A 247,714-nucleotide genomic window follows, 5' to 3' on the forward strand; every position below is an offset into this window, starting at 1 on the left:
GGCTTTCCTCCTCATTGATCTTCTTTTCAGGGCAACTCCATTTGCTTTTCCCATAAAATGATGAACTTTTATGCCACCATATTGACATGTAAAAATGTCCTCAACCAATCAACGTCTTACTGGGCTGCTATGGCCATTCCTCCATTTCCTCATGGGAAACAGAGCCAACCCAAACTTTTACTTGTGCAGACACCACTGTCCTTCATTAGTATCATAACGAGAGGCCCTCCCTCTTCTTCAGGCCCTCCAGTAACAAAGAAGTCAATGGCCAGCACTGGGTCTGGAGACAGGCGTATGGAGATTAACTCAACCCCGTCACGTCCCCGTAACATCAGTGATGCCTCTTCCAGAACTGCAGTTTCTCCTTTACCAAAGTCACTTCTTATTTGCAGTGACTTGCTCAGCCCAGAGGAGCACCTAGCCACCTGGAGTCTCTTGGCTGTTTCCAGAGCTTATTACTGGATGCACATTAGAAATCGCCTAATCTCCTCAAAAAACAAGATCTAGGATTAATGTGATGTGGGTTTATTTTAGGCACCATTCTTCCTCCTGAAGCCCTGGCCTGTAGGGACAGAAATGATGTAGAAATCTTTTTGTTTTCAATGAGCATATGCATGCGTAGAGCCAAGTTTTCAAACAAAATCAGCTTAAAAATTCCAGGGTTTGATTGTTTTCTTGGAACGTAATTTGTCCCTGCATAATCACACCTTCCCAGAGAGTCTCAGCAGGTGGATGTGTTCAGGCCTCCGCTGCCTCCAGGCTCTCTGTCCCCCTGCACTCTTGTCTCCGTGGGTCTCTCCATCCCAGGTTTCTCTGTGAAGGCCCGTGGTAACACACAATTTACTGACTTGCAAGTAACCCAGAAATTCAAATAGCATCCTCAGCAGAGGGGGGGAAAAAAAAAAAAAAAAGAACCAGCTTATCTTCAACTTCTGTGATAAATCAAAAATCACAAAATTTAATAAGAAAGCCTGTTAAAGCTTACTCCTTTGTATTCACAAGTTTCTCTCCACAGAAACCTATAATAACTACAGCAGGTTTCTTTTCTGCTACATAAACTTGGAAAACAAAAATCAAAGAGTAGATCTGCAGCACAGAAGATGAAGGATTTGCTTGTCAGAAGCCTGCCTACATCCACAGCAGATTTGTTAGCTGGGCACTCTGAGAACAGGCTTGGCTTAACACTGCAGTGTTACAGTACCAAGCTTGGTACCTGTCTCGGAAATGCCATTTCCCTGCTGCAAGCTCTGCCTTTCCACTTCATGTAGAGATGCTACCCAGATGTGGGGTACTTATTGCTTTCAGTGTCCTCTGCACTGCTTAGATATGACTTTCCGTGCCATGTTTCATTTAATTGATGAATTAAATTATGAATTAACAATCTCTTTTAATTTCTTCATTGCAAGAACACCTTCCTGCCTCCTCAGACCACACCGCGTTTCTGAGCTGCCCAGATGCCTTTTGGGACAGCACCACAGACAAGACAATAAATAAATAACACAGAGGTGCCCAGGCAACTGCCCTGAGTGCCTGAACATCTGCTTTGGGATGTGCTGGTTCCTTGAGGTCCTTCCAGGATAGAGTCCTCAGTGTGTCCAAACTAGAGATGCTCTGGGCAGGTGGCAGCATTCAGTGCGCACCTGCATCTGTGGATGGACTTGTACGGGAAGCAAAGGTCACTGCACACCTTGTCACCTTCCAAACTCTGGCAAAATACGTTCCCTTGTCTCTGCCTTTTCTAACATATAACAGGATGCTAAATAAGACAAAACAGTTTCTCTCCCAGTCCCCAAATCCCTAATTGCTACACTGTAAACTGAGAAACAGAATATGGGAGACAGAACAAACTTCGTCCACCAGAGATTAATCAGGCCTCACAATGTGTTGCTGCAATATTCCCAGGTGATACAGGAGGTCAGTGCAATACAGGAATCTGCAGAGAAGAGGATAAAATAGCCACCAGGACTCTGGCTTTCATCCCATAGTGTCACTTCATCACAAACTTGGCCTGCTCTTTTAGAGAGGAAATGTTTTAACATCAGTGTGCAATATTAAGCTGTCTTTATCCAGAAGGTTACAAAACAAACAAAATCCAGGAAGATGGCTTAACACACATTATTAAGTTAGCCTATTTGGAACCAGAGGAAAAACAGGAAAATCATTTCCTTTTCATGTTGAAAGAGTATTTGTTGTCACAGTCTGGTTGCTACCACCCTTCCCTTCCACCTGCCAGAGCTCACCTAGAGATGGGACCATCACTCTGCTCTCCTCTGCAAAAAGCAAACTGGAGGCATTTCCATGGGGATTTGCCTATCTTTCATTCACAAGAACATGCCATTTGACAGATATTGAGGATGACCCCATGAATAAGGGGATAAATTTGGGAAAAGACTTGGATTTATCCATCTGTGAGGTGTCAGCATGTACCTTGCTTGCTACTGCCTCTGCCTCCCTTCTCACCTCCTGCTCTGTGTCATTAACACGGAGACTCCCCAGAGCAGAGCTTCCTCATGAATCAAAGACATCAAAAATATTGGTGATGAGATCAACTCTCAGTTACCTGCCCACCTACTCTTCATGCTGTGTTTCTCCTCATGCAGCTTATGTTGCCTTCACTCCTTCCCAGGCCTCTCTAATCTTAGCCTTTAGCACTACCTGCATGTATGGAGGCTCAGCCTCCCTTTTACATCTACAACCCCCTGTCCCTTCAAGTCTCTTCCAAAGCCATTTCTTCTACATCATTTAAGTAATCTGAATCATCCATTCCAGCACTGTGTGAGCTTGACACCAGGGAGGGGCAGAGAGAGAGAAAGAGAGAGAAAGAGGGAGAAGAAAAGCAAATAAAATGGTGAAGGGGATATGTACAAGATCTGAGGCTCACCATACCCATTTCTGCTCACCTTTTCAGAACATCTCATCTTTGCAAATGACAGTTTCATTTTTGTGCTGAGCAGAATTATGGCATCAGGTAAATAATAATGAATAATGCGATCTCTCACCTTCCCACTGGAATAAAATCATCAGCTGATTTGTGAATAATTTTCTTATATTCACACTAGAAGACTTTTGTCAGAGATTAAACTTTTTTTTTTTTTAATTATTAATGGTAATCCTATCAAAATACCTAAAAAATAAGTAGGGTTTCTGAATGACCTGGTTGCATTCCAAGACAACTGCAGAGCAAATTATTTGATGAGGCTAGTAATCAAGAAAAAAAAAATCATATTTGCTTTTTATAAATTACAAAAATTTCACAGGGAACACAGCAGAAACATCCTAATTAAGAGCTTTAAGATCACAGTACAGCTGAGATTTCCTCCCTTTCTCTCACTTTCCAGTATTTCCTATATGGAAAAGGGTTACTTGTCAAAGGATGCCAATACAGCCCACATTAAAGTGAGTGGAAATTTCTTTCACACCTCGGCCAGTGTTGAACCAGAACCAGTGTCCCCATACAGGCCACAGAGACTGCAGATGGACCCCTCTTCTGGACTTTCTTCTTCTTCCAGGCAAACTGCCAGGACTCCGCTGATGGGATATGTGATTTCTCATCTCTTCTCTTTTCCTTTTCTCAGAGATATAACTTCCCATTGCAAACCTTAGGTGGTAAGATCTTCAATGCAGTAAGCAAAGGGCAGTTCAGTCAGATGACTTTAAGCTGAGTTTACTAAAGCTGGAAACCATGAAGAAGGGGTGATAGAAAGCTGAAAGTAATCTGAGATGTTTAGTAGCATAGTATTAGAGTATAATTTTGATAAATTGGAGAAACAGCCTGAAATTAATAACAGAAGTTTCATTAGCACAAATATAAACTTACCCACTCCAGAAAACATTTCCCCAAGTACAAGAAGATTAATAATAGCAAGAGATCTTCAGAAAATTACCAGCAAGCCTTATTGGTAGTGCTCTCATGAAGATGATGTTGAGATAGAAAGGAACAGATGCATAATCTGATCTGGGTTTTCATAAATTATCTTTAAAAAAATAACTTAAAGTCTTCCCTGAACAGCAGAGGAAGGGCTATTTGCCTCACTGGTTTTCATTCTTATTTATCTTGTCCCAGAGTGCTATAAAATCCACGGTAATTATATTTAAGTACCTACAATGAAGAATATTGAAGGAGGATATATGAGAGAACACAAGCAGCACTAAGTCTGGTGCCATCACTGTGATGGGCACAGGCATCAAGTACCCTCCTGAAGAACCAGGGACAGCTGCACAGAGCCAAAGGTGGGAGGAGAAATCCCAACCGCTCCTCCCTGCAATGTGACCCCAAATGCCACATCTCACCTGGGAAACGCTTCCTTCTCCTCCAGCACGAAGTTGTGGCCAGGATCTGCAAACTGGGAGGAAAGAGAGAAGAGCACACAGGAGGACTGGGGACAGGAGGGCTTTGGCATGCACACGGAGGTGGGTTGCAGTGAACGTGCACTGGGACATGAGAACACAAGGCTGACCAGGACAAGGGAGGGTATTTCCAGAGCAACACCCTCAGAGGACAGCTTGCCAGCGTGAAATTTCACTTAGAAAGACAGCTTCTTCTGACAAAGAATGAAACAGCAGCTACATTTTATCACTGGTGACCATTTCTCTGCTGAGTTGTAATCTAATGTTCAAAAGCCATTCCAGTACTTTGAAAGATTTTTTTAAGGTAAAACATAAAGACTTTCTCGTGCTCATCATTGTGTAAACAACAAGATACACACTCACTAAGTCCTAAGTCCCACCTTAAAAACAACAGTCAAAAAAAAAAAAAAAAGAACAACTAAAAATGTATACTCAGGACTATGTAAAACCAGAACATAATAGAAATTCAAGTGGCAACCTTACAACCTTACAGCATCGATCAAATTTTAGTACTAGTGACCCTCTTTTCCCCAGGGGGCTTGACACTTCCAATTTGAAAAAGTTGCTGAAAAGATCACAGGGATAAAATTGGAAATATATTTAAACCGTGGGAGAACATTAATTTTAATTATGATAATATGACCTATTAAAGACAGAAATGAAAATCTCCCCATTGATTATGTCAAAATAAATTCCATTCCAAAAGGGGCTGAAACACCAATTATGCCTCAGTTTTAAAGAGACAGAGAAAACATGAACATCCAATTCTCTGCCTATTTACAGAAGAGTACTAGTGGTTTTCAACATTTTCCAGTTTGCAGGCCCCTGAAAATTTCCAGCAGAAGATCCCATTAAAGAAAAAACACAAACTTCTCACAAGAATTTGCTCTACTTGGTTACTTTTACTGATTTATCAGAAATAGTCTGTGGAAATAAGAGCCTAAAGAGCAGCAATCAAACCCCACTGAGGACAGATGCTCCTTCCACAGGTAATCGATACAAAGGCATCTTGCTGTCAGCTTACGGCATGCCCAAAGCATGGCTTGTATTAGCATTTGCAAGGCACGTGCAGCTGCCAGTCCTGGCAAGCCCATGGATGGGATGAAAAGTACCTTTGTGCTCACCAGAAGATGCAATTAACAGAAGGCTTCACCCCTACAAATTGCTTAGGGGAAGGAGACACGGACTGCAAAACATCTTCTTGCTAGGTGGGGCGCCAGGCTGCCCCTTCACCTCACCTGAGGAACTGGTTCTGCTTTATAAATCCTGTTAAACATTTCGTTCTCTCCCTGGCACACGGCAATGGAGGCAATGGAGAGCCCAGGGCATGCTGATGGGGAATTTGGGGACCCGAGTCCTTTTTCAAGCCACCAGCATTGTGGACCAGGCAATGCACCAGGATGTGCATTTCGTGTCTTCTTCGGCCTAGGGGAATACACAAACTATTAGCTGTTTCAGACAGTGCCTTTCTGCCTTTTTACATGAAATATGTTTCATTCAATTGTGAAATTCACGCAAGTTCCCAAACCTCCATATTTCTCACAAATCAGAATTTTTATTTTCTGGCCTGACCAGTTCACACAGATCTTTTGCTAAAGGGACCAAGACAAGCAAGGTGATTTCCTCACCATTGTTCTCACCATTGATCGTCACCTTCCTTCTTTAGGATCACCTTATGCATTTATAGCAACATAACACAGCTGAGGACAGTGCAAGAGGTTTTCATCACAGGGGCAGAGCTTCATGCCAATTATTCTTCGTTTCACCTTTTAAAATGTTAGCCAGAAAACAGAGTTACAATTGTCCTGTTTTCACTCTCACGGCTTCCTGAATCTTACTATTTATTTTTGTATTTTAAAATATTAACTGATTATCTAAGAACCAAAAGGCCAGAAATATAAAGTCATATAGACTTTATACAAATAACAAATAAGATATTAATTTAATAATTCAAACTTGCAGAAGTGTCCCCAAACTTTACCTTCTACAACTGAATAAATAAGTGTATAAGGCATGGCCCTGCTGTATGGCTGGGAAACACTGTTTATCTCCATAGCACTGATATCAGCTGCGTCCTTTGTGTCCCAAAATTAAAGGAACATATCCACTAGCATATGACTAGAAATTAGACTAGGCCTGCACTACAGAAAGAAAAAGGGTTATGTAAAGAATTAGATCAGTATGACTCATCCTGAACATTGGTTTTGAAGAATGTTAATAGTACTATTGTGGTATCAAGCTGGCTGCTACAGTTAAGATTGCACTTGGAATTTCCATTATAAATCCCATTTTCAAGGGTTTATAACTTGGCTGTAGTATAAATTCAATCACAGCTGAAACTCAACATACAGAGCCTCATCATTGGAAGCAAGAAAGGTTTTTCAAAGAAAAATCCTTTTTGTTGTTTGAGGTCAAAGGGATGAAAAAACCAGTAGAGTCATTATGGGAGAGTTGATGCTTTTCTGCCCTCCCGTAAATTACAAATGACCTCTGTATTTAAACTCAGGATTTCATAGGTCTTTAATGCAGAATGACGAATGCTATCTCTAGGTATATTGAAACAAAACTCATTAAAATAATTGAGCTGTTTCCCTGGAAAAGCTACTAGATGGTATATGCAACTCCTCTGAAGTTTCAGCACGAGTTTTGATATTCAGAGGGACAAATTTCAGCACTGGCACAAACTGCAGAGCCTCCGTTAATTTCTGAGCAAGTAACAACCCCATGTCTTCAACAAGGAGGTATCTCCCAGTACATTCGTGCAGTCAAACTCTGGCTGCACCATAGGTTTTGTGTGATCCCTGTACTTAATATGTAGGTCGATAAGACCTACATCGGTCAGTAAGCAGTGTTTTGGATGCAGTCAAATGAGAAATGGATATGAAATAGCAGAATGCTTCCTGATGAGGGATCTTGTTCAGCCCACCACTTCCCTGGACTCTTGCCCATAATCTCTTCCACAATATTCATAAAGCTGGTTAATAATAATTAATACTATGCTTTCCATTCCCTAAGAACACACTTTCTCTGCCTTAGCTGAGAAAAGAGCACCACTTGCACCAGCTTCCAGAGGATACCTTTTAGTTAGGCTTTGGGCTGAGGCCATTGTTTCTACACATCTGATACATAAGGAGAAGAGCAGGAATCCATTAAATAACAATGATTTGGGTACTTGGAATATGTAACGTGCCACACGAAGAAGAGCCTTTGCTTGCCAGCTGAAGAACACAACAACAATACGGAAAACCTCCACCCACAGGGGTGGTATAAAATCAGAGGAGTCACTTTTGCATTGGGCCATAGGGATCATATAAAGTATCAGAGACTTCAGATATTTCTAAAATGATGGGAAGCTTCGGGAGGATGGTGCTGGAGAGGCAGGAGGAGTACTGCTGCATAGCACGAGCCCAAGCACAGCCCTAGCAGTGGTTCCCACCAGCCAGTGACCAGCAGAACCCCAAAAAGGGAGAGCAGCCCCAGCCGTTGCCCACAGGCAGGCTCACACCAGGCTGCTCGGGCTAACGGGGCAAGGCACGGCACTGTGATGTGCAGCTGTATACAATGATCTACATCCAGCACTGCAGGAAAAGGGAAAGTGTTCACGTCTGCACCCGGGAAAAAGATTTGTCTTAGGTAAGCAGCTTTTATTTCAGACAGAGCAGTTTACTCATTCCTTGTCACATCTTTAATGTCAGTAGCAGTGGTTTGGAGGGATAATAGCACTTTAATAATAGAGGTTGCAACCTAATTGGAAGCTTTGAATCGAGTGCTTCTAAATGGGAAGAATTAACTGCACCTATGAAAATTTGATGCTACTCTTGTCAGGTGTCCATCTGGATTGGAAGTATTTCCCCAAAGCTGCTGAGTTAATAAGCTTCTTAATTTCAATGAAGGAGATTTTTTTTTTCATTAACTTTCTTCACCCTCATCTGTCAAGACTTGTCAAAAGAATTTCACATGAACATCAGACTACCTCACTGCATCTGAAATACATAATTGCTATAAAGACCCCTTGAGACAATGTGTACGAAACCCTTAAATAATGACTTTGATCTTCAAATTCAGAATGTTCTGTCTTCCTTTTTTTCCCCTTCAACTGAAATACATGTTAACTAATGAGCAAGGCCAAGTTGTTCAGGCCGGATGGGTAAGGAGCGTGCAGCTCAGGCGGTGGCAACAGCTGCTCAGCCCCTTGCAGGGATGACCCCAGGAGCTGGGATGTCTGGCAGCCGGTGGGCTTCATCGCAACTCAGGTGCTGAATTAGTCCTTCTGCTTGAAATGGCCTCACTGAAATCAACCCACTCTAAACATTGTTTTTCCCTGCATTAAAATGATCTTAAAGAGTGTTTAATAGTTTGCACAACATATGATGGGACGGCAGAGCCTTTGTTTAATCTCACCTTCTGTTTTGTAGGAGGTATTTCTTTCCATACGTTATGAAGCAGCTCAATAAAGCAGAAAGCTCCCAACCTGCAACACTGTAAGAGTCTGTCTGAGGGGAACTTAACGATTTCTTTCTAAAACTGATGAGGAAGAAAACATGAGAGGCAGTTTATGGGAAAATTGAGGAGCTTACTGCAGAAACTTGTATTGACAGCAATATAGCAAAGGATTGCATTAGTCTCCCCTTGCATATGAGATAATAAATACAGACAAGCAGAAAATATTTTTTCCTCAGTGTCTGTGCCAGTAAATCTACACTTTAAGGGGTTTTCTGAAGCCTCAAAACCCAGGAGCTGGAACCTTTGCAGCTCTTCTAAACTGCAGCAAGAGCACAGTGCATTGAAGCCAATGAAGAGACCTCCCCGACCAGGACCTGACCCAGAAGCTGCCAAGGCCAGCAGACAGCCCTGGCACTGATGGCTGCCCTATGGCTGGGGATGTGGAAGAGTCATGAAGGTGAAAGAACAGGTAAACACTGGTTTTAGCCCCCAACATTCAGCCACTCTGCAGTGGGTAAAGTGCATATGTATGGTGGTTTTACTCTGCTACGCTGCTGAACTCCACCATAGCCTCTTTCTCACTCCTCCTCCTCAAAGGAAAAATGGGAGAAAATACAAGGGAAAGGGCTCAAGGACTGAGATACGGATGGGGAAATCGCTCACCAATTATCGTGACGAGCAAAACAGACTCAGCATAGGGAGATTAGAGAAATTTATTACCTATTACTAACAAGCTAGAGCAGTGAGAACTGAAAACAAACTAAAACCACTTTCCCCCCACCATCACCCTTCCTACCTCCTCCCCCCAAGCAGCGCAGGGGAGCAGGCAATGGGGGCTGCGGTCAGTCCCTGACGCTTTGTCTCCGCCGCTCCTTCACGGTCCCTCTCTGCCCCTGCTCCCCGTGGGGTCCCTCCCACGGGATGCCGTCCTTCCCGAACTGAGCCTGGGGGGCTGCCCACAGGCTGCAGCTCTTCAGGAACTGCTCCCACACGGCTCCGTACCACGGGGTCCATCCCCCAGGAGCAAACTGCTCCAGCACGGGTCCCCCACGGGCGGCAGCTCCCCCCAGCCCCCCTGCTCCTGCGTGGGCTCCTCTCCACGGGCTGCAGCTCCGGCCCGGGGCCTGCTCCTGCGGGGGCTCTCCATGGGCCGCAGCCTCCTCCAGGCCACATCCACCTGCTCCACCGGGGGCTCCTCCACGGGCTGCAGCGTGGAGATCTGCTCCGTGTGGGACCCGTGGGCTGCAGGGGGACAGCCTGCTCCACCAGGGGCCTCTCCACGGGCCGCAGGGGAACTTGTGCTGCGTGCCTGGAGCACCTCCTGCCCTCCTGCTGCACTCACCTTGGGGGCTGCAGGGCTGCTTCTCTCTCAGCTCTCACCCCTCTCTCCCAGCTGCTGTAGCACAGCAGATTTCCCCTTCCTTCAATCTGCTCTCCCAGAAGCCCAACCAGCGTCGCTCATGGCTGGGCTCTGGCCAGCGGTGGGTCCCTTTTGGAGCCGTCTGGAGCTGGCTCTGATCTGACCTGGGGCAGCTTCTGGACTCTGCTCACAGATGCCACCCCTGCAGTCCCCATGCTACCAAAACCTTGTCACATAAACCCAATACAATGTTCAGTCCAAGGGTTATGAATGCAAACCCTCTATCCTCAGCAGCACCACCAGCACTGACAGGTGAAATAAGAAAGGACTGAGTTTGTACACTCACTTATCTAGTAGCCCCTTGCTGCAGCTAAGAGATCAGAAGAAAGAGGAGAAAGAGGAGAGACCAGATATCCTTTTACTATGAAAGGAAATAAAGGTTATAGATGGAGATTAACATGTAAACTAGACTTTGCAAAGTGACAACAAACTTAAGTCGTCAGTCGTTGGTAAGTAAAAAGACTGAGGTGTCAAAACTGTGGGCTGGGATATTTCTTCTTATTTAGGCTCACAGTCCATCATTTCCAGAAAGTGAAACCAGGCCCTGGCAGGTGTCTCACTCACAACAGTTTTGGCTTATATAATTAAGCCAACACAACCAGGAGCCAGATGTTATAACCACAGAAGATAGCAATTTTCTGAACAAGTATGTTCCATGTCACAGAGTTTCAAGTGGTAGAGCAGAGAAAGCCGTCAAAGACAGTAAAATGCTCACAAGTGTGTTTATGGGAGTTTGGGAACAAAACTGCCTCATTTGCTTCAAACTAAAACTGGCATAATCCTACTGGTGGGAGGGAAGATGAGAGCTCATCTGGACTTCTTCCATTCTAAAATAGAACGGGAAATCTCTCAGAAGCAAACCTGTGCACTGAGCCACGTGGGAAGCTGAGCCTCAGGAGTCTCCTGGGGTTTTCCAGACCAGGGCAAGCACAGCTTCACAGGAGGTACCACTACCTGCAGGGATGCCCAGCGGATGAAGCTGGGGAGTGGTGGCCACGTGGAGGAGCGATGATCGGTGCAGGACATCGGTTTGCAACCGGTTGAGTCAGGGACATCCACAGAGCTGCTGAACCAGTAGATGGGCACAAACGGGAGGTTTTGATTAGCTAGAGGAATACTTCTGCACCAAAATACTAAATAGGGAAGAATGGTGTATCATCTTCAGAACTCTTTGGTACCATGCTTAGTCACTTCCTCACTGCTCCTTCCCTGGTCATGGCACTGCTTGGTGAAGGAGCATGTTCCCAATCCTCAGTAGGGTTAAAGAGAGTTTCTTCTGAACTGAGCCACGCACATAATCCTCTTCAAATTATTTTGGTGGCAGCAAGTATGGAGTAGAGTACAGCACTAATCAACACAAACAAGGCTGTCAAAATAAGAGAAGAATGATAGATTGAATTCTCAATTTGTGTTTTTTTTTCAAAAGATCATGAAATTGCTTCTCTTTAAGTGTAAACACTTCAGTTGTTCGGTGCATTGTAAAATTGTCCTTATAATGAGAAATGTTTATTTTTAAAAAAATCAGCCAAAGATGTTATTGAAGGAATTAAAAAGACATTTTGTTATTTTCTCAGGGTAATTAAGCAAAAAAAAAAAATGGTGTAACTGTTATACCCAAAACTAGGCAGAAGGAATTCAGCTATTTATGTGGGTTGTTATAAAACAAAACGTTAGAAAAAAAATGAATCAGAATTGTCCCTTCTGTTAACAAGAACACAGAAGGGGGTGAATCTATCTATATTAGAAATGTAATGAAGAAATGTCTTACACCTGAAAAATAAATGATAAAAATCCCTTCCAGCTGCACATTCTCCTGCTGCTATAGCACTGACCTACACCACTGTGTAGTCTCCCAAATGTTTCCCCAAATGCAGCCCTAGCAACCCTGTGTGAATGCACGTGCTTTAATGCAATGCTAGGTAAGTGCTGTAATACAGAAATATGAAACTTTGCTCATAATTTTTAATTGCATAAGGATTTTTTTAAATACAAAAATCACTATTCGTTTTTCAATCTGTAAAACGATTGCAAACAAGGGAAAGTAAAATTTAATTAAAACTTATTCAAATCTAGTTCCTATCTCCCTGTGGAAAAGCCTTATCTACAAAGCCCCAGCTGCCAAGCATGCTGAGAGGGGCATATTCACGGTGGTTGACGTGAAGCAGTCACTGGATTAAGTGTATAAACTGTTCATGTAGCAGAGGTTGGGACCCAAATCTTTCAAGTGAGAACACGAGAGCTGCATGCGCTCAGTTGCTTGCTCTCTAATTCCATGACTTTTCTCATGCACAGGGCAAAAATCCCTTATTCAATGATAAAGAGAAGTGGGCTGAACTTCGTCAGGCATTTGGCCTGGGTCTTCTGCATGTCAGAGAGCATCTCTGTCATTCTAGTATGGGACTGTAAAACAAAGGCCTGATCTCTGCTCCTTCTTTTTGGTTGTACTAATCCTCATGAAAAGATTCCAGGTGTTAATCCAGCCTGCTGAAGGTGCCCCCCTTAGTTCTGAGAAAGATCTAAGTTCCAGAGAAGGAAATTATTTAAACCGCATGCTCATCTTAAGTGACCTTTATTAGCTGGCATAGCTACAGCCTGTTCAGTGTGCTGCCTCCTGCTACTGCTATCCTTAGGTAGTTAAACCTTCCTATACACCTATATATCTTGCAGAGAGCCAGGTCTCTTACCTGAGGCTCTGGAGTCCACTGCCAAGTTATAGTGACTAAAAGTCAACCATAAAACACTCCACATCATGGTGCACAAGACCTTTTCTGCCTCCAAACCAGCATCCTTTTGGCCTATAAACCTACTGACCTCAGGTAATCAGCTTGTGCTCTTGTCACAGGCAGATCTGATGAGGTGGTCACAGGCACCAAATCACACCATTCAGTGACATATAATTTAAAATGTATTTATTTGCCAGGGCAGGTATAGCAGGTAGACAGCCATTCCTGTTCACATACCACAGATCAGAGCACCATCCCCGCAAGCCTTGTGTGGACCACTGCAGCACCAGGGAGCTGGGGTGCAGGACATCTCTCTGACCTGTCAACGTGCAGGTCTGTGGCTGACAGCTCAGCTCCTATGTGTTGTGGTTCCTCCCCTCAGGCTTCAGCCTCTCCATGGTGCAGGGTGTAGTGTATGCTGCTCCCTTCCTGCCCAATTGTCTTAATTATTTTTTCCATGTTAATCAGCCTAACTGCCAGTGGCTTTGCTAGACATACAGCCCAAGGCCAGTTAACACTTGCCACCACAGGTTTCATCAGCTTCTGTCTCCCACCAAAATGCTGGAAAAACGAAATGTTACTTTCATTACCCAGCTCACACAGGATTAATTGGGTCCATGCTGGCCAGTCAGATGCAGACAGGCCTCACCAGCCCAGAAGGTGCCCCGAGGCTGGATGGAGCTTGTGACAGATCTACCACCTTGATACCTGGGGACCGAAAGACCCACCAGACAAACAAAAAATGTACAATATGGAACTTTCTGGCTAACACTGAAAATCGTAAGGCTGATTCTTCAGTATCTGTTACAAACAGGTCAGTATACCCATCATGATGCCAAGAAGTGACATTACAAGAATCAAAAGAAGGAAAAATCTTAATTATCTCTCCTCAGATGCCTTCTCAAAAGCCACTGGCTTCTGCATCACCCCAAGAATGGAAGCCCACATAAATTCATATAAGTAGCAGAACTACAGAGCCATACATCCTTCTCATTGTAAAACTTGCATTTGTTTGTCTTCTCTCCATGGTGTGTACTGCTTTCACCTCCCCTTCACATGTTGTAGTGGGTGTACATAGCAAGGTTTTGGTAGCATGGGGACTGCAGGGGTGGCCTCTGTGAGCAGAGTCCAGAAGCTTCCCTGTGTTAGATAAGGGCCAGTTTCAGCCAGCTCCAAAGGGACCTGCTGCTGGCCAGAGCTGAGGCAATAAGCGATGTTGTTTGCACCTCTGAGAGATCAGATTGAAGGAAGGGAAAATCTGCTGTGCTACAGCAGCTGGGAGAGAGGGGTGAGAGCTGAGAGAGAAGCAGCCCTGCAGCCCCCAAGGTGAGTGCAGCAGGAGGGCAGGAGGTGCTCCAGGCACGCAGCACAAGTTCCCCTGCGGCCCGTGGAGAGGCCCCTGGTGGAGCAGGCCCCCATTCCCCGTTCCCCTGCGCTGCTTGGGGGGAGGAGGTGGAAGAGGGTGGGGGGAAGGTGGTTTTAGTTTAGTTTTCTTTGTTTCTCACTTCTCTAGCTTGTTAGTAATAGGTAATAAATTTTATTACTCTCCCTATGCTGAGTCTGTTTTGCTCGTCACAATAATTGGTGAGCGATCTCCCTGTCCTTATCTCAACCCTTGAGCCCTTTTCATCGTATTTTCTCCCCCTTCCCCTTGGAGGAGGGGGAATGAGAAAGTGGTTGTGGTGGAGCTTGCCCACCCACCGGAGTAAAACCACCACAGATGTCCAGATCAGAGTCTATGCTTTCTAGGACAGGGAATATGTCAGTAGTATTTATTTATTTATTTATTGGCTTGTGCTACGACCAGACCAGCACATTTTTGTTTCTTTATAAATAAATAATAGACAATGAACTTGATCTTGCATATCCTAACTTTAATAAAATTCCACGTAACTTTATAAAGACACTCTGCTGAGTAAGCATTACATCTGGATCAAAATACATAGTGAAATACTGATACGACTAATGGTCACACACAAAGATGTAACTTAAAGCTGGGTTTATGGAGGCCTTCATTAAATTTATTTCATTAAACCCAGTAAATAACTGGTGAGAAATCCTTAATTACTTATTTCTGTAGATTACTTTTGGACCTTCTTCCCTCCTACTTCTGGACACTGCAATAATTATACATTCTTTCATTAAAAACATGCCAACTGATTATTTCTAACCAGAAGTCCTCTTAGTGAAAAGCCAGGATAGTTGCTAAAACATGTACTGAAACCGTAGATGTGTGCACTTAAAGAAACGAAGCAATGATCAATATTCAATATGAAACTGTGAATGTATTTCTGTACCGCATGGCTATTCCTGAAGATGTAAAGGCAAAACTCCAGATCAGTAGCCAACCACCACAGGAGCCTTGTGGTTTAAAGAGAGGTCTTCTCTGCAAACTATACTCATTAGATGAATCTTAAGTCTGAAATCACTCTCTGAGTGATTGCAGACTGATCATTTGCTGCACTTCGAATTGATTTCTGGTGTCTCCTCATCCCATCTGATCTGGTCTGTTCAATGCAGCTGCAGTCAAGTGTCTACAGCTGAGTCTACTGCAGGCCTCGCCTGAGAGCTGCAGATGTTCTCTAGATTGCCCTGGAATATGCTGTCGGCCATGCCAAAAAATCAAGTAGAGCAGAGCTCCTGCTGAACAAAAGCACTGACTGTGCCCAGGCACGTGGGCCTCCACTGATCCTGTGCAAAGCTGTGCTGTGAAGCAGCACTGCTCAGCCCTGTGCAGGAGCGTGATATTCTCTCACAATAACATATCCCAGCCGAGCACAAAAGACATAATGGAGCTGGTTGAAAAATCTGTTTGGGATTTTATGGTGTGTTTTTTCCCACTTTATTTGTTCAGCCTGTCAGAAACTGCCCAGAGCAGTTAGAACAAGATGTTCAGGATGCAGTGTAAGGCAGGAGAGCAAGAGCAATTTATTCCATATTCAAAACAGGGCAAATAACTCAGTGTAACAAAGAGGAATGGAGAGAGAGACAAGCAAGCCGAAGATCTCCTTTGCAAACACTTTCTGCATTTATTTTTCTCACTGCCAGCATGCCACCCTTCCTGAGGGGACAGACTGGTTTTATTGACAGACTGAGCAGCATCGTGTTCAGCTTGGTGTGTTCGGCACAGGCACCAGCACAGAGAGCTGGGCATTATTTCCCTTTGTGTATGCATTTGATGAACCAGGCAGCTTCCCCACAGCACCAGAGGCGAGGAGGACCTCCAGGCTGGCCGCACCAAGCTAGGAGCTGAGACCACAGCCTGCAGGAAGGCACAGGAATGCTCGCTTGTATCTCCCTCTCCTCTGTCACCTAAAGACTCACAATGAAAGAAGAAGTCACAGCAGCGCATTTGGTGTCACTACAAGGGTGTATGTAGTAGGAGAAGCCGGCGGTGAGTTTGTCTTGCACCCCCTGCCCCGGTACTGCTGGATAAGTCACTGTGCAGCACCTCAGGCTGAGCATCACCTCTGACTTACTCTAAAGATCCACCAACCCACAAAGCACATTGCACCAGGCAGGAGAAACCCAGTGGGACTTGGAAGGCAGAAAGAAGGGGTATAAAAACCAATTGCTCAGGGGACTGGTCTGTCTCTCCTAATCCGTCAACGTTTTGGAGCCTTGGTGTGACACACGCCCAAGACTCCTCGGGTTACATCCTCCTTCATCCTCTTTAACAGCATCTCAATGAAATGGAGGTGTATTAAAGCAAAAGGGGGGTTGATACAGTCTTCAAAGGACCCCTAAATTCACAGGAGTTGCTGAAATGGAAAGGCTATTCTGAGGCATCTCCCCTTGTTTAACTACCTAATCAGACTGATTCTTTCTTTGTCTGATTTGTGCCAATGTTGAGATTGAACTCGAGATTCACATCACATAGCTCCTAATTCCATCACATTAGTGCTCAAATGAGATACTGCAGCACACGCTCTTTCCAAATGGTAGCCTGCAGGACTCCTTTATGAAGTGGGTTAAAAAAGACCTTTGGTACTTTTCTAATAGATAACCTTCATTATTTACAGGCCCTAGAATGACAAAAAAGATTCACTGCAGAGCTAAAGCAAGCTGACAAGCTATATTCGAGTCACATCTAATAGATAAAGAGGCATTGCAGTAAAATAGACTTAAAATATTTCTGCAGCTCTGTTTTTCAGCCTGTTTTTAATAAGTGGAGAATTTGCCACCCTGTTCTGCTGGACTTTTTGAACATAAGAAGGGTATATTTTGAGACAGTTCCTTTCCTGGAGCCCACGTGCTGCTCATTTAAACTACGGGAGATGTGATTTACCTTCCTAGTGTCAAGGGGTTTTAAAATAATTTAGAAAGGGGGAGAGAGGGGGGAAAAGGCATTTTGTGAGAATTTCTCTTCTCCTGACAGCTAACAAAGCAAGAACAAAAGGGGCTTTACAGGGTTGTTTTCTACCGAAACCTAAAATACTGCATGTCCAGTCACAATCTAATGCTCTTTTGCTATGATGTAATAAGCTATCCAATGGACTAAGGGCAAATATTGGACCACGGATTTGGGGACAATATTTTTTTCCAAATTTTTTCATCATGAGCAAAATAAGTGAAGAAGCTGATTCTATGCCAACATGGGTTATCAATTTCTCTAGTCATTAGTTACAATTAACTGTGTAATTATACAGTTTGCTGTTTTTTGCTTCCTGGCAGGCTAATGTTTTATCTGAAGCAGAGGGTGCAATGCGGGGGATTTAATTGCTGGGCCTTTTGTCAAGCAGCTGTCATCTCTTCCACATGCACAATCCTTGGGATGTTGTAACTCCAGAGAAATGAACACGCGACAGGTTTCCTCTCCACAAAAGACAGAGTAAGAGTAACCACTACCATTTCTTTTGGTATTTGTATAGAAAGAATAGAGTGCGTGCTGGGAACTGAAGGATGAAGAGGGACGCTTACTACTGTAGCACGTTGACAGCTCAGTGAAAGTCCACGTCCCACTGAGTGAGGTCCTGACCAAATGAAAAATAAAACCCATCCTCAGTCTTTACGTGCTCACAGCTTAGAGACAGGCCAAGCAGGGAACAGAGGGCAAACTGGGACCAGAAAGAAATGGTGTTGTCCAATGTGGTGGTGAGGTGGAAAATGATCCTTTCAGCTCTGTATTTGGGATTGTTCTCCCTTCCAAGGATACAATCAGTCCTGTTACACTGACTTCGTATTCACTAGAATGAAGGAGAGCACATTCAAACACATCCCTTTAGCTAAGGCAGTTCCGTTTACAAAGGTTTCAGGATACTTGCGGCAGACTGCTACTTGCCCAGTCATTGAGCCATCTCAGACATTTTCACCCAGATGCTCAATTAACCCAACAAGAGGTGGAACACAGGCATTGTGATTGCAGCCTTCCCCCGTTTTTCCCTATCACGGTCCCTGCCTTGCTCAGAGAAGACAGCAGAGCAGGCTGAGGAGCCACATGGGCATTCAGCATCCCTCCTGTGCCCAGGATCCAGGGAAGGCTGTCATTGAAACTCATCCAAAGCAATGAGATCATGTGGCATGAGTCCATGATATTTGTGTAGCCTCAGAATTCATCCATTGTATGTGATACGAAACACACTCATATGTATATAGAGACTTAAACAACAGACAGGACATACAGCGAAGGCCAAGTTGTGCTTATGTTATTTACAGACACACACACACACAGCTGAGTCATGAACAATACCCAGCTTTCACATGAGGGCAGCTCTGAAAGATCCCCATAAGCTCAGAGGTACGACTCCACAAGTTCCACCAGAGACATCCATGTTCAGATACCAGTGACTGCAGAGGAGAGCACTCAAACTCAGCCCAGAGTCACAAGAGTTGGTGGAAACCTGAGGTGTAGAGGTCTCAAGCAAACCCCAAAGCGATGCTCAGGCCACCCTGGTACTCACCGATCTTCCTTTGGCTCACTGGAGTGGGGCTTTTCCCAACACGAGGCTCCCACTACCTGGGGAGAATACTGCGCTGTCAATATTTCTTCTGCAAAAGGCTTTGACACTATTTTTCGTAAATGCCAGATTATTTCTATTCAACCAAGCCCACATTAAAGAGCTTTATCAAGTCCCAGCAGTACTCATCCCACCACCTAATGTATCTTTTAATGTGACATGCTTATGACCTTGTACCTTTCTACTCTTCCGATGCCCAAATTTGATCAGGGCAGAGCGCACACACAAAAAAGGCCCTGACGGGGCAAGCAGAAGCTGACAAAGACAACCTGAACGTCCATGGAGGTTTGTTCCCTGCACCTGTAAGAGAAACCAGCAAGTACATGCTCCCCTGTCCATCCAATTTGTGCCATTATCCAGGCAGCCAGACTCACCAGATCAGGTGAGTTTACCTTTGCATTAATTCTCTGTAAAATTGGGCATCACTGCGTCCAAAAAGCAAGGAAAGAAATCTCTTAAGTCCTTGTGCATGCAGTCAGCTGTAGGATGAACTGGCTAAGTTGACTAGAGCTGTCCCTGTTGAAGGACCATCAAGGAAAGGTGCCAGCAGGGTCATGTAGACGAGTCAGCTCCATCTCACAGAAAGTTAACAGGGTGTCCTCGGTGCATAGATTTAAATTAACTAAAAATAAAACAAAGATGCGGCAGCATGAAGGTGATCCATTAAGAAGGGCGTGGAGGAGGGAGTGATGGTGGTTCTGAGCACAGAAGTAATTTGAGCACAGAAATTCGCCCTGTCTCCAATAAACAGGGTGGGTGCCTGGTCGTGGGAGCTCTGCTCTGAAAATGCAGAGTTGTGTGTGGGTAAGGCTGCAAGTGGACACAGTGGGAACATGCTGCTGAAAGTACCTGTCACCTTCAGACCCCGTTGCTCCCTACATCTCAGTCATCCTCAGAGAGCTGCCCTCCGCTGTGCTTTGCAGGAATCAAGAGAGCCATCCCGTCCCTAACCTACGTGACACAGTTCAGCTCTTGCGCGCATCACAGCGTTATCTGTCTCCTTGTGAAAGGACAGAGATAACATCCTCCTCCGGCTCATCAGCACGTGTGTCCCCAAAGTAAATTAACTACAGCAGCTGCTTTTGGTTTTCTCAAACAAATTAAGATTTTGTTCTCAAATTAGGCTCCAGAGAAAACATGTACAGCACAGGGACAAAGAGATTATGGGCTTCATTCTCAGGTTGCTTACTGTTCCGATGTCATTTCAGGGGATTTTCTCTCCGCTTCCACCAACATGATAGTGATCAGAATCTCGATGTGCCCCAGTTCTCCTCCTGGAGAAGGTCAATGAGATTCTGTCCTAGACTTTGATACATAAGAAGTAAGATGATACTTCACTCCTATGATGATAAATTGCTCCTACAGATTCATTGAGGCTTTCATCTTCAGAGTCAGGGGGTTGGCATTAATTTCAGCAGCTTCAGAGCAAGACTGTTACCCTAATTCTTGCAAATATGAGACCTCTACTTAACAAGAAACTATGAAGTGGTTAAATATTTGAAGTTCACTTCTAAATAAGATTGTCTAGAGCTTAAAAATTGCCACGCCTTCCTGTTATTTCAGCAGAATGTAGAAATGCTCCTGGATGAAGTAAAAAGGCAGAGTGTCCTGTGTGATTAGGGAGAAGATAGGCAAATTATTTTGTGTGAACATTACTCAGTAGCTGAGCTGGAGAGCTGAGACTACTGCCCACCGCACTGCCAGCCCTGTCGCATTGTTACAAGGTGTTCCCCACCTCTGAATAGGATTTTGCCTCCTCGTGCCCAGAACAGGTCACCCAAAGAGGCTGAGCAATCTCCATCCGTAGGGTGGAGTTTGAAACTCAGCCAGGCTGAGCAGCCTAACCTGACTGGAACCTCTTCAAGCAGAGTGTGGACTGGTTGGCATCAAGGTGCCATCGCCAGCAAAGCAGGCAGACAGCACTGGCATGGCTGGGAGCAATGAACAAACCCACAGCACCGTCAGCCAACAGCACATAGCCCCACAAGACCCAGCAAGAGACCCAGCAGGTGGGACAAGCACACACCCAGCGTCGCCCAGCTGCTGGACCTGCACACTTACATGGTGAAAGTGGAGAGCTACCTAGGGCTTTGCTGGTAAAAGGACAAAAGGACTGGTCCAATTCTACTTTACATTGCATTACTTTGCTTAAAAAAAAAAAAAAAAAAAAAAAGAAGGAGGTAGGAGACATTTTGGTGTTCAGTGCAGAACAGTGCTTTAACAAAAATTCCCTGCACAGCACCAGAAATGTGCGATCTGCACTTTGAATAAATATTTAACACCTAAAATGGAGACTCCAACTTTGATCAGGGACCACACTTGGGAATAAATAGTCATTGCTTTTTAAATTGCTGCAGTTAAGCTATAGCAGGTTATATACAGCAGTTACATAAAGCTATGTACAAGGAACTGTTTCCATGCCACCACGCCAGGAGCAGAGTATGAGTTATGCAATAGACTGAGACAGTCTGTCCGAGGGAATCCATATTCCTCACTCTGAGATTTCACATTGGACGTTTATAACCTGGGCAAGAAAATGGATTTTCATAGGAATACATACCTATAAATCTTATTCCAACACAGCATTAAAAATGCCCAAAGCATTTTTAAAACCAAATTAGAACTGAGTTGCCCAAAGTGTTCAACGTCAGGTCTCCTCTTCCTCTGAACAAAACTATCTGAGATATTATGGACTTAAAAACATCCTAATTAAAGCATTGCTATTCATTAAGCTGTTCGTTCATAGTGTCTGTTGTTTAAAATGAACTGATACCTGGTAATCAACACCAGCACTGTGGTGGTTGCTGACTCTGGGTCCTGCCATTGCACCAAACCACAAAGAAGTTATTTTAAAATTCTGTTACATATACATGAAAATAATCAGTGAGAGGAAGAAAACAAAGCAAAACAAACCAAAACAAATATGATAATTACAAAAATTATAGAACTGTGTAACTGTTTCCAAATACCTGACAATTCCTGCCTGGAGCACCAGTTCTCTCATCTTTTAGACACCCTCTTGCATACTTGGAAAATAAAAATGTCTTTCCCTCTCCAGAATCGTAAGTCATCCCAAAGTGATGTAAAAGACAGACTGCAAAGAGCTTACTTGCCTGTGGCAGAAAGTATTTTTAATTTCCACTGGAGAACCAGCACAGCCAGCGGCCACGTCCCCGGGATGGTGGTGAGACTCTCGGTGGTCTGGAGAGCAGAAAAAGCCACACACTAAATCAGTGACTTAACTTTCGGCAGCCAGCAGATGCTCTCCAGGTGTCCACGAGCCCAGCCAACCTGAGTTTCCAGTGTCCAAGAGCTGTCCCCATCAGCACGGTGGCTGCGAGTGGTGATCTCCTCTCTCAGAAAAGGCAGCATGCACTGCCTCCCACCTGACTTGCAACCATCAGCACGCTTTTGGAAGGGTGGCAGCCTTGGGCAGACACCCCATCTATCACACACACGTCAGGGCTTCCTCCTCACGTCCCCTTTTCCACCTGGCAGCTTTTACCCAGATCATGGATTTCCCATGTGCCCGGCACTGCCCTGCATCACCCCCATCACTTCTTCTGCAAGGCAGCTGTTCAGAGAGGAAAGCAACGAGTGAAACAGCTTCCCTGTCTGTCCTAGCTTTGGGACGGGTTGCCCAGGGTGGTGGTGGAGTCACCGTCCCTGGGGGTGTTCAAGGAGAGGTTGGACGTGGTGCTTAGGGACATGGTTTAGTGGGTGACATTGGTGGCAGGGTGATGGTTGGGCCAGATGATCTTGGAGGGCTTTTCCAACCTTAATGACTCTGCGATTCTATGATTCTAGCAGAAGACAGCTGCTGGCTCACCATGCAGCTCCAAAGGATAAAAAAATAATTCAGCTCTCCACATCGCCCAGCTGCAGCCCACGTGCCACGCCATGGGAACTGCACACCGAGCCTCCAGCAGTATGCACAAAAAAGCAGCTTGTGCATTAAAGCTTTATACGTAGTTATCGTGTAATATATATTACCTGTTGCAAGGTGAATGATTTGAGTCCTTCTCTTCTTAGAGGTTTCTAACGGCCATCTCAGCTCAAGGAAGTCTCATTACCCGATGGTAATTTCCAGCCTGGAAAGCCTGGAGCTGCTCCTGGGCTGGCACCTTCTGCAGGTTTTCAGTCACACCAGGAAACCTGCAAGCACTGAAAGATTTTCTTCAGGTTTTTTTCAGTCTATTTGTCCATAGCTTGTTTGTAGCTGTGTGCATTTGACCCATGGCCCCGCATGCAGGCTGTCCCTCTGGTGGCCCCTGGTAGCCAACACCAGCTCAAGAGCCACGGGTGCAAGAGGAGCTCCGGGTCTCAGAGGGCTTTGGATAAAGCTGCTGCGAGTCGTCCTTCCCGAGCTGAGGTGGGAAGCACAATCAGCTCGGAGGAGGAGGACAGCTTGCAGGTTACCCAGAACAAGAACAAGCCAGTGTCAGAGGTCAACTGCAACAAGACTGTGCTTGGGATGAAATGGGAAGCCTCTGGGGAAGGGAGACTAATGCCAGCTTCATGAAGATTTACCAAAAGAGAGCATTGCCAGGGAGAAAACACAAAATTAGTTTCATATAAAAACTAACAAATTCCTTGCCCAGCCTAACAGAAACAAAATCTTTTCTTGATGACTTTTCGCAGTTGGGCAGCAGCAGAAAACCTTTCTGTAAATGTTGAGGAGATGAGTCTCTCTCCTCTCGCAGCTGCCCCCAGCACCGAGGGAGATGAGATTACACGAGAGCTACAAAAGGCCAAGCATTAGCAGAGGTAAGGAGCGTTGTCCTGGGAGGACGCTGCAGCTGCCTGGGCCATAGCAGGGGAGGGACTGTGGGCAGCGATGTCCCTGCAGGACAGTGCTCCCCTTTCGGACTCCTCTCTGACATGAGGTCCTGGAGGCTCAGCTGGGGGTTGACCCAATCAAGACGGCTACAGGAGAAGAAACAGCAAAATGAAGCCAGCAGGAATGTGACGGGGCTTGCAGGAGCTAGCAAGCACTTCCTCTGGTGCCTGCTCGGCTCCCTAACCCAGAGGAGTGACCTTACCAGAGCCAGCGCGACAAGCCGAAGGGCACCCTGAGGGACTGAAGCTACCTGCTGCACGTAAGGAGGCTGCAAATGAGAAACTCACCCTGTGCCAGAAACACCCACCAGCCCCTCGGGCTGCCCAAGCACAGCCCCACCGTTTGCACGCTCCGGAGGGCGAAGCAGCCGCCCTGGGGACGGCAGCTGGGCAGGGGCTGCTGCCAAGGCAGAGCTCCGGCGGCTGCAGACATTGACTGAGCTCTGCGGAGCGCGGGGCTGGTCTGAAGGCAGGAGGAGAGAAATGAGAACAGGAATCAATTACAGAAAGGCAGATAGAACTCGTACCTGCCACAAATGGAAGAAAATTGAAAAACGGTCACAGCCTTCAATAGCAATAAAAGGAGAGCGGCTCAGCCTGGGCCAGGGGCTGGGAGCAGATCCTGCAGAAGCACCCCCCGAGGAGGATGGGCTGGGTGCTGTGGTCTCCTTATCCCCCTGTACTTACCTGTGTGACCTCAGTGACATCCTCTCCAAAGATCTTTTAGATAACGCTGCATTTTCAGATAACGCACACACCCGTCTGTGCTGGTTGGGGGGTGATTGACAGTGAATAATTAAAGTGCTATAACAATTCTCCAGATATTTCACTGACAGCGAGACAGGCAGAGATGTGTGTATATGTGGCAGAGCACAAAGTAATTACACACATCTAGGTCTTCACTTTTCCTAGTCTCAGCTGCTTGGCAGTTTCCTCAAGTTGCCTGTGCTCGTAGCCAAGTTTTAATCACTGTTAAATCACACCATATGACTTGCATTTGGGAGCACTTTATCAACATCAAAAATAAATATTATTCCCACAAGGAATCCAGCTGGCCTCTAATTAGGTTTCAGAATATATCAATTAAGGTGTTAGTGTGCTGTCCGATGATGAAAGCCGTCATCCCATCAGCTCCTAGAAGATCAATACAACTGTATGATAGGAGATATCCACCCATTTAGTTTCCTGGCAAATGAATCAATACCGCAATTTTAATGGGACCAATCATTAAATGAATATTATTCCTGAAGAAGACCCAAAACCAAACAAAACCAAGCATACACAGTCTAGCAGCATTTTTCAACAGTTGCAAACTTCTTTAGTCCTGAAACTTCCCACTGCAGGGAAATGACACTTGAATAATAGCAGCAATACCACTAATACAGCTAATCACTGTCCTGAGCTTCAAGCTATGCATTACAGGGCACTGCTGTCCTTACTTTTCTGAGGAGCCATCTCCTAGCATTACTTTGCTGTCAAGGAAATGTGCATGAGATACCAGAAAAAATAAAAACCACAACAATTTGCATTTGCTGCCATTCCATCGGCTATGTTGTATTTCTCATCTGAAAGTGGCCAATAACGTTTGCTTCTTTAGAAGTCCCAACAAACCCCATGGATTTCATGGGCACCTGAGCAGTGTCTGAAACGCCTTGAAGCCAGGTTTGCTGCATTTGTGCTTCATTTTGAGATTCACTTGGGTCTGTTCCATAACCCTGAGTTTTGCTAGGTGATGCCGGGGCAGCGGTGCGAGCTCCGGCACCGAGCTCCCAAAGTGCCACTGCCCAGGACACAGGGTCAGGGATCAAAGCAGAGGCCGTTGCCGCATGAAAACATCTCACGGAGGTGTTTCTATGAACTAAAGGAAAATCCTAGAAGAAATCTCTGATCAGACCTAAAAATGGATCACGAGTCAGCTCCGCTTAGACTGACAGAGGTACAAAATGCTACAAAAGCGCCTTGGCTGTGTCAGGGGCTGTCATCGCCTGCTGCAAAGCGCTTGTCAAACCAGAAGAAAAGCTGAGACAACGGCAGATTTCTCGTATTGCTGGTGAGAACACATTTGCATCACTGCTCGCAATAGGCAATCATTAGTGTAAAGTGTTTGACTCTACGCTGAGCAGCAGCAGCAAGCTCGCAGGCAGGGGACTCTGCAGATCACCACAACCAGGGGGATGCCAGGCATTCAAAGTGCAGCATCCACCACAGGCAGCCCTCTCTCTACCTCCCCCTGCTCCCAGGTGTTGCCTGGATGTTTTAATTTCCATCTCCTTCATCTCCTGAAGACTCCAGACCTCTGTCCATACACCATACACCGAGCAGACAAACCCACGGCTGATCCAAACTGACACAGATCCACTGGGGTGATGCTGGTGGCCACCAGCTACATTTCTGGCCGTAGAAATCTCTTGGTCCAGGCAAGCCGGGGTTGTCCCCTTGCTTTCTAAGCAGCCCCTCCTGCCAGGCTGGAAGATACTCCTCTGGGGACATGGTCACTGATGCCACCTGCCCATCTCACATCTCTGGGTGGAGGACAGCCCCAGAAACAGCCCGTCTGGATCCACATCTTCTGTTTGCCAGAGCCTCTCTCATGGTCAGTAAATAACAATTAACATCAGTGCCAACACAGGGATTAGAGTGTGTTTTTCACATATGAGCTCAGATTTTGCAGATGCAAAATCAGTCCCTTGTCTCATTCCGAGGGTTTCTCCATCCTTTTCTTGCCAGCCACCAACTCCAATTACAAACCCATGGTTTGCTCCAGGAGAGAAAGCAAAATGAACTTGGAGTGAGCTCAGGGGCTACTTTCAATGCTAATGCATGCTGCCATTGCTGTTGCCTACAGTAGCTCCAGAGCAAGATCCTGCTTTGGATATTTTCAGACCCTGATCAGATCTGCTTCACAGATGAAGGAACTTTGTTTTCTCTCCTGAATACAGGCAACTCTAAGTACATTCTTGTTTTAACACTACATTGAATTATAACTCCTTCCTGACTCTGTGTAATTACTTCTGCAGTTGGATTGCATATGCATCAAGTGCAAATTCCTGAAAGAACAGCAGATACAGAAGCTGCTCCTGAACAAAAAGCACAGGCTGGTAAAATGAACCAGTCACCTTTGCAGTTGCATTCACCACCAGGGTGAAACTGTGCCAGAAAACAGCTAAATCCTTCTCCCCCCTTTAAAAATCATTTCTCCACCCGGTTCAGAAAGTGCCTTTGTAAGGCCACCAGACAGTGATGAGAAAGGAATCAATGGTTTCTGTGCTAATTTGCAGATTTATGTTTTGTTGGTGGCTGATTATTGCTGAATTCTTCTAAAGCTATAAGAAACGTTGAAGCACTGCAGCAAACTGCCTGACCTAAGCACACTCAGCTCCTAAAGGATTGATTTACACGGCACATGGGCTTTCTTTCTACCAGCCCTCATGCAGCCCGTCACCACCTGTCTGCTGCTGCTGCTCAAACAACATACTAAACAGAGAAGTGTTACTTAAGCAGAATTTTGTTTATGAGTTAGATTATTCTTTATAAGAATAAAAAGAGAAAATTTTTCAAAAAGTGGCCTGAAGCGAACAAAAATGCTTTTTCCCGTACATCAACCACTCCTGTGTTCTGGTAGAGCACAGGTCATCTCTTAGAAGGCTGTAAAAGGCTGCATTATGCTAAAAGGCGCCTGGAAAATCCCATCCCTACAAAGGTCTTGCTCTGTAAGAACGAAAAGACAGAGGATTTGCCATATGAGCAAATTGTCCCAAAGTGTCCCTTTTGGCCAAGTCATCATCAGCCCAGCTTTTACATCCTTTTTTGAGTATATATATCCCGCTGCTGCTGGGCCAGGGCATGTCTCCACAACGTGGCATGGCACAGTGCAGTGCCGTGCACCTCCCAGCAGTGAGGACAGAGCAGCCTTAATGTGCCCTTTTGGACCTCCACCACCAGTTTACCACGGCTCTCCCAGCCCCTACACCAGCTCTGGGGGGGTCACTGTCAGCCCCTGTTTCTTGACTACCTTCACTTTCCTGTGTCTTTGCAAGAAACCTGAGACAACACAAAGGTGCTCCCAAATTCATTACCAACCTACTTTCCCTTTTCCCCCACGCAGGAGTTAGCTGCCAGACTTTTTAGGACCCCCTACACCAACAGGTAAGGTGGCATCACTAGCTCAAATACTGTTCTCCTGTCCGTCCAGGCCTGCCCACCATCGCTGGTGCAACTGAATCGCTGCCCAGAAAACTAAAGCAGTTCCCCAGAGCTGCCTGAGACAGCCTCTCTGGCTGCCGTTTCATAATGCTCTGGCTAAATATAGCTCCTTGAACACATCTCCAACTGGTAAGTGCTGTTTGGTGTGAGCACAGGTGACAGGTCACGAGCTGGGCCACCATTTCTCTGGAGCTGGGGTCAAAAGTTAGGCTTTTTGTCAGAAATGCCAGCCCTGAGCCCACCCCTGCTCTTAACAAACCAGCAGGATTTTTATTGCTGACCTCGAGGTGCGGAAATTGCCCAGCATTTCAAAGAATCGACCCGGTGACTTTCAGACACTTCGAGGGGTGCTTAAAGCACCGTAAATGACCGTAAATACACAGAGAGATCCTTGGTCACGCTGCAGGTTGCAGGCTGGTGCCAGCGGTTCCTCAGACACTGATGTGAACAAGAGGGAACGAGCAGGAGACCGTTTCAACACACAACAAACCTGGTGTCTCCTTCTGGAAAGGAAGGCAGAGAAACCAGCAGGATCTGCACCCAGCAGACCATTGCACCCAGCAAACCATTGCAACCAGACCCAGATTCTCTTCCCAGCTCCACCACTGGCTCAGAGTTAACCCGGGGTAAAATCCTGGCTTACAAAATGGGTGCAGCACCGACCACAGCCCAGGAGTGCTGCAGAACTTCCCTAACACCCTGCCGAGGAGCCCTACAATCCGTAGCAGAGACTGTGCACTTTCGTTAGCTGCAGCTGAATCCCAGAGCAGCAAATGGCAGCTGAAACACCTATTTTTAATTGAAATGAGCCATGCTAGAGAGGTTTTCATTTCTGTTCATACATAACACCAAAATTGCTCTTCATGGGACAATCACCCATTAATCTGATCAAGATCATGGTTTTCTTAATGGTGTGGCAACTCCATGCAACATTTTCAGTAAAGTGAAAAATTTCTCCTCTCACTCCAGGTTGAGCGTTGTGCATTTCCACTCACTGCGATCTTCCTTACGCTGTGCATAACATCAGCCTCTGAAGAACCGGCACCATTTTCTCTGTGCTTGGCTGCAGGCTTAGCGTTCCCCTAGGGCACCCCTTGCCCAGAGAGCACCGGTTGCACCAGGGACGTGCTCAGGACTTGCAAAACAAAATCAGGATGTGCTCTCGGCAGTTCTCACGTTGAGCAGGGAACGCCAAAGGACAGCGGCCCTGCCGGATGGGATGGTGAGTGTTAGGGAGCACATCTGCTCCTTCACTCAGCCTCTGCTCCACTGAATCTTGGACACATTCCAGGTGACAGAGCAGGTGATGGTGAGAGCTGGCAGTGCAAAGGTGACATGTTCCTCATTTCACATGTGAACCACAAGAAATCTGCAAAGTTTTAAGTATAACAAATGCAAGGCTAACCAAAGACACTCTCCACAGGTAGCCAGGTAACACATTGCAGACGGCCTCTGAGAGCTACCTGGGGACATGCTCTGTCCCTGGATTGCAGAAGGACTAACGTGGGCAGCTCAGCTTTGCCTTTGGTGGAAGGAGAGCACAACACAATCCGATCTAATATCTAATCTAAATCTAAAAAAGGATAGATTTAGATCTGATGTTAGGAAGAAATTCTTTACTCTGAGGGTTGTGAGGCCCTGGCACAGGCTGCCCAGAGAAGCTGTGGATGCCCCATCCCTGGAGGTGCTCAAGGCCAGGCTGGATGGGGCTTTGGGCAGCCTGGTCTGGTGGGAGGTGTCCCTGCCCATGGCGGGGGGGGGGGGGGGTGGAACCAGGTGATCTTTGAGGTCCCTTCCAACCCAAACCTTTCTGTGATTCTGTGACCTTGAGCTGGGAGACATCAATCCCACATTTCAGGGATGATCCTCATGCAGGCACAGACATGCAGGAGCAGTGGTAGAGGCCAGCAGCATCGTCCTCTGCCCTGCACGGCCCCAGTGGTCCCCAGAGGCAACTCTCACCATGGCTGCAAGGCTTCACGTGGAGGGGGACATGGCAGGCACTGAGGGAACAAAACTAGAAGGCTGAGAGGAGTCAAGGCAGCAGTGAAGAGGTGCTGGAGAAGGAAATAGCCTCCTGTTGGGCCTGGCTGCCCAATGAGCCCATGGAGGCTTTGCCCCTGGGAGGCTGTAGCAGAACAATAATAGACAGCAGACCAGGAAAATGGCAGGGGGCTGTGAGCTGAGGGACAATTTTAGGTGGGTTACCACAGAGGAGCAAACTATGACCTTTGTGTTTCCATAATTTAAAATATATACATATATATATATATATATATAATTGTGTGGTGTCACTCGTTCCTGGGGAAGCAGTGGCTGTTGCAGTCACATACATTAACTGAACACAGAACGGATGCTAAAATCACTGCAGAGCTAAATAGACAAGTTCATATTTTCACTTAGTTAAGAAAAACTGCCCCTCTTAATGCTTTATGACTTGGCTGACAGAAAGAAAATTTCAGTGGCTGTGCAGACAGTCAGCAGTAGATGGGAAAATGATGAATATTTACAATAAGGAGGAGAATATTTAGGTGGGATATTGAATATTACCCACAAGAAATGTGAGTGGGAATTGTTAAATATCTAAGACCCCACATTATCGCAGAGAGAGTCACATTTTGAACATTCAGAATAATTCTCTAAGTAGCTAATGCAGTGGAAGAGCTTATCTTAAACACAGTCTTGCAAACCAGCATAGCTTGCCGGATCACGCTTGTCAAACAGAGAGGATTCGGTCAGATTTCAGGAGACCAGTGCTTGTGTGTGCACCAACAGCCACGGACAGTGTGGGACAGCTGAGCACACCGGTCCCCAAGCATGGCTGCACCCCGGATAGGAACAACCACTCCAGAGCAGGCAGCCGCTGCCGATGCCCCGGAGATGTCACCTCCTGGCCCTGCCCTGCATGTGTGTCCCAGGGCCAGTTTACAAGGGGTAGCAGCCCCATGCCTTCAGGACAACCATGAATCCACAGAGGCAGGAGCCATAAGCTCATCTTGCACTTGGCTGACAAAGCAGAAATAGCCCCTCCGGCCCAATCTGTCCGATGTGGCTGTGCTGCTTTGCTGAGGTTTTCTGTAGATCTCTGATAATCGAGTCCCCATGAAGGGAAGAGGATTATTCCCTGTGGTTTGTGTAGCTGCAAGTTTTTGTTTTTACACTAAGGAAATCTCTCAGTGAAACTGCCAAATTTCGGCACCATGCCCGGGTTTTGCAGTAAGTTAAGCCCAAGCCCATGCTGGCCCAGGGCCGTGGGCTCCATCCTCCTCACCAGCACTGGGGGAGCAGCCAGGCACACCCATGTGGGCATGGAGGGGCCCACCAGGAGGCTGGAGAAGCCACCGGCCACAGCCACCTCCAGCCCCACCTCACCCCTCCAACCTCCAGCCCCACCTCACCCCTCCAGCTTTGCTCTCCTTGGTGTTTTCTTGCTCCTTGGTCTGCCAAGGGTCTCCCAGTGCTTGTCCCTCTCCTGTGCTGTTGGTCTCTGTGCAAACCCAAGCTGGTATGTGAATGCACGTGACGCTGCTGGGGGCCTCAGCGCCGTCATGGTGCCCACCCTTAGCAGGAGGAGCTGACATCCAGGGGTGGGACCACCCTGAGAGGCAGGCAGGGATGGCCTGGTAGTGGCCCAGTCCTACCCTCCCTTCCCCTGGAGGATGGAAACAAGAACCTCAGATACTTAGCAGGATAAATTCACTGTGAAAAAAAAAGACCTTCATGCAGAGTTTTTACCCTTCCTTGACTTTATTTAGCAAGTTTCTGAAGGAGAGCAGCTCTCTTAGCCAGGCAGTTCTGCATCACTAACAGCTTGGTATTGTTTATGCCGAAATTAGGTGCTGAAGAAGCACATCGGTTCACAAAAAAAAAAAAAAAAAAAAAAAAAGTATCAGCATTCACACGAAGAAGCAGAAAGAGTAAATGGGCCTAATTAGTCACTAGACAAGGAACTAGATTAGCACATTCTTACACATATATTTAAGAAATGCAAGCTCTTCATCCACCGCGGCACACTTGCTGGGGAACTTGTTTTTATGGAAAGACCATTTGAACAGCTGCATGGGCCAAGGAGCACCGGCCTCTGCAGCTACATGACAAGATCCCCAGGATCCTGGACAAGAGCCCCAGGGAGGACAGTGGTGGGGCTCCCCCTGCACGCCGGGCCCTTGTAATCCCCTCCACCAGCCTTCTGCTAGGTCAAGTTTAGGAAAGGCAGTTTATGGAGTTTTCAGGAAAACAGTTGTCAGCAGGGCTGCAGGCATGAGGCCTACAAGGCCCAGTCCTTGACATGACCTAAACCTGAGAGCACTGCTTTGCTGGCAGGGACGCTGAACCTCTTGTGAGAGGGGTGGAAGGGCTTTTGCAAGAGGGTGCCCAAGACAGGCTTGACATAGGATGAAGAGATTTGCAGAGGAAAACCCTAAAAGAAGTCAGATAAAAGCAAATACCATTATTTATCTCTTGGAGGAAGAGAGGGGGCTCATGTATGTCAGCCAGTGTTAGAGTGAAGTGGGGTGCTTGCTGCCCACAGTAACCTCGCTGGTTATTTTCTACTATATTCCTTAGCCATGTCCTGGGCCTCCATCACACAAATGTCCCTGTAGGCCAGGAACACCAAGGGCAGGTTTAGCAGCACCCATCTATTTATAAATTGTGGTATTTACCATAACTGTGAACTGTGAGCAGGACATCTGTCTTCCCTTCAGGGAACAGCATCCATCTGCAAGCTGACTTGCAAGCATTTAAGCGTGCAATATTTTGCAGGATGACACCAAATCATTTACTGAGTTCCCAGCATTTCTCTGCACTCATCAGTGACCATTTTAGCCAAAGCCAATCAGGATACTGTTGCACAGATACTCAGAGTGTAAAACCTAAATTACTGCGATCTTGGCACATGGCATCACTCACGTGGGGAATCCAATTCCCAGCTGGGCCATCAGCTGCTTTCCAGTGGCAACAAGAGTCTCCATCACAGGCTCCTTGCAGCTGCGTCTTCAGCTGGACCAGGAGTGACTCCTTGGACTTCTGTTTTGCTCAGTTCTTGGCATCCAACCAGTCTTGATCCTGTGTGACCATCCTTGTGCATGCAAAGTTTGCTGCTACTGATGTACCTTAACTACATAAAAAAATATCCTTTAAATGTCTTAATTGCATGCAGAAGACTGTCCTGTGTCAACAGTTTTGCAGGAAAAATTTCTAACAACTATTTCCAAATGTCTTAACTGCACACAACAGCGTAGGCAGGTCCGGGACACTTCCCCAGGACGTCCATCACCACACCTGGGCATACGAACTGGGCCAGACGCAGCTGCTGGCTTGGGAAAAAATTCTAAATCGATCCAAAATTCCCACCTGGAGGGCTCCTGTCAGTCAAGTGCTGAGTCGGGAGGCCAGCAGTGAGCTCGCGCTGCTGCTGCAAGACCCAGGATCAGACCCAAGGCAAGGCACGCTTGTCTGCCTGGGAGCAGCCCTTGTATTGACAGGACAGCATCGATTGGAAGCATGATAGCAAGTTTTTCAGTGCAATTGAGTGTGTGCCGGAGTAGATTCATCAGTGCTAGGAGAAAGGGTTCACACATAATACGTTCTTGTAAAAAGGGAACACAAAGTTCTTTTAAAAACAAAAACATATCCTGATGTCTTCCACAAAGGCCTGGTTCCATCTCCAATTAAATAAAAACCCTGCTCAGGGAAGTTGCATCAAAAAAGCCGTGACCCTGCCGAGATGTAATTCATAAGACGTTTGTGGTGACTAGGAAGCTTAATTAGTTCCTAAGGTACCTCCATTAACTTTCGTGTGGAATACAAACAGGCTGCATCTCAGTATAATCTAATGTAGTTGGTGGAGAGGATCACGCCAGCATGGCCACTGAAAGTGCAGGTTGAAGGAACCATTTCACAGGCGCAGCACAATGAATAGATGACAGACTTCCAAAAGATGAGCCAAATTTCCTATCAATCACCTTAGATGTGATAAGCAAATGCACATTAACATTCCCTTTACAGGCTGTACTTGCACGCATGCATTTTGGTAACAGCTTAAGTTTAGCATCAGAGGCACAAGCATGCACGGGAGAGGCCTTGTGTAGCGCTGCAAAAGCCACATCCAGGAACATCACCCGCCGTCAGCATCCCATGCGTGGCTGGGAGAACAACGCTCGTTACTTCCCTCTTCATGCCGCTGAAATCTCAGCACGGCTACTTCTCAACTCAAAAGGATCTCACATGCTGCTCCACAAAACTAATTTACTTTAATTAAACTTATCTATATTTTATAGACAAAACACATCTCAGATGATGTGCAAAACTTGCAGATAGCATCTACCCAAGAGATTCCACTCCTGGGTAAATCCACTAGCTGGTAGCCCCGTGTAATTTAAGCAATCATTTTTACATGAATGAATCTGATAAATAGTTTTCTTTGCAAAAAAATGGCTTCCAGCCAGACATGGACAAAAATAGGCAATGCACAACACATTCTTGGAAGAGATAGATTTCTCTCGACTGATTTAATCATAGCAGAATCTCCTAGCAGGCCTGAAAAGAATCTTCTTCTGCACTGGGCTTTCTAATTTGTTGGTGTTCTTAACTGCCTCATTTGCCTTTAAAGTTTGGGGAGTACTTCATTACAAAAGCATTCACGTGGTATAAACTAAAGCCTCGATAGCAATTTTTATGATTTACAAGGACGTCGACAATGCAATTTTCTAGCATCTAGTTCCACCTTTTAGAGATAAAACTTGAAGATCCTTCAGAGAATAAAAAAATTAATCTGAAAGGATGAGATTAAATTCAGAGGAGCTACAAACACCAGAGAAGAGAGTAATAAAACAAAGAAATCTAATAGAACATGGTCAAAAAGATATGGTAATAGCCTTTTCTTACTAAAACTATTGATCGGAAACTTTCTTTCTTTTGGAGTTGGGCTGTGTTCTGGATCTTCTAGCTCGAGGCACGCTGGGCGCAAGGCTTGGCTCCACTCCACACAAGGTCGCAATCAAATTAAAAGGGATGCTTCTGCCCTCCAGCTGTTCTCAGCTTTCTGCCCAGTTAGCAGAACGGACGGCACCGGGATTCATCTGTTTCAGCACGGAATCAACCAGCTTGATTTCAGCTCTGCTTTGAAAGCTCCTGTTGTTATTCAGGGGAAGGTTACAGCTGGGGCAGCGACCTCCAGCATAAAAGCAGCAACATCCTGAACCACGGTGGCCATTTCTGCGGCACAGCCCAGCTCAGCATCCCTGCTACAAAGCACAATCAATCTCACAAGAAACAAGCATGAATCAGGTCAAACTAGAGTAGCACAGTAAGGAAAAATATCCATTTGCAACCTTTACCAAGACACGTTTTCTTCTTGTGTTTTATTTCAGATTTTATCATATGTATCCAGGATTATAGGAACCTGCAGGGTCACTCCAGTATCTTCAGATCTTGCGGTACTTTTTATAGGCTGAATTGAATGTTCTCTGCCATAGCTCTCTGGTTTTCAATGTTTTGCTTCAGGCATTTCTCTCTCTTTATGAGTCTGGCCAGAGAGCAGGACAGAGCAGTCACTGCTCGAGCAGGACTCAGTCAGTTGCAAGAGGAATAAAAATTATTTTTTATTTCTGTTCGTATAATATTTAAAGGAAAATACCCATTAAAATGCTAAAAAATAATTTACAACCACTTATGTCAGAGCCTAAATTTCTCATACTCTTCACCCAATTTAATGTGCTGCATCAATAGGCGCTTTACAAAGTGACCACCTAACAGAAATTTCTATGATGCTGAGGCAAAGCAGGATCTTTGCAATGACACTTCTATATGCCCCATGAAAATACTGCAAGCTGGATACCCTCAGTTGCTAGCACATTTAATGTCAGCCTATTTAACTAACTAAAAAATAAATAAAATCTCTTCAATGCTGACTTTTACCTGGCTTCCAGTTTCCATCTAGAAGAGACTTGAAACAAATTGTAATAAATTGTCCAATAAACGAATGGCTCTATTCTTCTGTATGCAACAAACCAAAAATTTTAGACTCTGAACAAATCCCCGCTAAAGTATGCCATACATATGTATATATACGTGTAATGTATAGTTTTAGAACTAGCTAAATGTACTAGATTTAGTCTTAACATAACACCTAGCTATAAATCAGCACAACTGAATTGTTCTAGCAGCAGAAGGAAATTGATCGCTATTAATGTAAAGTACAGATGCAAACTATTACAAAACCCCATATCTAAAACAAGATTTCCTGCTTGGCAGCTGAAGGATTTCTCCTGGCCAGTGGCCTTGGGAGACGCTGGCTGCCGTAGCCAGACCTCGGTGCTGCTGCCACCCGCGCAGGAGCAGCCCCACCTTCCCCCTCCCAGGAGGGCTGCAGGAAGCCCAAAATCCACCCCGGGATGCTCGGCAGCACCAGTCCCTGTGACTCCCAAAGGCCAGGGCCAGCACAGAAGGCAAGTCAGACTCTGCTCTCACTAAAGCACAAGGGATTTAGGGTATGTGGATTCCAGTACCTAAAAACATCACTGGATTCTTTGATTACACGTCAGCTGAATGATAGCCGCACTTCCATTTCTCCTGTGTAAAGCAGGGATGTGAAATACAAGCTTGCAAAAGCTCGGGATTTGTTCTGATACTACAGCACCACGTGCTGCAACTCCACAGCCAGGAGAAAGGAGATGCTGGGTGGTGTCCCCAGCAGGAGCCATGCCCCAGGGGGCTGGCCCCTCTCCACCTGCCCCTTAGCCCTGGACAGACGTGTGGAGCCCTTTGGCAGCAGGTCACTGCTGAGGGGTTCACAGGTGCGAAATGCGAATGAGCTCCTGGGAAAACACCCTTCGGTCAGGTCAACCCTTGCAGTTCTGGTATTAATTTGTGTGCTTTGTGCTTTTCTTCTTGTTGCAGAAACACAGCTAAAATAAGGGTTGGTCAGGAGCCTCTTAAAGCAGATCTACAGTTGACAGCAACGCCAACCCACTGCCATTGTCTCGAAATGCTGAAGCCTGCCTTTTTTTGTCTTGTTCTTTCTAGTTCCCAGATGCACCCATCACATACAGCATCTGCTTTAAGGACCTTCCCTCTTCTTTTTCACAAGGCTCCATTGTTGTGGGCCTTACGCTCTGGATATACACCTCCCCTCAAGGACAGCTGCATTGGAAGTAGACAGACAAAATTTGTGAGGATTCTAGAAACAATAGCTCTGTATCAGACAATACAAAAATATTAAAATCTCCATTATCCCTATATATATATGTATATATAAAAAAGGGCACTAGCAAAATTATTGTATGCAGACAATGAGTACATCACAAAGACAGAAATGCAGCACAATCCTTCCAATACATGCAGTTTGTATTTCCCTGGGTAATAATTCTTCCCTCACACCCGCACACATCATAGAATCACAGAACCATTTAGGTTGAAAAAGACCTCTAAGATCATCATGTCCAACCACTATCCTAGCAGTGCCAAGAGTGCCACCACTAAACCATGTCCCTAAGCACCACATCTACACGTCTTTTGAATCCCTCCAGGGACGGCAGCTCTGCCACTTCCCTTCCGCCTGCTCCAATGCCTCACGTGAATGGGAATGTTCCAGTAAGAAATGTTAAATCCTTCGTTTGCCCTGTGTGCAGGCTCCCAGCAAACTGTTCAGCCTTCTCAGAACAACGATTTGAATGAACAGACATCAGATGATGTGCAAGCCACTGGACCGCTATGAAGTACACCCAGCCTGTGAACACATCTGAGTAAGATGCACACCGCACCGCATTATCACCTGCATCCAGCTCAGTTTTGTATGGCTGCTATTGATGCCCCTTGCTCCAGTTCTGAGGGTTTACTGCCTCCACCCACAATGGCAGAAGCAGGACCTCGAATAGCTCAGTGCAGAGGCATTTGCTGACACCGCTCATCACAACCCCTGCAGCTGCCCACATGATGAAGTGTAAGCACAGTCACCACAGCGTCGCATCAGATCCTTCTTCATCCACAGATTCATCAGCAGTGCTATTACCAGATCACAGCGTTTTCAAGGCCCACTGTGGCACCGTAAACAACGCTGCCTCGGATGCCAAGCAGGTCCCATCTTTCATGTTTAGTATTTGTGAAACTCGGTCATTTCTTCTTGTTCCACATTGTCAGGAAAGAGCAGATGGCAGATGTGCTCTGCCTGTAATGCTGTTTTGATGATACCCTGCCTGCTGGCAGAACAGGGGAAGCAACATTTGGAGACAAGAATTTCCCATTTTGAGTAACCAAGCTAAAAGATAATACGGGGTACGCTGAGAGGATGAAAGACTTTTGCTGAATTGATGTTGACAGATTTCTGTAATAAAAATAATAATAATAATAAAGGAAAAAGTGATATTGAAAAAAAAGGAGCATTTACTTTAATGTGTTCTTAATATATGTGATGGGGAGACCAGACATACACAGCTTTTTGAGACCATGTGTACTTTTTGATTTGCTGAAGAGCAGCAACAGGCAAAAGCCCTCAGGCAATTATACATACTCAGTGTTTTACTCCAGATTTTGGAGCTTGCCATGTAAATTTGCTAAGACACAGGTCTGCTGAAAACAGACAACCATCACTTTACATGCTTCTTCTCTGCCAAAAATAAAAAAAAAGTCGGCAAACGAAACACTATTTTCCTGTTCTCCCTCATTTTCTTGCACAACAACTTTCCCTTTGTCTAGCTCATTTCTGAAATGTGCAAAATTTAGCAGTCCTGATCGTTCTCCATATTGCCTGCAAGCATTTACTATGCTTTTTTTTTTCTGAATGATGTGCCAATATTGTCGAGGGGGCAGTCAAGAATGCAAGCAAGAAGGCAGCAAGTCTCATTTGTAGCTGGTGTTTGGGAGCAAGCAAGAGATGAAAACCTACTTGAATAACTCAGAATTTGGTATTGTATTCATTTTTTGCTTTGCTTTGGGAAGAATGGTGCTGCTTCTCTTTGATGGGAAAGGACCAACAACAGCAAACGCCTTGTTGCTGTTCGTCAAGATGTAACGGTTAGGGGAAAGCATGCACAAAATCCACAACAAACAACCATGGTTTGGCAGGATGAAACTTCAAAATATATTAGAAAATAAAGATAAATAATCTTTTCTTCATTGTATATTGTCTACCAAAAAAAAAAAAAGTAGCTGATTCCTGATTGGAAGTCCTTCAGGTGCTCCTACCACAAAACCTGTACCTTGTAACTGATTTTATCAGGCAGTGATACTTTTGGGAGCATCACTGTGATCTCGCTCATATGGCATTCAAACCCAAGAATTTACCTTCTAAAAGTGGTTTTATGAATTGCCTAATACAAGTGACAGAATCATAAGAGAAATTATTAACTGATGGATAAATAAATGCTTTCAAAACAAAGCCAAGAGACAACAGAAGTTTATACCAAAGCTTCAGGAATTTTAATAAAATATTTTAAATATATGTGCATGATACACAGAAGAAAAAAAAAGTTTTTTATTTTTAAGTAGTATGGTTTGAGCTGCCAATAATATTCCTCAGTAATCTTAGGACACATTTATCTTCCAAAATAGCAAATCTGACACAGCCAAGAAAGGAGCATTGTATTTTTATTTAAGATTAATTATTTATTCACTTTTTTAAAAAAAGATAATTGCTTCAAAACCTGTGGATTTAAAATTATAAACCTGTTATGGCAAAATGACATACAGGGATTTAGGTCAGAAAGTTGGTTTAGAAAGCCTTACATATCAAACTAAACCCTGTCTATAATCTCCAAGTCGATAGGAGACAAGCCCGTTGCGCATGGAAAACATTTTTCTCCATCCACTGGTACCCATCTGCCCAGATGCCAAATTGTGTAGACTACTGACAAAATTGTGAAGACATCCCTGAAAAGAAAACCTGCAGGAAAATAATTAGCTGTGACTGTTGAGCAGCTGTAGCACAAGCTCTTCATCTTCTGCCAGAGAAAGCCCAGTATCCAATGGCAAAAAGGGATCCTCCTCCTCTTGGCTGATTTTAGCCTTCTTTCTTTTCAGTGGCATTTCTTCTGCTGCATTACTGCTACCGTAGCTTCTTTTCTTTCTTCCGCTCTTCTCCTCAAGTTCACTGCAGAAACAAATCGATTACTCTTTTTTAACAACTGTGGTAATCAATATCATCACGTAATCAAACAATTCATTTTAAACAAGGCATATTTATGTCGAGATAAGGGCAAACAAAATTACAATTCAGAAGGGTGAAGCAACGGAAGCTGATGAACTCTGCATGCCTAAATTAGAACTGCTTTCAGAGCGAGGTGGTGGTGGATGTTCTGCTGTCTTAATTGATTACAGTCTATCAAGATATTGCCATCAGCCTTACCCAATATTCACTGCCTTACGCAGTGACAGACAACTTGACAAAACTGGTTTAGTAATATGCCAGTGGACCTTGACACGCTTTCAGGATTTTGTCTGAAATAAATATGCACCCACAATAAAAAGATAAGAATTGTCATTTCATTGGCAAATCCTACCCTGACTTAATACAGTTTTGATTTGGGTCCATCTCATCCAAGCCACTCTTTCCTCTTCTTTCAGAATAAGTCCTTGGAAGCCATTAACCTCCTCTTTGCCATCAGAGGAAGAGACAAAACCAAACCCAGTTACTTCCCCTGGTGAGTTCTTATTCCTTCTGCTGCCGTTGTTAAAACTGGAACAATTTGGCTTTTGCAGCCCTCAGTCTGGACAAAACAGCCGTGTATCTGTTTTACCACTGTGACTTCTGTCCCATGGCCAGATGACAGCAAGAGGAGGAAAACCCAAGCCCACTACCGGCCTCCTCCTCAATCCCTCACGCTGGCTGGACCCGGGCCTCGAGAGGAGATTTTACAAAAGAAGGAATTTGTCATCTTTGTGCAGATTACCCTTGCGTAGGTTTTGTTCATAACACAAAAAATTTGTTACAAACCTTCTAAGATTAAAATAATTTCATCTAACAAAATCTAATCTGAGATGTAATAACCGTGTAGCAGCTTACACAGAGCTGGCTGTCAGACGCCACAGGGCAGGATGAGAATTTGTACCAAAAAAAGGACTATGCAGCCCCTTGCACACCAGACCACTCCATCTGAATAACTGAAACAAGATGACATTCTCAGTTTTTTGTGTTTGTATTTTAAAGGAAATAGCAAAAATAAAAACAGAAGTCCACGGACCGAGCTTGGACTTTTTAAAAAATAGATGGTTAAATTCAGATTTTCAAATAAATGTGGCAAATTTCTACCCAGAAGACTGAATCTACTTCAAAAATGTTTCAACAAGATTTTTTTCTTAATTGCCCTAATTTTTGAAATTACTTCAGTGTAATTTTTTTTTTTTTTAATATTTCACTTGGAAACGCTGTTTAGAGATTTAGCAATCAGCAACAGCCGTTCTTACAAATCACTCAAGTTGGTGAACGCTGTGTCCTCCGAACTTAGATGGCACAGGAACCCCACGTGCAGTTCAAGCCACTTTCAGCTGGCCACCTCGTTTTTCCATTAATAGAAACGATTACCAGCACATGAAATGTTGATTTCGTAATCCACTGAAAAACAGCATAATGTAGCAACTCCAGACAGGGCGGTTTTCAGGAATTTCCTGAACACAGGCAAACATTTTCTCCCTTTTTCCCAGCCTGCTCAGGAGCTACCATTGTGCACACTGGTACCTCTGCATCAAGACCGAGAAGCAGACTGGACTGGGGAGGGCTTGCAGTGGGCTGGGGGCATGCAGCTGCCTCCTGCTCTCTTCTACCCCACCTTCCACAGCAGAGCACCACCAGCTCCTGCCCATTCATTACAACACAGGGAGAGGAGGAAAAACCTATGAGAAGTACCTCACATTCCCACAATTAAAATAAACTATCCTGAACTTACATGGTTCTTCCCCTTCCCAGCCAGAAAAACTAGTGTAAAGCAACAGCTGATGCATTAAATACTTTTCCTGAAATTGGGACATTTCAAAGGATATAGCACCTTGCTGGTTCTGAGCTGTCATTTGCATGGGGGGAGCTTTTCAGTGCTTGCTACCACTGTTTATTTTATTCCTTTTCTGGGGAAAAGGGCTGTTTTTTCAGTCATCTGTGCTTAAGATATTCCATAAACATTAAAGCTATATGGAGAGTATATAAAAAGATTGTCAAGGCTTCCTTTCCTAAGTGGCCACTGTGGGTTTGGGATGGAGTTTCACAGTGCCCTCTTCAATCAGGACAGATTATGGGGGTTCGCTTTAGAAGCATTAAGGCTGAAACCTCATTAAGTAAAAGCATTCTTAGCTTGTCTGCAAAAGAGTTAATTATTTCCAGCATTTGAATGGACTCTGAAGCCTACTTTGCATTCATAATTGACTAATGCTTCATCTAGGACACGAGTTCAAAACATCTCAGCAATTAAAATAACACAGACCTCTCACAAGTTATGAAATAGACTTTAAATGCCAAAAACCTAGCATTTCACTTTGGAGTTCGGATGTTTGCAAGGTGTAAAATTTAAATCTAAAACACATTCTAAAGGAACTGTGAGGCTTCTGATTTTTCCACAAACAAAAGCACAATGACAACTTTCATCACAAGCTTTGTGGAAAGGTTACGTTGAGTCAAGCTGTTCCTTATTATTACTGTGGGATCATGGTGCTGGATTAATAGTGCATCCTGAAGATGTGTCCACACGTCAGCAGCAGGTGTATTTTCACACTAATTTGACCCCTACTGGGCTGTAAGCTCACGAAGTAAACAAGGAGGGATGTGTAACACGTGAAAATGGCAGAAAAGCCATTGAGTGATGAAGAGAGCTAAAGGCTTGTGTTTTTGTGATGCACAAAAAGTAGAAACAAGACAGTATGTGGTAAAGGTTACCTAGGAGAAAAAGCAGAGAACCACATTGGGGGTGAAATGCACAATTAAGTTCATAATTTTGGGACAAAGGGTGCTGTAAGACAGCGGCTGTGCCAGGAGGGTGGGTCTTACCAGCAGTGAGTTGGGTGGCGTGCAGATGGGCTCTGGAACTGCTCTGGTGGAGCAGTCAGAGATGGAGCTTTCAGAAAGGAGCAAAATTTTGAAAAAGGTGCTGGGAAATGGCCAGAAGAGATACCTGCCATCATGACACCACGGCACATCCCATACTCCCTTCGGTGCCTCTCCTTAACTGGTCAGACAGAAAGCTCTCTGGAGGAGATGTACGAGGCGCAGCTCTCACGTGCAAAAGGAAGGTGGGTATGTGAAAACAACTACACGGGGATGACTTAGGCACTTTTTGTCAAATTAATTCCTCCGTGGTCTCCCTTGACCTCCTGTCAGCCCACCCTGCAGAGGTAGCCTTTTATTGTTGGTCACTTCCCACAGACATAAACGGCCCCTTACTCCTCACGTACACACACACCCCGATGCACTACCAGCTGGTGTCCCCAGCAACAGCCAGAATAAAATAAAGTAATTCTGAGGTGAATTATTTTCTGACATAAAAACGTAGTTAGAAAACAAATCCACAATTCAGATCCAAACCAAAGCCAACGTGTCTCTTGCTCTCCTATTTATAACACTCAGAAAGCGGCACGTACAGCTGGATTACAATTCCTTCCTTTCACCATCTGGTGCAATTTAGTTTTTCATTGCTGCAGCAGCCCGAGCTGCCCACACGTCCTGACGCCGCCGATGGAGTGATTTACTGGGCCGGGCTGTGTTTACACAGGCGAAGAGACACCAACAGCCGACTTATCAGCACTCACACTGATTTCTGGGGTCACCGTTTACACAGCTGTAACAACAAAGGAAGATACTGTCCTGCGGTAGGTAACGGTTATTACACAGGCACTAAAGCAGATTTTCTGAATCCAGGCCCTGAAATGAATGCCAGCATATACGGCATCTGGGCAACAGGGGGTCTGAGACCCTGACAGCAAGACACCAGAGAACTCTCTTAATTTAACCACAAACAAATAATCTCAGGAGTGTGTTTTGAGAAGATACCAGACCAAAAAAAAAAAATTAAAAAATCTTTAAATTCCTGGTATTCAACCTGCATTTGGACTTCAAGGTCTGGCCAACCTCTGCTCTGTGAGGTTTAGTTTTTAGGTGCTTTTGAGTCAGCTATTTGAGATGTGAGGCCACAGAGCTACGCTGCTGCTGGTTAAACAGCAGCAACTCCAAGCTCTCCAGACAGGCTGTGCTTCAGTTACCATTTATCAGAGCTTGCTCTGGAGCCGAGGTTTAACAGCACTTGGAAATAAACTGCCCTCGCCACTGAACTGCAGGCCATGAGTTGAGTTCCCAAACCGTAATACAGCTGCCACGAGCTCTTTCCCAAAGAAATGTACATGAATAATGAATGAATCTGTTAATAAAATACAGTTCAGAAAAGTTAGGAATAATTTATACCGTAAATATTGGCATTTTGCTAATCAAACATGTTGCGCCACAAACCTTCTTCCACGTAATAAATTTTAATTCATAAGGCCATGGCAGCAGTCCTAATGAAGATTAATTACTGCAGTCCCTTCCGCAAAGCCCAGTGCAGCTTCTTTCTTACTTGCTGTCAGAATGCTATAGCACACAGAAATGGTAATGAAAATATATTGTGTTGTGTTATTCCCTTTACTGGCCATTCTACTGATGTAAATCAAAACCGCTCTAAAACTAGATTTATAAAAAACAATTGCAGGAAAAGGGAAGATTAATCTACTTGTAATGAAATACCAGTGTAATCGTACTAAAAGCAGAAGACAAGCTGAGCATGTCTTGGAGCTAAAGCACTACAATCTGGAACAAGAAAAAATACTCGAACAGAAATCAGACCAGCAAGACAATATGCTGAATATTTCTTCTTATTGCATGGGAAGCATACAGAAGATTTGGTGAGGAAAAGCACCCAAACCAACCATCAACATTTTGCTTCTGCTCTGTTGTCACCTTTACTTCCTAAAGGCTCTAGCAGACAAGAGGCAGTGGATTCAAAGGGGGTGGCTGAAGCCCTTTTCTTGCCCATTTCTGGGCAGACACCACTGACCGTGAAGCAGCAGAATCTGATCCAGCCCTAGGCCGCTGGTTTCCACTCGATGTGTTCAGGCAGAGCAATTTTAGCTTATCTTTATACAATAGTCTGAAAACTGATATTATTCAGGGGTTGATTCTCAAATGGATGAAATAACACCATTCTGGGTTTAAATTGCTCCAGCTGAAGGTGCTTGATTTTGCTTTATGTCCATCTGTCAGAGGCATAACTCTCTCCGAAATGCACTGCTGCCTTTGGAGATACAAGTAGCCACCCACCTAACCCTTGCATCCGCTCATTCCATCTAAACTTAATGTAGCACTGACATTCTTCAGATTTTTTTCTCTGCCTACCTATCACCTTCCGATAGTTGATAATTAATTTCTAAACTACAAAATTTTAATAAATACTAATACCATTTTTGCTCCGTACCATTTTGTAGATGTACAGCATGATTAAGCCCTTAAAGAGATTTTTTTTAAGACGCTTTTCTTACAGTGCTTTTCTGGGTATCAGAACATTAAGTTCTGGCCTTCATGAACATACTGATGTAGCAGCCTGGAGAAGAGGAGGCTCAGGGGGATCTCATCCGTGTCCCTCAATCCCTGAAGGGAGGGTGCAGAGAGGCCGGAGCCAGGCTCTGCTCAGCGGTGCCCAGTGCCAGGACAGGAGGCCATGGGCACAGCCGGGCACCCAGGAGGCTCCCTCTGAGCACCAGGCAGCACTTCTGTGCTGGGCGGGTGACGGAGCCCTGGCACAGGCTGCCCAGAGAGGCTGTGGGGTCTCCTCCTTGGGGATCTCCAGAAGCCGCCTGGACGTGGTCCTGGGCAGCCTGCTCTGGGTGTCCCTGCTTGGGCAGGGGTGGCACCAGGGGCCTCCAGAGAGCCCTGCCAACTCCAACCATTCTGTGATGCTGTGATTAGAGGGAAAACCATGACTTGCAGGTGAATCATCTCAGCAACTTGGCAGGTCAACATCAGCATCTAGGTTTAATATACTGAAGACGGTATAAAAAAACTGCAATTTGCCCATAATTTTCAAAATAAAACAAGGCACACAACTGAGCAGCAATGACTGCTGACTTGCACACCTGTAACCTACTGACTGGCCATAAAATCACAAACTAAATGGTACCAGAACAAAGACATTTCTCCTTTCCCCTAAAATTTTCTTCTCAGAAAGAGCAGTCAGGCATTGGGACAGGTTGCCCAGGGAGGTGGTGGAGTCACCGTCCCTGGGAGTGTTCAAGGAAAGGTTGGACGTGGTGCTTAGGGACATGGTTTAGTGGGTGACATTGGTGGTAGGGGGATGGTTGGATCAGATGATCTTGGAGGGCTTTTCCAACCTTAATGGTTCTGTGATTCTATTCTATGAAATCCAGGATCTCTCCCATGCTGATCTAAGAGTTAACATGATCAGTTACACATAATAAAGATTTAAAGAAGGTAATGATGAGGTCATTCATAACTTTGTTCTTCTCCCGTATTTTTATATAAAGAGGTTAAGGGATTAGAAATATCAGAAACTCAATTTGACTGCAAAATAAGTATTTAAGAAAACCAGCTGATTTTCTTTCACCCTATTTGATACACTTAAATTTTTCACCTCATTAACAATTTACATTGATAGCCTTAAACCAAATATGATGAATGTTGCTAGATATACAAAAATTAATCTCATATTACATGCTTGGAGTCATTAATTACTCAGCTTGTGGAGGTATTGCTGGAAGGGAATTCTATTCAAAGGCAAATTTAACTCATTATTTGTATAGCTCCCCTGGTTTAAAAAAAATGCTGGGGGCAGGATAGAGGGGAAAAAAACAATGACAACATTTTTGATTTCCTAAACCATGGACAGATGGTCTCTATTTTTAAAGACTGCTGAAGGAAGATACCCTAGGTCTTATATACTTGCTTTGAGTTACCCCTTTCAGAAGCACTTTTTTCCCTTAAAGCAAGTAGTAGGTGGTATAGCCCAACATATTTATTTCTATTTTAATCCAAACACTTCTTGCAAAATCTCTGAATTTTGAAAATATAAAACAGAACAGAGTTGTATTTTCCAGTTTCAAAGCCTAATTTCACTGTATGCTACTTTCAACTGATTTGGTTTTGATAAAATCATTATCTTGGTATTTCACAGCCCCTAGAGTGACTCACTCATCAAACAATTCAGGGACAATTTTAAGAAAAGTGCATGAGGCATCACTGTTGATTTAACACAAACCCTTCCTCCCCAGTGACAGCAAGACTTCTTGCCTCTGTTCTTCTTGTCCTACGCGATATCTCCATCATCCTCCCTCCTCCTTCCATTCATACATCCCCTCTGCCTGTTTTCTCTCTCAGCAAAATTTGTATCACTTTTCCATGGCCTCATGCTCTACAGCCTCTTCAGCTACCATTTTTCTTTAGCTCTATGGCTTATTGGTCATTCAAATTCTCTGTTTTCTTGATTTCCTCTTTTTCCAGCTCTGAATTAATTTCCTTCACTGAAGCTTCCTCTTTCAGTTGTGCCTCTGCTTTCACAAAAGTCTGCTAAGGGATGCACAGAAGCAGCCCACAGCTCCCAGTCCATCTAACAAGTGCCTCGAGGCGTTCTTCAGAGCTGGAGAACAGAGAAGAAACGTGACTTCATCAACGCTGCCTCCTGGAAACAGTCCTTGGCCTGTCCTACCACAGTGAAATACGTTGGGACTTTGCCCAGAGGAGCTCTAGCTGGCACTGCCCAAAATCCCACCAGTTGTGGGCAATATGGACAATCATGCGCCAGTACTCCAACCTTCATCCTGGCCTCATCTATTTAATCTGTAAAGACACGACTGCTGCTTTCCTGGCAGGCCCAAGTCAGCTCTAGATGAACTGCAGCACGCTGCGCTGCACATCAATGGCTCTCAATTCTGGCACGGTCCTTTCAGGCACTCCTAGAAATTTAATTTTTCCTGGATCCTGTCATCTTCAAATCCATCAGCACATTGTCACCCACCATTATTCTCTGCTCTTGCCCTTCTGAGCACCCCACCATTTTTCATTCTCCTCCTCCTTTTGTGTGCCTGCCCTGGCTGTTCTCTCCTCTCGTTTGAGTTAGTTACTATCTCTACCACTTACTTACAAACCCTCTCCCAGCCCGTCTCCAACTATAACTCTTACACTGGTGTCTCTGCTATCTAATTCTAGATATTGCTTTTGACAGTAAACTCAGAATGGTGGTTTTTGACATTACAGGTTTATCTGTAGTACTCTTCCCATCAGAGCAATGCATAAACCGATGTGGCCTATTCTTCCAGCAAACTCTCAACGTCTACCTATCGATCATAACTGTTTTGTTTTAAACTGCTTTCAGGGACATCGTTAACTTCCGTCCAGCTTAAAGGCTGGAGAAAAATTTGAAGCAATTTGACACACACTGAAAATTTCGGTCCTCATCCCTTCTTAAAAAAGGCTGAAAACATTTACGATCCATTTCTCCAGTCCTCCAGCAAACAGAGTAAGGACTAAAAGCAGGAAAGCATTCAGTCTGATTGTGTAAAGAAGTGGGGGGGGGGGAAAGATAACTTTAAAAAAATCTCTTTGAAGAAGTTAAGTACCTTTTCCATTATTGAAAAGTCAACCAAAATTCTGGGCAAACAACCGAGACCAGTACTGTTGTGGTGGTTTAACCCAGCCCCAGGCGGGGCTGACAGGCCTCAGGCCTCAAGCAATGGCATTCTTGAGGCCTGTGTTACCCCAATGTCTTGCTACAAGCCAGAGGAAGCTTAAACCCCAAAACTGATAGCAGAAAGCAACCCAACCAGATTATAACCCCCCAGAAAACTAAACGGACGTGAAAGATTTACACAGTTATGCTATTTAAGGAAGAAAAACAAAATTGCAACTTTGCAGGCATAAAATGAATGCTAAACACTTAACTAATTCAGCAGGGTTTGCATGCCAAAAATGTCCTGATACTGCATGTGAAAATCATAACAGAAACTATGTTTCAACAGATTCTTTGCATGGACACCTTTTTAATTTAAAGAAATTATAAGATAAAATTTGTTTTATTTGATGTGCCTTCACTTCTCCTATTCAAAACCTGAAACACGATTTTTTAGACAAAGTAACTTATACGCATGCCTAGGTTTCAAAGACCAAATAAAATGCAACCTTCAAAATAAATCATTCTTTGCCAGGCTCAAGGCGAAATTCATAAATGAAAAGGGGAAAAGACTATTTTGTTGGTAAACCTCTCCTAGATTTTAAGCTATCTTTCAAATAAATGAACACAACGTAGATAGCATTGTAGCATGGAAAATGTTCTACCATTGCACTTCATTCCAAAGTCACCTCCAAACATGCTCCAAACAACATACTTAAAGTACACTTATTAAAAGAAAACCTGACAAGACTTAATACATGGCAGAAAAAAAATCTATATGCCAGCTCAAGTTTTGGATCATATATATAGCATTTTTTTTTGTGCTCAAAATTACTCTCTTCAGCCCAAATTGCATTCAAAAGTAATCTCCTTGGGAGAAACTGAAATACTGTAGGCACAGAGAAGTTCAAAAAAAACTATTCCCTGCAAAGGTAATTCAAGTGAGGACAAAACCAATAAAATGGTAAAGCAAAAACTGGGTCTACAATGGTATTAAGTTTATATGTGAAAATTTGGCATACTGACAAATATAACAAAAATACAAATATTTTTATATAAAAATATAAAGATTAGTTACCGTTTTTCCCCCTCGTTACAAAGGGAACACTGTGTCTAGCAGTCAGAGCACTCAATAGGCCCCCAGGGCACCTGAATTGTATTCCCAGACCTGTGTCACCAACATGTTATGAAGCTACTTCGTGATTCAACATTCCTTTCTATAAAAACCATACTGACCTCCTCTGTAAAGTGTTTTGAGATTTGCTGAGGAAAATACTTTGTCAGAAAGTATTACTACACTCCCATTTTCCTTTTTAATACATTCTTCCTTCTCTGTCCTACCTCACAGGGAGGGGTAATGACCAAGGCCCTAACCTTATCCCTCTCTCTGTGAGCTGACATTCTGCCTCCAGTGGGCCAGGTCAGCTGCTGATTCCAAAAAAACTGCACTGATTACCACTGCCAAGAACCTGTCCAACCCTATCAGCTTTTATTCTTAAAGCTTAGCAGATCTTGAGTCTAGCTGACATCTTTGGGGAAGGGATTAATATAAAAAGTGATGTAAGAATACATAAAAGAGAGCCAGAAGCGATCTTCCCTAATAAATGGCTGTTTAATGATACTGAAACAAAATTCCCAAATTTTAAACTGAACACCCCCATCACTTTTTCAAAACACTTTTTGAACAGTTATGCTACAAAACATGGTATTGTTGAGACAGCCTTTCCTAGCTAAGGCTACAAGCAGAAACAATACCAAATCTAGTTTAAGAAATGCAGCACTGCAGTACCTTTTTCCTACACTAAGTACATAACAACTTAGGAGTAATCAGGAAATGCCTGAGCTACTAACTATTTAATGAGTAGTATTCTGACATTAGGTTTCCTATACTCAGTTGCTGGTAACTCCTTCCCACCTACATGCTGGTACATCAGCTTTATGGATTCCAGGAATCTGTCCTTCAAAAGTGACATACTAACTAACAACACAAATACTGCTTAGTGGCCAACCTCCTACTGAAGCTCTACTTCAGACTTTCCCAATAAACTCTTGATTTTATTCCTCCCAAGAAATGCACTGCCAGTGGTTACCTGTTATCTCAAGATACCCTCTCCACTTTTTTTTTTTAACCTGCAGCAAAGCATTACTAGCAAAGTCACCTCAGAATTTGCTCTCAAAGACAAAACAACAGAACCAGCACTGCTAAGGTCCCATTAGTATCCTGAAATACTTCTCCAACCACCTTTGTTAATCTTTTTTGTAAATCAGAATTCTTAAATACACTTTTCTTCTGGTCTCTATCTTACAGCTAATGTCAGAACAGAAACAGTCCCTTCCAACAAAATGGGGTTCTACAGGATCCTCTGGCTCAAGTCGCTGCCTTATATCCAGGTATTACTCACCAGAATCTCATATATTAAAAAGGCAATATTGACCACATTTCTGATATTATCTGGGTAAAGCTGATTAAAAATTTCACTCTATTAACCCACTTCTGCTCCATGCAATACAAAAATACCACTAGAGAACACATTTATCAAGTATGGACAGATATATTTGAACTTCAGTAACACATGAAAAGCAATCTACAAATCCTCTTACATAACCCTCCTCAATAAATGCTGAATCTTAAACTTCATTAAAGAACATCTTTAACAAATTATGCTGCTTCCTCCCACCAAAAGCTGATGAGTAGTCAAGCTGTCATAAATACTGCAGGAACTGGAAGAATCTTGTTAAGTATTGGTGGGTCTCTGATGTTCTGCCTGTTTTTAGAAGGCTGTATTGATATTTTACACCCAGCTTTTTCGCTCATTTACATTGCATAGAGATACTGAATCAGCTTAGGGAAATAAAAACACAGAAGGAACTACAATTCAGTTACAGTTAGCCTCTTTCTCCCCCCTTGCACTGAAAAGCAACAATTTACTGCTGCTTAGGAAAAGCTCTTAATTTACCCTGTCCTTGTCAGTTCTAATGACCAACACACTGGGAAAGGGGCTAGAGGGGGCATGGTCTCCAGCTGTTTACTTAGGGTAATCCAGCTCTTAAATCCATGTCCCAACACCCAGTCCTGCATACCACCCCCACAACAGGCAGTCACATCAGGGCTAGTGACAAACTAGCTGGTAAGATTTAGCTAATTCAGATGTGAAAAGCAAGAGATTTCTAAACCTAGATATCCAGAAGAGAGCAAAATAAAGATCTTTACTCCCACTTAACAGCACAAAGTGTCGATAATATGTTTCTGAATCTGTTACACATTAGGCTTTTTGTCAGAAACACCCAGATGGACCTCTTGTTGCTGTGAAGCCAATGACAAAAAGCACACAGGACTTTGCTTGGAATCCTTTGGTCTTCCTGCAGTACATGGTAAAACATGCAGAATGTTGCCATCAACTATGGATCCTCATCCCCACCCTGTGCTTTTCTGTTAAACTACAAGGAACAAAATCTCCTGTTTTATATAATTAAAAATGCACTTTAAAATTAACAAGAAATGTCTAACATAGTTAATTTCATTACGCTAACTCAGATTTCACTTCTTTTGTAGTGTTGATGAGCCTGAGCAACGCTGAATCAATCATGCAACTCAAGTTTTACCATGCGCTAATTTATTTAATATAACACAGGTACAGAAGGCTCATCCAAATCCTCAAATGAGTTCAATGTTTTCTCTTCAAACAGAGCCTGGAACGTGACAGTAGAGAAACCTATTTCTGAAACGCATGAAACCTCCTTGGAATTAGTCAAGATTTTTGCTTGTGGAACATTCTTACCGAGATCCCTTCAACACTGACTCAAAAAAATCTTTCTCACACAGCTTCACAAAAGGAAATGAGACCCTTTTGAACAGATTCTGTTTAGTAGTTTCCTCACAAAAAAATCTCTTAAATATTAAGTACTGGAAGCAACAAAATGACTGTAAAATGAATTCTTAACATCTAAATACAGCAGTTTCTAAAAAACAAGTACTTCAAAATCAATGTAGAAGACATGTACATACCTATGACTATCTTCGCTTTCTGAATCTTGCTCTTCATCAGAGTCTTTGTATTTATCAGGATCTGGAAGAGTACTTGGGTCAAACTCGTCTTCACTTCCACTGTGTGCAAGAACAGCCACTGTTTCCCCTTCAACCTGACAGGTGACAAATGGAGAGTTATAAGACAGGCAAACAAATCCATGTTAATTACCATGACTCCATTAATAGAGATGCACTAACAAAAAACATTCAACCACACTCAAAGGCCACCACTAGCACAGCCAAGAAAACGGAATTGTTTCTGCCATCATCATCGTTCCAGGCTGTTAAAGGCTGAAGAAATACTATTCAAAATGAAGCTCAAGGATTTACATTCAAATTCTTCCTTCCTAACACCATCATCTTAAATCTACCAAAATTGGAAGAGATTTTGGCAGCAACTAATCAACAGTCATCTGAAGGTATTTAATATGAAACTCTATGGTCTCTCAAACACACTGGCAAAGAGATGTGAGCTAGAGGACACATTAACCACTTGGGTAAGGTGTACCTTATAACGCACCCTGATTTAAAATTCAGACGGTTGTCTTTGCAGTTAAAACCCAAAACGTCACTTGAGCTGAAGTAACTGTCCTATCCACCACAAGTGATGTGTGGTCTTCAGGCTCCCTCCCAGAAGCTCCCATCTCCCCTCTCTGGAGCTCAGCTCCCCTCCTCTCCACAGCCCGGTTGGGGAAGGCACGTTTCACCCAGGGTGCGGCAGCGCCTCGTGAATTCCTTAACAAAGAGGGCACAGAAGCTACTTCTTCATAATGGATAATCTAATTAATCTGACTGCTTTGGAAATACACACTCTGCCCAACACAGTCCTGAACTAACGGCACCACTTTTGTAAATATTACTACTACTAACAGACACAAAGAAAGCAGATGGGCTGGAGGGCATATGCAATTGCATATGCACACAAATAAAAAAAAAAAGTTTACAAGCATTTCTAAGCAACACAAATGCTAGATGCATGCATTTTTATAGTGAAAAACAAAACAAATGGAAGGAAACTATAATTAAAGACATTGCTACCTTTTGTTTACATTTCTAAGCAATATTCACATGGCTGAGTTTCCAAAACAGTACTCATTTAAACGACACTTCATTCTATGAATAACTTCACTTAATTAAATATTTGAAGTTCATTTTTCTTCCGATTTTTCCATCCACCTCCAGGCCACAGTTTTAAAAGCACAATGTCTTCAAGTGCACACACCTCATCAGAATAAAAACAAACAAAAAAAGCCAACCCATATCAAAGGTTCCTATTATACTGACATATACAGTATGTGGAAGGAAACAAGCTGCTTGGGGTACGATTAGTCACTGCTGCAAGAGCTTGTCCAGTGACACTTCCACAAAGCGTTGAAAGCAAGCAGGAGAAAGTGCTAAAAGCCAGATTTGCTGTTAGAAGGCAGAAGAAAAACATACTAAGCATGCATTTTATTCTTGATTATTTTGAAATACTAGTAAAGGTAATTGCACAGGTGGGTGTATAAAATCACTAAGGGCATCATCAGACTCAGCAGCACTGTGAACTACCTACAGTGATATAACCACCTACTGAAAAGCATGTTGATTACCAGGGAACTTCAGGTGCAAAACTTCACAACAAAATCGAGAGAAAAAAGTATTTTCTAGCTTCCAAAAATATCCTCTAGCTCATCTTCTAGTACAACATCACAGAAATTCAACAGAAAACTATTTTGAAGGTTACCTTTTTCTAAAGCATTTCCATATTCAAAAAGCATCCTGCATTAAATTACAGCTTTTTTCAATTTCTTTTAAACATTAAATATTTACTCTTTACTTGTCCCACTGCATCTATTCTTTCAAAAGAAGTAGCACATAACAATTATGTATTAAAAAAAAGGCAAATGAGAAACAGTATTCAAAGCTGTGATATGGAACAAAATATTTTTAATATTTATGCATGACACTACGCCACAGAAGGCTAACGTTTAATGGCAGTCATCTTTTAAGACTTGGGCTGTTCACATCCGTATTCTCAGTTATGTCAGCAAAATGTTGATATTGCACCATTTCTTAAGTTTTGTCATTTATATATGTGCACATAAGACAATTATGCACACACAGATCAAACCTTCACTTTCGTTACACACTCATATTCATTTTTCCAGCAGAAAATTTGCAGAGACTTGTTCAAGGTAATGCTTACTATTACAAGAGAAATAATTGGCAAAGATGCCTCTAATTCATCAGGAATCGTGAGGTCATATTTCTTATGAGCACTGCCTGTTACATATTCATTATAATACTCGTAAGTCCCTGAAATTGTTAAGAACTTGAGCATGAACATTTATCATCCACAGTTGAACAACAGAAACTCATTATTTTTCACTGTTGCTTCAAATTTTTATCAGCCAGTCAGGAGGAAGAAGTCTTGTGACTTCACATTACTCACCACAAGAACTGGAGAAAAAAGTCACATTGTAGCTCAAGATAATACCTGCAAAAGTTCTTTATATAAAACTTACAAATAGGGTGCAATTTAGAGAACTGGGACTGGATGCTACCTAGGGCAATCACTACCAAAGACACTATTAACTGAAGAATAGATTTGGACCATCTGTATTTTATGTCTAAGGATAGCGACAACGTGCTTTGCAGCATGATTTATTACAAAGTTCTGCTGTGGACAGAAACCCGTTCAATCATCACATCAGGCCAGTCAGGAGAACAGGATTCGGTGGCACTTAGCTTGTTACCCCTTGGCAGAATGAAAACAGTAAGGTATCTCTTTTACTATACCAGAGAGGTTGTCCCCCTTTATTTTGCAGTCTAGTTCCAGACCATACAAACTTTCTACGAAGTCTTTCAGTTTTAATATGGCATTGGGTAGAAACATTTCTGCATTTACAAAATCTCTCTCTAGGGCATAAGGAGATCATTCTTATGCAAAAACTTTGCAGAAAAAAAGATCAGCAAAATACCTTTGCTGGAATATAGCAGGTTTGTAAACCTCATTGCCATCGACTTGCCATATGTATCAAGTAACAATAACTCACTTCAGGCATTTTGGAAATGCACATAAGATGAAGCAAACAGGGCAGGTTCCTCTAGAGATTTTGTCCTGCTTGAAGACAATACAACTTCTCATTGTCTTTGTTGTAAGATACAACAACTCAGTTTCCCCTATAAAGCAAGACGAATATGATGAAGATAGGTAGTTGTGCTAGGCAGACTGAGAGGAGCTTAAAATGAAGAAATTAATGTAACTTTTAAAGAAAATGAGCACTCAAGGGGTTAATTTTTTATAAATAGCAAAATGCTGTCTCCCTTCTACCACCCAGTAGTCATTCAGGTGAAAATTGTCTATTATCATGAGATAAAAGAAAAGCTGAAAAAATATGCCATGAAAACCTATGCGCAGACAGAAAACTTCACATTTTCCAAGATTAAATTACAGAATACATTTATTGTGGTATTTAATTTATAACTAATTTAATTTAATAGGTATTTGTTTTTTACCTAATTAAATTATTTGGAGTTGCAACTTTTACATTCAACCCTTTAAGCAATTCATTTGTCCCTAGCAATCAGGTTGAGCTGGGGGAAGAATTGTTTCAGTGGTGCCAATCTGTCCATAGTACTTTACACAAAACACAGTGGAGGAGTATTTCTGGTCCACTACAAATAAAGAGTTTTACAGTTAGTTTAGAAGTTGCTCAGACTTGATTTACATCTGTCAACAGTCACACATTATAGTGATGTTTGTGATTTTAATGCAATACAAAAATAAGCTTTAAATACTGTTAGTAGGTCATTACACAAGTACACAATATTTTAAAATTTAAATATTAACATTTGTATAAAGGGATATTTAAAAATGTAACCCCTTTCATGACCTGATAGCATTCAAAATTGTATTCACTTTCTTCTTTCTGACAGTTATTTTTGAGATGAAAACGGGAGTTGCTTCTGCGCCATTTTTATGATGAAGCACATTCACAAACAAAGTGCTTGTAGGTTTGTAGCATTTCCTTTAAGCCATCTTACTCTAGATTCACCTGCTCGCCTCGGGGAGTTTTTTTCATAGCCTGAAACCCTAACCCAGAAGTAAGCCCCCTGCTGAGGCGTGGTTGCTCTGATATCCCATCACTTTGTTTGCCCCAAAGGAAAACAGCTATTCTGGCAGTTCACAAATAGAAATACAATCTTTGATGTAACCAGGGTGTTTGATCCGATAGTTGCTTTGAAGATCAAGAACAAAGCCTCAGACAACACTGGAAACTGACTGGGAGCCAGTGGAGCAAACCAAGTGCAGACCTGAAACAGCTGCGTAAATCATGATGAAACCGGGCAACTACACGGCCTACTGTCTAAAGCTCATCAATAGCCTTCAAATCCAGCTCCATCTAAACTGAATTACAACACTTCTAACTGGAGGTGACAAAGTATCATTTCCACTGAGGCAAGGATCCATCTTAAGATGATTTTTTCTTGTACGTTAAGAGGGGAAAGGGTGTATTTCTATGTTGCGTGCGGTGGTATTTAAGATTAACCTTCATGAATTGTGATCACAGAATCATCGAATGGCTTGGGTTGGAAGGGACCTTAAAGATCATCTAGTTTCATCATGCCACCCACTAGATCAGGTTGCCCAGGGCCCCATCCCACCTGGTCTTGAACACCTCCAGGGATGGGGCATCCAAAGCTTCTCTGGGCAACCTGGTCCAGGGCGTCATCACCCTCTTAGTGAAGAACTTCCTCCTAGCCTCTAATATATATCTCCCCTCTTTTAGTTAAAAAACATTCCCCCTTGTCTTGTCATTATCTGACTGAGCAAACAGTTGCTCTCCATCTTTTTTATAAGTACCCGTTAAGTTTTGAAAAGTTGCAGTAAGGTCACCCCTGAGCCTTCTCTTCTCCAGGCTGAACAGCCCCAACTCTCTCAGCCTTTCTTCATAGGAGAGGTGCTCCCAGCCCTCTGATCATCTTTGTGGCCCTCCTATGGACCCGCTCTAACAGCCCCACATCCTTCTTGTGCTGGGGGACCCAGACCTGGATGCAGCACTCCAGGTGGGGCCTCACAAGGGCAGAGTAGGGGGGTACAATCACCTCCCTCTACCTGAAGGCCACCCCTCTGTTGATGCAGCCCAGGACACAGTTGGCCTTCTGGGCCTCAAGCATGCACTGCTGGCTCTTGTCAAGCTTTTTGTCCACCAGAACCCCCAAGTCCTTCTCTGCAGGGCTGCTCTCAATGAGTTCTTCTCCCAGTCTGTGCTCACATCTGGGATTGCCCCAACCCAAGTGCAGCACCTTGTGCTGTGTAACCTCGTTAGGTTCACATGTGCTGAATTCTCAAGCTTGTCCAGGTGATCAAGTCATGTGAGCTTTTTTCCCCAGTGTCATTTACCCTACCATCTGCAACACTGAACAGGCAATATACATATCCTTTCCAAAACTGTTTTTGTCAATCCTTCTAGGCTAGTTTCTTCTTGTGGATAAGTAGGAAGTGGTATACAAAAGGGTAGGAAGAGCAGAGAACACGTTGTTACAGGAATTTCTGTTTTCTTGGTGTGAAGCACACAGAACGGATCAAGGCACACAACAGAAAGGAGATGTGGACAGGAACAGGGTCCTCTATTTCAGAAGGATTGGTCAAATTCAATGGGTCTGGCCAGAAAGACTGGTAACCAAAAGATGGAGTAACCAACAGTTCAAGTTAGTCAGGCGGACAGTCTTTGACACTACGATGATCTAATCTGCCTTCCCGCCTCTGGGAGGAGTATCAATCTTGGGTTTTGGTAGAAAGGAGAGAAAACTCTTAGCTTCATCTTCAAAATATTTGCCCTTCCCAAGCATTAGCAGTCACACCAAGATTCAGTTTCATCCAGTCATTCTTCATTTCTTTTTAAGCAATCTGACTTCTTAATAAAATTAGCCTAGTTTAGCTACCAGAATCTTGCTATTTAGCAACCATCTCAAATAACGTACATGTAAATACCTAATTTTCTTTCTTAGTATTCCTATATGCTCAAAATTTATGATCAGTGAATGGGTGAGCCTATGGCCCAAACTAGCACACGCTGATGCATATATACTGACATTCAAATCTTTGCTGTGTAAATATACCAACACAGTTCATGTTGTAAAGGGCTCGTGGCACAAGCACAGTTGAGAACCATCAAAACCACAAAAATCATAGATATTTCCACATTCACTTCTAAATTTTTGAAATTTCTGTGAAAAAATTCTTTGAAATTTTTGAAGTTTCTGTGGTTATCATAGTAGTAGGTATACATCTTATCTGTAATCTTGATCTCTATGAAGTATTGATATTCTCTGTCAGAGTTAATATCAGCACAACAAATGCATATAGAGAATGATAATATAATTTGCTAAATTTAAAATCACAGACTCAACAACCTCAAAATGAAATGCTGAGAACTCTACCCAAATAACTTTTTTATTTCAAAGTATCTGTTCTTATTTGTATTTGAATTATAATGGTTATGCCTCACAGTTGGAACTTATGCTTTTAATTTTTTATTTTCTTCCTAGAAGGCCAATGTAGAATACTTACAGTAAATACAAGATTTTTCAAGTTGTTACTAGCCACAACTACCAATGTGATTTTAACAAAAGGGCAGACTAATACAATTCTGTTGTGAAAGCTCAGGATAAAACCACAATACAGTTAACTTAAATGCAATTCATGCTACAAACATGAAAATACAACTTAGAAGAAATTAAGTTACTAGGTTGGTAGCACTGGAAATGAAATATACAGTGGAATATATGAAATTTTGACACCCCCCCCCCCCCCCCCAAAAAAAAAAAGAGTTTAACCTACTGCTTATATTGTTGATTTTAGAGATTGAGCATACCCAGATTGCACAAGAGCGCAAGCTAATAGTTCCAGTGACATGGGCATGTGCACGCAGTTGTTTTATTTGCCATAAACGACCAAAACTAAGATCTTTAGTACCACTAATAAAATCTCTGGCATTTGAATTAACACAGTAGTAGCTTAATCTCTGGCCAAACAGAGAGGTTCCAGTGTCTGCCATGGCAGCAGCTAGACAGAGATGCCATCATGTACACTAAATCCTTGTCTGAAAGAAAACTGATGTAAAACATTTGATAACACAAAAGCCTCAAAACGAATTTTCAAAATCTTTCTAATGCTATGTTGTCAGGTATTATTTTGCTTGCAAGTGAGCAAGTAATACGAAAAGAAAAAAAAAAGCAGGGGGGGAGAGGGTGGGAATAAGAAATGGCAAAGAGGAAGATGGTAAAGAGTAAAAAGCCATAAGACCTGCCCTGGAGCTGATTGAGAAAGAAGGCAGAAAAATAGCAAAGAGGGAGGAGAGCTGGTAGCAAGTGCAGAAGAATAAAACCAATGGGAAATGGAACTAGGGAGCGCGAAGCCAAACAACACAAGGCACCTCCTTCGTGCAACAAGTGGCAAAGCCATGAAACCTTCTGCCAAAGAATACAGAAGGTGCTAGGCGTTTAAATGGGCTCAAGAGGTAGGCAGATAGTTAACAGTGAGAAAAATCTATCAAGGGTTATTAAGTACGGTCGTGCTGTGCCTTTGCCCCCGAAAGTCTTTGAGCTGCAAATTTCTCCAGCCAGAGAGCATAACAAGGTAAAAGGGACTATTAGCGGTTGTCCTGTTTCTATAACAGTCCTGTCTGGTCTCAAGCAGAGAAACAACAGCAGAGTAGCTAGGATCTCAGGTCCAGCAGCCAGCTCCCCATCTGTTTTTACCTTACGAAGGTGAAAGAAGTCACAATGCACAACAGTGCACCACGGTCATCCTGCAGATATCCACAGTTACCAAATCCGAGTTTGAAAACTACCGTGCAGGTACCATTGCAGGTTTTCCTGCTAAACAGCTAGAAAGAACTATCAAATCTGACCAAGAAAAAGGAAGAAGGCTGTCCTTATTTGAATGTGTAGCCATTTATGGAAGTAATTTTTTATCCCCCTGCTGCACTGTGTTGTATCAATCTCTTAGGTCTTCCACAAATATGGTATTTTGTTAAACGAGTCAGGTGAAGACTGTCATCTCATTCAGCACAAGTACAAAATGTTTGAAACAATGCAGGGAGGGGAAAAAATCAAAATTGAGACAAGTTTCCATCAAAAGCCTAAGCACGTGGCTAACTATATTTATTAAATGTAACAGTGACACCCCTATCCGATGGCTCTTTAAGGAAACAACACTGTACTGTACTCAAGCAGTCTTTGGCTTTTGCACTACTGTCAAAATGTTTTCACTGTATTTCCAGTGATTGAGTAACACCTTTTGGTTTCAGTAATTGAAATACAGGTGGTATGCAAACGGTGAGAGCAGAAGATCTGGCACTTATCTGTAGGTATAATTAGTGTATTAACGACTTCTTGCTGCTCCCCAGAAGCCTCCACCCCATACTTACAGCAAATCGATCTCAAACATGCTGTAGTCATTGATGTTGTCTTCACAAATTTTAACTTAAGAAATTGCAGTTTTCAGCTAAGGACATCTTATGCCTTGCAGTTGCTCATTCGCTTGCTTGTTCATTTCAACATCTGAAAAATCTTTATACTGCATAAATAATGTATTATATCCATAACAACAGGATACAGTACACTGTATGATCGATTACCTTGGCATTTAGCTCTTGTGAGAATGGCTTTTGTGAAACATGGCTCTACTGGGTTCCCACAAAATTACATTTTGGTAAAACTGTCTGAACTATCAAACTTAGGTATGGCTAGACATAACGTTATTAACAGTGCACAGGCAGGTACAAACTTTAACTTCTTATACTGTACCAAAACAACACTATTTGTTGTCAGGGTGGGTGGACCAATTTAAATCAGACATTTAAACCACCAGCTATAATCCTGACTACAAGCAGCAAACATTTAGTTCACCGAGTAGTAGATGCAAATAACAAATGTCTCCCTTGCTCTTCTTTTCAGTATTCTGAAACACGGTTGTTTTACACTGGCTTTGACATGAAATTTGGTACTACTTTATGCTATTTGAAGTCTCAATTTTTCTTTTCCATTTTCTTTTTCCATAGTGATGTTAGCAAATGATAGAAGAGCCATCATGTACTTGTCCAGTGATTACTGTTCATTTTTGAATCATGATTAGTGTCTCATTCTATCTGAAATGGAAACAGATTTCAACCAGAATTTTAATTATTTTGTAACTTTTAAAATTTGCTATACAGCTTATGTATATTATTTTAAAGTTACTCCTACTTAATAGTTTAAGTAGAACCATCCTGAATACTGCAGATATGTGGAAGAAAAAAATATGAGTTTATCCAAGCAGGTGCTGTAATTTAAACTAACATTTAACAAGATACACATTCTCTGTTGCTGAAAAATAAAATTTACTTCCCGGTATCCTGCCTTTCATGATTTCAGTACGGTTGATGACCTCAGACCTAATTTCTATTCAGAGACTGAACGAGTAAAGGAAGAATAAACAAAAATGCCCAGTTCCTCAAGTACATATCGAACTTCGTTTAAAATAGGTATTTAAATAACTATTTTTGTCTTCTTACTGAACTTTTGATTTTTATCCATCACGTTCTTAATTTTAAGATGGTTTTCAGTTGTGGTGTTTTGCTGTTTTTTTCCCCCATCTTTCTCCCAAATACTTGCAACATACACACAAACTGTCAAGGAAAGGGAGAACAAGGATAAATGTTAGACTCACTGATTTAAAAATAAATTGTAGCATGCTTAGAAAGGTGTCAGAAAAAGTAATTTTAGCTTAACTTTACTGCTCATTATGAACTCCAGTGCGAACAGCTCACTTGCTCTACTGACTTCTTGGTGTTATGCAAGCTGCTTGCAATTGTGATTTGCCGTACATTAGTAAATACTGGAAACAGAAACAGCAAACTGAAAACAAGACTGCTGGTTTGACTGTAGACATATTGCCAGTTCTCCTGAATTCACTGGCCACAACAAACAGAAAAGTGTGAGCTTTTATTACCCCAGAGGACCTCCACCAGAAACAGAATTTAGTACAGATCCACAACATGCTTTCTGTATAGGTCACACAATGAAAACCACCATCTTCACTACAAATAAAAATAAATGCACTAAATAAATGCTTAAGCCTAGATAATATTCATGAGTTCACACAATGTTATTCTGTAAAGTAGGGCTTTAAGTCTTCGTGCTATCTTCATCCTCCAGAACCTTTGCTTGTTTTAAATTAATAAAATGCATTAATTTTGGTTTTCAGATTTGCCATTAGAAGGTCAAATGCATGAACTAGCTGAACTGATGTAACGATAACTTCTTGAGACTGAAAGCAACCGGATGCTTAACACTCCATTAATCTCAGTATGGTGATAATTTCAAAACCCACAGAAAAATACTGTTAAACGCTCTCTTAGAGCAGCTTCCAAGAAAAATCCAGTCGATGGATTTGTTCCATAAATCTGTCTCTGTCACATTCCTGGATGGGATATTTCTGATCCTGACACAGAAGCCTCTCAGCCACACACAGCAGCGCAGGTGCATCAAGACAAACCAGGCAGGACTTGCAGGACATAGCTGGTGGTCACCTTCTCCATCCCCCCTCAGCAAGTAAGCTCAGTTACATCGTTACCACCTTTGTTTTTCGAGCCTTCAGTAAGGAGGATCCCACAATCTCCTCAAAAACTTGTTCCAGTATTCAGATAACCTCACCATTGGAAGATTTTTCTAGTGTCTGTACCGAATTTCCCTGTTATAAACCTGTTATTTTTGCACCAACCTGAGAACAGATTGCTCATTTACTTTTCAAGTTTTCGAAGTATTTCCTCCATTTCTCTCCTGTAGATCATACCAGCTAACGCGTAGCTCACCAGCCAGGGTGCAGCTTTGGAGAAAACTCTTTTGGCCCGATGAAAGCTGAGATAAAAAGCCACTGCTTGTCCTGTTCTAGGGCAAAAAGGCGCTGCCTGACTACTTTCTGAATGGGTCACCAGTTAAAAAAAGATGCATCCACGAGCTGGTTTGGCTCCTAACCGGAAGAAAAATGTGTATACTGACTGATCAATCTGAGAAGAAATTTCAACAAATTCAAATCATAATTACATTTTCAACAAAACCTTCACAGAACATTTGGTTTCAGTGCCATACAATTCCTATTTGGAAACTCTGCAAGCAGACCTAGAATCCAAACTACCAGGAAGCTGTGGAGGTCTTGGCTCTATCCTAAGATATAAACAAGAATCCACCCATCAGACTGTAGGTGGACACTTCAACCAACTGAATTTAGGAAACATGTTTTACCACTGGTAGAAGCAAATATTTAAAAATCTTTCCTAAACTGCTAAAGGGACGTACAGGATTTACTATGGCCTTGTTAGTACCCCCCAGAATCCTCCTCAAGATTTTATAGGTCTGAGAATTTACAGTCACATAACAGATCAATTAGAAGTCATTGGTATTTGTTGGTTCAATCTCAACAAAAATCCAAAACCAGCAACTGTAACATACCTCATACATAAAAAATTATATTAAACTGCCACTTTCTCCAACACCTGTCGTACAATGCCTTAGACTTGCATAACTTTTTCAATTCTTGACCTAATAATTAAAATGATAGATGAAAATCAATCCTTTTTTGCCTCACAAACATTTTTTTTCCACTTGTTATAATAAACAAAGGTAAACAACAAAAAATCAGATGTGACTTGAAAACAATGTTAAGTTTTAATGTAGTTTTACAGACATAGCAGTATTGCTTTGAGAAACGGCAGAGCCAAAGTGCCTGATCCTCCTTACATAAGTCTCATATATTTGCACAAGGAATATTTGATCTTGAAAATATTATTTTTGCTTTCTTCAGGACTACTACTCTTTGCAAAAGACAAGTTTAGGATTTCAGCTTTATGGAGTTACTAAAATTATTTCTGCCTCAGTAGAACCACCTGATCGTAAAAGCCAGTTGTGATTTGGTTGCAACTACAAACCTATCTCCTCTCGCACGTTTAAATGTGTTATGCTTTCTTTTTAAGTTCTTGCAGTTTCACAAAATTTTAAGGATAAAATTTAATGACCTATATAAAATAAATAAATCATTTGTTATATCACATTCTACTTGGCATACAATATTAGCACAGAGAACATTTGCTAGAGGTACTGTTAAGCGAAAACCCTTGTTACATTATGCATGACTCCCCAAAGCACTGAGTACATAATATCCATCACGAAATTCAGAATATATAACTAAATTTAGAAAGAAGTACTTTCAGACCTGTGATCAGCGTTCTGACATCTCCGGTTATGAGTTTTAATTAAACTTGCTTTTTGTATTAAGTCTATTTTTATTAAGTAGGCACAGAATCATGTTTTATACATTATGCATAACTAAAAAGAGATAAAGTTATTTGTAAATGCCTTTTCTTAAAGCGACATCATAATTCAAGTCACTGTTCTGTAACTTTTCTTCACAACTGTGATGAAATGGAAACACCACTGAACATAATGTACCTCTTTGAGGGCTTCAGCCACCTCACTGGCAAGCTATTTCAACACCCCAAGTAACGCTTCTTGCGCAGACAGGTTGATAAATGAGATCTTTGGATGATCCATAGCATGTTTTACTTTTGTCAGGAAGTAAATTATCAAAAAATAAAAACAAAGAGATTCCCAGACAGCTCAGATGCACCAGACTAACCCTCAGATTCCTGAATTCCCATCTTCTGGCACTGGAGATCTCCCATCGCTAACCAGGTGAGGTCTCAACTTTTTTTCTACACAATAATCACATTTGAAGTTTCATAACTCCCTGCTATCACAGATAAGAAATACAAAGGTACACCTAGATAAAGCTCGGACAGCCGAAGAGCTATCTGTCCCGTCTCCAACAAGCAATGGAGTCCTTTCATGTAACCGCTGAACACCAAATCCATTTAATCCAAATGTACTCAACTGTACTTTAGCCTGGTGCCCAGCACGTGCAGTTCTGACCGAGCTCTATACGCCACGCTAGCTTTTACAGACACACATGAGAAGTGCCTCCATCTTCGCCAGACGAAGTTGACAATGCCCATTAAATCCAGCATCTCAGCTTTCTGAGCACAAAGGACCACTCGCCCAACAAGAAATAGCAGCAAATTTACCAGCTGCTCTCCCTCTGCAGATTCCACCCGCAAAATGAACCATTCAAATAAGTCTCAAGCAAGAAACAGACTTAAATTACCTAGCATACCAAATTACCCAAACCAACAAGCACCTCTTAAACAACAAAGAAAGCCCAGCTTAAAGGAGTTGATGTTTACAGCTCCAGGATATCTGCCTGGATGGTACGCTGAGACCTGACGTTGAAGAAAGGTTTTTAACAATACAACGCTTTTCTACAAAGCATTCCTTGAAGGACTATTTTCTTCAAAGGTCACTCTTTCCACATTTGTCAAGAAAGAGTTGTAACTAATGAGCCTAGTACTACAGCATTCGGCTTTTGGATAAACACCTTTCCAAAACAGTCCAAACTGAAATTCCTTGGAATCGGCACGTTTATATTTACAAATCCCAAATCACTTCCTCTTTGGCTGCAATCAAATACATGATCAGATTCACTGGCTAACCAATGTTAAAAAACATTGGAAAAGGGGCTTTATTAGAAGACCAGAAAGCTATTTTCCTGCTGGAGAAAGAGCTACTTGGTATTCAGGTGAAGAAAGAAGCAACTTCTGATTTATCTGAGCAACTTCACTCCATTTCCTGAAAATCAGACAGCCAGAATGCAGCACCTGCTAATGTAGCACTACTATTATCTTCAAACTGGGCTTTTACCTGTCTTTTCTTTACCTCCAAAGTAATCCATACCACCAGAAAATTCTGATTCTTCACGTTCATTTCCTCCTGTTTTTTCAGACTGGTTGGTAGCCAGAGGATGGGTATGGTGCAAAGAACTCCCAGCACGCTCCTGTGCTTTGCACAGTGCAAAGAAACACCTAGTTTTCAGAGTCATGAACAAATAAAATATACAGCACTTATTACAAGTTTCAGAGAAATTAAGGTTTTTCTGCAGAAAGGAACCTGAAGGAGAATTCTTTTCAAAATATTTATTCACCACCTTATTTCTATAACAACCAAATTTTGTGTACAGGCTGATAAAATGCTGCTTGTAAGGAAAGAGCACAAATAAGAGGATATAAAGTGCTTTAAGGATGAGTGCAGATAAATTGAGAACCACCATCAAATAAATTAGTATCAGAATAAATCTAAGCATTGGAATGCTATTTTGGTTCTAACTTTGTGCTTCATTGCTAACATTGTTAAATTCATTTTATTGCAGGCATTGCAATGCAGTGTACTGCATTTTCAAGATCAATTTCATTTTGCAAATGTGAAATACCTAGATTTTCAATCTAGATTTTTTTTGGAGAGAGTTTTGGACAACTGGTTTCTCAAATTTGTTCTTAGCTTTATTTAGTCACTTCTCCCCATCTTTTCCATCTATTCAGTGCTTTTGATCTGGTTTGCATAATGTACGGTGCAGTCATTTTCCTTTTGTTAACGAACGCTTATTTGGAAATGAAGATTCACCAAATTATATTCCATAGCTTCTGATAATGAGAAGTGAACACCAGTAAACCTCCTGCATGCTAACTAAAGCTGCTGCCTGCAAGACATACAAGAAGTACTGCACCAAAATGCTCTTGCTGCTGCACCACTGACATCTCTGAATTGGAACAAATGTGGCTCATTAAACTGAAGCAGAATAGAGACAAAACTGGAATGGAGATTTTCCAAAGTGCTCCATTTTCAGGGACTTTTTATTTATGAATTTTATCTGCTTTCCAATATAGATAGAACGGCGAGAAGCAATGTATTGCATATGCTGTAATAAGTCAGAAGAGACTTATTCTCTTATTATTAGATCTTATTCTCTTATTATTAGAGTGTCACGGCTGTGCTGCAACTCCCACTGGGTTCTGGTGGACCTCAGCCATTGCAACCATCAGGGCAGGAGCTGCCAGGGAAAGGTGGTTCCTCTCCAGTCTTAAATCTGCGGTTGCTTCAGAAGGCACAAGAGTGAGATGAATGGTCTTAGGATAATTCTACAGATGGCTAAAACAGGCATTTTTGAGAAAAATTTAAGAGAGTTTTTTTTGAGAAAAATTTAAGAGAGTCATCATGGCACATTCATAGGAATAGTTGAGAACAGTTAATTCTGGAAGCCTTCCAAGACAGAGCATGCTGACACTTATTTATTTTTAACTGAATGGTGAACTTGAGTGCAGTGTAATCCTGCGTCAATGTTCAAATCCCTGTACTTGACTGATATTGTGATTTTTATATCTATATATATATAAACAATTTCTGAAGAATACTGTATATGCATTTTTCAGCAGATCAGACACATTTTCAGGGAACTAAATAAAATTCTCCCTGGTACAAACAAATTAAACAGGGATTTCTCAAAGCTAATCACACAGGTTGGAGTTGCTAAAAAGAATACAAAGCAAGGAGACAGAGGGCCAGGTGAGGTTCACACTTTCAAAATCATGGCCCATAACCAGCATACTGGTCCCCCACGTATGCTGTACACTGGTTGAAAACAGCATCACAGCTGGACTGTGCTATCCACTGCTCCTTCCTAAACCTGAAGTTTTAACATGCCTGGTGATAGGACGAGGGGGAATGGGCTAAAGTTGTGCCAGGGGAGGTTTAGGTTGGATATTAGGAAGAACTTCTTTACTGAAAGGGTTGTTAGGCATTGGAATGGGCTGCCCAGGGAAGTGGTTGAGTCACCATCCCTGGAGGTCTTTAAAAGACGTTTAGATGTAGCCCTTAGTGATATGGTTTAGTGGAGGACTTGTTAGTGTTAGGGCAGAGGTTGGACTCGGTGATCTTGGAGGTCTCTTCCAACCTCGATGATTCTGTGATGTTCCTATATTCACCTGCATATTCTGGGAATGTTACAGGAGCAGCTGCTACAGACCAACAGCGAGAAACAGACTGCCAGGGCTGTTCTGATGGCAAAAGATATCACACAGAAATGGACTCCTGATGTTCCCCCCTCCTCTGCACACGTACCGGGTAAATTTTGCAGAAAAATAACTGGCTAACAGAAAAATGTGCAGCACATACACTGACGCTTTTCACGCTTCTGTAATTTAACAAATGTCTCAGTAGTGTCTCCAAAATTATCATTAATAATTTACTTGACCATTTAGCAAAAACAGTTCATATTGGTATATACATTCTCAGGATTTCTTTATTGATTTTCATTACCTGCTATATTATTCTTTTTATTTCTTCTCATTCCTATTTAGTCTGTTAATAAGAGCAGTGATTTACTATGTCATATACCAGGTATTTGGAGAACATTTACACAGCTACATCAATTAGCTGTTTTCCTGCAGTCATGAATTTATAATATTTAATACAAATATACAGAAGAAAACACAATGGGCTACACTGGAAGGGCTGCAAGACTGATTATGTCAATGAATTCATACATAAGAAACAAAACTAAGCTTATTATCCACTCCAATTTAAATCAGGTGTGTTTATTTCTCTAGGAGTACTTCCAACTAGAGGCAAGCATAATTTTCAACAAGCGAATTATCTTTTCATCTAACGCTTCACCCTAGTTGAAGTTGCCCAGAACCACAGTGAGATGGGGTCCCACATTGACTACCAGTGCAGAACAACACGCCATCAGTCCATTTACCTTCATTCAATAGGTGAACACTCCTCACACAACTCAGTCTAGCACTCCTATGGAGATGGTCGGCAGCAGTTTTATGTCAGAAGATTAATTCAGTATCTACCAATTCATTCTTAATTAAATGAACTGACATCTCTCCGTTAGTGATCCAATATTCAAAACAGAACCAGAAAGCAGCCAATTTCCAGTTAGGATTGGCTCAGGAAAGCAGGCACGTTTGGTTTAATCTGCATTCAGTGAAAGCATAAACTGCGGTCGTGGGTTGCAAAATAAGGCAGTTGTGTCCACCTTCTCCTAGATGAAGCTAATCCTGATTATACTCGTGCAAACGCTGGTAGCTCATTAGGACAGTATTTTCTGGCAGGATCTTATGGGTATTTTTCAGTGCTAGCAGTGGCACATTAACAATCACATATTACTGAATAAATCACATAGCTGAATAAATTTCCAAACTAAACTTCTAGATGCCAGCCAAGACAAAGCATGGCTATCTTAGCGTGCGTCTCACTGACCGGGTTACAGCTCACGGAGCAGCCTGAAATTTAACTGTTCATGTAACATTGTTTGGCATGTAAAATTTTAAAATCCAGCATCGTCTGTAGTGCCATACCTTTAATCCTTGCTTAGATGAAGCCAAAATGGCAATTAGGCTCAGCTGTACTTAGCTAATTACCGGAATCAATATATGCTTTTAAAATAAATCCTAATTATAAATGTTAATTAGTAGAATATGCAGTTACTCACAGTTACTTAAAAACATTAGCAGGCATCTTTAGGATCAAACAAATTTCTCATTGCTTTCTCACAGATTGTTCAAGTTTCACAGAATCACAGAATCATCTGGGTTGGAAGAGTCCTCCAAGATCACCGAGTCCAACCTCTGACCTAACACTAACAAGTCCTCCACTAAACCATATCGCTAAGGGCTACATCTAAACGTCTTTTAAAGACCTCCAGGGATGGTGACTCCACCACCTCCCTGGGCAGCCCATTCCAATGCCTAACAACCCTTTCAGTAAAGAAGCTCTTCCTAACATCCAACCTAAACCTCCCCTGTCGCAACTTTAGCCCATTCCCCCTCGTCCTGTCACCAGGCACGTGGGAGAACAGACCAACCCCCACCTCGCTACAGCCTCCTTTAAGGTACCTATAGAGAGCGATGAGGTCTCCCCTGAGCCTCCTCTTCTCCAGGCTGAACAACCCCAGCTCCCTCAGCCGCTCCTCGTAAGACTTGTTCTCCAGACCCCTCACCAGCTTAATCGCCCTTCTCTGGACTTGCTCGAGCACCTCCATGTCCTTCTTGTAGCAAAGGGCCCAAAACTGAACACAGTACTCGAGGTGCGGCCTCACCAGAGCCGAGTACAGGGGCACAATCACTTCTCTAGACCTGCTGGCCACACTGCTTCTTATGCAGGCCAGGAAGCTGTTGGCCTTCTTGGCCACCTGGGCACACTGCTGGCTCATATTCAGCCGACTATCAACCAATACTCCCAGGTCCTTCTCGGCCAGGCAGCTTTCCAGCCACTCATCTCCCAGCCTGTAGCTCTGCTTGGGGTTGTTGTGCCCCAGGTGCAGGACCCGGCACTTGGCCTTGTTGAACTTCATGCAGTTGACCTCAGCCCATCGCTCCAGCCTATCCAGATCCTCCTGCAGAGCCTTCCTGCCCTCGAGCAGATCGACACACGCACTTAGCTTGGTGTCATCTGCAAACTTACTGAGGGTGCACTCGATCCCTTCATCCAGATCATCGATAAAGATATTAAAAAGGATCGGCCCCAGTACCGAGCCCTGGGGGACTCCACTAGTGACCGGCCTCCAACCAGATTTGACTCCATTCACCATGACTCTTTGGGCCCGGCTACCCAGCCAGTTTCTAACCCAACGAAGTGTACGCCAGTCCAAGCCAAGAGCAGCCAGTTTCTCAAGGAGAATGCTATGGGAAACGGTGTCAAAAGCCTTACTGAAGTCAAGGTAGACCACATCCACAGCCCTTCTCTCATCCACCAAGCGCGTCACTTGGTCATAGAAGGAGATCAGGTTCGTCACGCAGGACCTGCCTTTCATAAACCCATGCTGACTGGGCCTGATCACCTGGTTGCTCTGTAAGTGCCGCATTATGACACTCCAGATGATCTGCTCCATGAGCTTCCCTGGCACTGAGGTCAAACTAACAGGCCTATAGTTTACCAGGTCTACCTTCTGGCCCTTCTTGTAGACGGGCGTCACATTTGCTAGCCGCCAGTCGACTGGGACCTCCCCCGACAGCCAGGACTGCCGATAAATGATGGAAAGCGGCTTGGCCAGCTCCTCCGCCAGTTCTCTCAGTACCCTCGGGTGGATCCCATCTGGCCCCATCGACGTGCATACATCTAAGTGCTGTAGCAGGTCGCCAACCATTTCCTCGTGGATTGTGAGGGCCACATCCTACTCCCCATCCCCTTCCACTGGCTCAGGGTACTGGGTATCCAGAGAACAACCGGTCTTGCCGCTAAAGACTGAGGCAAAGAAGGCATTAAGCACCTCAGCCTTTTCCTCATCTCTCGTCACTAAGTTTCCCCCCGCATCCAGTAAAGGATGGAGATTCGCCTAAGTCCTCCTTTTTGTGTTAATATATTTATAAAAACATTTTCTGTTATCTTTAACAGCAGTAGCCAGATTGAGCTCCAGGTGAGCTTTGGCCTTTCTGATTTTGTCCCTACACATCCTTACAATCCTTCTGGCCTGCCCTCTTTTCCAAAGATCATAAACCCTCTTTTTTTTTCTAAGCTCTAGCCACATCTCTCTGTTCAGCCAGGCTGGTCTTCTTCCATGCTGGCTCGTTGTTTTCCTAAACACATAGGCCAGTTCTATAAAACGAAGGTGCTATTTTAATTAAACTATTTACACTGACTGATTTAAAGAAAACAATTAGCTATATTCCTAGAAGTCAATGTACAATCTCACAAATGATGGGCTATTAGCAAATGCGCTGATTTACAAAAATCACAACATTACTTTCTTCATTTCAGCCTCCTTACTGGAAGACGGGAAGAAAACTATGAATTCAAATTGTCTTCCCTATTAAGGCAGACTGCGATTTAAAACTCAGAAAAGGTGTATTAAAAAGAAGCAAATGCATTTTTAAATCAGAAGACTCCACAGCCTGGTTTGACATATAGTTGCATGAAAAGGTGGTGGCAGAGGTAACTTCTGGCTGTAGAGTGCAAGAAGTGACAGCAGAAATGAGATGATCAGGACACAGAGACAAGACCTGCCTTCAGAGGAACAGCAGGAAAAATAGCCTAAACCTAGAGGAAGATCTGTAGCTGAATTTTACTCCAACTTTCTTGCATGAGTTTCCACATTTTAACAACCTAACTTATTAGGATATTGAAAACGCCACGGGAACACCAACAATCTCAGCTCTTCCCCAAAGCTCTAAAATTTCCAGTTTTGCTATTCTTGTTTCTTCACTCCAAGGCTTAGCTTAAAATAAGGTCATCATTCCATTTCCACTATTTTTAAGCTTTCTTAATAGTTTATTATTAATAACCCATTAGTTACATTAACAATCCAGAACTCCTTGTACTCTAACACGTCATAAAACAAATAATTAAAAAAGAAATCAAAAGTTAGGATACCAAAATTACCAAAGAAGGTTTATTAAATAAATAAATAAATAAAATCCCACATTGTTCTAGCTGGCAAAACAGATTTTGCTCTTTCTTAAGAAACCTTAATTCTCTGTCAGCCACCACGTTATTAGTGAAGTGACCACTCAGATGCTGTTAGGTGGAGATTTCCCTTGTAGGAAGCCCAAGAGGTAGCGACATGAACCAGTTGGTGCATTATTTCAGTTACAATGCTGTGACGCCTGAAGAGCTGTGCTAAAGAGTCGTTTTTTAATGAACTCCCCATTTAAGAAAAATAAATTAGGAACTGTTGCCAGCATGCAACTCTTTCAGTGCAGTTATGATTAATGTAGCTGCCATAAGGACATATGCAAGAAGCAGTTTAATTTATTCAGAAATTATTCAGGACATTTGGGTGACTGGAGGCTACAGCAACACCTCCAACCAAATAAAATTGCATTAAAGCACTTGCTTTGTAATTATTTTCTCTCTTTATTCCAACAAGTTTTCCGAGTGCACAGGTTTTCAATATCAAGAAGAAATCACCTATCAACATGCAAAAATAATCTAGAGATGAGATAAATCATTTGAGCTTTTTTCTTGTCTGACAGTGTATGTAATAGGGAAAGTGACAGATTAAACATCTGCTCTGAATATGGTGTCAAGTAATTGAGATTACAGCACACAGAAAATCTGACTGAGGCAACTGGTTATGATTTTTATTTGAACTGTGATATAAGCTAAACAGTGAGCATGACATTCAGAGCAACAATATTTACAAGCAGTACCATGCCAGAAATGCCACTACCATGATTGCGCGAGGTATTTTGAATTAGACAATAGTACAATATTTTATGTACTGACATGTTTAAACTCCTTTTCATTTGCTATCTTCAGCACTGTCTGGTTCACTGAACTTCTTCCCACAACAACTGACCTTTGAGTAAGTTCAGCCAGTGGAAATTTTCCCTAAGACAGTAACCACTTCTTCTGCAAATAAAAAGTAGAGTAAAATACTACAACACAACCTTTTTCCCCTTTAGCATTTATTATTTCAAAATATCAATTCAATTGTAATAAAATTATTTGGAAACAAAATCTAAGATAGCACCAAAAGTGCAAGCAAAGGAGGAATGGAAAGGGTTGCCTTGGTTGCTGGATCCAGCATCTCACAATTGCAGCCAACTACTCAGCAACAACCGTGCTGCCGTATACTAAAACAATTCCCCAAATTATACATGAGAAACTTCAGATCCAATATAAACACCAAAAAGCACAACTATAAAATGCCCCAGGAAGACTTTTCCTAGTTTCTGTGAAAGGTAGAAATTTGTACAGGCAAATTCTCAGAAGATGCTGTACCTTTAGTTACAGAGCAATGAGAAAAGAAAACCTCAACTATAATGATCCGGAAGAAAATATATAAATAAAAACGCTGGTGACTGATTAAATCCTGAGCTCAAAAATAAAATGCACCCATGAGATATCTAACAGATTTTAAACAATCCTCACCAATAAAACCTATTTTCAGCTGCCAGAGAAGGCAGAAAGAACTCACAGACAAAATTAACATTAAAATGTGCTATTACTATATCAAAACCTATTCATGTTAAATATACACAAACAATTTGCCTTTAATTTTAGCTCAAATTTAAAATACTTTGACCATAGAAGCAAACCCAGAGAGAACATCTCATCACGATCCTTTTAAATGCAGTTTACCCATACAACTTTTGATAGCCTACTTGACCAGATGTCAGAATTAGTATGAATCCTGTTAATTACTCTGCAAGACAATTTTCACCTAATACAACAACATGTTTTTCAGTGACATCCTCACCAAAGGAAGATCATGTTATCAGCAACCAGGACAGAGAGCAGCAGCAAGCTGGCCTAGCACACAGCTACTCAGCAGCTGAAAGTCCTGGACATATTTAGGTAACTCCAAACAAATCCCTGGGTTACGAAGTCCCCTTGAGTCCTACATATTTGGTCTTCAGAATGAATGTGTTGTTGTCACTTACTAAAATAATTAAACGTAACAGTCACTTCAGGATTTAAAAATCCATTCAAAGTTCTTCTACATCATCCTGAAGTCTCTGCTTCACCACATTACAAAACAGTGCAGTGGTCTGTGCTTTAAAAATGACGGTGAAACATCAAAACCAATTTGAAACGTAAGATCAAATCTGAATGAGAGAAAACAAACAAACAAAAAAGCCTAACTCTAAGCTAAGTGGGTTTTAAAAGCACTGAGATAAAAAGATGGAAACACTGATTATAAATGCATTTACTGAATTCTGAATGGAACAGGCCATAAGATTAACATAATACTTTTTTTTTTTTTTCTTTTTTTAATAATAAAGCCTTGGTACGAAGAAAAATCCTTAAATATTTCCACAGCCGAAATAACCCTAATACTAACAGCTGGCCATGTTTTACATGTTGCTACACAAATTTGGAAAAGAAGCGATCAATTGCACTGCTCCCAGCTACAGGCAGCACAAGAGCTGATGTACAATTCATGCAACTGCCATGCTCAGCCTGACACTGGTCGGCTGGTACCTGAAGTCTGACACCTCAGCTTCACCGTGTTCCAAGCTACCAACGAAAATGCTTCACTGCCAGGCACTGACCATTGCTCAAGTCTTATATGATGTATTGGGTTTAGGTGGGCAAGGTTTTGGTAGCAGGGGGACTGCAGGGGTGGCCTTGTGAGCAGAGTCCAGGAGCTGCCCCATGTTAGATAAGGGCCAGTTTCAGCTGGCTCCAAAGGGACCTGCTGCTGGCCAGAGCTGAGCCAGTAAGTGCTGTTGTTTGTGCCTCTGGGAGAGCAGATTGAAGAAACGAGGGGAAGGAAAAAAAAAAAAACAAAAAAAACTTCTGCCCAACAGCAGCTGGGAGAGAGGGGTGAGAGCTGAGAGAGAAGCAGCCCTGCAGACCCGCAGGTGAGTGCAGCAGGAGGGCAGGAGGTGCTCCAGGCAGGCAGCAGCAGTTCCCCTGCGGCCTGTGGAGAGGCCCCTGGTGGAGCAGGCTGTCCCCCTGCAGCCCACGGGTCCCACACGGAGCAGATCTCCACGCTGCAGCCCGTGGAGGAGCCCCCAGTGGAGCAGGTGGATGTGGCCTGGAGGAGGCTGCGGCCCATGGAGAGCCCCCGCAGGAGCAGGCCCCGGGCCGGAGCTGCAGCCCGTGGAGAGGAGCCCACGCAGGAGCAGGGGGTCTGGGGGGAGCTGCCGCCCGTGGGGGACCCGTGCTGGAGCAGTTTGCTCCTGGGGGATGGACCCCGTGGTACGGAGCCGTGTGGGAGCAGTTCTGGAAGAGCTGCGGCCTGTGGGCAGCCCCCCAGGCTCAGTTCGGGAAGGACGGCATCCCGTGGGAGGGACCCCATGGGGAGCAGGGGCAGGGAGGGACCATGAAGGGGTGGCGGAGACGAAGCGTCAGGGACTGACCATAACCCCCCATTCCCCTGCACCGCTCAGGGGAGGAGGTAGAAGAGGGTGGATGGGGCGAAGGTGTTTTTAGTTGGTTCTTTTTGTTTCTCACGTCTCTAGCTTGTTAGTAATAGGCAATACATTTTATTAATCTCCCTATGCTGAGTCTGTTTTGCCCATTACAATAATTGTTGAGTGATCTCCCTGTCCTTATCTCAATCCTTGAGTCCTTTCCATCGTATTTTCTCCTTCTTTCCCTTGGAGGAGGGGGATTGAGAGAGTAGTTGCAGTGGAGCTCAGCTACCCAACTGCATAAAACCACCACAAACAATGATAACGACGTATGCATGGTTCGTTTGTTTTTAATTCCACCTTTACTTTTTTAATTCCACCTTTCCATTTATAAAAGCCTTTCAGATAACAGAGAAGGACTGTCAACTAAGCAAGCAACTAGCCTGGCATTTGGGAAGACTGAATCAGCTCTTTACTCCAGCCCAGTCAGAAGCAAAGTGTAAGGAATGCCTGCCGTATCTCACTCTGCTCTTTGCTTGCAGAACAGAAGTAAATCCTGATCACAGGCTGCTGTGAGGAAAACCGCATTAAAAGATCACGAGGCACTCAGTACTACAGCCACAAGGTTTGCAAAATTTAGACAGGCTAAAATACTTTACAATTTATTATCCTATCTAAGTAGCACGCATAGGAATAGCATTTCAGAATTCAGAGCTAAATGACAATTTAAAAAATCAGTTTGTGAAGACCTCTATACTATTATTTTAAATGAGGCTTACATTCGCCAGCAATGAGTGTTCTAGAAATACCTTAAATTAGACTAAAGGCAGATTTGCTTCATTTAACAGCCTCTTACAGTGGAAAAGCTGTTTTAAGGCCAGTTTGTTAGATATGACTAGAATTTTAGAGGACATCTCCTGCTTCTTTGGCATGTTAGATAGTTGTTGGTAATGCAGTACAGGCAACAGTTTGTCATTATTCCTTGTTATAATTTTTCAATAGGCAACTCAGTATCTTAGCTCACAAATATCACACAATGCATTTATTATTATAATAACAGAAAAATTATAGTTGTAATGATTGATGGGCAAAGAGACTTCTTCACTGACATCTTCAGCATTATACAGCTGTCTAAAAGGAGTGATATGCAAAAACTGATGGAAAGTAATTCCAGTGAATGGTGAAGGTTATGGATGAATAACTCAAGCAGCTATAGATCTATTTGATGTATCAAGCTGTCAATAATTGAGAGCCAGGAAACGGGTAAAATGCACTGAAAAGATGCTGTATGATGTTATTTGATAATACAACATAAATCAGGGCAACTAGCTCAATTTTTAAAAACGGCTTTTCACGCTAGTATAGAGATTTTGATCCCAAAATTTTAAATGTGCTTGCACTAAAGGTGCCTTTCAAAGGATGGTACTATAGGAAGACAACTTCAAAGATGCTAGGCATCTTACTACCAAAGGTAATTTTAGAGATCAGTACGCAGAGGGACAAGATACAAGCCCTACTCAAAATCACCACAAAGACAGCAGATAAACAAACAAACAAACAAAAAATGCCAAACTCGAACATTTCAATTTCCTGCTGTGTATTCAAAATTATTCACCTGTTTGTATTCTGGATATGGTATCAAACATCTACATTGAAAAAAACTGCAGCTTGTTTTGAGGTACAGCTGACAAACGTTAAAAAAAATGGTAAAACTGCAGGACAATTCTATCTACAAGATAATTAGCTTTCACCATGGCCAAATCATCTTTGTTTAACAACACACACAATCAGAAAATGCTCTACTTCTTTGGAATGCTTCCAGACTTCAGGAAGCAGGAAAACTCTAGCGGCTATTACCTGTTTAGAAAACAGCATGCTCTTCGTCCCTGGATCCTGCTGGTTAGACTGTAGCCAGAAGGCAGAATAGGTGAAAGGAAGAGACTACAGCAGCATTTCTCACACAAAGTAAAAATGCAATGTGTATGAGAACTGGTCATTTTTAGGACTAACATTCGTAACTGCAGTGTTAAAATGGGATAGCAAACAGCATGATCTGCAGGACTTTCTGTGATGTGTAAGAGGAACTAATACCTATTATACAACAACCCATACTGGCTAGAAACCTTACAATGTACTTTGCCTTTCTCTGAAAGTTACCTTTTTCTCTGAAAGTTATTCTGCTCTGAAAGCAGACTCCACTAGCAGAGAACAGCAGTGGGACTTGAATGAATCACTGTCGTAATCCTGTATCTCACAACTTGCATCAGTTAATGAGAAGTAGTCCAACAGGCACACAGAGTGTACCATTGAGACCAAATGCATCCTCTGTTCTCTCTTGGCCATGAGTTTTCCAGAACCTCCTTGTACCCTTGCAAAGTCACTTCACCCTGCCTCATTACTCTAGAGGGGCCTTGTAGACATGGTTCAAAACTGGCAGACAGTTCATAATCTGGAAAAGACTCGGTTAGGTGTTGTCTATAAGAGAACAACATGCATATCGAGTCAGCTCTTACCTTTGTTCTCAATGTAACAAACCATATCTGAACAAAATTGTTCTCATATCTCCTGCTTACATTGAAAGTTAAAAATAAGCTGAAACAACATTCCTTATTAGAGAAATCCATCCTTATATTCATAGAGCTTAACATAAAGAAAGCCTAGAAGAATATAAGTCTCAGACTGTCATGAACTGCTTCTTCCATCAAGTCAATAGCTGCCTGTGGAGGCAGATTAGAGAATAGGATTACACAATTATTTTTATGCACTAATATTCTTTTAACTATCTGTAAGAACAGGTGCAGTGATATTTTGTCACATATCTTCTAGTCAGTCACACAGTAGGATATTCTTCCTGAAGCTTGAAATATTTTGATGCTACTGTGAATGTTCTCAGTGACACAGGATTTTTTTTATTTTTTTTTATTAACACATGCAGACTATATTAATCTGTTTAATACTCATTTGTGTTGCTACCAAGAAGCCTTTCAGGACTTTAATTCACTCTGTGTCTGACAGTCAAGTGCAATTAGCAATCTGTAAAAATATGAACAATTTCAACCAAAGACTGTTTCTAAAATACAATGCCTAATGAATTATAAAGGGAATTGTCTTCCAAATGCATACAAGAAAATAAAAGGGGGGAAAAAAAGCAGATTTTGTTTAGCAACTGGAAAACTTTATTCTCATGCATTTGCAATAATGAATTATGTCATTCCTTTTTAAGCAGAGCTAATTAACAGAATTGGTATTGTAGTTGGTCGATCAGGAGCCACCAATATTACCTGTGTAAATCTCTCAATCTTTGACTACATTTAGGTACTTTCTTAACATTTTTAATAACACCAGCATTACCACTCATAAGAACAGAGATACCAGAAACCACTACAGAGTCAACTAGACTGTGAATTCACAACAGTTCCTCACTGACTACCTGTAAGAGTGCTTTCATCCCATGGTAATCGAAGTAGATGACTCTGAGAAGAGCAATGGCTACCACTTCACAATGGCTTCTTGTGAATAAGCATGTTCACACAGGGAAGCCAGCATGCTGCAAAGTACAACCCCAAGCTTATTCCTGACATGTACCTGTAGTAAATCCTTAAAGATTAATTAAATATGTGAACCTGTTTTTTCTGCCACAGTATGGATGAAGTATACATTCACCAGCAACAGAGAAAACTGGAAAGAATTTCCCCCCAAATACATTTACTAGAAAATTCCTTTTTGTGATGTAAGAATATAGTATAAAAAGTCCATTCTCTAACAGTTGATTGCATCCCATTGTTGTACGTTTATGATAATCTTATTCAAGAAATATCTTCAAAGTTCATAAATTATCTTTTTTTCTCTTTGGATGCTCCAACAGTGGACCTCCCTTCTGCCAAGGGCCAAATCCCAACATCTGGGTGATACTGGTGGTAGGAGGACGGTTGGACCAGATGATCTTGGAGATCTTTTCCAACCGTAATGATTCTGTGATCAACCAGCTTCAGAGACTTGACAACTTTTGAGAAACTTTAATGAAGTTAAAAAAGCCTTTTTACAGCACGCTACCGTACTCTTTTCTACAGATCCTTGAACTCTGTCTGAGCTACAGCCTGACCTAATAAACAGAGCAGACCTAACTGGCAGAATGCAGCATAAATTTGTTGCTGGTAAGATTGTTCAGACAGCTTCCCAGCCTTTGTTTTTACCTCTTCTAATTTTAGCTGTTTCTTTGCTTTACATCTGTCAACTGGGACCTTTATGTAACTTTTGTATAATCTTACTGGGAAAAATAAAACTATTTAAAGAAAGAAGGTACTGTATGTAGTAGTGTAGTGCTAAGACGCATTCTGGAGGAACAAGCAGGTGGCACAGTCATTTTTTCAGTGCCAGATTTAGCTGCTGCCTGCTATCTGCTCACCTCCTACTGACTGAAAACTCCAAGGTCTAACTCTAGAAGCAGAAAGATTGGAGGAAGGAACCAAAAAACCGAGTGTGCTATTCAGGGAAGAGATGGAAAGGTAGGTGGAAAGAGATCTCTTGAGATCCCTAGGCTCATTTCCCATGCAAACTGGTACTATCACCACCATTAGATCAGGTCAGCTGAGGCTTTGGTACATCCGAGCCTGGAAAGCCTCCAACGAGAGAAGTCCAGCCTCTCCGGGTAACCTGTTTCAGTTCAGCACTATCCTCTCTGTAAACAAGTTTTTCTGAGAATCCAATCAAAAATTCCTGAGTCACAATTTTTGGCTGCTGCCCCATACTATGTCATCTATCACTACCAATAATAGTTTGGCTCCACCATCTCTGTAACTGCCCTTCAAATGCACTATTAAGTTGTCCTTTAGCATACTCTTCACCAAACTAAACAAGTCCAGCTCCTTCAACCATTCCTCACAGACTGTATCTGTGCTCCTTTCCACTTCCCAAAATTTTCCTCCTTAGTTTTAGACCACTGAGATGCTCCCTGCTTGTCCAAGTCCAATACTCTCTGACAAGGTTCTTCCAAACACTCCACATGTGGAGGGCTGAATGTTTAATATCAAGGCTACTTATTTGAAGTTATTTGACATTACACAGGATTTTTACTTAAAGACTGATACAGCAATGTACGTAAATCAACGCACAAGTACAAATTACACTTTGAGTACAGAAATGAGAGTACACAGCTGAATCACAACACATATGTGATTCCCATTACCAGTCTTTGTAACGTCCTCACCATCACGACACCAGACATCACCAGTAAGCAGATATCCAGTAAATCTGATATATCAAAGGGGAACACATGCATAAAAAATAAACAGATCTGCTCTGATGAATCTGGGACCAACCCTCAAAGTATCACCTGGGTACTTCTCGGGAATTAATTAACAGCATTTGTTAAGAAGCAAAACAGTGAGCTTAGCTCATAATCAAGAAAGAAAAGGAGCAGACACTCCAAAGAATGTCATCTCCTATTTATCAGAGAAAATAACACTTTGTGAACAAGACAGGAACAGCCACCAAAAAAACCTACAGGAATTTACAAAAGAAAACAAAACAGGATAAAAGATCGTTTTAGAAACCTGCTAGATAAAAACAATATCCCTGGAGAAAAAGGTAGTAAAGGATACAATCAACAAAGCATAAATTCTAAGCAAAGGTTAGTATGACTCATGCACGATGACAACAAGCTCTGTCTAACTGTGTCTTTTGTTCAGATCAGGCCCAAACCGATTGACACAGCCGAACTACAGGAAGGATTTCTGGGTTAACAGTGATCTATGAGAGAGAAAGGAAAGGCAGTGCAAAGGTTTACCTCTGCATGAAGGACCATATGAAAACAGTTGTCCTAAGTCAAGCCAATGGCCCTTCAGGCCTAGTCTGTGATGGAAACCACACTGGAAGTTTACAGAAAAACTGTGAAAGAGGGCAACCAGATGGATGCTTCCCCGTTACGTTTTTCCAGCTTCAGTGCCTAGCAGGTGAGGGATTCTTGAAGCAGAGGATACATTTGGGCAGCTACAGAGCAATAACACCTCCCTAAGTTTTTCTCTTCTATTCTCAAACTGTAGGTTTCTCATTATGCAGTCACAATGTGATCTACGATGCTACTCTAAACTTGGTAAAAATGTATATTTACATACATTTTGATATGTAACGATTTTTTTTTCTTTAGCCCGTTTCAAACCCACTGTCGGTCCCTTCAACAGGCTCCAGCAGTGCACACGTTCCTGCAGGTTTAGCCATCGGCATTCCGGGACAAACAGAGAATCTCTAACAGGAATCATCCAATACATTTTCATGCCACTGTCCACACCTGTCCCACTCTCTCTATATCCTTTTTGAAAGGGACTGCCCAGAAACTCACAGAGTTGTAGACATATTATCTGCTTTGTTGTGTATTTCTTTTCCTTGCTGTTGCAGAGGAAACCAAAAGCTAAGCTCTAGAAGTATAAGGTATCTTCTGACCCCAGTCTGACAGCTTACGCCTTAGGACAGCTGCATTCACGTACAGCCTCTGTGGTTTGAAAACAACGCTTCCCAGCACCCTCACAGCAGACTCTCACACCGCGATCTGTAACACCTCACTGGCCAGACTTGCTCAGGGATAACGACTCCAATTGCCCTTCTCATGGGGATAAACTAGACTTCATCCCAATTATACTTTCTAGAGGTCACAGAATCACAGAAATGGTGGCAACTCTTAACCTGGTACAAGAAAAATAATGCCAGAGAATTTGAAAGTTCAGCTAAACTAAACATAACAACAGAAACACAAGGATGATTTTAAAAAATAAATCAGAGTAACACAACATTAACCAAAGAAGGGGGAAGTTAGCTTTTGTATTATTCACGGAGCTTTGCCACACGAGCTCAAGGACCTGGGAAGAACAACTTTCCTAAACTGCATGCATCTCCTAAGTCAGTCAATACTTTGATCGTAGTGATAATTACTCTAAGCACTACTTTTACAGATATGCGATCTGCTAGAATATTAGCTGACAGGAAATTAAAAATGCTAATGACTTTTGACATCTTTAATAGCACATGAATTATCAAATAAAATGGACTGTTTGAGATTGCCATTAAAAGCGAAGCCTACTGATCTTTATGAGTTTTCAGCTCAAATAGCTGCTAATGTAAATCATGTAAATGTAAGTTGACTGTGACTGTAATTAATCACTCACCTTCCCTTGTCCACCCACAATTCCTCGTGCTGAAAATTTCAAAGCTCTGTCAGGTTGTCCAACATGGATGAACGGAGGGTAGCGATATACTTGTATAAACTAAGTCTAATCCTGTTACATGCTGCTGACTGGATTTTTAAATCATCTTTATGAACATCCATTTGAAAAACTCATTTTTGATACAATATACAGGAGTGCTGTATTGCAAAAACAGTAACCTAAAGATCATATGTGTATGGAGTACTTTATAAAACTGCTATGGTGTTATCCTTATAACTACACACAGAAAAACCAAGTGGCAAATAGAAGGCTTAAAAGTGCTTTTTCAGCATAATATTGGGGTTTTTCTCCACAATGACAAATGTTGAACCTATTGTTCTATCAGTGGTAGCTGTCTGCTTGGCATAACTGCTTCCAAGGCACTTCTATCTATACAGAACTACTTTCCACAACACAGGAGGAAGACCAATGTCAATATACCACCAAAGTTGCTACCAAAGTGTAGCAACCTATTTTGGAAGATATGGGGCTGTTTTTTCTCCCATGCCACAAACAGAAGGGCATCCGGCGATCCCACATTAGTCTGAAGGGTCAGTTGTCTATATTGAGTATCAACCACCACATGGGAAATGGTCGGGAAGTTCTGCACAACAGAAGCCCAGAACAAAACCCTGTAACTACAAGGTCCCCTTCCCAGCTGTTGTTCCAAGTGGACAACAACGTGAGAACAAAAATCTCTCAGATTATTATGGACACTGCTCCATTCTTCAGTAGTAATTTAGAAAATCTCATGTGGTAAGCCACTAATCACTCCTTTTCTAACTGAAAGTTCAAATACAAGGGAAAATCAAGAACCAAACAAAACCAGAAAAAAACCTGCACAAACACAAGAAAGGATAAGAGGAAATGAGACTGCAGGCAAATACCAGGCAAACAGCAAGGCAGGCTGTGACCATCTGTGTAACAGAAATAACCACTGACTGAGCATCTACGTAGTTACCACAAAGCAAACCTATTTCCAGATCTTAGGGAATTTCAGGCCTAAAAAGTAAGATTGATGGCTAGGAATGCCACAACACACCTTGCAAGAACTATGCACGGAGCTCTGGCGTGGGTACATTCATGCTGACTGTACGTTACCTCACACCCAAGTCGCAGTTCTCAGCTGTTGTAATGCAGCAAACTGCATTTCCCAACAGTAACAGAGAGAGAAATTATGTAAAGGAAATTAAACATCCCAGTTAAGAAGCTCAATCTCAAATGTTTGGCAAACTGTTTGCAAACCAACCGTTCACTAGCCTTAGATTTCCAGCTCTCACAATTAAGGATAAGGTTTGAGAATGGCTCCATGTTCCCCCTGTCCAGTTTTACTCCACCAGTTTTTCACAGTGCTCTGCACTGAGTGGTCAGAGAGGGAGGAGAGAAACATGAGCTCAATCCCTTCGCTGAGCCAAACCAAAGCTGGGCTACATGTCTGGCATGAGCCTGATTTCAGAAGGAATTACACAGGGTGGGAGACCTTACCTTCTGAAAATGTTAATGAAGAGTTGTACTTTCAGTCACTGAGGAAATACCTTGTTATCTATCCTAGCCTAGCTTGCCTTTTTTCCCTACTGATATTGGGTGTTTGTTTGTTTGTTTGTGTAGAAAGAGCTCCAGAAAACACAAGGAAAACTACAACATCCATTCTGAGCTGCAGGGGCCAAAACAGCACATAGTTCCACAACTACTCTGAGGCTCCGTGGATTTGCACCTCCCACAGAAACCTTCTGAAAAAAAAAAAAGGTGTCATATAAGTCCACGCGAGTAGTTCTAAGAGTTTAAAAGACAATTTACATATCACAACTGCCCATCCAAAAGAGAACTCAGGTTTCCCAGACCCAACTACTCTTAGAGGTCTTTTCCAACCCAAATGATTCTATGATTCCCAAAATTAACATCAGCAAAGACTGAAACCTGAGTTTTCTGGGAAATAAGCCAAATGGCTCTGCTTGTACACTCAATAGGGTCTCTTAAGAGATGACTCAAGTTTGCAAAAATCAAGAACTCAAGAATGCTAGAAATAAAGCTGATAGCAACAGTCCAGCTCACTGTTTATGTGGACGTGTCGTTTGTCACGAGAGGTTTTTTTAAAGCCATTTAATGGATGGCACTCTTCTGATGAGCAAATGAAAATCCTAAATAACTGAAAAACACACAGCCTCCTTCACTCATGGCTGTACACTAAGCAAGCTCCAAGTTGAAGATCTGGCTCAGCAGGAAGTTGAGGCCAGCGGATGGGGAGAAACAGAATCGTCTCTTCTAATCTGCATCACCGGATTTATACAGAAAGGGACAAGCACTGCCAACTTTAATGCTGGCTTTTCTTAGCTTAGGAGTGATTAGCTTTGAACCCTTACTGATGCTCTTTTAGCAAAAGGTTTCTTGCAAGAATATGAATGTGTGCAAGGAGCAAGACAGACAGCCTCTCTCAGCTCTCCACAGAAGGAAGGAATGGGGGCACTGGAAAACAAACTTTTATTCAGCCATACTAGAGCGGATCAGCCCAGCAAAACACAACCAGTATGCATTTTCTTGAAGCAATGTCAAGAAAGTATGACACAGTACAGAAGGAAATCAAGAAAAAAAAGGAAAACAATAAAACCAAAATAAAACTCACCAACCTTTCCCTAAAAATACCAAGCACATTTATTAAAGCTTTGCTTCCAGATGATGCTATTATCTTCGTTCCTGCTGTTCTCCATTGTTTCTACTCTCAGGTTCCACAAGGCACAAAGTAACCCAACAGAAGGAGTAGCAGCTGGAATTTCAGAAGAAGGAGCAAAAGATAAGAGTCCCAGAAACTCCCCCAAAATTCATAAAAGACCAGAGAAAAAACAAGAGGGAAAGAAAACAATAAATGGAAGGTAGAAAATTAAAGTTGTGCCTTGCCATAAGGCAAAGAAACCTTGAGGGAGACCTGGAGTCAGCATACAAAGACACCAGGAGTCCTAATGGACTTCTCGAAGAGAAGGCTGTGTTCTGTTTGGGGCTTACTGGACTCTCCATAGAAACACACAATATCCTGAGTTGGAAGGGACCCACAAGGCTTCAGCTCCTGGCTCCACACAGGACTGCCCAAAACCCAAACCACATGCCTGAGAGCTTTGTCCAAATGCTCCTTGAACTCCAGCAAGCTTGGGGCTGTGACCACTTCCCCAGTACCTGACCACCCTCTCGGTGAAGAACCTTTTCCTAATAACCAACCTGAACCTCCTCTGCATCCATGAAGGATGTTTAAATGACCATACATGTTTATTACTAGCTTGAAGTTTCCTAATAACAAACTGTTTGCTTTATCAATGCAGATGATAATACAAAAGAACAGAATACCTACCATGTACACTGAGTGCTGTCTTAAAGCACGCTGGGATAGTGCACTACTGCAGATCTAGTGTATTTGGCAAAGGAGGAATCTGACAAAACACAGAATCTTTAAGAATGGTCTGAGATAAAAACATATTGAGACAGTCATTAAGAGCTTTTTCCTTTTCTTTTAAAGCTCACGTAAAATTCAGCATAAAGCAGCTGGAATCCTGGTGACTACATGACCCGGGAGTATTCTGAAAACAGCCATCACAAGAATTTTAAAACATTGGCAACTGCAGCATTATCAGTCAGAATGCAGATAATGATTTTCTGATTGCACAAATCAATTTTCATCACTAGTAGCAATTACGACTGCTGAGAGTAGCTATAGCTGACTACGTAGAATGCTGCAAGCAACACGTTCCAAGAATCTAAACAGGGGCGATGCTGAGAAAACAGAGCTGCTTAATTTAAACTAACTATGATTCCTTATTGCATGAGGATGTCGGCATCATCCAAACACATCTGAAAGATTAACCCTGCTCATCAGCCAAGTAACTCGTTCTTAAGAAGTTTATACCTGAGATACGCAGCAGAGTAGAGTCCCAGCATCTGAAGACTATGCTCTAAAGAAGTTTCAAACATAACAAAAGCTGGGAAGTGACTCAGAGTAATACCAGAACAAACCCAGATGCAAATAAAGAGGTTTGAACAGTTCTGATCCAGCTTACTTATAAATATTATGCAGATGGTTGCACTTCATAGAGCCAGAACTGAGGCATGTGAATACAAGTGCTGTTCACAGAAGAACATATACTCACTAGATTGCATTGCTCTCAGAAAAAGGCTTACAAATACAGAAAGAATTTCAACTTCACAAATAAAAACTGTGTGTGAAAGCTGTTGCAAATCTCAGATTACTAGATCTGGATTGTTTGGGGTTTCCCACATCTTCAGGACTGAAGATGCAGACAGAGAAGAGGGTCTCCAAAGTTTCAGTTCCAGGCTATTCTGCCGTGCTCTGTTGGTTAAGGCATCCAAGGACTGTGGTGAGGCACAAAGAATAAGAGCTCCACAATAATAAAAAGCTTGATCTGCTGTTTAAAACATATATGGAACAGAGCAAATGCTAGAACAGCAAATACTTTAAAGCATTTAAAATTTGTGGTTGAGAAGAAGGAAAAATTTAAACGCTAGTTACTATACACACCAGTGTGTGGCTCCAGCACTGTCCATTTCCTCTTATTCCTTGACCAAAGTCAGGGCAATGTGGCCATTTACGTTCTGCTGAGGCTGGGACTGCTGAGGAGAGTGTCAAATCAGTGAAGAAACTGAACAAGAAAATTTGGAAGCCAAGAATCCCAAACACATCCCAGTGGCTAGTTACATTTAACCTGCACACTTGCTACCTTTACAAGAGAGCATTGTGAAAAACAAAAGGCTTACATACTGATGAACTGTGATCACAGCACCTTAAACAATCTCTCTCTCACATTTTTTAATTAAAGAGAAAGGATAAAGAGCAACAGGCTAGAAATACAAAACAGTCCCAGTGTGCTCTTCTTCCCCTATTTAAGTTTACAGAACATGGTGTTGTGCAGGTAGCATGAAAACATCCAATCAGTGCTGAAATGGAAATCTGAAGCTCAGGTGGGAAGGTCTTTGCCCCTGAATACACTGTGTTCAGTGGTTTGCGCTCTGCAATACACAAATTGTTCTTGTTTGGTTTCTTGCGTGCTTACTGTTTTTCTAGATACAGCTATTGAACTGAAATACTGGATTGATGAAATGTGCATTCAAATGGAAAAATGTATATAACCTAAGTCACTGGCGCTCAGTCATTAGCCTCAGAAACGAACCTGCACAAGAGTAACTCTTACCGCTCTCCCTGTGGTCCAGCACACTGCCACGTGAGAGGAGGAATGTGACGGTGGAATCCTGCTCCTGATGCCCACAGACATAGGAAAGGAGGAAAAGGGAATGGAATAATACACACCTCCTTTGTGCAAAGGGGAAAGAGAGCTCAAACAGCAACTCGAGCAGCTACTCGGTTATTTGCTGATCCCCCTTCAAGAGCCTGGATGGACTGGTGCCAAAGCACTCCTTAATTCTACAGCTATTGAGAGTTAACATACCTCTTCCTCACTAGCCGCATCATTTGATTTCCTCGCACCCTGTCTATTCCAAGTCTCCTTGAATTCCAAGAGCAAGAAACTTGGCAAGAGGTCGCCAGCTACAGGGCAGCCCCTTTTATGGGGTGGGTGCCAGCGTACATTGAGGTGACATCAGAGTAGGTGGCAGCTGACATCAGAGGAAGCCCCTTCGTGGCAAAGGAGGCAGATACTGAGTACCCCCAGGATCATTTTGCTCATCCTTACCACAGATATAAGAAGCAGTCTTCTTCGTTTCATCTCCAATTCATCCATGGCTCAACAAATGGGCTACCTTGCAGTGGGAGATGGTGCCGATTAGGAGAAACTTCTTAGAAAGAGTGGTTAGGCACTGGAAGGGGTTGCCCAGGGAAGTGGTGGAGTCACCGTCCCTGGGGGTGTTCAAGGAAAGGTTGGACGTGGTGCTTGGGGACATGGTTTAGTGGGTGACATTGGTGGTAGGGGGATGGTTGGACCAGATGATCTTGGAGGGCTTTTCCAGCCTTAATGATTCTATATGATCCTAATAAACCGTAACACAGCCCACAGGATTCCAGAGAAAGAGAGAAATGCATATATGTTAATGCATATTTATTTCAATTCACAATCTTGCAATTTTGGTAGCCTAAGCCTTTAATAAAAAAATACTCAGTTTTTCCCCAATGCCAAAACATTGCTGTTCATGTTTCTAACAGGTTGAAAATTTTGGAGCTCAGCTGTGAAAGTAAGTCTAAGATAGCTCCAAAGATCCTGTTCTAATTATTTCAAATTTATATGGATAAACCAGAAACAAAAAGTTCCCTAATGAATACTGAATTAAACACTGCAATCTGCAAAGCTTTAATACTGGTGAAATTTCTTCAGAATTATACTAGAAATTTAAGAAAGTCACTTAACAATAAAGACAATAACTTTTGTCCTCCCTAATACTGCAGAGATAAGGGACACCTCTCCTGCGCCTCTGTGATCACAAACCTGTATCACATCTTGCATCAAAACCACTCTCAAAACTGCAACCAAAAATTAATTAACAAAAAAAGCATTACCATACCTCTGATTACCATAAATTTGAAAGCAAACACAAACACAGAGTATACATGTGTCAGGCACTGTAATGGAAATGCATTTGTTTTGAAGCACTGTGCATCTGCCTTACTGCAGCAGACCTTCTGGGTCTTCAGGCATGTGAAAGGTCCACGTCCACCCAAAGCTATGCTTCTGCCAAAGACTGGGAAGAAATCACCTCAATAACTGGCAAATCATCAGCTTACTGCGTGTAGAGCACTGGGCTGTCATTACATACCACATATGATTAAAAATAAGAGTTGTGAATTTCATACTCACAAAATTCAATTGCTGTGGCTATACCCAATTATTATAAATGGTCACTTATAAACATCTTTAAAACTCCCCATGTGCTGGTGGCTGCAATGATAAGGTTCGCAGCAGTGTGCATAACTGCAAATCAATCCATAAGAATCCTTCCTTCTCATATGTTCAGGGCTACAATACATAAAAGCTAATTTAATCATATATTTTTATTGGCAGAAAAGGCAGGACTTATTACAGCTTTACTTAAAGTAATTTAAGTCTATGTTAGCTGGAATCATCAACATGATATTTTCAGTAAGCAAAATATAGTTGACATTTCCATACAGGCATAATAGCCTTTTTCAAATATGAACTTAAATATTGTAGAATATGTTTATTTTTAAAATTATTTCAGAATACAGATAGTTCAGAATCACTTATTTCTTTATTTCCTTTTAACAACTTGAACCTGAAATTGAGATTCTGCCTCAAAAAAGAAAAAAAAACTGTTTGAAATTACTGAACTAGAAGGTTACAATATTAATTTTCCAAATTTCTGTTCATCCACAGAGCTTCTCATGAAAATACAAAACATTACAAAACCAAAATGGTAATAAATACAGCTACTTACAGTTTTGGTTTTTTTATGTGTACAGAATGCAGGAGAGACCAGATCTACTTCTAAACCGAGGTTAATTAAATTGTTTTAAGTATGACTTAATAAAAGGGAGCTAACTCTCAGAGTAATTTCAGTTGTACACTCTCCACACAAGACATACTGGAACATTTTGTAGCTGAATTATCATTCAGCTACAGAATTCTCATTGTTCTATTTTTATGTTTGTTTGTTTCTCTTTGTGGTTTGCAGAATCAAGAGCAATGATTGCTGAGGACTCAGCAAATCTTTTGCAACTATCAAGCAGCAGTGATAAGCCATAGCCTGTCTTGAGGCTTTACTGGGCCATGATAACCCTCTCCTGAGGTCTTCTATGAGCAAAATAAACAACGTCTACATCCTGCAGTCCACCAGAAGGATCTAACCCTGAAACCCTGCTCCACTTCTAGAAGTCGCAGGGAGCTAAAGCAATGGTTCCTCAACATCATCCACCAGGTTGTGAGAGGTGACCCAGAACCAAAGCACCTTTACCATTAACCAGCTACCCATCACAATGCAGGGTATCCCACAAGACTTTCCCAAGAACACGTAGGGATAAACTGGTCAAAGGGATTTGGGAACCTGTACTCACAGGAGGCATGGACCAAATTCCTCTCCTTCAGTCCCACACACCCCTTTCCACAAGGAAACTACTGTTCACATCTGCAGCACATCTGGAGTCTCCAGCCTACTGACAAGGCTGTGGGCTAAATTCTCAAGGAAAAGGAAAAATCAAGGCAGAAGCCAAGCTCTCAGGTAATAGAAGTCATTTCCAGTAACCCCAGGAATGACATACAATGGATGTCGAATTTTCATCGTATCTTGAAAATTATATTTCTCCCACAGGATTATTGGCAATAGGTTCCCAAGAGATCCAGTTCTGTCCCTTTGCTACCTGGCACAAAGATCTCTTGAGCTACATTCAGCCAGTTTATCACAAATCCCATGGAGGGTACTGAAGAGTAAAAGAAAATAGGGTTTTAAAGTTGTTTTCCGGTTAACATCTCAACAGAGCATGGCATAAGGAGCAGAAAACAGAATGCTATACTGAGGATTATACCTTGCAGTGATGTGATACATGCAGATATCAATGCTTTAATCTGTCTTGGTTTTATCTTTTAAGTATATGCTTCCTGCTCACCCAGGTGTTGTAGATGTGCTCACATACATCCCTTCATAACAGAGTACCAAGATTCCTAACTTCATTGCAACTCTGAGAAAATTTTAGATTATATACACAGTGTACTAAGAATACATTTAATAAAATATGTAAAAACTCATACAGGAGTGCTAACTCTTGTCAGAGTACCAAAACACATTGAGGAAGAACAGGGGAAGAAGAGAGGATATCAGAAATGTTAAAGCATACTTATTATCCTGATTTTGCTGTTCATCTTGTAATGCTCTAAAATTATTCAGCAAGAATTCATTCCTATGAAAAACTGCCTCTGAAGACTGAGTACTTGGATCTCTCTCTGTACTCAGAGGACATCAGCTTTCCTGCCTGATAACAATCCCCAACCTCAACTGTATTACAATGATTTGTCTTCCTCATTCTTTTCTAAAACAGAAAATCCCTCTCATGTGCTCAGGCTGGTTTTCCCTAGGTTTAAGTAGGCAACATTTTTCTTACAAATGTTGGGATAAACAGCCTCTAGTCTTTCAGACACTCCTTTTTCAGTTTTGGACATTAGCATGGTGCAAATTCAACCAGAAGTGTGCATCCTGTTATATGTCAAGTAACTCATATCAGTGAATATGAATGACTTGTGAATTACCTAGGAGAGCTATATTACTTTTACATCATGCAACACAATCAGTTTTCTGTAGTGTTGAGAGTCTTAAGAGAGTGACTCTAGGAGAATAATGAATAAAGTGACTGATCCAGTAACACGAAGAGAAAAATAAGCTCGTGTAGTATAAAGCCATAAAATATAGAGCTTTGATACACTGATCGTCTTATCCAAGCAACATGGCACGAGTTGAGGGTCAAACATGAGCAGAAGTTAATACCACCACTCACCACCAAACTGTCAATGCTGTCAAAAATTGTATTAAGCAACTGGTGAGATGACAATCCCTAAACAACCAGTTTACACAACGTACAGTGTAAACTCTTAAAACATGAAGTGCTTGGGTAGACTGCTCTCAGAGTGACTCAACACCAGTAAGTTCAAGATGACAGGTACAGGAAGGCAGCTAAGTTGTGTAGCTTTATTTTTATTTTAATGCTTAGTACTTTTCATTCTGTAACTGCTAGGGGATTGCCAGTGGCTGAAGTGATCCACCCAACTGTCATGACTGAGCAAGTTTCACCTCCTGGCACTGCTTACACATGCTGTCCCAGCTCTTTCTAGCAGATGCTGATGCAGTCCTTCAGGGGCTAGTTTGCATTGTTTTTGCATGATGTTGGGTGTTGGCTGCTGAGGATCACAAAGAACATCAGTGCTGGAGCTGGAAACATCACCTTATCCTGACTCCTGGTCTGCTCCCTGCCCTTAGTCCCACAGAGCTGTACAGCTGCTTCTAGAAAATGCCTTTCCTACAAAAATAATTTTCTTAAAAGCAAGAATTATGAAGCGAGGAAGTTTCCTTAACACATCAACACTGTTTTAAGGCACAAGAATAGCAGAACAGTAAACTCACTAAATGAAAACTACGGTCATATTCAGCTAAACTGCAGCTAACAGCTGCTTGCACAGTAAGGACCAGTAAACACCAGCTGAAGCCTAGAAGGGAAGGGGTAATTCGGGGCCAGTAAGTGCCAGCCACATGGGGCTGCTCAGGCACAGAGACATGCTATGGCCAGGCCCCAGGTCAGCGGCCGTCAGCCTGTGCTTCTGCTTCTTCCGCACACTGCTTTACTTGCCCATCAAAAGACAACATGATTACTCAATTTTCTCTAGACCATTTTCAAGAGCAAACCACAGCAAACAGTATCCAGACTTGTTCAAGGGTTCAAGGACTGCAATTTTATCAGTACCAACTAAAGATAAACACCTGCTTTTTTCAATCTTGAAACACTGCATTTGTTAATATCTCATCCAATTTGCCTACACTGGGGGAAAAATAAATATCTATTGATAGGGGAAAAAAAAAACACTAAACCTATTTCCAATTCCTCTTTAATATAAATAGAAGACATCTTTTATCCGATTTCACATACCTTTACGCTCAAATTCAATTAATGGCAATAAATTCCAAGGAATACTTTCTCCAAAGTGTTCTTTAAGAGCCCTTACTTCTTACCTGGTTTATTTATTGCATGAGGGATTTCTCCAAGGTGGAGTCAATAACACTGCGGCTAACTACTCCTCTAAGCCCCTGTTCCAGGACACTTAGTAGAGTACGCCAGAATTGGTTATTAAATTCCAGTTGCAGAGCCCATCCCAGTACAACAAAGGTTGGGGAAAACCTTCCCTGCAATTGCTGTAGGCTCCTGTGACACCAGGAGAAAAATCGTAAGGCCCATCTCTCCTGTGACCTTCCCTCTTTGTTGGCATACAGACAGAAGAGTCGTGCTCATGAAAGGCATGAAAACTCCTGCACTTTAAAATGAAGGGAAAAAATTGAGATATTCCCCTTCTCCCCAGAATAATCTGGGGCTATAAAGCTGAAGGAAGGCTGTTATTAAACAAAAATAGGCAACGAGTGAAAAGAGCATAGGCAGAGTAAATGAAAAGTGTCAGTAAGTCAAGATTCCCAGCACATGAAATGGATGAAAAATCCTAAGCCAGAGAAATCCTAAAACTAAGAATATCATAACCAAAGAAACTAGGATTAAATTAAGGCTAAAATAATGATGAAAGATAAAATCCCACAGATGTATAGGTTAAAGGGTGAAAATGAACTAACTGTAAGCTGTTCCAAATAGATTCCATTTTCATTTTCCTTTTGGAAAGAAAGCCAGCATACATTAAGATTTACCATACTAGGCACTGCACAATCAGCAAAACAGCACAAGAAACGTCAGGACAAAAGGTGCAAATGACACCAAAGCAGAGATACAGAAGTTGTCATTGATGAATTATTATGTAATATTTAAAATGGAAAAATAAATAGCAGTTTTGGTCATGTCAGACCCTGTGGGCTTGGTACTACAGAAAGACAATAAATAATTCTCTGTAACCCAGAGTTTATCATATGACAGAAGCAGTTAATAAAACAAACAGGAATGAAGCGGGTAGAAGAAGTGGAACAACAATTTACGACCCCAGCTGCTTTGAAGCAACTGGCTGTTCAGAACTGTTGATCTAGTCCTTTTCTCCAGCTGCCGAACTGCATTATTATATAGCTAAAAATACCTTTGCTGCTTTTTGGTTTTCCATATTCTATTCTCTTTTAACAAAACCCTATTAATTGACAAAGGAATTTTGTATGGCAGAGCAAGTGGGTCACAAGCCATACTCTGAAAGCACTAGTGAAAATGTGAAGGTTTCTGAACTCCTGATTTAGGCAGCGTATGTTTGCTAAACTAGTTTCTGTTTCAGTAGTTTCTCTGTTTTACTGTTTTCCTTTGTTGTATTTTTTTTTTTTTTCCCCTGGGTGTCTCATAGGAGCTACTGGAGTCATATCCCACACAGACTATGGAGAGCTTCAGCTGCTATAGCTTCATCCATAAGCTTTTGTGAAGCAGGGAGTGTTCTTAATTAATTCCTCAGACACCTCACAGCCTGAAACCGCCACCTTTATCTATCGCCTACTGCTCCCTTGCATGTCCAGGACTGCAGTGCCCAGCTCCAAGCTGTCACAGCCTTTCCCAGTGGAAGCATCCTCCCTTCAAATTAGCCCCACAGAAAGTGACAGGACCCGATTGCACAGGGTTTTGGCAAAAATAGCCTCTAAACAAAACAAAAAGCCCAGCAGTTTTCAAAGAGGATTATGTCAGCTTCTGAGGCTTGCCTCTTCTTGCACAGAGCGAGCTAAGCACTTGAGGAGTAAAATGAAGTCCAAGTAGTGGCAGGTTTACGCAACTGGCACCCTCACAGAAAGCATGTGCCACTTGCACACTGCAAAAGGACTAGAAAGTCTGCCAGGCAGCATTCAATGTGCCGGTGTTGGAAAGAGGAGAGAAAATTTGTCTTTTTTACCTTACACAAATTGTCTTTTTACCTTACACAATTTTTGGGGGGTGACTCTGCACGTAACCCATCCTGTACACATGTGCACGCTCACACAGAGCACAGACAGATCAGTCCTTAACAGAGATCTACTTCATTTCCCATCAGCAGAGAGATCCGTTTGATTACCAAAGAATAGGATAGGGGAAGTACATCAGTAAGCAGAGCCTTTTAAGAGGACTGGGCTTATTTCTCCAGGAGCTGAGTAATGTGACATAGGGCTTTTTATTCCTGAAAAAGAGGTGAAGTGAACTAGGAGCCAAATATTTACAAATGCGATGCAGCCTGATCTGATCAGTGTTTTCTCCCTATATTAAGACATTTGTTAGTCACTCATTCCATAATTTTCCTACAATGCTTGCTGAATATATTAAAACTATGCATCTCTATACATTCAATCACATACAGAAATTTTCTACTGCTTGACTGGGGAGTCATGATGCCAGTGGCTCTCATAGCTTGCCACTCTGAAGACAAAATCATAATTAATACTTAGTATAACTAGGCATTCCATCTTAAACTGTAATTACTTTCCACTTCAGAACTACAGTAGGAAGTACCTTCCTATTCTCAGGTCTCCCAATGCATGGTCAGCTTGGAAAAAAAAAACAGAACATTATCCAATTTCCTAAGGGAGTAAGATACTTGCTAACTGCTGAGAACAAACAGCAACTATTCTTGTATAGCATAGGAGATGCACTGTGAGAAATGACACACATTCCCCTGTCTATATTCTGGAAAATCACTGCAGCTGAATGAAACCCCAGTTCCTCAAAAACACGGAATATGGAAAACTAGAACAGTTAAACACATATGAAAAAGGGGAGCAAAGGGTTTGGGCCTAACAAGAGGCAGGAATAAACTTCAGTGTAAGTAATTGCAGCTTAAAGAAAAGGTTCCGCAGAAACAAGTTGAAATGAGATTTCACCAAAAACCTTACTGCCTGCAATACTGCAGCAAGTTATAAACACGTCCAAGTACTCAGAGGAAAAGAAAATGGCATCAGCACTGCAGCTGAAATGGCAACTCACCTGATATACAAAATAAAGTGGTTAAAATTCCAAAAGGCTTCCATCTATATATTACTTATTAACCCTACTCATTACCTTTCCGTAATAAACCATTACAACGACATCACAGCGAGGGAATGACAAAAGATAAGTAAAAAGAAAATATCCGTAAAAAGTCATTAATCAAACCCTCTTTATTATAGAAAGGAATGCAGTAATTAAAAAACAATTTCAAAACCACAATCTTTCACTCGATCAGAAATAAAAAAATAATAATCCTTACCTCGGCGTTCTTATTCCTGGCTTCTCTCCTTGCTGCTTTTTCTTTTAGCCTTTTCTCCTAGAACAAATAAGAAGATCCACAGTTTTAAAACAAATTCCCGGTATGTTTTTCTTCTAATATTTTAAGATTAAAATTCAGACACCGAGATGTTTAATGCACATCTAATATACAGATGGAATTCATCCTACACATTACTGATGAAAAATGATATAAAAGATCTGATTGAGATATTATTTATAATTCTTGATCTTTAAAGGAAATCAGAACTATAAGAATGGTTCAAACTTACATTTCATCTTCACTGAGACTTGTTACTCTTAAAAAAAATGATGCAACTAGGCATTTTGACAGTTAATTAGTACTTTGACAGAAAGTTAGAACCTGTCTGTAACAGGTTAGTTAAAAATCACACCAAGAAATCAGTTTCCTTATTCGTCCCTGTTTTAATATGAAACCCAATCTATTTAACAAGCAAAAATGATCATTTCCCTAACTTCTAAACTGCTAAAGCCACTGGAGAATGAAAGCTAAACCATATTCTCCCTAGCTTTCATATCTCCATTATGAAGTAAATGCTACTGCAGAGTTTTTATTAGTAATCGCATATCGATTCAGAAGCCCTAAGAACATCAAGCTGCCTCCACCAAAGGGATTCTGCTATGTGAAAATGAGTGAAAAGCAGTGATAAAATTCATTCAGAGCTGCCAGCCAGATTTTTGAACATCCAAAAGTAGCCAAGATCTTTAATGTAATTGTTATTAATTGCCTTGGTTGTTTGTTGTTGTTGTTACTGAGATTTGCTTATTTTTAAACCATCTTAAAGATTATGTTATACTCCGTCAGGTCCTTGCAATTTAACATCCTTTCAGTTATTGGTTTCATGAGGTAAGGACAGAAATTCAGACTAGGGCACCCATCAGTGAGAAAAGCACACCACTCCCTATTTTTCATTTGTCTTAGCAATACTAATGACATTGGTTATTCAAACTTTTTAATGCCAGCATAAAAAAGCCGATGCAATGCAATGCTCTCTGTTTCTTTACGCAACATAAGCTGTCCCTAGCATCAGCACATCTAGAACCAAGTCCACATAAAATCCCTTTACCATCAGTCCCAGAACAACACCTCAGCATGGAGGACACTCAAGACCATTTCATGGCATGCGGTCACATTTCAGATCACTTTGGGGAATAACGAGAAAGCGCCAACTGTCCTGGTGCCATATCATCACAATGAAAGAAGAGTCACCATAAAATTAATGAGTAAGGTGATCTGGTCAGGAAAAGCACAGATGACAATGTCAGTGCTAGCTGGGCATGACAGTATCGAAGCTATGACTGCACAGAGACCGTGGGGTAAGGGACACCGACGCAAAACGTTCAGGTCCCTCTGTCCCATATTTCTTTTGGTCAGCCTTCATCCTCTTTTCCCATGCCTTATTGCTGCACTATTAATTCCCAACAGACATTCCTGCTGGTGCTGTTGAGTCTCTAGCAGATATTTTTGCTGCAGTCTTTTCAGCTGAGGACTGACAAAGGCTCATTACTCTGCCACATAACTCTACTGCCAAGCCAATTTCAATTTTCCAGCACTAGCCCCAGTTTTACCAAGGCGTATTGGAAGCTACCACACAAAGCTGCTTGGAAAAGCAGTGTGGTTCATGTGCAGAGATGGGAAAAGAAGAACACAGCTGCCACGATTTTCAAAAACGGTGTCTAAATTCAACTTCTTCTGAGACTTCTGTCTGGTATGTGCCAGTTTCTATCCTCCCAACTACCCAAACTACAGAAATGTTGGTTTTCTTTCAAATGTTGAGTAAATCAACCTTTCCTCTCCAAATCAAAACTGAACAGATCGAGTTCATCCCCAAAGGAAGGCAGGGACAAAACTGCATGACGTCTGTGTCTCTCGCTTTGCACAGTTCTCCAGTGCTGTTCCTGACAGCTTTGCACACCAACACCTCAGCACCTCCAGACCTACACGCCAGGGCATTCAACACATGCCATAAAACAAACCAAAGACATCACTGGAGTCAGATCTAACACAGCTCTCATATTATTTCAGGTATTTTAAAACACAAAAAAAGCAAGGAAAAATAACAATTATATTTAAGGGCATGTGAGCCAAAAGAAGCCCCTGGGACCAAATGCTACCTGCTGTGGACACAGTCAGAGTGCTCTGCAACAAACGAGACCCACAAATCCTGAGCACAAGCCCGCTGCATCGCTTAACCCTCAGTCCCCAAGACAGACAAATCACCTAGCAGCACAGACGTATGCTGGAAAAAAAAAAAAAAGAAAAAAAAGAAAAAAAAAAAAAACATAAAACGATTTTCCAGCACCTCAAAACAGTTTGTTCTTTTTTTTTTTTTTTTTTTTTTCCATGATCATAATTTCCTGGGAGTGTTACTGCATCTTAAATCAAACTGATTTTATTTATTTGCCAATATGTATCGGCTATATTAAACTGATTGCAGAACACCTTTCAAATTGCCAAAACGTTCATCATTAAAACACTGCAACCTTTACCACCAACTTTACGTGACTTATATTTAAAGGTCCCTGCCAACCTAATTAAAACAAGAACAGGTAACAGACTGAAATAGCTCCCTGATTGACAATAAATGGACAAAGGAAAGAAGAGATAAAGCCAGTTCATTGGGATGAACACTGCTGTGTTTAAATATACAGTGGCACAAAGAATGAAGACCTGGCTTCTTTCTGAATGCCAATAATATGAAAGACAGCAGTAAATGCTTTTTCTTTCAAGTATGAGCCAGGTACCTTTATGAAAGAGAAAAGAGAGAAGGGGAAAAAAGTTGGAAACACTCAATGAATTAACTTGCTCCAAGCAGAAAGCCCAGTAATGCAGACTTCAGCAAAGGTAAAAGGATATTAGACAGGATGTTACCATATTCCAGAGGGAGATATTATTCCTTCTCTTCCAAGTCAAATCTGTATTCATTTGATCATTTTTACTTACGCTTTTCTAATGCTTTTACTGAAGTTTTCCACTGTCTCCCACCCTTTTTCTAAATGCTTTAGTTGGGCATTCTTTGCTCTTTCAGGTCACCATTGCTCTCTTATTTTTCTGCTAAAACTGTGATCCCTTTTCAAACTTTACTTCTGAGCTAGAAAATAACTCACCAGATATTACAAAGCAGGATAAAGCTGTTTTTAAATTGGATAGAACAGAAAATTTTAGATAGAAAGTTTCTATGGTATATGAAAAGACAGTGTCTTAACTACAGCCACAGGCTTAAACCAATAGAGTAACAGTTGAAGTTCCTGCTCAAGGGATTTACAACAGAGCACTGGAACGACAGCTATGAAAGCAGAAGATTGACATAATGCCACAGCAGAGCAGTATGCTGGACAGCATAATATATGTAAGTCTCCAAAGAGACAAAAGGTCTCATAGGTGCAGAGACTGAAATCAGGAGTACAAAACAACAACAGGAAAGAGAGGTGTTACCAGGACCTTTTTTTTTGGTAAGACTTGGTTCCTTGTCAATGAAAAACAAAACCAAATTTCATATAGAGTGCATCTACATTAGCACTTGGTTGGAATTAGGAGTGTGTTTCAAAAAGTAACACCCTCATCAGCCCCACTTACGTTTTGCTTCACGCTACGAGGCAGTCTCCAGGAGCACAGCTTACACACTCCAACCAGGGCTGGGCATTCACAGGATCATTCAGGCTGAGGGACACATCAGGAGGCCTCTGCCCAGCCTGGTCCAGCCTCCTGCTCACACCAGCGTCATCTCTGAGGTCAGACCATGCTGCTCAGGGCTTCATCACTTTGGGTCAAAATCCCAAGGATGGAGACTGCAGAACATCTCCAGGCAACCCATGCCTCTGCCTGACTGTCCTCACACAGAAAAGGTTTCTACTTCGCCCCAAGCTGCACCTCTTGTTTCAGCTCAAGCCCATGGCCCTCTTGCTCTGCACTGCTCTGTAGAGCCCGGCTCTCTCCTTGATGACCTCTCTGGAAGCACTGGGGGCTGCTGTGAGGTGCGCCAAAGCCACCCCTGCTCCAGGCTGACCAGACTCCCCCAGCTTCTCCTCACAGGACCACCGCCTCAGTGACTTCTGCCGAACTCTCTGCTTTGTCAATGCCTTCCCATGCTGGGAGTCCCAAAACTGGGTGCAGTATTCCAGATAGGATCTCAGGAATGCTGAGGAGAACAATCGCTTCCCTCAAAGCGATTCAATTCAAAGCATCAGGTAAGAGGTAGTCGGGTGTAACCTCACCACCACCTCACACTGCGCAGTCTGGCTCTCAGCTCCAACCACATTACACTGCAAACTTGCTTGCTGATGCAGGAATAGACATCATGCTTTAATGTAGGCTACAATGCAGGAAAACAATCTTACTGTGGCACTGCTTAGATTTATGTGCAACTTCAAGCACATGCATCAGTACATACAGCACGCTATCCTGAAAAACCACGTGCTGAACAAGTGCCAAAACACTTTTCCCCAGCCAGGACTTTATTTTCTATTACCTAATGGACAAATTGTAAATTTTACTGTGCCAAAGTAATATCACCATGTAATAAAGACACCCGATTATATACGACTGCATAAAACCAGAAATTAACTGTATTGCCTTAAGTTACAAGGAAATGCTTCAGCATAGCCAGGAACATAGATTTTCAAAGACTCATTTTGAGTATTTTAACATGATGTCACACTTCCTCATTTCTACTGCTAGGAAGAAATATGGGCACATGCAGAACACACATGGACAGCATACTGTAAGACAGTTGTAAAAAAGTAATCACATGAGGCAAAGTTTAACCAAACAATCTGATATTGATTTATTTCCTGTCAACAGATTCTGTTCATCTATGGATATGCCTGTAGCTATCTGTACCTACCCAGTGTCTAACAGTGGTTTTCATAGACGGGAAAAAAAAAAGTTACACAAAGTCTGGGTTTTCTTGGAATACTTAACACAGACCACAATAAGAATACCAGATTTTATCACTATCCTATCAAGCTATAAATCATAACTTGTAAAAATAGCACAAAATTTAGAGACAAAAAAAAATCCTAGCGTAGGAAAACAAAAGGTTGTTTCAACATATGAATACTTCATTATACATGCTACTGGCTGACTATCTGTAAGGCATAACTTCACATCATAGCACCACAAGGTTGTCAGATAAAGTTTTAGAGCATCACAGTTTGATTACATAGTCTGGTCTACAATGGTGAAGTCAAGTATGCATATTTTATTTTACATTTATATTGAATTGTAGCTCTCTTTTGCACCTATATAGCATCTTCTTTACAGTTTAGAGCTAGCTATGTGCTTTTGGGGCTATCAACATTAAGCACGATAAAGAAGTTTAACCAAAACTCAGTGAAATAATTTGCTGCAACTTAATTTGGCCCCTTTAGACGAAAAACAAGCAATCTCACATTAAAAGATAAGGGCCAGAACATTCTTTTATTATCTGATGTCAGCAACATGATGGGTTTTGAACAGCTGCTAAATACAGATTATCAGGACATCATTTGCAGAGCAGTTGGGACAGATCAAGGACCACAGGTTCATGGACTTATGGAAACAGGTGAGGAGATGGGATCAATATGCCTGACTAGCACAACATAGGACTGAATTAACTTCTATTACAATACATATCCTGGTTTAGAAAGAACTTTATCTAGATTTTAAAAACCTTTCACTGATGGACAGTACACCACAGTCACTCAAAACTAGCTGCTGTTTCTAATCTGATCTACGTATCTTTATTTTTAGCCCCTGGAACTTTTCTTCCTCTATCAACTACTCTGAAGGACCCCATGTAATCAAAGTTCAGGTACTTACATAGATACATCCCAGTCATGCAACCTCCTAACTTTCTTTTGCAAGATAGAGAAAATCAGGTCTACATGTCTCTCAGCATTTAGGTCTACTTTTCTGAATATCCCAGAAACAAACATATCTGAGATCTCACTATCTGCCCAACCATACTTGTCACTTGTTTCTGTGCTCAGTAATTCTATCACCCCCTTTCATAGCATCACAGAATATCCTGAGTTGGAAGGGACCCACAAGGACCATCAAGTCCAACTCCAGGCTCCACACAAGACCACCCAAAAATCTGACCCTATGTCAGACAGTGTTGTCCAAACGCTTCCTGTACTCCAGCAGTCGCGGTGCCATGCCTGCTTCCCTTGGGAGCCTGTTCCAGTGCCCAACCACCCTCCTGGTAAAGGACTTTTTCCTAACAACCAGCCTATGATTATATTAAATATTTATCTAGCTGCATGCTAGACATTTTGTCCAGAAGGATTCTGTAAGAAACAGTATCGAAAGCTTTACTGAATTCTGAAAAGATTACATCAACTGACTTCCCCTGGTCAACTAGGCAATTAAGTTCAGGACTTTCCCCTCATGAACTCCTGTTGGTTACTACCAATGGCTGCATTTATCTTTCAAGTGCTTTTCAGTAACTACCAGAATAATCTTCTCCATCTTCTTTTAACAGGCCCTGATGTGACACTGGCAGGCCTGTAATAGCCAGAGTCTTCCTTCTTGCCTTTCTTAAAAACTGGATCAGCATTTGCCAGCTTCAAGTCAACCGGGACCTCCCCAGGCTCCCAAGACCATTGAAAAATAATTGAGAGAGGTCTTGTGATGACATCAGCCAGCTCTCAAGTATTATCCCTGGGTTGAATCCCATCAGGCCACACAGACTTGCACGCATCCAGATGGAGCAGCTAATACTGCACAAGTTCAGGGTTGGCTGGGGATCACGCCAGAAGAATCCCACTGCAATAGTTCACATCAACCTGATCAGCTAGAACATGCACCCAAATCTCTCTCAATGTCTCCATCTCTAAGAGAAGAGCTCAGTCCTAAAAATATGTTCCAAATTTCTTATTCCTAGAAATCTGTATTCATGCCTGTCTTAAAACACAACTTTCTTTGTTCAAGCACAGCTTAGCAAGAAAGTCTTCTTCCATTTCACCGCAAAATAATCTTGAAATAACACACCGTGAAGAACAAATCCCATAGTCCCACTAGAAACATCTACTTAATCAGGAGCCACTGGTTTGGGATGTTGCAGTTGCTGAAGTTTTAGTCCCTTTAATTTGCACAACGTTAATTTTGTTAAATCTAACTTATTAATCAAAACATTTAAGTGAAAAGCTTGCAGAAAATTCAGTATATTCCATAGATTTATTTACCAAACCAGATTCTGTTCTGATAAAATTACACATACATGCACATTTTACTACACTTACTTTCCACAAAACCATACTAGTTATTGATACTCCCTTCATTCAGTTCTTCGTTAAGGCAAACTTAAGTCAGTCATTTTATTATTCTGCTGTAGATTACCAGCAGGGTAAGTTACCAACTTATTATCCTTAAAAGTATTATCATGGTAGTTCTCAAATCCTTCCAGAACTCTCCTGCTGTTTCAAGACCTTTTTTAAACCAACATTAATGGTATTACACAGCTCAGAGGCCTTCTTGATCAGCTTTTAAAATTTTCCTGCGAAGTACCATTCTTTTCCCCCAGTTACACATCAAGTTAATGAGGACGGTTAATAATCTCAGTGATTACAGGAATGAAAATCTGTAATCATCATATAGTTTGACTATATCATTTGGCTTTCAACTACACAAAAAGCAGTTACAGCTACTGCACCCTTCTACCTTTTCTGCATTAGAACTGGCAACTGCTCTGCCTAACAAGGAGCCAAAACCATGGATATAAAACTGCTTCTGTTTCTAATATATGGAAAAGTTAGAATCTTAGCTCTGCAACTGACTTTTCAATTTTTCTTCTTTCACAGTTGGATTTTAAAACAAAAATTCATACCCTTTTTACTTCTCCCTCAAGACACTAGCACATTTATTAGAAGACAAAACTCTAACATTCCCATTCTGTGTTCTTAAGTTGAGGCAAAAAAGGAACGAATAATAACAGCCCTCTCTATTTGGTGAGGTTAGGAATATGTGAAAAATACATATAAACTCTGTTTATATGGATCAGCCGTAGTTTTTAGATATAAAAACAAAGAACTGCACTTTTGAAAGCTGAAAGTTCTTTTTTTTTTTCTCCCAGAAAGCCCCTTTTTCTTTGACTCTCTTCTTTCTACAGTTGAGAGTTCATTTTATTTTGTCCAGAGGTTTAACGGCAACATTAAAAAAAATACACAGTTTATTGTCACGTGTTATTAATAGATTTATTTGACATAGTTCAACAAGGCTAAGTGCAAGGTCCTGCACCTGGGATGGGGCAAACTCAAGCACAAATACAGGCTCGGCAGAGAATGGATTGAGAGCATCCATGAGAAGGACCTGAGGTGCTGGTGGACGAGAAGCTTGACGTGAGCTGGCAATGTGTGCTTTCAGCCCAGAAAGCCACCTGTACCCTGGGCTGCCTCAAAAGCAGTGAGGTCAGCAGGACAAGGGAGGGGATTGTCCCCCCTGCTCTGCTCTTGTGAGACCCCACCTGGAGCCCTGCATCAGCTCTGGGGCCCCCAGCACAAGAAGGACATGGAAGTATTAGAACAAGTCCAGAGGAAGGCCACAAAGATGATCAGAGGGCTGGAGCAGCTCTCCCGTGAAGACAGGCCGAGGGAGTTGCGTTTGTTCAGCCTGGAGAAGAGAAGGCTCCAGGAAGACCTTACAGCGGCCTGCCAGTACCTGAAGGGGGCCTACAGGAAAGCTGGGGAGGGACTCTTTGTGAGGGGGTGGAGTGATAGCACAAGCGGTAACAGCTTTAAACTAATAGAGAGTAGGTTTAGATTAGAAGAAATTCTTTATTTAGATGGTGGTGAGGCCCTGGCACAGGTTGCCCAGAGAAGCTGCGGATGTCCCATTCCTGGAGGTGCTCAGGACCAGGCTGGATGGGGCTTTGGGCAACCTGGTCTGGTGGGAGGTGTCCCTGCCCATGGCAGGGGGGTTGGAATTAGACAGTCTTTAAGGTCCCTTCCAACCCAAACCTCTCTATAATTCTATCATATTAGTGTTTTTTTCTTTCAGCTTTTCAATTTCTGAATAGCTTCTGAGTGTTTTTTGCTTTTTGTTCTGTTTTACAATAAATGTCTCTCTTCTTTTTCTTAAGGAATTTCTACATAGCTAATAACTCAGATTTACTTGAAATAAATTCCTGGTTTTGGTGATGCACAGCAGTTTTACCAGCCTTAAATTTCACTGACCTCTTCTATTTGCTTACCCATAGGCATGAAATAGTCTCACTCGATACAAGTAATGCATCATTCCATATTTAGCCCTGAGAGCATTAAAATAGCCTAGGGCAAACGTATTTCCTATAAAAATTTCATGTTCATCTGAGTCTGAAACTGTTGTTTTTGTTTTTGGTTTCTTTGGTTTGTTTTTAAATGCTAAAGAACTCCTGCAGGGTTTGATCAAAACTTTTAACGCTGCATTTTTAATAATCGATCCTTTACCTACTGGTGCCATATTTTGGAGCTACCAATCTATCACATTTAACAGCTGAGGCCATGGTGTACAGTTCTCACAACTGGTCAGGGTTTGGAACAAGTCACTCTGTTGCCTGAAAAATTCTGGTTGTCATTTGCCAATAAGGCCTTGCTAGTTGATACCAGTACCAGATATCATTTCTCCATATCTACTATATTTTTGTAGGACATAGAGACTCCAGAGTCAGCTGTGCTACAGAAAATACACACACAGCTGTTCAAAAATTCACAGCATCTCTTATATACTGGCATCATCATATTCAAAAGCTGGTTTCCACCCAGATTTTAAAGCACAGATGTGCTCTGAAAAGTGACTTAATAAATAGCACTGTGGTATCCCACATTTGTCTTCTCTCAGATTTCACACCAGGTCTGTGCTGCTTACACACACAAGAGTTTTTTTTTTCAACTGCTCAGCTTGCAAGCAACTTGGGATCTGAAAATCCTGCTCTACTAAACACGCCACCAGCCCATAAAGCAAGATTAATCTTCTAGCTACACAGTCAGCATGCACATGAGCCAACATAGAAACAAATGATGCCCTCCTCCACAGTGGTTTTGTTCTGCACAGGTAGACAGAATAAAAACTAGAAATTAGTGAGAGCTATTTATTATTTTTAATAACTTAAAAGTAAACAGGAGAGGGCTGAATACACAGAGTAAGAAAATTCCATTTCAGTAGTCACTTTTTTTAGCCATCGCTACATTTTATTTAGCTTTTGTATTTTGTATATTTTCTGTCTTTAAGTGTGTATTTTAATGTCTGTTTTCTAATAAAGATTAGCAAATCATCTACGTGCAAGCAGTGGTCCAACTACCAAATTAAAAGAATGTTCCCAAAGGAAAGATCAAATTGAGTAGACACTGAATATTATTTTCAACCAAGGGAAAAAACAGAAATTAGGTTAAAAAATGGTCACTACTGAATAAACAAATGTTAATGTCTTCAAAGAAAAAAAAAGTTTTTGTGACTTCGGTGATTGATTTTTCTTTTAGTCTGTTAACATATGGTTGTAGACATCTATTAAACAATCCCTTTAAGCAAAAAACTATATGAAGATAACAATGTAAACCCCATCCGTGGGGCTGATGTTTATTTAATAGGTAGGGAGAATGAAACACACAGGTTTAGTATGACCTGTTTAAAACAAAATAGGGAAAGTGTGAAAGCGCATCATCAAAAGCATATGAAAGATGGCCCAATGACAAAACAACAATCTTAAACATTAAGCAAGCAGTGGAAAAGGTCTTAAAGGTAATTGAAAAAGGCATCCTCAATTAAGAGAAGAAAAAACAAACTGGAAGAAATTGACCCTTACAGGGCATAGTTAGAACAAAATCAAAACAGGAAAACAGTTGAAAAAAATGAAAATGATTCCTTTCTCATCTAACATCTGAACACATCGAACATGTTTCTGGGGCAGATTTTTTTTTAACAAGTTGCTAAGTAATTTCAATAGGCCATCTGTTTTGAACATATGTATACTTAACACATGTATACAAATATATACATACAGTTTGTTTCTAACAAATAGCTTTGCAAAATTAACAAATAAGAAAGATGTTAAATTGTGGTAATTAAAATACAGAGGCAGTCCAGTTACATTTTTTTTTTTTTTTTTGGTGCACATTGCCATCAGAGCCAGATTCTGAACCTCCAAAAATGAATGGGATTCTTTCAAATGAATACATGGACACTTCCATCAAAACCTATGCATATTCATATACAAACAATAATGTGTAGAGGTAAAGGTAACCCTAATTCAACTTAAAATACGCTTTCAAAATAATTATATCAGGGATTCAGCTAGTTAATGATGTTCATAATTAACATTTAAAAATAAACAGAAAACTTAAGGACAAATTGAATGGGAGTTGCACTGCAAAAAATGCCAGGATTTTAAAGAGAATAGAGGAAAGTATGATCAAGATGCATATTGTCTAATTCTTCCACTACTTTCTGTTTTACAGGAATTATACCTTTTAAGACTGAAAATTCATAACTTAGATGGGTCACAGACTCTGAGCTGCCTTAACTCATACACCATCCTGAAAGGCGGCAGATAGCCCAGAGCTCCCTGTGCCTGCTCATACAGATAAAGGCATCAGCAGTACCCGAGCGCTGAGCAAACAAAGGGTGCAGCCCCATCAGAAGCTGCTAGCTTGTCTCGAAGACCCAAGAAAGGCAGAGGCTGGCATTCTGTGCAGTCATGCCATTACATCCTTCCCTGACAACATGATGGCTGCAACCCCACCTCAGCTGAAGTTAATGTAAGCTTGCACTTCTTCAGCCTCCCCCCACCTTCCACTTGCAAATTCCTGCTTACAAGTGGTATTGGCGTTCATCTGATCAGGGTGTACTCAAACCACCTACTCTGTTACTTCATTTCCTTCTTTTCCACATCAGTAAGATGAGGCCAAGAACTCTGATTTTGCTGGAAAACTCTTAGAAAACATTGAAGGGCACTTCAAGTTTTAAGTGCAGCCCATCCAGCTTTTGAAGTGAAGAAGAAAAAAAAAGCAAGCAATGAGCAAGCTGCTGCCTCCGCCAGCAAGGCCAAACGGATTCTGGTGCTGACTGAAAAAGGATGTCTGTCAACCCACCTGTCAGTGCCCGTAACCCTTATCTTAATAGCTCTGCACTTGGGCTATAACAGCAGCATTGCCTGCATACAATAGCTATGAAAGTGCTCAGACAGGCTTTCTAATGAAGTAATACTCTCTTGATTTATTTTACACATCTCTCCATCTCTAATACTTCTCCTCTTTGCAGCTGAGCTAAACACTCCTCTCAGCTGCTACTTCCTTTCCTTTATGTCCTGCTCCCACACTGGCGCACTCCTTACATGGCAGAACAGTACCATCCCCACACAGCACCACACTAAGCCAACTGAACAAACACACCGAAATCTGAAAAATTTCACCTCACAGTGAAGGACTAGTTCAAGTGCTTAACTTAATAAAGAGTACATTTTTCCCCCTTCAGATTATTTCCTTTGAAATACGATGCAATCTTTCCTCAGAACTAATGTATTGATCATTTTCCAGCTACAAATACTATTTTTCAAGGGTTGCTTTATCTTCCAGCACACCAAATGGTTTGTGTTGCCTAACATCTATTTATTTCTTTATCAACTGGACATAATTTCTTTTGTTTATCATGAGTAAAAACGAGAAAAAGAAAATCCCTGGAGGGTCTGTTCTGCTTCTTGAACTGTTATTCACAGTACTCAGTGATCTATTACAAGTATTTTCACAGAATCACAGAATCGAAGGGGTTGGAAGGAACCTCGAAAGATCATCGGGTCCAACCCCCCTGCCAAAGCAGGTTCCTTAGAGCAGGCTGCCCAGGTAGGCATCCAGATGGGCCTTGAATATCTCCAGAGAAGGAGACCCCACAACCTCCCTGGGCAGCCTGTCCCAGTGCTCCGTCACCCTCACCGTGAAGAAGTTCTTTTGCATGTTGGTGCGGAACTTCCTGTGCTCCATTTTGTGGCCATTGCCCCTTGTCCTGTCCCCACAAACCACTGAAAAGAGGCTGGCCAAATCCCTCTGTCTCCCACACCTCGGGTATTTATACACATTGATGAGACCCCCTCTCAGTCTTCTCTTCTCCAGGCTGAACAGACCCAGGTCTCGCAGCCTTTCCTCACAGGGAAGATGCTCCAGGCCCCGTATCATCTTTGTGGCCCTCCACTGGACTCTTTCCAGGAGATCCCTGTCTTTTTTGTACCCGGGAGCCCAGAACTGGACACAGTACTCCAGGTGAGGCCTGACCAGGGCATTTTCAGTATTAATTTATAAAATTATAAACCAAACATGTTTAATCATAAATTTTCTGTCATCGATGGAAATCGTTTGCAAAAACAGGTTAGGGTCTGGAGAGACAAGGCCCAGAGCTCCAGATGGAGGGGCCCAAAGGAAGGGGCAAGTTCGAGGAGCTCCCCCCAAAAAACTCTTTCACCTGGGCCATGGCTGGGGCTGCAGTCAGGAGACAAAGGCTACAGCTTTAATTGGAAATAAACCCAAAGAGTGCAGTATGGTGTGAGGTATGTAACGGAAAAATAACCACTATAAATACCAGCTGACATTTTAACTGATTTGATCTGATCATTCTTCTCCTGCTGGTTAAAATCACCATCATTACTGCTTTTAAAATTAAATTCGCTGTTTAATGCTAACCTTCAGCTAATTTAGGTTATAAAGAAAAAGAAATCTTCCTCCATAAGTAAACTTACGTCTCGTTTTCAAGTCAAAAAAATTGTCAGCAATAAGATCACACACAAGGTGCCCCTTTCATTGTGTCAATTCCATTCACACAGATTTTCAGTCATGGTTAGGTGACCATAGATATCCAAGTACTCTCTCTGAGTATGCTCAATATACTGTATAACTATACTATTTTTTCTGCCCCTAAACGCATCCAAACATCTTCATGTTTTTTATGCATCAGCTCTAAACTGAGTACCATGGCTGTTATATCAAGCCTCTTCTTATGACTCCAATTTTTCTTCCTTGGAGGAAGCATCAATTCCAGATTCTGAAGAATGGTATGTGAATTAATACAAAATTAATAAAGTTTGTTTCTCTCCTACTCTCCTTCCTTCATATATATATATATATATATATATATATACAACCATAAAGTCACAGAATGGCTTGGGGTGGAAGGGACCTTAAAGACCACCCAGTTTCAACCCCCTGCCATGGGCAGGGACACCTCCCACCAGACCAGGTTGCTCAAAGCCCCATCCAGCCTGGCCTTCTGCCCTTCCAAGGATGGGGCATCCACAGCTTCTCTGGGCAGCCTGTGCCAGGGCCTCACCACCCGCATTGTGAAAAACGCCTTCCTTATATCCAATTTAAAACTTTACCCTTCTAGTTTAAGACCACTGTTCCATGTCCTTTCCCTACAGGCTCTGGTAAAAACTCTACATCTTTCTCATAAGCCCCTTTTCTATACTGAAAAATCACTGAGGTCCCCCATAGCCTTCCTTTCTCCAAGCTAAATAATGCCAACTGTCTCAGCCTTTCTTGATAGGAGAGGTGCTCCATCCCTCTGATCATCCTCATGGTCCTCCTCTGTACCCGCTCCAACAAGGCCAAGTCCCTATAATGCTGGGGTCCCAAAGCTGAACACAGTACTCCAGGTGTGGTCTCACAAGAGGTCTCTATACTGATGTAAAAATGAGAAAACATTCCTTCTGACATCCATGCTCCATCTACCTGGATGGTCTCTCTAGGGATACCTGGAATTTAATGATGTGGTTTGTAAGAATACCTAGTTAACAGAGAGACAAGCACAACAAACAAAAGTAGTAATAAATTTCACACCAAATGCACTTAAACAAGCAGTGAATAATAATAGACAGACCACTAGAGAAACCACACAAGCGCAACCTTGAAGAGGTTCACACAGATCTTCATAACTAATCAGAACAAGAGAAGCAAGATTATCTTTTTTACTGGTCTCATGGCAAAAAGCAAACTTATTATGGAGTATTTAAAAGGCATTGTGAGACTGTATGGAAAGACCAACATCTCAAAGACCCAAGGTGTGAAAGCCACTCACTATGTAAGGGCCCTGCTTTGTGGGTAAGGATATTCAACATAATTACAGCCCACGCTGTTATTTAAGGGATCAATGAACACTAATGTGCTTGTGAATCAATGGAGTGAGGGTGTTTGCATGGTCTGCTAGCACACATCAACCCTGATCAGACCGGAAGAAGGAATAAAACTGTGTGCTGCCTGCATGTTTATTTTCTGCCTCTCTTGTCTCTGTGGCCAACCATGCATGCACACATTGTACATGTATGTCTTTGGAGTAGATGCCCAGCCTTGACTGGTGTCTTTGTGCACGTCTTTGTGCACATGCCCAGCCAGATCCATAACCTGAAAGCACAGCAGCCTTCATCTAAGAGGGCCCACAAAAGAAACCTCTTAGATGTTGGGAGTCCACGGGATTTCAATTTCCTTACCAGTCTGCAACCTTCCATTTTCAAGAATGAATTTTAAACAGAAAGTTATTGAATAAATTCACTGGGATAAGCACAGTCTTCCTGAAGCTCCAAGATTTTTATTATATAAAAGTCTTTCCATAAGGTATGCCTTGTACCTTGCAATATCAGGCCCCTGAAGACGGCCTGAGCTTATTTGCTACTAATGCCACCCAAATCAGGGAAAACATTACTTTTAGCCATCTTCTCATGTTGATCATGCTAAGTTCACAGCATTTACTTGCTGGAAAATGAGGTAAAAAATAAGGCTCCTGTTCATTTTTCCTTCAGCACCTATTTTGCTGAGCTTGGGTTGGCAGAAAGAGAGGTTATTAAAAAGCAAGATGAATCCCTCTCTGCCACTATTTTCTTCCTAACAACAGTGCATTTTCAGCTGAAAACTTGAAAAATGGAGTGTTAAAACATGTTCTGAATACTTTATTCCCTTCTCCCTTTGTTGTTGTTTATAACGTTTTACACATTTCAAAAGAGCTCAAATTCATACCTCTCGCTGCGATGTCATTAAATACCCATTAATGCAGAATTCTTTTCACAGCGTCTTGATCAGTGTTACTGCCCTTTCCCATGTGGTCAACTGCTAAGATTTACTTTGCTTCCAAAATTTCAATAAGCATTAATTACGTTACAATTATACTTCAGATTTGTATTTATTTTTATCCATCACATTTTCAATTTCTCCCCATTTGCAAAGGAAGGAGAGGATAACAGAATGTGAGACTCATGAAGGAAACCTAATTATAGCATAGATGCTTTGCAAGTTTCCACATGCCTTAAGGCACTGCAACACACATCTCATCTAATCCAAGCATCTCATGAATGCACCAAAACATATTTCTGATCACACTGAAAACTGTACTCATTTGGAAGACATTCACAAATAGCTTTAAAAGCAATGGCCTGTGGATACCTTCTGGCCTGTGGATGAATACTGCTAATCATCAGAAATGATTCTGTGAAAAAAGTTCCTATTAAGCTGACAGGTCATATTCACCTTAAGAAAAAAAAAAAAGTATCTAGTGGAAGTTTTGATTTTAAGAAGCTCTAATTCCCCCCCCAAGATCTTTCATTGTCAAGATCATACTGAAGAAATGATAAGGAGAGGGATTTTCAATGGGAGATGGCCTATAAAATGACAGGCTTTTTGTTTTTTAAATAAAAAGCAGTGTTTTTATAAATCTACTCACTGATAATCTAAATCAAAATATGAACCCACATGTAGGACATAAAAAAACTTGTTGAAACAACCAATACTTGCACAGCATTCCATAAATTGTTTGTTATTCACCCTTTTAAAGCCAATGAAGAGACCTCAGGGACTAGCACACGCGTCATTTCAGAGGATTTTTTGATTACTGAGGCACCTGGCCATGGAGCAGACTGCTGCATGTGGTTTATACAAAACCAAAATGTATTTGCTTTCTGGTGGTATTCTCACCCATCTGAATGATATTTTAAATTTAACATGTTTCAGAAATTGTTTCAAAGGAAGAAATGAAAACTGCCAAACATACAAAACAAGGAACTACACCACCAGCATCACATGTAGCAGGGAGGAAAGGAATAAAGAGGAGGAAATATGAATCAAGACACAGACATGTGAGATTTGCTAAGTGAAAGAACAGAAGTTAAATTGATGAAGTTAAGTGAAGATATTCAACAGATCTGAAGCAAAAGCAGAAAGGAAAAAAGTCGGTAACCACGGCAGAAGACCAAGAAACAGAGTTGCCATACTTCATGCTAGAAAAGATGCCAGCTGGACAATAAAAAGTTCTTTAGCAGTCTGCTTGCAGGATAGAAATGAAAACAAAGACAGGAAAGAAATAATGATTGTTACTGCAAAAAGTAAAGGTCAAATGACAGAGTTCGTGCTATATTGTGATATATTTTGGCTGACAGTGCAGCGGCATACAGAGGAGTTTAAGAGAAGGAATGACAGTCACAAGTGATGGATTTAAGACTTTGTATACAAGGGACTGCTGAATGCCAGTGAGAGAATGTGCAGGAAGGGATGAAAGCGTGTGACTGACAGCTGTATTTTCTCTATGAAAAAACAGTAAAATCTTAAGCGAAGTGGAGGCTGTAGGAAGAACACAGCATAAGAAATGGAAGAAATCCACTAGAAAGCAAAAAGCATAGAAACACCTGAGCCTAAATTACTTTATTGTATGTATTTTTTAAAGAGCTTTGATTCTGTTACATATTCCAGCTTTAATATATGCCGTGAGCAAAATGAAACATGTCTTTCAGTTAACAGTGGAAAGGTGGAAGGGGAGAACCAGAGTTACTCAGTTTTCTCATCGCTTTTCTAAATTGACTTTTCTGTTGTTCCACAGACTTATTAGCAAGCCATCAGCTACGTTCTCCAAATGTTCTTTCCAAGTTATATTTAGCAAGCTGTCACATGTATAATTCAGAGTAATCCCCCAGCAGTGGGCTCGCTATGACATCTTATTCCAGTAAATTTTTTACCCATTCCACAACCTGCTATATCATTGTTGGAGAATTAATTTCTACTCTGTTTGGAGAGCTTTTATTTATTTATTTTTAATAGTTCTGCCTCTCAACCACAAGAAAAACACTGAGCATTGCTAAGTACAATATGTGAAATCTCTCCTAAATTGTAATTCCGTCGATCAGCATTGCCACATTGCTCTTGTGATCGTTTTTTTATGTTACCTAATTGGCATCACTGGGCACTTGCACTTCTCATTTTCAGACCTAGTATCTTCAATATGCCAATAAATGAAGAATATAGCAGATTTAAATTTTGCTTTTTAGTCATTTTTTTGATAAATGTTAGATAGCACAGAGAAACAAATGCACTGTTTATTGTACTAGATTAGCATGAACAAGATACAGTCTTGAGACTGCATCCAGTAGGTTGGGTATAACGTAACCGAACCTATTGCTTATAAAATAAAGACCTAGCACTGAGGGCTTCTTTTCAGCAGCAATACTTATGCATGCACATGTGTATGCTACATCTTCAAGTTTCATAAATAAAATTTCTAGAAACAAAGTTATTATTCCACCAAGGTGTCTTCTAACACATCATGTCCTAATATTATATCTGAAATGGAGACTCAAGATGCACACTCAAGTTTTTCACACGTAGTCAACACGGGTCATGACACCACGATACAGAAACAGATCTTTTTAGTCAGAATTTTAATATTTAGAATATTCTATTTTAAAACACCCTGTTTTTTCTCTTGTCAACTACAGCTGTGTAATAGATACAAACTAACAGCAATTTTTAAAAGTATCTTCACCCTGGTAACTTACTTGATATATTTAAATAAAGTTGTTGACTTTCAATAGTCAAAGTTATGAAACAGGCATGGGCTGAAGTCACACATGGTATGCCTAAATATTTCCACTTGCTTCTACTGCACACACCTAAGTCCCAAGACACTTTGCTGTGTTCTTATTACAAAGGACAAATGTTGTCACATTTTTACACTACCGAACAGTAGGAATTTCAGACTTAAAAATGAGCTTTTGCAGAGCACTGATTATACCTTCTGTATTCCTCTGCATCGCAGATTGCCATGGGAGCTCTCTAACCTAAATTCAATAGTTAATAGACTAAACCCATTAAAAAGCAACCTGAGGATGTATTAACCATGTGTCCCAACATAATCCCATCCAAGTCAAGGCTTAAAGATACATGCCATTTTGATTCAGCACTCTTCAGTTAATATCTTCTCACCACCTACTTTGCTCCTGCATTATTTGTCAGTAACAAGTGCTTCTGCATTTAGTTCTCTAGGAGCACTCACCAGCTCGCACTGTGCCTCAGGAGGGTGCAACTACCATTAACTGTGCCTTGCAGGCAAGAAGATGTAGGCAGAGGTAAGTGACTTGCTGAAAGGCTTACCACCAGCTAGTACCACAACAACACGCCAAAATTCCTGTCTTTTGGTACAGTTTTTAACCTACTAGATTGTGCTGTTTCTGTATTTCTCATTATGCAGACAGGGCTGCATACGCAACTTCAGTAACATGAAATTCAAATAAATCCAAATTTAACTGCTAATGATGCGCTCCCTAAGGACCATACTTACCACCAGGCTTGAGACCAAAAACGTACGCAGATGCCTCAATGTATAAATTCACACAAGAAAATAAATCTGCTGCTCATTGTTTCCTCTAGGTTATAGCACAGAAGCTCTTCTCTCAATGACACATGAAGGGGCACTAAGACAACCCTACCTTCCCAAAGTAAAGAAAAAAAGATAAAGTTTGTTGCTTTCATGTCCTTTTTAGTAACACACCTGAATCTGAAATTACATTTCCTCCTCTCCCTCCAAGCGAGGCTACAAAATAACACGCACAGCTAGTCCATCAGGCTCAACACACACAACCAAACTTCTAATAGCACATTCAGACAATGATCAGGCTCCTGATCAGGCCTGTCCAGCGCAGTCACGGTACATGTAGTCAACAAGTCTTCTTCCTTAACATCGCTGAGATCACAGTCAGAGGTTCAGACTCAGCCAAGTCTCTGCTGTTCACCAATTCTGTTACCTTTTGTGAAGGGAAACCTTATGAGGTGGGCATTTTTAAATACCACTCGGTAGTCGATGTGAAAGTAGCCACATAATTCCTTTTTATTATCAGGCAGTTCAAATTTTAAAAACTGATGTTTCCCTTGGCCCAGTCTTAAAACACCCTCCACAAACCCCGTCTGCTCCCTAGCATGTTTTGGTAATTCAGGCCTGACAACTTGCCCCACTGGCAGTGGGGTAAGTTCCAAAATAATATCAGTTACAAACCAATGGCTGAAACTGAACTGGATACCCTAAAATACAGTTATCTGTAATACTCATTTATCTACAATCTCTAATTTATGCCAAAGACCTTCCCCCTATAGTGTGAATTAACTAATTACACATTTTCTGTTCAGAAAAAATGGAATATCTGCCCTCTGTAATAAAAATGCAGCTTCCTCATGAGTCACTGGAAGAGTGGCTCTTCTATCATGAGACAGCTTAAAATGACCTAAGAGGAAAAAGATAGCATTTGCTTCTGCTCACGTCAAACAAAACGTAAGGATTTGACATATTCTCCCAACTATTTCTACTAAAACTATTTCCTAAGCAGCAACAGCTCGCTGTCAGCTGTCCCAGACATAAAGCATGTCTTAGTAATAACATATAGTAACAAAAACGCATTCAATCCATGTTACTTTACCTTATAAAAGGTCCATCAATTTCTATTGAAAATGAATTAGCATCTCAAACTTGAATGCATTCTAAAGTGAGGGTGGAAGATCATCTTCAACCACAAGGTTAGTGAGACAGTGGGGAAACAAATGAGACCCTACCAAAGGGAACCCTGAAATCCCATTTCCTGTCCCTTCTGTCCGTCCTTTCAATTTCATCTCCTTTAAATATGCGAAAGCAAAAAATTACGATTAAAAAAATTTTTAAGACCATTTCAAAAATTAAATGACAATCAGGAAATTGAATGCTACGTCACATACAAAGAATTTACTATAAGGAACACTTTCGCCTCCAATTATTAAGGCAAAAAAAAAAATCTGAACGTGCATGCAGTGCCTGAAGGCAGGAAGGCAGCACTTCAAACTAGACACATTTCACAGTCCCTCAATCAAAAGCCTTTTTTTAAAATATATTTTTCTTTTTGCTACACTACCTTTTTTTTTTCTCTTCCTAAAGGATAAAAATTAGTCGTAGTGCGAAAAACATTCACGCAGTAAGACAGGCTACAAGAAATATGACACTTTTCACAACTACAAAAAAATTATAAATATTTATGATGTGGCATGTTCTGTTCATTGTGCTTGTCTGGCGTTCAAAAAGATGCATTCTCTCATCATTGCATCTGAACAGGTGAAATACTGTTTTTTTTAAATGCAAGTAAACATCTGATCAATGTCATTTGTTCTCCTTGGCATTATAAAGGCAAAGATGCGTTAACAGACCAGCTGATAAAGTATTTAATCATTACAGTCTTTTATCGAACAATAGCATCACTAGAAGTATACGAATTCGACAGTAAATAGATTGATTGTAAAGTCATACATAAGTCTCTTCTTCCCTATTTATTAAATTGCATCTTTGAAATCTAATACCATTATTTCCCAAAAAATTGACTATGATTTCACCTGCATGATAGAGAATAGATGATATCGTTGCAGCTACCCTCAAATGCAACACTTCACTAATGAAAAACAAGGTGAGATTTTCATGGTCCTCAAATCATTATAACAGGATTACAGGGGTAGACTTTCAGATTAAGTGTGTGAAGTATGCTTTGACTTCAACTGGAATACTTCTGTGCCTAAATGTAACTCGAAGATTTCATAAATCCTCTCTGAATTATTTTGTTTAAACACAAACCTTAACAGACACTAGAACATCCAGCATCAATCACTAGCAATTAGTGGGTAAAGTCAAACTGGATAAAGTCAGCATTTGCAGAGCAGAGCAATAAAACACTTTATAATGCTTTGGAAATCAGAAGCTTTGAGTATAAAGTAGGCCATTAATCGCATGTGGTTCTAGGATCTCGCATTTATTCATGACCTGGAGAAATCCAAACCTTTCTCACAACGTCTAACAGAACTGCACTGAGCACTAAAAACATTCAGTGGTCTTCCATATGTGACAAAGTCAGAAAATTCTGCTTTGGTCAATGACAAATAATCCAGAAGCAGTTTGCAAGTATATGGTATGTAAATTTAAAGGTTTTTAAATGCCTTTTTTTTTTTTAATGCCCAACTACAGTTAATAAAGTTTCCAAATTAAATCCAAAATTATACGACATTGAATAAATCATGAAAAAAAATCCAAAAGCCTTAATAACACTGATGTAAGAAGTCAGCACTTTTTCATATCTGAAATTTATTACTGAATGTTGAGCTCACGGTAGTCTAGAGACATTTCTGAGATTTTTTTAATTCCCCTTTTCCCCAAACACTTTCAGGGGAAAAAAAAAACTTTTTTTTTTTTTTTGTCAAGCAAACACTTCCACTGAACACTGGTTTATATTAAAAAAAGAAAAAAAGAAAAAGAAAAAAAATGCTCCCACTAAACTCTTACAAGATTTTAAAGTTGGAAATAAAGACACATCGTTATCAACAACTGGCGTTGTATATAGCTTCATGTTACCCAGCTACTTACAATGTCAGAACAATCTGTGTCCTCTGTAGCCTTGAAAACACTGATGAATTTAAATGAACTTGCACGGCACTTACTGTGCAATATATTTAAGTATTTTCCCTCACTGAGTAATCTATATCACAGTACCTATTTCTGCACTTCAACAACTGAGGAAGAAATCAACTTACCCTGTGTTTTTCCTTAATTTTCTTCCTGTATTCTTCTTTGTCAAATTTGTCTTCTTCCCGCAGTATCTCTTTCACTTTATCTAAGTTGATACCACTGGCATCATCATCTTCATCTGCAAAAGCCAAACTGGATTTTTGCACAGGTGGCCACTGCTGCACTAACTGGATTATAGGTAAGAAAAACAATGGTTAGAGATGTTTTTGAACATCAAAGTTTTTATGTCCTAAGTAGTCCAACACATTATTTTTTCTGGACTAAATAAAAAGGCCATTTGCAAAGAAAAAAATATTTTGAACAATACAAACTTAGATACCTTACTCAACATCACATTCAGTCAAAAATAAGTATTTAAAAATAAAGTCTTCATTATACCGTGTTACTATTTAATAGATTCACTTGAACTTTTTTCCCTTTGCCTAATGGCATAAATAATTTATAACCATATTAGTCATTTGGAGAGAAAAAAATGGTATTTTCTTTCAAGAAATGATTCTCCAAAATAATGCAGAACAGAATGTCAGTAAGTTTAAACAGTATATTTTCAAGTAAATTATCAACATTCCAATATTGCTAATTCTCCAAATGGAGAGAAAAATCAGTTAAAACTTCATCACAGAGTACATGAATAACTCTAACTGCAGGTCTGTGTTTTGGGGGGAAGCAAGGAGGATAGACATGAAGGTTTACTTTGGTTATTGTACGAATACTGCATTGGAAATGTTTTAAGATTCACGTTTGACATGTGGATGACATGCTGAACACATCCAACATAAATAACTGAAGCTCTAAACTGAAGACAAAGACTACATATTAACAAAAAACAGCCCCACCTATCTCATGACATAAGAGCTTATACTTAATGAGCCGACATGTTTGCCAAATCATTCCTGCATATGGATTGACAGAGTAGTAACTCTTAAAAATAAGCTATATGATAGAAAATACTGAATGTCTTTCAGATAGTTTGTAAAAAGAGGGACAAATGTAAAGGCATGTTTAGGACTCTCTAATGCACGTAGGGTGTTAATCAACTGGATCCTGGTTATCCCAACCGAGTGTTTCCACTTGGTTTCATAAAATGGACTTTGTGTATTTGCTAGGAAGTTACATTTCTTAAAGGAGATTTATTTTTAAGCAGAAGCATGTGGAGGGGAACAGTAAAAGTTGAAAGTACAGTTTTATACAGCCCAGCAAAAAAGTCGGAACAGATGCAAAGTTTCTTACCTTAAACAAGTCAAGCATCTTCTCTACTGTTAATATAGTCCCTCTGCTAATTTTTGCTCCACATCCCATTTGCTTCATTGTATGGGCACATGAAGCTTTTGCACATATGTTTTAAGATGAGACAACTACTTTTGAATATCTAAAATATCTAAATAAGTGTCTATTGAATATCTAAATCTAATGTAATATCTATCTATTTAAATATCTAAAAATATCTAAATCATTTCCAGTCAATAGGGCAACCTCTAAAACCTTTTAAATTTTGTTTGATGACAGTAATTATATGGCTATACCCCCCTTCATCCACAATACAAAATCCTTTTATTTTATTTGGTCACAAAAGCAAATGAACTACTTGTAAAGGTGACCTCTCTTTCAGTTTATGCCTTACTGAAATTAATCTAGAGTTTAAAAAAAAAAACACAAAAAACATTACTTTCTTCTTAGTGCTGGAAATGGAAAAACAATGTACACATCTGAAGCTGTGAAATCAAATGTTAGGAAAGTTTATGGAGCATGGAGACTTGCTCCTGAGGTTATCACCACAATGAAACCCTACAGTAACTAGCAATCCACAGTAGTTCCTTGCTGTATAAAATCAATACATTTTTCCAGGGGCTATTAAAAGATCCAATTAAATTACTGGCCAATTTCAATGCACTGCTGCATCAGCACCAGCAGGCAGAAATTTGGTACTCCCTTAGGTTTTCTAACAACATTTTCCATCTAGAAATAGTGAACATTGGAAAGAAAACCAGGAACTTCCTCTAATTCCAATAAGTTAACTCGACTTGGGAGAGCTCTGGCAACTACCTATAGGAAAATAGCATTACCTACCTACAAGTAAAAAATAGGTTCTCTATTCCACCTGAAATTGAGGATAATAGGCAGGAAAGAAGTACAGATAGCTAAGTATAACAACAGCTCTCATCCAAATAACTTACAAATACAAATGTAAAACAAGGTCAGTACTCAGCATTCCTCTTTTCCTCTGTGGAATAGAATATAAATGGAAGCTGAACAGTTTAGCAAAATGTAAACCAATTATAAGAACCACACACTTATGAAAGGTTGTTTTTTTTTTTTTAATATATACATATATAATGTACTTTTTTCTTGACAGAAACTACAAATTCAGTTCTCACCAAAATACACTTATTCTGAATTATCTTACCTCTCCATCTTCAGTAAAAACTATTCTTGTGTTGACTTTAAATTTCTTCTTCAAGACTTTTTTGGCTTCTTGAGTTCTGGTTACTTTTTTCTTTATCTTTGAGTTTGATGCATTCTGTATAAAAGAAGAAATGAGATTTCTTTGGTGTTTGTTTTTTTTTTGGGGGGGGGGGCATAGAGCATATGTTTTCAATTTTCTAAAAGCAATTAGACATTAAAATGTTATTGCTAAAACATATGAATGCAAGAATGATGCCAAGTGAACATTAGCTAATAGACATTTTTCTTAAACTTGCTTTTCATAAACTTGCTCTATATCATGACAAACTCATTTATTGTTAAAAATTCAGCATCCCTAAATCCTACCAGCAGCAGGACACCAGACTCGTGCAAATCTCATGAACCTTTCTGGAACAACGACACTAAATTCATCGGCATATGCTGTCAGCTGGTAAGCCTCGTCATACAAGAAATCCAGTGTAACTGACTGAAGCCATTAGCCACAGCTGATCAGATCACTTTCATCCCACTTGTCCTCAGGTGATGAAAGTAACTCACACCAGCCTATTTCTGCGTCAATGAAATGTAGAAGAGGCCATTCAAGAACCTTTCTATTTCATAATTCCTGTTCTGCACTGTGGTGGGATTGCAATGCACAAAGGTGCTAGGAGATGTTTAAAAAACTTAGCATTTAACAAAATTTAGAACCATAAACGCTACTAGCATCACAGGAGAAAGTTTTAAGTGCTGAAGATACCAGGGAAACTAGAAGACTGAAATCCACATTGTTTCCAACAGATAGCAGTTATTCCCTCCTCGCTACCACCAAGAAACCAAAACTGACAAGAAAAAGCAAATAATATCAGCAAAACAGTATCCCTGTATAAAACACACTCATCCTGAAATTATGTTAATTATTCGTGCGCACCATCTTGTTGTTGGAAAGGAGAGGGGAAAGAGGTCATTCCCATTTTCAACAGAGATTGAGGATTTACCTAGAGTATTTTTGGATATTGGAAGTAGTTTCTGACTGTGGGATGACCATTTCAATTAATTTATTTTCCATTGCATTTTACAAAAGTAGCGTCAGGTCCACAGATGGTCCGCAAAGGTTTCAGAGAGCCTCCCACGTGATGGAAGCAGCAGAACGCCACGGAGCCAAAGAACATGGAGATTCCTCACCTCCAGCTCTTTTCCTGATAACTCTCATTCCAACAAGAATAAAAGCCGTACCTGTAGAGATACCTAACAGGATAACACACGCAGCAGACATTTGAAGCAACAGCTGCCACTGCAGCAAGTACTGCGAAAGATAGCAAAAGCTATTCCACTGGAATATGCGCAAGCTCCTTAGGAGAAGGCTCATCATAATCCTGTAAAGACTGCAAAGCTCCACTACGCAGGAAAAAGTGACTGCCTGAAAACCAGCCTAAACTGATAAATAGCGGAAAGTGGTCAAAACAACCAGACAGAAAAAGGAAAACCCAAGCCTCTTTATTACTATTATTATCATTCTTATTATTATGGTCATTTTAATCGGTTTTGTATTCCATACCAAATCCACTACAAAAGGGAGAAAAAAAATTCAGAAAGTCACTGTCATTGTGGTCAGTACACTAATGCACTGAAATATGAGCTACAGAAGAGAAAAATTACAGTCTTCCTAACAGGAAAAATGGTTTGTGACCCTACTGAGCTGTGTTATTGAGTAATGACCATATCTATTATAGAAAATAGTAAACTGTAGCAGCACTCACAAACCCAGTATTGTCACAGGAGTTTTGTTGCACCGCACAGGTAATACTGCTGGGTCTTACACACACCTTTAGTAGCTCAGGAAGCTGTGCTATTCCTTCACTCCTGTTGCTTATCCCGTAAGCACAAAATGTTGAGAGTCTACAAAAGCATAAAACCCTTACCTCGGCGTGTCAACTCATTAGTAGAACAACGGGAATTGTCCAGGGGAAGAATTTAAAGAGGGATGTACTTCAAGCTGGTACAACACTTATTATTATTACATCATTTTCTTTCACCTTTTTCACTTTTGGTTTTCTTTCTTTTTTTTTTCTCAGTCTTCTTTCATTTCTGCATTGCCAGTATTTTTGGTACCAGCATAATATGTTGATGATATGTTGATCTGCTAGCTAAAGAGCACAGAAACCCAATGGACTGTCTAGCACACATACAATTGTAATATTTTTAGTTGTATCTCCATCCCTGCCCTGTTTTGTGTGATTTTGAGAAGCAGAAGTATTTTGCTGCTACAAAGTAACATGGAAACAAATGAGACAGGTCAAAGTTTCCAGACAAAGAGAAAGAACAAGAGGAGGAAGAAACAAACGGGAAACTAAATTCCCTTACTATACACATAAAAGCACAGTGTAAGATCAGTGTGTGAATTCGGCAGATGTACAAAATACAGCACGAATGAAAGGTAAAAGATTATGATAAAAATACAGGAAAAGCATCAGTACAAAATTCTGCATACCTCATAGATAATTAAACTATTCTCTATTAAGACACTTTTGTTGCTTTACCAAACTGAACACTCTTCAGAAAAGATGGGTATCAAGGCTTCCTTAAGACTCCATTTCCTGACAATTACAGTTTAAGACCACACAGTGTGGAGACCAAACGGACTCAGACACCAAAACATGTAATCACAGACGTAGGCCCAATTTTGCCAGTTCCATGACTTGCTGTTCAGCAGAAGTGGCACAGCCCAGGGGGAGGTTAGTGCTGTGGTTCCTCTCGCAGCTTCCTTGTCCCACCTGGTTCCCATTCCCGTGCCCTGCACGGTCCAGAAGAGCCAGGCAGGTTGGTTGTGGTGTGTATACAGTCCTGGAGCTACCGTGGGATCCCATGACTGTTGCTTCAGTCCTCTCTTGAGGACATCTCTCACACTGCTCTGGAGTCCCTAAGGCCCTAACGTCTGTCCACTAAGTCTCTCCTTCACGTGTCTCCAGAAGCATTTTTCAGAGCATCTAATTTCGACATCTCCTCTCTTCACTGGCCGCCGCCACCCCCAAATGTACCTGAGCCAGGCATTTCTCCATCCGGCTGCCGCTTCGGCACATGATGGGTTGTTTCCATCCATCTCAGCACACGGCCTCCTCCCACCCACAGCCCTCCCGCAGCCCATTACTTCAGCCCCGCCATTTATGCCCAACACACTGCCCTCACCCAAATTCCTCACGCCACTGCCTGCCTTGGCTCTCACCCTTGCATTTTAACAGCTACTTTAAAACATCAGGTCCCCATTGGGGAGGGCTCTGATTCATCCACAGTAAGAAGCATGCACATAAGCAGTGGATGGCAGACCTCGGATTTTCCTAATCTTCTGTGCCAACTGGTTTCCTGCATTTCTCAAGCCATTCTGCTTGCTCGGTTCCCATTTTCAACTTTTGTACTGGAAGATACCTGAATTTACGAGCAGCAGGCTGGCATTTAACCCTCATTCTTCATGGCTTCATCAGTTTTCTTTACAATGAGTTCACCCCACCAGCAGACACCACCAGCTGCTGGAGACCGCCGAAAGATCTCCATCTGCTAACCTCAGGCACTGCAGAAAACACAGCGCTGGCAGGAGCGATGTCTCCTCTCTAACTGCTCAGAAAACAGAAAGCTGAAGTCGGAGGTTACAGGCTACGCTGACAGAAGCACCACCACACCAGCAGACATGGGTGGACAGAAAGTTTCTGCCGACATCAAGGCTGCTGCTAGCACCAGAGCAAGGCTGAGAGTGCGCGGCTGGTCCTCACACTGACCTGCTCACCCAAAAAACGCTGTGTGTCAAAACCTGTTCAACCTGTATCTGCCTTGGTAAGCCTATTTCTAGAGCTGAATTACACCATCAAATAAACCAGATGCAAACACAGTGGGCATACATGAGCCAGGCTCAGAATTTTATGTTACCATTAGATATTAAACGGATTCTGTGGGTAAACTCAAGTTGGTAACACAAGATGTAAGGACAGGCAGCATATGCTTCCTTCTCAATTACAAGCAGCCACCTCCTGTTAACTAACACGTATACACTGCCCCATGCCTCACAAATAAGGCCCTTAAGTCTCAGGTTTTCTTCTATAAACATGTGGTGATTGTTGAACTGATAAAACAAGATCAGAGTGATAATCAACCTCTAAAACACCATGTAACAACCATTAGAAGTTAGCTGCACGAGTCTACCAAAAATTCATAAAACATCGACTCAGCTTCATCACTGGGGGTTTTCCGTTATTATCAGTCAAAAGCCTAAATTTCCCTTTCCTTTCACACACGCACGTGCCAGATGGCTTGTTGGATTATGTAATGACTTAGAATAAAAATCAGTTCTTAGAAGCACAGAAAATTCAAATATTTTGATATACAATCCAGAACAAAACAGTTAACATGCGGCAAGTTATTTTTTCCTTCAGGAAGAAGCAGGCTTCTGCCTTCTGGTTTAATAGATCTGATATTCTTAGCTGAATCTCTATGAAAAAGGTTTTCTTAATGACGACACTGACAAGTTTCAGACATAAGAACTTACTATCTTTAATTACAACTTTTAGCTCAAAAGACTGTGTCAGAAACAGAAATTTTGCTATTCTAATATGGAATGGTTTTCCATATTGATACATTTAATACAATTAACACCACTGATAAAGTCAATAGTTTAGACTTGGAGTATACAATACTCAATAACTCAGGGTCAAAGCATTTCCAGTCTCTTACCCTGACAAAGACAAACACGTTTGCTTTGGCCTTAGACTTAGGGTCTTACAAACCACCAAGTGTGACATTTGGTTCTTTCTAACTTCAATTTGCCGGTTTAATTCCAACTGCGCTAGCCTGTGAAAGCAAGCGCAGTGCATTTGTTACAGAAGCTGCCTAAGACAGGACTGCATTATTGTGGCAGGGTAAAATATCAGTAGGAGAAAAAAGTTATAATCAATTCCTCAATCATGTTAGGTATAAAAAGCATTACTGCTTTCCTAGTTTTTTTTTTTTTTGGGGGGGGGGGGGACGGGGACACGGACGGACAGCTTTTCTCCCCTGCTTATACCTTGCAATTACTAGAAAGAATAGCTGTGTACCTGGAATTTTTTATTTTTTTTTGTCTCTCCCAACATTATTACATTACTTTTACCCAGAGTTCAGCAGCAGCAGGCTCAGAAACACAAATCGATTCAGTAGTCAATGTCGCACACTTGTTTTGTATTTCACGGAACCACAGAAAGGTTTGGGTTGGAGAGGACCTTAAAGACCACCTAATTCCAGCCCCCTGCCATGGCCAGGAACACCTCCCACCAGACCATTTCTTCATAAACTGCCCAGAACAGGAGCAAGGCTTGTCACATCTGTATTATTGCAGAGCATTTCAATCCTCCTGTCAGGCTGCAGAATTCAGACCCAGAAGTCATTCTTTACACAAAAAGACACCATCCTGCCAAATTAAAGGTACCATGTCTTAGACAAAGAGAAAGGCTGCCTTCATCTTTGCACAGCATAGAGCACACATCCAGTGCTTTCACCTGACGGGCACTACTGAACTCTCAGAAGATTCAGTATCCTCCAACCAGAACCATTACCTCTCAACCCCAGAAACTCACCAAACTCAGACTATGAAACTTTTAATTACTTACAACGGAGATAAGGTTAGAGGAGAGAGAAATTTTCACTCCTGCTGACAGATATTGAACCATAAAAGCAGCAGTGAGACACAAACTTTACCCTCCTACACATAATTATAAAACATGAGAAGGAAAATATCAAGAGAAGCAAAATAACCAGACTCCAAACTACAGTCCACATCACTTTAAGCACCTCTAAAATTATTAAAAAAAAAAAAAAAAAGGTTTCCTCTTAGAAATACAGTTTGGCCCAACCAGTCATCTGTCTTCCCAGTAGGAGGAGTAGAAAGTATCCAAGAAACAGAAACCTGGGGGCTTAGGATGCAGCTTGACCACAACGAGATTGGTGGATGCTGCTTTTCTCGTCTCCACCAGGACAGCTGGTTCAGTCCTTCCCGATTCCTGCTGGATGCTGATGAGCCACAAGTGGCTATCCATGGACTTGAGCACCAGAACAAGCTGATGCCACTGAGCAGCAGCCGCGCAGTGCCCTTCAAACCAGCCCTCTGTTTACACCATGCAGCTCCCCCAGTCACAGCTTTCTTTTTTTAATGTAATACAAGCAAAGCTAACTTTGTTTTGGTGAAGAACCCTTTCTTTTTTTTTTCTTTTTTAATCAAAACTTTAAGAATTAGGAAGGTCAAATTTACAGGCTTTACCTAACAAGCTTGCACAGCGTCCACAGAATTTACCAAACACAGCTTTTACCATGAAGGTTGTGAATATAAGGACATAGCCAGGCTGGTACTCAACAGACAAAAGCAGCACTCCTTACATGTTGTTTTATTTGCTTCTCTGTGAATTTTTAAAGTGCATCATTCAAGTATCAAGATCAACACGATCTTGACTTTTTCAAGCGATAGCTTAAATTAGAAGGGTGGGTTGATTTTTGTTGTTTTAGGGTGTTTTTCCTTCGAGGGGATGAGGTGCCGTTTTGTTTTTAACTAGTATCACACAAGCTTCCAACCACGACACTTGAAAAAGCACCAAGTCAAAAGTAATTTCTGGTAATTCCTTAAGCAATGTTACAGGTTGGAAAGTGAAATTTTGGACATTACGTTAGTTGCTACACGTATGTATTACTTACTTTTGAAACCTAATAAAACTGAGATGCTTTTGAACGAGACCACTTTCTGGGGTAGAAGAACATAGGCAGAGAACTGAAGATGGGTGTTAGAGTAACAGTTGTGAAAGTAAGAGTAAGCCCTGGTCAGTATTCAAAAGAACAGCTCTCACCATACACAACAACACACACACTGCGCCTCCCAGAGTCCTATCAGGGAGAAAAAAAAAAAAGAAAAAAGGAAGAGGAGGAGGAGGAAATAAGGAAAAGTTCTAATAATGGCTGTTTGATATTGCTACCTGCACTATGGACAAAGAGCCCAAGACTAGCAGCTCATCACACTATCACTCCAGTTTAAATCACCCTTCAGATCACAGAAACAGCAACAGATAGAAGAACCCACAGCTAGGACAGAACTGTGCTATGGCAACCACACGCTTGGATGATGCAGTCTTTGGTTCCTTTGGTTACCGTTAGGACAGAAGATTACATCTGAGTTTCATTAGAGTTTGTATGTGATTGGGTTTAAGACCTAGGTTAGAGTGTATATCTTAATAAACCACATACTTTTATTTCCTATAAAACAAATTAAATTAAGCCATGGAAGCTGAAGAGATTAAAACTAAGAGATTAAAATCTCGATGTCAAACACACAATGTAAAAGTGAGGAACAAAAGACTTGCCAGCTTACAACTTGCTAAACCAACTGCAATTTTCTGCAATAAATTTATGTGATGAGTTTGGGTTTTTTTATATGTAGACAGTTATTTACTATCCCTTGTGTTTCAAAAAAAAAAAAAAGGTTTCATTAGATCATTTTTACCCATATATAGACAAATGACAGCAGAAAGGAATGGATCCATGCTCAGTACTTGTCTCCAGCCACAGCTAAAAATTCAGCATAACAGAAAGGTTTATTAAATGGTTCTTAAAAGATAAATCATACTCCCCTTTCTAATTGACAGCATATAGTGCTATTTCTCTAGCATACTTCTAAAACACTCAAAACAATCAGAATTGTCTTCTACTGAATTGCTGCACTTTTTATATAGATGAATGCATATTCCACATTGTACTCGATCATTCATTTCAGCAACTGCTATCAAAACTTAAAATTGGAAGTTTCAGTAAAAGCTAAAGAGAGCCCACATTTATCAAAAAAGAAACTTCATTTGATTATTATGAATTATATAATTGTACACATAGCTCTACTTATATACCAGCAAACAGTTTTTAACATGGATCTGCAAAGTCACTGCACATCATTTTACTGTCACTGAGAAATCACTAAGAAATTTGTTGAGTTGTATTAACTAGATCTCACACTGAAAGATGTTTCTGTTTAATACAGAACTTTGTGGTACCGGTGTTGTGTTAGCCCCAAAATCTCCATATCCTATAAGCATTAGCAGCAACGACCTCCCTTTCTAAAGCATTCAGCTCTTAGCAACACAAGACAATGACTCTTTTAAAGAGAAGTATAACAAAATAGTGAAGTACTTTATATATTCCTTGGCAAAAAGTAAGCTAAATTATAATTATGTCTAACTAAATGAAGAATAAGACATTTCAAAAGCCTGTAATTCAAAACCAAACATATAAACACATATTTACTCCTGTGGTTAGAGTTGGTAGAAAGATGTAATAATCTAAAGATGACCTCAGGCTGTTAATATACAAGATTTATACAATGATGATTAACACTACTACTAATTCCAATGCCAGATCAGGACATAAAATGTTTTCATTCCTCCCCTCCCTATGTCATCACAAGTTGCTGCATCATTAGAACATGACCTTCTTTGATAAAATCTAACAAACACAGTAGCCATCAAATTTTCCTGCACTTCTACAGCCAAGAAAAATGTTGAGCAGTCTAATCACTTGCAGTTATCCTAAACTAGGGACTGCGGCTTAGTAAATGAAGAGAAATCCCTCATACAACATCAATTAACATGCAAATATGATTTGGTTGACTACTACTCATACTCCCTATTCCAGACCTTCTGCTTTAGGTAAGCAAGAAGAGGCCATCATGAGGATGCTGTTTCCAATAAAACACTGCAAACCAGAGAGAAAAGCATTAACATGCATTCCATATTGAACTACATTAGAAACCACTTCTAACTTACACATCTTCTTCTGTTACTTTCCAAAAAAATCCCCAAACCGACAAAACAGTAATGTAAAGTTGAGAAGCAACTGCTTTGCACCTTTTGTTCCATTTCAGATCTCCAGCAACGATAACATTGAGATAATTTCTCACTTTCCAGCAGCTGGAAAATCCTTCCTATTCATCCCCCCCATTAAGTGACATGGAACAAGACCCACATTTAAAATGGGAGGGAGGCAAGCCAGCTAGAAAGGGGAGGGGAGTGCTGCCTTGTTTTAAGATTAACAGAACCACTAAGCCCTTCAGGTAAATTGAAAATGCAGAACTTCCTTCCATTTGTACTTTTTCAGTCTCCAAAAGAACCAGAATAGCTCCTTCTCTCCCGAGAGGCATTTAGTATCCTAGTGCAAGAGAATAAAATTGAAATATTCAGAGAAATGCAAACACTAAATGCTACAGCAAGAAGGCAATGTTGAGCTGACATTTAATGAACTAAACAGAGAAAATCTGAGGCTTTTTTACTTAAAGAATAAAGATCCCATTTTTTATGCTATTGTATTTTCTAAAAGGAAGAAAAGGGTTTTCTAAAAAAGTGACATTTGTACTAAGGCAGTTAAGGTTTAAATACATGCCGTAACATCATTAAAATTATGGCTTAAAATACTCTTCAGAGGAATCTCGGGTCAAAAGGGGAGATGAGAAGATTACTCTTTCATGCTGTTTTTCTTTAAGACTGAACATATTTTACCACCTGTGACTAGCAGAACAAACCCTTTCTCCCCCTAAAGCCATGATGTGTGGCAGCAGGAACACAGCAGCAGCCAAGGCTCCTTAAAACATTTGACTTTGCGAAGATAAATATATTTACCTCAGCTTTCTCCCTCTGCATCCTTTGCTACATTCAAAAACCGAAATTCGAAAGCTATGCCCATTAAATAATATCATTATGGTCTGGTAATTAATGGGCTATTGCTGTAAATAGCAAAGTCTTCATATCCTTTCAAACACCCAACATTAATTTTCATTTATTTGAGCAGTGCAAGTTTTTCAGCAGTAGACTAGTGCTGATAATCATCATTACTTTATTTCACCTTTAGATTAAAATAGATGGTACACGCTCCTTTCTCTTTAGAGGCCTCTAAACTAATTTCTCTCAATATCCAAGAACTTACACAAGTAAGAGCGTTCATCTGGCCTGCACTTGGGCATGGCACTACTGAGGCCACTCGAGAGAAAGATGTAATACTAAACGCCAAATCCAGAAGGGTTTACCTCTAAGACAAAGCTTATTTGAGTTTAGCTCCCAAGCAGAGAGTGCACAATCAATCTCAAAAGCACATCAGGGCCTCCTCTGCAGACCAAAGGAGCAAGGAAACCAACAGCGTGGCCTGGGAGATCCAGCTGGGGCGAAGGCTGTAGCAGAGCAAGCACGAGGTACCCACAGCACAGAAGAGGAGGGAAAGAAGGAGGGGTTAACCGAGTGGCAAGAGACACGAGAGTAACGTAGCTAGTTTCTTCCTGTCACGTCAGTCAAGGATAACCTGAAAATACAGAATTTCTTCACAACTAAAGGCTGAAATGCCACGATAACAAACATAAAAGATTATTTCCTGACTATGAATTATTTCATGACTACACAACCGTTAAAAAAGAACTTTAAAAAAAAAAAACTTTTTAAAAGGCTGACTCCTTTCTCAAGGTATTTGATGCAGACTAAAGATGCCACGAGCAGAAGTGGTCTCGTACTCCCTGAGCCCTTCCACATACTCTCACCACTGCCCTTCACTAGCATAGATCCTTTCCTGCCCCTGAGAAAAGGTGCTTTACAGGTATAAAACTGGCAGAAAGCTAACACTAAGAAGACTGCAAATAGTATTCTGCCATTTTAGTTAGCTCCCAGGGGTCAGACAAGCACTCGTGCAGACATGTGGAAGGAGCAGGAGCCGGGCAGGCAGAGACACACAGCTCCTCCACTAACAGCCAGCAGTGTCTCAGCCGTGCTGCTAAAGGGAACTGCTCCTTCAATAAGTTTCAGGTAAAAAGCCAGGTAAGAAAAGTAGCAAAAATTGTTTTGAGAATCAAATGAGATTCTCAAGCATTGATAGACATGAGAAGTACCTCTACTCTCTAGATCCCAGTATAGGAAAAACACAAGTGTACGTGGTGCCACTGCCATCACAAGTACACAAGCCACCACTGCTCTCCAAACTCAGTAAATTATGATGAGAAGAAATAATAGGGGCCAACATCCATTTGAACTGGCACAGTCAAGATGACTGAATCAGTCTGCTAAGATTTAGCTTTTGTTCCACTACAGAAGTGCCCTGGCCAAAACCCCTGCCAAAAAAGATGCCCACTCACAAGTTGTATGAGGGAGTTTGATAACCATAAGCATATCAATCTATATAACCAGACACTAAATTTCAGAGCACTAGAAACTACTTATCTTGAGGTTCTAAAACTGTCTGCAGTTTAAACTGCCTTCTCATCTCTTTTAAAACATTTTGCCTTTGATCTGAAAGCCTCCACACCTTCTGTGTTTGCAGAAGTCAACTTTTAATAGGAGGTCACATTAATATGGAAGTTTATATAATGAATATTTCCAACCTGCTTGAAAAAATAATTTAAAAATCATTACACATCTCCTCTGTCTCTAGCTGAAGCAATTAAAAGTTTTCAATTGTTTCAGCAATATATATGCAGATAGCCTAAACTCTACCTAACTCCCAATGCTCAGTTACAAGAGAGTTAAGAATCCATTAAGAACAAGTCAGAGGGCTCAGAGCTAACTTACAAGTGAGCAAGGCACAAGGCTTTCAGTAAATCATACAGCCACAGCCAGCTGGTCCCAGACACACATACTGTGAGCTCCTAACTTCAATATTTTCCATACTACTCATTTTTGCATGCCTTGCATGGAAAGGGATGTTGCTAGAAGAAAACATGCAAGAAGGTGTGGTGTTTCATTTAAATATTTGTGTTTTCTCAGTTTTCCTCATTCCTCTAGAATTCCATGGTGGTTTGTCTGCCACCAGAAGTTTTCAATTTTACAGTTTTTTGACTTATGAAAGTGATAGACCGATGGAAAAACTGAAACACTGAACTAAAAATACCTTCAGTTGCCAGGATACAACCAAAGTTTAGTAGGCTGATACGCTGAGGTACACTAAGATTTTTGCTGTTGTCTCTGAAGCAGCACAATACATGGAAAAGTCTTCTTCACTTCTTCGAACTGGAAAAGTATTCAGGTTTCAAAAAGCATGCTCAATTTAGTGACATCTATTTTCCTTCCCTTTAAAAACAAGGAAATTAGGTGTAAAAATTGCATTAATTCAGCATGAAGGCTCTCGTGGCAAAACATTCAGGATTTAGATCTTTACCTAGAGAGAACAGGACCAGAAATTTTGGTCCAGACCAAAAGAGAAGAATAATCAACCCTAGTTTAAAGGACAGTAGACAGAAGAAAAGGGGGAACTCCTATCGTCAACGAAGAACACACATCGACTGCACGAAGTTGAAGGTATACAGAGAAGGTCACAAGCCAAGACTTTGCAAAAGAAGCAGTAAATCATTTGCCAGCAACACTATTAACATTAAAACAAACAAAAAAGTGAAACTGGTAAACAGTGTGAGTGAGGTAGATACTGAATATAAATTTGCTGTGACTTCAAAGTTTAATACTTTCGCCTCAGCTTTCAGCAAGACCACTGTGGTACCGGACAGGCAAAACCAACTCAACTTCCAGGAACCAGGACACGAGAACTCTATTCTATCTTGGAAGAAAAACTAAAAATGATTTATTTATTCTTAAATTCAGACATAAAAAAGACAGTTAATCTCCATCCTGGAATTCTAAATGCATTAGCACATAAAATCACAAATCTGGCAGAAGATTTTTATTTTTTAAATAAATCTTTCTTACTGACAGGTGGTGTAGAATAAGAAATGATAATACCTACAAAAAGCAGTGAAAGGGAAGAAAGCATGACCTAGGGCTATTCCTGATCATTACAAGCCCTCGGTCTGACCTCAACAGAATGTGAAGCAGAAAAACAAGTTTTGGAGGAATGATGGATTACAAAGATAGAAGAGAAATTGGAATAAGGAATATATTGTACCACAGGAATGCCAAAGACGCATTTGTAATACAAATGGGATCTTAGCTTTTCTTTTTTTTTAACAAAGGAGATGTAACCGCACTAATTCATTTAAATTTCAGAGCAACGTGTAACATAGCACTACATTTAAAAGTATTAGCTGAAGTTTAAAACAAACGTCAAGGATTAGTTACAGACTGAGACTAGAGTGAGCTGTGCTGAAAGACAAATGACCGCGGAGCTGGTGACTCTCCCTGGCCCCTCCCGGGCTCCCCATGCTGCCCAGAGCATCCCAGTGACACAAAGCTGGGAGCTGGTGCAAACCCGAGAGAAGGCACAACAGGCCACTTGTATAGAAAAGGGTAATTCTGAAAACCAGACCCATTAAAATGAGATGAAAGGCCATTCAGAATTTGAAATTTCAAGTGAGAGCTCAAACCGAAGCAGGAGAAGCGGAAAGGGAGCCAGGCACTTTCAGTCAGACTGGGAGCCCCGACTGTTCCAGCAGCCACAAAAAAGACAAATAGACACCCAAAGACCTACAGGGCAAGCTATTTCCAGTCAAAGCTGACAAGTATTAATGGTACCACAGAATGCAGTGGTATGAACTCATGTGGTACACTATGCATACCTCTAGTACCTCAGACTGAATAAAGGCAACGAGCACATCTGGGACAAGGGCATTCTTTCAAGAATTCTTTCAAGAATTTTGATATTAAGTTACAACCGATGTTTTGAAAGAGGAACAAGCATCTGTCATTCACAATACTAATTATCTTAAATTGTTTGGAGAGTACTTAATTGCATTTTAACACTCAAAAGAATGTCTTCTCCAGAGCTGCATTCACAGCTCTGCTGCTGTTACTGGGAAATATCTCATGCTCTGGTTGACCTATCTGAGCAGTAACACTTATTTTAAAGATCCTTGGAAGAAAGTCAAGTTCTGTAAATTATTTCTAGAGGAACATACTGGATTTTGCAGACCTCAAAGAATGAGCATAATCTACTTATTACAGTTATTTCATCACTATAAATTTAACTTTTTATTTGATATAACATTACACATTTCTCTCTTCTTTCAATTTCATTGTACTGCTTTCAAGTTTGTGTGGATTTCACATTTTGTGTAGGCAGAAAAATCAATCTTACAGGAATAACGTATGAGTAAATGTGTTCCTTGTTAGCTATTCACCAAAATACATAGCTCAGACCTCTCTCGTGCTAACTGAAAGCCATTAAAATTTAAGAACAAAGTTTTACAAACCAGATGATGCAAACGCCTCGGTGACCTAGCAAAAAATGCTCTAAAGCCAAAGGGAAGACACGTGGCACTGATCAGCCATCCCCATCCCTCCCCGCACCACCACCCCAAGACCACCACTAGAGCCAGGTCTCATGAAGACAGGAGGCAGGAGTAGCATCAGCATTTCGGCTCTCAGTGCCGGACCATCTGCTGTCTAAAGTTGTTCCCAATCTTCCCACTGGATGCGCAGTAAATAGTTGAGAAGTCTGTTGCAGGATACAGCTGGTACACAGGTCAATAGCTGGATCGTACCAATTTAAGCAATATCGACTAAATAACACATTCCCGTTCCTGAAACCTTTTTCTGAGTACCGCCAAAGAAAAGCTGCAAGTTGTCCATTTTTCAGGCTTACGCCATATCTTTGTAATTCAAAAAATGTACTGGTCTTCTGAGAAATTTTCGTAAGCTGAGAAATCCTCTCTTGACAGATGTCTTTTGGCTGGACTTTATTGCGCTTTTCTACTGCCAAAGAATTATCCAATTTGAGCCTTAGCTAAGCTCCTGGGCGCGCACACAAATTCCTACAGTGCCTAAACTGATGAACTAAGCTTGAGCCATCAGGCACACCAAAGAGCAGCCTGGAACTTGTAAGACAGTGGGGATGCATCAGCATCTGTTAGCACAACGATCATGACCCCCCTCCCCCCCCCAGCCTGCCTCAAGGTCATTCTCACTCAAGTGCGATGGGGAAGCCCACCTAGCTCGGCTGGAGCAGCTTTACAGGCTCCAAGTCAAGTGAACTGCTGCATTGAGAATGAAGGGCTTTGAAAAAATAATTGAAATCAATGAGGAGAAAAGGGAGAAAAAAATAGGTTTATGCTTACTAATCTGTTATCACTACCCTAAAAAAAATGTTTTTGCTGACAAACCTATTCCTTACATGTAGTCCCTATGGGCTAACATATTGGTCCTACTGCCATCTCACTAGAATTCTCCATAAAAGTTTCCAGATAGATTGAGACAAGGGAGATGCTCATCTCATACAAAAAAAAAAAAATCCTTTCTGAAGTCATTTCAGAGAATGCATGGGTTAATAGTAGATGACATTTATTACATTAAGAATAATCTGTCTGAAAGTCAAGATTTCTAGGATGGTAAGAAATGTTTCCCATTTCAGTTGCAAATGTTTCTACATTATGTCAAGAGCCACTCATCGATCACATCAAGGAAAAGTTTAGAAAAGCATGAAAATCAGGAACAAAGGCAAATCAACTGCCAACATGGAAAACGGATTTTAAACATGCACTCAAGATGACAACTCTTATTCTAGAAGATGAAACAAAAACATCCTCTCAAAACTTTTTGGCAGAAAAATTGTTTCTGTAATTTGTGATCCTCAAAAAGAAACAGTGATGAGTGAGTAGTCATCCGTGTTCTCCGGATTGGTAGTGATCTTTTTCTATTAGAAGCAGTAATCCAAGATGGAACCACTTGAGATAAAGAGTAATTTAAATTCCTCTTCTCCAAAGTAAGTATTTTCTCCAGTTATGTAACTGTGATAATACACTCAGATACGGATGTTGCAAACGGACCAGTTTGTAAGAACAGCCAATTCGACCTTCTGCACAAGCCACTGAATTTAAAACGACAAAGTGTATTACTTTGAGATAACGCTTACAGCATTTCATACTTTTTTTTCCCCAAAATCATGAAAGATCATACATAACAGGAGGCAAGCTCAAGGAAGTAATTTTTTCTACTCCATCTGCAGAAACTGAGGTTTATCCCTCTGTATTGCTGCACAGATATTGTTTTGATTTGTCTTAAAAGGGAACAGATATTATGACTTACTCTTACTCCAGTAGGGAAAAAATTCTGAAATGCTTTTATAAGCACTTTTTACAGTGCTTCCATGCTTGAACAGTACATCTTTTTATGGCGCAGTAACTTTTTATCATGTGTTCAATAGATTTTATTCCTGTAGCCATTTACAGAAATGTGGGTAAGATTCTTTTTATCTATCATTTTCAACTGCTCTGAGGAAAACCATAAAAAAAGCATATCCAAGTATAGGCTAATGTAGACAAGCAGAGTTTGAGAGATCGTTATGGATAAAAAGTAATCTTTCATTTCAGTCTAATGTTCAATGGTCTCTTATGCCTTGTCTAACATGAAACTTTCCTTATTCAGTAAGGAAATTTGACTGATTTGTTTTTAAACTGAAAAAGCAGCTCAGCATATTCAGTAGTCAATAATCAGGACAAGACAAGAAGCGTGATAAAAAGTTCACACTACATTGCACAAGCAACCTTCTTTCAAGGACATAATCATAATACATTTTCTATCTGTTTAGCAGTTCCCAGAAGATAACTGGCATAATTTATTATCTTATTTATCTACTTTGCTGCTTAGAACATCAGTAGGTTTCAGTATTTAGTACAGCTATGGGAAAAATAATGAGGCAGCTACAGGCCATTAGTGCAAAGAGATCAATATTTCAGCTAGGATAAGACTTGAGCGTTCAGTAATCAAAACTACGAAATACACAGAGCCAGTCTACAAGTATCTCCTCTTAATATGTTTTATGCCTACCTTTAATACATGCTTATGCAAAACAGACGATTAACTTTAGAATCCATCTGCTCACTTATTTACACTGCTTCAATAAAATTCATCTTTCGATAAGTCCCACCCTCATTGCTTAAAATAAAATGTATGTGAAGAAAAAGCCATACTTTCACTTGAAAAAATAAATCATCCAGTAAGCCAAATTGCAAAAAAATACAAGCAAGAAACCACTTCTCCTCCTTGAAGGGAAAAAAAAATAATCACTAAAAGTGGCAGCAGTTATTTGCCATAAAAGAATTCTGACTTTGAATAGTCCGATTGAAAATATGGCCACATTTCCCATGGCAGAAATACATCCCTCTCCCATGCACACTTCCTCAGTCGGTTTTTACTTGTTCATAGTTTCATGGATTGCTCATTTGCAAGGGCTGTGGTTCAGACAGACTCAAATTTTTCATTCTGGAGATCTGAGACTTGTAAATTCACTTGCAGAATTTTAACACTTGGATTTTCAAAGAAGCCACTGTGGTTTGTTTTCTGGTATGGGATTTTCAAGATCATCATAAGCATCTTAAACTCTGGGCAGTTAGCATGCTCTTAAAACTGCTTGGATGGTTTGAGAAATGAAGTTAATTTTAAAGGGAGTAAGACATTAGACTCCTCTCACACCTTCTGAAAATCCTGTCTGGAAAATTACTACATGTCTAGAAAGATAAGAAATAGAGGGGGATAATAGAGGACAATAAAATAAATTTAAGAATGATATTTTTCTTTCAAAGTTGAACTGAAAAAAAATGAAGTTCTCAAATATCCAACACAACACAATTTTCATCATTACCACATTCTAGCTTCAGGGCATACTGTGCTTCTAGCTATCAGCAATTCTTACCAACATAACTCAGGACTTAAATACGGAGTGGTGAGCAATTTACTGAGCAGCAGGTATCTACACAATAGTTGTAGTAGTGCTGAATACGTTATTATAAAGTCATCTTACTCAAAAGCATTAACATGAGACTTCACATCAGATCCTGTAAAAAAAACCCTGCAATCATTATGTCACACATTTAAAAGGACAATGATTCAGCAAGCTTTTTAGCTAAACATTTTCTCTGGCAGAGTTTTAACAACTATGCAGCAAACTGGTTTGTTTGCAGGTTAACCCCTTCGCCCTAACACACACAGCAGATGGCTACTGTTCGAGATGTTATTTTTTTAGCTGTAGAGGAGCCATTTTAACTTAGAAGCTATAGGCACAATTTGTGATGCAGTAAAACTACCAACTATGTACAGAGAAAATGTATTAGGACAAGGGGAGGGTGGGTTAAATCTAAAAATGGGTAGGTTTAGATTGGATATAAGGGTAATTCTTCACTATGAGGGTGGTGAGGCCCTGGCACAGGCTGCCCAGAGAAGCTGTGGATGCCCCATCCCTGGAGGTGTTCAAGGCCAGGCTGGATGGGGCTTTGGGCAATGTGATCTGTTGGGAGGTGTCCCTGCCCATGGCAGGGGAGTTGGAACTAGGTGATCTTTATGGTAGGTCCCTTCCAACCCAAGCCATACTGTGTGTTTTTTTTCCCTTCTAAATACTCTACCGAGCAAATAGCAGGCATTCTACAGACTGCAAGACCATGTATTATGGACCTAACACTGCTCTACCTGAAGTGAAAGTTAAGACAGACTTTCAAACACAGTGGGGACAAAGCAAATCAGAAAGGCAGAGAAGCATACAAGGAAGCAAAGAAAAACAAATCTCTCTTGGCCACATCTTGCAGACAAAGAGGGATGATTTTGAGCTGGAGATAGGCATTACGGGCTTTGAATCTGCTCAAGGATGGAGAAGCATCCCCTTCCCCCTCTCCATGACAGGAGCAACCTTGGAGGACTCGACTACTTGGGAGAAACTTAAGCTTGTGCCTATCCTTACCATCCCCTCTACCTGTTCTCCATCACGTGGGGGTGATTTTCACCAAGACCTGCAGAAAATGCTCTAGCTCTTTGCTGAATATTCTCTTCCCTACAAACCTTTATCCATCCCCAGAAATCTTTAGATGTGCCCTCTGCTCCTTTAACCCCTGCGAAAAGGTTTTGTGCTACTGGACTGCCTGTCATTGTCAAATGGCACAACTTACCAGCATCAGACCTTCCTCACTATTATCTTGATCCCTCATGCGATTTTTTCCTGTTTCCAGAACCACTTTTCAGACCCTCACTACTTTAAGCTTGCCCTCATAAGACACAACCTCATTTGTTCACTTGTGCTCAGTTCTTGTTGAGACATTCTGTTTCAGGTTAAAGTTCCCCACATGAAATGCTCATATAACTTTCTGACATACGAGAGCCTGGAAGATAGAAGTTAGACTAAGCTGCCAGAAACAAATACCAGTACTTATTCATTGCCAACCCTCTGTGACTTTTGATGTGCTATGTCGTTCTCAAGTGGTTTCAACAAGCCAACTACACATTAAGGACAAATATATTGAGAACACATCATATGCCTCCATGTTCACAATCAAAGAAGCAGCAAACTGCTTCTTTGCAAGCAAGAAGTACAATGCTTCCTGATATCAAAGTACCAAAATCAACTACACAATGAAAGCCACGAGGCCGTTTCCTGGGGGATCAGCGGCTGTCCCCAGAGTGCTGAGGTACTGCTGCTGCCAGAGCAGCCATGCCACCAGCCACCTCCACAGGTCTCCAGGCAGAGGCCTCAGCCACCACCATGACTGCCACAGAGCTCCCCTCATCAGCGAAGTGACTTCCCATGAGCAAGAAACACCCACGGCCATTACAGCTTCCCCTTCAGCAAAGGCTGCAGATGACACACATGCTGATCAGATCTCTTCATACCTCCGATATTACTACTCTGTAAGTGATATAGGCCCTGCCCCACCAACATCCAAGACTGGTCACAACTAAAAGACCTGAAAATGTTCCAGATGCGATCAAACTTTCTTTTCATTTAATCTTGTTAAGGCCTCTCAAATGTTGGTCACCTTATTACTACAGTGGCCAAAAAATTCAAGGAAGTCTCTAAGTAAGATAACAGCTGTATCAAACCATATTTTCTATCGAAACACGCACAATCTTCACATTCTCCCCATGCAAATTAAGCTCCCCAAATCACATGTTAACACTTAATTGACTGACATGAATTTTAAGCATCCTGCTGTATACCCAGTTGCATTTGATCTAGCAGTTCTATTAGTCACTGCAGTCAGCTTGACCCTAAGCCTAGTATCGAACTGGTCAGCAGCTTCCCAGACCTGATGGAAAACGGACACTTGACTGCCCCACTACTTAAAAGGAAGCAAAGCACTCAGGATTATTTTAAAACTTCATCTAAATTCTCTAATCTAGGAAAACTTGGGAACGCCACATGTAAAACACAAGTACTCCCTGTTACGTCCCTAACACCATTACCCTGCATGAAAGGTGACTACTGTAGCTGAGTCTGTCAGAGCAAATCTCAAAAACCTCAGTCAAAACTAGTCAAAACAGCAATGCGGCACCAGCAAATACTTTGTTCCAAGAGAGGAACAAGTATTACTTCAGTTATTATTACAGACAACGCTCATCGACGACCCCTCACCACACATAACCCAAGGCAGCATGCCTCAGGCACAGGCACGTGCATGCTGAACGCACCTGAGGGCTCAGGGACACCTCCACTCTCTAACAGACTTCACCAACCAACGCTGCTCAGGCATATAGTTATATATGTGTTTACAGCACTACATCCCCAAGACAGAACGAGAAAACAGTTTGCTACAATAAAAACAATATTACAAAATTTGTTTTCGTTGCTGGGCAGATGGTGCATTGCAACTACAGCTTATTACAATAGTCATAATCATCTCCATTACCTTGTGTTTCCCCGTCTGTCTTTTATGTCCACCTGTTTTCTTGCCTTAAACAGTAAACTCTGTCACAGCATATATCCAGTACGTTAAGTGCCTAGTGCAATGAAGTCCCAAACTCTGCTCAGAGATTTTCTAATCTATGCTAAACAAAATGGAAATTGAATATTCTCAGGATTGTATGTGGATTATTTAAAATGCACATTATTAACACCCACAAATCACGTGTTATATTTTTGTTGATTTAGTTAATAAACATATCTGTAATGTTCCCCTTCCCTCAAACACAAGTTTTTTACATTAGCAGCTCCTCTTCTACAATGTAGACCACAGAAATCAATATATATATATACACTCTAAGCTTTATTATCTTGCCTCTCAGCTTCCTCCAACACTATTTAGTGTCCGGTTTGCCTCCTTCTGTAAACCACCTTAAGGATTAGTCTACACCAACTTAGGAACCACCAACTTAGATGCGTTCTGGAGCTGAGATGCTTCACTGGAATTCTACTGGACTCAGCCCAAGACATGCACAGACAGATTGCCATTGCTCATAAGACATATAAAAATTTCCATTGCTACAGTAATGAAAGGCACAGTGAAATACAAGGCATTTATTTTTGTCCTGCTGTTTCCCACTGTCAGCATTGTGATTACATTAAGTGCTCCCCGCCCACAGTTTCCTCAATATTATTTATCAGTAGTTGTAGCCTGCAAAGGAAATTCTCATTTACTGTGCCACTGGGTGAGCATCCCTGGTCTACATTCAAATAATTCTTCAGTAATCACCACTGTGAAGCAAACCATCTCCTTTGTGTCCCAACCTTCTCCTTCACAGTTTACAAGTCCTCATTAATTGTGCTGTGGATGCTGTACACTGTGTAGGAAAACACAGCATCAAATACAGAAACATTTATGCCCAGATTAGACACAGTCTTAATACTGAGCCATTAACCAAAGCGCTCAGCCAAAATATCACTCTACATTAGTGAAATACATGGGTAAGAAAAGATGAAAGCAAGCAACAAATCTGATAGAAAATATCTGACAGGTTGTTTTAATACACAATTAAAAAGGATACTGCATGTATTAAGCCTTTATATTGGTCTCTTTTTTCAAATGCAAATGTTAACCTCTAACTGAAGCTAACTTTATGTTTAAAAATCCATTACTGACTTTGCCTGTGTAACATTTAATGGAAGCAGTGATAGCAGGGCTATTTACACTAATACCCTAAATTTCTTCCAAATTATACCTGTAATGCAACTTTTATTCTGATTGCAAATTAAATATTCTATTATTCTCCTTATCTATAAATTCTTTTTAAAGCAATATTACAGAAACACCATAGCTTGAACAGAACAGCATACTGTTTTTTCTCGAGTCTCCAGAGGTCCATTTCCTAAATAAACAGAAATTTCAATAAAGCTTTACATCAACACTAAATATTTCTGAAAAATAATGTATTCCTGAAGGCAGAAATGCCAATTTCAGTAAGCAGAAATTACATAATACATTAAATAAAAAGTAGAAATACAAACAACAAGCTCTGGGAATAAAAGACACCTGGAAAAAAAAAAGCTTTAATCCAAATTGGCATCTTCTGAAATTCCTTTTTGTCTTCTAGAGATAGCAGTTTACCTCCAAACATGTCATTGCATTCACTTGTCTACTGCTTCTACACGTACTACAGTGCTGTCGTGTCTTTTCACCTGTGACTTGTGTGTGTGTGAGAGAGAGTGAAACTGGGAAAGCACATGAAGGTAAAAGGAGGGGTTAAAAACAGAAAGGATGTAAGAAAGGCTTAACAATAAGGTCTGATGAGAAAGGGAATAAAGTTAAGTGCAGCAACACAGCGCATTAAAGCTGTGTTAGAGTCACAGCATTAGTGCATTAGAGACCAAATCAACTCCCATTGGCAGCAATCCTAGCAAGAAGAAAAATTAAAAAAAAAAACAACAAAACAAAACAAACATAGTTGTGCAAAGGTAACTAATTTTAACACAAAGACTTCTTAGTTTTATATGCAGGTAGGTTATAAAAGAAACATTAGGCTGAAGAAATAGAGAGTAAAAAAAGGCACATCAGTTGGGATATGGAATATGCTGAGTATAGGGTGACACAGGCACATGGAAATACACAGAGAATTTTAAGTATTTCTACATTAACTGATAACACAAAAAAAAGAATTATGATTCTTAAACACAAGTTTGGATACAGCCAATGACTTTAAAATGTTTGCTCATTTACACCAACACACTGATCACTTTAGTTTTATGGGGATAGTCTTAGAACAGCTTCTGATTTGGACTATTTTGGTATAACTAACATAGTCATTCATAAGGAATACCAAAAATGAACAAATGATGGAATACTAAGGTTAAAAAAAGGGGGGAATATGCAACATATACAAAAATAAAGCTTTTCATTATTAAAATACAAAAATACAAGTATTTTCAGGGAAGTAGAATAAAATTCAAGGACAGAAGTCAAGGATATGACATAAAATGAACTTTTTAATAAATATAACAAATATAAAAATATATAATTCCTACAGAGCTCAGGATGAAGTATAGTAAGAAATTTAGTGGCTATGAAAAACATATTTTTTAAGAGAACTAACAGATTATAACTTCCCTACTGAACATACTTTTCTCAGGATTTTTTAATTTCCATCCTTGGCTGTTAATAGTCAGTAATGCCTGATATAAAGCAGGCATTCAGAAATCCCATCTCCTCTTCCCCCAGGCACTACATAAGGTGACAGGATAAGCAGCGTGTATTACCGTTGCAAACGCACACAAAAAATAAGACCTAAGTCTTCAGCAGAATTAAAAACTATCAGTTTGCATTAACGTCACTTTAGGAAAGCAGGCTTTTGGGAGCTGCACATACTACCTCTAGAGTCAAATTTGTGCTGAGGCCCCTGAAGATGGCATTTCCTTCTCTCCAAGGAACCGGTCCCTGCGGAGCCACGCTCCAAAGGCACAGCACCAGTGTCCCCTTCTCTGGCACCTCCTGCCTTGGATGCTCTGAGCAGGAAAACTGAAAGTCCCAAAAGGGCAGATGGAGAAACCAAGAAACCAGGTATCAGCTGGAGGACTGAACAGCTTCATTATGATGAAGGCATGGCAAAAAAGCGTGAAATTCTTCAGAATATATACCTGAGGAAAAATAAACTTGTAGGATTATAGTTTCTTGAATAAATAAACATTACAAGACAACAGACAGGGAACCCTAAAAGGAGCTGAAACGGGGATCCACGTGAGCAAAAATCATACAGGTCAATTTATAGGACTGAAGTCAAACTGATTCCTAGTACTGTAATACAGACCAAATAAGAACAATCCTGGTGGGGTTGTATAGTAAGAACAAAGGATCAACGACAACCTAAACATGCTTTCAGAACTATATAGCACAGCAATGAAGGAGCCTAAGGAAAGCACAACAGCTATCACCGGGTGTCTCAGTGGCATCAAAGGATCTGGAGCAATGCTTGGTAGAAACAATAACAGAAACACAAAAATACAAAACAGGACAAGATTCAGCCACAGCTGATCAAAGACACCATGCTGAACAAATATTCTTCCAGTGTAAAAGAAATAGCTTTAAGAAAAGAAATGCAGAAAATCCTGTTCTTCAATAAAGTTTTTGATGGAGCACCAGATGCAAAGTTACCAGTTAGGCTGAAAAAGAGACACCAGCGTAATTTAGCTTCAAGTCATCTAGCTACAGTGAAGAGAGCACTACGGTGTTTCTGCGAGCTGAAGTGCAGGGCTGCAGAGGAGCTTACAAGCCCCACAGCACAGCCCAGGTGGCCTGAAGGTGGCAAGAGCAAGAGGCAGCATGAGTACCCACCCCACGGATGAACCCCCCAGAATAACACGAGTAGCTGCCACTGTGATTTGAGACTCCTTGAGTGTAACAGAAGACAGAAAGGAAAGAGCCAAAGAAACCATCCGTGGAAAAATAAAGAAATATGAACAGCTGGAGGATGGAACTGCTGAGGTAAAAAGGAAGTACTGCCAGCTTGTTTGTATCAACAAAGAACAAAAATGCGGGAAAACTGAAAAAGGCGACCAAATCAAAGGAACTGCGAGCACCCTGACAGGAGCCAAAAACTTTCCTGGCACCTCCCCAGGTGACCTGCCCATGGACAGCGAGCTCCTGCCACGGGGCACGGCGCAGCCCCGCTGCCGCTGTCCCCAGGCCTCTCCCCAAGGAGCAGCGGCCTTCTTCTCCCAGCGGCTCGCCGCTCAGCTGCCCGCACTTATCGCTCTGGCAACAGCAGCACCCGTCTCGGCGTTACTATTTTCAGACTTCTAATTAATTCCTTTTGCACAAAGGCTATGGTAATGATATTTTGTGAGGAAAAGGAACGGGGAGGCAGCCACAGCCTGGAAAGCCGCAGAAGAACACAAAGGAAGAAATGCTGCAGGGTGAGAGGGAAGGCCCTCTTACCTGCTGACAAAGAATTAAGTTACAGAAAAGGGTGAAGATTCAAAGGGTGTTTTTCACCATGTAGGAAAGTTGGTACCAGGATCTTCCAGGATTTCAGCTAGGATTTACACTGCTCCACACATTCCTAATTTTGAAGCAAGTGTAAATAACGGGGTGAAAAAAATCTGTAGACAAAGTTACTGCAAAGGATCACAGGGATATCGAGTATCTTGACAGTAAAATGATGTACTGAACTACAGAAAATGCAAAATAACACAGAAAAATAGCTATACAGTACTCTAGACACAGTGATGAGTTCTACATCGGCTCTGTCACCTAGAGAAACATCTTAAAATCACTGTGTGTAATTTTTCATGCATGAGCTAACCAATTTAGCGCAATCAAAAAGGTAAATAAACCAAGAACAAAACAGAAGACTAAATACTACTATATATTCATGATAAACCCTGCATTCTGATGACTACATCTGCTCTGAACATCTTACCTGACAAATACAAACCCTTTGTAAGAGATACAGAATAAAGCAACACAGATGATCAGAACTACAAAACAGCTTCAGTACAGAGCAGCCACAAACGAGTCCTGTATGTTAAAAGGACCACGGGGATGAGGGTATGTGATGTGACAATGCCTATATGTATGAAAAAGGTCTAGACAACACTCCATCACATAGCTTCGATCAAACAATGCACTTTTAAAATATTGAGAATATATACAAAATTTACATTATTTAGACTTAAACATAAAGCCTGCACAGGAAGAGGTAAATCTAAACCGAATCTAAAAACATTTAAGCTGTAGACCAGAGAGAATGGTAAGTGTATCGTCGTAATAATTCAGGCAAGAAGTTTAAGCCTCTCCTAAGATGGAACTAGGAAAAAAAAAGAGAGAAATTACAGTACTGCTATATGCAATATAAAGACTTCGTATTCCTAAAGAAAAAAAAAAATCCAAGAGGATAAAATTGTCTTTTAGATTCCAACTGTTCACATAAAGAAAATGCTACAAATCCTTGTACTGCAACTATATACAAGGAAGGATTTAAAATAATTGAGACAAAGGAGAACATTTTGAAGGACTCTATAGTGATGAATATCCTGGTGCCATACGAGACTCGGTGAGAACTTGCAAAGTAGAAATGATAGCTACATTCAGCAAGAGAGATAAGGACATGAAGACTTGACAAACCCAATATTGTTTTAACATAGATCTGATACTAGAATCTTCTTGCCTTCTAGCTGTATTCCAAAAATGTACTTTTTTGTTCAGCAAATTTCATCTGTAGAACTATTAAATCCAAACTATGCTATTTTATGAATTGCATCAGATAGCTAATAGCATTTCAAATTTTGTCTCTGTCCATTGCCAGAGATTTAATTTCTCCCTTCTCTCCAATGATACCTCAAGAAAAGAGTACAGCAGTGACATCTTCTGCCTTCTTTCCACTGTAAAACCTGAGGCAGATTACAGTGTTAGAGAAGCTCTTAAAGAGTTCTCCTAATTCTTAGTTGTGCAATTGTCTGGTGGTCTGGAGGTGTTGGCTTTAGAAACTTTCCCCGTTTTGACCATATCACCACGACTGACAAATAATCTTGATAATAGGTCTGAGGTTTGAATCCCAGCAAATCCTTCAGTAAAATAGAGCTTGCAAGTTCAACCAGCCTGACTGAAAAAAAAAAACGCTTAGATCCCAGAACCCCTTCACTGCCCAACCCTGCAGAAGATCCCCACGTGGCTGATACCACCAGGCAATGGCAGCTCCAAATTAGAAAGCCCCATGCATGACTGGAGAAGTAACATTTCACAGTGGGATGGAGAGTTAAATTCCATCAAATACACAGGTACAGATTGTTCAAGGTCAACTGTACATTGTAACCTCTATTTCTGGATGCACTGACTAGGACTGTGCATGCCATGAAACCATTTCTCTCTCCTGATCTTCTATTTAAAAGCTTACCATTTTTAATGTCACCAAGGGAAGCAAAGAATTTCACCTGCATATCTAATAGCACCTCTGAGCATTCAAATTTTACGTTTAAAGCTTTCATAAACAAATTATAACAAACAATTATAAATCCTTGCCTCCTTTAAATAAGAAGTCACATTACAGTAGCATCTCAAGATCAAAAATGATGACTGCATTACAAACTGCATAAACATGCCAGGAAAAAAAAAACACTGACCTTGTAAGAGCGAATAGCATGTTTACAAGTCACTGCGTCCCACTGTTTGAAGTGATCTCATAAGACAAGGAATAATGGGAGTAAGAAGTCATGAAAAGGTCCCCCAAAGCCTGCCCAAGTGTTTGGAGCAAGCACCTTCCCCCGGGCAGAGGAAAAGGACCCACCTGATTACAATATTGAGATGAAGCCTGTAAAGGTCATGGTTGGTTTCAGTGCAATAAGGACATTAACAAGAGCATTAACAATGATTAATGTTAATCTTTAATACTGGGGACATTGCTCCATCCTGAATGTCTGCCTTAATTAATACCGGGACAGTACTGGGTCAGAGGAAACAGAACTTATCGCCTGTCAACATACAAACTGTCTACAAAAAGTATGTGCAAGCATATTTGTGGGTATACGTATGCACATACGCACCTAATTTCTACACTCCTAAGAATGAAGGTAAATTGACATGGTAGATCACAGGCCAAATACATGTCAGCAAGAATCACTAATGTGTAAGGCTCAAACCATACCAAAAATGGCATAATTTAATCAAAGCCACAAAGTATACCATGAGTACTACAGCATAAGCCTTCACTGATGTTTCCGTCTCCATCAAAGGATACTTTTGAAATTCTTTTCCTGGTTATTCCTACCTACCGCATTTCGGTTGGCACAGCAGAGCAGTTTTGGAGCACCAGGAATGGATTCGTTTGTGATGAAATGAGGCTTGCAGGCAGACTCCCGGAGTATACCTGATACACTCTGACTGCTCACAGGTAGTCAGTCCATAGGAACAGACCGTATTACTCCATTATGCATGTTAAGTACAGACATGGGGTTTGCTCTGCAGACCCACTCCCACTGCATTACACTACTTGCTCCTGTAGCCACAGATTTGTATAACTGTACTTCCCCACTATCAAGAAACAAAAACAGGCACCACCAGATTTCACAGATTTTAAGTGCCTTGCCAGTTCGTATGTCCCCACTTCTTCCCTCCTAGTGCCAGCTTGGTATACAGTCTTCTATAGAACACAACCTGCCCACATGCTGTCACATATGGGACAAATTGTTAACATACTGATCTATATTTTGGTGGAAATGATCATTTAAGGGCTAGAGACCACTGACAGCACCAAGGAGTATTTGCTAACTAAATTCATTTACACACCAAAAAAGACCCACAACCTACTTACAAAGACTCTTCTTCCAACTGCAATGTTAGTTCCTGTGAAACTAATTTATAAACAGTCAGCTCATCACAAAACTCACCATATGTACAAGAATTAGGCCTGCTAAACTCACTGATAGCAGACACTGAATAAAACAGGATCAAAGGCAATACACTAGAGATGGAATTTGCCCATACTTGAATGAGACACATCTGTGTTACCAGGCTACCCCGCCAGAAAAGTTCATAATGATATATTTAGAATTAAACAAAATATGTTAAGACACACCGTTATCAGATCCCAATTAAGCAGGTTTATGACATGGTGAATGATTCCCAAGAAAATAAAGCACCACTGGACTGAAAGCTTCAAAACGTTCTAGGGATTGGAGGCTTGAAGGTGTTGCTTTTCCTAATGCAACAAGAGCAGACTGCTTCAGATTATTAAAACTCTCTGTATGGGTGCAGTGTGCCTTTGTCAAACTCCTGATCTTCAGTTTATATCTTATCTTGTCTTTATACAACATGTGATGTAGTCAGGCAGAAAAAAATAAGTCAAGACTAAATATTTTAAAGGTTAATCTGATAGCACATGAGCATCCTGTAACCTTGCAGAGATTGAAAGATGCATCCCTACCTGTAAAAATGCTCGACACTACTTAAGCAGAAGGCACCCAGTTCAAATGTCTCAGCAGACTTCTTTCAGGGTGAACGAGGCAACAACACATACAACAAACGATGCTTTCTGCACAAGGGACACACAAGAGGCCACAGCACTTGGTGACAGCTAAGCCTGCTTTGCAGCAGCTCCCACAATTTCAAGGGGTCATGCCACGCTACCTTTCCCAGTCCCCCACCACCCCCAGGGACTTGCCTGCACACGGTCATAGGGTGACCTCGAAAGCACAACGTTCCCCCCTGCAGAAGGTATACTGACTTTAGCTACAGGGAAATACAAGGTAGAAACCAGACAGGTGAGTCTCATTCCGTGTGCCAGACAAGACAACTTTCACGCTTCAATACTGAGCCAACGTTCGTTTCTCTTCTTAAGCTGAGAGCACAATCACTGAATAGTCAGGGTAAGGATTCAGAATAAGAACTGCTGGTTTTCTGTTGTTGTTTCTAAGAAAGCAAAACACAAAGACTCAGCAAGTCTTCAGAGCAAAACACTTGAGCTATGCATGAGGTCTTATCTATTGAAAAGATCCTTTTATAACATATACACTTATATCAGTATAAACAGTTCCCTCTTGACATAAAAATAAACAGCAAGAAAAAGATCAAGAATCTATTTTTCTCTTAAACATCTTAAAAACTGCAGGCTGAAGTACGAAAACTAAGAAGATAAATGAGAAGACATACATTTTTTACATTTAAAAGCTTTGTAAATCTCAGTAAATGCTGTTCAAGTTATTTTGCATAAAATCATCATTTTTTCAGCATATTAAGAAAATATCATAACTAATTTTCAGTTTAGTTTTGTACCGTTAAAGCTCCAACCATTTAATTTAATATGAGGTAAATTACCAAAATTTTTAAGATGAGTAAGTGGTAAAGCCCCGTAATTATGTTACACTGCTTAGCAACTTGCTTACATAAACGCTGGTACAGGGGAGGCAAACTAGTATCATCTTTAAATTACACAAAAGGTTTTACACTACTTCTGAAATGTATACAGCTGAAGCCAATTAAACTCTTATCCGTACCTCAAGGTTCATGACTGGGGAGGATGGTTAAAAAAACAGAAGGATACCTTAACACTCTTGTTCTTGGTCTGCAATGGAGATGAACTTTAAACAACAAGAACAAAAAAAAAAAGGACTGAGGCACAGGAATGTCTCTCAGGACCCACTCTAGCTTTAACACCTAAATTCCATGAAAATAAAGGCGCCGCTGAAAGGAACAGAGATTGCACCGAGTGCTCTGGAAATACAATCAAACCTGTTTGGCCCTACGTAGTAGCTCTAACTATGCCTTTAAACTCTAAGGTACCATTTTAAAAAAAAAAAAAAAAAACTCTTAAAACAAGTTACAGAATCATCTAGGTTGGAAGAGACCTCCAAGATCACCCAGTCCAACCTCTGACCTAACACTAGCAAGTCCTCCACTAAACCATATCACTAAGGGCTACATCTAAACGTCTCTTAAATACCTCCAGGGATGGTGACTCAACCACTTCCCTGGGCAGCCCACTCCAATGCCTAACAACCCTTTCGGTTCTTACAAAGCAAAATTCTACTTCAAAGTTAGGCACAATATAAGGATCTTGACTTGATTTTTAGCTTGCTTACTCATTACTGGTACCGCCAAGTCAATGGCAATTTGAAGTCCAAGTATTCTGCTGCATCAGCATAGCACCAACCTGTAAATCGACACTGATTTAGGCAAGTTTTTCATTCTAATTGTTACATGGAAAAAAGGAAAGCAAGATATACCAAATCAAGCTGTTTAAGGCCACCGAAGAGAAGCTATACCAAAGCCAGAATGAAAAGTGGCTTCAATTTCGTATTTTTAACAACAAACCATTCTTTCAACTAATTTGGTCAGCAAAATTAACTTCAGATTTGATTGTGAGTACTTCAGGTTTTCCCAATCACCCTTCTAACAGAACCACATATGACACTAGGAAGCTGCACGTGCTATACAGAACAAGAAAGTCAATCTGGCTCAGTGCTGAAGTCCATGCAATTTCAGGAAATCCAAAGAAATCCAAAGAAAATCCTTCCCCCTATTATTTTTAAACTCTTTTCCACCCGTATTATTCAGAGCTATACATTCAAGAAGAATAAATTACATACAGGGATGAAGACTTTTTTTTTTAAATGATTACAGTTATTTTAAAGGATCTTTTTACTTAATCAGTATCTTTTGAAACTCAACCATTCCTATCATTCCACAGCATTTTTGAAAGAGCAGAAACATGTTCTTTCACTGTTTTCACAATGAAGAGAACTAAAAGAATGTGATGTTTTCAACCTGCACCCATTTTATGGACAGTCCAGTAATTTGAATTATTGAAAATAATGAAGTTTTTGCCACATCAAAGCTGCCAACTTTTTTGGCACAGAACTAAAAACTGCTGCAACAACAATCAGATGGTTACCCAGAGCATAAAGGCACTGCATTTCCAAATCAGATAGCACTCAATAAATATGAACTACATCGATAATTTCATTAATTTAACTTTCAGTAAAGAGCCAAAAGTCTAAGAAGCTACGTACACTTGCAAGCTGGATAAGTACGCAAAATACATCATGGAATACAACAACAAAACTATTCCCAAATGTTGAGTCCTAATTTTCCACTTGTTATTCTAATTAGACAGTATTAATAAAATAATAATTTCAAGCCATAAAAAAAACAATCCAATGTTGACTTTGAATAGCGTTTGGCTATTCTGCAAATTCAAATCTGCTTTTTAAGATATGACAAATATTTTCTTAGAATAAGGAAGGTGTTTAAAACAGTCCAAGTCTTTTTATTTCTACAGCTTATTTTTCTACAGCAGCCAACATTTTTAAAGATCACTTGTACTGAAAATTGTACTCTACATTTTTATTAAAATACGACAGAACCACAAACATTTGCATCTGAAACCTCTCAGGCAAATGTTAAAGCTCTATTTTGAGCACATATTGGCACCCCAATAACTCAAGCTAGATGAACTTCCCATCTCCAAATGAAGAGGGAGGATTTTTAATGCACTTGTTTCATAACTGTGCTTACCAACAAATCATTTTTATTTTAGGGTGACAGTCACACACAAAACCCATACACAGACTTCGGCCAACACCGCAACTGTGGCATCCTCTTGAACTGAAAGGTAACAAAAAGGGGAGGCCTCGTACAGAGGACGCCTGAATGAGAAACTGGAAGCAACGACAGAAAGACTTACAGGAAAGTTTACTTTGCCTTTGGTATGGTATTTTCATTGACTTTACCAATTCAAGTTGATCTGAAAGTCACCTCTTTTCCTTTAAAAGAAACAGCATACAGAAACCTTTCTATTTAACGAGGATGATATATCGAACTTTTTCAACCTGCCACTCCAAGAAGCACCATAAATCACAAAAGCCTTTTCCCCACACAAATTTGAGTGGCTCAAATAGAGGTTTGTTGTGGAGCACTTAATCAAGCCGGTGCAAATAATATGCAGCCAGTTTCATTGTGATTCATCTTGGTTTATTTTAGGCAGAAAAAACAAACATGTAAACTCTCACATTAAAACAGATATCCACATGCAATTTATTCTGAGCTAACCATATCTCTTTACACTTGCATTTCAATATTTGAAATCCCCTTACTTTTCAAACTGCGGTCCTAGTATAACTTGTTTTTCAGTTCACTCCAGATAATTTATTAGTCTGGGCACTCATTCCTCGTAGGACAACTTGCATTTTCCTGAAACTGCTGCACAACATGCACAAGCCTTTATCCTTTCCCTGTAACCCTTCTCCATATCTAATTTGTAAATGGACCAGCTGTCAACACTGAAAACAGCATCTGAAATTATTGCTGTTCCCCTTGAGAACACCACTTAATAAGCTTATGTAAATTATGTACCTTTTATTTACTGCCTTAACCAAATCTAAACAGAGCCCATTGTCAGTTACAGCTACACTCTGCAATCGTATGCTCAGCCCACTCATTAAGGTGGTTAAGTGCAGCACTTAGATTGCCATTCAATAAATAATAAAAGCACCTCTTGGGACACTTCGCCAAGACAAGTGTATTCATGGAGTCTTAATAAGCGACAAAATTACAAATTCAATTATTTGATAACAACCTGTGCAAAGTGCTTTTAAACTTTTGGTTTATTTGAAGTATATCCTAATACTCAAATGAAAGCAAGGAAATACACCGCTAGCTACTGCAAGCTGGCTGCCGCTGCAGCTAGAGAGAAGCATTTCTGAGATGAGGCTCATCAGACACAGAAGTGGTTGGTTATACAAATGGATTTGGTTACTTAAATTTTTCTGCTTTAGATATGCAAGTACCGATTCTGCTCAAATAGCATGGGACATGGACCAGATGAGTTGAGCACGGGTAAGACACAAGCTTGTGCAACGGGAATGAAAAGTTTCTCAGAAAGTCTAGAGACCTGACCTGTGCTTTTTGGATATCAACACTGTTCAGAAGTGACAGAGGAGCTTCAAAATTGTTTTAATAAGGTACTGTCTCTTCACAGCAACTTACAGTACGATTCCTGAAAAAAAAAAAAAACAGAAAGTACCTACCTCAGGAGCCTACCTTGCCCAAGCACCTGAACTGCTAGCACCTGCCCACCCCAGCATTTCAGTTTACACACAAGGTCATATTGGTTAGCTGATTTATAAACATGCTAGTTGCCAAGGTCAAGGTACTGCCTTCATTTGCCAAGTAACCTGCAGCCAGTGTCGCAGAACTGATTTACACGTAACAACAGAATGCAACACTTTCATAAAACTTCTCATAAAAAGGCTTTTATATACATATATAATTTACATATATATATATAACTAATGAAGTCATCAGGTTTTGCTTTTAAGTAGGTAATGGGAGGATTCTGAAGATTTGCATACACATGGCTACTGTCAAAGTAAATGATTCATTTATATTTTAAACTGCAGTTCCTCACTTTGTGCATATCAGTTAACTTTTCTCGTTTCTCACAGCTGTGAAGTTATTCAGGGTTTCACGGTAAAAAATTATGTTTAGCAATGATTTTGTCATGAAAAGTTACAAGCAATGGTGTATCAAGTCACCTTTACCATGCATGCACTAAACTGTTTCTAAGGTCAAATCTCAGTGTGCATCCAGTAACGACTGAGTTATACAGGCTTTTTGGCACTGAACTTGTTTGCTTTCAGAAGGAGTGAAAAGAACACAAGGTATTTTTTAAAGCAGCAATTCAAGGGGATATTAACTGTCTTCGGCAGAATGGGAAAGAGTAAGACTAAATTCTAGTAACTCTACATCACGGTTCCCTGCTTGCTTCCTCACAGCACAAAGCACCAAAGCTCCAGCTATGACTGGGAGCTTTATCATTTTGACCTCCAGCTGTGAAATGAGACTTTTCTATAAACGAAGCAAGGGAGGAAGGCTCCCTCCTACACTTCTGGTATCTCCAGAAGGTGGACGCATAAGAGATGCGAACACGCTGTGTGTGACCATAGCTCTTTTGCATGACTGCTCCCCAAACGCTCACCCACGTATGAGCTTGATCCGAGAATTCTCAATGGCAAACACACAGTGAGCATACAGCAAGAAACCACGCTTCTGCGCCTTCACTGGCCCTTTTTCAAATTAGGAATGACGGTGCTTTTCTTCTGACTTAAAGGGCAGGGAAGCTACTTTCACAGAGGAATGGAAGACCACCTGAAAAGTTTCTTCACGTTCATGTCCTCTGGGCAGATGGGAGCTGGGTAACCTTGCATAATGACCCAGCTTCTGCCACGGGCACCTACTGCTCTTCCAAAGATGACCCTGCTCTTTCAGGTGTTTTTAATGCTGATGGCAACTGCTGGCAAAGGCAAGCTAACGGCATCCAGTTGTTTCAGTGAACAAAAAAGGCCCTATTTCAAGGGCAGAGGTTAGTGTTACTAACACAGGGGTTTCCAAAACCCACAAGAAAAGGAAGATCAGAAAACCTACTCTTCTGTAAAGGCCCCAACAAACACTTAAGCGAGCACTTCTTCCCCTTTACTACTACTTCACACTTTTAAGCTCCATCTACCCTCATCAAATGCCCTGTTTATTTTAAGTGATAATCTTAATCACTTTCTATCAATGTCTGTTCTCATACTTTCTTGTGAATGGCCACCTGAAACGAGAGGCAAAAATAGGGTAATGAAATTCTTCATGTTCCATATATATACACACACAGAGTATATGCAAAACTAACATCCCCTGAAGAATTTTTCTTAATACAACATTTACTTTTCAGCACAAGGGAATGAGATAATTGGGTCGGAAGACTAGCAAGGGAACTGCGGCTGCTCCTTATATTAAGAAACCTTCTGTTGGCTGGGGAAGCAAATTTCAGGCATTAATTAAAAAAGCAAGTCTGCCCAGACTGAAAAATTTCATGTAGAGAAGTGTTTTATCAAAACTGATCTGATCTCTTTGCTTTGTTTTCTCCTGAGTTCTTTGACTGAAAATCTTTTAGTAACCAGAGTTTGCAGAAGGAAAGAGAAGAAATTTACTGGGTGGTGAAAAGGGAAATTCTAGAGCTTAAATTATTCACATAATTTCCAAAGGAGAGAATTTCCTTTTAATTACCTTGTTTGGTGACTGCCAGCATCTATAACAAGTAGTAGCAACATATCACATTAAGTCAGGAAAGACTTTAGGGGATATCATACTATTATCACATACAAAACTTGCAGTCTACAGTAAAAGGTGAAATATTTGCTGGCAAAAATATGGGAAGGGACACTTCGCGACACCTTGCTATTTTGGGAAAGTTAAAAAGATGACCATTTTCTTCTTTGATGCGTGAGAAACAAGATGAACTTGGATTAAGAAGAGCAGAACAAACCTTTGATTCTACTTATCACACACTGCAGCAAGTTCTGAGCCCTGGTTTACAGGAAAGTATTTGGGTAAGAACTCGGCAACAGCGGCACCAGAACATCCACTGGCACTTGACCACCCCGCAGGTCCTCCTGGCTCTGGAGAAGTGGTATCTCCCTGCTTAGCCCAGAGGTCACCATGCTCAAACTGGGTCAGAAATTTGGACCTGAGCAAACAGCTGAGGCCCAGCACTTCAACCTGAACTGCTGATACCAGCAGTCAACCTGAAACAGATTACAGACAAGCACAGTAAACTAAAACGTGCCAGAGAGCTTTTCAACTGATGGCCCTACTAGCGTTGTCATCCCCCCCCATCATAGCTTCCTTTTAATAAAATTCACGTAAAACCCCGTGTTTATTAATAGCCAAAGAACCCTTATACAAGGGTTATGAAATAAGCCATGGGAAGTGATTCACAGAAGAATCCAGACAGAAATAAAATGCAACATTCTCCAAGTGCAAGGCACATAACTATTTAGCTAAATTAATTAATTTAATAAAAACATTTTGAAATATTTTATGGGTTTAAGAGCAAATTTCTGCATACCTAAAATTTCGTTTCATAAAAGACAAAGCTATGTTATATGAAAAATAAAAGTTGCTGTAAGTTCATCTGATTTCAGGGTATCAGAACACAAATGGTACCTTAAAACAGCACTAAAATCATGGCATCATCTGACCACGTGCAGGATTTCAGGGTACAGTCTGCAGAAGACAATGTGCCAGCCTTGCTCCTACTACTACACTGGAGCCAGACCTCATGGCTGTGTGCCCCAGGGCAGCTCAAATTTGAGACACTGCACACAACTGGACAATATATTCCTTAAAAGTCTCAGCACCTTGCATACACTAAACGACTGTTTTATAACAAAAACATATTAAGATACTCAAAAGACCCTGTTACACCATCCTTCAAAAGTTTTATTCCAAGTACTTTTTAAATATTACTTCTTAAGGGAATACTCGCAAATGAAAATTATTAAAAATCATTCAATACAGCAAATAATAAAGTGTTAGAAATCTCATGCTGGCATGTTTCATAACTAAGAGAAATGACATTTCCAACAGTTTTAAAGGATATTAACTTATTGTTTGGGTTTTGTCTAGCAGTTAAAAGTGTGATAAAGAGATTCATTAAAACACAATACATTATGCACAGTGAGAATCAGAGTTTTGTATGGTTTTCAGGTGCCAGCATGCAGCTCAAAACTATTTCATCTACAGTGAACCTGGATTCAACATGGACGCACAAACACTACTACTCTGCTGAAGCAGCTTACTGAAACAAGGCCAAACACCTTCTCAAGAAATGTGCTTGCTGGGTCCCCTCAAAGTCATCAGGCAAACAAATTCAGGACTTAATCTGTGTCACTTGACTGAGAAATAACATAGAATCACAGAATGGTTTGGAAGGGGCCTTAAAGACCACCCAGTTGCAACCCCCCTGCCATGGGCAGGGACACCTCCCACTAGACCAGGTTGCTCAAAGCCCCATCCAGCCTGGCCTTACCGTCTCTGACATCTGCAGGTGGGTTAAACTGTTCCTCTTGTACACTGCGAGGCACACCTTAGAGAACCGAGATTTACGTCAGATGCATCGAAGTCAATGAAATCAGCATGGCTACTAATACAAGTCCACCCAACATCTGACACCACAACACAACCAGTAAGCTCATCTCAGGGTACAGCCATCACGTATTTTGCTCCTGACTGCACAGTAGGAACAATCCTCTCTAAACTGTGCTGTGCATTCCACACCCACCACTCTCTCCCCACCAGGCCAGACAATAAAAAGTTTCTATCCCCTTTACAACCCAAACGTCACTGCCTTGAAGGCTCTAGGAAACAAGTTTAGTAGATTACAACCTGGCACCATCTGGAGAGCCAAGATAGAGAACATCATGCAAGTGCTTTCCCTCTGCACCAGACTCGTTGGAAATACTCCTACATCGAACCAGGCTGACTTAAGCTACTAAATGGAGAATGGTGAGCTATTTTACCCACCTTAAACCACTTATGTCTTGTCCAGACACTTACCTTCTCTCTCTGTATTTTAACATGTGATAAACTGGAAGAGTCTGGTATAAGCAAGGCAGCACGTGCTCTGACAGACTCATTATTCACTTGCACCAACAGAGTTAACCTCCACTGCAGTTATTACAGCCTTGCTCTGTCACTTGATTTTTGTACTGTTTCTTCATCTAAAAAGAAAACATTGCATCCACTCAGTTTATAAGAATGCTTTGTTGAGTGTTGCATCTCCTCTCACAGCCTTCTCTGCCAAGTAAATGCTCAAAATTAACATTCTTCAAGGAATATAGATGATGTAAGCAGGTACTATATAATAATAAAAAAGACCCTCCAGCTAATGAAAGATGCTGACTCCAAATTCAGAGGTTTGCCAGAAAAAAATATGCTCCTTTTAAAAAGGAGAAATTGCTTAAAATGAAGTATGGAATAAATGCTAAACACTCAAGGCTCGAGGCAAGACATAGCTCTAGCTCGCACATAACTATGGAGCTAAATAAGAAAGATGTTTCTGGTCTCCATCTAGAAGAAAAACAAAGAAAGTTTCTTTATTTTCTCTTGCTTGTGGCTCACTGGTGTCAAAAAGTTCATAATTATTTCTAGGCATTAATTGCAAATAAATACGTGACCAGTCACTGATGCAATGGATCTTGAATGTTTGTGCCTTTGTTCCAATCAACCCCTGGTTTTGCCTCATGGCTTATTGATTCAAATAAAAAATTCTCAAATTCTACTGCTTGTTCTCCTAGATTAAAAAGCCAAGCCAGAAATGACATCGTAAGATTGTCTGAAAAAGCTAAACAATCAGTTAACAATGAATAGGCATTTAGAGCAGTTTTTTAAAAGAAAGGCTCATAAGTGACTGGTTTTTTCCAAGGGCAAATTCAGCCAGTAGTCCTTCCAGTACCAGAATGCAATAAAATATGCAGTGTTTTTTTCGTTGTAACAGTTCAGATTTCAAGCCTTGAGTAATATTTCTCCTGGGAAATTCTGTAGATAAAATGTGCCAATTTACTCCCTATCTTCAGCTGCTGGAAAAAGTTCATCTAAGGTTCTACGAGGTATCTATAATGCATTTTATTCTAGCCTTTAACTTACTGAAAGGTACAGCATTACCTTTTATGTTCTGCATATCCTAACACACAGATATAAGCAGAATCATAAAATGAAGGTGATCGAGAACATTCTAAACGCAGTCAGTGGAACATACTTTGGAAGAATATCCACGGCTTTGTGGTGCTACAGAACATTCTTCTTGCACAGCCCAAGTAGCGTTACTTGTGACTTCAATATGTACTGCTATCCATTTTACACGTCACCTTCCAGTTTTCTAGCAATTCATTTATAACCACAATCCTATTCTGCAAGTCAAGCAAGAGGTTTTTGCCACTTCTCTTTGTTTGCTTGGATGCCTCTGACCATACAATTTCAGCATGAGAAAGCTGCTAAGACCAATAGCTCTATGGTTTCTGCAGCACAAACTTCAATCAATGACTTCTTTATTGGAATGAAAGGAGCATAAATGTTACCAGAACAAATGATTACACTGTTGAAGGAAGTAACATAATTCTCTCTCCAAGCTATAAACTTCCCAGAAGCCCTCACTTCAAAGCTACTACTTTGTAACAACTTTTATTTGGATTTCTCCATGAATTGGTTTTGTCCCTGCTGGGAAATAATTACAGGAAGTTCAGAGAAGATGCACTGAAATGGTGAAGAACATTTAAAAATAATTCTTGTACAGAGAAAATAAAAACAAAGAATCATTGCCTCTGAAAAGAAAACAATTATTAAGAACTAAGCAATACATATAATTTAATAAGTGAAGAGATGCACTCTGTTTCACAACCCAAGAACAAGACACTATATGAAATTTAAAAGTCACAATTTAAATAGAAGGCAGGAAATACTGCTTCATACAATACGTAATTAGATTATGAAACTCATGCACAGGTAGTAGCTGATATAAGGAACTTGTTTTGACCAAAACGCATTAGACTTTACAGAAATCAAGAATGAATTTGGATATAACAATATCCACTAACAGAAAAATAATAATATGAATAAGGAATTTACTCAACCTCATTCTGCCCATGCTCTTTTAACTAACAAAGATCAAAATAAATGCTCTGGAATTCTTGTGAAACATAAAATGTATCTTTCAACAATTATTTTTTTCTTGAAATAGAATTATGAGAAACTTCCTTCATATTTAAGAAGGCTGGAAGGAAGAAGCCTCCAATTTAAGGATATTATCAGGTGTGGGGGTTTTGTTCATTCATTTGTATTCTAAAAACAACCAGAAACCCTGGTGTGACGAAATTTTCCCCACAACTACAAATATTAGTTTTTACCGTGTCCATTGGAGCCACCCAGCACTGAAACATCTGGCACTTGCCCTGTGCGGTCACAGAACATGATGTGTTGTTCTCAGCACAGCCTAACACATAACCCTACGCTGAAGCCCCTCCATCCATGCTGGCAGTGACCAGGACCTGCTTGTGCTGCTGCAATTACTCCTGAGAAGGGGCTCAGGATGTTCAACTGCTCACAGGAAATCTCCTCATCCAGCCTTGAGAATATACAAAATGAGCTCAAGATGGTGTCAGCTTACCTTCCTGAAAATCTGACGACCAACATTTCAGAATATATATGAGGAAGGGAGAGTGGGCAGCTTTCTCCTCCTGCACAAAGAGAACTGATCGGTAGGAAATCTGTCTTCTAAGTCAGCCACCTCTTTTTTTTTGTGGCTGAGTCAGCACTAACAAAGGAGAAACAACGTGCATGAAGTAACAGAGAAGGGACTGTGAAGTGAGGTGCAGCTTCTGCACAACAGTAATAGTTTATCCTGTAACCATCATATGAAATATCTTCAATACCAAAATTGCCTGAGAGAGGTACACACCATTTCTCTGCAGCCTTTGCTGATTGCCTCCGAACACAATGCATCTTCCAAACGACCACAAAACCCAACACGGAAAAATTCCTATTACAAGTTGGTACTCCTCGCTGAGTGAGTACGACCACAGAAATTAAAATGTTCATCATCGGGCTCTTGCCACTTACATTAGCAAAATTAACCCCATATAAAGTGTGCTAAGTTCAAGGACTTAACAATAAATTTTCTTAGGAAAGGCACTGGAGGAATAAGTATTTCGGAAGCAACTTTTACATTTACACATATGTACACATGCATGCATATATAGGTACATAAATTAAATACGTATAAATTAATATATAAGATTGTTATCTTTATTCATTAAACATGTTTTGTACACATAGTACACATAAGGGTTAATTATTTTATGTATACAATTTTTTAATATATATATTTTAAAATGTTTAAGACAACCCCAATCTGTCAAACAATTTAGTCATGCTCTGAATCCTGAAAGGCCGGTAGCCTTGCAAGTCAGTAAATTAACTCAAGTGAAAAGAAAACAGGGTCAATTCCAATTCAGCTCTGATCTACTTGCTGACCTTATCCTTATGACAACTATAAATTTAAACTATATTATCCTCGCAATCCTATTAAAGTAGGAGAAGAATGCAATTTCATCAGATAGAGTTTGACATTCAGATGCCCCAGGTCTCACAGCACAAGCACTGAATTTCTATTTTGTACCAAGTCATTTCAGACTGAACATGGCAAGTGCAGGAGGCTGTGTACTTCGGCCAGATTTTGGGACTGTTTGAAAAGGCAGACAGACAGACAGACAGATACAGAGCCCTAAACTGCTCTCACTGACAGATTTTGGCCCCTCCACTGGAGGTAAGGGGATGGCAAAAGATCTCGAGAGAGAGAGATTTATTTTAGACTGATGCATTGTAAATGAAGTCCTGCTTTCAGAGCACTCCAAAGATAATCAGGTAGAGCTTTTACTTGTTGAGATATAAAAAAGAATAAATAAAAAAGGGAAAGGATAAGTTTGTTTTATAAGGCGGAATGCACAGTTCATAGCCGTATTACGGGCTATCGTGAGACGTAAGCTTTACTTCCAGCAGTTTTCCATCACTCTGTGAATGCAGCGAACAAGGGCTGCAGACAGTCCATGAACAGGACGTTAACACACGCAGAACTGCTTCGGGATTTGTAAGCAACCTCTGTCCAACAAAGTGGTTTTACATTGCAGCAAAATTGTGCTCAAAGAGTAAACAAACCAGATACAGCAAAACAAAGCAGTTAGGGGCTTGCAATTAAAAATAATAAACCTGGCTTTCTCCCACCACCTTACATTTCCTAACCACAATCTCTCTCCTGACTGGGGAACTTGAGTCCCCCTACATTACGCCTCTATGTTTAAACACACAGCTAGACTTGTGAAAACCTTCACGTTGCCCATATCCAAATAGCGGTCTGTGGGTACGCTGAGCCACCTCATTAAACACTCCCATGGTAAATCCTGGCCACTGGTGCCTGTAAAGATACTGTGAGAGATTCCACCTCTTTGCAAATATGCTCGTATTCATGGTTTCCAGCAACATACGGAAATTATAAATGCCCATTAGATTTCAAGGAGGATGAAATTCTAAAGGAATTGATCAAAAGTGCTTAAGAGAATTAAGAATATGGAAGTCTGATTTTACTCTTGAAGCAAATCCATCAGATGCAGCATTTGAAGATTAAATACTCATTGTATTCTACTGATTTTGAAGCCCTATTAGCCTAGCTTACAATTTTCCTTCCCTCTCCCTAACCCCAATTTGGATCATTACTCCTCCTTTCTTTGTGTACACACCCACGCCAATTCTTGAAAGCTAACCTGAGACACACTTTTTCATGTGCACTGTTTCTTATGGTCCCGCTGTCTAGTTCTGCAACTGTAGATTACCTCCCAGCCCAACCCAACCCCTCTGAAACCGTACACAAGCATCAATGAAGACTACCTGAAATATATACAAGAAAAAGAACACTTTGATCTATGACCAAGATTTAAGAGTTTGATTATTTAACATAAACATTAATCAGCTAAACCTCAGTCTGAATTCTTATTAATCTTTTTTTTCTTTTTTTTTTTAATAAAAATACTTTAAGTTAGACTTGAACTTTCCTGCTGCAAACAAATGTGATCTAATTTAATTGGGAATGTATCTATTAGAAGCAGTGCTCTTCTCACGTAAATAATTTCAGGAAAGAGCTAATAATTTTTTAGCTGTAAAAGCTCTCTTTACATATAGTTACACTAGCATAAAAATTGCTTCTGTTAATTTAAATCCCTGCCCAAGCAGGGACACCCAGAGCAGGCTGCCCAGGACCACGTCCAGGAGGCTTTTGGAGATCCCCAAGGAGGAGACCCCACAGCCTCTCTGGGCAGCCTGTGCCAGGGCTCCGTCACCCGCCCAGCACAGAAGTGCTGCCTGGTGCTCAGAGGGAGCCTCCTGGGTGCCCGGCTGTGCCCATGGCCTCCTGTCCTGGCACTGGGCACCGCTGAGCAGAGCCTGGCTCCGGCCTCTCTGCACCCTCCCTTCAGGGATTGAGGGACACGGATGAGATCCCCCTGAGCCTCCTCTTCTCCAGGCTGAGCAGCCCCAGCTCTCCCAGCCTCTCCTCACAGCAGAGATGCTCCAGTGCCTTCATCATCCTGGTGGCCCTGCCTTGGGCTCTCTCCAGTATGCCCAGGTCCCTCTGGTACTGGGGGAGCTTTTAACTTTTTAACTATTATTCCAGCAACTAAAGGAAAAATTGAAAACAATGAGCCAAGGCCTGCGTTCCAGTGATATGCTCACACTTGATAGAAACACTCAATCTAAAGTTGCATTTCCTTTCTCCAGTGTTTTTCCACTGAAAGGTTTAACATTTCTTGTACCTCTATTTATTAGTCTCTTCTCAATTTATCCAGTAAATATTCCATTACAGCTGTCTTAGCTTTAATCATTAGCAGCTGTCCTACATTACATCACGAAATGCTTTAGAAGGCTATTATTGCTCATAAGTACCTTAAAAAGTGTCCAAAGGTAAAATAAAATATGAAGATTTTATTTTTCCACCCGTAAAAGAAAATTAGCAGTAACAAGAAATGTCAAGATTGATTAGCTTCAATGACCCACTGAAAAAATCTGCTGTGCTAAAAAGAATAAAATACTTCTTGAAAAAGGAGAGAAGTCAAAGTAATTTATGTTTTAAATTTCCCACGTTTAAAGGAGGATCGAGAGAGTGGAGCCACAAAAACAATGGTGGCTAATGAAAATGTAATATTTCCTTGGCTTGGCGTAAATGCTGACCTTGAAACCAAAGACAGAAAGATTACCTGCAGATGTGGTTCGTCCAACTTTTTTTTTTTTATATATATATATATTTTTTTAATTTATAAGCTTGCCCTGTTAAGCTAATTGTAACACTTGACCAGCCAGGAGCAGAATCTTGACTCAAGTTCAGTCAGTCAAAAATACTCAACCTTCAACTCCTACACCATTTTTTTTTCCATTTCTAAGCAACTATGGGATGCCTGCCTTCCAAATTACTTGCAACATTTGATAACATGCAGTAATGAAGTGTCCCTAAGCTAAATGCTGTCTTAATTTGCATTTGCACGTTGCATTTCCAATTTACATCATATTATTCACCTCCTCCATAACAGTATCACATTTTCTTCTCACATTCTCTTGTGTGCTAAAATAAAGTCTCTCTTGCAGCCCAAAGGAGTATTTGCTGGAATATCTTTATTCTCAGCTCCTGTCCTCTTTCCCCCACATCCACCTCTTCACTGCAGCACTGACAAACGAGCTAAACCACTGGGAGAAATACTAGTAATGGTGGACTTCGGACCTTTTTGTGTCTTCAGATACAGACAAGATGCCTTTTGAAAGCAAAATTAAGCAAAATTCAATTTTTGTACTCAATACAAGTGTACCAAATTAAAATAAGAGGGTTATATCTGGGGAGCTCAGACCAGATGACCACTTCTCTTCTACAAAATGTAACTACGTTATCACTAAAGACCTATAGAAAAAACTACATACTATTCAAGTGTCAAGATTCAAAACTAAAGAAGTAAACTTCACACTAATTCTTATTCAAAAATCATCCCGTAAGAGGTGGTATAAATCTTCATGAAACATGATGCTGAGAGACAGAAATCTGCTGACAATATCATACGGGCTTCCCAAAGGAGCAGGCTGGGAAGATGCCTCGTGAGTTTGTCATTCCTGTACAACACCATTGCCTTTCCGTTCTCGTCTCATCTCAGCCCTCTCCCTTCAATCCCCCCCCTTGACATCAGCCTCAATTGTTCGCCACAGCTATTTGGGGAGCTTTCTTTTTTTTCTTTGCCTCCTTTTTCTACGGCTGAAAGTAAACCGAACAGCTGCACTTCCTAGAAACGCCCATTCAAAATTTGTGTCCTAAAGCTGGAAATAACATGAACGTTTCTTTCAGCCCACGAATCAAAATACATTTTGCATCAACGCTCACTGACCTAACACAACACCTTCTTGATAGCAATTCTTCAGCTCTGCTACAGGTCAGTATTTTCTTGTTACCATGTCATTCTGACACGGAGCGTACATATAAATAAATTCCCAAGAGCATATTCGTTTTTTAAAAGCTTCAGCTTTTTGTAACCACCATAAAACCTAGAAGACAAACAATTACTTATTTACGCTTTTCAGACTGGGGAACCTATGGGCACAAAAAGTAGAGAAAGCAAAAGTTCACAGAGACTTATTCTTTCACAGAGATGCCATAATTCTAGGTCAACATCCAATTCCCAAAATACATGAGCAAATTAAGGAATTACACATTCCTACAAGCCCAAAATGGTGAACCTCTGTGGCTGGAGTATACCACAATCCAGCTGCACATGCACTTACTAGGTCTGTAAGCAGCTGTATATGAAGAACCCCTGGGCTTTCAGTATATACTAATGTAAACAAACCCCAGATAGAAAGGCTTAAAACAATTGTTAATACCCGTTTCAGGATTATCAGCTCGTTCTTCTATCTCCCTTTGTTAAGATAAAAAGGCTTGGTAGTGACATCGGATTTGTGATCTCACCAAAAAGACCTACTGTCCTGCATTCACGATTTATAAAACGCCAAATTGAAAACCACCACCCAGAAGTACAGACCAATAAAACTCAGACCAGTAACGTATATATAAAGGAAGAGTGATGACTGTAAAAATAGTATTTCTCCAAAATCACAGGGCAGATGCATAATTTCTCCACCAAGGCAGCAAAAGATCTACTGCAACAGAAACACGCTGTGTCCTTTTATGCTCTGCAAGACACAGCCCTTGCATTGTGAACCTGAAGGAAAGCTGCCACAGCACGGCTGGCCTTTTGAGGACACTCTCAGCTCTGAGCCAGAGGTAAAGAGGCATCACTGTAAGCAAAACAGCAGCTAATGTTAATTTTGCTCAATGCAGAGGAGATCATGGAAACAAGAAAAAGACGCTGGTCTTTCACCGACATCTCCCTAAAAAGCCAAAAAGGACAAGAGATGTTTGTACTTTATTAGAGAGTCAAGCTCTTGTTTTCTGTTCCCAGCTTGCTCATAGCAAGATCAGCATGGCAAAAGTGTCTCAAAAGTATAAGATATCCCTCCTTCACATTGATAGAAATCATTTAACCACAACTGGCACAGACTGCCCAGAGAAGCTGTGGATGCCCCATCCCTGGAGGTGTTCAAGGCCAGGCTGGATGGGGCTTTGGGCAGCCTGGTCTGGTGGGAGGTGTCCCTGCCCATGGCAGGGGGGTGGAACTGGGTGGGCTTTAAGGTCCCTTCCAATGCAACCCAGTCCATGGTTCTGTAACAATAACAGTGAGACAGGCTTGTCTTCTCCAGCCTTCTTCCTGCCAGTTGCAGTCCCTCTACAGGAAGCATGCTCAACCTCACCAAAGAAAAAAAAAAACAAAACTTAAAACAGAATTTTAAATAATACTTCGTGGTCCTGATCAAGTAAGAAGCAGATCCGAGAGAAATTATATCATCATTTAGCTCCTCAAAAAGCTACTCTTGTCATTTTGTTTTCCCATGGGTTTCCCCACTCAAATACACCACCACTTTATCCCATCTACTTGATTTTTTGAGAGATTTACTAATGCACCCCCTCAATTTTCTTCAGGCGTGCTTCCCAGACCTCTCACTGCTGGAGCACCACCGTTTTTACTTCACTGAGAGCTGAGAGCTACCACAAGAGGAACACGGTTTAGATAATGAAGGACGGGATCCCACTAAGCCTTCCCCAGACGGGATGCCACCAGGCTGGTCCAAAGCAATTTATAGCTCACTCATTTTTGACACAAGTAAGGCCAGCAGCTGTCATCCTAATTGTTTTATTTTCTCAGAAAACAAGCTCCTTTAACAGATCTTTTTCCCCAGGGGCAGTAGCTGTTTCTTTACCTGAGACAGAGAGCAAAGAGCCCAGCCTGCAGCAGGCAGGAGGCTCCCTCCCAGCTGGTGCCACCTCCACCACTTCACAGCTGGGATAAACCAAAAGCTCACGGAAACATGATGTCACTAAGCAGTTTGTCTGTGATTACTGTCCTTTTTCCCAATCAGTCAGCAGGTCAGAATTTGGAAACCGTGTACTACACATTTTCCTTTTTAAAATACCAATTACACTACAATTTGCATGTTATTAATACCGTAACAGATTTCTCTGAAACTCATTTTGGCTAACAGCTCATGAATCTTCACCAAAATCATGATTTTTTTTGTCAAAATTGTCAAATTATTCCACCTAAAAATTATACCATACAGATAAGAATTCAGAAATCTGCCCGAAAATATTGTTGAAAATGTGAACGAGTAGTTCATTGAGAGGCTTAAAGTAGCAGATGTCTGCATCGCAGAAAACATCCACATAAACAATTGAAGAATTATTCTCATAACTTCAACTACACGCTGTGCTGACAGCAGTCGGGAGGCTCCGGATAAGTATTTGTTAGTTGGTCTGCTTTATTACTATTTCAGGAAGCCGCATTTCCTTTGAAAATTAGTGCTGTATCATTTCTGGTGGCATTTCAGAGTATTAGCGCTCAACTTTTCGAAAACCGCTCATCCAAAAGCTGTCATAGTTATAAATACTTCCAATGCCATCACCCAGCAAGCATTCGGGCACTAAAGATCTTAAAAGGAAATCACAGCATTTTAGAATTTACAAATCCTATGGATTCGGAGAATATTGATTAAAACAAAGCAGTTTTAAAGCAGAGTATATGGCTCATTCATCCTCATCTATGAAACGATTACAGTATATTAAACAAGGCTATAAATCAGTCATTAGGCACACCAAAACTGAGGGTGTTACTGCAGGCTTCACTAACCTACTAGAAGTATTTAACAAATTATATTTTAACGAATCATTTTAAATACAATACCCTCATATCTTTTGAGATACAAGACCATGTACCTCAGTCACATCGGGTCTGTCCCATCAAAAGACAAAGTGTGCCTCACTGCAACCTGAACTTGCACCACATTCTGCACCGTGAGCATGTGAGCAATATGCTGGACTGCTAACATCACTCTGCACTTCAGGAAGCATCAACCCACCAGAAAAATATTCTCTAAAGGAGAGATTCAAGACGCGCATGCTTAAACGCAAGTATCTCAGTCCTCTGGTGCAAGTTAACCACAGGAACACTTTGCAAAATAGCTGCCTCTTGCTAGGACAGCAAGCTCCGTGACACTGCAGCAGGTTCAGCATAGCGAAGGCTTGGGAGGCTGCTTTAGAAGGATTTTTGAACCCACAGCTCCAGGAACTAAAATAAAAAGGCTACACTGCTTAGTTCAGGAGTCTGCTCCACTAGCTAGTAATTTTGTGAACAGCATTTCCTCTAGGAGATGAGCAGCACGCTCCTGGAAAAGCTGCTGACTTATGAGCAACTCACCTCAGAACTGGGGGAACCTCTCTTGGCTCAAAGGAGAAGGTGCTTCTCACAGAGCCGTGACTGAAAGCAAGTCCCTGACAGGTGTGGCATCTTTCTTAATCACAAAAGGTCCTCAAGGTGCACTGTAGACATCAAAACTAGCACAGCCCACAAGGGTTCAAAAGCACTTTCCAATGTAAAGCTTTTCACAGAAGCAACACCTTGCACATCAGAATTGGGTACCCTGTAGCCTATGATACAGAAAGCTAAGAGCTATGATACAGGCAGATTTTAAATAAAATTCCTAAATGATCCTTTCTATCCAGATCTGAAACAGGATTAAAAACATTTAGGATGACCATTTTATGCTGCACCCACAGTTAGAGACATAGAGCAGCCATTTATTTGAAGTATATAGCTCACCTGTAACTCAAGAGATAGAATTTTAATCCTATAGATTTTCTAATCTTCCTAAACATCACAGGGATTGACAAAAATACCTGGAACGCTGCCTCAAAGGTGCAAGAAACAATTACAGTGAATTCTCCATACACTTCAGAAGTTTTCAGGAAGTCTCTAAAAAAACTGATTGAAATAGAAATCAATAGAGAAAAATCTGAAGATGCATTTGGAGCAGACACAAGAGCTGCCAATGCAACTAAACCTGAACGAACAATGAAGAAACATTAAAGCCATTTTAAAATAATAAGTGATTTATGGATCTGGAGTCTAAACCAGATTATGGGTTCTCACAAAGGACTGCCTCAAAAGCCTCTGTTAAACACTTTAAACTAAAAGAAGCTCATGAACGCTCTACTCAAAAATAATGATGACAGGGAAAAATCTCAAGAGCAAAAGCTGTCCAAGAAAGGAAAGAAATATTTTTGCTGAACACCGTGCCTGGGTCTAGCACTGTCTCAATGCACAGCTTCCAGAAGCACTGCTGAACAACAAGATTTTTTAAAATTATATGGAATATAATATAACTGGACATCACAGCTTTTCTTAAAAAACAAGTTTCAGTAGCGCTTAAGCTATTGAAATTGCACAGAAATAAATTGTGATTTCATTTCAATTTCCATCCACTTTGTAGGACGCATTCAGCGCTCGCTGCTGGGCATGAGGAGGCTCAAGGTTCTGTCAGCAGGTTTCATTTCCATTCACAGCTGACAAAAGTTATTTTTTCATAACACTGCCTTCTTGAAGCATCCAAACGTAGGCCTACCTCACTTGTGTGCGAATGTTTTGTGCTTCTTATAAATCATTACTTGCTATAATTCAACTTGAGGTACACAAGCACAGCATTACTAGGCTAGGAACATAAGGCCCATTCTGTAGGATGGAGAATTTATGGTATATAATGCATCACGGTATTGACTTTTATTTAACTTAAAAATAAATAACCTCTGTATTTCCTCTGCTATAGTGCTAGCTTTGCAACATGCCTCCAAGGAATAATGTGCCTTTTATAGCTAGCAGGTTGCCTGGGAGCAGGTTTGTTCTCTTGGACACCACACGCTGCTACAGCAGGAGCAAAGAGGGGCATCCCTAAGGGAACCAGCACTGCTTCCAGTCAGCCAGCTTCAGCCCTTGCCTCTTGCCTCCTTTGAGTGTCTTCTATCTTGTCATCCCCTGAAAAGCACCAAGGAGACCAAGTCATATGTTTAACATGAATTAATACATAAAAGTAAGAGGTAATAAGAGCTGATAAGAGGAAGGAGATGCTTCACATTGATTTTGACCAACCTTATGTTTATATACTGCTTTTTCTATCTCACAGCATGGAACAGAAGGAGAGAAATCCCATTCAGAAGGGAAAGCCGATAGAAGCAATCGAGATGAATCACAACTCTGAAAAGTAATTTTGATTTATCTGTATGGTAATAGGCTTTCTTTTCAACATCACAGGAGAAAATTCAAGAGGACTATGTCCTCACTTTGGTGCACATTAAATGATGCTTCCTTGCTACGCTCTGTGTAAAGCCCACATTACGACCAGCTATTACTGTCTGCTTGTTGGTATAGACCCCTCCATCATCTCTAGTGAGGGAGACCTACCCTTGTCTGTTCTTTCCTGCTTCCATAAGTTACCATGTTTGTGTGTCTGAGAACTGTAAGAAAATTTCATTTCAGATAACATTACTGGATTATAAAACAAGCCAACTAGCTGAGACAGAATCATGACATAAAAAAAGAAATCCCTCCAAAGCCACAGCATTCAAACTGAAAGCTCTGTGAGTGTACAGACTAACTCCAAGGAAGCTGCAAGTATTATTTAAGGCAACCCTCTGTCCATAGGCTTACACATCTTCCGAGCAGGTAGTACCTCACTAGAAAAGCTTTACGAGTCTATAAATCAAAGGATGGGAGAGCAGGAAGGGAGTCACGGCAATCCTAAGAACTCAATAATTTAACATTCTCTATCCTAAAAAAGAAAATTCAGTAGCAGAAAACAAGTCTGATAGCATGCAGCATGTCTGACAAGATGACTAAAATAAAGTATAAACAAAAACAAGAAAAAAAATACTGTAGGCTTAATCTTAGTTCTCCAATAAATAATGTTTTACATGTAAGTACAGCCTTTGCACTTGAAAATGCAACAGCCAATTTTGTCAAAGTAGCATTAAAAGCAGTTTGTAACCTGGGATTATTTAAAGTCCTTGCAACATCTATACTGCTAATATTGTTAGATACACTTTAAGCGAATAATTTACATAATGTTAATATAACAACTAAATAATACTTGTGCATCTGCCAATTGATATTGGCAGTTCTGCTTGTCACCTTTTTATGCGCAAAAACATTGTACTTCTAAATAAGTCCCATGAGTTATATCAACCAGCTAAAAATCATGACATATTTAAGTAAAATTCATAAACAGCGCAGCTAGTGAGTACCTCTGGAGCTCAGAAATTCATAACAACTTTGTAATATGTGCCAGGGTGAAAAGCCCACATTACTCAAGGTTTCAATTTTTTACATGGCAGTGCTAAAATAAATGTTTTCTTTACATTTATTATCACAAAAACACAGAGACAAGATACACACAACAAAGAGACACACTAAGCAAGGGAAAGCATGCAATCATTCTGGAAGCGGCGTTATTAACCGAGCTAACATTGGATGTGTGTCACTTCCCATCACAGCGTAACTTTCACTGTCAGGTTAGGCACCACAGACATTCAACAAAAGCAAGGTATTCCAAGGAAGTCACACACATCCCCTTCCACTCCATCAGCATAAATAAATCCTGCTCTGCACTACAGCCCCACGGGACACGCGGCGGTGCTGCACCTCCCTGTGCTCTTCCTGAGGCTGGAGGGGCTTGGAAAGACACGAGGATGAGGAAGGGCTGGTGCTCCTAACAACAGCTCTTTAAAAACTGAAACCGAATGTAAGGTTTCCCCTGAAACTGAACTGCTGAAGCTCAACAATAGCAGCGGGACTGGTTTGCTGTCAACAAGCAGCATAATACAAGAACACCGGAATTGCAAAATCAATCACACGCATTAGAAGTATAAAGGCAAATTTAATTCAACCTTTCTAGGCATATTCATGATCTCCCGATCAGATGATCACATACTAGCTTTTCCACAAGACTCTCATTTTTTTAGCACACAGAATAGATTTTTTTCAGAACTAAATGATCTAGCCAAGAGCATACTTCATTTTCAGACTCCTCGACCCTCTGCAGCATTTGATACTGCTGATTAACACACTGCCTCATCCCAAAAATGCAGCACGGATCCCGTACGTTGAAGTCAAACTGTTTTCTGAGTCCTTGCTGGAAGGCCATTCCAACATGGAGCAACAGGAAAACTGCCCTTGGACTGCTCGGCGCCTTTTTCTCGCACCCCAGAGGAATCGGCTCTAATTCTTCAGATGTCAGCTACAGGCATTCAGTAGGATCTACCACAATACAGCATTAATCACCTCAAAACTTTTATCCAGAAAGTAAACAGATGGGGAAAAAATATAAGTAGTGTTGCGAGTTAACAATTCATTTTTAACATGCATAAAACGTGGTGTCAGGGTATATATATGAAATAACAAAGATGCGCAATGACCGCATCTTTCAACGTAATTTCTGTAATGTGTATTTGTATGCTAAAACATTAAAAGCATACGGTTAGTGATATAAGCCTTTACTCTCTTATTCCTACCAAAAATAGAAACCATAAGTTTAACGCATTCCACAATTTATCAACAATTTTCACAGTAACTAAGGCAATAAACACCACACTCCCATATGCAGTGATTAGTTTCCACAGCTAGGCACAGTACGCCCTGCGTTTCTGCTTTCTAAAAATTATATATTGCACTGTCATTGGCATTTCTGTAGGAGATTATTCAAATTATATTTCAATTCTTAACGATATAGATCTTGAAACTTAATTTTTCTTCACAGCTGCTTAGAGTATTATGCCCCCATGAACAAGTGGATTCAGGTAGTACGAGCTCTTCCACACTTGTAAAGCAAGTATGAAACATTAACAATACTAAATCACAGAAAAGAATTTCTAGCTTGCCTAACCTATAAATGTTTAATGCTAGAAAATTGTTAAAAGGTTACCCAGTGAGGTTCCAAAGCACTTGTTAAATACTAATATTTTTCGTTAAAAAATTTTCATTCTTTTACATCACAGGTTTGTGGTGGTTTTTTGTTGGTGGTGGTTGGTTGTTTTTTGTTTGTTTGTTTTGTTTTTCACTATTTTCTGAGCAGAACTTCCAAACCACTTTCCCACATACAAATTCAACGTAAAGCTGTGTATTTCAGCATGGAAAATTGTGGAAGTGATAGGAAAGCTGAGACAGGAGCATTCTTTAAGGCAGAAATTTTTCATTCTACGTTTTGTTTTTAAAACTGCAGTTCCTTTACCACTGAAATAAACTGAAATTTATTAATAATTACAAGCTACTGCCATGTCCAGGTACTGCCATGTCCAGGTATTGCCACTCAGCTCTGCCAAGTACTAGCACCTAGCCAGCCACGGGCTGCGCAGAGGCAGGATGATTCAGGTTTAGAGTAAGAGGAACAGAAATGCAATCCCTGGAGCACCCTTCATCCACTTCCCACACCTATCCTCCTCCCGTGCTTCTGGCAAGAGATGGGAACCTGTGACAACCTCCTCGAGGAAGAGGAGAGAACGCGGGCGGGGGTTAAGTTACTGAGCAACTGCTCAGCTGCGACAAAGTTGGCTGACGGAACTATTTTATACGCATTGCTAAATACTAACGGAAAGATGCTGCTTATAAATGCAGCCAGTGGGCTGATAAGCGTAAGTTCATGACAAGTGCCCTGTGCTGTTAAATAACAGCACGGAAAAAGAAAGGTTTAAAATACCAGTTGGAAAAATACATACATCGCTTAACAGGAGGCTCCCCTCGCATGCATGTAAGTTAAGAGAACCATCTTGCTGAAGCAGATGGCTATTTCGCTTGGATCTCTTTACTACAGATAAATAGTTGCTAGATAGGACAAAGGACACACAAAAAATTCACAATATGCACTTACCAAATCTGCTTTATGGGGGGATGGGATGGGACAGGACTTACTATAACATTCCATTTAAAGATTAAATGAAAGCAACATTTCTGGGAATACTGAGTACGGAGCGCAGAGCAACCCTCAATTACAAAGCTACTGACTAAGGAAATGAAAGATCTACATGAATGAATACTTTTAATACACCTTTATACCTATGTTTTAGAAGAAGTGCTTGTCCACTTGCCCTCTGGTATCAGATGAATTCCTAACAGCAAAGGTAGGTCTTGTTGAAAGTAAAAATCTTAGTTTTAAGCTATTTAACATTAACAGTTTGGATCTTTAGGTTAATGTAAAGATCATTTGTTACGATTTGTGTTAGGAAACAGCTCATCATCTACTGCAATTTGGTTCCCAGTGTCATAAACTGCGTAACACCATCAAAATTAGGACTAAAAGTTGCAGCTACTTTAGGAAAGTACAAGCAAAGTAGTAAAAAAGAATTAAAACTGTCAAAAATTCCCAGGTATTCAAGTCATGTTATTCATAAATTAAAAACTACTCTAAGAACATATTTTATGTGAATAAAATTACTTTCTTAACGTTAATAACACAAAATGATAAAAGCATAAGTCACACCACCACTTATCTCCTGGGAGCAATTCTGACCTTTGATACACTTCGGCAACGCATCTGACTTCAAGCGAGCATACTGCTAAAGAGCAGAATTTTCTCCTCATTCTTACTTGGAGTATGTCCAAAACAAAATCATCAAGATTCATAAGCCTTACTGCAAAGTGTACTTACCTGTGCTGGACCGTCTTTAGCTTCCACACCAAAAACATTCCGTCGTTTCACTGTCAGCAAATCCAGATCTTTATTATCATCGTCGTCATCTTCGAAGAACTGCATGGAGTCTGTGTTTGGAGCCCTGCTTGATAACGCAGCTTCTTTTTCCTTGTCCTCAGATACTTCTTCTGATCCATCCTCAGACTCATCACTCTCCTCAGCACCTTCACTGGAAGGGGGGTGTTTTTCTGTTTCTTTCCTTCTTTCCTCTTCCTTTGCTTTGTTAGCAGACACCTTTCCACTGAAATTAGTTCTGCATTTCTCCACTCCTTCCTTGTTTATTGAGGAGATGGTATTTTTGTTTTGCTCTGTCTCCGTTAAGGGATTTGTCTTATCGGCCAATTCATTCGCAGATAACTGTTTCTGAACTTTTTGAAGAAATCTCACACGAGGTGCCATTGCAAGACCAAGCGATCTAATGCATGGAATTAAACAAACACATTAGTCTGAAAAGCATATACACAAAATTTGACTAAATTAGAAGCCTTCATCGAAGGCTCAAGTGCTTCAATTTTAAATTTGGTAATTTACATTTACACATTTTCACCAATATATTCACAAAACAGTATTCACACAACAGGACACTCTAGATTGTACAATATAAGTGAACACTGGGAGAGGAATGAAGATTTAAAAATCGATAAAACAGTCAAGAAAAATTACAGAACTTCCCAGGAAAGGAATCAAACAAAGAACCTGAAAAGTTATAGAAAAGGATAAATTAAATATGATCTATAATAAATACAGTGGAAGAAACACCAATGTAATTTGGTATGAAGATGCATGGACATCATGTCAAGGACTGAGATAGTACTGATATCTGTCAGTGTCCTTCACTGCTAGAAAGCAGTGCTTATCAAGTCAGTTAAGAAAGCAATAGAAGATAAGCTTAGACCAAGCTGTGTACAAACAACCTCCTTATTATATAACTTCTCAAAGAAACATCAGGATTTGGGGTCATTACTGTCTCTTTTCTATAATATATTCCAAACTGAGAATAATTTGAGAAACACATTCTACTACTGCTGAAAGTTTCCTCATGTTCTTAGATTTGACAGTATCTTTAAAACTTATTTCTTAATCATTTTCCAAATCTAGAGTTCAGTCATACTAAAAAAAAAAAAACATGAATATATAAATAAGCATTTCTTTGCATCAACCAGAAAAGGCAATATCAGCTGTCATTAATTCATTAGATGCCACTCAGACCAGACCACAATCCTACTTGCACTGTAGTTACAGCTGTTCTTCCTTCAACCTTAGTGCTAGAATTTGCACATGCTTCCATAATACAAAATTTGGAAGATTTTCTCATGAAGACAGAGAGCAGGTAAGTTATTTGTTGTGATTTAATCAATTCTAACACAGAACATTAAAAACATACTAACACTACAATATAGTCCTCAGACTTAAGACAGCCTTAAAATGCCAGCAGAAATTCAGCTGACAAACTGAAAAACAATTCTTTGGTATGAAATGCAGTAGCTACTCGGGAACAAGCTCTACAGAAAATGTTTTAAATCAACTTCTGAAAGCAATGCTGAAACCAAATACTTATTTTGCTACTATAAATGAAAGCACAGTTGACAATTCTATCAACTGTCAGAAAATGAAGTGGCCAGACAACATCGTTCCCTAAAACTCATCAGTGAATGTGTTAAAGGAGCTGAATAAAACATCCACAATGCTCAGGATGCTCAGGTACATCCTCCAATTCAAAGCAGGTTGACAATAATTTTCAGGAAATAATTTGAAAAAGTAAAACTCCAAAGGTGTTCAGAAAGAATATTTCATGACTTTAAGAGGAATACTGCTTTTATTTCCTATTGAATAAGGAAAATTAAACATAAGTAAACATTCTAGAAAATGAATTCAAAGAAATAGCATAGACTAAAAGTAATGCCTCTTCTGAGATCTGATAATCTCTGCTTCTATGAAGATCTTGAGTATGTTCGTATTAACATAGTATCTTAAAAATCCCTCTATTTCAATTGTGTGAAAACACGGGCACCTCAACTCTCTGAATGACGGTATCTTAAATACTAAGCAAGATCTGTTCTTCTACAGAACAAATTAAACAGGAACTGAAACACCAGTATAATCTTTTATTTTTTAACTGTCACAAGACTGCCTAACTTGCAGCCAGAAGATTTCCAGTCCTTTTTTAAATGTGAGCCAGTTGTAAAGTTTCTGTGGTCATTTCTGCAGGAGAATTGCTACACAACAATTTTTTACAGAAGTTAGTTCTTCATTCTAGTGCTGCAAGTTGCGACATTAACTAAATATAAGACATATTGCATTGTTAAACTTACTCAGAATGATTTGAACGCACAAAAACACAGCGCAGTGATTTCCATCACTGTAGAAGAGGAAATGATATAAAATAGCCTGAGAAAGGTTAAATACTTCAGAAGCAACTTCAAGAGACGAAATGTGTATTATTAACCTTGCAATATATGCTATGCGCTCTCAGTAGCTAAGCCACCCTGACACCTGCTCAAAAACACAGCAGAGAACAAGCAACAGTGGTTTCTAGAGTGCATTAAAGACCATTTTTTCAACTTGGCTGGACTAACCAACCATGAGAGGCACTCTACTGCAACGCTACTCATGCATATGCAAGCACTTCTGAGGTAAGTGAAGGTCGATAGCAGGCTTGGCTGCACTGTGAGAAAAGATAGTTTAAGATCCTAGCAGAAACGAGGGTGATGAGTAAGAGAACTCTGGGATTTGAGAGGAGACTGCAGCTTGCTCAGGGGACTGTACAGCAGGACCCGAAAGCTCAGAAGCTCGCAGAAGCAGTGTAGAAAGCTCAAAAAGGGATGCCTGGGTCTCACAGGTGGTTGAAGGGGAGTGATGTGAAAAATGCCCAAACTCCACAGATCATTGGAGGCGACACTGGGGTCTGTATGTGTAATGCTGTGTAAGGCTGAGATTAACTAGGTAACAGCATGCAAAATACTAGGTCTGGTTACAGGTGTACCAAAACTGGAACCAACTTGGAAAAAGCAGTTAGGGATAGGCCATTGATTTGGAAGGAGGTTGCAGTCTAGAAAAGAAACCACAATGGCAGCAAAATGGAAGGCCAGGAAGAGGCTGGAGCACCTCTCCTATGTAGGAAGGCTGAGAGAGCTGGGGCTGTTCAGCCTACAGAAGAAAAGGCTCTGGGGGAGACCTCATTGCAACCTTTCAGTAGTTGAAGGGGACATATAAAAAGGATGGGGAACAACTCTTTGCTCAATTGGATAATGATAGGACGAGGGGGAATGGTTTTGAACTAAAAGAGGAGAGGCTTAGATTAGAGATTAGGAGGAAGTTCTTCACTCTGAGGGCAGTGAGGCCCTGGCACGTGCTGCCCAGAGAAGCTGTGGATGCCCCATCCCTGGAGGTGTTCAAGGCCAGGCTGGATGGGGCTTTGAGCAACCTGGTCTGGTGGGAGGGGTCCCTGCCCATGGCAGGGGGTTGGAACTGGGTGGGCTTTAAGGTCCCTTCCAACCCAAACCATTCTGTGATTCCATGAAGCAGCCAAAGGATGAGATGTACAAGCCCATGGCTGGCACTGCCTGGGGAACGTATTGGGCAGCCCTGCACTTGCTGACAGCGGCAGAAGCAGGACAACAAACCAAACCTTCTGTCCTGACCGTGCCGTAAGGGCCAGACCTACATTTGCAGTGCAGTGGGTGCTTTCTCTGGTCAGCGACAGGACAGACAGATGTGGACAGATGGATCATGCATCCTGGTATCGCCTGTTTCAGGTCTGAAAGCACCTGCAGCTACCTACTGCTGTGTACCATTGATCTGTAAGCAACACTAGTAAAATTAGCTGGTACTGTGTTGTGTGTAACAGACATTTCCCAGACAATTTGGCTTCGACCTGCTTTCTTTATTTTCTGTGTACCTGTACAGGGATAAACAGAGAAAAATATGCTGCATTCCTCCTAGAAGACATGAGGAAAAAAATCAGGGGAAATTACCTCCCTTAGCTGCCCCATAGAGCACTAACTAGCCTAAGTCCAGCAGACTGCCTGTTAAAATATACCCTTGGAGACTGAAATATGTGTTAGCATTTAACAGAATAAGGTGCCTGAGAAGTAAAATATTTAGATTCCCTGCCTCCTCTTTACCTTGTCTAGTACCCAGGAGGACAAAGTAAGTAATTATTCCTTTTCACCCTGTTATTCGTTTACATTTGCTTGTATTTTCAATGCTGTTTTTTGCAACAAAAAGACAAATTTCTCTTTTATGCATATGTGGAAGAGATTCTCCTTCAGGAAACCTAAAGGCTGGTTATGTTCACAACAGGCCTATGCAGGTCTTCTTCCAGCAAATTATTCTGGGCAACAATTTGTAATGAGAGGACAAGGAACAGAATACTAATGTACCACAGCTCAAGGATGATAAATCTCTAGAATAAATATGTATATGTATACACATACACACAGAAGAGACCACTGCTTTCTGCAGAGACTCTATCAGCAGCATTGAAGAGAATCTCAGTGCACAGACAGGCCAGGCAAGAGAGCAATAGAGACGACGGGCAACAGCCAGGCAGACTGAAATGCAAACCTGACAGAGGCATCGAGCAGCCTGTTTTCTCTATAGGTTTTTAAGTGGAGTAACATCTATCAAGGTAGCAGTAAATCTCTGAAGAAAGGCTGAAATACTTTCAGGAGAATCCATAAAGAAGGTAAAAAGGAAGAAAGGACACTTATTCCAGCTTTTGACACGAGTTTGTGCACAGACCGCAAACCAGAGCTGCTTCTGAATGCAGAATTTAAACACCCAACTTCCAGGGCCTTTCAGACAAATTGAGCTGACTTATCCACTGTATCACTGTGGTACGTGCACTGAATTGAAAGGCAGGGGACTGCAGGGTGTATGTTGGTAGACTATCCGTCTGGAGAGAGGGGAAGAAGAATGCCAACAGAAACTGTTCATTTAGAAGAGAACCTCCAAATTATCTTCCAGATTTATTATCTTCTGACTTTTTGATTATGCTTCCGTATATTTCATAGTCTTGACTAAATCTATGCTACTCTACCCAAAAACTGTCCACTTTCTCCCATTTTAACACAGAAATTAGTAACTTAGCAAAGCTGAAATTGGAATCGTCTTTTATGAAGGACCAAATCCTGGCACAGGTGCCTAAGAGGAATTGTAGGCTATTCTGTCTACACAAATATCAGATACTAGATGGCACACTGCACTGAAATCCAGAAAGATGCACTGGGATTCCTAAAATTCAGCACTAACACCATCTGTCAGTAGACTTGTTAACACTGGTTAAATTTTTGTGGTCAGCCCTCTAAGTTCTTATCAGCATAGAGTAAGACCTATGCTAAGGTTTTAAAGATGCTGCAAACTACACACAGGTCAAGGGGCAAGCAATAGTTGTAGAGAAACTGTTGAAGTTTTTGCTAGCTCTCTTAAAAACCTCAGTCCACAAAGCATCTTTTGTAACAGTTGTGTTTCCTTTAAAAACATAATCATGTTAATTGAAGCAGAGCACAGGAAGACCAGGTGTTCTACAGTCTAGTAATTTGTCACATTTTAGTTCATTACGCTACATGCTGACAGTTTTGAGGACTTAAGTCTTCTCTGTATGAAATTCCAGAGACACGTAAAATTAATTTATCATGCATCTTTGAGCACCTTCCTGCTCCCTTCTGACTACCCTATGTCCCCTGAGATTGTTCTAAAGCTTCACATTTTAAAACAATCTCAGACGGTTGTCATCTTTAAAGTCAACCTGTCAGAATTAATTTCCCTCCCCTAGAAAATGTGGAAAAGATCACATATATGCACAAAAACAGACATGGTAAAATGGATGCTACTCATACCAGTGCAGACAAGTTAACATCTCTACCAAGCCCAGAGCATCTTTTGAAAAGTAATTTACATCCAGGGAACAATGTCCCTTTCACACTCAAAATACGACTGCAAAATAACATTTTTACATAATCCAATTTCTTTCTAAATACTACACTAAACAAGTCAGCATTTAGCTATGAGGTTAGAGGGTAAACCTGAACAAGAATTATATTGTTCTCTATCCTTTTACTTAACAATTTCTGTCTTTTATTGTATCTTCGGCTGTAAGAATTATTTCTGTTTGTAGAGGTATACTGTTTTTACACATAATTTCTATTTAAAATCTCTTTTAAAATATGCAAAAGCACAGCGTAAACATGAAACTGTAAATATAAGAAACTTTACAAATCTATATGTTAACAGTCAAAAAAAGCTTTTTAAAGCTATTGTACACCGCAAAACTACTTGTTATATACTTTTCACTTTCCGTATTGTTTTTTGTCATACTTACAGAGCATATTCTGCTAGAGGCAGTTTGAAAACATCAAATACTTCCTTATTCTTCATCAAGTAAACGGAACGCAAGTAGGATACAAAACACTGAAAGGAAAATAAAAAGTATTTTAAAAAAACTATATATTTACCAACACATGAAATAAACATTATATTGTTGTTCTAAATACAAAAAGATTTCCACTATAAGCTGGTCTGAAGCTAACTTCAAAGTGAAATTCTTTTACCCACTACTGATAACCCAAAATTTAACAGTACTACGGAAGTGATACTACCTCAAATATTCAGATATTTCATTAAAGCACATTAATAGGCTTAATTTGCCACTAGAATGTCATATTTTCACTAGAAAGTAAACATGGCAAATTAGTCAAAAAGGAACCACCACTGATGTTTTTCCCTCCCAGATTTTCTAGATGCTGTTACACTATTCTGACACCTGAATCACACGGAAGCAAGAAGAGACTGACTATGCTGCTATCAATCTGAGGTGTCTCGGCTTAATTGCAGCCCCTGGCGAACAGAAAGTGATTCAACTCAATGTAGCTGTCTTTCACTGTAGCCTAGGATAATTCATATTACCTTGCTTTTGCCACCAGCTAACCATACACACACAGTCAATGAATGCAGCTCAGCTGACCAACATCAATTCACTGCACAACATTCACTAATATGAGTCCAAGCTTGAAATTTTAATTAATCCCTGACATTCACCAGGAAAACTGGAACCAATCTGTAACAGAACAACTTAATCTTGTGTTATATTTTTCCTCCACCCTTCTCAAAAGGACAGATTCCTATTATTCCTTTATTATTCAGCTTCTCATCGTTTTTTACATAGTATATTTCTGCCTATCGTCAGTTCATTTCTTAAAATCAGTATTCTATCACCACTGACAGTACTAGATAGCTCTATTTACAGCTTACTCCTATTCAAACTGAAAAAAAAAAAGAGAAAAAATACTAAATTGCTTTGTAAAATTTCACAGCACTTTTTTGCTGCAAACGTAGGTGATGTTCTGATAGGTTAACATTCATTAGTCAGTAAATTGTATTGTTTATTCCAAAGCAGTATTCTGTTGTTTTTGTTTTGGGACACCAGTTTAAAGAACTGAAATCGGCCATCTATTGCTTTTCTTACGCATTAACAGAATTTTGGGATGGCCTCTTGCGGTCAGTCACACAATACTGCAATTCCTTCCCCCTCCATACCCAATCTAAAAAGCAATTCTTTAAATCTATTAATCAAGAACTCAGAATAGTTCGTATCACTAGTATAAGTATTTGCTGGTAATCTTAATCTGATCTCCCAATAAATATTGCTGTAAAATAACAGACAAATACCCATCCATGTGATGCTACCCAGACATACAGAGTATTCAAAGTCTCGAAAGAAAGAACAGACTGTCATTTACCCAGCCATGACTTAAGAATTTTGACCCTCATGTATTACTTAGTAGTTCTGTACATTAAATTTCAATAAAACATATTAAAATATATTCTGCTCAGCTCCAAAGGTTTGTCTTTCCTTTCCATGGCTGCATGTCACCATCTACTACCAGAAAAGCTCCAAATTGACTCCTAAGTTAACAAACAGATGCAGGAAAACCACAAGTAAACAAACCCTTCCTACAACATCTGCAGTTGAAAAACTCGTTGAGTTTACCAGTTCTTATGTATATAACGAGTTGTAAAAGCAGCACAGATTGTTTTATTCTGATAGAAAAATCTGCTGAAGATTTTATGATTGCAAAACCATTTCCAACTCTCTAAAAGCTGATGGCAGAACATTTCTGATGCTGGTGTTTGTGACAACTATGTCTTTTACCCCACTTCTAGGAATAATCCAAAAAAGCAGAAAAAAAAAAGTTATCTGCGTTTTTAAACTAAATACTTTTGATAATACACTAAATTTGCCTTAGGAGAGTCTCGACTAGTGAAATACCAATACAAAGAAACAAGTCAGTAACAGCAAACATTTATCATCCCCCATTTTAAAAGTCCAACATAAACTGTTCATACAGCACTTGGGGGTCTCTATACAGCAAAACTGAACTATCTAAAATAATAGCAGCAGTGCAGCATAATGTACTGCAATATCTTAAGTATTAGAAAAAATCCTTGGACTATCATTTGCAACCTAACTTCTGATACATGCCAAAACTCCTGCCACCAAGCTTAAACCAGCAGCCAGTTAAGCTACTCTGGTTATATTCAGGTCTATCACAATCACACCCTTGTTCTGCCATGTACAGGCACCTGTCAGAGAAAACGTTTGTCTCTGTAATTCAAGGAGAATTAGGGAAAAAAAATCTATTTATTGTTAACCTGAAATAAAGGAGAAGAAAAACAACAGTTGAGGCACCAATCTTCTATGGGGGTTCTTGAAATTCTTAAGAGAAAAACTATTTGCGAAGGTGAAAACGATGAGACTGTAGATTAAGCACTGCCACAAAGTCATTCTTCTTTCCCTTGGCAATTTGAAATAAGAACTTGTGTGCAGAGCTAAGAGAAATGCTTTTCAAGCTGCCCAACGCCTTGTTAGAGACGTTTTTACTTGTTTGCTTTTCCAAATGCTAAGTTTTTCAGGTAACTTTCTGATCTGATTATCTCTTTCAATTAATTTTAGATGTGGACGGTTTTAGCACAACCCATTTCAGCTGGTACCAAGACTAAGGTTTGGAATAAAACACTTGCTTTCTCACATTAAATTATTAAATGTTTTACCAAGATACCCAGAAACCGTTAGGAGAAGCCTTAAAAGCTGACAGATCTCATTAACCCATTGCAGTCTAGCAAGCGGTAACAAAATTAATTGACAGAGCCTCTTCCTTCTGTACAGTGCCAGATGGGCAAAAAAGAGGTTAAATGAAAACTGCCCTTTCTGGGAACCTGAGAGTTGCACCATCCTTTTTCAAGTTTGTCACAGACAGGATTCAGGCTGGAATTGCTCTACGTTCAAGCAAACAAATGTTCATCTCATTAAGATAAGAGGCTTCAAAGATCATTCAGTATTAATATAATGATGATTAAAGTCTTCAGCTGACCTCACTTGCTATTTCAGACACTATGAACACTTCCAACATGAGATATTCCTCACCCCAAAAGCTCTCATCCAAAACAGAAAATTACATATAGCATGGAAGAGAAGTTCTACTTTCAAAGAAGAGAAATGAAGTACAGAAAAAAGTAAATGGCTTCTTCAAAACTGTGGCAACTTAATCTGAATTCTGATTTGATTTCAGTGTCTTTACTTCAAGCTCCTTCTAAAATATTGTCAATCCTTTGGGATTTTATTCAATTCTCCTAAGACTTGGTCACTCCTTTGCATACAGACCAGAGAGCTGAGGAAGATAAATTTCATCAGTCTGAACTCTATTCCTTCTCCTTTATTTTTTTTATTATTATTATCCACTTCTATTTCTGCTGTTTTGATATCACTTTCTTGTTTTTTTGTTTTTTATTATAACTGAAAGTTACAAAAAAAATCACATGAATTAATTTATACCCTTATGGATAATGTTAATGCTGAGCATCAGAAAGACCTTACAGCTCTACCACAGCAGTATCTAGAGGCCCCCAAAATGATTCAGACTAGAAACAGCTAAGGCAACAATCTATACTAATTTGCTATATTTGCAGTTTTAATTTATTGATGTGTTTCTTGAATAATTGTTTCAAGCAATAATAAAAAAATCAATTTATGCGTTGTTTTGACAGAATTCAAAGTTAACAGGGCTTGACTGGAATCTCAAGCCATAACTAATTATGTTACCAGAACACCCTGCAAGTCCTTCTGGGAGAGATGAAAAATTTAACAGAGACACATCACTCTGGTGTCCAAGTCTCCCCCTACACAGAAACATTCAAGTTAGCAAGAAAAAAACTTTATTTTTAAAACTCTTTCAGAACTGGGTGAATTGGCCTATCAAATATTAAAATTACAAAGAATGCCAGAAGGCAGCATCAGTCCATGAGAACTGCGGCGGTTTCAGAGGAGCCCAAATCTGATACACCCTCTCTTTCCGATCAACAGCAGAGGAGCCAAGTCCTATGAAACGAACCATGAAATTCCTTAAACCAATTAGTAACCAAGAATTTTCTTTTAGAAAATAAAGGCGTCTTGAAATAAATCAAGAAGCTGATGCCACCAAATCATAATTCTCTTCAGACATAAATATAAGCAAAACAAACATACAAAAAAAAAAAACACATTAATTCTCTCCCTTATGAAAATGTTTCCCCAACAGAGTTTTCACTTTTGACATCCCAAATGCAAGATGCAATCACTCAGATCTCATGCCCTCAACATACTAAACTATATCGTACTCAAACCTCTGTGCATAGCTGTTGCAATGCTGTCTGATCCATCCTGGTACTCCAGTAGGGAATTTATTTCTCACATATGTCAAGAAGTTAGCCGCTTGCAACAGGCAGGCTAGATAGTTAGCACAACACCCATGCCTTTGACAAAAGGACAAGAACCTGAAGTCAAGATTTCAGCTGTGTTATTGTTTTATTCACCAATGTGAATAAATAATATGTACTGCTACTGGAGGACATTAGCAGAGCATGTTTGAACACCCAAATCTTATTAAGGAGAGCCAAACTCCATCTATGACAAAATAGTTGACCATATTTTAATATCTTCAAAAACTGATCGCATATACAGCTTGCCTGAAACTGCACTAATAATATTCGTAAGTGAAAAAACGCAACAAAAATAGCTTAAAATGGTAATTAAATGGTAATTTGTAATTTTCAAAATTAGTTGAAGATTTTATCTGCAAGCTTGACACACAGCCCATGTTTGATTTCCTTCTTGTGTTATTTTGAAACTTTATCATTGTTTTCTTTTCTCAATTCAGAAATCTCTCTCTTCCTTTTAAGTGATCTTAAAAAGCCAAAGCCAAAAACTGAAAGGTTTGTTAGTATTTTCATTCCAAGTAAGAGAACACTGGCTCCCTCCTACTCTCATCCACCCCCTGCCAGCTGCTCTGCCACTTCTGATGTAATTTGTGTAACTGCAACTTCCTGTGGCAGTTGCAGATGATCACACTGTGTCACCAGTACATCTGGCCTGTGTAATGTCATGATGAAGCTTACACTGACAGTCCACATGCTACAACCTCACTCTAGGAGTTTTAAACACTCCAACTGCCTTAATTTTACATCCCAATTCAGCAGACAGGCTACAATCCTCTCGAAACACTCACAATCCCCTTCTCATTTTATTCTACCACTCCAGTTCACCCGAATATTTTCAGGTGTTATTTATCCTCATGCTAGCAAATAGGTATCTACACTAACCCAGAATTTCAGTGATCTTTTGGATCCTTGGATAGCCTCTGTATTTCTCTGAATTTGGCATTTCCAGATTTCCGGTCACTCGGCCTTCGGCCACTAGCTCATTCTAGTACAGAAAGTTTTTCTACCTTCCCCAAGCCTGCTAAGTTTTTGATAAAACTCACACATTGTTCTTGGAGTCCCCCAATATTAAACAGCACAGCAAAGAAACACCATTCACACACTTCTCTATCTTACTTGGAAGAGCAATTGTAAGCAATTTTGCTTCGTATTAAATTCCAAATGAAAATAAAAATCTCTTATTCAATTCAATGATAGGGATTTTACAGCCGTGATAGAACAAACTGTCCTATATATTCAGGAGATATAGTATTAAAAATTAAGAAATTAGGCACATGAGACCAACATGATTTCATATTTCTTACTTTTTAAGCCAAGGAATGAAATCTGTTACTTCCCAGTAAGATTTTGGAATAATAACAACAGCAACACTATCAATAGTAATAATAATAATGTTCTGTATCAGCTCCCCAGGGCAAGTGCTCTCAGGAAGAACTACCAATTTACCTATCCCCTTCAATTAAACCAGTTACTGAACTGAAAAAAGGTACACGCACAGTCCTATTCTCCATCGTGCCACTGAGGATACATGACAAAAAATATAAACTTGGACTGAATTAAAAGCTTTAGGCTTTACAGAATCAAAGTTTAGTTGAAGTCGAAAGAAACTTCTGGAGATCACCTAGTCCAAACCACTGCTCAAAACAGGGTCAGCTACAACAGGTTGCTCAGGAACACATTCAGCTTTGAATATCTCTGGAGACAGTCTCTCTGGCTAACCTGTTGAAGTGTTCAAACACCCTGACCATAATTTTTTTTTCTCACATTTAAATTGAGTTTTCTCCAATTTGTGTCCATTGCCTCCTCCCCTGTCACTAGGCACCATTCAGAAGACTTCAGCACCATCTTCTCTGTAATTGTCCTCTAGTACAAGACATACTCCAAGCCTTTAATCATCTTTGTGGCACTTCACTGATCTTGCCTCCAGTACACACATGTCCCTCTTGAACTGGAAGCCCAGAATCAAACCCAAGTATTTCACCAAGGCTAAGAAGAAGGGAAGGACCACCTCCCTCAACCTGCTGGCAACACCCTGCCTAACACAGCCCAAAATGTGGTTGACCTTCTTTGCTGCAAGGGCACATTGTTGGCTCAAGTTCAACCTGTTGCCCAGGGCTGCTTTCTGCAAAGTTGCTTTGCAGCCTGCTGGTCCCAACCTGTACTGGCAACCTCCACAGGTGCAAGACTCAGAGAGCTAGGAAAGGCTTGAGCAAACTAAAAATACATAAATAAATAAACCTCAAACAGCTGAGCAGCAGTGCCTAGATGATCTAGATCTTTTGGACTAGATGATCTTCAGAGGTCCCTTCCAACCTCATCCATTCTGTGACTACTAAATCAAAAATTACTTTTATACCCCAAACTCTAAAATAGTACGTTCCCACCTATGCCTTAACTATGGCACAATAGCAGTAAGTCAGGATGGCTCTTCAGACATTAGCGTCATGAGCCCATGTTCAGAATCAACTCACCCAGGCCATACAGAGACACTTACCACCACTTGCTAAAACATGACTGTTCTTTCTACTGATGCCACACTTTAAATATCAGAACAATTTAGCAGTTCCAAACACTGCTGCTAAGGCACATATCAGCAGGTCAATTATTCCAGCAGCAGTTCTATTCAATTAGCATACCTCAAGAACCATAGTACAGCAGATGAGTACTTACCCTTTGAGCTTTCTCTTTTAACTCCTGATCTTGGGCTAAGAAAGCTTGCATCCTCTTTTGGATGTCTGTAAGCTTATCAGGATTGATTCTAATTAAAAAAAAAAAAAAGTTAGCTTTAATTATTATAACATGCACAAATAAGCACCTATTAAATTCTCAGGAGTATCTTCAAATTTTCTACATTGCTTTAATATGCATAAAACTATCTTCACTCTGAACAAGCTTACAGAGGAACCATATTACATACACTCTTCAAAAGATTAACACAGAAAAGAGAAATGGGAGCTCAGACTTTTTAACCAGATAGAGTTTTTGGTGAAGGAGATTAAACTTGTCCCAAAGCAAAGCCAAAGTCAGCATTAAAATAATTCTCAAATTTATAAAAATGCTGAGAAAAAAAAAAATACAACTGCAATGAACCACAGTACTGCTTTATACTGAGACAGCAGTCTTCCTAAGGAAATTCTCAGTGTTTTTGAAAGCTTAAATAAGATCCAGTGTATTGAGAATACTAAAATTAACTTTTCTGTTATAACCAGATGAGCAAAAATAAAGGACGTTGAGATTAAGCAGATTTAAGAGCTCCTCAAGATATTTTTCAGGTGGATGGAGAACAGCTACTATATTACAAGAAATGCCATTAAATCTGGTAAGAAGTTATGCAAGCCCTCTCCCATTTTTTACTCTTATTCCGGTGATATCTACACTATGCTAGGCTTATTTGCCAAGATCCTTACTCACCTATTTCTTGTTTTGACCTGCTAATACCACCCTAGGATATCAAAAAAGTTACTAAACATGGTTGGAGTATACCCTTCAAGCAGAGGTCAAAAGAGATGTTCTAACACAACTACCAGATTTCTCACACTGGATCCTGCTGCTGTGTCATGTCATCCCATACTGTACAACAAAACATAGCTTTTGTTTAAGAAAACCAAGAAAAATAAAAGAATCAAAATCATGTATCTTTACATAACACTGAGTCAGTCTAAAAAACATGACTGATTGAAATACTAGGCAAGAAACATTTCACAGTAATTTTCTGTAATGTAAACCATTATGATCATCTATTATTCTTACTAAACAAGAAAGCAGCCATTAAGCAAAGGGTTGTGGGTTGTTACTGAGCAGTACTTTAAAGACATGAAAGCTTTATTCCCTCACCATTTCAATTTCATATGTCTGTCAGGTACAGCCAGTGGAAGACTGTAGCGCACACAAGCTGTTTGGTGACAGTTTCAGTGAAAGATCAAATAGCTGAGTTCCAGTTTCAAGACAGCATATAATTTGCTCTGAATGTGTAAAAATGTAAGACAGAAGTCAAGAGGCATGAAAAATTCAGTGGGACACAAACTGACCAACAAGTTTTTGAAATGCAGTGCAGAACAGAGTGCACATAAGATACCAAAGACGGAAAAAGTAAATTGAGAGGAAGCTCTTCTAGATTTTGTTCCACCAAACAAGATTAAGAAGGTAACAGCAAAAATATTTATGGTCCTAACACAGGAAACATGGTAGAATAGCAAAATAAAAGCTGCAGCTTCAGGAATACTGAATTGTATTAGAAGGTACAAACACAAAATATACGACCTCACTGCAGAGGAAATAAAGGAAGAAGAGTAAAAAAGCTAGCTAGACAAAATCAAGAGGTTTACAATGACCTGAAACTCAAAAAGAAACCTAAAAACAGAACTGAATACAAGTATAAAAACCAGCACAAATACACTGGAATAAAGAAATAAGAAAAAATTTGTGTGTGTATACAGATAGACAGATAGGAAGGGATAGCAAAAATTACAAAAAAAAAAAAAACTTATCACTGATAGTAAGACATCCCAGGAAAGTGTTGGATTACTATTACGTTATGGGAAAGTTACTAATAGATAACATGCACTTAAATTAGCCTGTGTCTTTTCCCTCTCCCTTGTCTTTACTCAAGTGGCAGCTGACAACAGTTACAGCACAGTCCAAGCTCACACCCGAACTGGAAATCCTGGGTTAACAGCTACTTTGATAAAACAACCGGGTCAAAAGAATCTTGCACCTTATCTAAAGGGAAAGCGTGCTTCGGGACATAGCTGTATTTATTTGTGTAAACTCATCTGATGTAGGTAAAAATCTAGGAAACAGGGCAGATAAACATAGTGCTCATCTTCAAAGGTGGCAAGAAAAGAAGTTAAACAATCATTTCTTCTTCACTTGGTACTGAAATATCAACTTGTAAATACCTGAAGAAAATAAGCAAACATGTCATTTAATTGGCAATACAGCTTAGTCAATAGGAAAGGAACAGCAGATGTGGTATCTTGATGTCAGCAAAGCATCTGGCAGTCTCATATCCTCAATAAGCTAGGGAAACACAGTCTATGTGAAAGCTCTGAGTAAAGGCAAAACCAGCTGTGGAGCTGTTGTAGTTATGACTTACTCACTGTCAAAGTCAAAACGAATACCAAGTTCCAATTCTCACCCAGGCCCGCTATTAGGTCCTCCAAGCATTATGAACAACAGTCTTAGACAAGTTGTAAAAAAAATAAAATCCATGTGCAGTCAACAAATTTTAAGTAATTTAGAAAACTTGATACTTCGTAGCTAAACGCAAGGCAAGATATCGTAGTGTAAATCGAAGTTTTGAGTTTTCAACTTGTATTCTTGTTTCAAAGTCTTTACAACATAAACTCACTGATAACATGTCCCTTTTAGACAACATGAGAAGCAGATAAATTGCAAGATGTCAGTACATCGGAAACTGAGCCACACGTTCAGCAAACACAACATGGGGACACACTGAGAGTCAGGCCATGGTACGAATCAATTCCAGCCCCAGCTGCTTATGAGATGTAAGTATTCTTGAGAAAATGGGCAGGGAAGTTTCATTTCACCAGCATGCAATACATCTAGGGGAAAGGCTGCTAGCTAAAAAATATGACATGAGAAAAACTTTAGTAGTGATCTAAACTTGCAAGACTGTACAGAGTAAGTCAGAAGTATTTCCAACACTTTTTTTCTCTCCTTATGATTTATTTATTTCAACTTTATGGATTACCAAAACCAGATGGGTGTTTAGATGGCAAGTCATCCAACACGGGATTTTCAAGAGAGGATGCCCACATGAAGACAACTCTAAGCCAACCAGTGCAGGCCAGATTGCTATTTTGTTACAAAAGCATTACTTGTAGTTTTTAAACTTAAAATCACTTTTTTTTTTTCCATCATGTAGTTTCAGTATTCCACCCAGCTTCCAAGCAGCAGCAATTTTTGCTCTCTGCTATCAGTCTGGAAGTTGGCTTCCTGAAGAGCAGAGACAACCGGTAAGGCTGTAGAGAGCAGGAAGAGCTGGGACAGCGAGTGACTGCACAGAGCTGCCAGCCTCACACCAGCACATCACGTACAGGTATGTAACCACACTGGGTAGTGACACAAATGGTTTTCCTACAGTAATGATGGCTTTCAGGAGGCGGCAAGTTTTAACAGAATCTCCAGTATTAATAATACTGCCATGTAGAACACATATCTAAGTATTCTCCACTGTGAGAATCAAAAGCAGCAGCTTCTTTCAATAACCACATTCTTGTTATAATATTAAAGCTAGCAATATTTCTTGTTGGCTATATACCTCAGGAAAGGTCATGGAGATCATCTTGAGTGCCACCGTGCGGCACTTACAGGGCAAGCAGGTGATCAGACCCAGTCAGCGTGGGTTTATGAAAAGCAGGTCCTGCTTGACTAACCAGATCACTTCTATGACAAGGTGATGTGCTTAGTTGATGAGGGAAAGGCTGTGGATGTGATCTACCTAGATGTTCATAAAGCTTTTGACACTGTTTCCCACAGCAATCTCCTCAAGAAACTGGCTGCTCATGGCTTGGATGGGCACACACTTCACTGGATAAAAAAACAGCTGGGTAGCTGGGCCCAGGGTCATAGTGGATGGAGTTAAATCCAGTTGGTGACCAGTCGCTAGTGGTGTCCCGCAGGTCTCAGCACTGGGGCCAGTTCTCTTCACTATCTTTATCAATGAGGGGGTTGAGTGCACCCTCAGAAAATTCACAGATGACACCAAGTTAGGCACGAGTGTTGATCTGCTCGAAGGCAGGAGGGCTCTGCAGAGGGATGTGGATAGGTCGGACTGATGGGCTGAGGCCAACTGCATGAGGCTCAACATGGCTTAGCGCTGGTCCTGCACATGGGGCACAACAACCTCATGCAGCGCTACAGGCTAGGGGAGGAGTGGGTGGAAAGCTGCCTGGCAGAAAGGGACCTGGGGGTATTGGTCAATAGTCAGCTGAATATGAGCCAGCAGTGTGCTCAGGTAGCCAAGAAGGCTAACGACATCCTGGCTTGTACCACAAATAGTGTGGCCAGCGGGACTATGGAATTGATTGTCCCTCTGTACTCTGCTCTGGTAAGGCTGCACCTCAAATACTGTGTTCAGTTTGGGGCCTCTCAGTACAAGAAGGACATCGAAGTGCTGGAGCATGTCCAAAGAAAGGCAACAAAGCTGGTGAAGAGTCTAGAGAACAAGTCTTACGAGGAGAGGCTGAGAGAGCTGGGGTTGCTTAGTAGTCTGGAGAAAAGGAGGCTCAGGGGAGACGATACTGCTCTCTACAAATACCTCAAAGGAGACTGTAGTGAGGCAGTCTCTTCTCTCAATCAGCAAGTGATAGGACAAAAGGAAATGGCTTCAAGTTGAGCCAGGGGAGGTTTAAGATGGACATTAGGAAAAATTTATTCACTGAAAGGGTTGTGAAGCATTTTAACAGGCTGCCCAGGGAAGTGGTTGAGGCATCATCCCTGGAGGTATTCAAAAGACATGCAGATGTGGTGTTTAGGGACATGGTTTACTAGAAAACTTAATAGTGCTAAGTTAACAGTTGGACTTGATGATCTTAGAGGTCTTCTCCAACCTAAGTGATTCTGTGATTCTGATTCTCTATTTGCACTTCCTTTGGTAAAATTTTCTAGAGAGAAGGAACTTGTTATGATAACTCTTTCAGAAGCAGCATTGATCTTGTTGCTCAACAAAATTAGATGCAACGAAGAAATCTCAAGGTAATATCAAAAATAATTTCAGTTCACAGTTTGCATCTAAAACTTTGAAGTTACAGACTAATAAATATGCCTATAACATTTAATACCTTCAGAGTAGTTTTTGCTATATCTGAATACTCTACAGTACTATATTTATTGTTGCATATTTTAGTTTCTCTTGCTCTGCTTGAGCAACAAAAAATGACATCATTAAAAGCACTAACTGTAAATTTGCAGCTTGTGCTGATTAGAAAAGAATGGTATACTGTAGCAAGCTCTACAGGGAGCTTCGCTATAAAATTGAAAGTCAGGAAAACAAAACAAACCCTAGCCTTTTATTTTCCTAAATACACGTTCAAAAATTCTTCCCCCTACATCCTTCAAATTATATAACTTTGAAAAGCCCTATATAAACGAAGTAAAGAAATGTTAAGAGCTGTTTGTAGAAGAAATACAAAACAAGAAAGGAGCAGAAAACTGTTTCTTATGATATTTATGCAAGATAAAATGCTAACAAAAACAGCAAAATTCTATGAGTCTATGATGTTTTAGAAATAAAAAGCTTCCAAAATGAATTTCAGAAGGTTGAAGAGTTAAACCCCATTTGCAGAAAGCAATGCTCAATAAACATCTAACTCACCATGTAGAACAATTCTTGAGAATCTATAATTGTATGAATATGTATATACAACACAGGAAAACTTCAGCAAGAGACCTGCAATGTCATCCATGAGCTGATGGAACTTCTTCAGCAATTTATCAACTGACAAAACACACCAGGGTTGTAGTAATTGGGAAACTGGTTAGAAGTAAACAACCTGACAAGGATTGTCATTAATAGCTTTTAGGATGGAGGTGGTTTGAAATCTAGAAGTAATTACAAAATTTATTTTCCTTTTTTTTTTTTTTTTAAGAACTTCAGTCAGCCTTTTAGAAGTGTGGCGCTAAACAAGTGTTAAACACACTAAGTAGACCGTTCTAATTAAAAGTAGTACCCTTCATTACAATGTTGCAAATATTAATAAGGTGTCCCTTGCAAACTGGGAAACTCAAGCATAGGGGGCAGGCTGTTAAAAAGTATTATTTATTGAAATCCTTGACTTTGCTTATACTGGTTCCATAACCTATTCAAACAATTAACTATATTATTCATGAAGTTAAAACTTTAGCTGCCAAAGAAAGATGAACTATTTATACTGTGCATGAGAACAGACATTTATTTAGAGAAAACCAAAATGAGATTAATGATTTGATTAAATATCATTTTAAGAAGACAAAAGATGATGTCTGGAAAAAAAGACATTTTGCTTAGACTGTGGTGGTTATACAATTGATTCTTTTAAGGTGCTATCATGCTTAAAGGAAAAGAAAACACCACAGACAGTAAAAGAAAACTTCAGGAACAATTAGACTTTTAGTAGCTATTTGACTTCAGTTTTGCTGTCTTAGCAAAAGGTATCTTTTGTTTGAAGTTCATGCATGTTCTATACAGAATTGTTACCTGTATTTGCCAAGAAAAAGTGTATTTACTTCACTGGCTGCTGTGTAGTCATTCTGTTAGAAGCTACATTCACAAGCACAGTTTGCAAGTACAACCACTAGAATTTAAAAAAATCCACTAAATCTTAAATCTGGGAAGTGCTATATGCATGTTTTTATACTCCGCAGAAATGACAACTTGTGTCCAGGCATTGCATGTTTGGAGTGATGATATTTAACTGTGATATTAAAAACGGCAATCATCAGCAAAAACAGTCAGGAAAGTCCTGTTCATAGCCTACTACCTTGTGAAGCTGAATGCTGGTGAACTCAAAGAGTAAGATTCAGTAGAAACTAACAGTATTCTGTGGTTATCATTCCAAGCTTTTGCTAATCACTACCACCACAACTGTAACGGACCACTTGAGCCTTACTTTCCACTTAAAAAAAAAAAAAAGTTTGTTAAAAGTCACTTTCCCATCAAATTGCAGTTGAACACCTTATCCTGGCTTACCTTAATGCATCGTATTATTTAATTTACAATAGAAAAAGCTAAATTAAGTGAGAAAGTGTCATTATTCAAATCTAGTGAATGAGAAGTCGTAAAGCATGTGTTCACTTGCATTTCTTAACTTGACAAACATGTATGGAAGTGTAAAAAAAAAATCAGGTAATGATATAAATAGCAGTAATTTCTTACCTTTTCTCATTAGAATTCAAAGAATATACTATAAGTTATTTTTAAGCAGACCTGAAGGTTTAAGTGTTGAGGTAATAATAGCCACTTAAAGTTTCACCCTATTCTGTTTTATTCTCCAAAACAATTATTCCACCAACACTCTCTGCATACAGTTAATTATCTTCTAGTCTTAGGTATCTTCACCTTCAAACCATAACTTTTCAAAATAAAACAGTCCTAGCCTTGCTTTTATCAACTGGTAGAAATTAATTCCTACCTTGCATCATCCTTTTCTGTATTTCTTCTAGCTCCACTCTATGACTTCTGACATGCAGTAACCTGAACTATGTGAGCATTCAAAATGGAGTCAAGCTCACAGTGTATTTCCTGGCTTGCATTCACGCTATTTTCCCCCCATATTTTTTTACAATTCTGTTTCTTCTGTTGATTTAGCATTGGGCTGACAGCCTCAAAAAACACAGAACTGCTAAGTAAGAAATCACCACTTATTTATTTTTAGTGTTTTCTTTATTTATTGTTTTTAAAGCTAGGGCTTATTTCTTTCCTACAGGTACATTACTCTGCATTTAATATATATTGAAAATATAAAGGGGGGGGGGGTCTTTTTTTTTTTTAAACATAGTATCATTATATAATTTTGTAACTCTTTCAAAGTCAGCTCTCATTGGTACAGAGAGCATAGATCCCTACTGGTCTCCATTAGTATATTCTCTCCAGTAACAAAGATGACCACTTAGTCAAATTTTTACTTCCTGTTCTTCAACTAGCCAATTCAGAAAGATCATGACAAACTGGAGAAATAGTCTAGAACTAAAGAAAAGACAGGTAAGAGAAACCAGAGTAGTGAAAGGTCTAAAAAACATTACAAGGAAAGATTAAAGAAATTGTAATTATTTAATCTGCAAATGAAAAGGGAAAGAGATAGGGTGATAATGCTCAATTACATAAGAAGTAGCTGCAGAGAGTATGAGAATATCATTTTCAATAAATTCTTGGCACAGGATAAAAGAAATATTTCACTTAAATTATTGTAAGACTTATCAGACACTTGAGGAAAAAAACTTAATGACAAGAACTGTTGAGTATAGATGAGATCACTTTGCAAAATTGTGGAAATATTCATTGGCAAATTAGACAAGCATTAAGTACAAGTAATTTGTACAGCCAACCCTGCCTTTAGGAAGAGATGGAAGAGGTAACCTCTCAAGGTCTTTTCTTCTTCTTCAACAGCATCAAAAACACATCACTTCCCTTGTTTGTCCAATTCTAGGCAATTCAAGCATTTGATTACACCATGACTGACATACTCATAACATGTTATTCCTCGGGAAAGGCTGGCAGACAAACCATCAGTCACTTACTTTATTTCATTGACAGGTACTTTCTTCTGCACCAGCTGCTGCACCATGCCTTTTTCTTCTGAGGGAAGCAGCACTAACAAAGCTTCACCCCCTTCTTTGTATCTGATCCAAAGGAAAAAAAAAAGAAACAAATTAAACATGCAAAACATACAATTTTTTGTAGTACTCCTCCTGCCTTCTCCACTCGTATCTGTCTTGTTTTTTCTATGCAGGTAAAACTTTTCAGTCACCTCAAACATAACTGGCTTGTTTTCTGTATGAGAAGTTAACTTCTTCCTCTACCTTTATTCCATTCAGTCTGTTTCTATGCCAATAACTCTCCCACTGTCCCTTATCTATTCATTTATCTTCTTGCCATTCAAATATCTTTGGCTGCTTTTACTCCATCACATTTCCCTGCTGGGCCTTTATTCCAATTGCATTCATTCTTCTCCATCAGGAGAAACATCAAGGAAAGGATATTATACAAAAGATACCAACTGTCAGCAGGAGGGTGGGAGATGTTACCAGTTTGTGTTCAGGTCAGAAACCACAGAGAACAAAACTGTGCCAAGGTAGGTGACATATTCCAAGAGAAACTTGGCAGCGATGGAAACAACCTTACAAGCTTGAGAAGCAGGCCCGTGTGAACCTAAGCACAAGAAGGACATGGACACATTACAGTGAGTCCAGAGCAGGGCCATGAGGATGATCGAGGGGCTGGAGCACCTCTCCTGTGAAGACAGGCTGAGGGAGCTGGGGAAGTCCAGCCTGGAGAAGAGAAGGCTACAGGGAGACCTTACAGCAGCTTTCCAGCACCCAAAGGGGGCCTACAGAAAAGTTGGGGAGGGACTCTTTGTCAAGGGGTGGAGTGACAGGACAAGGAGTGATGGCCTTAAACTAAGAAAGGGTAGGTTTAGACTGGATATAAGGAAAAAAATCTTTACTGTGAGGGTGGTGAAGCACTGGCAGAGGTTGCCCAGAGAAGCTGTGAATGCCCCATCCCTGGAAGTGTTCAAGGCCAAGTTGGGTAGATGGCATCTCTGCCCATGGCAGGGGGGCTGGGTTTAGATGGCCTTTAAGGTCTCTTCCAACCCAAGCCATTCTGTGATTCCAGGAAATCACCAGTCCAGTCTTTGTGCATAGATACAGGGACAGAAATGCTGTGTAAGGAAGTGCTGGAGTCAAGACTCTGACCTCCAGTGAGTTATCTTCAGCCACGGAGAGTGCAAAGTACATCCTTCGGCACGCCAAACAACAGTCACACCATTAACTGATAAAAACCACTTCAGATGGAATATAGAGAGCCCGTATTTCACCAAGTATAAACAGTTATCACTTGGCAAAAACAGAACTGCAAAACTGTTTGAAAACTATAAACACTATCTGTCACAGCATAGTAAGCAACACAAGCAGCAACAAAATCTGCAGTTAAAACAGTCTGACAGCTTTTATTACAGCTCTCTGCTTTCATTTGATGAATCTGAAAAATCACAACAAAATGTTCTGGAATGCCTTTTTCTTTTTTGCTCTGTGCTATGTATTACGGGTTTTGGGACTGACTTTTAAAGATGATTTAAAAAATTATCCTGCCTTTAAAATTTTTACAAGACTTTCATCGTTAAAATTAACCCTTACATTCTATATTTTGGCATTTCACATAGAAATCAAATTGATACAAGAGGAGAGCTTCTGCCATACACCAACACTGTGAAAGTTCATAGTTTTTAAATTGTTTGGTAAGAATATATGAAAACAAACAGTAACACATTTGGAATTTGACCCCAAAACAATACTGTTTGGGGGTGAGGGAGAGATACTGTAAATATGTGTATATAATTGCATTATTTTAATGCACGTAATTAATAGACTTAAAATGTTCTTAATGCAGAAATATCAGCTTGTAGTCTTTTTATTCAAAAGAGTTCTAAATAAAAGAACTCTCAGGCTTAAGGCAAGTAACTGCCTTTACCAACAGCACAGCAGACCATAAGCCACTGCTGACAGAACATTCCATGAATTTTTCAGCTCTTTATATAATGATTAAAGTTGGGAATGACTTGCATGTATAGGTGAAGCCCACTTTCTAAGAAAGCTCTATTTACTTCAACCCAACCAGATTCCAGGCTGTATTTCCACCAGGTAGGTAGCAGATGCTGCCACTGTCTGAACAAGCAATGGATTCCTGGAAAGCCAATGAACCACAGAAGATTCTGCCCTTTATGGCAAAAAATGATGATCACAGTCCCAAGGCAACTAATTATTCATCAAAAAGAACTCTCAGTACTGTAGAAAACAAGGAGAAAAAAAAATACTCTCTTTTATCTACTGAAAGCTTGTATGAGACAGGAAGACAGAAATTACATTGCTGTCAGAAAGAGTCTCACCAATTCATTACACAGAGTAACACACACAGACCTGTTAGTCTCTTCGAAATAGATGCTATGACAGGAAAGTATTCAGAAAAGATCTATGAGAATGACCAGGTATCTGGAAAGAGTACCTGTCTAATCTCTTAATAAGAATATTCCTCCTTTATCAAGATGACAAAAAAAAGAAAAGTCTTAATTCCACCATATATATATATACACCTACAAAGGATGGTCTTTGTAGATTCCTTACCTTTAGTTAAAGGTAGGAAGTGGTTTGTACAGTTTTTTGTTTGTTTGTTTGTTTTTCCTGGCATTTCTTGTCTTTGAATGCCTGACAAAATTCTTAAATTGCTGTTTAAATATACTTCTTTTATTCAGTGTGCAAGACACTGTGAAAGGCCAGTGCCATACAAATCATATAAGAAATACCCATCATGGGTCAATAAATGCAGATACCCTCTCTGCAAGCCACAGATCCAAACTGTGTTATGATATAGTATGGGAAATGTCATTCTACATCAGTTTTGCTTTAATAGCTTTTCCTCAGTACACCCGAGGTTACTCTCAAAACATCATGCAGGACCAGATAAAGCTTCAAGCTGACCCTTGAAAGGTGTTCTTGCATTGTTAGTGCTAAACACTTCCTTTCAGGAAGTACAAGTTCAGGAGATGTAATACTGCAGGTACATTCCATACATAATTCACACACAAAAACCTACCACAACCTGTTATCTATGAACAACAATGATTTCAGTGTTAAAGTCTTACAAAGCCTTTATAGAGAGAAAATAGTACTATAGCTAAGTAGAGAAACAATCACAGGAAAATAGACAATAAATAGATAGAGGTTTCGAAATATCCATACGTTCTCATCTTTTGGCAACTAATAAGGAAAAAAAAATTAAATATTTCTCAGAGCTGATGCCTTCAAAGATTCAAAGGGACTGAAAGACATCTGATAACTACTGATGCAGTATAAGCCTTTTCCTTACCTACTTTGGAAACGTTCACTCTTTTAAATGTCAATATTTTAAACCTACTTAAGGAGTCTTTGCCCATTTTTATACTGCAAGTGTGATTTAATTAATTAAAACAGATGGTTTAATATTAATGCTGCTCTTTCAGAGCTAAACATGAAAATGAAATTATTATAGAATTGAGTAAGCTGAAGAACAAATAATCTAAAGTACCATCTGGGAAGGTTTGTATCTGTTTAGTCTCTCCCATGGGTGTTTAGTTACAGAAAACAAAATCCAAGCCTACAAAAAATGAGTTTTGCTTGGGCAAAGTTTTATCTTATTTATTGAAAAGAAAAAGAACAACTTACTAACGTGCTAGTAAGAAAATTATGGTCTTAAAGATAACCTCCAAGACAGAGGTTGCAGAGGAAAGCTTCAATTTTCAAAGTTTTTCTCTGTGTCCTTCATACCAAGAACTTCTATATTAGCAAACTTATGAAAGCACTATCTACTAAAAACTGTCATAAACAATAAAGAAAAGAACACTTAAATTTTCTGCTCAGCATTTGTTTTCATTACAATGCCTGAAATATAGGAGAAAAGAACATCCTTCAGCCTCTTAAGGGAATAAAGTTCTCCACTAATGCCAACAAAAGAGAATTCCTGTAATTACTTTCAGTAGACACAGACGAAACCTTTGAGCCTTTATAGATGACAAAGCAGCAAAGAGTCAACCTCAGTTACTGAAATTCTTCAGTACGAGGACTACTTCTACAGAAAAGATGACATTAGGAGAAGTTCTCCCCATTCCTGCTAATAGAAGCCTTCAAGTTGCCTGTTATCACTGAAGCCAAACATCTGTCTTAGTGAATAACGAATCACCAGAATTAATTGAATATGCACCTCAACTGTGCTGGACAAAAGTAAGTTAACCTCGAAGTAATCACACTTTCTCAACTGTTTAGTAATTGATGATATTACTTATCTTGTCATATCCTCAAGGTGATCAACAAACCAAAGCAGGGAGTCATCTTCGCATTGCAATTTAAGCAGTCCGTTAGTATTCCAGATACTATTCGTTCCCGTTCTGCAGAAAATTGCATCTTGCTTGCAAAAAGTCTTTGAAAAAAGATATTCATCTCTCTCCTATTTATTTATTAGTCTGCTGGCTTCAATACTTATCAAAAGGCAAGTAACTTCTCTGTAACTCTATCTTGACTTACAAGCAAGGAAGCAGTGACAAATCATAATTAGCACTATAAAGCAAAGGGTAGGAATGATGTATTTACATTGATTGCAGATGAAAAGATAGTTTAAGGCTAGCAGTAACTGATCAGCTACTTGGCCTCCACGAAAACCATTTTTTCTCATCCTGCTGTCAATGAGTGGTTGCCATGCTATCAGTTCCTTCCTACTTGATACTAGCCGGCAGCTCGAGGTGATTTTTAGCTGAAGTTTAAATAGTTTATTCACCATGACAGAACCTATCCTCTTGATTTTAACCTTTTTCTTTTAGTAAATGAGTTATTCTGCAACTCTTTGATCCTTTACTGGGGAAACAGCCCTCTTGACATTTTTAACCATTTTTCTTTTCTGTACTTATAATTAGCCAGTACCACACAGCCCTAAATAATGGATCCTGTTTGCTTCTCATCCAGCCTTTGGATGAAGGCATAACTATGTGCCTGCAAGTAGGTAAATATTCATAAAATTAATGAAGGAGAAAAAACAGAAAGATAAGTTTAACAATTAAAATTGTGCTGCGTATTATGCCATAAGGACCCGAGTGAAGCATATCTCATATCATTAAGAAAATTGTGGTTATGATCCATATCTAATAAACTAAATGATTGCACTCAATGTGTATTTCAGTAATATTTCTATTGTATTGCTGTGACATCTGGGGAAGGAAACTAGTACATATGGACTGAAATCTAAGAAACTTTATAAATAGTTTCTTGAGCTTATAGTTATGGCCTTAGATAAGAAGCTTAATATTTGAAATCAGATTAACAGGATTGAAATTTTAAATTTGACTGAATTCAGAAAGATTCTTTAGCTGGGCTTTATAATCAGACAACACCTTATTAGTATTTATGTAAGGCTGAACAGCCTGGTAATAATCCGACGTTCAAATTCTAGTCCTACACAGACATTAATTCAAGGTATCAGTTTTAATCTCATTTATTAAATAATTTAGTTCTGAAAATACATTTTGGTCAAACTCAAAACCATGAAGGATAACGGTAAAATTTGTGAGAGCAATGAGGCCAGCACCTTTAAAGATTTGTGGATGATAACTACAGTGTCCAGAGAACTTCCCCTAGAAAGTCAAAAAGATTTCTGAAATACCCAAGAAACACACACACACACACACACACTGTATTTCCAAAATAGACTATGTGCATTACACAATATATTATTTGAAATGAGTGCACCCTCGGTCACCATTACCTGTGTTTCCCAGTCAGATTTCTATCAGTTTGCAGAGCTTAAAAACAGAAAACAAAACCAAGTATGATGCAGCGTAAAGATTACATGAAATTTAAGCGTAAAATACCTGTTTCATTAATATCTCAACTGTAATACATGGGAAGTCATGCCAGTCATTATAACCATGAAACATTAAGGTTAAATAGCTGTTAACAGTCTAATAACATCAAAGCCAAGCCCACTAACTTTGTTCACTTTTGCATGTCCATTACACAATCTAATTACATATTTCCACGGTTCTTCCACTGAACCCTTTGTTTATCATACATGGAGTCGAACTATTAGTATGAAGCTATTTAATAGTTAATTCCACCGTGATACCTAATTATTCATCATGTAAAGCCATCATTTATTCACTTGACACAATTTAGACCCCTCCCGGAACACTTCCTCAGCACTTGATTTTGCAAAAATAACATTCTTTAAACCTTTGCACACAGTTTTCGTTTCCATAAAGAAACCAGAACAAAACAATTCCATCACAACCAAAGCTAAAAAAAAAAAAAAATCCCTGCTTTTAGAGCAAAGATTTATAAATGTCCTGTAAAGACAGAAAGAATAGATCCTCTTTTCCAATGGAAGTCTATCTATTTCTCAATCTACATATGACTGCATTTGAGATTTGTGGCTGAGGAAAAAAGCAGGCATAGCATATTTCTTCATATTTTGTAAGAAGTACTTAGAAATATTATTAAAATTAATATTAATATTTAAAAAGTACTTAAAAGAGAGAATGGCTATCTGCGTATGCAAATATACATCTAGTTTTCAGAAGCTAGGTTATAGTGACTTCCCAATCTACATTTTCATTAAGTTAGCTAAAAACTTGATCATACTTAACATAATAAGGACCAGAAAAAGTGGAGTCAAGTTCTATTATTTCTACCATGTAATTTTTAAATTATTTTCATTTCCTTGATAAAATAGCTACAGTAGTGAAGGAAAAAGCATTTCACTGATGCACGTTTGTCTGCACTGAACTCTTTTTATGTAAAGCAACAACATAAGACACCTAAAAAAATCCAAAAAATGTCAAAATTGAGAGCTTTATTCTGAGAAGACCTATTTCAATCTGATGCTCATATGAATAAATCTGTTCACCCACACACTACTCTTCAACAAAGAGGCACTAATATCCATATTTATCCCTAAGGCCTTCCACAGTAATAAAGTAATTCATACTTTTGTTTTAAAATTCACCTATTAAATCTGATTATATAAACTACCATCTTAAAACATATTTCTTAAACAAAGTAACAGCTTTAAGTCTTTCCATATTGGGCTCAATTCAGGCACAACTTTTTATACTACCTTCCAGGCCTTCTGCCACAAAGAGGATTGGTGAAATCTAAGCTTCAGAACAATAAAACATTACTCCTCTAAAGCCCAGAAGCAAGAAGAATTTTATCTGCTGTTTATCATACCTTCTACACTGCTGGGTTTCTTCCCTATTGTGGTAATTTGTTATTCCATTTTTCTCAAGAGACAAAAGAGCAGAGAAAACAAATGGATGAATATCAGAATTTCTGCCCTATCTACATGATCAGTGGTCTCTTATTCGATAAAGAATATTCTTTAAAACAAGCTTTAAAAAGAGATCTGTGTGCACCGCTATCTGAAACTGGTCTTTATCACCTACAGCCCAACAAAAATCACAACAGACCAGAAAGTTTACCTGCCATATACAGCTGAGCAAACTCTGTAGATAGCCTGTGCTCACTGATGGTTTCTAGCTTCAGCGAGAAGAGCTCTGTTTTTTTCCATGGGTTGCAAAAAAAATCCAAAGTTCCACAGAGCATTCAACACAAATGCACATCAATAAAAAGTGAACTGGCCTCACTCTCAGTTTCTTCTTTAGCTCATTTCTAGTGCTTTGTCCTCTCTTAGTTCTTTGTTGCACAGAACTTAGTTCAGTATCCTAAAAAAATGTATCAGTAAATATTGCTATGAAGTCAGAGATTGCTTAGGGTTTTGTTCATTTTTTTTTCCTCTGATCATTTCATAACCTTTTCCTTCTCTTGTCTGAACAGTAGCCTTTTTGTATCTATTAACAAGTTCTGAGAATCATGCAGCTCAGTTGTATTTATGCCACAAAGCCTTAATCCCTCCCATTCAGTCATATATCGGTTACTTGTCATTGTTTGCCAGAAAGGCAGAAGAAACAACGGACAAGAACAAGCAGTGGTTCACCATAAATTGATCTGAAAAGGCCTTTGGGAGGTTGTTGGTCCTCCAGCCTGGGCTGTAAGTAATCCATTTTCCACAGCAGTTGCGCCCACTCTACTGTGCCGAAACACAGATGCTTGCTTATTTTTTTATTACAGCTTCTAGGATAGCGTCATGTCAGCAGCTAATAACCTTAGCCAATTAATGCTGCAGTTTATTGAAACATTCCTGTCATTCTGCTGTAAAAATAATTCTAATGGCCAATACAAAAGCAGGTAAACATGGCTGCAGCATCACAGGCCACTGTCAGGTATGTACATAGGGTACAGTATTTAGAGAATTTAACAGTATGAATTGCAAGGTAAATATGTGGTGTCAACTATTTCTTGTGACCTTTAGTGGCAGTTATTTTTTTACCTAACTTGAGCTAGGATAATGATTTGACTGCAATATAATATGAGATGGTCTAAATACTGCATTTATTATAAAGAAACATCAGTAAAAGTGCTTCACTATGTCTCAAATAAGAAAAAAAAAATCAAACAAGGAGATGCCATCTTGATTATGCCGTTTATTCATGTCTCTCTCAGATTTCCCAATGCAAAAAAACCAAGTTTCCACCACTGAAATATAGTTCCATTATGCCACCCACATTTTTAAATGATTTACTGTCACTTGGACATATTATTCTAAAGATATTTTAATCTCATTTTCACACTTATGGTGTGCAATTACTTAAGGAGAGCCCCAATAAGCATGTTTCAAAGCAATTTATCTGATGACAGAGTAAGATCATTTCATGACTACAGCTCTTCTTAGTCTTTATTCACACTTCCTGGTTCTAATCATCATACCAGCCAGTACAAAATAGCTTGTCCTGGTAATACAGTACTTCGCTTTGAGAAGAAGGACTTTTACTATCCCATTTTCAGAACAGAGTTTGCCAAAAGGAAAAAAGCATATGTACAGCTAGACAGAATATGCCTACTTATATTCATATACACATTACATTTAGCAACCAACAAAAAAAAACACAGTACTTTCCTAAGTCATTTAAGCACCTAACAAACCTAACCACCTAACTTGGATTAAACACCATTAGTATCAGAAATCTGAGCCTGAGTCAGACCTAAAGCCAATATAAATATCTGGATTTAACAGAGAAAAACTGCAGAGCAAAAGTTTTATTCTGTTTTACATTTCACTGTCTCCTGACAGAGAGAAGTACGAAAGAAACAGTTTTTATAGTCCCCTCTGAAGGAAAAAACAGAGTAGAGGGAAGAATGTAATGCTAGGAAAGAAAGCAATTAATTACTGAGACATGCCAGGATATGGGTACATCCAAAATGCAAGATATTTACGCATGAATAGAAAGATAGAATAGACGTTTTGATGTCTTTTCTACTCATCAATGCAATCACAACTGAACGAAAAACATCCCAGTATATGTTCCTTTCATGCCACACAACTTACAAATTATGTTTGGAAAAACATTTTGGGAAAAAAAAAAATGCTATCAGGGTGCTTCAGATACTATTATCTTCTGCTGTCCCCTAGTGGCTCTGCAACTTGTTTCACAGACCTGATCAAAGAATATTTTCAATTGTAGGCTTCATGGACTACAGAAAAGAAGGCATCAACAGAAATTAAAAGACAGAAGTAATGATCATTTGCAAAACTCTGTTCAAGTATCACTTATTTACTTCGAGTTTTTTAAACTAAAACCCACAGGGAAACACTTTGATGTAGTATTTTAAATTACAGACTTCACTAAGAGACCATATGACAAAAATCTAGCCAAAAATATTTATGGGCATGGCCACGGTATTGTCAGCATTTTAGAAATTCTGTTACTGAACTAGTTAAGACTTTAAATACTTTAAAATGCAGCTAGGAGAAATAGCTTCCAATTATTCCCATAATGGCACACCTTTCAAGGTAAAAAGAAGAGAATCTATATATGCCAATTCCACTATAAACTAAAAGCATTACTGGACAACACCCAGATTTTCTTGATCTTACTTTACCATAAATCAAAAATGCAGAAGTTGCAATTTACGTTCTTCATAGGATGCAATGCAAGTGAAATACTAGTTATGGAACATGGCGGTCTTCTCCATTTAAAAAATCAATCTTCAACTTTCATTTTAGATAAGGGTTTGCAAAACTGCCAAAATAGAGGTGGGAACACATCCACAAGTGTTAGTCAAAGGTTTTTCAGCCCCCTCCCAAAAATAATTTATCTCATGACTTTCATATTTACTTTTGTATCACAAAATAATTTGATTTCAAAAGTAAACAGTATTTGGCATCCCAGTTTTAATTACAGCTTAACACAGTCTCCTAATTAGCCGAGATATTTAATTTAGCTTTCATTCCATGCAATTATACACTCGCATAACCCATGAAAATTTGTAATTAACTCTAACCTCATTAATGAGGACTACTAAACTGCAGTTGAGTTCATTTTTATCAAGTTTCTAGAAGAAAGATGAGCTTCTTTCATACTAACTGCATATACTGGAAACAAGTAAAGTTTCCTACTCAACATTCAGAGTTAACCAAGAAGCACATTCACAATTATCCACATTTAAAACTGCATTAGCGTACTTACTTAGTGTACAATATTTACCTATAGCTATTACACATATCCCATATTTTATTTTCAATGATTTATTTCATAGTGTTAAGATCAACAAACAAATCTGTTTCCAGAACGCCTTACTTCAAGGATGGGGAGCCTAACAGTTCTCCAAAATGAAAGCCCTGTGTAGGGCAGAAGCTCCACTGATCTTTGTATGAGTTTACGAGGGAGAAAATACCTGTGAAGCTTTCCCTGCAGAAGGAATTTGCCTTCAGTCTTAGTCTCAATTCTGCCGGCTCCAATAACTCACTCAGAGATGCTCAGAATTTCAGTAAGGTCTGGCTACTGAAAAATTGATGTGAACACAAGTCTGAATGACAGCTTGGTGAAGCAAGAAGCAGGCACCTGACATGGCTTGTCGCCTCTGGGACAAACCCTCTGCCCCAACAGCCTGCCCCAGTCCGTCCCACGCCATCACAGGAGTTTGTATTCAAGACGCCTCTGAATATAGACCCTTAAGTCTGCAAGGCTAACGTCTTAATTAGTGGTATTTTATTAGAAGCATTGTGGAAAAGGGGTGGTTATTGAGCTTGATGTAGCTGTTTACCCGTTCACGTCTCAACAAGCCTTCTGTACTTGTGTGAACTGCCAATTAAACAGTGCCAAATATAGAATCACAGAATCATTAAGGTTGGAAAAGACCTTCAAGATCATCTGGTCCAACCATCACTCTACCACCAATGTCACCCACTAAACCATGTCCCCAAGCACCACGTCCAACCTTTCCTTAAACACCCCCAGGGACGGTGACTCCACCACCTCCCTGGGCAACCCGTTCCAATGCCTGACTGCTCTTTATGAAACGAAATGTCTCCTAAATTCCAACTTGAACCTCCCCTAACGCAGCTTGAGGCCATTCCCTCTAGTCCTATCACTAGTTATCTACAAGAAGAGGCCAAGCCCCAGCTTCCCACAACCTCCTTTGAGATAGCTGTAGAGAGCAATAAGGCCTCCCCTGAGCCTCCTCTTCCCACGACACAATAACCCCGGTTCCCTCAGCTGCTCCTCACAGGACTTGTGTTCCAGGCCCTTCACCAGCTTCGTATCCATTCTCTGGACATGCTCCAGGGCCTCGATGACCTTCTTGTAGTGAGGGGCCCAAAGCTGAACACAGGACTCGAGGTGCGGCCTCACCAGAGCAGAGTACAGGAGGACGATCACCTCCCTGGTCCTGCTGGCTACACTATTCCTGATACAAGCCAGGATACGGTTGGCATTACTGGCCACGTGGGCAAACATCTGGCTCATATTCAAGTGAAATATGAACATGATATACTGTTTACCTTTCCACAATGACGTTATGCAATAAAGACAAAAGACATGTAATAAAGACAAAATTGCAAGCCTTCCATCGAATTCATACAGGATTCAAACAAAACAAAAACCCACCACCCCACAGAACACTAAGCTTATAGGTTTTTTCCTCCGTTGGGACCCATAAGAATAGCTAAATTCAAATCTACATGTAAGTAGTTACATGTTTTATCTAATTACCTAACATCCATTAATTTTGTTCACAGACATTTTTGCAAGAGCATTTAAAAATGTATTATTCTGTTCTATAATAAAAGGTCAATAGGAAAATAGAGTACATAGGAAGGAGCAGAGCAGAAATGTTAGCAATTACAATAAAAATTCTAGATTGTGAAAGAGTTCTGTAAGTACAAAATTTAATGCTATCTGATCCAGAAACACAGATTTCAAATTTCTGTAGTGCTGAGTACTAAATTCTATTCTAAAAACCTTCCATCATTGTTTGATTTCAACTTACATTGCAACGCACATGATAAAAGCCTATCACGAACAAATTAAATTATGTACAAGATATAATGCTAGGTCTCACATTTCATCCTTCAGATAATAAAGTTTGTAATCGAGTGAATTACACAATAACTACTAGTGTTTCTCTTAAAAATCTACTTCAAAGACCAAGGACCAGGTTTTCATTAGTATAACTGGGTAACTCCCTTCCTTCATGAAGACTTAGCCACAAATATTTTAGCTAAGGCTATGCCTAAGAACATAATTTTAAAAAAGACTTAGAAAATTAAAGATTTGACCAGTTATTAACATTGTTTGATTCTTTCCTCACCAAATTAAAATAAGGAAGAAATATTTCAGTTCTTTTGAAGAGTCTGCAATGACACAAAGAAATTGCATCCATACTCTAAAGCAGTTATTTATCCATGTATGGCAGTGGCAAAACAAGCATTTCCACCCACAAAGGCGCTCAACTCAGCCATTAAAGTAATCCTGCCAAGTGCAAAAGACAACTTTGACTTCCTCACTACTAATTTTCCCTGATCAGACTAAACAACTCGACATGTTCTTTTCTCTCAGCTGTAAGAAGTCTCAGATGCTCACTAAGAAAAGCTTAAGTCAAACCATTACACAAATAATCGCAAGTGTCTTTTAGTGATAACAGCCCTTCTTTTCTTTCTAACTTGTGCCTTGATTTTTTCAAGTGAGTGTGCAGCCAATTATCTGTTCTGATAGCTATATAATTTTAAACAGTAAAATATTAATGAGAAGTGAATATGAACCTGGCTGTTCTTCCCACTCTGTGGATATACGTGTTTGCGTCCTCTGGACAGTCGAACTGAATGACCCAGTTTACTGCTGGAAAATCTGCATAAAGAAAAAAACATCAAAATTTAAGCTCACTGGACTCCCAATTCTCCTAATCAAGAGCAACATATTATTTTGGAGCATTAATTTCTGTAAGAACCATCGTTTAGGACAATTTACAGACACTGAGTGTAACCTCTGAAATAAAAATAAAAATAAAATTAATTGCATGTATTAGCATATCATAAACAGCCATCCCCTTCATCAACGAAAGCTAAAATTAATGGTGTCTTCGTTTTCTAAATTACGACACTGCACTGAATGGAACTTAAAGCACGTCTGTTCTTAGCAATTGTGAAATTGTCTTACACAAATGACAAAACACCACTACATTTAACAATTAAATAACAAGATCTGACCCACTTCTCACCTAGAGTTTCAATATTCTACACAGTTGGGGTTTGAAGTTAGCTGTGGTGAGACAGCACTACTTCAGCTATCCATGTACAGAAATATCACACACCCTCTCAATGACAGGGAGGGATTGACCAAGCCTGCCAAAGAAGTCAACATTCAATGTGAATTACAGTATTTATGAGCACTTTCCAACTGCTGCCCTTTATCCACCAGCAGCAGCATGCTTTGCATTGTAGAAAGTTAGTGTTACTTCCTGGCACATCTGTAGTTATGCCATACTGCACAGGTATACCTACACTCTCAACCTAAACACGCAACCACATTAGTTCCTCACTAGTGAGACATCCACAGAGTAGAAGGTATGATAAGCCATTTGCACTTCTCTTTTCCATTTTTTGAGCACCTTCCTCTTAAAACATACCGACAAAAAACTTGCATTTTGGACAATGAAAGTTTGCTATCTAAAAGAAGAACGAGCAGATTCCTAAAACAGGTCTTGTTATAATTAAAATTTTCAAAATACGAAAAAAAAGTTTGAAGTATCTACAGAAAATATAAAGAATGAAATCATAATTTAGCAAGTAATGACCAATGGAAAGAAACACAAGCCAAAACAGATCCTATAAAATATTTGTGCTTTTCCATTTATCTAATATTCTGCCTCTTTAAGAATAGAGTGCTTATAGTGCTATTTGTAATTCAAACAGTAAAATTTCTTCAGGTTTTCATCTCTACATCCTGGCAGGTCAGTAATTTTCCATATCCTTTGGAATAACCCACAGGATACAGAAATATCAGAAATACTTAAAGCTGCTTCCATCTTGCCTTAAGGCATGTAGTAAGCCAATACATCACTATTTCCATTTTCTCTCATTCAGGTTATTTGTCACATAACGTGGCTGGGAAAACTAGATTGTCTACAGAGTGGGGAAAAAAAAGATAGCTTTCACTGACCATTTTAGTATTAAACATTACAAGACAGTAACAATTTAGGTCTTTCTAGAACAAAAAAACACAAATGAAGTTGGCCTCTCTATTAAAGAAACAGCAGAACTAATTAAGAAGCATATCTCTTCTGAAATACCTTAACGAGCTCTCAAGCAAACTACAGTTTCATTTCTTACAGATCAGGTTGGTCTTCAGAGCATACTGTCATTGAAAAAAGTCTTAATAGGATTAAATCATAACTTTGTGAATAATTACAGCTTTTGTGGGTACATACCCAGGCCACGAGCTGCAATATCTGTAGCAAAAAGTACTGCTGCCTTCTTCCGAACAAAACAAGTGTAGACTTCCATTCTCTTGAACTGTTGCTGTTTGCCATGCAGTGCTAGTACAGGAAGACCAGGTTGAAGCTTACAGAACACTCTGAATAAATACTGGACCTATCCAACAGATCAGGAAAAAAGAAAAAAGACTTAACATTGAACAGTAAAAATCACATCCAGTAAATCACAACAGACTTAGCACTTTAAGTAAAATACACTTTTTTCCACATCAAAGATCTGACATGGATTTCTGAGACTTTATCACACACCCAGGTACTATAATAGGAAATGAACAGAGACAAAAGCCTAGTATGCTTTTTGATAGCATTTCCTAGTAGAAACCAGCAAGAATGATTTAGGACATGACTAGTAAAGCTATACACAATGAACCGAAGTATCAAAAGTCCATCAGAAGCACTGCTTTTAGACAACACTGGAGGAGTACAATGTCTTATGCTTGCACTCAAAGCAGTCTACACAGTCCATTTCAAGCTTCAACAGCTTCTTCTATACAATCTGTTTACTATCATACACAGTACCATGACGTAGCTTATAGTAGACATATCTAATAATTTTTAAGAAGTTACAGAAACTATGTATATTGCAGTAACAGCTGCAGCTCAGAGGACTTGTGTCCAAATAAGCCCACAACCTCACTGTCCTCAGTAGCCAACTGCAGAACAAAAATGCTGTAACCTTGTGCATAAGTGAATGAACTGTAATATTTACCACATAATTGTATGTTGAATATACACAGTAAAATATTTGATACATGCAGAAGTTATAAGAATAAATACTTATGCCATCCAAACACAGAACTTAAACAGAATAGTACTAGGCCAGTAGATAACTGAAGGATTACTTCCTTTATAAACATAAGAAAAATCCTTCCCTGCACTATTTTACAGATATAATGTCTTATATAGCCATTTTTTAAAGCTTTTAAAGAAAGCAGGTACATCTATTAAACATTCTTTAACCCATTGAACTGCCTCACCCAGCAAAACTGCAATCGATAGCCCTTAGTGAGGCAACTTTTAGGGGAAGATTGGTTCTTTTTTTAAAAAAAAACAGATGAGCACAGAAGTCACTGAATACCCTGAGGTCTCCATGACCTTCCTGCTCTGAGCTTGCTGACAGCCAGGCCCTGCCTGCATGACACACGTGTAAGTGTAGGCAATGTTTAGCTCCTCCACAATTTCCTGTTGCAAACTAGCCCAGAATGTCACCTCTGGTGCCTTCACACCAACATGAATGTCTTAGTTTTCGTACAGTTTTAACGTGCTACAAAGGGAGGAAAAAAAAAAATAAGGATAGACATACCTCTTTACAGCTTGCAAAAAACACAATGGTCTTCTTTTTCAAGTGACTTCTCAGGAAAGAGTATAACATGTTTACTTTTTGTTGAAGCTCACAAACAACATAGTTCTGATCCAGAGTTGCTGGGGTACTTATAATATAAAAAAGGAAAAGAAAAAGAAAAGAAAGAAAGAAAGAATTAGGTACCATAGTTCCCATGACTTAAAAATGACCAAAAAAAAAAAAAAAGGAAGGGAAAAGAGAAAATATGGGTATATAATATCTACAGAGCTCTCTGTCGATTCTTTTTACTTGAGCGTCAAATGTCCATAAAAAGGGGGGAAAAAGAGTCAGTTGAGAAAGTTCTCCCACTTTGAGGTACAAGTCTTGCAGCTCCACTAGAAACATACTGTTGAAAGATGAATCAATTTCCTTACTAAACGTCAGGGGCGACTTTTGACATGACTTCATTTCATTTACCTTAGACTCTTTTACTAGCAGTAAGCCTAACTCTTTCCATGTCTAAGCAGCGACATTCAAATTGCCTTGACTTAAAATGCAATTTTTGTCTATCAGTGCTATTAAAGCATCATTTGTGCTTAAGGCAATGTCAAAGCACAGTCTAATCATGCACACAAAAAAAGCATTGATGTATTTTCACTGATTACACCCTGACATGCAAAGTGACTTTGTAAAGCTCTGAATTGTCATCTTAACTCACCTTGCCATTATTTGTAAAATTAAAAAACATAAAATAAAATTTAAAAAACATTATTTGGCATTATTGCCCTTGAAATACATCTAAATGCTCATCTCGCAGTCCCTCTGCTTCACCCAAGACAGACCAAGGGCATTTAAAATCATTTTATTTTATTAGAGGTGCCACTTAGGAGGATGAAATTACAAGACACTGCTCCAGATTTTATTCTGCTATTCAGTTTGAATTATGCCACAGTACTTTTTGTCTTGTAAGTCTTTCAGAGGAAACTGTTTCCATAACACAACAGTATACTGTATGCTAAGGATGTGAATTCTAAAACAAATGAAAATGTTCCTTTTTTTTTATTCAATTTATTACCTAACTCTACTTCCCCAAACCCAAAAGTACTTTAAAATAGGCTTCAAAAAAAAAAAAAAAAGATTTGTGAAACAGTCCTCAAACTGAAGCCCACATATTAAGTTCATACACCCTCTTCTGATGAAATATTCACTTTTTTTTTCTAGGAGTCATATTTAATTAGGACACCAATTTGAAAAAAAATAGTGCTTTCAAAGACATTTACAGCAGAATCTAGCCAAATAGTTAAAACACTACCTCAGGATTCAACCTCATTCTGCTGTTTGTTTTGCAGATGATTTCTCATTTGTTCTTGGGTGAGCCATTTTTATCAGTGTGCTTCACCTTTCTCCACCTTCATCTTACATATGGAAATATTTACATACTCCATAAAACAGGAGAAAAAAGTCATGCGTGTTTATAAGCCATTTGGCACTGAGATATCTGACAGCCTCCAGAAATGTAAAATTTTAAATTGCATTCTTCACTTTTTTTTTCCTTTCAAAACCTACGTGCCAGAAACCAACATGCATGTTTTATCATTTAGTGACACATTCATCATGTCTGGGATGGGTCTCCCATTCTGATCCAAACTACACAGCAGGACAAATTTACTTTGTGTGCACAGGGCTGGAATCCTGAACGTGCACAATAAGCCCAGCATATCTGGAAGCCACAAGTCTTGCTGCAACACAGACGAATGCCAAATGCTTTCTTTTGCACACCCAATATCGCACACACAAACAAGACTGTCATTCTGCACAATCCTAGAAGAGTAGCATTTTCTTGGAATGCCAGATTCATCAACAACACATGGATGAACTGTATTTGTGGAATAAATCTGCTGGTCCTGCACAGTAAGTATGCGCACACAGAAGGAAAGGAAGCCAAAAAACAAAAAGTAGCAATTCAGAAGTGACTCCTGCCATGGCCAGGACACTGCTCCATACAGGCTGTAGCCCACTCTGGAGCTTATTCCCAAGGAAAAAAAACTTCCAGTCAGAGAAACTGCCTGAGGTACCACAAGCAAAGTACTGGTTCAGTCTCCTGTAATGAAACAATCAGAACTAGTACCATCTTCCCTAGAAATTCCTTGTTTTCAGGATAGCACAGAACAGGATCCGACAATGACAGAAGGAAAAAGACACATGACTTCTGATTCAAGAAACTGACAGATAAGCAGTTAAGTATGATCACCATCTGTTTAACCACCCCCTGCTCCTCCTCCTCCTCCCCCATTTCCCCCCACAAAATATCCCAACATACCTGAATTTGGCTTTCTCATGAACCCAAACATATTCTGGATCTTTCAGACTCAGCCGCGCAAGATCCTTCACTGATTTTGTTTGTGTTGCGGAAAAAAGCAAGGTCTGGCGTTTCTTAGGCAGATTTTCTATGATTGCATTCATTGTATCAGCAAACCCCATATCTAGAATTCTGTCAGCTTCATCAAGAACTGAATTGAAAAAGATTTGAGAAAAACTAGTTTTAGCTTTACTCTGTTAAAAACTTTAAATCCATGCCTACTTACACTGCAGAGATTAATTACCATATATGACAGCATTTGGTTTATATATACTTGTATTCCAAAAATGTTGTTAAGAACTGCAATAAAGTCGTAGCATTTCCTATATGGGTTCTCTCAGACTCTTCTTTCAGATCCTGAAACAATATTTATACACTCTAGCCCTCCATTTCACATGCTGAACCATTGGAAGATCTGCATTTCAAGTAATCTGTTCAGCAGTTTGCAGACAGAATTAAAATTACAAACTCCCTGTCCTATTGCAGAAACAAAAGCACGGAATATAAAACAGTGCTGTACTGCTCTTGACAGAGCAAAACAGACTCTCCAGTGCGTAAGCTCAATTTGCCATTCAAACACAGGGAATGAACAGAGTAGCACACAGACAAAACCTTAAGAAAAGGGCATGTATTTAATGCAATTCTTGTCTAACTGCCATGAATTGTACTCAGTATAGAGAGCTTAATTTTGCACTTTATCAGTTTCATTAGCCTGTTAATTGCTTCTAAGTTCCTCAAGCTATGCTAAAAATTATGCACAGTTCTTAGAGGAAGGCAAACCCTTCCATTAAACTGAGATTTGTATTCAGGTTGTGAGGATAAAAAGAAGCAATGAAGGGAGAAGTAATCTGGCTTAAAATTCAAAAAGAAATGTCTTCTACAACAGGCATGAAATACATACACTGTAATGAATATTCCATACAATTAATTATCATATCAGGAAAAACAAGAGAGCTATAGGCAGAAAAGGCCAGCTTTTAGCTAACACATACCTAAAGGATAATATGGCATACCACATGCGGGTTTTATTTCCTTACTTAACTTGCCTACTTGTCTTTATCATCTTAAAGAAGGCACACTCAGTAATTGTTTTGAGAGAAAGTAGACACAAGAAAGGGGTTTTGTTGTTTTCTATTTTAATTTGTACATATGCAAACTTAAACGCCCTTTCATCTACATACTAGGGTAGTCAAACTTTTTAACAAAGGAAGTGCTCCACAGTTATGATCTACTAAAAATATTTCTAAGTACTTTTGAGTACTTAAAAACTTACTCAACATTTGCAGATCAGATGCGTAGAAATACGAAGTTTCATCCATGTGCTGTAGAAGCCGTCCTGGAGTACAAATCAGCATATTTATGTGGTGGATTCTCTCAGACTCTTCTTTCAGATCCTGAAATAGGTTAAACCAGCTGAGCTCTAGCTGTTCACACCAGAAGCCCAGTGCTAGAGATCTCAGCCCTCCTTAACCTATTGATATCTTTTTGAAAGAATCAAGCCTGTCCTCTTTCTACACATATACCACATCTTATCAACATGCTCACACTTGTGGCTTAAGCAAATATATATATCAGAGCAATCTAGTTTAACAGGACAGGAAGGGTTGGTAGGAAGTTCCATCCAGTCACATCACCTGGTAAGATGGTAAATATGCAAAAGCTTTAAAAGACACAGAGTACACAGACAGGCTAACGAGTGGGTTGCTGACGGGTTCCCACTAACTAATATCTTCTCTGACTTTCTCTTTTCAGGGTTTCCTTCCTAAACTAGCACTTATTACAGCACTCATCCATGCTCCCAAACAGCAGGCTCCAGCAGAGGACACACCTTTCCTCCAATGATTAGGCCAGCTGAGAAGTCGTGATTCTTTCCCACTTTACGCAGAACCTTAAAAGTTTGAAATGCCAGTTCCCGGGTAGGAGATATTATCAAAACTCCCAATCCATCCGCTGATGTCCACTGAAGGCGATATAGAAGTTCCAAAGCCTGAAAAAAGAGTCACCATATTCTCATTATATAAATCTTCAAAGGAAAATACATAAAAAGTGTCATAGAAAAGATGACGTAATACTAATTCAAATAATGTCGAAACACGAGTACACATTTCATACGGTTTGATTACATATGAATTCTAGCTTCTGTTACTGATACTTGTTGAAGCAAAGTTCCAGTACCAATCTACAACAAGCAGTAATGGGTAGTAAACCATAAACATTTTACTGGACAATTAATCTTCCTCTGTTTGATTCTGGAAATTAAGCCTTAGTAATTTATACAAAAATGGAAATCAGACGTACAAACAGACAAGAAATTTCCCCGGTTTTAAGGGAACCAGAAACAGATTGACCAACTAGAAAAAAGTCAATTAGCGCGGCTTTGATTTTAGACCCGCAGGAGTACCATACACACATGCTATATAGGAGCATTCCACCTAACGTTATCATAAATCTCAGTCCAGGATTACTCCTCCTCTCATGAATTTATACTGCAGAAATACAGCCTTAGCTAATATTAATACAAAGACTTCATGGGTATAAATAACTGAGATGTTTTTGGAAAAAAATGTATGAAGGTACTAAACAGCCCTTAATATTTCACTCTTCATCTGCCCAGCTCCTCCCTTATCACTTGTTTTCCCTAAAACTTTTTTAAAATAAGGTTTGTAAAAAAAAAAAAACAAAAAAAAAAAAACAAACACTTCTGCTCCTAGGTCAACTAATTCTGCAATCTCACTTCTGTTTTGTTTCTCAAATCCACAAGACTATCTTTTGAAGACACCTACCACCTACATTTTTTCCTATTCTTTACTAAAAATAATCAGCATAAAGCATAAGTCTTCTCAGCTAGAGTGGGTATTCAAAACACATATGAGTGTTACCACAGTTACTGACAGAACAGGCTCCAAAGTAATTTATGTTTGCAAAAACACAAGTAATGTTTAAACCAAAAAAAAAAAACAACCTCATAATCAAAACCACATTTCTTTTTCCCTTTATCCAATCATAACATGATGGGTTTTGTATCCATTTATATGTGCACTTTAAACAAACAAGATTCTCAATTATATTTTCAATCTAAAGCAATCTAATGTTGACCATAATGTTTAGAGGAAAATAGTCAAACGTATTATTCACAACGGGAGTTTTCATCCTGTTTTCCTGCTTGAACCTGGAAGCGATTTCTAAGGTGTTCAAAATAGACAACCAAGAAAAGGAAGCCTATTACCTCTAGGCTTTGATTTGCTATAAAAGGTCCAAATGTTCACATTATTTCATTCTTTTAATTTTAAAATCACACATCTAACAAAGAAGAATGCTGAAATTTCTATGGTTTCTATTCCATAGATTTAGCTTGCAAATTTTAAAAGAATCAGACAACTAGATTTGCACAGGAAAAAAACACATTCCTGAGAGAAAAACAAAGCACTTCCTAAATCACAGAGGGCCTACTGATGTAAGGATCAAAATGAGATTTCTAAGCACCAGAATACTCCAAGGGACAATAATATACTTCTTCCAGAACTTCAAGCAGCTTACTTAAATGAGATTGTCTTGGCTTTCCAGGAACAACTAGACCACTTGAATTACACCCTTTCTCCAAGGATCTATTAACCTAAACTGCTTAACATCCCCTACTTCCCAGGTAACTTCCCAGGCTTAAGGGCAAATGATGTAAATTACTTACCGGGACAATAAAAGCCAAGGTTTTGCCTGATCCAGTCTTTGCAGCTCCAAGTACGTCTTTACCTTGTAAAGCCAAACCTATGGTTTGCCTCTGTATCTCAGTTACCATGCGGTACTGAGCTTCCTGCAGTCCTAGTATTCGGGGTGTGGAAAGGGAAAATATATATATATATTTATTTTTCTTTGCCCAGAGCTGTATTTTTCCATTTAGAAAACACTGCACATAGCAACACTCACGTAAAACTTAGTTTAAGACAAAAGATTATTTATATGCAAATAAATAATACATTCATTTCTAATGTAATTACTTTCCAAATTAAACTTTATTTATACTCACCTTTTAGAGTTTTCTTTGACAACGGAAAATCTGAAAATCTTTCAATTTCATTTGCATTTATCTGAAACAAATTAAGTTTAATCAGTGCTAAAATCAAACGTAATAAAGAAATTAAATAACCTTTAAGTCGCTGTTAATTTTCCTAGGAAAAATCCAGAGGAGCAATTTGTTTTTGCAGGCTACAGCAAATGGAGTAATGACAGTCACATGCCATAAAAAGGAACTCCAGGAGCTCCCATATCTCTGCAAAAGAGAAGATGAACTCTCTTCCAGCTGCTGTATGAGATCAGACATCCCAGGTAAATGTCTCCAGCCTGGTCTGTGCCTGGCCAACAGTACAGTACCCCACTCACAGCTGATGGCACCAAGACAGCACCCACCACTGCCCTCCTGTCCCCCCCATATAACTCTTATTCAGAAGTCATCTCTGTCTAAACTGCAAGCAAGACAAACCTAAAGCAAAAGGGATTCATATTTACTATTATGTTTCTCCCTTTAGCTCAACCAGCTTGTACACTTGCATCACAAAAAACCCTTAGTGATTTTAAGAACATTTTTTCACACTGTTCATAAAAATGTTTACACTATTATATTAATTTTATTTTAGTACGATCCTTATTTAAGTTCTTTAAAGCTCAACTTTCTAACTGTATATACAAATGACAAATTAATTTAATTTAGGTGGAAAAAACACACAACTCTAGGCCAAACGGAGAAGTTTTCTTATTAAAAAAGGCTTAAATCTGTTGTGAATGATGCTATAATGATGGGTTTACAAAGTTTTTCATCTCTATACTGCTGCTGCGTATCCCGTGCTCCTAGCATGGATTCAGAAACGGGAAGTCACGATAACCTTATGTGTGAAATGATTGGCCTGGTAGATGAGGGGAGAGCAGTGGATATTGCCTACCCAAACTTCAGGAAGGCTTTCAATACTGTCTTCTCACAGAGAAGCTGCAATATGAGCTGGATGAACAGTCAGTGCAGCGGACTGAAAACTGGCTGAACGGCCAAGCGCAAAGCCTACTTGGAGGCCATTAACTAGTAGAGCACCTCAGGAGGCAATACCAGGTCCAGTCCTGTTTAAAATCTTCATTGATGATCTGGCCGAGGGGACAGAGCACGCCCTCAGCAGGTTTGCAGATGAGACAAAGCTGGGAGGAATGCCTGGCACACCAGAGGGGCGTGCTGCCATCCGGAGGGACCTGGGCAGGCTGGAGAATTGGGCTGACAGGAATCCATGAAGGTCAACAAGGAGAGGCGCAACGTCCTGCTCTAGGTAACAGACACATCCCCACTCCACGTTTTTCCATTTTGACTCTACAGCACTAGCATTAAGATTTTGGTAAAAATGGGGACTTTGTACAACCTCTTATGACGTGTTTTCAAGTCCACTGTAGGAATGTCAATGGCATTATAGGATGTTTAGGAGAAGGATCAAAGACAAAGAAAGGGAGGGATCAAGGTGGACTGGGGAAGAACAAGCGTGAGGAAATAAGAGGGAACTGGAGATAAACGGGGCTGGTCAGTATGCTCGTCTGACTGAGCCCTGCACCTGATTACCACAGCCTCTCCTAGGGTCTTACTACATATCGTTATGTGATAATTATTATTTACCAATAATTACTCTTACTTTCCTTCTAACCATTCCCTGTATGGGTACATGCTCTGTTCTGAGCCCACACTTGAGACCACCAGCAGACGTCAAGCCAGAGCAGCCAGCAGCAGCAAGAGAGTCGAGTGCCACAGCTGGAGCAGGACCACAAACTTCAGAGGCCTGAGGGTCCAGGTGCCAGCACCATGGGAAACCAGGGGCTAAGGCCAGCTCTTGGACAGACTGAGCAGCTGATGCCAGATACTGCCTATTTTCTATGTGTGCGCATATATTTCACAAATAAATGTTAATCCTGACCAGCAGGAGTGGAACATTACCTGCCCTCCATGTTGTTCAGGTGTGTGCAGGTACAGAGTGTATTCATGTGTCTCTTACAAGGGTGCTGGCAGAAGCACTGCCCTCTGTGTTCATCGGTGGCTGACCACGTGTGCACACACACTCACCCCCAGGAATATTCACTCACCCTCACTGCAGGCCGCACCTCAGGACCCAGCCCTGCAGCAGCCTTACACCTGCCTGACCGGGACAGGAGGAATCCCCTGGGTCCTGAAGCTCACCAGGTTCAACAACCTCTAATACTTGGTGTACTTGATTTTCTTTGGCTGTCCTGCAGGGTACAAAACATACTAAAGAAGTAGCTCAGTGTCCTGACACCTACTAATTTACTTCTCTGTATACATCCACCTCTCGAGCGCATTGTGAGGTGTTAACTTTATACACACACGCACCAAGAGTATGCGTTTGATTCCACAAGTTGGCTGAACAATTTACAAAAACGTTGAGATGTCAAGTAGAGATCTTAAGAAAAATGTAGTACTTTCAAGTCTTCTCTAGTCAATACCGTATCATCAAAAGATGCCAACAGCTTCTCCTAGCAAAGTTAACAATCAATAGCAGTAAGACAGCACAGAAGTCAGAGAGAGAAGAGAAAAGAACAACCGAAAGTACAAAATAAAAGAGGCTAATGTATCTATAAAGCCTGAGCAGACTAACAGAAAGGTAGATGACAGCTGTGAATGCATACTGACTAGCAGCCACAGAGTGAGATTTCCAGATGGCAACCTCGGAGCTCCCTCAGCTCGTGCATTCCTAATGGGCACCGGTACCTCTAATGGGCTGCGGAGCAGAAACCTCCCAACAAAAGAGCCAACCAACATGGTCCTCAGACATTTAAGACAACTTGTGATAGCACTTCTCAAGAAAGCCTCAAATGAAGAGTTTCTGAGCTGTCAAATCAGGCTTGAAATACCAAACTTTCTGCCAGCCCTGCCTACTACAGAAAACTGTGAACTGTACTTTCTCTGAGGATCTATGCCTGTTTAAAGCATCCAGATCACAACACTGCTCTCTTCAGCTGAGAACTCTTCAGTAGCAACAAGGAAGTAATTTAATGTACGAACTTAGTCTTGAGATAAAAGGGAGTAACACCTTTATTAAAACCCCTTTTTGACACGTTCCAAGACAAAGCTCTTGCAAGACAGATTTCAAACTTTCACTGCGTCCTAGCACAGCAATTAAACCTTTACCAAACATTACTCAGAAATCTTCAAGGTGAATTATTTAACTTGTGCTTCGAGAAGCACAGACTTTAAGCTAGTACATTTCTGGGACAGGGAAAGAACTCCTGTCTGAAATCACGATTTTAAAAAGTCTGACTGCCACAAATTGGATTTCGAATCAATATTTCCCAAATTCAGTTGATAATTGTGCAGATATTGCATGGCATGCAATATTGCATATTGTGCTAATTCCCAGTCTTGTTACTTTGCATGCTAAAGGATAACAACTCCCTGACGTACAGAGGTTCAATTTAATTTCAACCAAGAGACTGTTCACATTGGAAAGCAGTACGCCTAGAGGAGGAAAGACTGTTTTACTAACATTATTTTACTATTTCACTAAGAAGAATTAAAGCAGTCCACTATGTGCAAATAAAGGGATAAATTTAATAGGTTTTGACACAGAACAGACTACCACAACAACGTGAAACTGTTTAAATAATTAGAACTGCTTGAAGTATTTCAGTGGACAATTTATTACTGTGTCATGTAGAGTTAAAAAGAACAGGTATATTAATCACAGCAGAGACTAATACTATTTTGTTTTTCTACCTTAAACTTCGAAAAGTCAATTTAAAAGTCATAGCATGCATAAGTCAAGCTCTTTCAAGACTTCCAAGAAGGAGAAAAAGTGAGAAAAATACTAAACAAGCAAGCACAAGAATGTAAGGAAAGGCCACATCACCAAAGCTTCCCATGTTACTTCTCTGCCCTACAAAGAATCATCAGTTGAAGTACCCTAAAACTCCAAAGATACTGGCTTATTTTCAAATAAAGTCAGGATGGCAGGAGTGAAAGGGATTGATGCCAAAGAGGTATATCTGCTGATAGAGCTTCATATCCATAACTGCATGCGCTGGTAGAAAACAACACCAGCTTCAGCTGCTTCATTTATTTCCCTATCAGAAGTTATTACCTCCTTTAATCTGCTGGAAATCTGTCCACATGAGCTCCCTCTAATCTGTCCCAGGTGAGAAGCTCCAGCTCATTTCCAATACCTCAGATGGTAGCCTGATCTAACCTGACTAATGTGACATAAAGCAGACTAGAAAGAGTTCACCCAAGCATCTTCCCAGCACCTTGACTAGGCTGTTAAGGCTTTTCATTGGCACAACTGAACGGAGAAGATAACATTCATCAACAGCTTTATACAGTTAGGCAACAAATTCACTGGTTCAACCAACAACAGATCGCCTACAAACACATTATACAGATAATGGTCCCAAGATTTAGCCACTGAAATTTTCACATTTTCTGTCTATGCTGCCAGACATTTTCCATCAGGTGACAACAGATGACAGAACAAAAAAAAATCCAGTAACAAAGTATCTTGGTTCTCTCTTTAGTTCTGTTTAATTTTGTCTTGTAATATCCATCAAAGTGGTTCTCAAACCAAGAGCTACAGACAACATACTCTAGGGCAAGGTGAATATTCTTGTGTCCAGCAGCACTGCTGCCCCTATTCCATGCCCCATCCAAGAGCATCTTAAAGCATGGTAAGACCTAACCACCCATAGCTGATGTGCGAGGAACCTCAGCCAGTGCTCTCTGAAGAAAGAGGGGCTTCCTGAAGAGCCTTCTAATTCTGCAGTCCCTACCCTGGGATCTGTCTCCTGCAGAACTCACTGGAGACCCCTAAAGATCCAAGCACATTGCCCTTCTTCAATCCCCACTCTTGCTGTAACCAGATTCAGGGAAATAAAGAAGAGATGAAGACGACCAATTGAAAAACCTTGTCAGGGACCAGAAAAGGAGACATGAAGGTCTGAAGATAGGAAGCAAAGCAGTCACCCACCATATGTTCACCAAGAGGAGACTCCTGGAGCTAGAGAACAGCATAGACCCAGAGGAGTTGAGGACAGCAACCTCTACAAACACACCCCAAGACAACCTCCCACCACCCACTCCTTGCCTCTGCTCCTCCCAGCTCCAGAGAGTGACAGAGAATGACTACCCATGTCCCAGAAGTAGATGCACAGGCAGATACGCACACCGGTCACAGAGCCTGGCATCCATATGTGCTCACATAACCATGTGTACGGCAAATTAACTCAAATATTTGTGGAATTAATTGACAGACGTGTCTACAAGGCCATTATAAAGAAATCTATGTAAAATGACTAGAAATTAAACACAAGTACCAAATGTATAAAATGTGTTTCAGGGGGAAGTGACAGCATTTAAATATTATACAAAAATATTTAAGTTTAGGAGTAGCTGAACAGCCTACTGTAAAAAAAAAAAATAAAATAAAAAATAATAAAATTTATGTGAGTGAGAAAGGAACACTGACCTCACTATGGAATTGAGGGGTGGAAACTGTTAAAAGAACACAGTTTCATTGACTGACTGTTTGTGTGTGTTCCTTTCAAACCTTTCTTCTGCCTACGTATGTCTGTGAGCAGCACAGCCATACCCTGCTACCTGCCATGGACGCATTCCTGTAAAGTACAGTGGTATGACATAGCAAAGCATTTTTTCCCCCCTAAGAAGTAATGTAATAGACAGGGACACAAGGGGATTTAACACATGCATACAACTTAAATGTAGCAAACTGTATGTGGGGAACAGACATTGTATGTACGTGGAGAAACAAAGAGGCAAAGGCAGCATCAAGAAAAAGAGATGTCAGCTTCCCAGAGCAGATCAGTTATCGAAAGACTTCAGCCACTTCATCTCTGAGGCTCAAGAGAAATCTTTTAATTCAAGCATTGCTTGCTACCTCCTTCTAAACAATTACATTTTTTCATTACCATCTTTCTCAAATAATTAAGCTTAACTACAAGCAAATGACAGATGAATGGAGGTCACACTTTGCCATTCCGTCTCAATGATGAAGAGGCTGTAATCCACTCCAAAAGGCAGCATCTCCTCCAATTGAGGATTCTGGTCATCCTGTTCTTGCCTCTTAAGACTCCCACACTGTATGCATATAATTTCAGCACACAAGAGCACCGTACTACTTAGGCTTCTGCATATATCAATCTATTACATTAGAGAAAAAAAGAGGAAAGGGGGAAAAACTATCAACTGAACTAAGCTACTTTATGAGACTGATGGCAGTTGGCTGCTTGGAGTATTACATGACCAGTGATGCACCTCCAAAACAAGAGGTTGAGAAGAAAGAATAGCTAAATATTGCCATAGTACCCTAAAAGTAATGCAGAAGCCTAATTTGTGTATGACATTACCAAGTAAAAGCAAACTATTGTCTTATGTAGAAACAATTAGGGCCTGAAGATACGCAAAGTTAACTTCACACTACACGTATCAACTCCTGTTTGAATATACAGAAATTAAAAAAGCAATCATAGAAATACCGCAGCTAAGTATATAAACAGCAAGGCCACCACTCAGGGGCCTGGGCAGAGTCTGCAAACTGTACCTGGCCTGTGTTGAGCTGCTTGAACCCAGTTTCCCCCTTGAACACACACACACCTTCCGGAGACCATGCAGAGCCAGCTGCCTAAGCCGAGGTGCCGCGGTACCATGACTGAATGCAGGAGGTTTTTCGTTCCTCAGCGAAGAGCACATACCTGACAGTGGTCATCCCCCTCAGAAATAATACAAGCTTCTAGCAGTGCAAGTACTATTCAGCACCTAAATCTTCTACAGTCAGTACAAAAATATTGCTGAAACAAGTCAAGACTCAAAATTTATCCACAAGATGTATTGATCATTTATATAGGTACCATCTTTACTTTTTACCATGAAAACAACACAGGGCACAAGCAATAAGCTCATTTTTTCCCTAAGAAATAATCTGTGATTCAGAACAGCAGTTTGACCATTTTTGAAATATACCGTTTGCTTTCAAAACAATAAAACCAATGACAATGTGAAACTGGATCTTAACTAAGGAGCCACCTCGACCTCTGCGTGGTGACAAACATGTTCCTACCATACCTACCCTCATTATCTTCTGCTCAGTCAAATAATATCCACCAAAATGTCTCTACTAACAGCAATGCTGAGTGCTGCATAGCCAAGTACAACTGCCACATTCCTCGCCGATGGCAGCTGCAAATTCAGCAAATGTTGGCAGGACGTGTGCTTGGCATGTATTGCTGCCCTGAGTCGTTATCCATAATTACAGTATTTTCCGCTACATGGCTTAAAAGATGGCCATCTCCCAGAGGGGCGTAAGGGACTCAGGGTGACAATACCAACACCGCCAGCCTTGGCACAAATATTCAGTTATGTGTTTCCTGACCTGATGATAACTAACGTGAAAAAGTGATGTTTGCCTGTGCAGCACCTTCTATGGAGACAGATGTGTCCCATCTCCAAGAGCCATGCATCCATGCTGCCTGGTCAGAAGGGCCACATGCCACTCTTCACAACCATCCCCACCATCTGCTTCGGTCTCCTCCTCCTCCTCACTGTGCCCTGGACCACTCACTACCCCTGCCCACCCCACAGCACTGCATTACCACCCTCTCTTCCTCCATCTGGAGGGACGAATGGAGGCACCTCATGGAGGTGAGGAGTCCTTCTGCCTGCACAAAGCACTGTCACACGCTGCCCTAACACCAACAGCCACACAAAGCTCCCTCTCCCTGGCCACGGGGGTGCTCCCTCCCCCTACACATCCTCCTCCTCCTCGCAGGAGCCCCCTCTCCCCTCGCATCCCTTCCCTCCGTCGGGACAAAGCCCCCCGGCCCTGCAGTCCGTGCCGTACCTGCGGGTATTGCTGCACCAGGCGGCTGATGCCCTCCCTCTCCACCTGCCACTCGGGCCTCTCCCTCTCCTTGCGCTGCTGCCGCAGCCGCTTCGTGCGCCGGGTGTACTTCTTCTTCCACCGCTCGAAGCTGCGCACCGGGTCCAGCACCGCCGGCCCCCCACCGCCATCCCCACCACCACCAGCAGCCCGTCCCATGCTCCCCACCGTCCCGCGTGGGCCGCGCACAACTGCCGGCTCGGAGACCGTCGCCGTCGGAGCGCGTCAGCGGCCGCGCCGCCGGGGGTGTGCCCGGCCAGGCCCCGCCTAACGCGGCCAGGCTCGGCCGCCAGGGGCGCGGTGCGGTGCGCTTGGACTTTCCCCGTCGCTCCGGGCCAGACCAGGGCCCGGTCGCGCAGGGCTCGCAGGCGTGGAGTTAGGCCAAGGCACCGTCCCAGCTGTGCGGTCGGTGTGAGAAGCTTGTAGTACTGCAGCTGCTGCTGCGGAAGGCTTGCAAAGGGTTACATAAAAAGCGCCCTTCGTGGAGTACAGCCGGAAAAGCGCACTTCATGCATTGTAACCAGTGAAATGCACCTCGTGTAATTTAAGCAAACTGCTGCTTGGTGTGTCATGCAGTATAAATGCACTGTAGTGGAGACTATTAAACAGAAAAAAATGTTTTTGTTTTTAATTTAATAGGAAAGCAGTATGTGCTTAGTACTGTCATAAACGTCCTCTGCAGTACCGTGCTACGCAGGGAACAACAGGAAGAATTCTGTGATAAAGCCTGTTATTGGTTTACTCACTGCAGAGAAAAATCTGTCAAATTCGGAAAAATCAAAAAGCAATTGGTCGAGGGGCTGGCGTATGGTAGGCCTTGTGTTTAAGACGGTGGATTTAAGCTCCTGTTTTGGCCCTTCACAATATCGTTGCAGTTACTCTCACTGACCATAGCTAAAAGCCTTGAAACATGCACGTGGCTGGCAGAGTATCACTGGGAAAACTACAAAAAATGCAAATGAGTTTTACACTGTGCAGTGGAGGGGGGCTCTTTACAACACACAGACCAGTGAAATTAACTAGATTTAATCAACCTGCAAATGTACATTATCTTTATGTGTGCAGATTCTTAACATCTTCCTAGAGGGAAGGTCTGCATCATATCTGGTTGTTCTGGAGTCACAACCAATGTGCTGAGTCAAGTTTTAGCACCACATCAGCACACAGGATTAAAAACAAAAACAGGCTACAGAGTCATCAGGCCACATCAGGAAGAGAAAATTACAACGCACTGTCATAAGAAGGAAGTAAACACTTCAATTAGGGGAACAGTGAAAGACTCCCAAAATAATTAGGTCTCTGATGAGGGTTTGGAATTCCAGAAAGCCGAGGGAAAAGGGAGTGTCTGTTAATTAACTCCACTTTTGCCATAAATATGTTGAGTGTATCACTAAGGGTGTTCTCCCTCCTCCCCAAGACCATGGAAACCTGTGATTATAAAAATGTTTGTTTTCCCTTTAAAATACATTACATTTCCAATTTCAGGAACAGATGGAAAAATCTCCATTAAAAATGCCGTGATTGGATCTCTCCTCCCAGATACAGCTTTGGATGCAATGGTTTTCTCTAGGGGTTTATTTGCTGTTAAGATTAATAAGGAATGATACTGAAGTTTTTATTCTTAAAACAAATATGTTTGCACTTGGTGAAACAAATGTTCGTAGGAGGTGCTGTTCCACCCCTAAGGATATTCTGCTGGGGCCTGGCACATCGTTCCCATGATTACAGCTCTGGACCTTGACGTATAAAGCAAGGTCCCAGTCAAACATAGTCAGACTGTTGCAGAACTTAAGTGTCACTCTAAATTTTTCTATTTGTCTGCCTATAATAGCAAAGCAAACAAACGAAAACCCTCCTGTATAAATTTTTCTACTGTTGCAGCAGTAAAATTTAACGTATTTATAAGTAAATGTACACATAAGTGTTGTGTTTGAACATGCTATCTTTGCTCACCATGGTCTATGTTTTGCCTACAGGCTCATTTCTCTAATAGCAGAATAGCAGGAGTGGTCTGATTCACTACAGACATAAATCCTCAGTGAAAAAAAGTTATACAGAAAATTGTATCTAGCAATTGTATTTCTGAAACAAGGCTGTATGCTGCTTTATGAAGAACGCTTCTAACTATGCCTGAATGCTCCCAGTGCTTTTTACTATTTTATTTGTTCTTTAGCCAAGAGTCCAGATGTCAGAAAAGGAAGAACAGGAAGCCAAAAGCCGTCTGTTCCATAACCCACAAGAGAAGGTAAAATTCTGGAGAGCCTCACCAGCCCTTGTGTGGGAGTTCTGGGGTCCAAAAAGGCCCATGAGTTACCTTTCTGTTTAGTCTGATTTCTCTGCTCTCCTCCCGAACCAAAGGGCTTGCCCCTCAGAGAATGGTTTGTAGAAGTTTGCCTTCTATGCAGGAAAAAATGTTACCCTATGAAATTTGATGTATTTATAAGGTACAAGACTTCTGCAGTTGTTTTGTATAATATTATCCCTGAAACTGTGGCAAAATCAGAGATCTTTCTGAGTAAGAGAGAGGGAAAGAGACAGAGAAAAAGCAAAGAAAAAATTGCCTGTAAAAGCAGACAAATAAGTGACTCAGGCATTGTTGTTTACGTGCAATTTGGGGGAGTGAAGGAAGGGAGTATGGATATAGCAATAAATGTAGGAAGGCTCCATGCAAGATCATATTGTAAAAGGCATTTTTTTATTAAAAAAATGATAAACACTGGTTACACTAACATCTGCACACACATTTCACTGTCTCTTTCATACTACCTCTTTTATATTCATTCTTTTATGCTCTAAAGCAGAAATACATATGTGTCTAGCCAAGGTTATCTGTGGTGATAAGGGCCACTGTGTCTCAAGGTCAGAGCCCTGAGGGCACTCATAGGCTTTAATGGCCCTGGTCAGCTTCACCTGGGGCCTCCCCACACACCCAGCCCTCAGGTCCAGGAGCCCTGTTTTGGTTCCACCCTGGGGCTTCAATCCCTGCCTGAGTTATGTCATAGGAGCACTGGTCTCCAGCTCAGCCACGGCCGTGCCCGTTCTTAGCCACAGAGTCCATTGATGGGGACTTTGAGACCAACTTCCTGGCTTGACCTTGGACCTACTTGGGCACTATGGACCTGCATGGTCATCAAAGGGCTGTGTCTGACCCTGGTTTTTGCCACCAGACCATAATCATGGCCCTAACCCAGCAATTGATTTCCCAGCTTGACTTTGGACCTGCCCCATCACCACAGACTTGTCTGCTGAGATGGATTCTTGGTTGACCTTGGTTGCCACCCATGGGCTTGTCATGCTCCTTCAATTGAGGACAGTGGAATAAACACCGGTTCTTGCCTTGCTGGCCACATTATCATGCTTTGCTCCCAGCTCTAAGGGAGCAGTCACCTTCACTGTGCCCTGACAGTCAAGCCCTCATCACTTCTTCCAGGTCCATCTTGAATGGTGACAATGGTGCGTGACCTTTGGCATCCTTATATGCTCTCTACACAAAACCTCAGGGGCAAATTGAGTTGTATCATACTACTGTTGCTCCAGATCTGTATTGCGGGGCCTTCTCCATGGCATGGCCTTTGTACAGATGGCCTTACACCCAAGTTCTGTCAATTCCATTATTCTCACCTATATTCTTTCTTGCAGTGCATGGTTGTTTGTAGTCTCTTGGCTTGCTGTGCATGCATCACTCCCTGTACTACTGCTGTGCCGTTTCTTCTGGTGCCTCATGCTACTACATAGCACTTTCATTCACGTTCCATGTATCCCAGTTTAACATTCCCTTTGCAAATCTCATCAGGAATTTAATATAACTAGGGCTTGATTTCATTTTAAAAAAAATGTAAAATTGTGTATGTTTAAGTTAAAGCTTGGGATTTCCATTAAATCTTTTATTGTTTTGTACTAACCTGTTTTCTTTCAAATTTTCCAAATAATCTTTATGACTTATCTGAAGAAGTAATTAGGAAAGCAGAGGAATTGCTCCCAGAAGCACATTATGTCCACAAAATACTACTAAAGACTTTCTCAATGAAACAGCCAAGTACTAGGACAATTTCCTTATATGAGATACTATGGACACTCTACTCCTTTTCTTCTGAAGCTTACTTGATGTGCTTCAGGAGGTTTGAAATAAAGCATGTAAGAGTTTGCATCTGAAGATTGTGCTCCAGTGTCTTTGAATGAGATGGAAGCCTGACAACTCCCATAATGAAAAGATGTACTTGCAGTGTAATATTTTCAGTACTAAGTTGTAACTTCAGAATGTTTCGGAAAAAAAAAAAAAGAAAATGGCAGACATTTATGAATGTTGGTTTTAATAAAAGTAATGTTCCTATAAGAATTTCTTACAAAAATTTTTCTGGCTAAAGACTGTACATTGTGAGATAGAAAAGTGGTACTCGAAAAAAAGAAAAAGAAAAATCACTTTAAACAGGCATTAGTAGGTACGGTCACCAGAACTGTTCAGAGAAGAGGTGGGTGTCAGGGCCCTGAGGGCATTATCAGATCTTGGTGTCTTGATGTCTGGCCAGTCTCCCCTGGGGCCTCCCTTACCCCACCCATAGGCTAGGACCCCACTTCAGCTCAGCCTCTGGCAAAAGTATTACTCTGAGCACTGCAAACTGAAAAAAATCAATGTTGTCAGTGTGAAACAGAGACTACAGCACTCTTATGCAGACCCAGGTTAAACAGCTCCAGGAAGGAGGCACAGTAAGTGTCTGTAATGGAGAAGAACAACAGCAAAAAAGACAGAGAATAGGAACAAAAAAAAAAAAAAAGAGGAAATCCACAGAATTGACTTTTCCTATATGGGATATCCCTCTAATAAAAGGTCTGTCACCTGGATTTTTAAAGACACAGCTTTTAAACTGGATTTTCAAAAACACATTAGAAACATTTAAAAGTAATTCCTAGTCTGAGTAAATGGGTAAATTGTGACTGGGTAAATGGTGTCAGTTATGGCCAAGGTTATTGTGTGGTGTAATTGAGTGTCTGTCCTTTCCTCTTAGTAATGAGCTACTGTTTCCCAACAACGAAATAAATACAATCTTGCATATGATATTATGGCCTCTTCCTGTGGAAGTGATAAAATGAAAAATCTTTTACCAACTGTATGCAATGGCAGGAATTTGGTTTTATGTGGACACACCAAAACATATTCTGGTCTGCGAAAAAAAAAAAAAAAAAGTAGTTATGTCATTATTCTAAACATCATCGCATGATCCAGCTTAAAAAACACAGAACAAACTACTGACTGCATCTTGGGCAACACAGATGTACATAGCAATACAGAGTTAATTTTAGAAGATTTCTCACAGGTACCTGAATTAAAATGTTTCTACCACAGAAAATTTTAGAATTCTTTTCCTATCCTATTGGTAAATAGTTTTGTATTTTGAAAAAAAGCAAACAGCTATCATATATAAAATAATATTCAAAAATAGCTGCTTCTTGTTTGAGCCTGAGCTTACCAGAGGGCAAATGATGTCTTCATGGGAAGAATATGGCTGTCTTCAGTGAGTCCTTCACTCATTCTCCTTGGCTATGGACAATTTATGAGCCACTACTGCAGAAATGGCCTTAGGTTCTTTAAAATGTCCTTCGACAGGTTGCCAAATTGGGATTCTTTTAGGAGATACTGGTTATACACCTCTTAAAACCTGGGTGAAATAAACTGGGAAAAGGGGAGGAGGAGAGGGAACTTACATGTAGTTGTTCTCTTGATTACCGGGATTTTGACTAAACACCAACCAATTACATTGATCAGAGTGACAGCAACCCATTTACTAATTGTTTAAACGAAAGCCACCCTCCAAAGGACAGATTTAAGGTAACACAACAACATAAAACTTTGTGCCACAATGTTTCAAAAATATGCCATGTATGTGAAAAGCGGTGCTGGGGAGGAATTAGCCATGTTTCTTCAAAAACAGAAGTAAAACAGGCTTGTGAAGTCTGCAGAAATACCAAAAGGAAGTGTTGATGGAAGTGTTGGATGATATTAGAGAGTGTTTTATGAAAGAAAAAGCTGAAGAGCTATTTGAAAGGTTATCATACACACATTTCTTCTGGGAAAGATAAAGGACTCTTTGTTTTCTAGGGGTCTGCTCTTGGTGATTCTATTATTCATGATTTAGTCTGCAGGGCCGTCCAATGAACATTTCTCCAGTGAAAGCCTACCTGAATGTTAGGAAAGTTGTGATGGAAGCCCTGGACAAAGAGAACATTTATATAGTCAAGGAAAAAGCTTTTCTCAGACTGTCAGACAACAATGTGACCATTTATAAAATGGAAAAAAAAGAAAAAAAAAAGAAAAAAAAAAAGAATGACTTACTATACCTACTATACCACACTTTCAGTCTTCTAATAAAACCATCTGCTGCTTCAAAATGTTACCATATGTAGATGTCTTTTTAAAAAAGACACAGAATGGAGGTTAAAGCCTACAAATACAAAATCAAAATATTTTCCCTTAAAGCTAACAAAGGACTTTTTATTGAAAATTATAAGCATGATGAATCTTGCAGGCAGCATGTGACGCAGGTTGCCGCAACACGTTTTCCCTCACAGAAATGTCACGCACACCCGGTGTCTCTGCAAGCCCTATCGCTTCACCGCTTCCTGCAGTTTGCCCCGTAGCACTTGGCACTTCTCAGAGCTTTTGGCACAAAGACTGGCATCATGTTTATGTATAGCTAAGCCACTAGGGGCCGTAACAGAACTGTAGAAATAAAAATGACTAATAAATTGTGATCATAATAGATACGTGCGTAAAAGAACCACGAAAGAATCAGGCCTGCCTTTACATGCTGGTCAGGGTCTGTATGCAGTCCAATGACATGGGCTGCCATTCCAGTCCAGGGAACTCTGTAAATACCTGCTGAATTTTGAACATCTTTGACAGTTCTTTCGCAAACTGAGCTGATTTCCTGACTCAGAGGTAGAGTTGACAAATCGAATTAGGAAAGATTACTTAACCTTTCAGACAATCACACATTTTGGAAGAACACCATTTCCGAAACAGAACGGTACACACTATGTTGCTACTGGGGCTTAATATAAAAATGAAACATATGCCGTCCTCTAATTAGTAAAGAATTTTATGGAAAAAAAAAAAAAGTACTTGCAATTAGCGCAGTTCTTGGGCTATTTGTATTTCAGAGTCATTCAAGGAGACAGTTAATGCATTGTTTTTCCCAGCCCATTAACATGGTAAAATATATATAGCTCTTGTCAGATATGCAAAAAAATGGCGCTGCAGTAATGCAGCAGGCACTTATGCCTTATTATCCTTGTGTGTGTATGCCTGATTATTCTTACGTTTGGAGAAAGAGTCATAATTTATTATTTTGATTCTGTAGTTTATTCACTAGGCGTATTGCTCAACTCTGAAGTGCATATTTCTCTCCTGTTTATAATGACTTAAAAACACCTCTTTGTGTGGCTGTGAAGTGTAATCCGCCCAACCAGTCCTATCTATCTGCATATTTCTGGCTGTAGCAATTAAATTTGGTTTAAATGTTTATGCTCATTAGAGCTATATTTGATAGTAATGGGTCATTAGACTAGTTTTAGAGAGGAGACGTAGGCTGGGAGTCAATCACAGAAAGACAACGTGGTAAGGCAAAAGGAAGCTGAAGCTAAACTACCTCAGTAGTACCTGTTTACGCTGATAGAGGTGAGGCCAGACCGATGCCTTTCCCTACACCTCCACCATTCCTACTAACAATCCCTGTACTTGTCTTCTGGTGGGAACCTAGCCTGGGCCAATATGAACCGTGTGAACTGTTAAGTTGTCAAACCAAGTTCATCCCATAGGTAACTGCAAAATCACATTAAATATATATATATATGTATCCTCATGCTTTATTATTGCAGTTGCACCAGTACAAGGACTTTAAGACTCAGGTGAAAACTGTACTGTCCCTATGCCATGTATTGATTCAGCCGTGAATAACCAATTGTGACCTCCAAAAACCAGAGTGATAGCTGCGTTCTCAAAAATGGAAGGGGAACAGCAGCAAGGCTCACTCTCAGCAGGCATAAAATACTGCCACCCCAAGCTTCAGAGGGGTGATGCTATTCCTCGTCAGCCCAAAATCTGTGGCTGCTGTGCTTGATGTCCTTATTTACACACTCGTTAACACACAGAAAGGGCACAACTTTTTCTTTAAGGGGAGCAGCATGGTGATGAAGCTGTGCAGATTTGTCTACTGTTCCCTTCTGAAGTATTAGACCAGTTCTGTGATGGTTGGTGTAGAGAGCCATGTGCATGAATAGTTGGATTTCTGAAGCTAACAACTATAAAATTTCTGTACTATTGCTGTCTTTAAGAAAAGAGGAAAAAATGAAATCAGAAGCATTGTTAAGAAAAGATTTTTTTTATATATATATATATTTTTTTTTAATGGGAGACTCTGGTTACTTTTGATAGACAAACCAACACAATAATTTAACAGTTTTTGACAATCTGATCCCAGGGGTGGCATTCAGCTCCATGCTGTATGCATGTAAATTTAGGCATCTAAACAGAGGGGATAACACGTGTATGTCTGTTACCATCTGAGATAGGCATCCTGCCTGAGCCCCAGTGGCTTTTCCCGCAGGGCACAGATCTCCCGTCTGCCCTGTGTCACATCTGGCAGCCTCATGCAGATGCCTATCTACCCTAGGGCAATAGATGCTTATGTGTAAGCCCACTGGAAACTGTAGAGCTAATGGCTAATTTTGAAAGAGACATCTCATTTAGTCATCTGTATCCCACTGTAGAGTCCATTAGCTGTATTGACTAGATCTCCACTGACTATAATGGGAGCGTGACATCCAGACATGACATTTAAGTGCCTGTAAGCTGGAACTGATGGTCTGTCACCCCTCCCCAAAGAATTTAATGTTCACCAAATGTAAGGAGACAAAGTCAGAGGCATGTGAAAACACAGGATCATAGAATCATAGAATGGTTTGGATTGAAATGGACCTTAAAGATCATCTAGTCTAACCCCCCTGCCACGGGCAGGGACACCTTCCACTAGATCAGGTTGCCCAAAGCCCCATCCTGCCTGGCTTTGAACACCTCCAGGAATGAGGCATGGACCTTAAAAGCTTCACTGAGCCTCTCAGCAGATTAGTGCTCCAGTTTAACTTCATTTAGCAATCCTGTAAATCATTTTAGCATCAACATGAATATTCAAGAAAGCGGTTGTTTCAGTAAATGAGGTTGGTTCATGGGCAAAGTTAAAACCTGGACAAATCTTTTTATTGAATTTGGTGGCTATTTCTTTGGATCCAGCTCACAAAATGTTCAGTACTCTTTAATCAAGTTAGGATCTCTATTTCAGATTTAAGTTTTACAGGTGTAACAACTCTTAAAACAAAACTAAACTAAACTAAACTAAAAATAAAAAAAAAAACAACTCTACACAGCTCTACAGAGCATTGGTCCCTACCAAATTCGGAAGCAGCCAGTCTAAGCTAGCCAGCTCTGCCTCTTAGCAGTGTTTGGCAGCATGAACTTCCTATCACAAACCTCAGATTCATTGCTTGTGGAGGGGACGTGGATAACCATGCCCCACACAACTGTCTGCACTCATCAGTGCTGATATTACTTGGTAGTCTCCTGTTCTGCTCACAAAGAGAATAGCAATACAATACTGTTAGCTGTAAAACAGGGGTCAAATACGCCTGAACAATATTTTAGCTATACTTACAAGTGCCTCTGGTGTAAGTAAATATTTTGAAGAGTAAAGAGAGATTACCAATGGCAATCTGTAGCGTCTTTTCTAGGCTGTGACTTTCAGCATATGAAGAAGTGATCCAAAAAGGGGTAAGGAGGCAAAGCCTGCTAGTGAAATGCCTTACTTCCTGCCTGGTCCTTGTCTGAGTTATGTTGAAAGTATGCCCGTGCCTGGCCTGGCACCTCGCTGACCTGGACCTGGACCCTGATGTGCTGAGTTGACTCCCTGGCTTGACCTTGTGCCACCACAGACGTGTCCGTCCAGCAGTCACTGGCAGGAGGCTGAGCTGGGTTACCAACCTGGGACCTGCTCGCCCTGCTCAGGTGCTGGGGACTGTGCCTTGCCAGTGAGGACGCTGCTCCTGCCTGCCTTGTGGTCGCTCACCTTCCCTTACAGCACAGCCTTGCTGCTCCCGACGTCACGTTATCTAGTGTCATAAAGGATTTCCTGTGAAGGCTGTAGAATAATTGACCAGGTAACAATACAGCAATTAAAATTCAGTGTAAATAAAGGTGAAATTATGTACATAGAGAAAAAAAAAGTCCCAACTTTGTAAATACCAATGATGAGCTCCTAGTTGATTGTCACCACCCATAAAATTTCAGAGTTATGGAGAGACTGTTTCTATTATAAGGTTCCTACTTAGGCATTCACTATCTATATTTAAGCTAGCAATTATCCTGTAAGGTACAAACTAAAAGTAAAAGCAACAGAAAACCCCAGTGCTATTGCTGTATACCATTCTGTTGTGTATGTGAATGTTGTCTAGCTGGATGATTACGTGCAGGGCTTTAACAGCAATGATACTCAGCTTTCAACCCCAGATTGTAAACAGTCTCTGAAGAATTTATACTGCTATGTATTCAGTGAAGTGCAAGGAGAAGGTGGCCACGCTATGGCTTTCCTCATCCAGCACAGGAAAAAACTGCATGCATGCATTCACAGTGATCACTATCCTTCAGTTTGGATTCTCCATAACACCCTGTTCCTCGGTAGCTGTCTGACATCAGGAAATAGTAATACCTAAACTGCACTGAAAGGGCAAATAAAGTAACTTAACTTCCCTTAGAAGAGGACCCAGAACACAACTGGCAATTCAGATATTGCTAGGACTTGAAATTCAGTCCTCACTGGAGTTGTGCTGTAGCTGTCCACAAGGCCTAGGTTTCACTCTGTTTGTGGTACTTCAGACACGGTAAACGAAAAATGAAGAAAGAATCTGTAAGAATCTGTAAGAAGCACAGGTAACTATGCAGAGAGTTTACAGAAGCACACCATGGCAAGGAAGTGTCGCATCATCAAGCATTGCCTCTGTGCTCAGGATAGTATCCCAGGATCAGAGAAAAATAAATGTGAATTCAAATTCGGGGTGACAAAAAACTTCTGTTCTTCCTCACATTTATTATTGTTACTGCATATCATTGTAAATCTGTCTTTACTGTGTTTATAGTGGCATAAAAATTGGCATAATACATAGCAACATAATATGGCAAATTATACAAAGATACAAAGACCAAAAGAAAAAATACGTCTTCACTGAAAAAAAGTGCTTGAAGAGGAACTAAAGAACAAAGGAGAAAATCCAGGGTACACAGCAAGACCTTTTAGTTTAATTTTAGGAAAAAGGAAAAGGCATTTGAGTTGCTACTTATATTCAAATAGTCATAGAAGAGAATAAAAATATTTATTTTCTCTACTGTGGAATTGTTTTATATAGTATAGCACCAGTGAACATGATGAACTGGGGAATCCAGACCAATAGCTTTAAGTTACAACCATTTCTCTGTGTGTGTTTTGTTTTGCTTTCCCTTCTGTCACCTTTCAAAGCAGCAACAACCAAAGCCACCTATGCATCACCACCTGTTTGATCCTTACTCGTGATAGCAGCTATTTTGCATCTTCGTTCAAATCACTCCACCCCATTCCTTGCAGTAATGTTAACAACAAAACTTCCTGTTTGGGGATGCATTTCCGCAACGAGTCCAATTACTGCGGCTCCAGGGAGGGGCTCAATGGGCAACAAATGCAACCGGGAGGACAGATTGGTGTCACATGGATTTTTTAAAAGCTGTTCATGAGGTCCTCAACATTGTGAGGCAGGCAAGACAACTGCTATAGCTTGGAATGGATAACTGCATTTTTAGCCTCCCCGAAATCCTTGTGACAGTGAATTGATTCTGTGCCAGTTCTTGGCCAGTATGGACTGGAAAGTTGTGCTTCGCGAAATAAAGGCTTTGGAGATACGCTGTAATTCATGAAGGACAAAGTTAATTCAAAGTTAAAAAAATGTAATGAAAAATAAACTGTTGAAAAAACATGCTCTTTCAAGAAAGACAGAAAAGCTTATATAAATGCTGTGATAGACATAGTTGATTGTATCTTTAAAAGGAATTACAAGCTAGCCATATTATGAATTATCAAATTGTATCTCTATTATGCAAGGCATTTATCTGAGAAGTTCAGGCAAACGGTTCCATGCACTCCCTGGTCTCAAACCCTACTTGCCAACACAATGATAGGATGCTAAATTTGAGGTATTTCATTGATTCTTCAACAGCTTGATACCACACTGCAGGGGAGCGTGGAGGAGCAGGGATTCACAGCAACGCTTCTGTGCTTCTAGCAGCTGCCAGGAAGAGGCTGCACTCGCAGTATGAAAACTCTTCCAAAGTTTCTGATGATCTGCGGATTTTTAAGGGCCCCTGCTGTAAATTTATCACTGTTTCCATTGTGCTTAGCAGCTTACATGTGCAAGAAGCTTTCACAGTGTGTTACTTTCGAAGTATCTGAATGGTCTCAGTTGACATTCTGGTATTCAATTAACTTTTTACTGGATGGAGTAAAGATAAAATGCTGCTACCAAAAATTATCAAGATAGCAGCACTAAATTAGTTTCTCATGTGGAATTCGAGATGTAGTTTTTCAGTGCAGAGTGCAGACACAGAAGTTGTGCTTGTCAATTTATACCATACATAGGTGCATGCCTTCAGAGACCTTTCTTCTGACTCAAGACCTGATTTGGAGATATCTGAGCAGATGAGAACTTGTGACAAAGGTTCCCCTCTTCTCCTGAGTTCCAAAATGAACAAAACCAAGTTTTGTTTTCCTAGGAAACAGATCCTTCGAAAGCAGTGGCATATGTTGATTTGTTTTTAAGTATTTTTTAAACTCCATATGTACTTATTTATTTACTTATTTTTCATTTAGGTCTTCCAAGAGCTTCCAATCAGATCCATAAAGTTACAGTAAAATTTGTGAGTTACAATTGTATTTTATTGCCTTGTTGATCAGGCTATTTATAATGTGTGTTGCATAGCTACATGCTAGGATATGTAAATTGTTATATCTACATATCTACAGCTCTACAGCTGTTGAAGTGACATCATTCCCAAGTGTTTAAATGGATACCTTCATTGATACCACATTTAGTGAGATGAACTGATTTCATTAATCTTCTGCAAAGGCTTCTACATGTAACAGTGTCAGAGAAATAAATTCTTCCCACAGAGAGTCAAAACCAGGCAATACTGGATGAAAAAAAAAAACGGAAGGAAAAAAAAACACATCAGTTTGACTCTAGGATCACTCACCAAAGAGATTCAGATCATCTAGAAATGTAACACTACAGCAAAGACATATGTAGCTGCACCTGAAATACTGGATTTATCTTTTTATCAGGAAGATGGTTTAGGAGGAGTAGGTGGAAAATAACAGTAATATTTTGGGTACTGAAAAATAGACAGAAGATAAGAAAAATCTTCAATGGCTCCACTGCCTTGTACTTTGAACAATTGCTTACATTATCACCTAATGAACATAATATGCTAGCATTTTCATTAACAATGCCTCCAATTTATAGTCACTTTGCACTGAAGCAAGATCTTATTTCATGAAGTTACCAACAAATTGTTTGTATTAGGTGTATGGTTAAGTGGATCCCCATTTAACAATGTTACTTAGCCAGTTTGCAAATACCTCAGTACATATAAACTGTGTTTACCCTTAAGCCAAGCAGCTAGGCAGTATGCAGGACTATTTGGGTGAGATCATTTTCACTGGAAGAAAAAATACCCATTATCTCACTGCATATCCTGGTTTGCTCATCATCTGTCCAAAGTCCTGTTTCCTAAGAAGAGTGACAATGCACCAGCAGGAAGGTAATGTCCATGTCCAGAAGCCAAGCTCTATTTCCAGATAGGTCTGAGAATTTCTGGTCCATATAGAATTACAGGTGGCAAATTTTACTGTTTGTTTTATTCCTGAAGTGGAACAGAGGAATGAACACAAAAATGATGTTTGCTATTTTCTGGTAAATGAGAACTATATAATTCTATTACAGTGATAAGAGAATTATATGTCATTAAATAATGTGAACTAAAATCTAATAGAAGTTTTGAAGCAGGCTGTAAGCCAGTGACTAAGAAATACTTCTTCCTTTGGGTCCCCCTTCAAGCCACGCTACTAGTGCTCTCCAATGCTCTTTCTAACCTCCCAGTTGCTTTCAGACATGCTCACACAGTCTGATACTCATGCAGCCAAATCAGCATCCTTCTTCTTCCCCATTCTCAGAGTCACTCTGGTTTGACCATCCACTAAGGTTGAGTTGGTGCCTCCTACAACTAGGTCAGCGATACTTTACCTTGATGACACAAGCCAGTGACCTAGTCAGAAGCATTCTGCCAGCTGCAAGTTATTCCAAATATGTTGCTGGGTCAACTATGCACTAGCTGACTTTGCCACAACAGGCATTGCCTCTCTGCGCAAGTGATCCACTAGACTCTCCACAGCTGTCTCACCATCTTTTTCACCAGTTCCTCCTTGCTTCCTCCTAGTCACTGATGCTGGAAATTGTCAGGTCTGGATGCTGCAGGTTTCAGTCTGGCATTTTTTCTTTCTCTCCAGGCTCTCACCTCAGCCAAACGTTTCCTAATTTTTCACTCAATCTGTCCATTGAACATTTGCCTTCCTCAGAGCCCGTCTTGTTTACCCCTCTCCCCTTGCATCTAGTGCACCAGCACGGTATATAGCCCACGCTGGAGCAAAAATTGGGTTTCCCAGGTAAGAAGGTCATTTGGCAGGTCCTTTCCTGTTTTCCTTTTTATCACTTGCTGGGCACAGAGCCAGGAGCAGGGCACTTTGCCAGCACACAGGCTGCTCTCACCCCACCCTGGACCTCGTGTCTTCGTGCCTACCTCACCTCTGGAGCGGTGCCTGGGGCCGCACCCCTCGCTACACCCCTGCAACGGAGCCACTCCTGGCCCTGGCGCTGGCCCCAGCTCCTCTGCCTCTGCCCCACCTGGGAAGCCGTGCCCCGGGCTGGGCTCCTCCCTGCATCCTTGGCCTTGTGCTTCCTGGCCAGCTTCCTCCACGCATGCAGCCAGGGCTGGTTCCACTGCCTGGGGTCTCTGTGGTGCTCGGCGGCTTGCACTGGGAATGCAGACAAGGCATGTGCATAGAGAGAACGGTAATTTATTCCGCCTGAGAAACGGAGAGAACGCTGGCTGTAACAATGCTTGTCTCCCAGATAGGCATCAATCAGACATTTAGCGTTACGCATTTTTAATTGATCTGTAGGTTGATGTGGTGATATAGCACCCTCAGACACCTCCCCAGAGACAATAGGCTCCTCTCCAGGTAGCTCTTCCAGCACCGCTGTTCCCCTTCTCCTGGGATGACTTTTGCTTCAGCAGCAGCAGAACGCAATCAGCACTTGTCTGGCTGGGATGGAGTTCACAGAATCACAGCATCGCAGGATGGATGAGGTTTGAAGGGATGTCTGGAGGTTATCTGGTCGAACCCCTGCTCAAGCAGGGCCACCTAGAGCTGCTCTGCCCCCCAGCAAGGAGGGCGAGGGTGCACAGAGCCAGAGCAGCTGTGTACAGCCTAACCAAAGGGATATCCCATATCATATGACAAGTCCAGCAATAAAAGCTAAGATAAAGGAGGGAGGGGGGAGTTTTGTGGTTTTGTCATTTGTATTTCCAAGTAACCATTACACGTGCTGAGGCCCTGCTTCTCTGAAAGCAGCTGGACATCTGCCTGCTGACAGGAAGTAGTGAATTTATTTTGCTTTGCTTGCACATGCAGCTTTGCTTTACCTATTAAACTGTCCTTATCTCAACCCGTGAGTTTCCAACTCTTGCCCTTCTGAGTCTCCCCCATCCTTCTTGAGGGGGGAGTGAGCATTTAGCTGCTGCCTGGGGTCAGCCCACCACAGCACTCGAACTGCCTTGGGCTTGGCTGACAGAGCACTTTCATTGTCTTGAATTAATACAGATCTGTTCTTTGCTACCAGGGCTGACTGAAAATGGGTACAAGCATCACGATCAGGGCATGAAGGAAGAGCTGGTTTTGCTCCTGATCTTGAATGAGGAGGTGTTTGAAGGAAAAAGTATTTTTGCTACTCTGACCTTAATAATGATCATCTATGACAAGGATTAATTGCAAAGGCACATAATTATTGTTGGCTCCTCTTGGAGCATCTCCTGGCTGGGCCTCACAGTGCCAAGGACATTAAGGAGAGAGGGAAAAGCCTTGCTGCTCTGAGTAGCTCCTTCTTAGAAATATATGACTGCTTTTTCCTTATAATTCTTCCCTTACTCATCCCCAGGGCAGCGTGTCCAGCTGCTAACAATGTGCTTTTTTTTTTTTAAGATCATACAAAAAGTAACTGCCATCATTAGAGCTCACTCCTACATGGGACAGAAGCTAAGGGTGCTAGGCAGCTCCTGACTCCCTCCAGATTAATTAGCTGTCCTGCTGGTACAGGCATCTTCTGCCAGTGCTGAGTAACAGTGTGTCACCCACGTAATCCTTTTCAAAGGGCTGAAACACTTAGGTAGTCAATTCTACCAGATTAAGGTAGTCAATCCCACCAGTGCCATTTCCTATTTCCTGAGCAGCAACTCATCTCAAAAACAGGCTGTGAGGTATTCCAGTGTTAGCATATCAGAACCCCTTTAACGCAACAGGACTGACATCAAAGGACCTGCAGGGCGGACAAGTCCTTGCAGATCAGCCTGTGATAACAGACTGAATACCCATGCTGCATGTGGCACAAAAACATCATGGTGCAATTTTATTAATTTGGTAATGCCTGTTACCATTCTGATCACGTGGCAACATTTTCACCGCCAAATCCAGCACAGAAGATGAACACGATTGTTCTGTGAACATACTAATCTCACATAAATCCCCTTGCCTTTAAAGCACAGGCATTACTAAGGCTTTTCCTGCTTGGTCTAAAATTTTGGGTAGACCTGTGTGGTGCCAGGAGTTGGACTTGATGATCCTTACGGGTCCCCTCCAACTTGGGATATTCTATTCTACGATTCTGTGATTCTTGATTTTTCATCCGCTTTTAAGAAAGAGCCTTTTATACAGTTCATGTGAGCTGGTAAATAAAATGAAGCTAAAACTGAAGAAGTTATTTTGAAAACTCTTGTGCCATCCAAGTGCTTTTATTAGCATTTTTGTGCTAGTAATGAAGAAATTGAAACTCCTCCTGTTCTTACAGCATTACAAAACCAGTGTGTAATTCTTTCTTTCTTCTGATGAAATACACCTGTATAATACAGAATTTATGGCTGGTGTTAAAAGAAAATGAGATCATATATAAATTCTTCAGCATATCACCATGTAAAAAGTTACCCAAAAATGTTGCAGTTATATGAATTAATACACATGCAGCCTCTCACACCTTCCCTGTAAATTATTGATAACCTTTCTCTGTTTTTTCTTTATTCCTCACAAAAAAAAAAAGTAATGGATTACATATCACTGTCTTTTTAATGTGTACAAACTTCATCTTTCAGTATGAAATACAAAGTCTGCAAGGTTAATTAACAAAATGATAATTTGCAGGAAAACTACTGATGTAACTAAATTAATTGGAACAGGAAAGACTTCT

At 40.4% G+C, this 247,714-nt stretch overlaps 1 protein-coding gene and 2 long non-coding RNA genes across 3 annotated transcripts; 1 reads left to right on the forward strand and 2 right to left on the reverse strand.

Annotated features, from left to right (window-relative positions):
- Window positions 1-17,211: 17,211 nt before the first annotated feature.
- Window positions 17,212-26,892, reverse strand: LOC308178840. The gene is made up of 4 exons (XR_013940003.1): window positions 24,417-26,892; window positions 22,884-23,054; window positions 22,000-22,091; window positions 17,212-18,885 (listed from the first exon to the last, which is right to left on the reverse strand). It is a non-coding gene; the product is annotated as an uncharacterized lncRNA (long non-coding RNA).
- Window positions 26,893-39,327: 12,435 nt separating this feature from the next.
- Window positions 39,328-230,389, reverse strand: DDX10 (DEAD-box helicase 10). The gene is made up of 18 exons (XM_080580520.1): window positions 230,039-230,389; window positions 222,184-222,244; window positions 221,848-221,978; window positions 219,991-220,149; window positions 219,436-219,556; window positions 218,124-218,313; window positions 215,825-215,951; window positions 214,456-214,618; window positions 212,792-212,876; window positions 199,636-199,737; window positions 191,068-191,155; window positions 183,968-184,056; window positions 177,604-178,060; window positions 122,551-122,664; window positions 120,152-120,313; window positions 97,338-97,394; window positions 52,563-52,696; window positions 39,328-40,020 (listed from the first exon to the last, which is right to left on the reverse strand). Exons 1-18 carry the CDS (start codon window positions 230,234-230,236, stop codon window positions 39,828-39,830), a joined length of 2,631 nt encoding a protein of 876 aa, XP_080436646.1. The 5' UTR covers window positions 230,237-230,389; the 3' UTR covers window positions 39,328-39,827.
- LOC308189956 lies at window positions 76,574-89,466 on the forward strand. The gene is made up of 2 exons (XR_013946751.1): window positions 76,574-76,928; window positions 80,169-89,466. It is a non-coding gene; the product is annotated as an uncharacterized lncRNA (long non-coding RNA).
- Window positions 230,390-247,714: the final 17,325 nt, after the last annotated feature.

The sequence above is a fragment of the Anser brachyrhynchus genome (genome assembly GCF_964034855.1).
Source record: "Anser brachyrhynchus genome assembly, chromosome: 1".
NCBI classification, from domain to species: Eukaryota; Metazoa; Chordata; class Aves; order Anseriformes; family Anatidae; genus Anser; species Anser brachyrhynchus.

Coding starts and splice junctions, on each gene's coding strand:
- DDX10 (XM_080580520.1), bottom strand. CDS start 230,236: ATGGGACGGGCTGCTGGTGGTGGTGGGGATGGCGGTGGGGGGCCGGCG. Junction 191,156..199,635: donor GTACCTGTCAATGAAATAAA/GTAAGTGACTGA, acceptor TTTTTTAATTAG/AATCAATCCTGATAAGCTTA. Junction 97,395..120,151: donor AAATTAAGGAAAAACACAGG/GTAAGTTGATTT, acceptor TATTTGTTCTAG/GAGAAAAGGCTAAAAGAAAA.